At 45.6% G+C, this 288,358-nt stretch overlaps 2 protein-coding genes across 2 annotated transcripts; one reads left to right on the forward strand and one right to left on the reverse strand.

Moving 5' to 3' along the window:
* The first annotated feature begins 75,791 nt into the window (after positions 1 to 75,791).
* LOC138666762 (zinc finger protein 665-like) lies at positions 75,792 to 212,005 on the forward strand. The gene is made up of 13 exons (XM_069754937.1): positions 75,792 to 75,869; positions 98,299 to 98,392; positions 130,926 to 131,073; positions 131,201 to 131,380; positions 131,462 to 131,585; positions 131,669 to 131,724; positions 131,866 to 131,956; positions 143,500 to 144,407; positions 207,602 to 207,751; positions 207,923 to 207,986; positions 208,558 to 208,676; positions 209,212 to 209,326; positions 209,652 to 212,005. Exons 3-13 carry the CDS (start codon positions 130,996 to 130,998, stop codon positions 210,587 to 210,589), a joined length of 2,823 nt encoding a protein of 940 aa, XP_069611038.1. The 5' UTR covers positions 75,792 to 75,869; positions 98,299 to 98,392; positions 130,926 to 130,995; the 3' UTR covers positions 210,590 to 212,005.
* Positions 212,006 to 284,921: 72,916 nt separating this feature from the next.
* On the reverse strand, positions 284,922 to 286,127 carry LOC138665272 (uncharacterized). The gene has a single exon (XM_069752600.1). It carries the CDS (start codon positions 286,103 to 286,105, stop codon positions 284,933 to 284,935), a length of 1,173 nt encoding a protein of 390 aa, XP_069608701.1. The 5' UTR covers positions 286,106 to 286,127; the 3' UTR covers positions 284,922 to 284,932.
* Positions 286,128 to 288,358: the final 2,231 nt, after the last annotated feature.

Raw genomic sequence — 288,358 nt, forward strand, 5'->3', positions numbered from 1 at the left:
TGTCCTGTCTGTTAGGTGTGAGGAGATCCAACAAAGAGCAAAGTCTAATGTCAACAGATCAGAAAGTCTGTAGTAAGAGGAACTGGTCCACTGTGTCAAAGACAGATGCCAGGTGTTATGAGCTGGTGGTTTAGGAGCAACATGGGACGAGCTCTGAAGGAAGTGGTACCTGTACTGACCGCAGTCCCTAAGCTCAACACAATACTAGAAGTAGCCGTGGGATGCTCCTGACACTCCCTAGGCACCTCGTCACTGCCTGAGAACTAACTACCCCTAAAGATAGAAACAGGAAAACTATCTTGCCTCAGAGAAAATCCCCAAAGGATAGATAGCCCCCCACAAGTAATGACTGTGAGTGGAGAGGGAAAAAGACATACACAGAATGAAACCAGCATGAGCACAGGAGGCCAGTCTAGCTAGATAGATAGGACAGGATGGAATACTGTGCGGTCAGTAAAACACTACAAAAAATCCACACAGAGTTTTCAAAAATCTCCACACCTGACTAAAGGTGTGGAGGGTAAATCTGCTTCCCAGAGCTTCCAGCTTCACTGAATTAATTCATACTGACAAGCTGGACAAACATAGAAAGCACAGAACGGATAAGTCCACAACCTGTGGACAGAAAGAGCAAGCAAGGACTTAACTTTGCTGAACTGGTCAGGATAACAGGGAAATTCAAAGAGATGTGAATCCAACCAGGAACCATTGACAAGTGGCACAAGCTGAAGGAAAGAGCCAGGCTAAATAGCCGAGCAGAATAGACAATCAGTGGAAGCAGCTGCTGACTGCTAAATCCAAGGAGCAGCCATTCCACTTAAAACCACCGGAGGGAGCCCAATAGCAGAACTCACAAAAGTGCCACTTACAACCACCGGAGGGAGCCCAAGAGCGGAATTCACAACAGTACCCCCCCTTTGAGGAGGGTTCACCGAACCCTCCCCAGAGCTCCCAGGCCGATCAGGACGAGCCAAGTGAAAAGCACGAACCAAATCGGTGGCATGGACATCGGAGGCAACAACCCAGGAATTATCCTCCTGGCCATAACCCTTCCACTTGACAAGATACTGAAGCCTCCGCCTCGAAAAACGAGAATCCAAAATTTTCTCAACCTCATATTCCAACTCTCCCTCAACCAACACCGGGGCAGGAGGATCAACCGAGGGAACAACGGGCACCACATATCTCCGCAACAAAGATCTATGGAAAACATTATGAATGGCAAAAGAGGCTGGAAGAGCCAAACGAAAAGACACCGGATTGATAATTTCAGAAATCTTATAAGGACCAATAAACCTAGGCTTAAACTTAGGGGAAGAAACCTTCATAGGAACATGACGAGAAGACAACCAAACCAAATCCCCCACACGAAGCCGGGGACCAACACACCGACGGCGATTAGCAAAACGCTGAGCCCTTTCCTGAGACAACGTCAAATTGTCCACCACATGAGTCCAAATCTGCTGCAGCCTGTCCACCACAGAATCCACACCAGGACAATCAGAAGGCTCAACCTGCCCAGAAGAAAAACGAGGATGAAAACCAAAATTACAAAAGAAAGGTGAAACCAAAGTAGCCGAACTAGCCCGATTATTAAGGGCAAACTCGGCCAACGGCAAGAAAGCCACCCAATCATCCTGACCAGCAGACACAAAGCATCTCAAATAGGTCTCCAAGGTCTGATTAGTTCGCTCAGTTTGGTTATTAGTCTGAGGATGAAACGCCGAAGAAAAAGACAAATCAATGCCCATCCTAGCACAAAAGGCCCGCCAAAACCTAGAGACAAACTGAGAACGTCTGTTAGAAACAATATTCTCCGGAATGCCATGCAAACGAACCACATGCTGAAAAAACAATGGAACCAAATCTGAGGAGGAAGGCAACTTAGGCAAAGGTACCAGATGGACCATTTTAGAGAACCGGTCACAAACAACCCAGATAACAGACATCTTCTGGGAAACAGGAAGATCCGAAATAAAATCCATGGAAATATGCGTCCAGGGCCTCTCAGGGACCGGCAAAGGCAAAAGCAACCCACTAGCGCGGGAACAGCCCGTGCGCAAGTCCCACAGGACTGCACAAAAGCACGCACATCGCGCGACAAGGAAGGCCACCAAAAGGACCTAGCAACCAAATCTCTGGTACCAAAAATCCCAGGATGACCAGCCAACACTGAACAATGAACCTCAGAAATCACCTTACTTGTCCATCCATCAGGAACAAACAGCTTCCCCACTGGACAGCGGTCAGGCCTATCAGCCTGAAATTCCCGAAGCATCCGCCGCAAATCAGGGGAGATGGCAGAAAGAATCACCCCTTCCTTAAGAATGCCAACCGGCTCAAGGACTCCAGGAGAATCAGGCGAAAAACTCCTAGAGAGGGCATCAGCCTTAACATTCTTAGATCCCAGAAGATACGAGACCACAAAATCAAAACGGGAGAAAAACAGGGACCATCGAGCCTGTCTAGGATTCAGCCGCTTAGCCGACTCGAGGTAAATCAGATTCTTATGATCAGTCAAGACCACAATGCGGTGCTTAGCTCCCTCAAGCCAATGTCGCCACTCCTCAAACGCCCACTTCATAGCCAACAACTCCCGATTGCCGACATCATAATTGCGTTCCGCAGGCGAAAACTTTCTGGAAAAAAAAGCACATGGTTTCATCAAAGAACCATCAGAATCCCTCTGAGACAAAACGGCCCCTGCCCCAATCTCAGAAGCGTCAACCTCAACCTGAAAAGGAAGAGAAACATCCAGCTGACACAACACAGGGGCAGAAGTAAATCGGCGTTTAAGCTCCCGAAAGGCCTCAACAGCCACAGAGGACCAATTCGTCACATCAGCGCCTTTCTTCGTCAAATCAGTAAGGGGCTTAACCACACTGGAAAAGTTGGCAATGAAACGGCGATAGAAATTAGCAAAGCTCAAAAATTTTTGAAGGCTCTTCACAGATGTGGGTTGAATCCAGTCATGAATAGCTTGGACCTTAACAGGATCCATTTCCATAGACGAGGGAGAAAAAATAAAACCCAAAAAAGAGACCTTCTGAACTCCGAATAGGCACTTAGACCCCTTCACAAATAAAGCATTATCACGAAATATCTGGAATACCATCCTGACCTGCTTCACATGAGACTCCCAATCATCGGAAAAAATCAAAATATCATCCAAATATACAACCATGAATTATCAAGATAATTGCGGAAAATATCATGCATGAAGGATTGGAACACAGATGGAGCATTAGAGAGCCCGAATGGCATCACAAGGTATTCAAAATGGCCTTCGGGCGTATTAAATGCAGTTTTCCATTTGTCACCCTGTTTAATACGAACAAGATTATATGCCCCTCGGAGGTCAATCTTAGTAAACCAACTAGCCCCCTTAATCTGAGCAAACAAATCAGAAAGCAAAGGCAAGGGGTATTGGAATTTGACCGTGATCTTATTAAGAAGACGATAATCTATACAGGGTCTCAAGGAGCCATCCTTCTTAGCAACAAAAAAGAAACCCGCTCCCAATGGTGACGAAGACGGCCGAATATGCCCCTTCTCCAAAGATTCCTTAACATAGCTCCGCATGGCGGCATGCTCTGGCACAGACAGATTGAAAAGTCGGCCCTTAGGGAACTTACAACCAGGAATCAAGTTAATAGCACAATCACAGTCACTATGTGGAGGAAGGGAACTGGACTTGGGCTCATCAAATACATCCTGGAAATCCGACAAAAACTCAGGGACCTCTGAAGAGGGGGAAGAGGAAATTGACATCAAAGGAACGTCACTATGTACCCCTTGACAACCGCAACTAGTCACAGACACAGTTTTCCAATCCAGCACCGGATTATGTTCCTGTAACCATGGAAAACCCAGTACAACAACATCATGCAGGTTATGCAACACCAGAAAACGGCAATTTTCCTGATGTGCTGGAGCCATGTTCATGGTCATCTGCGTCCAGTACTGAGGTTTATCCTTGGCCAATGGTGTAGCATCAATGCCCCTCAAAGGAATAGGGCTCTGCAAAGGCTGCAAGGAAAAACCACAGCGCCTGGCGAATTCTAAGTCCATTAAGTTCAGGGCAGCACCTGAATCCACAAATGCCATGACAGAAAAGGACGACAATGAGCAAATCAGGGTCACAGATAAAAGAAATTTAGGCTGTACAGTACTAATGGTAACAGACCTAGTATAGCGATCCGAGAAGAAACTAGAGTGGACCCTCTGGACCGTGGGGAGACCTACCCCTGGGCGAGCGACCTAAGGTGGAAAACGACCCCTATACAGGGGCCGCTAGGTGCAGGCCCAGAGGTCACTTACCCACGGTGAAGATATCAGAAGGGACGGCTCCAGGAAGAAGGGAAGGAGAATGCTGGAAAAACCGGAACACTGGAAGCTGAGATGAAGAGGACGCTGAGGAACAAAAACAAAAGAACAAAGAAGGGTTAAACAACAAAGGCGGAGAGACCAGCAAACGAAAGGGGCAAAACCAAAAGAGGGCAGGAACAGAGGGAAGGCAAATCCACAGACGAAAACGGAGAGCACGAAGCAGGGAAAACCTGGGAGAGCCAAAGGCAATAGCAGAAGAGCTAAAACAATCTGGCACCAGAGAACCGGAGAGCCTGCCTCTTATAGTAGAGGCAGGAACAGGATTGGTTAAGTGAAGACTGACCTATTGACCTCAGGAAGAGGTAACGGAGAACCTGCGCCTGCGTCCTTGAGGAAAGCTGGGGCGCCTGCGCAAAGAGAGCGCACCAGCCGAGGACCCAGGCACCGGAAGCGCAGAGGGAGCACAGGAGCGCGCAGACCCGGAAGTGGAACGCCGGGAGCGCGCTGCGACAGAGAAGGATCTGGCGCTACGAGGAGCAAGAGCAGGACGGGCAGGGGCAGACCCGGGGACAGAGGGACGAGAGGCGCGGCGCCCGGACCGAGCAGCGGGGGAGCGACGATGCCGAGAAGGGGCATAGGTAACAGTACCCCCCTCCTTACACCCCCCCACGTAAAGCAGCAAAAAATTTATTAAGAATACGAGGAGCATCGATGTTCTCCAAAGGCTCCCAGGACCTCTCCTCAGGACCAAAACCCTTCCAATCAACCAAGAAAAACTCCTTTCCCCGAATTTTCTTAACAGCCAAGATATCCCTCACCTCAAAGACGTTGTCAGTGCTGACTGGTTGAGAAGGGGTACAAGAGGAGGGATGAAAACGGTTAAAGATGGCTGGTTTGAGAAGAGAGACATGAAACGTATTGGGTATACGAAGCGAAGCAGGCAATCTCAGCTTGTAAGCGACATCGTTGACTCGACGCAGAATCTCAAAAGGACCAATGAAACGTGGACCAAGTTTGTAGGAAGGAATCTTGAGTCTGATGAATTTTGAAGAAAGCCAGACCATATCACCAGGAGAGAAAGGAGGAGAATCTAAACGCCTCTTGTCTGCTTGTCTCTTCATTTTAGACGAAGCTTGTTTTAGTGTCTCTTTGACCTCGTCCCAGATCGAAGAAAACTTGAGAGCCATAGAGTCAGCTGCTGGAACACCAGAGGCAGGAGAGACTGGTAGGGGTACACCAGGGTGCTGTCCAAAAACAATGAAAAACGGAGTCCTTGCAGAGGACTCGCTGGAGTGGTTGTTGTAGGCAAACTGCCCAAGGCAGCAAATTGACCCAGTCATTATGATGAGCATTAGAGAAATGCCGGAGATAAATAGCAAGAGTTTGGTTGGTACGTTCTGCCTGACTGTTGGTTTGCGGGTGATATGCGGAAGAGAAGTCCAGGTTCACCTTCAAAAGTTTGCACAAGGCTCTCCAAAAGCGAGAAGTAAATTGTACCCCTCTATCTGGCACGATGTGCTGCGGTAGTCCATGGAATTTAAAGATGTTTTGAATAAAAATGTTTACCAACTCAGGAGCAGAAGGTAAACCAGCCAGCGGAATAAAGTGAGCCATCTCAGAGAATCTGTCCACTACAACAAGGATGACTGTACACGCGGAGGAGCAAGGAAGATCGGTGATGAAATCCATGGCAATATGCTGCCACGGAGCAGATGGAACTGGAAGAGGAAGCAGATTCCCAAGTGGTAGTCGTCTAGGTACCTTGTTCCTGGCACATGAGGGACATGAAGCTACAAATTCCTTAACATCTAGACGTAGAGTAGGCCACCAATAGTACCGAGAGATGAGAAGGTAAGTTTTCTTGGTACCTGCATGACCAGCCAACTTGGAGGAGTGGCCCCACAATAAAACCCTTCTAGTGTCTTCATCCGAGACTAGCATCTTGCCCGGTGGAGGACGGAACAACTGAAGTGGAGCGACGGTTACAATTTTAGTAGGATCAATGATGTATGCTGGTTCCTCCACAGCATCTGACGACAGAAATGACCTGGACACGCATCAGCTTTTATGTTCTTGTTGCCGGGCCGAAAACGAAGTTCAAACTCGAAACGAGCCAAAAACAGAGACCATCTGGCTTGACGTGGGTTTAATCTTTGCGCAGTTTGTAGGTAAGTAAGATTCTTGTGATCGGAGAAGATTATAAAAGGATGAACAGACCCTTCAAGCAAGTATCTCCACTCCTCTAAGGCCAATTTGATGGCCAACAACTCTCGATCTCCAATGGTATAATTTCGTTCAGAAGTCGAAAAGGCTTTAGAGAAGAAACCGCATGGGGCCATTCGACCCTCTGGGGTCTTTTGAGAGAGCACGGCTCCTGCACCTGTGGAAGAGGCGTCAACCTCCAGAATAAATGGCTTGTTCTTTTCTGGGTGATGCAGGACAGGTTCGGAAGAAAAAGACTTCTTAAGTAGAGCAAAGGACTCCTCTGCCTCAGAAGACCACTCCTTGGAACTGGAACCCTTGCGAGTGAGAGAAGAAAGAGGACGGATCACGGTAGAGAAATGCGGGATGAATTGCCTGTAGTAATTAGCGAATCCAATGAAGCGTTGGATGGCTTTCACTCCGCAGGGCCGCGGCCAGTTAATTATGGCATTCAACTTCTCAGGATCCATCTTAAGACCAGAATCCGAAACAATGTATCCAAGGAATGGCAAAGAGGTCTGCTCGAACGCACATTTCTCTAACTTGGCATACAAGTGGTTGTCTCTTAGGCGTTGCAAGACCTCACGAACACTCCTGTGATGCGAAGGAAGATCGGAAGAAAAAACAAGAATGTCATCCAAATAAACCAAAACACAAGAGTAGAGAAGATCCCGGAACACGTCGTTCACGAACTCTTGGAATACCGCGGGAGCATTGCAGAGGCCAAAGGGCATAACTAAGTACTCGTAATGTCCATCTCGGGTGTTAAAGGCAGTCTTCCACTCATCGCCTGCGCGGATCCGGACCAAATTGTAGGCACCTCGTAAATCAAGCTTAGTAAAAATACAAGCACCTCAAAGGCGGTCGAAGAGCTCCGGTATAAGGGGCAGAGGATACCTATTTTTGACCGTGATACTGTTCAATCCTCGGTAGTCTATACATGGTCTTAAGGAACCGTCCTTCTTCTTCACAAAGAAGAACCCAGCTCCGGCAGGAGAAGAGGACTTGCGGATGAATCCTTTAGCCAGGTTTTCTTGTATGTACTCAGACATAGACCTGGTCTCTGCTGCAGAAAGTGGATAAATTCTCCCTCTGGGTGGAGAGCAACCGGGAAGAAGATCTACCGGGCAATCGTAGGAACGATGGGGAGGAAGATTCTCAGCCTCCTTTTTATTGAAGACATCTGCATACAACCAGTAGGGAGTAGGTAAACCATCAGGAATTCCAGTAGGCTGAGAAGGGGAAACAGGACATATAGGCTGAAGACAACGACCATGACACGAAGGACCCCACCGAAGCACGTCTCCCGTGCGCCAATTCAGGGTAGGTTCTTGAACTCGAAGCCAGGGAAGACCAAGCAAAAAGGCGTGAGAGAGGTTAGGTAAAACATAAAAAGCGATCCTTTCTTGATGCAGAGCCCCGATTTGAATCTCCACCTCCTCTGTAACAAAAGAAATCTCAAGTAAAGGTCTTCCATCCACCGAAGCAATCAGGCGGGGAGAGTCAAAAGAGATTACAGGAACGCGAAGTCGCCGAGCCGCCCCAAGGCTGATAAAATTGCCTGCTGCGCCTGAATCCACATACGCCACTTCGGAGGACCGAAGCTGATTGGAATCAAAAAGTACATTAAGAGTTAAAGGATGAGAGGAAACATGGACACCTAGGGAGGCCTCTCTTACCTGTCCTAGGCGGAAGAGTTTTCCGGTTTATCAGGACAGCTGCGGAGCAAGTGAGCGGCACTGCCACAGTAAAAGCATAGGCCCTGGGTGCGCCTCTCCTTGCGGCGTTCTGCCATTTTTACTCAATCCACTTGCATGGGTTCAGAGGTAGGCACAGAAGAAGGAACAGAAACGGAAGCACGAGAGCTGCTAGGCTGACGGAAAGTAGAAAGGACAGGATTAGGTCTTTTCTCTCTAGCCGACTCACGAGACCGCTCCTGAAAGCGGAGATCAATCCGGGTAGCGAGGGAGACCAGATCCTCAAGAGAAGTTGGGGTATCACGACCGGCTAGCTCGTCCTTAATCCGGCTGGACAAACCCCGCCAAAAAGCTCCCACAAGTGCCTCATTGTTCCATCCCAGTTCTGAGGACAGAGTGCGGAAGCGAATGGCATATTGTCCAACAGAAGAGGAACCTTGACGTAAATTGAAGAGAGACTCGGTAGTAGAGGCAAGACGACCAGGCTCATCAAAAACTTTACGAAAGGTCTCAAGAAAATCCTGCAGGTGGCAGACTACGGGGTCGTCACGCTCCCACAAGGGATTCACCCAAGCCAACGCCTCTCCCTCCAGGTGAGACACTATAAATGCCACCCTAGCCCGATCAGAGGGGTACTGAAGGGGTAGAAGCTCGAAATGGAGACAGCATTGATTTAGAAACCCCCGACAAAGTTTAGGATCGCCGGAGTATCTGGGAGGTTTGCCCAAGCGAGGGGGCGGAGAAGACACAGGAGTGGGGGCGAGAGAGGGAGCTTGCACCGCTGCAGCGGGGGCAGACTGGAGATTGAACAAGCGGTCATCAATAGAAGCCATATAGCTCAGCATGCGGGTCTGAGTATCCCGTTGCTGAGAGAGCTCCTGTTGGAGACTAGCCAATTGGGCGGCGTTGACAGGGTCAGAGGTCTGAATGGAGGTTAAGCGTGACTACAAAGACTTCAAAAAAGCCATTATGCGCTGCTGATTCTCACACAAAAGCGCTAACTCCTTCTGAGCCGAAAAAGGGGTACCCGCGGGGTCCATGGCCAGATTGTACTATAGCGATCCGAGAAGAAACTAGAGTGGACCCTCTGGACCGTGGGGAGACATACCCCTGGGCGAGCGACCTAAGGTGGAAAACGACCCCTATACAGGGGCCGCTAGGGGCAGGCCCAGAGGTCACTTACCCACGGTGAAGATACCAGAAGGGACGGCTCCAGGAAGAAGGGAAGGAGAAGGCTGGAAAAACCGGAACACTGGAAGCTGAGATGAAGAGGACGCTGAGGAACAAAAACAAAAGAACAAAGAAGGATTAAACAACAAAGGCGGAGAGACCAGCAAACGAAAGGGACAAAACCAAAAGAGGGCAGGAACAGAGGGAAGGCGAATCCACAGACGAAAACGGAGAGCACGAAGCAGGGAAAACCTGGGAGAGCCAAAGGCAATAGCAGAAGAGCTAAAACAATCTGGCACCAGAGAACCGGAGAGCCTGCCTCTTATAGTAGAGGCAGGAACAGGATTGGTTAAGTGAAGACTGACCTATTGACCTCAGGAAGAGGTAACGGAGAACCTGCGCCTGCGTCCTTGAGGAAAGCTGGGGCGCCTGCGCAAAGAGAACGCACCAGGCGAGGACCCAGGCACCGGAAGCGCAGAGGGAGCACAGGAGCGCGCAGACCCGGAAGTGGAACGCCGGGAGCGCGCTGCGACAGAGAAGGATCCGGCGCTACGAGGAGCAAGAGCAGGACGGGCAGGGGCAGACCCGGGGACAGAGGGACGAGAGGCGCAGCGCCCGGACCGAGCAGCGGGGGAGCGACGATGCCGAGAAGTGGCATAGGTAACACCTAGCGACCCTCCTAGTACGTTTAGGGCAATCAGAAATAACATGAGCAGAATCACCACAGTAAAAACACAGCCTATTCTGACGTCTGAATTCCTGCCGTTCTGTTCTAGTCAAAATCCTATCACATTGCATAGGTTCAGGACTCTGCTCAGAGGACACTGCCATATGGTGCATAGCTTTGCGCTCGCGCAGACGCCGATCAATCTGAATGGCTAGAGACATAGATTCACTCAAACCAGTAGGCGTAGGGAAGCCCACCATAACATCTTTAAGGGCTTCAGAAAGACCTTTTCTGAAAATAGCAGACAGAGCATCCTCATTCCATTTAGTGAGCACAGACCATTTCCTAAATTTCTGGCAGTATAATTCTGCCGCTTCCTGACCTTGACACAGGGCCAACAGGGTTTTTTCTGCATGATCCACAGAATTAGGTTCGTCATACAATAATCCGAGTGCTTGAAAAAATGCGTCTACATTCAGCAATGCCGGATCCCCTGATTCAAGGGAGAATGCCCAGTCCTGAGGGTCACCATGCAGCAAGGATATGATGATTTTAACTTGCTGAATGGGATCACCAGAAGAACGGGGTTTCAAAGCAAAAAACAATTTGCAGTTATTTTTAAAGTTCAAAAACTTGGATCTGTCCCCAAAAAACAAATCAGGAGTAGGAATTCTAGGCTCCAAAGCCGGAGTCTGGACAACATAATCTTGGATACTCTGTACTCTTGCAGCAAGTTGATCCACACGAGAAAACAAACCCTGAACATCCATGCCAGAGCATAAATCCTGAACCACCCAGAGATCAAGAGGAAAAAAAAAAGACAAAACAGAGCACAGAAAAAAAAATGGCTCAGAATTTTTTCCTTCTTTTGAGATGCATTTAATTCATTTTTGGCCACTTGTACTGTTATGATCTGGTGGTTTAGGAGCAACATGGGACGAGCTCTGAAGGAAGTGGTACCTGTACTGACCGTAGTCCCTAAGCTCAACACAACACTAGAAGTAGCCGTGGGATGCTCCTGACACTCCCTAGGCACCTCGTCACAGCCTGAGAACTAACTACCGCTAAAGATAGAAACAGGAAAACTATCTTGCCTCAGAGAAAATCCCCAAAGGATAGATAGCCCCCCACAAGTAATGACTGAGTGGAGAGGGAAAAAGACATACACAGAATGAAACCAGGATGAGCACAGGAGGCCAGTCTAGCTAGATAGATAGGAAAGGATGGAATACTGTGCGGTCAGTATAAAACACTACAAAAAATCCACATAGAGTTTACAAAAATCTCCACACCTGACTAAAGGTGTGGAGGGTAAATCTGCTTCCTAGAGCTTCCAGCTTCACTGAATTAATTCATACTGACAAGCTGGACAAACATAGAAAGCACAGAACGAATAAGTCCACAACCTGTGGACAGAAAGAGCAAGCAAGGACTTAACTTTGCTGAACTGGTCAGGATAACAGGGAAATCCAAAGAGATGTGAATCCAACCAGGAACCATTGACAAGTGGCACAAGCTGAAGGAAAGAGCCAGGCTAAATAGCCGAGCAGAATAGACAATCAGTGGAAGCAGCTGCTGACTGCTAAATCCAAGGAGCAGCCATTCCACTTAAAACCACCGGAGGGAGCCCAAGAGCAGAACTCACAAAAGTGCCACTTACAACCACCGGAGGGAGCCCAAGAGCGGAATTCACAACAGCCAGGTCCAGGAGAAGGAGGACAAACTCGTCACTTTCATTTGGCGGTTAGTAGGTCGTTGGTGACTTTAGTCAGGGCAGTTTCAGTGGAATGGTACAGTCTGAATCCAAATTGTAAGCGGTCAAAAAGGGAGCAAGAGGAGAGGTGGGAGGACAATTCAAAATGGACATGTTGTTCCTGTAGTTTGAAGGCAAAGGGGAGAAATGATAGGGGGCGATAGACACAGAGGATGGGTCAAGGGTAGGCTTTTTGAGGATGGGTGTGATCGAGGTATGTTTCAATCAGGATGGAAGACACCAGTTGTTAGTGACAGGTTGAAGATGTGGGTTAGGCTTGTGATGAAGACTGTGATAAAGTTTGGAATGAGGTAAGGCGTTATTGTGTCAAGTTCACAGGTGAAATAACTTGTAGGAAAGAAGCGCAAATAGTGTCTTATCTCACAATTTATAGAGGATTTACCTGTAAAATTAACTGCTCACCTGATGTAGAATATTCACACGCATATATTGCCAGCTGCCGCAGATCCACCGGTCGGCATTCGACCGTAGTTAAATCGCTGAAAAGGAGGATTTGTGGGTTATGATCCGCGCTGCCAGCACATCCAAAACCAGACCAATTGTATCGTTGAACAGTGGTTCAACGATACAATTGGTCTGGTCTTGGATGTGCTGCCAGCATGGATCATAATCCACAAATCCTCTTTTTCAGCGAAGTTCACAGGTGGTGAGGCAGCTGAGATGAGAGGAGGGGGAGCTGATGGACGCAGGATAGAATTGAAAGTATTGAATAGCTCTTTAGGGTTGTGAGACAGGTATGATATGAGCGATGAGAAGTCGGTTTGTTTTGCTGCAGTGAGCAATTGTGCAGCATTTTTACAACTTTTGGTTACTGGACAGGCAACTCCGCTCCCTTTCTTTGGCAGCCGTACAATGGTTTTGTAGATGAGGGCCAGAAAGAGCACGTGCTCCATTAGATGGCAGGCACTGCATCAAGTGGCTTCTGCTCCTTTTCCTCCACCTTAACCCCTTCAAGACCCAGCCTATTTTGACCTTAAAGACCTTGCCGTTTTTTGCAATTCTGACCAGTGTCCCTTTATGAGGTAATAACTCAGGAACGCTTCAACGGATCCTAGCGGTTCTGAGATTGTTTTTTCGTGACATATTGGGCTTCATGTTAGTGGTAAATTTAGGTCAATAAATTCTGCATTTATTTGTGATAAACACGGAAATTTGGCGAAAATTTTGAAAATTTCGCAATTTTCACATTTTGAATTTTTATTCTGTTAAACCAGAGAGATATGTGACACAAAATAGTTAATAAATAACATTTCCCACATGTTTACTTTACATCAGCACAATTTTGGAAACAAAATTTTTTTTTGTTAGGAAGTTATAAGGGTTAAAATTCGACCAGCGATTTGTCATTTTTACAACGAAATTTACAAAACCATTTTTTTTAGGGACCACCTCACATTTGAAGTCAGTTTGAGGGGTCTATATGGCTGAAAATACCCAAAAGTGACACCATTCTAAAAACTGCACCCCTCAAGGTACTCAAAACCACATTCAAGAAGTTTATTAACCCTTCAGGTGCTTCACAGCAGCAGAAGCAACATGGAAGGAAAAAATGAACATTTAACTTTTTAGTCACAAAAATTATCTTTTAGCAACAATTTTTTTATTTTCCCAATGGTAAAAGGAGAAACTGAACCACGAAAGTTGTTGTCCAATTTGTCCTGAGTACGCTGATACCTCATATGTGGGGGTAAACCACTGTTTTGGCGCACGGCAGGGCTTGGAAGGGAAGGAGCGCCATTTGACTTTTTGAATCAAAAATTGGCTCCACTCTTTAGCGGACACCATGTCACGTTTGGAGAGCCCCCGTGTGCCTAAAAATTGGAGCTCCCCCACAAGTGACCCCATTTTGGAAACTAGACGCCCCAAGGAACTTATCTAGATGCATAGTGAGCACTTTGAACCCCCAGGTGCTTCACAAATTGATCCGTAAAAATGAAAAAGTACTTTTTTTTCACAAAAAAATTCTTTTAGCCTCAATTTTTTCATTTTCACATGGGCAACAGGATAAAATGGATCCTAAAATGTGTTGGGCAATTTCTCCTGAGTACACCAATACCTCACATGTGGAGGTAAACCACTGTTTGGGCACATGGTAAGGCTCGGAAGGGAAGGAGCGCCATTTGACTTTTTGAATGAAAAATTATTTCCATCGTTAGCGGACACCATGTCGCGTTTGGATAGCTCCTGTGTGCCTAAACATTGGCGCTCCCCCACAAGTGACCCCATTTTGGAAACTAGACCCCCCAAGGAACTAATTTAGATGCCTAGTGAGCACTTTAAACCCTCAGGTGCTTCACAAATTGATCTGTAAAAATGAAAAAGTACTTTTTTTTCACAAAAAAATTCTTTTCGCCTCAATTTTTTCATTTTCACATGGGCAGTAGGATAAAATGGATCATAAAATTTGTTGGGCAATTTCTCCCGAGTACGCCGATACCTCATATGTGGGGGTAAACCACTGTTTGGGCACTCGGCAGGGCTCGGAAGAGAAGGCGCGCCATTTGACTTTTTGAATGGAAAATTAGCTCCAATTGTTAGCGGACACCATGTCGCGTTTGGAGAGCCCCTGTGTGCCTAAACATTGGAGCTCCCGCACAAGTGACCCCATTTTGGAAACTAGACCCCCCAAGGAACTTATCTAGATGCATATTGAGCACTTTAAACCCCCAGGTGCTTCACAGAAGTTTATAACGCAGAGCCATGAAAATAAAAAATAATTTTTCTTTCCTCAAAAATGATTTTTTAGCCTGGAATTTCCTATTTTGCCAAGGATAATAGGAGAAATTGGACCCCAAATATTGTTGTCCAGTTTGTCCTGAGTACGCTGATACCCCATATGTGGGGGTAAACCACTGTTTGGGCGCACGGCAGGGCTCGGAAGGGATGGCACGCCATTTGGCTTTTTAAATGGAAAATTAGCTCCAATCATTAGCGGACACCATGTCACGTTTGGAGAGCCCCTGTGTGCCTAAACATTGGAGATCCCCCAGAAATGACACCATTTTAGAAACTAGACCCCCAAAGGAACTAATCTAGATGTGTGGTGAGGACTTTGAACCCCCAAGTGCTTCACAGAAGTTTATAACGCAGAGCCATGAAAAAAAAAAAAAAAATTATTTTCTCAAAAATGATCTTTTAGCCTGCAATTTTTTATTTTCCCAAGGGTAACAGGAGAAATTTGACCCCAAAAGTTGTTGTCCAGTTTCTCCTGAGTACGCTGATACCCCATATGTGGGGGTAAATCACTGTTTGGGCACATGCCGGGGCTCGGAAGTGAAGTAGTGACGTTTTGAAATGCAGACTTTGATGGAATGCTCTGTGGGCGTCACGTTGCGTTTGCAGAGCCCCTGATGTGGCTTAACAGTAGAAACCCCCCACAAGTGACCCCATTTTGGAAACTAGACCCCCAAAGGAACTTATCTAGATGTGTGGTGAGCACTTTGAACCCCCAAGTGCTTCATAGAAGTTTATAATGCAGAGCCGTGAAAATAATAAATACGTTTTCTTTCCTCAAAAATAATTATTTAGCCCAGAGTTTTTTATTTTTCCCAAGGGTAACAGGAGAAATTTGACCCCAATATTTGTTGTCCAGTTTCTCCTGAGTACGGTGATACCCCATATGTGGGGGTAAACTACTGTTTGGGCACATGCCGGGGCTTGGAATTGAAGTAGTGACGTTTTGAAATGCAGACTTTGATGGAATGCTCTGCGGGCGTCACGTTGCGTTTGCAGAGCCCCTGGTGTGCCTAAACAGTAGAAACCCCCCACAAGTGACCCCATTTTAGAAACTAGACCCCCCAAGGAACTTATCTAGATATGTGGTGAGCACTTTGAACCCCCAAGTGCTTCACAGACGTTTACAACACAGATCCGTGAAAATAAAAAATCATTTTTCTTTCCTCAAAAATTATGTTTTAGCAAGCATTTTTTTAGATTCACAAGGGTAACAGGAGAAATTGGACCCCAGTAATTGTTGCGCAGTTTGTCCTGAGTATGCTGGTACCCCATATGTGGGGGTAAACCACTGTTTGGGCACACGTCAGGGCTCGGAAGTGAGGGAGCACCATTTGACTTTTTGAATACGAGATTGGCTGGAATCAATGGTGGCGCCATGTTGCGTTTGGAGACCCCTGATGTGCCTAAACAGTGGTAACCCCTCAATTCTAACTCCAACACTAACCCCAACACACCCCTAACCCTAATCCCAACTGTAGCCATAATCCTAATCACAACCCTAACCCCAACACACCCCTAACCACAACACTAATTCCAACAATAACCCTAAGGCTATGTGCCCACGTTGCGGATTCGTGTGAGATATTTCCGCACCATTTTTGAAAAATCTGCGGGTAAAAGGCACTGTGTTTTACCTGCGGATTTTCCGCGGATTTCCAGTGTTTTTTGTGCGGATTTCACCTGCGGATTCCTATTGAGGAACAGGTGTAAAACGCTGCGGAATCCGCACAAAGAATTCACATGCTGCGGAAAATACAACGCAGCGTTCCCGCGCGGTATTTTCCGCATCACGGGCACAGCGGATTTGGTTTTTCATATGTTTACATGGTACTGTAAACCTGATGGAACACTGCTGCGAATCCGCAGCCAAATCCGCACCGTGTGCACATAGCCTAATTCTAAAGGTATGTGCACACGCTGCGGAAAACGCTGCGGATCCGCAGCAGTTTCCCATGAGTGTACAGTTCAATGTAAACCTATGGGAAACAAAAATCGCTGTACACATGCTGCGGAAAAACTGCACGGAAACGCAGCGGTTTACATTCCGCAGCATGTCACTTCTTTGTGCGGATTCCGCAGCGGTTTTACAACTGCTCCAATAGAAAATCGCAATTGTAAAACCGCAGTGAAATGCGCAGAAAAAAACGCGGTAAATCCGCAGCGGTTTAGCACTGCGGATTTATCAAATCCGCAGCGGAAAAATCCGCAGAGGACCAGAATACGTGTGCACATTCCTAACCCTAACCCTACCCCTAACCCTACCCCTAACCCTAGCCCTAACCCTAGCCCTAACCCTAACCCTACCCCTAACCCTACCCCTACCCCTAACCCTACCCCTACCCCTAACCCTAACCCTACCCCTAACCCTACCCCTAACCCTAACCCTACCCCTAACCCTAACCCTATTCTAACATTAGTGGAAAAAAAAAATTTCTTTATTTTTTTATTGTCCCTACCTATGGGGGTGACAAAGGGGGGGGGTCATTTATTATTTTTTTTATTTTGATCACTGAGATAGATTATATCTCAGTGATCAAAATGCACTTTGGAACGAATCTGCCGGCTGGCAGATTCGGCGGGCGCACTGCACATGCGCCCGCCATTTTGGAAGATGGCGGCGCCCGGGAGAAGACGGACGGGACCACGGCTGGATCGGTAAGTATGATAGGGTGGGGGGGGACCACGGGGGGGGGGATCGGAGCACGGGGGGGGGGATCGGAGCACGGGGGGGGAATCGGAGCGCGGGAGGGGTGGAACGGAGCGCGGGGGGCGTGGAACGGAGCACGGGGGGGCTGGAATGGAGCACGGGGGGGTGGAACGGAGCACGGGGGGGGGTGGATCGGAGTGCAGGGGGGGTGATTGGAGCACGGGGGGGTGATTGGAGCACGGGGGGAGCGGACACGAGCACGGGGGGGAGCGGAGCACAGGGCGGAGGGGAGCCGGAGCAGTGTACCGGCCAGATCGGGGGGGTGGGGGGGCGATCGGAGGGGTGGGGTGGGGGCACACTAGTATTTCCAGCCATGGCCGATGATATTTCAGCATCGGCCATGGCTGGATTGTAATATTTCACCCGTTATAATGGGTGAAATATTACAAATCGCTCTGATTGGCAGTTTCACTTTCAACAGCCAATCAGAGCGATCGTAGCCACGAGGGGGTGAAGCCACCCCCCCTGGGCTAAACTACCACTCCCCCTGTCCCTGCAGATCGGGTGAAATGGGAGTTAACCCTTTCACCCGATCTGCAGGGACGCGATCTTTCCATGACGCCGCATAGGCGTCATGGGTCGGATTGGCACCGACTTTCATGACGCCTACGTGGCGTCAAAGGTCGGGAAGGGGTTAACATCACAAACAGTACAGTCCTCATTGGTGACACCCCAATTAGCCTTGTTTTCCCCCACATCACAGCTCTCCAAGTGCCCAAGTGACTGTTGGGAACCACAGATGGCTGAGTCTGCAGATCTATTCCCACATTGTATGCCATAAGCATTAGTGTACTCTAAAGATTCACAGAGTCAAGAGGAGGAAATCATTTGCACCAATGGCCAAATTTTTTCTCACTTTGATCCATGGCCGGACGAAGTTTGGTCCGCGCATAAACCAAACCCTCACCAACAGACATTAACCCCATTGGGTGAAGGTGATCCATTTGTGACAAGAATCTGATACTTGAGGCACCCACGGACTGTACTGTGCTGTCAAGGCAGGAAGAAGAGGAGAGTGACTCGGGGCGAGGAGTGGGAGATCAGAGAGGATGACTATGAGGTAGTAGATCACACTTGGTGTAAACCCAGAGGCATGCAGCTGAGTAGCTCAGCAGAGGAGGAGGAAGACGAGGAGGTTACGTAGACACAGAGTTATGCAACCTCGACAGCCAATGCATCCTCAGCCCCAACTTTGGCAGCAGCATGCGCTGTTCTGCAGTTGCCTATCTTGGGTCTTTTTTTTTTCAGACTGACAAAAATCTAAAAAAAAATCACGATGGCTCTAAACTTTAAAAAAAAAAGACCTAGTAGAGTAAAAGAAAAATGAAATAATTTCAGTACTACATGTATGAATTGACACATGCGTGATCAACATGCGTTAATCTGGGAATGTCATTGTGCTAAAATGCAGACATCGCCAACCACTGTCCACCCTATCTACCGCATCTTCTGATTCTTCCTCCTCCTTCACCGTGGCAAGTGTTGTCACACAGGTCTCTGGCCGAAGAACCTCCATTTGTTTACCCTTACAGTTGGAGTCACTGAGAGCCTGATACGGAATTGGACATGCCTGCTGTTTTTGACTGATCTTACATACCAAGCACACCCCATCTTTCTCAATCCACCGTAACATCTCCGCCTGCACCTCTCTCACTGTCCAGCAGCTTGTCGTGTTCACCCTACTCCACCCTGTGTCAGCACAGCAGCAAACCCTTGTTTGCGTAGTTGTGCTCATGTAAAAGATGCTTTCCTCCTACACATGGCAACGCTAACAGCTTGAACTTCGCCATAAGATAATCAAACAAATCAAAACTAATGACGACCCTGCTCTTCAGAGCTTACAATCTACAATGAGGAGGGGGTGACACCAATTACAGGTGCTTATCTACAATGATGGGACAACCATCTTGAGGAAATGGGCGGTAGATAAAGGCTGCATAAGCCTTTTGGTTATGGTTGAGTTTTAAGGTCGAATTATGTTCAGAGAAGTAGAGAATAAGCATATATATATATATATATATATATATATATATATATATATATATATATATATATATATAAAGGACTCTGATTAGGGAATGTGATAGGCCGCCCTAAACAGATTTGTTTTTAGGGAGCACCTACAAATTTTGTTTGTACTCCTAATTTCATGGGGGGACAAAGGGTAAGAGGTGAGTCATCTAGGTAGGAGATTGAAGTGATTCGGCCAAAGTCCAGATGAGGGGTATTACCGTCTTTGTGTGACTCAGAGTTTGAAAGTTGTGAGAGGCCACGATAACTGGCTAGAGATAGAAGCTGGAATGCAGTTGGGGAGGTGGATCTGTTGAAGTCTCCCAGGATAATGGTAAAGTGTGGCAGCAAAGCATGAAAGTGGTCAAGGAAGTGGGTGGGTGAGCCTGGGGGCTCGTATATGACTGCTACTCTGAGGGAGAGGGATAGAACACCCTGATGTGTGAAAATCAAAAGAAGAATAGCATGCAATCAACCTGTATTTATTTATTGGGTTAAAACCAGGATTGTTGGCAACAAGGAGTGTAGGGTTATCGTGGAGTTAGCTGTGATCGTACGGTAGCATACACCGCTTTCACACTTCCATTTTTTACAATCCGTCACAATCCGGCAAAATGTTGAAAAGACGGATCCTGTGCAGGTTATAAAAAACGGGTGCACTGGGTCTGTTTTTTTGACGGATCCGTTGAGGCTATGTACACACGTTGGGTATGTGTCTTTGCCGCGTTTTTCCGCTGCGAAAGCGCATACACAACACAACCCAGTTTAAAAATAATTAAAAAATCGTGATATTCTTGCCTTCCGGCGTCACCCGCAGCCTTCCCGATGCTCGCGATGCTGCCGGCAACTTCTGTTCCCAGTAATGCATTGCGAGCAATGACCTGTGATGACGTAGCGGTCTTGCGAGACCGCTACATCATCGGGTCATTTTGCAAAGTATCACTGGGAACGGCAGCTGCCGGTGAGTATCATGAGCATCGGGAAGGCTGGGGGGACCGCAAGAAGGCTGCCAGGGATGCCGAAAGATAAGAATATCACGATTTTTTTTAATTTTTATTATTTTTAACATTATATCTTTTTACTATTGATGCTGCATAGGCAGCATCAATAGTAAAAAAAAAAAGAGAGAGCGAGAGAGAATTTCCCTGATGGGAAATTCTTCCGCGCATGCACAGTTTCAAAAGACAGCATCTGTCGCTGTATTACTGCTTCCATTACAGCAAACGACAGACAGCACAGTATCCGTCGCTGAGCGATTTTCCGACGTACAGAAAAAACGTTCCTCTGTGCCTTGCCTCTACCCAACGGACAGCAATTTTACAACGGATCCAGTGCACGACAGATGAAACAGAAGGCCATCCGTCACGATCCATCGCTAATTCAAGTCTATGAGGAAAAATCGGATTCAGCAGAAACATTTGCTGGATCCGTTTTTTTTCACAAAACGACGCATTGTGACAGAAATAGAAAGACGGAAGTGGGAAAGAGGCCATATACACATATTCCATGTGTTCTAATCTGGACGTGGATAAGCTGTACGCTCACTATTACTTTTCTGAGAACTAATTACTGTGAACAGCCTGCGGCCTCGTCGGATGATTTGATGCCCAATCATCTCATTGTCCGGATGATAGGATCCAACTGAGAGCTATTCCCTACAAAGATCACAGTCCTTGTTTCTGTATGACTTATGGTCTGTGATCTTTGTGATTATTGCATGGCCACAGAAATGCAGCCTTTCCGCCTTATGGATACAGACGGTTTCCAAAAGCTGATGGCCGTCGCAGTCCCCCCAGTCACCATTACTTCTCTATGAAAGATGTGCCTGCGGTACAGCAACAAGTCGCAGACAACATCACCCATTCCCTGAAAAATTTTATGTGTGCCAGGGTGCATTTCAACAATGACACTTGTACGAGCAATCATGGACAGAGGAGTTACATCTAGATGACTGAGCACTGTGTGGCTGTAGGGGCAGTCCGGGAAGGGGCTGCTCCGCAAGTGTTGCAATCCGCGAGGCTTGCAGGGCTCTTGGGGATGAAGAAATAAACCACTACACACCATACGATGGATAACTAAACTAATAGACAACAGGGGTTGGAGAACTAAACTACTAAACAGCTATGATTGCAGAACTTAACAAATTAACACCAGAACACGGAGAACTAAACTAATAGACAACATTGGTTGGAGAACTAAACTACTAAACAGCTTGGGTTGGAGAACTAAACAAGTACACACCAGGGGATGGAGAACTAAAGCAGTAGACACCAAGGTGTCACTAGACACTAAGTCTCAGAATCCCCAGGGCTTGCGGAACAAACCTCTGTATGTAACAGTCCTGCAGTGCTTCTGCCTCCTCCACCTCCTCTAGGGCCTCCACCTGCACCCTCAACCTCTGCCTTAATTAAATACACTTTTCAACACTGCAGAGAGAATCCCTCCCCCACTTCCATACTGCACAGCCAGGGCTCACTGTAATCAGGCAGTGTTTACATTAATATGCCTTGGAGATCACAGTCATACAGATCATCAGTTGTGGACAGCTATCCATGCCGAGTTTGAGCAATGGCTGTCTACACTTAACCTGGAGCCAGGGAAGGCTGTGTGCGATAACGGTGCAAGCCTGGTGGCGGCCCCCATGCCGGGCCGACCTTTACACACGTGCCTTACGTGGCTCGCATCCTCAACCTGATGGTACGGCAATCCCTCCACCACTGTCCCAGCCTGGATGCGCTGCTGCAGAAACCACTGTCGAGATCTTTCGGAGTACCGTTTAACCGGTTGATATGCGATATGACCATGGAATTAAACTCTGCACATTTTGCTGCGACTGTGGCAGCAGCGCCGAGACCTGGTGCAGGATGACATTTTTCATAGCCTGGCACAACGCAGTACGGACATGGTGCAATTCACACTTGCATATGGGAAACAGATGAAGGACCTCTGCACCCTTCTGTATGTTTTTGTTACTGGCTACTAAGATGGTTAGCGGTGATGATGAGCATCCTTATTATTGTCATCTGCATGCTGGAGCCCACTTTAAATAGTGTGGATGAGCAGGTGGTGATGGTAGTCCTGGGGGAAGAGGAGGAAGCAGAGGATACCGTTAGAGTTAACAATATCTATAAGTTCTGGTCAGTTGTCTCACAGAGGTTTGCCATGGGCAGAACAAATGGAGAAGGACTATGAGAAGGAAGAGGTGATGAATGCGCAACAATTAGGAGATGAAGACTATAATGATTCCTTCTATGTTGTTCCTGGTTGTCAGGAGGGGATGGAGGAAGAAAGCTTGAGTGTTATACAACCACCAACTATGGAGTTGGACCTCATGAAAGAGACCGACCCATGAGCACATACACGTCCTCTTTCTTAAAAGTGTCCCCAGCCAATTGCTGGAGATCTCTAACTATTTAGGATATGTGCACACGTTCAGGAATTTCTGCAGAATTTTCCTGAACAAAACCAGACATTTTCTGCAGGAAATCTGCATGCCTTTTGTGCACTTTTGTGTGGATTTTTCGCGTTTTTTTTCCGCAGCTTCCCAATGCAATAATATAGCTGCAAAAATGTGAAAAATCCACAAAATTAATGAACATGCTGCATTTTTTTTCACGGAAAAAAACGCAGCATGTGTACAAAAATTGCGGAATGCATTAAAAATGATGGGATGCTTATGTATGCTTTTTTTAGCGTTTTTTTCTGTGGAAAACTGCCAAAAAAATGCGAAAAATCTTGAACATGTGCACATAGCCTTAACATGGAGGTGCCTGTGCAATGTTGTGAGTTTGTTCCTAACAAGCTTGTCAGTTCTCAGGTCCCAGTACTTGCAGTTCAGCCTGCTGCACTGCCAGTGCTTCCTTCAATGGCAGCCGAGCCAGCTGCATTCACCAGCAGGGCTGTGGAGTTGGAGTTGTGGAGTTGGAGCCCATTTTGGTGGAGTCGGAGTCAGAATAAACATTGTTCACAGGCCAAGGAATCCGCTGGCTCCCAGGCATCTTCCATCTCGGACCTATACGAGGAGGTCACCCGCCAGAAGGATCAGCAGGACAAGATTCTATCATATCTACAGTCTGTGAATACCTGTCATGATATGCTGGCAGCGCCGGCCACTTCCATATCCTCTCAGGCGGCAGATACCACCTTGGTGACCCACCAGGCGGCCAGTTATGCACCAGGTTCCGGACCTCATCTATTGGCTCCTCCACGCTTTGCAGGAGATCCCACCCTGTGTCGGGGGTTCATTAACCAGTGCACGCTGCACTTTTAACTCCTGGCTTATCAGGTCACCTCGAACTGTGGCCTTCATCATGTTACATCTATCCTCTGTGGGAGAGATGGGATCTGTTAGTGTCGAACCTACGGTCCTTCTTGGAAGCTTTTCATAAGGTCTTCGATGAGCCCGGTTGCGTTTCTTCTGCAGCCTCTTCTCTGCCCCAGTTACGTTAAGGTAACCTTTCCGTGGGCCAGTATGTGGTCCGTTTCTGTACCTTGTCTTCAGAACTCGCTTGGAACAATGAGGCTCTGGTGGCAACCTTCTGGGAAGGTCTCTCCGGGCGAATCAAGGGCAAAATGGCAGGCCGGGAGATACCCACCTCTCTGGATGACCTGGTGTCTCTTGCAAACACAATTAACATTAGGTTCCAGGAATGGATCAAAGAGGTAAACCGCAACAGAAGATTGGTATGCCAAGCTCCCACCTTTCAACGATAGATCATTAAGTAAGTTCCTGCTGCGATTTCTTATCTTGAACCTATGCAGATTGACCAGGGTAAGCAATCCAAGTTCCCCCAAGAGGTTTGTCGGGCTGAAGGAACATGCTTCTACTGCGGCAGCTCCGAACACCTTATTTGTTCCTGCTCCGAGAGACCGGCAAATGACAGCGCCTAGGGTCAATAGGAGAGGCTACCCTGGGCAAGACTTCTACCTCTCCATCGTTGACCCTGTGGTGTATCTGTCTCCTGCGGCAAAGGGTCTTTTGTTGAATTGGCCCACCTTAACTCTGGCTCCGTGGGTAACTTTGTTCAACAGGCTGTGGTCGAGCCATATAAGATTCTAATCCTACGTCTTCCGGACCCATTGGTGATTTCTTCAGTGGATGGAAAGCCTCTTCCTGAGACCATCCAGTTCATCACAGAGCCCGTAGAGCTTCAGGTGGGGATGCTGCATTCGGAAAAGATTTCTCTTCATGTGTTGTCTGGTCTCTTTTATCCTCTATCCTCTACTAACTATGTTGCTATTGTTACTAACTATGTTGCTATTGCTACTATGTTGCTATTGTTACTAACTATGTTGCTATTGTATCATACAATTATTAGGTTCTGTAGAAGGACGTAGATCTGGGTATTTATTATGATGGAATATAGGCTGAACTGGATGGACAAATGTCTTTTTTCGGCCTTACTAACTATGTTACTATGTTACTATGTTGCTACTTCTAGGTCTCCTGTAGCTGGAAAAATACGAACCTGTTCTGGACTGGAGGTCTGGCGAATTAGTCCGATGGGATTCAAGATGTCACAAAATGTGCCTTGCTTCCGTTCATCATGTCTAGTCTATTTCTCCTGCTAATTTGCCGGGCCTGCCCGCGGCATATTGGATGCATGCGGACATCTTTGACAAGGAGACTGAGACCTTGCCACCTCATAGGCCGTATGACTGCCCGATTGACCTGCCAGGTACCTCACCTCCAAGAAGCCGAATCTACCCCCTGTCCCAGATTGAGACTCGTGCTATGTCCTAGTATATAGAAGAGAACCTCACTAGGGGATTTATCCGGAAATTCTCATCTCCGGCCGAAGCTGGGTTTTTCTTTGTGAAGAAGAAGGATGGCTCTCTGCATCCCTGGATTGACTACAGTGGCCTTAACCAGATCACAGTAAAAAAATAAGTACCCCCTACCCCTGATCTCCGAGCTGTTTGATCGCCTGAAGGGTTACAGAGTCTTCACAAAGCTTGACCTACGAGGGGCATACAACCTGGTTCAAATTCGTCAGGGAGACAAGAGGAAGACGGCTTTCAACACCCGCGATGGCCATTACAAGTATCTTGTTATGTCATTTAGACTCTGTAATGCCCCAGCCGTCTTCCAAGAACTGATGAACGACATCTTCCGTGACTTGCTCTATATGTGTGTGGTAGTATACCCGGATGACATCTTGGTATTCTCTCCTGATCTGCCAACACACAGGACGGACGTTCGCCAGGTTCTACTAAGGTTAAGAACTAACTGTCTGTTAGGAGTTGAGTTCCCGCTGCTGCACAGGGGGACGCTCGAGCCATGTCTGCTGCGGTCTCCCATTCTGCTTCAGCTGCAGTGGAGCCTGCTCAGCGGAGACGTCGGTCCCAGCGTCTTGCTCAGCCTGATACTGTGCAAAGGGTTACTGCTGCCTTTCCAGGTTCTGCTTTTGTAGCCAGCACTGGTCAGTGGTGTGCAGGCTTTTCTGGGACTAAGTCCTGCTTTGCACACACTGAGCATGCCCACGGGAGGACCTCTCATTGGAGGTCGGGAGTCACACACTCAGGCCCTGTAGCAGCTCCTATTGGACCACTTGTAAGGTCCTTATCTGCTACAGCTATGAAAGGTTCATGCGCTAGTATCAAACCAAAGTCTATGAACTCAGCGCCAGTGTGGTCATGTCTGGATGTGGTTAGGATTTGGCTGAAATAAGCCCCTAGAATACCTGCACCTCCGGTGAGGAGTTTGTATGTGTGTATTCAGGGCCTTGGCTGAAATAAGCCGCTAGAATACCGGCACCTCCGGTGAGGAGTTGTTTGCCTGTTTCTCTGACTGCATGACCACAGTTTTGCTCTGTTTTGTAGCTGTGTACCTCTGTGAGGTTAACAGGGCACAGCATCTTGTTTCTAGCGAATCTGGAGTTAACAGAGTTTGCTTATACCGCCATATAGCGCCGCCATTTACCAGCAGCAGGTTCCTCTCCTGCACGGTGGACCCCGAGTTGCAAACGCACCGATTAATACATATACAGTGGGGCAAAAAAGTATTTAGTCAGTCACCAATAGTGCAAGTTCCACCACTTAAAAAGATGAGAGGCGTCTGTAATTTACATCATAAGTAGACCTCAACTATGGGAGACAAACTGAGAAAAAAAAATCCAGAAAATCACATTGTCTGTTTTTTTAACAATTTATTTGCATATTATGGTGGAAAATAAGTATTTGGTCAGAAACAAAATTTAATCTCAATACTTTGTAATATATCCTTTGTTGGCAATGACAGAGGTCAAACGTTTTCTGTAAGTCTTCACAAGGCTGCCACACACTGTTGTTGGTATGTTGGCCCATTCCTCCATGCAGATCTCCTCTAGAGCAGTGATGTTTTTGGCTTTTCGCTTGGCAACACGGACTTTTAACTCCCTCCAAAGGTTTTCTATAGGGTTGAGATCTGGAGACTGGCTAGGCCACTCCAGGACCTTGAAATGCTTCTTACGAAGCCACTCCTTCGTTGCCCTGGCGGTGTGCTTTGGATCATTGTCATGTTGAAAGACCCAGCCACGTTTCATCTTCAATGCCCTTGCTGATGGAAGGAGGTTTGCACTCAAAATCTCACGATACATGGCCCCATTCATTCTTTCATGTACCCGGATCAGTCGTCCTGGCCCCTTTGCAGAGAAACAGCCCCAAAGCATGATGTTTCCACCACCATGCTTTACAGTAGGTATGGTGTTTGATGGATGCAACTCAGTATTCTTTTTCCTCCAAACACGACAAGTTGTGTTTCTACCAAACAGTTCCAGTTTGGTTTCATCAGACCATAGGACATTCTCCCAAAACTCCTCTGGATCATCCAAATGCTCTCTAGCAAACTTCAGACGGGCCCGGACATGTACTGGCTTAAGCAGTGGGACACGTCTGGCACTGCAGGATCTGAGTCCATTGTGGCGTAGTGTGTTACTTATGGTAGGCCTTGTTACATTGGTCCCAGCTCTCTGCAGTTCATTCACTAGGTCCCCCCGCGTGGTTCTGGGATTTTTGCTCACCGTTCTTGTGATCATTCTGACCCCACGGGGTGGGATTTTGCGTGGAGCCCAAGATCGAGGGAGATTATCAGTGGTCTTGTATGTCTTCCATTTTCTAATTATTGCTCCCACTGTTGATTTCTTCACTCCAAGCTGGTTGGCTATTGCAGATTCAGTCTTCCCAGCCTGGTGCAGGGCTACAATTTTGTTTCTGGTGTCCTTTGACAGCTCTTTGGTCTTCACCATAGTGGAGTTTGGAGTCAGACTGTTTGAGGGTGTGCACAGGTGTCTTTTTATACTGATAACAAGTTTAAACAGGTGCCATTACTACAGGTAATGAGTGGAGGAAAGAGGAGACTCTTAAAGAAGAAGTTACATGTCTGTGAGAGCCAGAAATCTTGATTGTTTGTTTCTGACCAAATACTTATTTTCCACCATAATATGCAAATAAAATGATAAAAAAACAGACAATGTGATTTTCTGGATTTTTTTTTCTCAGTTTGTCTCCCATAGTTGAGGTCTACCTATGATGTAAATTACAGACGCCTCTCATCTTTTTAAGTGGTGGAACTTGCACTATTGCTGACTGACTAAATACTTTTTTGCCCCACTGTATATATATACACTGGGTGCGTTCAGCCAACCCTAACATAATACTAGCACCAGGGTCTGGCTAGTGAATGGCGGACAAACAGCAATCCTTGCAGTACATCCAGCAGCTGGAGGGTATGTTGGCGGCTCTCGAGCGCACAACCTCAGCTGTGGATGTTTGTTATGGCCGGCAATCAGGCAACACAGCGTGCAGTAATCAGCGCACATACAGAGATCTGGCAATAACCAAAAACAATAGGACGAGCTCTGAGACGTGGAATCTCTGTAGACTGCAGTGCCTGATCTATCCTCACACAACTATAAGCAGCAGTGGATTGCGCCTATCACTACCTATGCAACTCGGCACTGCCTGAGGAGCTGACTAGCCTGAAGATAGAAATACAAGCCTGACTTACCTCAGAGAAATACCCCAAAGGAATAGGCAGCCCCCCACATATAATGACTGTTAGCAAGATGAAAAGACAAACGTAGGAATGAAATAGATTCAGCAAAGTGAGGCCCGATATTCTAGACAGAGCGAGGATAGCAAAGAGAACTATGCAGTCTACAAAAAACCCTAAAACGAAAACCACGCAAAGGGCCAAAAAGACCCACCGTGCCGAACTAACAGCACGGCGGTGCACCCCTTTGCTTCTCAGAGCTTCCAGCAAAAGTTAATAGCAAGCTGGACAGAAAAAACAGAAAACAAACTAGAAGCACTTATCTAGCAGAGCAGCAGGCCCAAGGAAAGATGCAGTAGCTCAGATCCAACACTGGAACATTGACAAGGAGCAAGGAAGACAGACTCAGGTGGAGCTAAATAGCAAGGCAGCCAACGAGCTCACCAAAACACCTGAGGGAGGAAGCCCAGAGACTGCAATACCACTTGTGACCACAGAAGTGAACTCAGCCACAGAATTCACAACAGTACCCCCCCCTTGAGGAGGGGTCACCGAACCCTCACCAGAACCCCCAGGCCGACCAGGATGAGCCACATGAAAGGCACGAACAAGATCTGGGGCATCGACATCAGAGGCAAAAACCCAGGAATTATCTTCCTGAGCATAACCCTTCCATTTGACCAGATACTGGAGTTTCCGTCTAGAGACACGAGAATCCAAAATCTTCTCCACAATATACTCCAATTCCCCCTCCACCAAAACAGGGGCAGGAGGCTCCACAGATGGAACCATAGGTGCCACGTATCTCCTCAACAACGACCTATGGAATACATTATGTATGGAAAAGGAGTCTGGGAGGGTCAGACGAAAAGACACCGGATTGAGAATCTCAGAAATCCTATACGGACCAATAAAACGAGGTTTAAATTTAGGAGAGGAAACCTTCATAGGAATATGACGAGAAGATAACCAAACCAGATCCCCAACACGAAGTCGGGGTCCCACACGGCGTCTGCGATTAGCGAAAAGCTGAGCCTTCTCCTGGGACAAGGTCAAATTGTCCACTACCTGAGTCCAGATCTGCTGCAACCTGTCCACCACAGAATCCACACCAGGACAGTCCGAAGACTCAACCTGTCCTGAAGAGAAACGAGGATGGAACCCAGAATTGCAGAAAAATGGAGAGACCAAGGTAGCCGAGCTGGCCCGATTATTAAGGGCGAACTCAGCCAACGGCAAAAATGACACCCAATCATCCTGGTCAGCGGAAACAAAACATCTCAGATATGTTTCCAAGGTCTGATTGGTTCGTTCGGTCTGGCCATTAGTCTGAGGATGGAAGGCCGAGGAGAAAGATAGGTCAATGCCCATCCTACCACAAAAGGCTCGCCAGAACCTCGAGACAAACTGGGAACCTCTGTCAGAAACAATATTCTCAGGAATGCCATGTAAACGAACCACATGCTGGAAGAACAAAGGCACCAAATCAGAGGAGGAAGGCAATTTAACCAAGGGCACCAGATGGACCATTTTAGAAAAGCGATCACAGACCACCCAAATGACCGACATTTTTTGAGAAACGGGAAGGTCAGAAATGAAATCCATCGAAATATGTGTCCAAGGCCTCTTCGGGACCGGCAAGGGCAAAAGCAACCCACTGGCACGTGAACAGCAGGGCTTAGCCCTAGCACAAATTCCACAGGACTGCACAAAAGCACGCACATCCCGTGACAGAGATGGCCACCAGAAGGATCTAGCAACCAACTCCCTGGTACCAAAGATTCCTGGATGACCGGCCAGCACCGAACAATGAAGTTCAGAGATAACTTTACTAGTCCACCTATCAGGGACGAACAGTTTCTCGGCCGGACAACGATCAGGTTTATTAGCCTGAAATTTCTGCAACACTCTCCGCAAATCAGGGGAGATGGCAGACACAATGACTCCTTCCTTGAGGATACTCGCCGGCTCAGATAACCCCGGAGAGTCGGGCACAAAACTCCTAGACAGAGCATCCGCCTTCACATTTTTAGAGCCCGGAAGGTATGAAATCACAAAATCAAAACGAGCAAAAAATAACGACCAACGGGCCTGTCTAGGATTCAAGCGCTTGGCAGACTCAAGATAAGTAAGGTTCTTATGATCAGTCAATACCACCACGCGATGCTTAGCACCCTCAAGCCAATGACGCCACTCCTCGAATGCCCACTTCATGGCCAGCAACTCTCGGTTGCCCACATCATAATTACGCTCAGCAGCAGAAAATTTCCTGGAAAAGAAAGCACATGGTTTGAACACTGAGCAACCAGAACCTCTCTGTGACAAAACCGCCCCTGCACCAATCTCAGAAGCATCAACCTCGACCTGGAACGGAAGAGAAACATCAGGTTGACACAACACAGGGGCACAGCAAAAACGACGCTTCAACTCCTGAAAAGCTTCCACGGCAGCAGAAGACCAATTAACCAAATCAGCACCCTTCTTGGTCAAATCGGTCAATGGTCTGGCAATGCTAGAAAAATTACAGATGAAGCGACGATAAAAATTAGCAAAGTCCAGGAATTTCTGCAGACTTTTTAGAGATGTCGGCTGAGTCCAATCCTGGATGGCCTGAACCTTAACCGGATCCATCTCGATAGTAGAAGGGGAAAAGATGAACCCCAAAAATGAAACTTTCTGCACACCGAAGAGACACTTTGATCCCTTCACGAACAAGGAATTAGCACGCAGTACCTGGAAAACCATTCTGACTTGCTTCACATGAGACTCCCAATCATCTGAGAAGATCAAAATGTCATCCAAGTAAACAATCAAGAATTTATCCAGATACTCACGGAAAATGTCATGCATAAAAGACTGAAAAACAGATGGAGCATTGGCAAGTCCGAACGGCATCACCAGATACTCAAAATGACCCTCGGGCATATTAAATGCCGTTTTCCATTCATCTCCCTGCCTGATTCTCACCAGATTATACGCACCACGAAGATCAATCTTAGTAAACCAACTAGCCCCCTTAATCCGAGCAAACAAGTCAGAAATCAATGGCAAGGGATACTGAAACTTAACAGTGATCTTATTAAGAAGGCGGTAATCAATACACGGTCTTAGCGAACCATCCTTCTTGGCTACAAAAAAGAACCCTGCTCCCAATGGTGACGACGATGGGCGAATATGTCCCTTCTCCAGGGACTCCTTCACATAACTGCGCATAGCGGTGTGTTCAGGTACGGACAAATTAAATAAACGACCCTTAGGGAATTTACTACCAGGAATCAAATCGATAGCACAATCACAATTCCTATGCGGAGGTAGGGCATCAGACTTGGACTCTTCAAATACATCCTGAAAGTCCGACAAGAACTCTGGGATGTCAGAAGGAATGGATGACGAAATAGACAAAAATGGAACATCACCATGTACTCCCTGACAACCCCAGCTGGTTACCGACATAGAGTTCCAATCCAATACTGGATTATGGGTTTGTAGCCATGGCAACCCCAACACGACCACATCATGCAAATTATGCAGTACCAGAAAGCGAATAACTTCCTGATGTGCAGGAGCCATGCACATGGTCAGCTGGGCCCAGTACTGAGGCTTATTCTTGGCCAAAGGTGTAGCATCAATTCCTCTCAACGGAATAGGACACCGCAAAGGCTCCAAGAAAAATCCACAACGTTTAGCATAATCCAAATCCATCAGATTCAGGGCAGCGCCTGAATCCACAAACGCCATGACAGAATACGATGACAAAGAGCACATTAAGGTAATGGACAAAAGGAATTTGGACTGTACAGTACCAATAACGGCAGAGCTATCGAACCGCCTAGTGCGTTTAGGACAATTAGAAATAGCATGAGTAGAATCACCACAATAGAAACACAGTCTGTTCAGACGTCTGTGTTCTTGCCGTTCTACTTTAGTCATAGTCCTGTCGCACTGCATAGGCTCAGGTTTACTCTCAGACAATACCGCCAGATGGTGCACAGATTTACGCTCGCGCAAGCGACGACCGATCTGAATGGCCAAGGACATAGACTCATTCAAACCAGCAGGCATAGGAAATCCCACCATTACATCCTTAAGAGCTTCAGAGAGACCCTTTCTGAACAAAGCCGCTAGTGCAGATTCATTCCACAGAGTGAGTACTGACCACTTCCTAAATTTCTGACAATATACTTCTACATCATCCTGACCCTGGCATAAAGCCAGCAGATTTTTCTCAGCCTGATCCACTGAATTAGGCTCATCGTAAAGCAATCCCAGCGCCTGGAAAAATGCATCAACATTACTCAATGCAGAATCTCCTGGTGCAAGAGAAAACGCCCAGTCCTGTGGGTCGCCGCGCAAAAAAGAAATAATAATCAAAACCTGTTGAATAGGATTACCAGAAGAATGAGGTTTCAAGGCCAAAAATAGCTTACAATTATTTCTGAAGCTCAGGAACTTAGTTCTGTCACCAAAAAACAAATCAGGAATCGGAATTCTTGGTTCTAGCATCGATTTCTGATCAATAGTATCTTGAATCTTTTGTACATTTACAACGAGATTATCCATTGAGGAGCACAGAGCCTGAATATCCATGTCCACAGCTGTGTCCTGAAGCACTCTAATGTCTAGGGGAAAAAAAAGACTGAAGACAGAGCTAAGAAAAAAAAATGATGTCAGGATTTCTTTTTTCCCTCTATTGGGAATCATTGGTGTGGCTCCTTGTACTGTTATGGCCGGCAATCAGGCAACACAGCGTGCAGTAATCAGCGCACATACAGAGATCTGGCAATAACCAAAAACAATAGGACGAGCTCTGAGACGTGGAATCTCTGTATACTGCAGTACCTGATCTATCCTCACACAACTATAAGCAGCAGTGGATTGCGCCTATCACTACCTATGCAACTCGGCACTGCCTGAGGAGCTGACTAGCCTGAAGATAGAAATACAAGCCTGACTTACCTCAGAGAAATACCCCAAAGGAATAGGCAGCCCCCCACATATAATGACTGTTAGCAAGATGAAAAGACAAACGTAGGAATGAAATAGATTCAGCAAAGTGAGGCCCGATATTCTAGACAGAGCGAGGATAGCAAAGAGAACTATGCAGTCTACAAAAAACCCTAAAACGAAAACCACGCAAAGGGGCAAAAAGACCCACCGTGCCGAACTAACAGCACGGCGGTGCACCCCTTTGCTTCTCAGAGCTTCCAGCAAAAGTTAATAGCAAGCTGGACAGAAAAAACAGAAAACAAACTAGAAGCACTTATCTAGCAGAGCAGCAGGCCCAAGGAAAGATGCAGTAGCTCAGATCCAACACTGGAACATTGACAAGGAGCAAGGAAGACAGACTCAGGTGGAGCTAAATAGCAAGGCAGCCAACGAGCTCACCAAAACACCTGAGGGAGGAAGCCCAGAGACTGCAATACCACTTGTGACCACAGAAGTGAACTCAGCCACAGAATTCACAACAGATGTTACCGCAGTTGCTGTTCAGGCTGCTAGTGTGGCTGCTTGGCCACCGCTGTTCCGACTCTATCTCGCCTCCCGCTGCCAGAGAAATTTTCTGGTGATAGTAAATCTTGTAGGAGTTTCGTGAGCCAGTGCTCTATACACCTCGAGCTCCTGGCCGCACGTTTCCCCACAGAGCGGGCAAAGGTGGGATTTATTGTGTCTCTCCTGTCGGACAGGGCGTTGGAGTGGTCTACGCCGCTGTGGGAGCGTGGCGATCATGTGGTGCAGAGTGCTTCGCTGTTCCTGGTCACTCTGAAACAGGTCTTTTTAGGGCCTCGAGTCACCCATGATACAGCGCTCCCAACTGTTGGCATTGACTCAGGGCTCGTCCTTGGTCAGCCATTTTGCCGTCCACTTCTGCACCCTAGCATCTGAGCTGGAGTGGTCGGATAAAGCCCTTATCCCTATATTTTGGAGGGGGCTGGCTGACCACGTGAAGGACGCTCTGGCCTCAAGGGAGATTCCTGCCATACTGGAGGAGTTAATAGCTGTGTCTACCTGTATTGACCTCCATTTTCACGAGCGGAGGTTAGAGCGGGCCCAGTGTAGGCAGAGGTTTCGGCTGGCTCCCTACTTCGCCAAACCTTTGGAATCTCCGGTCCTGGTCCATGAGTTACATGAAGCCATGGAAGTGTCACGAGCGGGATCTACGTCCCGGACCTCTCGTGCACTTAAGGTCTGCCGTGTTTGCCAGCAGTCAGGACATCTTGCCACCAGATGTTCACAGTGGTCGAGGAAAAGTCAGCATCTAGTGGTAGTAGGTGGAGGTACACTAGACACGGCGACGTTTGCCTCCAAATTGTCCTTTAAGGGGACAATTACAATAGGCACATTCACTAAGTCAGGTAGAGCTCTGCATGTATTCTGGGGCAGAGGGCAATTTTATGTCTTCTGCCTTCGCCCAACGTCACGCAATACCCCTGATAATGCTAGCTCAACCAGTAACTGTACGAGTGGTGAATGGGTCGACACTGCCCTCACAGATAACACACCAGACCATCCCTTTCACTTTGTCTTTGTTTGTTGCCATCTCATCAGGAGATTATATCTCTGCTCATCATTCCCGAGGGAATTGATGAGCTCCTGTTAGGAATGCCTTTGCTATGGTATCACTCTCCTCATATCGAGTGGTCCACAGGCAAAATTTTAGGATGGTGTGAATCTTGTGGGGGTAGATGTCAGAGGGAAAGCGTTCAGGCTGCTACAACTAAGGTACCCGCAGATCTATCCTCTCTCCCCAAGCAATATTGGCCCTATGCGGATGTGTTCTCCAAAAGGGCTGCGGAGACCCTTCCTCCTCACCGCCCCTATGACTGTCCTATTGACCTCTTGCCTGCTGCTGTGCCTCCCCGGGTTCGAGTCTATCCGTTGTCTCTCCAGGAGATGGAGGCAATGTCACAGTATATCCGAGAGAATCTGGCAAGAGGATTCATTAGGAAATCAGTGTCACCTGCAGGGGCTAGGTTCTTCGTACAGAAGAAGAATGGAGAACTGCGTCCATGCATAGACTACAGGGGTCTTAACGCCATCACCGTTAAGAATAAGTACCCACTACCCCTGATATCTGAGCTTTTTGATAGGCTACGGGGAGCAAGGGTATTTACTAAAGTAGATCTGTGGGGTGCTTAAAACCTGATTCGTATCCGTGAGGGGGCCAATGTAAGACGGCTTTTAACACCAGGGATGGGCACTATGAATATCTGGTGATGCCCTTCGGGCTCTGTAAGGCCCCAGCCGTTTTCCAAGACTTTGTAAACAACATCTTCCGGGATATGCTCTCCACCTCGGTCGTAGTCTATCTGGATGATATTCTCATCTACTCTCCAGATATTGACTCCCACCAGAGAGAGGTTTGCAAGGTCTTCGACCTCTTACGGGCTAACTCCCTCTATACCAAGTTGGAGAATTGTGTGTTTGAGCAGTAGTCCTTGCCTTTCCTTGGCTATATCAGCTCTGCCCAGGGATTGGCTATGGATTGGCTGCAGGCTGTGATGGACTGGCAGGAACCCCATTCTCTCAAAGCGGTGCAGCACTTTATGGGGTTCATTAATTACTATCGCCAGTTCATCCCCACTTCTCAACTTTGGTAGCTCCCTTGGTTGCCCTCACCAAGAAGGGAGCAAATCCCAAGTTGTGGTTGGAAGAGGTCTCCAAGACGTTTCTCTCAATTAAGTCACACTTCGCTAGTGCTCCCATCCTACATCGCCCCGATGTAGATAAGCCATTTATTATGGAGGTGGATGCCTCATCCATTGGTGCTGGAGCAGTCCTCTTCCAAAAGGATGCTCAAGGTCGGAAGCATCCTTGCTTCTTCTCCAAGACCTTTTCACCAGCGGAGAGGAATTATTCCATCGGGGACAGGGAGTTGCTAGCTATGAAGTTGGCTTTCTCAGAGTGGAGACACCTCCTGGAAGGGGCTCGCTTTCCCTTCCAGGTGTTCACAGACCTCAAGAACTTGGTGTATTTACAGACAGCCCAGCGGCTAAATTCTCGCCAGGCTAGATGGTCCCTGTTTTTTCCCGGTTTCATTTCACCCTCCATTTTCTTTCCGGGGAGAAGAACGTTTGTGCCGACGCTCTGTCTCGCTCTGTAGTGTCATCAGAGGAGGAGGAGCCTCGGCTTATTGTCCCTTCAGAGAGCCTGAGAACTGTGGCTCCAGTTTTGCTAGAGTCTGTGCCCCCAGGCAAGACTTTCGCTCAATCTAATTTGCGACCGGAGGTTCTCTCTTGGGCTCACTCGTCCAGGGTGGGTGGACATTTTGGGACCAAGAGGACATCTGAGCTCTTGGCGAGGACGTATTGGTGGCCGCATATGGCCCGTGATTTCGGGGACTATATTCGGGTATGTGTCTTCTGCTCCAAGAATCGGTCTCCTCGGTAACAGCCTGCTGGGCAACTTTACCCCCTGCCGGTGGCAGACAGGCCCTGGGAGATGGTCGGGATGGACTTCGTGGTAGGCTTACCCAAGTCTCGTAGCTGTACAGTTATCTGGTTAGTCACTGACCATTTTTCTAAGATGGTGCACTTGGTTGCGCTCACGGTTACCTTCTGCACGGGCTTTAGCGGCGTTGTTCGTCAAACATGTTTTCCGTTTACATGGCATGCCTGACAAAATTGTCAGTGACTGGGGTCCTCAGTTTGCGTCTCGGTTCTGGAGAGAACTCTGTCGTTTACTCAGCATTGAGCTGAATCTCTCTTCTGCATACCATCCCGAGACGAATGGGTTGGTAGAGAGGGCCAACCAGACTGGTCACATACTTACGTCATTTTGTCTCCGCCAGGCAGGATAACTGGGCATCTTTGCTACCTTGGGCGGAATTTGCTTTGAACAACGACGTTGCTGACTCTACCAGGCAGACTCCTTTTCTCCTTAATTACGGCCAGCATCTGCGTGTTCCTGTGCCCATGCTCGTGTCATCCACCGATTCTAGGGTGGCAGACTGGGCGGTGGAGGCACGTGACATTTGGGACCGCACACAGGATGCCATCCGAGCCTCCAAGGAGAGAATGAGGGTTTCTGCTGATGCACACCGGCACCCCGCTCCGACCTTCCTTTCCTCCTGGCGACTTAGTGTGGCTCTCCGCCCGTATCATCAGGCTGCGAGTTGAATCCACTAAGTTTGTGCTACATAGGCCCTTTCAAGGTTCTGGAACAGGTCAACCCTGTGGTCTACCGTTTGGCTATTCCTCCGCGCCTTGGTATCACTGATACCTTTCACTTTCCCTTTTAAAGCCCATCTATTTGTTCCGGTTTTCCGAGTCATCTGCCGGGACATCGGGTTCATCCACGGATGAGTTTGAGGTGAATGCTATCATGGGGTGCAAGGTGGTACGTGGCAAGAAATATTATCTGGTAGACTGTAAGGGTCATGGCCCAGAGGACAGAACCTGGGAACCTGTGCTCGGGCTCCGCTGCTCATTGCAGCCTTTGAGCGTAGCGAGACCCAGGGAGGGGGGGGGGACCACGAGGGGGAGTAATGTTAGGAGTCGAGTTTCCACCGCTGCACAGGGGGAATCTCAAGCCATATCTGCTGCTGTCTCCCATTCTGCTTCAGCCGCAGTGGAGCCTGCTCAGCGGAGATGTCGGTCCCAGCATCTCGCTCAGCCTGATACTGTGCAAAGGGTTACTGCTGCATTTCCAGGTTCTGCTTTTGTAGCCAGCCCTGGTCAGTGGTGTGCAGGCTTTTCTGGGACTAAGTCCTGCTTTGCACACACTGAGCATGCCCACGGGAGGACCTCTCATTGGAGGTCAGGGGTCACACGCTCAGTCCCTGTAGCAGCTCCTATTGGACCACTTGTAAGGTCCTTGTCTGCTACAGCTATAAAAGGTTCATATGGCCGCACGGCCATGCGCTAGTATCAAACCAAAGTCTATGAGCACAGCGCCAGTGTGGTCATGTCTGGATGTGGTTAGGGTTTGGCTGAAATAAGCCCCTAGAATACCGCCACCTCCGGTGAGGAGTTTGTATGTGTGTATTCAGGGCCTTGGCTGAAATAAGCCGCTAGAATATCGGCACCTCCGGTGAGGAATTGTTTCCCTGTTTCTCTGACTGCATGACCACAGTTTTGCTCTGTTTGGTAGCTGTGTACCTCTGTGAGGTTAACAGGGCACATCATCTTGATTCTAGCGAATCAGTGGAGTTATCAGAGTTCGCTTATACCGCCATATAGCGCCACCATTTGCCAGCAGCAGGTTCCTCTCCTGCACGGTGGACCCCGGGTTGCAAACACACCTATTAATATATATACATATATACTCGGTGCATTCCGCCAACCCTAACACCGTCTCCACATCAAATATGAAAAATACGTCTTTGAACGGTACTCCCTTCCGTTTCTGGGGTACATAGTTTTTGAGACCGGTCTGAAAATGGATCCCGAGAAGGTACCTGCTGTCATGAAGTGGCCCCGTCCAAATGGTCTTAAGGCTATCCAGCAGTTTCTCGGGTTTCCAAATTATTATCGCCAATTTATTTTGCATTTTTCTTCCCAGACTGCTCCTATTTCTTTCCTGATCCGCATAGGTGCCAATCCAAAGGAATGGACTCCTGAAGCAGAAGATGCCTTTGTATCCCTCATGCAGGCATTCTCCTCGGCTCCGGTGCTGCATCGCCCAAGCCATAACAAGCAGTTCTTCCTGTAGGTGGATTCATCTTCCACAGGGGCTGGAGCCGTCCTCACTCAGAAGTCTTCATCCGGTCGCATGGTGTCAAGCGACTTTTTCACTAAACTCTTCTCGGCGCCAGAACGTAATTACTATATTGGCGATAGAGAACTGCTTGCGATCAAGCTGGCTCTGGAGGATTGGCGGTACTTGCTGGAAGGAGCGTTTCACCCTGTGGTAATTTACACTGACCGCAAGAGTCTGGCCTATCTGTTGTCTGATCAGAGGCTTAATCCCCATCAAGCCAGGTGGTCTTTTTTCTTCACTTGCTTCACCTTCACACACCACTTTCGGCCAGCTGATAAAAACGTTAAGGTGGATGCACTCTCCAGGTCCTTCCAGGCGTCCGACCTGGAAGAGGAGCTTAAACATATCGAGGCCTCTAAAATAATCACAGTGACTCCACTAGACTTATCTCATCTACCGTCCGGTAAGACTTAAGTGGCTGAACCAGACAGGAAGCGGGTTCTTCTGAGCAGAGGCGTAGCTAGAGCTTTTGCCGCCCGGGGCTGTTCCCGAGTTTGGCCCCCCCCCCCCCGGGCTCAATACACACAAAGGTTACCAAAAATGGTTTTCCTGTTTTGTAGAACTTAAACTGGGCCTAATGGTGTCACCCCCACATGCCAAACCTGTGACTTAATACCACCACACCATGACCAGACCACATAGTGACCGAATAATACTACATACAAGGGACAAATACCATAACACCATTTCTAGACCACATATTACCACTACATAGTGACTGAATACTACAATACTGATCAGTAATAAAAAAAAAAACACAATACTATCGCCATAAGTGCCAGTATTCACAGGAGATCTGTAATTAGTAAGCAGTGTCTGTGTAGAGGTAATACAGAGATCACTGGTGGTATTATACACAGGAGCTCTGTATATAATGTATAGATGATACAGTGATCAATGGTGACATTGTACACAGGACCGCTGTATATAGTATACAGTGTATAGTGTCAGTGTATAGGTAACACTGACTCACCAGTGACGTCTCTAGGTGAAGTCCTTCATCTTTCATCCAGCACAGACCGCCATCATTCCTTCCAGCCAGGACTCGTTTCTGCAGGAAATAACACAGTTATCTCGAGCTCCGCTTGCAGAACACATTACTTAATTTTTCACAACTTCTACATTACAACACGAAGAAAAAGGCGATATAGTGTCACTCTGCAAAGTAACAGGACCGCCCCCCCATTTAAAACAGTATACTCAAAAAATAAAATAAATACATCACTGCAGTAATAATATCCCTTAATTAGCCCTTATGGTAATAATATTCCCCATCCTGGCCCCGTTTATCTCATTCCTGGCTCCAGCCATATGTTCTCGCATCCTGCCCTCATGAGTATCCATTCTACCCCATATGATCTCCCCATCCTGCCCCACCAGCCTCCATCGTATCCGTCCTGCCCCATGATCCAATCCTGCCCCATGATCCAATCATGCCCCGTATCTACATTCTGCCCATGCCTCAAGTCCTGCCCCCAGTGTGTCCAGCAATCTGCCCCAGTGTGTCCAGCATATTACCCCCATGTTGTCCAGCAATCTGCCCCAGTGTGTCAAGCAATCTGCCCCAGTATGTCCAGCACTGCCCCCAGTGTGTCCAGCAATCTGCCCCAGTGTGTCCAGCATATTACCCCCAGTGTGTCCAGCAACCTGCCCCAGTATGTCCAGCATATTGCCCCAGTGTGTCCAGTATTGCCCCTGGACAGTGTGTCCAGCAATCTGCCCCAGTGTGTCCAGCATATTACCCCCAGTGTGTCCAGCAATCTGCCCCAGTATGTCCAGCACTGCCCCCAGTGTGTCCAGCAATCTGCCCCAGTGTCCAGCATTGCCCCAGTGTGTGCAGAAATCTGCCCCAGGGTCTCCAGCATTGCCCCCAGTGTGCACAGCAATCTGCCCCAGTGTGCACAGCAATCTGCCCCAGTGTGCACAGCAATCTGCCCCAGTGTGCACAGCAATCTGCCCCAGTGTGCACAGCAATCTGCCCCAGTGTCCAGCATTGCCCCAGCGTGTCCAGCAATCTGCCCCAGTGTCCAGAAATCTGCCCCAGAGTCTCCAGCATTGCCCCAGTATATCCAGAAATCTGCCCCAGTGTGTCCAGAAATCTGCCCCAGAGTCTCCAGCATTGCCTCAATGTGTCCAGAAATCTGCCCCAGGGTCTCCAGTATTGCCCCAGTGTGTCCAGCATTGCCCCCAGTGTGTCCAGCAATCTGCCCCAGTGTCCAGCATTGCCCCAGTGTGTCAAGCAATCTGCCCCAGTGTGTCCAGAAATCTGCCCCAGGGTCTCCAGCATTGCCCCAGTGTGTCCAGCATTGCCCCCAGTGTGCACAGCAATCTGCCCCAGCGTGCACAGCAATCTGCCCCAGCGTGCACAGCAATCTGCCCCAGCGTGCACAGCAATCTGCCCCAGCGTGCACAGCAATCTGCCCCAGCGTGCACAGCAATCTGCCCCAGCGTGCACAGCAATCTGCCCCAGGGTCTCCAGCAATCTGCCCCAGTGTGTCCAGAAGTCTGCCACAGGGTCTCCAGTATTGCCTCAATGTGTCCAGCAATCTGCCCCATGGTCTCCTGTATTGCCCCAGTGTGTCCAGCATTCTGCCCCATGGTCTCCAGTACTGCCCCAGTGTGTCCAGCATTCTGCCCCATGGTCTCCAGTACTGCCCCAGTGTGTCCAGCATTCTGCCCCATGGTCTCTACTACTGCCCCAGTGTGTCCAGCATTCTGCCCCATGGTCTCCAGTACTGCCCCAGTGTGTCCAGCATTCTGCCCCATGGTCTCCAGTACTGCCCCAGTGTGTCCAGCATTCTGCCCCATGGTCTCCAGTATTGCCCCAGTGTGTCCAGCATTCTGCCCCATGGTCTCCAGTACTGCCCCAGTGTGTCCAGCATTCTGCCCTATGGTCCCCAGTATTGCCCCAGTGTGTCCAGCAATCTGCCCCATGGTCTCCAGTATTGCCCCAGTGTGTCCAGCATTGCCCCCAGACAGTCAGACATAAAGAAAAAAAAAAAACGTAAAATCCTCACCTCTCCCGTTCCCAGTGCAGGTCCGGTGCACTCGGCGTCTCTCCGGCTCTGCAGCGCTCAGGACAGAGAGGCTGAGCGGCGCGCACAGTGATGACGTCATCGCACCCTCTGCCCTGAGACGTCGCAGAGTCAGAGGGCGCTGAAGACGCTGCAGCTGCCGCAGGAACCAGGAGAAGTGAGTATTAGAGCGGGGGTGGGGGGAGCCTGGTCGTGGCGGCGGACGGCGCCGCCCGAAGATTTAAAGAGCCCGCGTCTTTTTTTTTTTTTTTTCTCCTCCTGCAGCGCCGGCCGCCCCTTGCATTTTGCCGCCCGGGGCGGCCCGCCCCCCCCGCACCCCCATTCCTACGCCACTGCTTCTGAGGGGACATTCTTCTAAGATGACGGGCCACGCCGGACAGAAGAAGACTACTCTCCTTATCTCTCGACACTATTGGTGGCCGACTCTGCACAAAGATGTTGCAAATTTCGTCTCTGCTTGTCCCTCGTGTGCCCGAAATAAGACTCCCAAACAGCTTCCGACCAGTCGGTTGCTTCCCTTGCCTGTGCCGTCTGCTCCCTGGCATCTTATTTTCATGGATTTCATCACGGATCTGCTAGTGTCAGCTGGATGCGCCGTCATTTGGATGGTGGTGGATCGTTTTTCCAAGATGGCTCATTTCATCCCGCTATCCCGTCTTCCATCTGCGCTAGTACTGGCAAAAAAATTAATTCTTCAGATTTTTCGTCTCCATGGTCTACCACTACACATAGTCTCCGATAGAGATGTCCAGTTTACCTCTTGTTTCTGGAGGGCCACCTGTAAGCTACTGGATGTTACTTTGGATTTCTCATCTTCTCTCCATCCTCAGTCCAATGGCCAAGTGGAATGAGTCAATCAGATCCTGAGTAATTTTTTCCCGCATTTTGTCAATGCTCATCACAGTGACTTGGCGGCGCTCCTGCCTTTGGCCAAATTCTCTTACAGGTGTGGCTATCATCTAAGTATATCCTCAAGATACCATCCTATAAATTGGGTCCTTGCTTCATTGGTCCCTTCGAGGTGTTAAAATGGATTAATCCAGTAGCCTACAAAGTCAAACTCCTGGCCTCTTTGAAAATCCTCAATTCCTTCCATGTGTCCCTTCTCAAACCTGTTGTCCTCAGTTCTTTTTTCAAGGTTCCTGGTGCCACTCCGACTCCTGTCAGTGCTGAGGACGTTTTCAAGGTAGAGAACATTTTGGCCACCAAGAAGTTAAGAGGAAACACCTTCTTTCTTGTGGATTGGAAGAGGTTTGGTACTGAGGAGAGGTCCTGGGAGACCAGGGCGAACATCCATGCCCATCTCCTCCTGGAAAAATTTCTGACGGGCTTGAAAAGAGGGGGGTACTGTAGCGCCATCTCTGACTGCAATCCCTCTCTCCTTGCAGAGAAACCTGCATACTCACCGCCAAGGCTCCCGTCCTGCTCCTTCCGGGCCTACTGCTGCCCGGGGGCATGCACTCCTAGCAGGTCTCCAGGCACTGTGCTTAGAGCTCGCATGCACACTTCCTCTTTCTTAAAATTCCTGTGCGCATTCCTCTACAGTGTCCCCTGTCAATAGCTGGAGGTCTCTTTCTGTTTAATATAAGAAAAACCTTGAGGCACATAGTAGATTCTAGCGATATATTATGTATTTATTGGATCATGAATACTAATACACGCTTGGCATAAACTGTAAACCATATATAAACTATAAACCAACGTTTCGGCCATAAAGGACCTTGTTCACGGTTATCTAAACAAAATACAAAAGAAATATATAAGTAAATCTATACCAGGCATTTAAAAAAATGTTGTCTACTAACATAATCAAGTAATAATAATAATCATAATAAATAGACATTAAATTTGAAGATAGTTATACTTGAAAAAAGAGGGTCCTCATCCTCAGGTAAATATGGCACTATGAGAAAACACAAGAAGATCTATCAGGTGACCTGTGCAAATTAAAAGGATTTCAAATAATGGAAATAGGTAATTACACAAGATCCTGTGCATGCATGCTGCAGGTAGCCTAAGTTATATAAAACATATGTGAAGAAATCATTAGGTCATAATGAGAATAATTGCTACACCTAGAATAATAAAGGGGCATGAACAGAAGGTAAATCAGTTAGCAGGTATCACAGCCTTAAGGAGTAGAGTAAACATGTTGAAAAAAGATATATTCAGCTCACCCTTTAGATGAATTTCCTAATGAGTCCAGGAAATCTTGAACACAGATTCGCATCTCTGCCAGATGCCTAGAGATGCACATGTGGAAAAAAATGGAATCCAGCTACAAGAGATAAAATCACTTACTGTATTTTCTGGTGTATAAGATGACTGGGCGTATAAGAAGACTGCGATGTCATCTCTGGCCCTGAGCGCAATGCATCCTTGGGAATGGAGGCCACCGCTTGCACCGCTGAGAGCCGGGGGCCGTCGGAAGGTAAGTATATCCATATTTTTTATTTTTATTCTTTTTTTTTTTACATGAATATGGATCCCAGGGCTTGAAGGAGAGTCTCCTCTCCTCCAGACCCTGGGAACCATCCAGGACCGCTCATTGCACGTATAATACGTAAGGCATATAAGACGACCCCCGACTTTTGAGAAGATTTTCAGGGGTTAAAAAACCGTCTTAAACGCCGGAAAATACGGTAACTTTAATAGTATTCATTTAAAATAGAAATATTTACCAGAGAGATGAGGACCCTCTTCTTTGAAGTATAACTCTATTTGCAAATGTAACGCCTCTCCAACATCCGACATACTATCTTGTCCATGTGACCTGGGCCTGTCTGACCATGGACGGGATGATACATCATCCTGATCGGCCGCGCACACGGGGGATGCGATCGCCACCTGGTGTCAGCTGATTCTCACAGCTGACACCCAGCAATAGGTGCCTAGAGCAGTCACAGACCGATCCTGGCACTTTAACCCCCAAAATACTGCGACCGACCACGATCAGGGCTGCCACTAGAAATTTCGGGGCCCCATACTGGCAAACTTTTCGGGGCCCCCTTGAAACTCCGCCCAGGCTCCACCCCAGCCCCGCCTCCAGGCTCCACCCCTCGAACTGTCCACAGTCCCACCACTCTCTCTTGGAAAATCTCCACTTCTCACCTATCACACATTGACAGTTCCCATCACCAGATCACACATATAGCCGGCAGCTTTTGTTTTGGCCAAAAGATTTTTTAAGCCGCCACCATAACACGGTAGACACTTTTGGCCGGGCCCTACTCTACTGTAACCTACTAAATATTTGTTAAAATATGCAATACAATTTAGGTATATTTTTATTTATTTTTCAATTTTTAAAATGACCTATAATACTACATACAAGGAACAAATACCACCGCACTATGACCAGATGACATATTACCACCACAGTGATCGAATAATATAAAATACAAGGAACAAATACCGCTACACCATGACCAGACTGCATATAACCACAAATGACTGAATACTACAATACTGATCAGTAATAAAAAAAAACCCACAATACTATCACCATCAGTGCCATTATACACAGGAGATCTGTAATTAGTAAGCAGTGTCTGTGTACAGGTAATACAGTGATCACCGGTGGCATTATACACAGGAGCTCTGTATATAATGTATAGGTAATACAGTGATCACTGGTGAAATTGTACACAGGACCTCTGTATATAGTATACAGTGTATAGTGTCAGTGTATAGGTAACACTGACTCACCAGTGACGTCTCTAGGTGAAGTCCTTCATCTTTCATCCAGCACAGACCGCCATCACTTCATCCAGCCAGGACTCGTCTCTGCAGGAAATAAAACAGTTATCTCGAGTTCCGCTTGTAGAACACATTACTTAATTTTCCCAACTTCTACATTACACCACATGAAGAAGGCAACATAGTATCACTCTACACAGTAACAGGACCTCCCCCCCATTTAAAACAGTATACTCAAAAAATAAAATAAATACATCACTGCAATAATAATATCCCTTAATTAGCCCCTATGGTAATATTCGCCATCCTAGCCCCCGTGTGTCTCATTCCAGGCTCCAGCCATATGTTCTCCCATCCTGCCCTCATGGGTATCCATTCTGCCCCATATGATCTCCCCATCCTGCCCCATCTGTCTCCATCGTATCCATCCTGCCCCATCTGTCTCCAATCTTGCCCCATCTGTCTCCATTCTGCCCCATCTGTTTCCAATCCTGCCCCATCTGTGTCCAGCACTCTGCCCCATCTGTGTCCAATCCTGCCCCATCTGTGTCCAGCACTCTGCCCAGTCTGTGTGCAATCCTGCCCCATCTGTGTCCAGCACTCTGCCCCATCTGTTTCCAATCCTGCCCCATCTCTGTCCAGCACTCTGCCCCATCTCTGTCCAGCACTCTGCCCCATCTCTGTCCAGCACTCTGCCCCATCTCTGTCCAGCACTCTGCCCCATCTCTGTCCAGCACTCTGCCCCATCTCTGTCCAGCACTCTGCCCCATCTCTGTCCAGCACTCTGCCCCATCTCTGTTCAGCACTCTGCCCCATCTCTGTTCAGCACTCTGCCCCATCTCTGTCCAGCACTCTGCCCCATCTCTGTCCAGCACTCTGCCCAGCACTCTGCCCCCCCGTGTCCAGCTTTACTGCCCCCCGGCCCCCACCCTGTGTCCAGCTTTACTGCCCCCCGGCCCCCACCCTGTGTCCAGCTTTACTGCCCCCCGGCCCCCACCCTGTGTCCAGCTTTACTGCCCCCCGGCCCTCACCCTGTGTCCAGCTTTACTGCCCCCCGGCCCCCACCCTGTGTCCAGCTTTACTGCCCCCCGGCCCCCACCCTGTGTCCAGCTTTACTGCCCCCCGGCCCTCACCCTGTGTCCAGCTTTACTGCCCCCCGGCCCCCACCCTGTGTCCAGCTTTACTGCCCCCCAGCCCCCACCCTGTGTCCAGCTTTACTGCCCCCGGGCCCCCACCCTGTGTCCAGCTTTACTGCCCCCCGGCCCCCACCCTGTGTCCAGCTTTACTGCCCCCCGGCCCCCACCCTGTGTCCAGCTTTACTGCCCCCGGGCCCCCACCCTGTGTCCAGCTTTACTGCCCCCCGGCCCCCACCCTGTGTCCAGCTTTACTGCCCCCGGCCCCCACCCTGTGTCCAGCTTTACTGCCCCCGGGCCCCCACCCTGTGTCCAGCTTTACTGCCCCCCGGCCCCCACCCTGTGTCCAGCTTTACTGCCCTGGGCCCCCACCCTGTGTCCAGCTTTACTGCCCCCCGGCCCCCACCCTGTGTCCAGCTTTACTGCCCCCCGGCCCCCACCCTGTGTCCAGCTTTACTGCCCCCGGGCCCCCACCCTGTGTCCAGCTTTACTGCCCCCGGGCCCCCACCCTGTGTCCAGCTTTACTGCCCCCTGGCCCCTACCCTGTGTCCAGCTTTACTGCCCCCGGGCCCCCACCCTGTGTCCAGCTTTACTGCCCCCGGGCCCCCACCCTGTGTCCAGTGTTATGACCCCAATGGCGAGGGTCTCAGAGGAACGTGGAAGTCTGCAAGATACAAAAATCCAGCTCATAGGGCAGTGGTAACTGGGTTGACCATATATCTACTCCTAACGCCAACACTAGAAGTAGCCGGGGGTCATACCTACGTTGATCCTAGATGACTCGCGCCAGCCGGAGAATCTAAATACCCCTAGTAGAGGAAAACAAAGACCTCTCTTGCCTCCAGAGAAAGGGACCCCAAAGCAGGATAGAAGCCCCCCCACAAATAATAACGGTGAGGTAAGAGGAAATGACAAACACAGAAATGAACCAGGTTTAGCACAGAGAGGCCCGCTAACTAATAGCAGAATATAGAAAGGTAACTTATATGGTCAACAAAAAACCCTATCAAAAATCCACACTGGAAATTCAAGAACCCCCGAACCGTCTAACGGTCCGGGGGGAGAACACCAGCGCCCTAGAGCTTCCAGCAAAAGTCAGGATACAGATTAGGAACAAGCTGGACAAAAATACAAAACCAAAAACAAATAGCAAAAAGCAAAGTAAATGACTTAGCTGAATAACCGGACCAGGATCAGTAGACAAGAGCACAGCAGATTAGCTCTGATAACTACGTTGCCAGGCATAGAACTGAGTGTCCAGGGAGCTTATAAAGCAACGCCCCTAACTAACGACCCAGGTGCGGATAAAAGGAAAGACAGAAAAACCAGAGTCAAAAAACTAGTAACCACTAGAGGGAGCCAAAAAGCAAATTCACAACAGTACCCCCCCCTTAGTGAGGGGTCACCGAACCCTCACCACGACCACCAGGGCGATCAGGATGAGCGGCATGAAAGGCACGAACTAAATCGGCCGCATGAACATCAGAGGCGACCACCCAGGAATTATCCTCCTGACCATAGCCCTTCCACTTGACCAGGTACTGAAGTCTTCGCCTGGAGAGGCGAGAATCCAAGATCTTCTCCACCACGTACTCCAACTCGCCCTCAACCAACACCGGAGCAGGAGGCTCAGCAGAAGGAACTACAGGCACAACGTACCGCCGCAACAAGGACCTATGAAATACATTGTGAATAGCAAACGACACAGGAAGATCCAGACGAAAAGATACAGGATTAAGGATTTCCAATATCTTGTAAGGACCAATAAAACGAGGTTTAAATTTGGGAGAGGAGACCTTCATAGGAACAAAGCGGGAAGAAAGCCATACCAAATCCCCAACGCGTAGTCGGGGACCCACACCGCGGCGGCGGTTGGCAAAGCGCTGAGCCCTCTCCTGTGACAACTTCAAGTTGTCCACCACATGATTCCAGATCCGCTGCAACCTATCCACCACAGAATCCACCCCAGGACAGTCAGAAGACTCCACATGACCTGAAGAAAAGCGAGGATGGAAACCAGTGTTGCAGAAAAAAGGCGAAACCAAGGTGGCGGAACTAGCCCGATTATTAAGGGCAAACTCAGCCAACGGCAAGAATGTCACCCAATCGTCCTGATCAGCAGAGACAAAACACCTCAAATAAGCCTCCAAAGTCTGATTGGTTCGCTCCGTCTGTCCATTAGTCTGAGGATGGAAAGCAGAGGAAAACGACAAATCAATGCCCATCCTACTACAAAAGGATCGCCAGAACCTGGAAACGAACTGGGATCCTCTATCTGACACAATATTCTCAGGGATGCCGTGCAAACGAACCACGTTCTGGAAAAACACAGGAACCAGATCGGAAGAGGAAGGCAGCTTAGGCAAAGGAACCAAATGGACCATCTTGGAGAAGCGATCACATATCACCCAGATAACAGACATGCCCTGAGATAGCGGAAGATCAGAAATGAAATCCATGGAGATATGTGTCCAAGGTCTCTTCGGGACAGGCAAGGGCAAGAGCAACCCGCTGGCACGAGAACAGCAAGGCTTAGCTCTAGCACAAGTCCCACAGGACTGCACAAATGACCGCACATCCCTTGACAAAGAAGGCCACCAAAAGGACCTGGCCACCAGATCTCTGGTGCCAAAAATTCCCGGGTGACCTGCCAACACCGAGGAATGAACCTCGGAAATGACTCTGCTGGTCCACTTATCCGGAACAAACAGTCTGTCAGGTGGACAAGACTCAGGCCTATCAGCTTGAAATCTCTGCAACACACGTCGCAGATCCGGAGAAATAGCTGATAAGATAACTCCATCCTTAAGAATACCAACAGGATCAGCGACTCCAGGAGCATCAGGCACAAAGCTCCTAGAAAGAGCATCGGCCTTCACATTCTTTGAACCTGGTAAATACGAGACAACAAAATCAAAGCGGGAGAAAAACAATGACCAGCGGGCCTGTCTCGGATTAAGGCGTTTAGCAGACTCGAGATACATCAGATTTTTGTGATCAGTCAAGACCACCACACGATGCTTAGCACCCTCGAGCCAATGACGCCACTCCTCAAATGCCCACTTCATGGCCAACAACTCCCGATTGCCCACATCATAATTTCGCTCGGCAGGCGAAAACTTCCTAGAGAAAAAGGCACAAGGTTTCATAACAGAGCAACCAGGGCCTCTCTGCGACAAAACGGCCCCTGCTCCAATCTCCGAAGCATCCACCTCAACCTGAAAGGGAAGTGAGACATCGGGCTGGCACAAAACAGGCGCCGAAGTAAACCGGCGTTTCAACTCCTGGAAAGCCTCCACGGCAGCAGGAGCCCAGTTAGCTACATCGGAGCCCTTCTTGGTCATATCCGTCAAAGGTTTCACAACGCTAGAAAAATTAGCGATAAAACGACGGTAGAAGTTAGCGAAACCCAAGAACTTCTGAAGACTCTTAACTGACGAGGGCTGAGTCCAATCAAGAATAGCTCGGACCTTGACCGGGTCCATCTCCACAGCAGAAGGGGAAAAAATAAACCCCAAAAAGGGAACCTTCTGTACACCAAAGAGACACTTTGAGCCTTTGACAAACAAAGAATTTTCACGCAAAATTTTAAAGACCAACCTGACCTGCTCCACATGCGAGTCCCAATCATCAGAAAAAACCAAAATATCATCCAGATAAACGATCAAAAATTTATCCAGATACTTCCGGAAAATGTCATGCATAAAGGACTGAAAAACTGAAGGCGCATTGGAGAGCCCAAAAGGCATCACCAAGTACTCAAAATGACCTTCGGGCGTATTGAATGCGGTTTTCCATTCATCACCTTGCTTAATGCGCACAAGGTTGTACGCACCACGAAGGTCTATCTTGGTGAACCACTTGGCACCTTTAATTCGGGCAAACAAGTCAGACAACAGCGGCAGAGGATACTGAAATTTGACAGTGATCTTATTTAAAAGCCGATAATCAATACAAGGCCTCAAAGATCCGTCCTTTTTAGCCACAAAAAAGAATCCTGCACCAAGAGGGGAAGAAGACGGACGAATATGTCCTTTCTCCAAAGACTCCTTGATATACGAACGCATAGCGGTATGTTCAGGTACCGACAGATTAAAGAGTCTTCCCTTAGGAAATTTACTGCCTGGAATCAAATCTATAGCACAGTCACAGTCCCTATGAGGAGGCAATGCACTGGACCTGGACTCGCTAAAGACATCCTGATAATCAGACAAATACTCCGGAACTTCCGAAGGCGTAGAAGAAGCAATAGACACAGGCAGGATATCCCCATGAATACCACGACAGCCCCAACTAGAAACTGACATAGCCTTCCAGTCCAGGACGGGATTATGGGTCTGTAACCATGGCAGCCCTAAAACAACCAAATCATGCATTTTATGTAAAACAAGAAAACGTATCACCTCGCGGTGTTCAGGAGTCATGCACATGGTAACCTGTGTCCAATACTGCGGTTTATTTGCTGCCAATGGCGTAGCATCAATACCCCTAAGAGGAATAGGATTTTCTAATGGTTCAAGAGTAAAACCACAGCGCTTAGCAAATGACAGATCCATAAGACTCAGGGCAGCACCTGAATCTACAAACGCCATGACAGGATAAGACGACAGTGAGCAAATCAAAGTTACAGACAGAATAAATTTAGGTTGCAAATTTCCAGCGGTGACCGGACCAACAACCTTAGCTATACGTTTAGAGCATGCTGAGATAACATGTGTAGAATCACCACAGTAGTAGCACAAGCCATTCCGGCGTCTATGAATTTTCCGCTCATTTCTGGTCAGGATTCTATCACATTGCATTAAATCAGGTGTCTGTTCAGACAACACCATGAGGGAATTTGCGGTTTTTCTATCACATTGCACCGAATTAGGTGTCTGTTCAGACAACACCATGAGGGAATTTGCGGTCTTGCGCTCCCGCAATCGCCGGTCAATTTGAATAGCCAGTGCCATAGCATCATTCAGACCTGTGGGAATGGGAAAACCCACCATAACATCTTTAATGGCATCAGAAAGACCATTTCTAAAATTAGCGGCCAGTGCACAGTCGTTCCAATGTGTCAGCACGGACCATTTCCGAAATTTTTGGCAATACACTTCAGCCTCGTCCTGCCCCTGAGACATAGCCAGCAGGGCCTTTTCTGCCTGAATCTCAAGATTGGGTTCCTCATAAAGTAAACCGAGCGCCAGAAAAAACGCATCAATATCAGCCAATGCCGGATCTCCTGGCGCCAGCGAAAAAGCCCAATCTTGAGGGTCACCCCGTAAGAACGAAATAACAATTTTTACTTGCTGAGCGGAGTCTCCAGATGAACAGGGTCTCAGGGACAAAAACAATTTACAATTATTCTTGAAATTCCTAAACTTAAACCTGTCTCCGGAAAACAGTTCAGGAATCGGTATCTTAGGTTCTGACCCAGGACTTCTGATAACATAATCTTGTATGCCCTGCACACGAGTAGCCAGCTGGTCCACACTTGTAATCAAGGTCTGGACATTCATGTCTGCAGCAAGCATAAGCCACTCTGAGGTAAAGGGGATGAAGAAAAAAAAAAAAAAAATGAGAGAGGAGAAAAAAAAAAAAAAAAAAAAAACTCAGAATCTTCTTTCTTATAATCCCTCTTTTGCAATGCATTAAACATTTAATATAGGCCTGGCAAACTGTTATGACCCCAATGGCGAGGGTCTCAGAGGAACGTGGAAGTCTGCAAGATACAAAAATCCAGCTCATAGGGCAGTGGTAACTGGGTTGACCATATATCTACTCCTAACGCCAACACTAGAAGTAGCCGGGGGTCATACCTACGTTGATCCTAGATGACTCGCGCCAGCCGGAGAATCTAAATACCCCTAGTAGAGGAAAACAAAGACCTCTCTTGCCTCCAGAGAAAGGGACCCCAAAGCAGGATAGAAGCCCCCCACAAATAATAACGGTGAGGTAAGAGGAAATGACAAACACAGAAATGAACCAGGTTTAGCACAGAGAGGCCCGCTAACTAATAGCAGAATATAGAAAGGTAACTTATATGGTCAACAAAAAACCCTATCAAAAATCCACACTGGAAATTCAAGAACCCCCGAACCGTCTAACGGTCCGGGGGGAGAACACCAGCGCCCTAGAGCTTCCAGCAAAAGTCAGGATACAGATTAGGAACAAGCTGGACAAAAATACAAAACCAAAAACAAATAGCAAAAAGCAAAGTAAATGACTTAGCTGAATAACCGGACCAGGATCAGTAGACAAGAGCACAGCAGATTAGCTCTGATAACTACGTTGCCAGGCATAGAACTGAGTGTCCAGGGAGCTTATAAAGCAACGCCCCTAACTAACGACCCAGGTGCGGATAAAAGGAAAGACAGAAAAACCAGAGTCAAAAAACTAGTAACCACTAGAGGGAGCCAAAAAGCAAATTCACAACAGTCCAGCTTTACTGCCCCCGAGCCCCCACCCTGTGTCCAGCTTTACTGCCCCCGGGCCCCCACCCTGTGTCCAGCTTTACTGCCCCCCGGCCCCCACCCTGTGTCCAGCTTTACTGCCCTGGGCCCCCACCCTGTGTCCAGCTTTACTGCCCCCCGGCCCCCACCCTGTGTCCAGCTTTACTGCCCTGGGCCCCCACCCTGTGTCCAGCTTTACTGCCCCCCGGCCCCCACCCTGTGTCCAGCTTTACTGCCCTGGGCCCCCACCCTGTGTCCAGCTTTACTGCCCCCCGGCCCCCACCCTGTGTCCAGCTTTACTGCCCTGGGCCCCCACCCTGTGTCCAGCTTTACTGCCCCCCGGCCCCCACCCTGTGTCCAGCTTTACTGCCCTGGGCCCCCACCCTGTGTCCAGCTTTACTGCCCCCCGGCCCCCACCCTGTGTCCAGCTTTACTGCCCTGGGCCCCCACCCTGTGTCCAGCTTTACTGCCCCCCGGCCCCCACCCTGTATCCAGCTTTACTGCCCTGGGCCCCCACCCTGTGTCCAGCTTTACTGCCCCCCGGCCCCCACCCTGTGTCCAGCTTTACTGCCCTGGGCCCCCACCCTGTGTCCAGCTTTACTGCCCCCCGGCCCCCACCCTGTGTCCAGCTTTACTGCCCTGGGCCCCTACCCTGTGTCCAGCTTTACTGCCCCCCGGCCCCCACCCTGTGTCCAGCTTTACTGCCCTGGGCCCCCACCCTGTGTCCAGCTTTACTGCCCTGGGCCCCCACCCTGTATCCAGCTTTACTGCCCCCCGGCCCCCACCCTGTGTCCAGCTTTACTGCCCTGCCCCCCCGCATCGCCGCTCTCAAAAAAAAAAAAAAAGTTCTACTTACCTGCCGTGCTCCTCTCTCCACGCAGCTGCACCGTGCACTCGCCGGCGACTGACAATGACGTCAGACGCCGGCGACCTGCACGCTGCGGCTGGTGGCTGTTAACCATTGACGTGCGGGCGCGGGTCCGCACGTCAATAGCGTACAGCTGTAGCGCCGGCCGCCGCTAAGGGCCCGGTTCAGCCTGCGGCTGCCGGTAGGGGCCCGGTGAGCAGGTAAGAGGGAGCCCGATGCGGGCCCCCTCTGCTCACCGGGCCCCATACGCCAGTCACGGCTGTAATGCCCTGATAGCGGCCCTGACCACGATCACAGCATTTCGGATGCCGGCGCAGGGGCTGACAGCCCCTCTGCCTTTGTATCGGAGACCCTGCGGCGTGACACTATCAGCTCCCCGCTAGCACAGTGAGCACTCAGGGCTCATGGTGCTAGCAGGGATCTCACAGAAGTCACCGCAGCTAAGCCCGTCTGGGAACGGAGCTCAGTGACCGGAGGTAACCTCTATGATGCCACCCCTGGTCACTGAAGCTCCGCTCCCAAGCAGCTCATTCACAAGTGGTTTTCAGCCAGGACGGTCGCATCTTAGCATCGTCCAGGTTGAAAACTGTATATCACCCAGGTATTTATTACGGCGTGGGGCACAATGATGGACTGGTATGGGTATATTGTTTTTTTTATTTTACTTTTATTAAAGGAGATCAAGGGCTTCGCTTGGATTAGGCGTTGCAGTAAGTATGGTTTAATTAAGAATAATTAAAGGTGTCTGTGTCATTTTTTTTTTCAAATAAAAGACTTTATTCTGGCTGTGTCTTTATTTAACTTTACAACTATAGGATTAGTAATGGATAGGTGTCTTATAGACGCCTCTCCATTACTAAGCTGAGGGCTTGATATCACTGGTGACATCACCCCCACAACTATTATCCCACTTGCCACCGCTACAGGGCAAGTGGGAAGCGCTGGGCAAAGTGCCAGAATTGGCGCATCTAATAGATGTGCCTTTTCTGGGCAGCTGCGGGCTGCTATTTTTAGGATGGAGGGTCAATATCCATGTGAGCTTTAGCAAGGCTGGTTGTCAAAAATGGGGAGGACCCAACTCTGTTTGTTTTTAATTATTTAAATAATTAAAAAATATGGCGTGTGTACCCCTCTATTCTTGATATCCATTCTTACTGAGGGTTGCAGCCCCCAGCTGTGAGTTTTGTCTGGCTGGTTAACAAACATAGGGGGAAACCCATGCCGTTTTTTTTTAAATTACTGTATTTATTTACAGTGCAGGAGCGGCAGATAAATACTCCCTTCCACCGCTCCTGCTGTCACTGTTATTAGCAGCAGCAGAGGTAGGCTGATGGGAGTAATAGTCCCATCAGCCACCGCCTGTTGTCTCTTTTATTACTTAAATGTAACTCTCATCATTCTCCCCTGCTTGTGCCAATCGCCAGCAGAGCAGAGAAGAATGAGGAGAGCCGTGTTCAGCACCCGGCGTCAGGGAACGGTGCTTACTGTAACGCTTCTTCCCAGGTGCTGATGCGTGGAGTTTTTAGAATGGTGTCACTTTTGGGTATTTTCTATCATATAGACACCTCAAAGTGACTTCAAATGTGAGGTGGTCCCTAAAAAAAAAATGGTGTTGTAAAAATGAGAAATCACTGTTTAACTTTTAACCCTTATAACTACTAAACAAAAAAAATTTTGGTTCCAAAATTGTGCTGATGTGAAGTAAACATGTGGGAAATGTTACTTATTAAGTATTTTGTGTGGGGGGCATGTCCTAGCTGCCCATGTGAGCGGAATGCTGAGAAGAAAGCTCCCGCTGCCACCAGCAATATAATCCTGTGCAGACTGCTGTCTGCTTCAAATTGTGCCATACCTGCGGGTTGAAGATTCCGGGAGTGGAGGAGCACTGTGGAGACACCCGGTGAGGGATGAAATGACACGGAGGAGACAGAAAGATGCGGGCGCAGGAGAGGCTGGCGGGATCCAAGATGGCGCCGCAGCCAGGGCGGACACTAAAAAAGCAAATGCCGCTTGTCAGAGGTGCCTGGAGGCTGCAGCGAAGCTGAAAAGCTTTACCCGGGTGGACGGTGGGGAAGAAGTGCAAAAACTTACTGAAGAGGGATCTGAAGGAGGGGAGAAGGAGCAAGAGAGGATTGATGAAGGAATGAAGGAGGTGCAGAAGGGGGAGGGAGACAATGGCATGGCTGCAGCAGCAAAGGCTGATAAGGAAGTGGAATTGAGAGGGGAGCCAACGTTTTTATTCTCTTGACCTCATATAATCAGTCCCTAAATGACTTGACCCTTCAAATGAAGGAGGTTAAAGGGGAGATTATACAGATAAAGGCTGCTATACAGAAAATGGACACACGCATGGGAGAGGTGGAGGAGAGGGTGAGCACTGTGGAGGATCATGTTGTAAAACTACAAAAGGCAGAGAAATAGTTTGTCCAACAGATATCGGAATTGGCGGCAAAAAATGAGGATCTAGAAAACAGATCTATCTAAAGGAGAAGGTTGGTGCCAAGGTTCTGACAAAGATCTTTGCCGTGGAAAGAGCGCCCAGAGTTTCGCCGCAGCCCCCTCCCCCTGGAGCCAAGACCCGTACCATGCTGGCTAAGATATTAAACTATAGAGACAGAGACATTGTCCTTAGGAAGGCCATAGAAATTGAGGATCTCACTGTCGGCGGACAGAGGATTGCCATATACCCGTATTACTCTGCTGCGGTCCAGAAACAGAGAATGCAGTTTACTGGTGTCAAGAGGCGACTGAGAGAACTGGGAGTGCAATACTCCATGTTTTTCCGTGCAAGGTTAAGAGTGGCCGCTTTTAACAAAGTCCACTTCTTCATGACACCAGAGGACGCTACCGAGTGGATTGATATTAACTTCAAGAAACTGCAGGCTAAAGGAGACTGACTTTCCGTGGAGACATGAGTTGTTATTGCTATACTTATGGAAGAAGAGAATCGGGTTTATTTTATGCCTATTTACTGCCTATGTCTCTTTCAATTTTGGAAGAGTGGAGTATGGCCAGTTAGATTAGTGTGCCAGACAGTGTTGGGTTAGATAATATGGAGGGTGGTGGGGGTTGCTAACAGGGTGTTCTGCGAATCTCTTTATTTTATTGTACATTTTGAAATATTATTGATTAATGTAAAGCTGTGGGTCTGTTGGTTGCGGGAGGCAGACGGAGAAGGTAACCTAGGTGAGAGTGTTTCTAATGGACAGAGGAGCCCCACTCTCGATGAGAGGAAAAAACTTTATTTTGGGGGGGGGGGGGTTGGGGTGGATGGTGGGAGTTTAAAGGGTGGGGGGAGGGGTTAGACAACTCAGGCTAGGGAGTAAGGATTCTTGGAAGACTGTTGAGCGATGTGATGGGGGACCGCATTAAAATACTGAGTTGGAATGTAAGAGGCCTAGCGGATAAGACCAGATGAGTGGCGGTTCTACAATATGCTCGAGACCAAAGGGCCTCATTGATATGTCTGTTAGAGACGCACTTGGTACGTGAAAAGGTCGATGTCTTACATAGGCGCTGGTTACAGAAAACTTATCTTTCTACCTTCTCTATGTACTCAAGGGGAGTGTCGGTATTGGTCCCAACAGGTGTGCGTTATGAGGAGGTGAAGGTGTATGTTGAAGTGGATGTGCAATATGTGGTAGTGAAATGTAGACTGCTTGGGGTTTTGATGTGTGTGGTGGCTATGTACATTCCCCCTCCGTATTCTAGCAAAAAAATTAGAGAAGTATTGGAATTGATTGGGCGGGGAGATCCGATGCCGCTTTTAATTATTGGAGACCTCAATAACGTATGTGATGATTTCTGGGATAGAAACAAAAACATACAGAACAGGTCAGAAAGCCACACTACTGCGTTTGGAACATATGTCCGAGAGATTGGTATGATTGATCTGTGGAGAGTGCAACATGTTGGGGAGAGGGGGTATTCATGCTACTCGCTGGCTCATGATACTCTATCTAGAATAGACATGGCGATAGGAAATGACATGTTCGATACTATGGTGGGGGAGTGAGGTATTTGACACGGGCATTCTCGGATCATATTCCGATTGAGGTGGAGTTGCGGCCAATGGGGACGCAAGCTCGGCGCAGGGGAGAGTGGAAAATTCATCCTAACTGGTTGCATAGTGTGAGTTTGGAGAACGTACAACGGGAGGTAGAGGAGCTTTTTGAGATTAACGAGGGCAGTGCGGATATACCCACTATTTGGGAGTCTATGAAAGCATATCTGAGAGGTTTGCTGTTTAGGGAAATCAGTAGATGTAAGCGGCGGTCAAAGCAGGCGGAAAATGCTGAGGGGTACGCATTGACGTACGCTGTTTGCAGATGCCTCCGCATGTGCAGTTTGGACGCTGCAAAAACCAAAATGCAACATGTTGCGTTCGGTGCAGCATCCAAATGGCGCATTCGGAGGCATCCGCAAACAGCGTTCGTCCCTGCGTACCTAATGATCAAGATAGGTACACAGGGCACCGCAGGAAGCAAGAAGGCGTAGGCGGAGCGTAGGCATGGTTTCAGGGAGGAAGTACACTGCCATCCGCAGCACTCCCGTACGCAAGTCTGAAACCAGCCATATCTGTGTGATTTAAGGGCATTAAAATTCAAAGTTGGAAAATTGCAAAATTTTCGCCAAATTTCCATTTTTTCACAAATAATCGCAAGTCATATCAAAGAAATTTTACCATTATCATGAAGTACAATATGTCACTAAAAAACATTGTCAGAATCATAGGGATTCATAGAATCATTCCAGAGTTATTACCTCATAAAGGGACAGTGGTCAGAATTGTAAAAATTGGCTTGGTCATTAACAAACCACCCTCGGGGGTAAAGTGGTTAATGTCCATTTATTATGATTATTATTATTACTTGATTATGTTAGTAGACAACATTTTTTTAAATGCCTGGTATAGGTTTACTGATTTATTTCTTTTGTATTTTGTTTAGATAACCGTGAACAAGGCCCTTTCTGGCCGAAACGTTGTTTTTTTTTAAAAATACCAAATACAGTTTACGCCAAGCGTGTATTAGTATTCATGATGCAATAAATACATAACATATCACTAGAATCTACTACGTGCCTCAAGGTTTTTCTTATATTGTTTCATCCTGTTTCCTGGTGGGCACTTTTTTGGTCTGCGATCCCCCTTGTCGCTACTCTTTCTATTTAAACAGCCTCCTCCAACATGGAGGTACCTGCGCAATGTTGTGAGATTGTTCCTTACACGCTTGTCAGTTCTCAGGTCCCTGTACTTACATCCGAGTCTGCTGCACCCGCCAGTGCTTCCTTCCACAGTAGCTGTGTCTGCTGCATCCACTAGTGCTTCCTTCAACGGTAGCCAAGTCTGCTACACCCGCCAGTGCTTCTTTCAATGGCAGCAGAACCAGCTGTACCCGTCAGTGCTCACCTCAATGGCAGCCGAGCCAGCTGCACCCGTCAGTGCTCATCTCTCCATCTGACTGTCCTGTCTGCACCTGCGGTTCCTGTCCTCTCCTCTTCCTGCCTGCCTTCCAAATTTGAACTTATTATCTTTCCTCCATCTCAAATATCTTCCCTACCTGATCTATCTATCATATTAAATGAAATCACACTTTCCCCTGTCCCCGAAATCTGCTGCCTCGGAGTAACCCTTGACTCTGCCCTGTCCTTCAAACTACACATCCAAGCTGTCACCACCTCCTGTCGCCTCCAGCTCAAAAATATTTCCAGAACCCGTCCTTTCCTCAGTCATCACTCTACCAAAATGCTCGTGCATGCCCTAATCATCTCCCGCCTCGACTACTGCAATATCCTCCAACATCAGCCTACCTTCTAAGGGTACCGTCACACAGTGGCATTTTGATCGCTACGACGGCACGATCCGTGATGCTCCAGCATCGTAACAATATCGCTCCAGCGTCGTAAACTGCTGTCACACTTTGCAATGTACGACGCTGGAGCGATAATTTCATGACGCATGTGCGATGTAGAAGCCGTTGGTTACTATGCGCACATCGTATACAATATCGTGCACACCTTTGTTACACCATGCGATCATGCCGCCACAGCGGGACACTAGACGACGAAAGAAAGTTTCAAACGATCTGCTACGACGTACGATTCTCAGCGGGGTCCCTGATTGCAGGAGCGTGTCAGACACAGCGAGATCGCTGGAACGTCACGGATATATCGCTGGAACGTCACAAATCGTGCCGTCGTAGCGATCAAAATGCCACTGTGTGACGGTACCCTAACACTCTCGCTCCCCTCCAGTCCGTCCTTAACTCTGCTGCACAACTAATTAATCTCTCTACTCGCTACACTCCTGTTTCCCCTCTTTGCAAATCTCTTCACTGGCTCCCAATTTCCCAGCGTATCCAGTTTAAACTACTAACGCTGACCTGCAAAGCCATCCATAACCTTTCTCCTCCGTATATTTCCAAACTAATCTCTAAATATCTTCCCTCATGTAATCTCCGGTCCTCCCAAGACCACCTCCTCTCTTCCACGCTTATTTGCTCCTCATCCAATCGCCTCCAAGACTTCTCCCGAATATCCCCCATCCTCTGAAATACTGTGCCCCAACATGTCCGGTTATCCACCAAATTTGGATCCTTCAAAAGAAACCTGGAAACCCACCTCTTCAAGATAGGTTACAACCTGTAATGACCACCTCAACACCATCGGAGCTACTGCAACCCCTGACCTACTGTCTCCTTCCCCATAATCCTGTAGAATATGAGTCCGCAAGGGCAGGGTCCTCTTCCCTCTGTACCAGTCTGTCATTGCTTGATGTAATCCCTTCTCATGCACAGCACCATGGAATTAATGGTGATATATAAATAAATAATAATCTGTTGGACATTCCCCCCAGGCCATTGCAGCTATCCGCTCCTAGAGGTCAGCCGCCACTTACCCAAGGTCAGTCCTTGAGTAGCACCTGGATCACCTATCTTGTCTCTCCACGGACTGCGGTGTCATTAGCTGCTGCGTGTCCGTGGTCAGATTGGGTGAGGCTCCTAGTCACACCCTTCCAGGTCGTCCTTGGGCTATGGCACAGTGGTTCCACCACCCAGCCCGTTACACTTTATCATACCACAAAACAAAAAGTGCAATATAACGCGATCAAAAAGACGGATGTAAATAAAAATGATACAGCTGAAAACATCATCTTGTCCTGCAAAAAAACAAGCCATCATACAGTTACATTAGCAGGAAAATAAAAACGTTATAGCACTCAGAATAAAGCGATGCAAAAATAATTATTTTTTCTATAAAAGTTTTTATTGTGTAAAAGTTCCAAAGCATAAAAAATATATAAATTAGTTATATCACTGTAATCGTACTGACCTGAAGAATAAAGCGGTCTTACCAATATTACCACATGCGGAACTGTATAAAAAAACAAAAGACAAAAAGCAATTCCTGAATTTGCTGGTTTTTGTTCATTCTGTCTTCCAAAAATCAGAATAGAAAGTGATCAAAAAATGTCATGTGCCCAAAAATAATACAAACAAAAACGTCAGCTTGTGCCACAAAAAAACAAGCCATAACATGACTCTGCTGGCCGAATTATGGAAACATTATAGCTCTCAAAATATGGTGATGCAAAAACTAGTTTTCTTTTAGTGTGTGACAGCAGCCAAACAGAAAAACCTGATATAAATCTGGTATCACTGTAATCGCACTTGAAGAATAAAGTCGCCTAATCACTTATACTGCATGAGGAACGGTATAAAAAATAAATGAAACCAATTTTTCACATGTTGTTGATTTTTTCATTCTGCCTCCCAAAGACTTGGCGCACATTTCTCCTGCGCTATGCACTGAGCGCTTACACCATGATTTCCATGTAAATCTCTGAAATACGTGATTCAGGCAGAACCAACAGCAGAACATTCCCTATAGTAAGACATGTGATCCTGCGGTGTCCATCTTTTTAGGATTGCATAAAAGTGCCATCAGCCACAGTTTTGTGCACTACTGAAAAGGACACCGCTGAACACAGGCCAGACGGCGTCCAGAGTAACTCTGCTGCCTCAGAGTGAATGGATCCCTCAGGGGTTTCATCTGTCACGTCACTCGGAGATTTAGATGGAAACCCTAAAGTAAGTGCTCAGCGTAGAGCTCCAGATAAGTGTGAGTTCAAATGTTATGTAAAATGTTCTGAATAAAAGCTTCAACTCAATCCACAAAAAGCACGTCACCACTCAGATCTGTCATCTGCTATTGAAAATATAGGGAGCATCCACATTACTGGTAGTACAAAGGCTCTGGAAAAGCGAAATGGCTCCTCGCTCCCCAAAAGAAATTCAGAAAATTATCTGCTCCCAAATCCAAATGCCCCCCTCCCTTCTGAGCCCTAGTGTGCCTAAACAACATTTAGCGCCCACATGTTTGGCATTTCTGTAGTGATGAGAGCCCATCTAATTTACAGGTGCGTGTGTCCAGAAGCATGAGCTGGGCATAATGTCCTGGTGACTGCAACGTACTGGTCACTACAGCGTACTGGTCACTACAACGACAGTTTGCAATTTTCACTCAGCAACGTCCACTGCTGCCTGTTTCTGGAAAACACCCATGGAGTCAAAATCATCACTACATCTGTAGATAAATTCAAAAGGGTTATAATTTCCAAAATGAGGTCCTTATGGGGGGTTCTGCTGTTCTGGAACCTCAGGGGCTCTGCCAATGTAACATGGCACCCTCAAACAAGTGGAGCAAAATCTGCACTATAATATTGCGCTACTTCCCTTCTGAGCTTTGCACTGTGCCTCAAAAGTAGTGTTCTACCATATCTAGGGTATCGGTGAATTCAGGAGAAATTGCAAACAAACTTTGGGGTCCATTTTCTCTTTTTGCACTTGTGAAAATACAAAATTTGTACCTAAAAAAAGATGTTTGTGGGAAAAATGTTATTTTTTTTATATTCACAGCTTAACGTTATAAACTTCTGTGAAGAAGCTGGGGGTTCAAGGTGCTCAATACACATCTGGATAAGTTCAATAAGGGGTCTAGTTTCCAAAATGTTGTCACTTGTGGGGGTTTCCACTGTTTAGGCATATCAGGGGCTCTCCAAACGCGACATGGCAACCACTAATTATTCCATGTCCAAATTAAAACATGCTGTCAATATTTAAACAATTTAAAAAATTTGTTGAGGGCCTTATCATAATTAGAGGTGGCTTGAATTTTGTCTTGGATCCTTCTTTATACGTGTCCGGCGTCACCAATCTAAAACACAAACAAAAGCTTTCCTAAACTTGCTCAAGTCTCTCCAACCGGTGGATGTATGGAGGATACTACATCCAGACATGAAGGATTATATGTATTATTCTCCTTTACACAATACACATAACCGTATAGCCCTAAATTAGCTATCAGTTGCTTACATGGCAACCTGCATCTCAGATGGAAACTGCTAAATGGTCAGATCATGCTCCTATATATTGTAATCTGATTACACCGGACTCCACCAAGGCTTCAGATGTTGGATCTTAAATGATAATCTGCTGAAAGACTCTCTCTGTGTCTCAGACCTTCCTGAGACTATAGACTCCTTTGAAAATATGATTATGATGAAGCTGCTTTACCACTTCAATAGGAAGCACTCAAATGCATTCTCAGAGGGATACTAATAAAACATGGATCCAGGCTAAAAAAAGAGAGCAGTTAAAGTCTCCCATTTGCTTGAGGTAACTGATCTCCTTGACAAACAACATAAACGATCTGCTTCCCTCCAGGTATACGCAGACCTGCTTAACGCTAGAATGGAGCAAAGGTAGTTTCATGGATTGGTACCCGCAAATATTGTGGAATTTCAGGGCAGCTAGTTATGGAAGGAACCAAGTGAAAGCTTCTATTCTCTGTACTGTCATGGTTTGTTTGGGATTTCTTTGGCAGTACTTCTAGGGTTAATGTTATGTGGCCTCTCCTTGGGTTGGGGAGGGCTATATTTACACGCCCCTGTGCTGTGCCCTTTGTCAGTTATACATCTGATCTCGGCTGAGCAGCTGACCCTGTGAATACCTGTGTGTATTGCTTATTCCTGTTTTCGTGCTTGTGTATGACCTGGTCTGTTCCCCGTTTTTGCATTTGTCTCCTGATACTCCTGATACATATTGTCTCGTGATACTCCTGGTTTTGATCTCTGCTTTGTGCCCTTCTTGCTCGTTAGTCCTTCTGGTACCTCGTGTCTCTCTCTGGCTTCTGACCCTGGCTTGTCTCTTACCACGCTATTTGTCTCTCCTTGGCTACCGCGATGTCCTCTGGTCTGACCTCGGCTCGCCTGACACTTCTCTCAGCTTCCCCGACTCCTGTCATCATCCCTGGGAGTTCAGGACCTAGACCCACCTCCAACCACTCCCACGGTGGTCTCTTGCTGCAGGTCCTGTTCACCTGCAGGCATGCTCACAACAGCATCTCACATCACAGAAGGAGTTCCCGGCTTTCCCAGCACGTCCCCGGGAACTCGTACAGTCTCGGGGTAAGTCTGTTACAGTGTCCATCACATTATAACTAACTGTTAAAGTTTTCCCTCTTTTTGGTTTGGGGTTTTTCTGTGTCATTAGTGTGTGTTTATGGATCCGCTGCGCGCACTCTCAGAGCAGGTTAGCAATCTCACCCAGATGATGCAAAAATTGTCAGTTGAGCAGGGAGCCCTGGCCCAGTCTCAGCAGCAAGTTCAAAGGGATGTTGCTGGGGCTGTGCAGGGTGCTTTTTTCTCTGGGGCTCGGGGTGACAGTGCCAATGATGTTTCCCTTATCACACCTGAACCGCTAGTAAAATTAATTGACACCTTCTCTGGGGACAGAAAGAAGTTTCCAGCTTTCAGAGAGGGGTGTAAATAGTTTTTTTCACTGTGCCCCCGTTCTTCGGAGGATGAAATTCAAAGGATGGGGGTCATAATTTCTTTATTAAGGGAGGCTCCACAGGCTTGGGCTTTCTCTGTCTCTCCCACGGGTCATGAAAGAATGTCAGTGGATGGGTTTTTTGAGGCCCTCGGAAATATATATAATGAGCCTGATCATGTGCGTCTGGCTGAGGACATGGTTATGAGTGTGGCACAGGGGAAGCACTCAGCCGAGTGGTTCTGCTCTGAGCTCGGGCGTTTGGCTGCAGAGATATCATGGAACGACTCGGCTCTCAGGGGTTTGTTCTGACAGGGCCTGTCTGAATGCCTGAAGAACGCATTGTCATTACATCCTCCACTGAACTCCCTTGAGGATGCAATGATACAGGCTGTCCGCATGGACCAAAGGCTCCGTGCTAGGTGGGTGATGCAGCTGGAAAACCTTCTATATCCCAGCAAAAGTGATATGTTATCGGCTGCTGAACCCATGGAGGTGGGAGCTATCTCGTTCAAAGAGAAGTGGAGGAGGCGTTGCTGGGAAAATCAGCTGTGTTTTTACTGTGGATGTCATGGTTCGCTGGGTTTGCTGGTTAGGTGGTTTAAGTATTAATGTGGATGGCCTCCTTGGGATCTTGAGAGGGTTTTTATAGCCTGTTTGTGGGGTAATTCTCTAAGCTGAGTGTGTCTGACCCTGCTCTGCCTGTGCTTCGTACCTATCCTTGTATGTCTGCTTGGTTTTTGATTTGGTCTCGTTCCTGTTTAAGTCTTCCATCTGCTGATTCTGTAGCTCGCCGCCCTTTGTGTATGACCTTTGGCTACATCTTGATATTCCTTTGGTTGTCCCTGCTGTACCACACCACCCTCTTTGTGTATGATATTATTGCTTTGCTGACCTGACTACTGTTTTCTCCTCTTCACTTTTTCTTTCCTGTGCTGCTGTCGGCTCCCAGTGGGGCTTTGCAGTAGCTCCGCCCCTTCTCTGAAGTGCGGTCATGTGACCATAGGTCTTGTTGGTGCAAAGTACTCCAGAGCACCCGCACTTTGCTCAGGTCCCGGCTCCTGGCTGCTGGTAGACCTATGATAGACTTTGGACCTTCAACCCGTTGTACCTGCGGGTAACAGTCCTCTGCATTTCCCTTTCTACGTCCTCTGTAGCTGGGGTAGTGGTTGCCAAAGGTCTTTACCTGACAGTGGAGCTCCAGGACACTGGTAAAAGGACTGTCCTTCTTGCCCTTCATCCACCAAGCCATCGGGAAACGACTAGGTCGAGGAAGTTACCCAGACCCTCCGGTACAATTTTTCTCATTTTCTAAGGTTCTACTCCCGGTGGAGCTGGAGGTAGACGGTGGGTTATCCCTTACCACGGCTTTCGTCGATTGTGACTCTACCATCAACTTGATTGACTCTCGTCTGGTGACTCAATGTAAGATAGGGACAGTTAGGCTTGACACTTCAGTTAAAATTGTGGCCATTGACTCCTTTCCTCTCACCAAAAAGGGGATCCTCTATGTCTCAGGGGTCTTCTTACTCAAGGTGGGCCCCGCTCATATTGAAAATATAAGTTGTTTTGTGCTGGACAATTTGCCTGCGGGGTTGGTTTTGGGAATGCCTTGGTTACAGCATCATAACCCTGTTATTAACTGGGTTACTGGGGAAATTGTTCAATGGGGGTCTAACTGTGTTAACCAATGTTGTAAATCTGTGTCCTTATCTAAGTCCTTGAAATCTGTATCTGTGTCGTCTGTCGGTCTGGAAGGTATTCCGGAGTACCTGAAGGACTTCGAAGACATGTACTCCAAAAGCGAGGCTGAGATTCTACCGCCACATCGATCTTTTTATTGTGCCATCAATTTAGTTCCTGGGGGTAAATTGCCCGTTTGTTCAATCTGTCTGGTCCTGAGCAGCTGGCCATGAAGGATATTATTATTTTATTACCGAGAGTCTCTGTAAGGGGCATATCCGCCCTTCTGTTTCTCCTGTGGCAGCTGGCTTTCTCTTTGTAAAGAAAAAAGATGGTGGTTTGCATCCTTGCTTCGACTTTCGGGAACTCAACAAAATTACTGTGAGAAACACGTACCCACTCCCTCTCATTCCCGACTTGTGTAACCAATTGTCTGGGGCCAAATGGTTTTCAAAGTTGGATTTGCGGGGAGCCTATAATTTGATAAGGGTTCGAGAGGGAGACGAGTGGAAGACAGCGTTTTTCACGTCAGAAGGTGTTTTTGAGAATATGTTTTATGCCCTTTTGGCTAACAAATGCCCCGGCCATTTTTCAATATTTTATTAATGTTGTATTTGCTGATCTGATCGGTTGCTATGTGGTTATTTACCTTGACGACATCTTGATTTACTCCCCTGACAGTCAAACCCATTTACAACATTTGCGTACTGTCCTTTAGAGACTCAGGGAAAACCAACTTTTTGCAAAATTGGAAAAATGTTAATTTTGTGCACAGGAGTTATCATTTTTGGGTTTCATTGTTTCCAATGAGGGGTTTCACATGGATCCCAAGAAGGTGCAGGCTATTAGTGATTGGGTTCAGCCCAGTGACTTGAAGGGTTTGCAACACTTCTTGAGGTTTGCAGACTACTATCGAAAGCTCATCAAGGGTTTTTCACAGGTAGTTAAGCCTCTTACTGATCTCACGTTAAAGGGTGCGGATGTAAAGAACTGGTCCACGTCCGCCGTAGAATTTTTTTTGGCGTTGAAAAAGTGCTTTATGACCGCCCCGGTATTGATTCAACCCAATCCATCTGAACTCTTTGTGGTGGAGGTTGACGCTCCCGGGGTGGGGGTGGGGGCAGTGTTGTCTCTGGGACCCACCACTCTGACTAACCTCAAACCATGTGCCTTCTTTTCCAAAGTTCATTTCAGCAGAGATAAATTATGATGTGGGCAATAGAGAACTTCTTGCAGTCAAGTTGGCTTTTGAAGAATGGAGGCATTTTTTGGAGGGGGCGGTTCATCCTATTACTGTGGTCGCTGATCATAAAAACCTAGCTTACATCGAGTCTGCCCCCAGGCAGGCCCTGTGGTCGCTTTTTTTTTCTCGGTTTCAATTTTCTGTTACTTTTCGCTCGGGATCAAAAAATGTTAAGGCTGATGCATTATCATGTAGCTTTGATCCAGTGTCCATTCCCGAACCTCCATTCTCCATTCTTTAAACTGAGGTGGTTGTGGCCGATATCTCATCTGAGTTAGAGAGAGAGATTTTTGAGGCCCAGTCTCTTGCACCCAGTTCCAAGATGGTTGGGAGATTGTTTGTCCCGGAGCAATTTCATCTTAGGCTCCTTCGGGAGTTCCATGAGTCTGTGTTAAGTGCCTATCCGGGGATTTCAGCCACTCGAGAGGCCGTGACAAGGGTTTTTTGGTGGCCCTCGCTGGTTACTGATGTAAAAAAATTTGTGTCGGCATGTGGGATTTGTGCCTGTTTTAAGAGCTCTCACAGCCGGCTAGCTGGGGAATTGGTGCTTCTTCCAGTTCCTGATAGACCATGCACTCATCTGTCCATGGATTTTATCACCAATCTCCCTTCTTCCAGGGGTAACACCATTGTGTGGGTGGTGGTGGACAGATTTTCGAAACAAGCCCATTTTGTTCCCTTATCTGCGTTGCCTTTAGCAGAAACCTTGTCCAGGCTGTTTGTGCAACATGTGGTCTGTCTGCATGGTGTGCCGATGAATGTGGTGTCTGACAGATGTGTGCAGTTTGTGGCCAAGTTTTGGAGGGCATTTTGTAAAAAATTGGGCATTACATTGTCCTTTTCTTCTGCTTATCACCCTGAGAGTAATGGACAGACCGAACGCACTTATCAGTCCCTGGAGCAAATTCTGCGGTGTTTGGCCTCTACCAGGCAGGATGATTGGTGTCATGTTTTGCCTTTGGCTGAGTTTGCTTTCAACAGTCGTGTGAGTCAGTCCACTGGTATGTCCCCCTTCCTTGTTAACTATGGGTTTAATCTGCATTTTGGGGAGTTTTCGCACTTGGTTTTCCTGGGGCTGAGGGTACTGTGCAGTGTTTGAAGGTCCTGTGGGCTGAGATTCGTCGTAACATCTCCAAGGCTCAGGGGAGGTACACGTTTGTTGCTGACAAGAAAAGAGTGTTGGGTCCTACGTTCCAGAAAGGTGTGGTTGTCCACTCGTTATATAAGGCTCAAAGTTCCCTTTGCCAAGTTGGGTTTGAAATTCATTGGTCCATATGAGGTTGTGGAGATTATTAACCCGGTGGGCTGTAGGTTGCGGCTCCCAGCTTCGTTAAAAATTTCCAATGTGTTCCACAAGTCCCTGTTGAAACCCTTGGGAACAGTTGAGGAGAGTTCTTTGTCCACTGTTCCCCCGATATTGGTGGAGGGTCACATGGAGTACGAGGTGAGATGCATCATAGATTCCTAGTGGGTGTGCCGTACTTTGCAGTATTTGGTACACTGAAGGGGACATGGTCCAGAGGATCGGTCATGGGTCCCGGACCATTCTGTACATGCTGATCATTTTGTCTGGGCGTCTCATGACAGGCATCCTGAGAAGCCTGGGGGTCCAGTGGCCCCTCGTTGAGAGGGGGGGTACTGTCATGGTTTGTTTGGGATTTCTTTGGCAGTACTTCTAGGGTTAATGTTATGTGGCCTCTCTTTGGGTTGGAGAGGGCTATATTTACACGCCCCTGTGCTGTGCCCTTTGTCAGTTATACATCCGATCTCGGCTGAGCAGCTGACGCTGTGAATACCTGTGTGTATTGCTTATTCCTGTTTGCGTGCTTGTGTATGACCCGTCTGTTCCCCGTTTTTGCATTTGTGTCCTGATTTGGTACTTCACGTGATACTCCTAGTTTTGATTTCTGCTTTGTGCCCTTACTTCCTGCTCGTTAGTCGTTCTGGTACCTTGTGTCTCTCTCTGGCTTCTGACCCTGGCTTGTCTCTTACCACGCTATTTGTCTCTCCCCTTGGCTACCGCTATGTCCTTTGGTCTGACCTCGGCTCGCCTGACACTTCTTTTAGCTTCACCGACTCCTGTCATCATCCCTAGGAGTTCAGGACCTAGCCCCACTTCCACAGTAGTCTCGTGCTGCAGGTCCTGTTCACCTGCAGGCGTGCTCACAACAGCATCTCACGTCACAGCAGGAGTTCCCGACTTTCCCAACATGTCCCCGGGCACTCATACAGTCTCAGGGGGTAAGTCTGTTACGGTGTCTGTCATAGGTACTAGATATGGGGCCTCCTCCAGAAAATGTCCTTCACTAAAGTTAATAATGTGTTGGATAGGGATAAAAATATTTTGGGGATTGGAAAGTACACCATCTATACTCCTTTATGGCACAATTATAACTTACTAGATCTACCTAAACTAACCTGCGGATTTTTAAAAAACGTAGCGTAAAAATCCACAAATGAATTCGCAATGTGGGCACATAGCCTCACTATTCCAAAGCACTGTACTACAGAGCGAAATTGGGATTTATACCATTGTGACCAGTTGTTGCATTGTCTACTGGATTTTCTTTCTTTTTATTGTTTTTCTCATAATGTTTGAAAAGAAAAATGTTGGTAATTCTTTGTTTTGCTCAATAAAAACAATCATTGAAAAAAGAAAGAAGCAAAGGTGTTTAATAGATCAAAAATATAGAAAATACCGTATATACTCGAGTATAATCAGAGATTTTCAGCCCATTTTCTTAGGCAGAAAGTGCCCCTCTCGGCTTATACTCAAGTCATTGTCCCTGGGGGTCGGCGGGGGAGGGGGAGCCGCGGCTGTGACATACTCACCTGCTCCTGGCGAGGTCCACATGATACCGCTCATTACAGTAATGAATATAGACCCGACTCCACTCTCATAGGGGTGGAGCCGCATATTCATTACTGTAATGAGCGGTAACGGTGACCGCTCAACGCTGGAAGAAGCTGTCAGCGTCCGGAGATCAGAGATGCAGGGACCGCGCCATTAGCAGGTGAGTATAATGGGGATGGGGAGCACTGCGCGATAGTCACCTCTCCTGGTTCCGGCGCCGCTCTGTCTTCCACGTCCTCTGCAGTGACGCTCAGGTCAGAGGGCGCAATAACATGGTTAGTCCGCACCCTCTGCCTGAACGTTAGTGCAGAGGACGCAGAAGACACACCGACGCCGGAATGAGGAGAGGTGAATATAGCAAGTGCCGGGGGCCTGAGCGACGAGAGGGGAGTATGTGACTTTTTTTTTTTTCTTTAATCGCAGCAACAGCATATTATTATTATTATGATTTATTGTTATAACGCCATTTATTCCATGACGCTTTACATGTAAGGAGGGGTATACGTAATAAAAGCAAGTACAATAATCTTAAACAATACAAGTCATAACTGGTACAGGAGGAGAGAGGACCCTGCCCACAAAGGCTCACAATCTACAAGGGATGGGTGAGAATACAGTAGACGATGGTAGAGCTAGTCATGCAGCGGTTTGGTCGATCGGTGGTTACTGCAGGTTATAGGCTTGTCGGAAGAGGTGGGTCTTCAGGCTCTTTTTGAAGGTTTCGATGGTAGGCGAGAGTCTGATGTGTTGTGGTAGAGGGTTCCAGAGTAGGGGTGTTTCGCGAGAGAAATCCTGTATACGATTGTGGGAAGAGGAGATAAGAGGGGAGTAGAGAAGGAGGTCTTGTGAGGATCGGAGGTTGCGTATAGGTAAGTACCGGGAGACGAGGTCACAGATGTATGGAGGGGACAGGTTGTGGATGGCTTTGTACGTCATGGTTAGAGTTTTGTACTGGAGTCTCTGGGCAATGGGGAGCCAGTGAAGGGATTGACAGAGGGGAGAAGCTGGGGAATAGCGGGGGGACAGGTGGATTAGTCGGGCAGCAGAGATTAGAATAGATTGGAGGGGTGCAAGAGTGTTCGAGGGGAGGCCACAGAGCAGGTGGTTGCAGTAGTCAAGGCGAGAGATGATGAGGACATGGACAAGGGTTTTTGCAGATTCTTGGTTGAGGAATGAACGGATTCGTGAAATATTTTTGAGTTGAAGGCGGCAGGAAGTGGAAAGGGCTTGGATATGTGGTTTGAAGGAGAGATCAGTGTCAAGGATTACCCCGAGGCAGCGAGCTCGTGGGACTAGGGAGAGTGGGCAGCCATTTACTGTAGTGGATAGGTTCGTTGGGGGGGTCACGTGAGATGGGGGAAAGATGATGAATTCTGTTTTGTCCATGTTAAGTTTCAGAAATCTAGCGGAGAAGAAGGACGAAATAGTGGACAGACATTGAGGGATTCTGGTTAGTAGGGAGGTGATATCTGGTCCAGAGATGTAGATCTGTGTGTCATCAGCATAGAGGAGATACTGAAAGCCATGAGATTCTATGAGCTGTCCCAGGCCAAAGGTGTAAATGGAGAAGAGTAGGGGCCCTAAGACTGAACCTTGTGGGACTCCGACAGATGGGGGCGAGGTGAGGAGGTGGTGTGTGAGTGGGAGACGCTGAATGTCCGGTCTGTTAGGTATGATGAGATCCAGGATAGGGCCAAGTCTGTGATGCCAAGGGATGAGAGGGTCTGTAATAATAGGGAATGGTCCACTCTGTCAAAGGAAGCCGACAGGTCCAGGAGGAGGAGGACAGAGTAGTGTTGCTTGCTCTTGGCGGTTAAGAGGTCATTGGTGACCTTAGTTAGGGCAGTTTCAGTGGAGTGGTGTGACCAGAAGCCAGATTGTAAGCGGTAGAAGAGGGAGCAAGAAGAAAGATGGGAGGACAGTTCAAGGTAGACGTTTTGTTCCAGTAGCTTGGAGGCATAGGGGAGAAGTGATATAGGGTGATAGCTAGATATAGAGGATTGGTCAAGAGAGGGCTTTTTGAGGATAGGTGTGATGGAGGCATGTTTAAAGCTTGAGGGGAAAACACCAGTTGTTAGTAATAGGTTGAAGAGATGGGTTAGGGCTGGGATGAAGACTGTGGTGAGGTTTGGGATGAAGTGAGATGGGATCAGGTCAAGTTCTTTGGTCAGGCTGGTGTGCCATTACAAAGGTGACATTAACCCCTTATTACCCCATATGCCACCGCTACAGGGCAGTGAGAAGAGAGAGGCTAAGTGCCAGAATTGGCGCATATTACAGATGCGCCATATCTGGGGTGTCTGGGAGCTGGTATTTATAGCCAGGGGGGCCAATATCCATGGCCCCTTCCTAGGCTATGAATATCAGCCCGCAACTGTCTGCATAGCCTTTCTGGCTATAAATTATAGGGGGACCCCCACATCATTTTTGGGGTCCCGAGTGCCGGCGGCAGTGCTGGGTATTGAGCTGCGAGACTCGTCCGAGTTTCTTGCATGTGTGATCCCGGCCTAACTCTTTAACATTTTATTATGTTTATTACTAAACATCGGGCTTGGTATTATCTATCTATTATCTACAGATACATCTACCTACAGATAAAGCTATAGATAGATATATTTATAGATAGATCTATCGGTAGATAATGGATACGATAGATAGATCTATCTATCGTATCTAACTATAGCTATATCTATCTATTATCTATCTATCTGTGTGTCTAAACATAATCCTTCAATGGAGTATGTAAATGAATGAAGAGGTTGGACAAGAAATCACATCACAATTCTTTTTTTTTTGTATATCTTTATTTAGCTTACAAAAACACACACAAATCCGCATGAAAAATGCATATTTGGTGCATATTTTACCTGCGTCAAATCCTGATGCAATCTTGACAGTGGAAACATACCCTTAGATTGGCCCAAACCATTCATACTCTCCCACAAATGATCTATTAAACATATCTAGATGGTACCGTTGTCCCACTGTGCTACATGGGATCTTCCCCTCTGTGTAGGACTTGTGGTGGCAGTTCGGCGGTTCAGCTGGGTCTCTGTTAGGCTGTGTGCCCATGTTGCATTTTTTATCCGTTTCCGCCGCGTTTTTTGCGTCAATGGAAACGCTTCAAAATCACTTAAACATATTCCCATGCAATACTATGGGATTCCACAGTTGCTGTGCCCATGCTGCGGATTTTCCCGCTGCAGAATCGCATAGTGGTAATATCCGCAGCATGTTCATTATTTCTGCGGCATCGCGGCGATTCCGCCGCCATAGGATTGCATTGAAACGCTCACTTTACGCATGTGGCTATGCCCATCATGTGTAAAGTGAGCGCTTCGTGTGTGGATGATACCCAGGGTTTGGAGGAAAGGAGACTCTCCTTCAGGCCATGGGTACAATATTCCTGTAAAAAAAAAAACGAATTAAAATAAAAAAATAGGGATATACTTACCTTCTGATGGGCCCCAGAGTCCTCCTGCCTCTCAGCGGTGCACGTGGCGGCTTCCGTTCCCAGGGATGCATTGCGTGAACCACCTGAGATGATGTCGCGGTCACGCGACCGTGACGTCACAAAGGTCCTTCGTGCAAAGCATTACTGAGAATGGAACATACCGGGAGTGCCGCTGAGGAGATCGGGGGCCGTCGGAAGGTGAGAATAACCATATCTTTTATATTATTTTTTAACATTCTATCTTTTACTATTGATGCTGCATAGGCAGCACCAATAGTAAAAATTTGATCACACATGTCAAGCACTATGCTTGACAAGTGTGACCCATCTGTCAATCACTTTTCCAAGCGATGCTAAAAACACTTTCAAAACGCTTGTGTTTTGCGGGAAAATGCATGCGAATCCCACATGTGTTTTACCTGCGGCAGGGAGTTGCGGAAATGCTGCGGACATTTCCGCATTTCTGCAACGTGGGCACATAGCATTACATATTGGTGGGAATTCCCAGTATCGCCAGATCCGGTGGACTATATCGGACCTGCATGTTTTTTTTTATGGGGTTTAATAAATTAGTGAGCCAGAAAAACTGTTGGGGAGTATTTATTCACACAAAGTATTTTTTTGTGTGTGTGAGGTTGTCTGATAGCGGGTCAGTAATGGGGATGTCTGATAGACCCCTCTCCATTACTAACACCAGGGCTTGACGCCATCTAGGATTTTTACAAATCACAGCTGACATCAATCCGAAAACCCTTTACAATAATTGTCAATGCATCAGGGCAAAACGCCAGAGCAAAATCAAAACACCATAATTAGTGTACCCCATGTGGTGCACAACTTTTGGGGCTGCTACTGGATGGTATTTATAGGCTGGGAGGGGCCCAATAACCGGGGACCACATTTATAGTATGTAGGGGAGTGTGACATTATATATCTGTAGGACATCTGTTTTATATATCTACATTATCTATTCTATACGTAATATCTTTCCATCATCTCTCCCTGCATATGAGATTGCCTTCTTAGTTCTGTAAACAGTTTACGATACATAGAACTTTATAGTAAGTAACAGATGATGTTAGAAACACATTTTGTACTGATGGTAGGAGAGAAAACATCCCACACTTGCATGACACTTGTCCGACTCGTCGGGATGAACATCGGAGCGATTTAGAATACGCTGATGTGAACGCGCCATTAGCCGGACTCTGAATATAGTCTGTGAAGGCCGCCCGCCCTGGAAGGGGTTAAACACACGAGGTTTCGGCATTTTAGCTCCTGGTATGGAGTCAATCGCACAATCATATGCCTCCATATAGTAGACGCCCGGTAATAATTCCCTCATGTGTGGGGTCTATTTGTCTCCAAGCTGAGAAATCACACGTTACAGTCCACACATAAAACTGTGTAGAAAAGGCGGCACGGGGTAATTGTGCCAGTAGTGAGGGGCAAATAATGCCGGAAATGTCACTGACTGAGGAGAAGTTTCCATGTAGCGTCTGCATGCACTCCGGTGTCATTCACTCACTGAGGCCCCTGATCATGTGACCCCTGACTCCTCCCTCCTCTGACCTCATCGCAGGTCCTGTGCGCACAGAAAAGCCATATATGTGGTGTCCGTGCGGCTCTGCAGGTGGAGGGATGTGGAGATTCTCTATTACTGGGCACAGGTAGGGCCTGTTGTACACAAAGTTGGGGCCCCGGGCAAAATTTTATCCCCTGGTGGTTTACCCGTTAATGACCGGGCCAATTTTTACAATTCTGACCACTGTCCCTTTGAGGTACTAACTCTGGAACGCTTCAATGGATCCTAGTGATTCTGACATTGTTTTCCCGTGACATATTGTACTTCATGATAGTGGTAAAATTTCTTTGATGTGACTTGCGATTATTTCTGAAAAAAATGGAAATTTGGCAAAAATGTTGAAAATTTTGCAATTTTCCAACTTTGAATTTTCATGCCCTGTAATCACAGAGATATGTCATGCAAAATACTTAATAAGTAACATTTCCCACATGTCTACTTTACATCAGCATAATTTTGTAAACAATTTTTTTTTTAGGAAGTTATAAGGGTTAAAAGTTGACCAGCAATTTCTTATTTTTACAACACCATTTTTTTTTTGGGACCACATCACAATTGAAGTCATTTTGAGGGGTCTGTATGATAGAAAATACCCAAGTGTGACACCATTCTAAAAACTGCACCCCTCAAGGTGCTCAAAAAAAAATTCAAGATGCTTATTAACCCTTCAGGTGCTTCACAGGAATTTTTGGAATGTTTAAAAAAAATGAAAATTCAACTTTTTTTCACTAAAAAATTTAATTCAGACCAATTTTTTTTTATTTTCCAAAGGGTAAGAAAAGAAACTGGACCCCAAAAGTTATTGTGCAATTTGTCCTGAGTACGCTGATACCCCATATGTGGGGATAAACTACGGTTTGGGCGCATGTCAGAGCTCAGAAGGGAAGGAGTGCCAGATTTTGCTGTTATGGTTTGCAGCTGCCATGACCCACTGTGAGAGCCCATGAGGTGCTAAAACAGCAGAACCCCCCGTAAGTGACCCCATTTTACAAACCACACCTCTCAATTAATTAATCTAGGGGTGCAGTGATCATATTGACACCATGGGTGTGTCACAGAATTTTATACCATTGGGCAGTGAGGACAAAATAACTAAATTTTTACCACCAAAATTTTGTTTTAGCCCCAGATTTTACATTTTCACACAAGAAGTGGGTAAAAAAGGCAACAAAATTTGTTTCACAATTTCTACTGAACGTGGCAATACCCCATATATGGCTGTAGAGTGCTACTCAGCCATGCGGAGAGACACAGGAGAAGCTGAGCCCTTTTTGCCACTTCAAGTGAATGGGTCTATGCACATGTCAGTGTGCAAACTGTAAAGCGCTGTGGAATATGTTAGCGCTATATAAAAATAAAGATTATTATTAATAAAAGAGACCTTCCCCTGCTGATACCTATGGATGGGAGTATTCATCTGCCGTTCCTGCGCTGTAAATAAATACAGTAATTTAACCCCTTAGTGACGGAGCCAAATTTTTTAAATCTGACCAGTGTCACTTTATGTGGTAATAACTCTTGAACGCTTCAACAAATCCCTGTGATTTTGAGACTGTTACTTTATGATAATGATAAATTTAGGTCGATATGTTTTGTGTTTATTTATTAAAAGTATCAGAAATTTTAGAAAAATTTTAAAAAATTAGCTATTTTCAAACTTTGAATGATTATCCCTTGAATTCAGATAGTCATACTAGAGTAAAACATTAATAAATAATATTTGCCACATGTCGGCTTTACATCTGCACCACTTTTAAAATGTTCTTTTATTTTGTTAGCATTTTAGGAGGTTTAAAAATGTAGCAATAATTTTTCATTTTTTCAAGGGAATTTACAAAATGTATTTTTTTAGGGACCTATCCATGTTTTTTTTTTTTTTTAATTCAAATAAATTTTTATTAAGAATAACAAGGCAATTAACATGTTACATTTACATTTTCAATATAGAGTATTTCCCCCCCTCCCCCTTCAAACAGCCCCCTTCGATCCCAAAGCCCCCCACCCCCACCCCACAAAGCAGCTCATCTTGTTAATTACTACCATCATTAAAACAATAGAGTATCTAATCCCTCAACCATTCGTATAAGCCACACTTCACATTACTATCCCATAGCAATCCATGGAGACCACATTTTATTGAACGTTTCAGTTTTCCCTTTCTTCTTATAAATCCCTTTTTCTAGTGTCAGGCCCTGTTTCACATACTGGAGGAACTCTCCTCTTGACGGCGGCTCTTCCCTAATCCAGTTTCTAGCTATCACCTTCCTAGCCATATACAACAATCTGGCTATAGCTATCTTTAGGTGCTTATCCACTCCAATCTCATCCACGCATCCCAACAAACAGACAACTGGATCCCTTGGCACCATGCATCCATACGCACCTTCTATACGACTCAAAACTACCACCCAGAAGGCAGCCAACCTCGGACATGTCCACATCATATGGAAAATGTCTGCATCCGTAGACTTACACCTCGGACATTCAGAATCATTACGCAATCCTGCCTTATATAGCACCATCGGAGACCTATAAACTCTGTGTATCACATAGAGCTGTGACAGTCTATACGGTTCACTCAGCGACAGTCTTGGGATCCATTCCAACACCGACTCCCAAGTCTCGTTATCTATTGGGCCCAAATCCCTTTCCCATTTAGCTCTTGCCATTATTGGAAACCCCAATAGAAAAGTGTGCAACAGATCCCTGTACAGAGTGGATATGACTCCTCCAGTCGTCCCGTCATTACACACATACTCCAGTACTATATCCCTTTGAATCCTAATACCTCCGTTCCTACTCTGAGCTCCAAAGGCATGCCTCATCCGCAAATATTGATACTCCCCTGCAGACCCCAGACCAAATTCCGCCTGCAATTGGGAAAATGATTTCAGTTCACCTTGTTCAATTATTTGATACACATACTGATTTCCTTTGCCCAACCACTCTATCAGTACCCCCAATGCCTCAAATTCTTTCAGATTGTTATTATGCCATAGCGGCGAGTATCTAGTCAAGTCCGTGATCCCACGTATGTGCCTCAATCTACTCCACAGCTTGCGTATCAACTGCAAAGTCGGATATAGCTTCCCCAAACTCTCCAAGGATCCATCCTCCAAACATTGCACCACTGGCCTTCTTTTTGTCACCACCTCCATCAACCGCTGTACTGCCCCAGATGACCCCTCATGCGCCCAGCCCCTTAAATGCTGACTCTGGGCTGCAAGAAAGTACAACTCAGGGTTAGGCAATGCCAGACCCCCATCATCCTTGGGTCGCTGAAGTGTCTCCAGTTTGATACGCGGATGCTGCCTCCCCCAAATCAGATTCCTAAACAGAGAGTTGATCTGTCTAAATTTCCCACGTGGTATCCAAACCGGCGCATTGTGAAGAATATACAGTATTTTCGGCATCAGAATCATTTTGATAAGATTCACCCTGCCTACCACAGACAAATGTAGCTTAAGCCATGCATCCGCTTTTGCCTTGAGGGCACCCAAGATTGGAGTCAGATTCTCATGTATATAGTCAGTGACCGGCATAGATACCCATATTCCCAGGTACTTAAATTTACTCGTCACCTCCAGTCGCCCGTCCTCCAATGGCTCCCCATCCACATCGTCCACCTTAAACAAGATAGACTTACTCCAATTTATCCTAAGTCCCGACACTGATCCGAATCGTTCAATAATCCCAATGGCTCCCTCCAAGGATGCAACCGGGTCAGCCAGAAATAGCAGAATGTCATCCGCATACAACGCCACCCTTTCTTCAATCACCCCATATTTAAACCCCGTCATCTCATCAGACTGTCGAAGCGTAGCGGCCAGTGGTTCCACCGCCAGAGCAAACAAAAGGGGGGAAAGCGGACACCCCTGTCTCGTCCCTCTAGCCAATTGTATGGTCTGTGACAACTCCCCGTTTACCCTAACCCTGGCCATCGGCATCAAGTACATTAATTGAATCCATGATATGAACTGCGGTCCAAACCCCATTCTTCGCAACACCTGCCAGAGATACCCCCACTCCACACTATCGAACGCCTTGTGAGCGTCTAAAGATGCAATAACTCTCTGGCCACAGTTATCGGCTTTGAGTTGCAAGTTCATATACAGCCTTCGTAGATTAATCGCAGTTGACCTATCAGGCATAAAGCCAGACTGGTCTGAGTGTATCAGGCCAGAAATAACACTTGTCAACCTCATCGCCAACACCTTAGCCAGGAGTTTAACGTCGATAGTAAGCAAAGAAATTGGCCGATATGAATCCGGCTGTGTCGGGTCTTTCCCCTCCTTTGGAATCACCACTATTGTGGCCTCCCGCATAGATGCCGGTAGCCTTCCACCATTCGTAGCCTCTTCCAAGACCGCCTTCAATTTAGGGATCAACACTTCCCCCAAGCTTTTATAAATTTCGGCAGGAAATCCGTCTACGCCAGGTGCCTTCCCATTAGCCATCGACTGCAATGCCCGTCCCAGTTCCTCCTCCGTAATGGGAGCCTCCAAATCCTCCCTAGCTGTGTCACTCAGCCTCGGGAGCTCCAACTCTTCAAGGAACGCCACCGTGTCCTCCATTGACCCATCTACCCGAGAGGAGTATAAGTCTGCGTAAAAATCTGCAAAAGTCTCCAAAATCTCTGAAGTCTCAGAAACAGCAACACCACTCCCAGTCACCAAAGAGTGAACAAAGGAAGTATTTGTCTGGGCAGATGCCACCAGCGACAGCAAATGACCCACTGATTCATCCTCCTGGTAATAGGCCAAATTCATGAATTCCCTCTTCCTTTCAGCCTTACTCAGCAAGACCGCCTCTAGCTGGCTTTGAGCTGCCTTTAACCTCCTCCCAGCCTCCAAAGTACCCATTATTACCATCTCATCTTCAGCCACCCTCAGCCCATCTATCGCCAGCCTCTCTGCCTCTCTCGATTTCCGCTTACACCTGCTAATATCCCTAAACAACAGCCCTCTCAAGTACGCTTTCATGGCTACCCACACAGTAAGCACATCTACGCTACCCTCATTTATCTCAAAAAATTCCACCAATTCCTTCTTAATCTTCTCCAAGTCTATACTTTGTAGCCAATTAGGGTGAATTTTCCACTCCCTTCTGCTCCCGTTCCGTGTCCCCACTGATCGAAATTCCACTTCAACTGGACTATGGTCTGAGAGAGCCCTAGGTAAATATCTCACGTCCCTTACCATCATATCTAGTAATCGGTTACCCAGTGCCAGATCAATCCTAGACAGCGTACCATGAGCTGGTGAGTAGCATGAATACGCCCTTTCCCCGATATGCCTAACTCTCCATAAATCAACCATGTCCACTTCCCCGACATAAGTCCCAAACGTAGTGGTATGTCCCGCCGTCCTATTCTGGGGGTTTTTGTTCTTATCCCAAAAGTCATCACATATATTATTAAGGTCGCCGATAATTAGTAATGGTAACGGTCCCCAGCGCTCTACCCTCTCCAGCACCTCTCTTATCTTCTTGCTCGAGTATGGGGGCGGAATATACATTGCCACTATACACATCAATACTCCATTCATTTTACATTTCACCACCACATACTGACCATCGACATCCTCTTTTACCATTACCTCCTCATACTGCACCCCCGCAGGTATTAACACAGACACACCCCTAGAATACGTCGAGAAAGTAGAATGATACGCCCTCTGTATCCAGCGCCTATTCAATACGTTCACCCTCTCCCGCACTAAATGTGTCTCTAACAAACATATCATTGAGACCTTCTGTTCTCGGACATACTGCAGACTTGCCGCCCGCCGTGTTTTATCTGCCAGACCTCTCACATTCCAACTCAATATTTTAATACAATCTCCCATCATGTGGCTCATCATTTCTTAAAGTATCCAATTTCCCAAGTATGAGCTGCCCCAACCCTCCCACCCCCCCTGCCCCCTCCCAACTTGCCCCCCTACCCCCCCCAATATAACGCATTCTTCCTCTCATCAAGAGTGGGGCTCCACTGCCCACTGCGAACACTCTCCCTTACTTAACCCTCTCCATTCGCGTCCCGCTGCCATAGCAATCACAATTTCCCCCCCAACTTTCACTTTATTGTATCTTAACATTTCAACTTATATTAACATATAGAAAAAGTACCAAACCAGTTCACAGTACCCAGCATAACCCTCCTCCCCCGTACTTAGTAGTTGGTACTGTCCCCTCCGGCCATTCCTTCAATATGGCCCAGCAAAACCCCCAACAGTTGCTCAACTCTTTAACCATTGCTAACGAGCGCAGAACTCTCCTCCATCGACAGAGAAAACAAATCCCAACTGGATCTCGCCGAAATGTCAGTCGCCCATTCCCTTAAGTTTTTTCTCATGAGTATCAAGCCACTGGGTAGCGTCCTCCGGTGTCAGGAAGAAATGTGTCTTATTAAAAGCCACCAGTCTCAGCTTGGCGGGAAACATCACTGAGTACTGCACTCCCAGCTCCCTCAGTCGCCGCTTGACTCCAGTAAACTTCATCCGCTGCTTCTGAACCGCAGCGGAATAATCCGGATAAATGGCGATTTTCTGACCTCCAGCCGTCAGATCCTCCATCTCTCTAGCCTTTCTGAGGATAATGTCTCTGTCCCTGTAGTTCAGTATTTTAGCAAGCATGGTACGGGGATTCGCTCCTGGGGCAGGGGGCTGCGGCGGGACCCTATGAGCCCGTTCAACAGCAAAGACTTTTGTCAACACTGTGCTCCCAATCTTCTCCAGCAGCCAGTTCTCCACAAACTCAGTGGGATTTCTCCCCTCAGTCTTTTCAGGCAGCCCCACTATACGTATATTATTTCTTCTGGATCTATTTTCCAGATCCTCATTTTTGGCAGCGAGCTCGGCTATTGCTTGGGCGAACTTCTTTTCAGCTTTTTGTAGCTTAACTATGTGATCTTCTGCCGTGCTCACCCTCTCCTCCACCACTCCTATACGTTTGTCCATTTTCTGCAGAGCCGCATTAATCTGTGCCGTGTCCCCTTTAACTTCCTGCATCTGCTGAGCCAAGGAGTTCAGGGATTGCTGACATGAAGAGATCAGTGTGATAACATCTCTAAGAGTCGGCTCCTCTCCCTGTGATATGGCTTCAGGTCCCCCACTAGCCCCAGCCATGCTGCCTCTCTCCTTCCCCCTCTGTACCTCATGCTGCTCGGCTGTGCTTGCTTCCTCCTCCTGGTCAGCTCCAGCTCCAGATCCTGGTTCTGCCTCCTCAGCAGCCTCCACTCTGGCATACTGCTGCAGCTTTGCGGCCACCTCCATGCGCCGCTGACATGCGGCGTTCTCCTTCTCGGCGTCCTCCCTAGCATCGGAGCCATCTTGGCTGGCTCCTGCATCGCTGGTGCGAGCGTCTTTCTGCCGCCTCCTGGTCATCGCTGCCGACTCCGGACCTGCTGCTCCGCACTGCTGCACTCTCCGGACCTTCAGCCAGCCGGATTTAGGTGAGTTTACCCGAAAATCGGGGTTAAAGCAGGATTTTTGTCCTTATGGCAGCAGGAGCACTCTTCCCTGCTTCCACTCACATGGCCAGCTAGGGACCTATCCATGTTTGAAGAGACTTTAGGGTCCTATGTATTGGTAAACCGCCAAAAGTTATACCATTTTAAAAACAGCACCCCCTGACATATTGAAAACTGCAGTCAGGTAGATTATTAATCCTTCAAGTCATTTTCAGGAATTAATGCAAAATAGCATGACAGAAATGAAAATGTGTATTTTTACCACCTAAATATCACTAACTTCTGAACAAGTTACAACAGCCGTCAGACTCTAAGGCAGCTATTTGGCCTTGAATTGCCATCGCAAACATCAGGACCACACAATCATGATCTGAGGGCACCAATTGGGATAAAGAGGAAGCCCCCACACTCTGTTAACCATTTATATGATGTAGTCATTGTTGACAGCAGCATCTAAGGGGTTAAAGAGATATGTACGGTGCCAAAACTATTCGTGGCTGAGGCAGCAAGTTGTCAGCCATAGTGTACAGCCGACAGCTGCTGGATTGTTACCTGTATGGGCAAGCTATTCTCTTATATTTCAGGTCAGTTAAAAGACGTATTGGCGGTCAAAAAATAGGCTTCCCCCTATTTTTGATAACTAGCTAGACAAAACTCACAGCTGAGTACTGCAACCCTCAGCTGTCAGTTTCAGCAAGGTTGGATATCAAGAATAGAGGGGTCACCACACCATATTTTGCCCCCAGCTGTGAGTTTTGTCTGCCTGGTTATCAAATGGGGGAACCCAAGCTATTTTTTTTAACTACTGTATTCATTTACAGCGCTAGAGCAGCAGATGAATATTCCCATCCGCCGCTCCTGCTGTCACTGTTATTAGCAGCAGCAGGGGTAGGCTGATGGGAGTAATAGTCCCATCAGCCGCCGCCTGCCTTCTTTTATTACTTAAATGTAACTCATCATTCTCCCCTGCTCGGGCCGATTGCCGGCAGAGCAGGGGAGAATGATGAGAGCCGTGTTCAGCACCCGGCGCCAGGGAACAGCGCTTACTGTAACGCTTCTTCCCTGACGCCTGTCCTTGTGGTACTGATGCAGAACACGCATGCCACATGTGTGCAGCAAGTATTACACACACGGACACTGACATGTCTGGTACCGGAAATATCAGGACGTGCGAAAGCGGTGTTATAGCGGGTTTTTATGTTTGGCTGCTGTCAAACACTAAAAGACGTTTTTTATTGCAAAAAATAGTTTTTGCATCGCCATATTTTGAGAGATATAATTTTTTTTATTTTTTTTCATATTTCGGCTGACAGAGTCATGTGAGGTCTTGCTTTTGTGGGACGAGTTGACGTTTTTATTGGTACCATTTTCGGGCACATGACATTTTTTGATCACTTTCTATTCGATTTTTGGGAGGCAGAATGAACAAAAAAACAGCAAATCAGGAATTTCTTTTGGGGGGGGGGGTGTTTACACCATTCCATGTGTGGTAAAATTGATAAGGCAGTTTTATTCTTCGGGTTAGTACGATTACAGCTATACCTCATTTATATAATTTTTTTTTATGTTTTGGCACTTTTATACAATAAAAGCTATTTTATATAAAAAAATAATTATTTTTGCATCCCTTTATTCTAAAAGCTATAACTTTTTTATTTTTCTGCTGATGGAGCTGTGTGGGGCTCGTTTTCAAGATGACGTTTTCAGCCGTGCCATGATTATTTACATCTGTCTTTTTGATCGCGTGTTACTCTACTTTTTGTTCGGCACCATGATAATAAAGCGTTTTTTATGGTGTTCACTAAAGGGGTTAACTAGTGGGACAGTATAGGTCGGGTCATTACGGACGTGGTGATACCAAATATGTGTACTTTTATTGTTTAGATTTTTTTTCATTCAAATATTTATTTAGTGATAATAAAAAAAAATCAATATTTATTCTATTATTATTTTTTTTATATTTTTACAATTATTTAAAAAACTTTTTTTTTTACTTTATTCTGACTTTTACACTTTTACACTTTGTCCCACTATGGTACAATCATTTTTTGCAGGCTGATCTCTTCTATAGCATACAGATGAAGCAGCATCTGCATGCTATAGAAGCTGTCAGCGCTACACTGACACTGAGAGACTTCCTGATCATGCACTGTCATGACGACATTGGGTTACCATGGCAGCGATCGGGATCACGCCATGGGGTCTCTGATGCAAAGGCAGAAGGGCCATCAGCCCCTGCGCAGGCTTCCGAAATGCTGCGTTTGTGTTCGATCGCAGTATTTTGGGGGTTAAAGTGCCGGGAGCGGTCTGTGACTGCAGCTGTCAGAATCAGCTGATACCCAGCAGCGATCGGCCGCGATCCCCCTGTGATCGCGACCGATCGCTGAGACGTACTATTCCGTCCATGGTCAAATTGGCCGGGTCACATGGACGGAATAGGACATCTGATGTCAGAGAGGAGTTAATGTGAGGCCTCAAATGCTCACACATTGCACCATCACACAGAAACATTTTGGTTGTATTTACATGCGCTGAGTTCAGGCCGTTAAATGAGTGTGATCAATTATACTGAAGGCCGAGGAACAATGATGGGGACAGAGCAATAACTAATAGGTCAATCTGTCCCCATACAGCATCATGTTATCAGCAGCACATCTGCAGCTTACACTGGCGATGTGCTACCGAGAACAATGATTTCTGTTCCGGCATTCACAATCCAATCACTTGATGAATAGGCAACATTTTGCTTGATTAGTATAATACACCCCATAGTCCTATACATAGTATAATGCACAACCCATAGTGCTCCATACAGCACAATGCACACAATAGTCCTCGATATTGTACAATGCATCCCCTATAGGAGTATAATGCAGCCCCTCCAAAGGAGCATAATGCAGCCTCCACAGAAGTATAATGCAGTCCCCACATGAGTATAATGCAACCCCCATAGAAGTATTATGCAACCCCATAGAGTATAAATCAGCTCCATAGGAGTATACTTCAGTACCATAAAGTATATTGCAGATCCCCCTTAGGAGTATAATGCAGCCCCTATAGTTCTCCTGTACTATGGCCACCACATACTCACTGATTTAAAAAATTAAATAACTGCAATTCTCTTCTCCTCATTCACCACTTCAGCGCATTTCCTCACCTCAGCAGCTCCATCGCACCCGCAGCATAAGATACAAAGGGGAGATGATGGGAGAGAGAGTGTCACATGACGCTCTGTACTCAGTCATTGCTTTCAACAATATTGGCATCAATGATACTGATACAGTTGAATGCGAGGGAGGGGGGTCGCTGGCACCAGGCTCTTCTGACTCACCAGCCCCAAAACGGCCAAAAAGTGTGCCACTATCAGCAGCACACCACTGGCTATCTGCTCCTATGGTAGTGGGGGCCTTAGGCAGATTCCAAGTGTGCCTGCCCTAATGCCATCCCTGGGAGCAAGGGACATTAACCCCTTGTATTGCCAAGTTTCTAACACTAGGTTTCAGATACAGCTTTAAAGAAGGCTACTACTTGCGATATAATGCAATTTTATTTTAAAGTACAAAATTAAAGGAATAGTATTATTGAATAGTATGATTGCACACACTTTTGTATATTTTAACATACAAAGATTTAGTACATATAAAGATTAAATACATATAATGATTAACTACTTATACTCACATCATCCGTCACCAAGAGGCTTTTAAACATCTGTCTAGAACAGTGTTTCCCAAACTCCAGTCTTCACAGACACCACAGATCATGTTTTCAGGATTTCCATAGTGTTGCACAGGTGAGACAATTCCTGATGCCTTGATGATACTTCCAATACTTGCGCAATACTAAGGAAATCCTGAAAACATGACCCGTGGGGTCAGTGAAGACTGGAGTTTGGGAAACACTGGTCTAGAATATTAGAGAAGCAACAACAAGACATAGAACCCCTGGGAAATTCACAACACTGCACGGGCATCCTCAGTTATGCAGGTATCACAACACTGTACACGTGTACAGGTACCCAACTTTCTGCTTCTGTCTAAGGCCATGTTCACACTATGCGGTTTTTACTGCGGAACCGCGGCGATTTTGCCGCTGCGGGTCCGCAGCTGTTTTCCATGCAGGGTACAGTACAATGTTACCCTATGGAAAACAGAAACCGCAGTGCACATGATGCGGAAAAACCCGAAAAAGACCGCGCAGAATTGCTGCGGAAAAAAAGATGGACCATGTCACTTCTTTGTGCAGAATCGCAGCGATTCTGCACCCATAGAAATGCATTGGTCCGCTTACTTCCCGCATGGGGCTGTGCCCACCATGCGGGAAGTAATGCGGATAATGTGCGGGTTATACCCGGGGTGGAGGAGAGGAGACTCTCCTCCAGGCCCCGGGAACCATATTTGTATTAAAAAAAAAGAATTAAAATAAAAAATCATGTTATACTCACCCTCGGAAGTCTCAGCGCTGCACGCGGCCGTCCGGTCTCAGGTTTGCTATGCGACCAGGACCTTCGGTGACGTCGCGGTCACATGACCGTGACGTCACCGATGGTCCTGGTCGCACAGCATCTTTCGAACCGGACTGCCGCCTGCAGCGCCCAGGAGATCGGGACGTCAGAGGGTAAGTATATCATCATGATTTTATTATTTTTAACATTACTATTGATGCTGCATATTGCTGCATATGCAGCATCAATAATGGGGGTAAATCCCGCAGCGGAACCCGCAGGAGAAACCACGATAAATCTGCAGGGATAACCGCAGCGGGTTTGCCCTGCAGATTTATCAAATCCGCTGCGGGAAAACCCGCGGGACAAAAAGGAACGTGTGAATGTGGCCTTAGTCATGTTTTTCTGGCCTTATATAGTGATTTGCACTATTTGTAAATCTGGTTTCACCCAGCCCCTCCAGTGGCCAGCTTTCAAGATAACATGGAATCATCAGACAATGGGCAATAAACCCTTAGAATATAAAAGCCACAAGGATTAGATAAAACCACCACAGACAGAGGTTAAATAAACCTTAATGTTTTACAATAACAAACAGAAACATAGAGCTGTGTGGTGAAAGGGCTTCAGACAATAAGTAAACAGTTGTCAACATCGTGTCACTATGAGCATTGTCTGTCTGTAAATGTATGACCAGAAATGCTGCTTTGTAATGGTGTGAATGCATTCTGTATGTTTCAATATGAACTCAAAATAGCCATTTTTGTTTTTCAAACGTTTTTATTGGTATTTTCAATTTTAAACAGGTAGAAATGAGAGAAAGGGGAAGGAAATAAACATAGGGTAGGGAAAAGGAAAGGAATCCCCAAGTGAAATGGGGAATGAAATATCAGGCATTAGAAAACAGACCATAAATTGGTAGCTTAAATATACTACATATATATGTCACTAACAAAGGGACGAAAATTAAATTAGTCTTGCGATGCAGTATAGTAAAAATAAGCATTAGCAGTAAAGAAAAATGTTGCTTAATAACTAGGCCCAAGAGAATAGACAAAAGTATACAAGTCAGAATTAAAGTAGCCTGTGCGATGAAGTAGAATAATAATAAGCATTTACAGTAAAGACAAATGTTGCTTAATAGCTGGGCCTAAAAGAGAAAATAACCATATACATGTCGGATTCAAAGTAGCCTAAGTATAGAGATATACTGTATGAATATGATGCCTATCAGATAACGTTGCTGAAAAGTCAATATTATATGATGCTCAGTAATATTAGTATACACGTTTTTTATAGCCTGTGAGATAAAAGTAGATTAAAGGTCGCATAATGTGTGAAATAATGCCTGCCCAAGTCCCAGAGTGCACATGGCACCCCTAAGACCTAGTGGAGGAAAGTTCGGTTTTGATCCAAGAAACAATCAAGTAACGAAAAAAAATTTAAAAAAAACTTTTAAAGTGGAATTAAGTTGTTACAGCTAGTCAAATAACAGATTTTTGTAGATTGTTCAACCAGAACAGTTACCCTTCAAGTTGTTGGTAGGGAACTGGATGTGGCTTCAGAGGAGTTGATTCCAATGCGTTTTAAAAATTCAATACCCTCGTCCGGAGAGGCAACATGAAATAAACCTTACGGAAGTCTCACCCGGAGGGTTGATGATCTTGTCCAGGAGTAAGAGAGGCCTGCACGCAGTAGTTCTCTTGTGGTATGCGAAAAAACTCTCCTGTTTTGGAGAGTGACTTTAGACAAATCCTTATAAAAAACCAGTTGCTTGTAAGGGGAAGAGAGAAATCTCGGATTTTTTGAGATACCTAAGAGCGCGTTCCTGACCCAATTTGGGTAAAAAGTAACAATGACGTCACATGATAAATCCCTGGGAAGCGTGGGTGGTCTGCGTATTCTGACAACCTTTTCTATCAGAGGGCCTTCGGTAGAGTTAGGAAATAAGTTAGAGATCATTGATGATACATAACTCTCCAACTGGGAAGCCTGAATTGAATCTGGTATACCCCTGATCTTAACGTTATTCTTCCTTCTAAAATCCTCAAAGTTGTTTAAATTGGCCTTTAGAAGATCCATTTTTTTCTGAATCCCCTCCAATAATTCTGAAGGCTTAGAGATTGCTTGAGATAAGTTTTGTTCGTTTTTTTCAAGTTTGTTTTTATATGCAAATGATTCTTGAGCAAGTGAAGTTCCAGTAGCTATGCTAGGGGGGATTGACTCAGTGACAGAGTTTACAGATTTTATTATCTCTTGGAAAAGCTTTTTTATAAAAGCTTGGGAAGCCTTTGAATTAAATGATTGTTTAGGATCAGGGATGACATCTTTACCACAAATATTCATAGTGGTCAAAAATGATTTGAGGAGATACACCATAAAACCCTCAGTTGGATAGTCATCAGATGCTGGGATCCCTTCCAATGTTAATAAAGCAGGGGAAGAGTTTTTAAAGCTGCGATTTTTAGGCAATTTAGATGACTCACAGGGAGCCTCACTTGATGTAGAATATCCGGAATAATTATCCGTTTCATAGTCAGAGAAATTAAAGCCCTCACTATTCACAGATGACTCGTTTGATATTGAACTGTTATGCTGTGCTATCAGGCAACACAGTGTGCAGTAATCAGCGCACATACAGTGATATGGCAATAACCCAAAAACAATAGAACAAGCTCTGAGACGTGGAATCTCTGCAGACTGCAATACCTGAACCTATCCTCACACAACTAAAAGCAGCAGTGGATTGCGCCTAACACTACCTATGCAACTCGGCACTGCCTGAGGAGCTGACCAGCCTAAAGATAGAAATACAAGCCTGACTTGCCTCAGAGAAATACCCCAAAGGAATAGGCAGCCCCCCACATATAATGACTGTTAGCAAGATGAAAAGACAAAACGTAGGAATGAAAAAGATTCAGCAAAGTGAGGCCCGATATTCTAGACAGAGCGAGGATAGCAAAGAGAACTATGCAGTCTACAAAAAAACCCTAAAGCAGAACCACGCAAAGGGGGGCAAAAAGACCCACCGTGCCAAACTAACGGCACGGGGGTGCACCCTTTGCGTCTCAGAGCTTCCAGCAAAAGAGAATAGCACAGCTGGACAGAAAAAACGGAAACAAAAACAAAGTAACACTTATCTAGCAGAGCAGCAGGCCACAGGAAAGATGCAGTAGCTCAGATCCAACACTGGAACATTGACAAGGAGCAAGGAAGACAGACTCAGGTGGAGTTAAATAGCAAGGCAGCCAACGAGCTCACCAAAACACCTGAGGGAGGAAGCCCAGAGGCTGCAATATCACTTGTGACCACAGGAGTGAATTCAGCCACAGAATTCACAACAGTACCCCCCCCTTGAGGAGGGGTCACTGAACCCTCACCAGAACCCCCAGGCCGACCAGGATGAGCCACATGAAAGGCACGAACAAGATCTGGGGCATGGACATCAGAGGCAAAAACCCAGGAATTATCCTCCTGAGCATAACCCTTCCATTTGACCAGATACTGGAGTTTCCGTCTAGAGACACGAGAATCCAAAATTTTCTCCACAATATACTCCAATTCCCCCTCCACCAAAACAGGGGCAGGAGGCTCCACAGATGGAACCATAGGTGCCACGTATCTTCTCAACAACGACCTATGGAATACATTATGTATGGAAAAGGAGTCTGGGAGGGTCAGACGAAAAGACACCGGATTGAGAATCTCAGAAATCCTATACGGACCAATAAAACGAGGTTTAAATTTAGGAGAGGAAACCTTCATAGGAATATGACGAGAAGATAACCAAACCAGATCCCCAACACGAAGTCGGGGACCCACACGGCGTCTACGATTAGCGAAAAGCTGAGCCTTCTCCTGGGACAAGGTCAAATTGTCCACTACCTGAGTCCAGATCTGCTGCAACCTGTCCACCACAGAATCCACACCAGGACAGTCCGAAGACTCAACCTGTCCTGAAGAGAAACGAGGATGGAACCCAGAATTGCAGAAAAATGGAGAGACCAAGGTAGCCGAGCTGGCCCGATTATTAAGGGCGAACTCAGCCAACGGCAAAAATGACACCCAATCATCCTGGTCAGCAGAAACAAAACATCTCAGATATGTTTCCAAGGTCTGATTGGTTCGTTCGGTCTGGCCATTAGTCTGAGGATGGAAGGCCGAGGAAAAAGATAGGTCAATGCCCATCCTACCACAAAAGGCTCGCCAGAACCTCGAGACAAACTGGGAACCTCTGTCAGAAACAATATTCTCAGGAATGCCATGCAAACGAACCACATGCTGGAAGAACAAAGGCACCAAATCAGAGGAGGAAGGCAATTTAACCAAGGGCACCAGATGGACCATTTTAGAAAAGCGATCACAGACCACCCAAATGACCGACATCTTTTGAGAAACGGGAAGGTCAGAAATGAAATCCATCGAAATATGTGTCCAAGGCCTCTTCGGGACCGGCAAGGGCAAAAGCAACCCACTGGCACGTGAACAGCAGGGCTTAGCCCTAGCACAAATCCCACAGGACTGCACAAAAGCACGCACATCCCGTGACAGAGATGGCCACCAGAAGGATCTAGCCACTAACTCTCTGGTACCAAAGATTCCTGGATGACCAGCCAGCACCGAACAATGAAGTTCAGAGATAACTTTACTAGTCCACCTATCAGGGACGAACAGTTTCTCGGCCGGACAACGATCAGGTTTATTAGCCTGAAATTTCTGCAACACTCTCCGCAAATCAGGAGAGATGGCAGACACAATGACTCCTTCCTTGAGGATACTCGCCGGCTCAGATAACCCCGGAGAGTCGGGCACAAAACTCCTAGACAGAGCATCCGCCTTCACATTTTTAGAGCCCGGAAGGTACGAAATCACAAAATCAAAACGAGCAAAAAATAACGACCAACGGGCCTGTCTAGGATTCAAGCGCTTGGCAGACTCAAGATAAGTAAGATTCTTATGATCAGTCAATACCACCACGCGATGCTTAGCTCCCTCAAGCCAATGACGCCACTCCTCGAATGCCCACTTCATGGCCAGCAACTCTCGGTTGCCCACATCATAATTACGCTCAGCAGCAGAAAATTTCCTGGAAAAGAAAGCACATGGTTTCAACACTGAGCAACCAGAACCTCTCTGTGACAAAACCGCCCCTGCTCCAATCTCAGAAGCATCAACCTCGACCTGGAACGGAAGAGAAACATCTGGTTGACACAACACAGGGGCACAGCAAAAACGACGCTTCAACTCCTGAAAAGCTTCCACGGCAGCAGAAGACCAATTAACCAAATCAGCACCCTTCTTGGTCAAATCGGTCAATGGTCTGGCAATGCTAGAAAAATTACAGATGAAGCGACGATAAAAATTAGCAAAGCCCAGGAATTTCTGCAGACTTTTCAGAGATGTCGGCTGAGTCCAATCCTGGATGGCCTGGACCTTAACCGGATCCATCTCGATAGTAGAAGGGGAAAAGATGAACCCCAAAAATGAAACTTTCTGCACACCGAAGAGACACTTTGATCCCTTCACGAACAAGGAATTAGCACGCAGTACCTGGAAAACCATTCTGACTTGCTTCACATGAGACTCCCAATCATCAGAGAAGATCAAATTGTCATCCAAGTAAACAATCAGGAATTTATCCAGATACTCACGGAAAATGTCATGCATAAAAGACTGAAAAACAGATGGAGCATTGGCAAGTCCGAACGGCATCACCAGATACTCAAAATGACCCTCGGGCGTATTAAATGCCGTTTTCCATTCATCTCCCTGCCTGATTCTCACCAGATTATACGCACCACGAAGATCAATCTTAGTAAACCAACTAGCCCCCTTAATCCGAGCAAACAAGTCAGATATCAATGGCAAGGGATACTGAAACTTAACAGTGATCTTATTAAGAAGGCGGTAATCAATACACGGTCTTAGCGAACCATCCTTTTTGGCTACAAAAAAGAACCCTGCTCCCAATGGTGATGACGATGGGCGAATATGTCCCTTCTCCAGGGATTCTTTCACATAACTGCGCATAGCGGTGTGTTCAGGCACGGACAAATTAAATAAACGACCCTTAGGGAATTTACTACCAGGAATCAAATTGATAGCACAATCACAATTCCTATGCGGAGGTAGGGCATCAGACTTGGGCTCTTCAAATACATCCTGAAAGTCAGACAAGAACTCTGGGATGTCAGAAGGAATGGATGACGAAATAGACAAAAATGGAACATCACCATGTACTCCCTGACAACCCCAGCTGGTTACCGACATAGAGTTCCAATCTAATACTGGATTATGGGTTTGTAACCATGGCAACCCCAACACGACCACATCATGCAGATTATGCAGTACCAGAAAGCGAATAACTTCCTGATGTGCAGGAGCCATGCACATGGTCAGCTGGGCCCAGTACTGAGGCTTATTCTTGGCCAAAGGTGTAGCATCAATTCCTCTCAACGGAATAGGACACCGCAAAGGCTCCAAGAAAAATCCACAACGTTTAGCATAATCCAAATCCATCAGATTCAGGGCAGCGCCTGAATCCACAAACGCCATGACAGAATACGATGACAAAGAGCATATCAAGGTAATGGACAGAAGGAATTTGGACTGTACAGTACCAATGACGGCAGAGCTATCGAACCGCCTAGTGCGCTTAGGACAATTAGAAATAGCATGAGTGGAATCACCACAGTAGAAACACAGCCTGTTCAGACGTCTGTGTTCTTGCCGTTCAACTTTAGTCATATTCCTGTCGCACTGCATAGGCTCAGGTTTACTCTCAGACAATACCGCCAGATGGTGCACAGATTTACGCTCGCGCAAGCGACGACCGATCTGAATGGCCAAAGACAAAGACTCATTCAAACCAGCAGGCATAGGAAATCCCACCATGACATCCTTAAGAGCTTCAGAGAGACCCTTTCTGAACCAAGCCGCCAGTGCAGATTCATTCCACAGAGTGAGTACTGACCACTTCCTAAATTTCTGACAATATACTTCTACATCATCCTGACCCTGGCATAAAGCCAGCAAATTTTTCTCAGCCTGATCCACTGAATTAGGCTCATCGTAAAGCAATCCAAGCGCCTGGAAAAACGCATCAACATTACTCAATGCAGGGTCTCCTGGCGCAAGAGAAAACGCCCAGTCCTGTGGGTCGCCGCGCAAAAAAGAAATAATAATCAAAACCTGTTGAATAGGATTACCAGAAGAATGAGGTTTCAAGGCCAGAAATAGCTTACAATTATTTTTGAAGCTCATGAACTTAGTTCTGTCACCAAAAAACAAATCAGGAATAGGAATTCTTGGTTCTAGCATAGATTTCTGATCAATTGTATCTTGAATCTTTTGTACATTTATAACGAGATTATCCATTGAGGAGCACAGAGCCTGAATATCCATGTCCACAGCTGTGTCCTGAAGCACTCTAATGTCTAGGGGAAAAAAAAAAAAAAACTGAAGACAGAGCTGAGGAAAAAAAAAATGATGTCAGGACTTCTTTTTTTCCCTCTATTGAGAATCATTGGTATGGCTCCTTGTACTGTTATGCTGTGCTATCAGGCAACACAGTGTGCAGTAATCAGCGCACATACAGTGATATGGCAATAACCCAAAAACAATAGAACAAGCTCTGAGACGTGGAATCTCTGCAGACTGCAATACCTGAACCTATCCTCACACAACTAAAAGCAGCAGTGGATTGCGCCTAACACTACCTATGCAACTCGGCACTGCCTGAGGAGCTGACTAGCCTGAAGATAGAAATACAAGCCTGACTTGCCTCAGAGAAATACCCCAAAGGAATAGGCAGCCCCCCACATATAATGACTGTTAGCAAGATGAAAAGACAAAACGTAGGAATGAAAAAGATTCAGCAAAGTGAGGCCCGATATTCTAGACAGAGCGAGGATAGCAAAGAGAACTATGCAGTCTACAAAAAACCCTAAAGCAGAACCACGCAAAGGGGGGCAAAAAGACCCACCGTGCCGAACTAACGGCACGGCGGTGCACCCTTTGCGTCTCAGAGCTTCCAGCAAAAGAGAATAGCACAGCTGGACAGAAAAAACGGAAACAAAAACAAAGTAACACTTATCTAGCAGAGCAGCAGGCCACAGGAAAGATGCAGTAGCTCAGATCCAACACTGGAACATTGACAAGGAGAAAGGAAGACAGACTCAGGTGGAGTTAAATAGCAAGGCAGCCAACGAGCTCACCAAAACACCTGAGGGAGGAAGCCCAGAGGCTGCAATACCACTTGTGACCACAGGAGTGAATTCAGCCACAGAATTCACAACATTGAACGCTCTGATCCCTCTAAGGATCCATTACAGCTGTTAGATATATTAGTCGTTACATCTTCTACTTCTTCCCCTTCCCCCTCCTGCTTTCTTCCTGTAGCTCTGTTTCTATTAAAGTAAGTAATTAGGGACTCATAAAACTCAGAATTAAACCCAAGATCATCCATTATAATTTTTTGACTCCTAGATATTTCCCCTAGTGGTGTTTCATTGGGATTCTCTCCCTGCAGCTCTAAAGGCCCCTTCACATTAAGCGACGCTGCAGCGATACCGACAACGATCCGGATCGCTGCAGCGTCGCTGTTTGGTCGCTGGAGAGCTGTCACACAGACCGCTCTCCAGCGACCAACGATGCCGGTAACCAGGGTAAACATCGGGTAACTAAGCGCAGGGCCGCGCTTAGTAACCCGATGTTTACCCTGGTTACCATGCTAAAAGTAAAAAAAAACAAACAGTACATACTTACCTACAGCCGTCCGTCCTCCAGCGCTGCGCTCTGCTTCTCTGCTCTCCTCCTGTACTGTCTGGGAGCCGGAAAGCAGAGCGGTGACGTCACCGCTCTGCTTTCCGGCTCACAGACAGTACAGGAGGAGTGCAGAGCGCAGCGCTGGAGGACGGACGGCTGTAGGTAAGTATGTACTGTTTGTTTTTTTTTACTTTTAGCATGGTAACCAGGGTAAACATCGGGTTACTAAGCGCGGCCCTGCGCTTAGTTACCCGATGTTTACCCTGGTTACCAGTGAAGACATCGCTGGATCGGTGTCACACACGCCGATCCAGCGATGTCCGCGGGAGATCCAGCGACGAAATAAAGTTCTGGACTTTCTTCAGCGACCAACGATCTCCCAGCAGGGGCCTGATCGTTGGTCGCTGTCACACATAACGATTTCATTAACGATATCGTTGCTACGTCACAAATAGCAACGATATCGTTAACAATATCGTTGTGTGTGAAGGTACCTTAAGATGTTATGGCAGGGGGGGCTTACAACAGTAGGGCTGTGCTGTAATTGTACTTCAGTAGTGTCATGTTTCCCCTTAATGCTGGTAAACCCAGCTAAGCCCCCTGCGGTGCTATTGTAAGGAGATGACTGTTCATTTAAAATGGGGTAGTGCAGCACATTGCTTACCCACGCAGAAATCCCTTGATCCACTCCATTCTCAAGTCCGTTTGTTTTATAATCCACTCCTGTAGTAGCGCATTCTTCTTTATCCAGGTTCCCTTGGTTCAGCAACCTGTCGCTCCTTTCCATATGCAGCAGCGCTCCCTCTTGTAATTCCAGTGTGAAACTTTCCTGGGGCGATCCCGTTACTGCTTTCTCTGCATAGAGCGGCATTCCTTTCTGTAACCCCTGTTCAGCGGTCAGAGTCGCGGTCTCACTCCGGGTCCCGGCAGCTGTCAGTGTCTTCGGCACAAACTCCTGTGCCCTGTGGTTTAGGCTGCTCCTCCGTGCTTGGCTGGGCAGCTGCAGCTTGCTGGGCTCCTGTAAAGGATGAGTCATCTCTTTGTTCTCATCTGCTGCTTGCTTCATCCCTGCGCCCAGTTCCACCACAACTCCTTGCTTCTTTCTGCTACAACTCACCAGTGACAGCACAGCTGGAAGGGGAGCTTTCTTGCTGGTCTGCACCCCGGAGATCAGCTTTACTGCAGGAGTCCTTGGTTTAGCTGGGGTCTGACAGGGTGTCGGCTTCAGCTGTGCAGATCCTCCATGCTTTCCTCCATGCAGGGACAGCACTCCTCCAGAGCCACGGCTATATTTCTGTCCTGGAGAAGGTTTTCTCGTCACAGGACTGGGTCCATTCTTCTTGGAGTCAGTTCCAGGCATGTTGATAGAGCTTTAGGACCCAAATAATCCACTTTTTGTAGCTTTTTAGTAGCTTGGATCTGGGAAATTACAGGAGCTCCTGTAAAGTAGGTCTGCTCCTGCTCCCGTGCAAACCACGCCCCCCCAAAATAGCCATTTTTATATTCACACTACACCCCTTCAACACTGAGACTCTTTTGAGATCTCTGTGTAGTGTAAACAGGAGCATAACAGCTGTGGACAGAAAGCGGCTTGGCTGGTTCTCAAGTCCATATTAGATCCATTCAGACAACTGAAGGATGAGAGGACAGAAGCTCAAAGAAGTTCTCACAAAATGCGATTAATTCTCTTCTAGTTCCATTCCAATACAAAAATATAGATACAATTGATGACTCCACAAATAGACGATGATTAAGTACTTCAAATAACATTTTATTAACTTTTATTCCTTCATGTAAAAAAAAATTTGTGTCACAAAAATTATTTCTCATCATCAGAACATTGACAACATCATTGGAGGCAAAAATCCCAGAGAGAATGAAGGTCCAGGGTGCCATATTGTGAAGTGATACTTCATACTCCTAACCTCAGGTAAGAATGAGACCCGAGACCGATATAAACCTCTCTGGAGGAACCGCAACTTTACACACGTCATGAACGGCTTCAGTAATACAACCCCTGGCAAAAATTATGGAATCACTGGCCTTGGAGGATGTTCATTTAGTTGTTTAAATTTGTAGAAAAAAAGCAGATCACAGACATGACACAAAACTAAAGTCATTTCAAATGGCAACTTTCTGACTTTAAGAAACACTAAAAGAAATCAAGAACAAAAAATGTGGTAGTCAGTAATGGTTACTTTTTTAACCAAGCATAGGGGAAAAATTATGGAATCACTCAATTCTGAGGAAAAAATTATGGAATCATGAAAAACAAACAAACAAAAAAAAAACACTCCAAAACATCACTAGTATTTTGTTGCACCACCTATGGCTTTTATTACAGCTTGCAGTCTCTGAGGCATGGACTTAATGAGTGTCAGACAGTACTCTTCATCAATCTGGCTCCAACTTTCTCTGATTGCTGTTGCCAGATCAGTTTGCAGGTTGGAGCCTTGTCATGGACCATTTTCTTCAACTTCCACCAAAGATTTTCAATTGGATTGAGATCCGGACTATTTGCAGGCCATGACATTGACCTTATGTGTCTTTTTTCAAGGAATGTTTTCACAGTTTTTGCTCTATGGCAGGATGCATTATCATCTTGAAAAAATGATTTCATCATCCCCAAACATCCTTTCAATTGATGGGATAAGAAAAGTGTCCAAAATATCAACATAAACTTGTGCATTTTTTGGAGATGTAATGATAGCCATCTCCCCAGTGCCTTTACCTGACATGCAGCCCCATATCATCAATGACTATGGAAATTTGCATGTTCCCTTCAGGCAGTCATCTTTACAAATCTCATTGGAACAGCACTAGTGATGAGCGAGTGGTCTTCGAGTATTTGTTAGTGTTTGGAGATTTAGTTTTCCTCCGCAGCTGAGGAAAAACCGAGCAACGAGTACACTTGCTCATCACTAAACGGCACCAAACAACCAAAACAAACAAACCAAACAAAAGTTCCAGCATCATCACATTGCCCAATGCAGATTCGCGATTCATCACTGAATATGACTTTCATCCAGTCATCCACAGTCCACGATTGCTTTTCCTTAGCCCATTGTAACCTTGTTTTTTTCTGTTTAGGTGTTAATAATGGCTTTCGTTTAGCTTTTCTGTATGTAAATCCCATTTCCTTTAGGCGGTTTCTTACAGTTCGGTCACAGACGTTGACTCCAGTTTCCACCCATTCATTCCTCATTTGCTTTGTTGTGCATTTCCTGTTTTGGAGACATACTGTATTGCTTTAAGTTAACAGTCTTGACACTTTGATGTCTTCCTTGGTCTACCAGTATGTTTGCCTTTAACAACCTTCCCATGTTGTGTGTATTTGGTCCGGAATTTAGACACAGCTGACTGTGAACAACCAACATCTTTTGCCACATTGCGTGATGATTTACCCTCTTTTAAGAGTTTGATAATCCTCTCCTTTGTTTCAATTGACATCTCTCGTGTTGGAGCAATGGTTCATGTCCGTCCACTTGGTGCAACAGCTCTCCAAGGTGTGATCACTCCTTTTTAGATGCAGACTAACGAGCAGATCTAATTGGATGCAGGTGTTATTTTTGGGTATAAAAATTTACAGGGTGATTCCATAATTTTTTCCTCAGAATTGAGTGATTCCATAATTTTTCCCCTATGCTTGGTAAAAAAAAGTAACCATTACTGACTACCACATTTTTTGTTCTTGATTTCTTTTAGTGTTTCTTAAAGCCAGAAAGTTGCCATTTGAAATGACTTTAGTTTTGTGCCATGTCTGTGATCTGCTTTTAATCTACAAAATTAAACAACTGAATGAACGTACTCCAAGGCCGGTGATTCCATAATGTGTAATGTGAGATCAGATCCATCCTCTGTGTAATGTGAGATCAGATCCGTCCTCTGTGTAATGTGAGATCAGATCCGTCCTCTGTGTAAAGCCACCAGTACGATGTATTAAGTCTTGGGATCCAGTGAGCTTCACGGATCAGCAATGCTCATCTGCAGTCTCCCCCTCTGGATTAGCAATTTACCCTTTCAGTGTCACAAAACTAAGTTTTTTTTAAAGGTAACCTGTCAGCAGAATTGTGCACAGGAACCTACAGACAGTGTCACGTTGGTGCTATTATACTGATTAATATGATACCTTGGCTGATGAAATCCGTCTTGTGGTTTATTTTCAGTTTTGAGTTAATGATATGCTCGTGCTCCGGGGCGGCCTGTGGGTGTCTTTATATGGTGCCCTGATTAGATATTCACCAGCATGGCTTCTGACAGGTCACTGATCCCCCACTGACCTGCCCCCTAGTTTACCTAATGAATATTATATATATATATATATATATATCTTGAAAAAAATCACCTTCTGCAGGTAGGCACCAGCGATGGCACCTGCGCTGCAGCATAATCACATATGTACTGTGTATATAATTAATATGGAAGAGGTTATCCTTATGTTACAGAAAAAAATCAATGGCAACTGCCACGCCTGCGCAGTAGCAGCTATCGGTGTATATAGAGGTGATCAGATAGTTGCTACTGCGCAGGTTCCGGTGGCGCCATCTTGGAAGAGGATTTTTTTTCTCTAGCAAGATGGCGCCGCCAGCGACTGCGCAGTAGGGGCTATCGGATCACCTCTATATACATCGATAGCTGCTACTGTGCAGTCATGGCGGGTGCCATTTTCAAATGGATTTTTTTTTTTTTTTTAATATCGGGATAACCTCAACCATATTAATTATATACACAGTACATATGCAATTATGCTTCAGCTCAGGTGCCACGGTCGGTTCCAGCCTGCAGAAGGTTTTTTTTTTTTTAAAGATACACTACCGTTCAATAGTTTAGGGTCGAAAATTCATACTTTTGTTATTCAAATGAGTTGCCAAATTAATTGAAAATCTAGTCCAGACATTGACAAGGTTCAAATAAAAGATTTTCTCCTTCAAACTTTGCTTTCGTCGAAGAATGCTCCCTTTGCAGCAATTACATCATTGCAGACCTTTGGCATTCTAGCAGTTAATTTGCTGAGGTAATCTGGAGAAATGTCACCCCGTGCTTCCAGAAGCCCCTCCCACAAGTTGGTTTGGCTTGATGGGCAATTTTTGCGTACCATACGGTCAAGCTGCTCCCACCACAGCTCAATGGAGTTGAGATCTGGTGACTGCGCTGGCCACTCCATTACAGATGGAGTACCAGCTGCCTGCTTCTTCCCTAAATAGTTCTTGCATAATTTGGAGGTGTGCTTTGGGTTATTGTCCTGTTGTAGGATAAAATTGGCTCCAATCAAGCCCTGTCCACAGGGTATGGCATGGCATTGCAAAATAGAGTGATAGCCTTCCTTATTCAATATCCCTTTTACCTTGTACAAATCTCCCACTTTACCAGCACCAAAGCAACCTCAGACCATCACATTACCTCCATCATGCTTGACAGATGGCATCAGGCACTCTTACAGCATCTTTTCAGTTGGTGTGCATCTCACAAATGTTCTTCTGTGTGATCCAAACACCTCAAACTTGGATTTGTCTGTCCATAACACTTTTTTCCAATCTTCCTCTGTCCAATGTCTGTGTTCTTTTGCCCATATTAATCTTTTCCTTTTATTAGCCAGTCTCAGATATGGCTTTTTCTTTGCCAATCTGCCCTGAAGGCCAGCATCCTGGAGTCGACTCTTCACTGTAGACATTGACACTGGCGTTTTGTGTGTACTATTTAATGAAGCTGCCAGTTGAGGACCTGTGAGGCGTCGATTTCTCAAACTACAGACTCTAATGTACTTGTCTTGATGCTCAGTTGTGCAGCAGGGCCTCCCACTTCTCTTTCTACTCTGGTTAGAGCCTGTTTGTGCTCTCCTCTGAAGGGAGTAGTACACACCGTTGTAGGAAATCTTCAGTTTATTGGCAATTTTTCACATGGAATAGCCTTAATTTCTAAGAACAAGAATAAAATGTCAAGGTCAAGTTTCACATGAAATTTCTTTTTTTCTGGCTATTTTGAGAGTTTAATGGAACCAACAAATGTAATGCTCCAGATTCTCAACTAGCTCAAAGGAAGGTCAGGTTTATAGGTTCTCTAATGAGCCAAACTACCATAAGAACACTGGAGTGATGGTTGTTGGAAATGGGCCTCTACACACCATGAAGATATTGCATTACAAACCAAACGTTTTCAGCTAGAATAGTCATTTACCACCTTTAAAAATATATAGAGTGTATTTCTGAATCATTTAAGGTTAGCTTCATTGGAAAAAACTTCTTTTCTTTCTTTCTTTCTTTTTTTCTTTCTTTCAGGAAATTTCTAAGTGACCCTAAACTTTTGAACGGTAGTGTGTATGGATATAGAGATAGATAGATAGATAGATAGATAGATAGATAGATAGATATTGATATTCATTAAGTAAGCTAGGGAGCAGGTCAGTGAGGAATCAGTGACCTGTCACATGCCATACAGATGAATACATAAGCAGAGCACTACATAAAGACGCCCCCCGGACCATGAGCATACAAGTGCTTCTCACTAAATTAGAATATCATCAAAAAGTTATTATTTTTCAGTTCTTCTTTCCATTAACATACTTGGATACAGCAATCTGTGAAAAGCCAGCTTCTTTAGCAATTACATTTTTTGCTTACCCTTCTTGTGGAGTGTGTCATTGACTGCCTTCTGGACATCTGTCAACTCAGCAGTCTTCCCCATGATTGTGGAGCCTACTGAAACATACTAAGGGAACCTTTTTTAAATGCTTGGAAGCCTTTGCAGATGTTTGTTAATTATTCTAATTTGCTGAGATAATGACTTTTGGGTTTTCATTGGCTGTAAGCTATAATCATCAACATTAACAGAAATAAACACTTGAAATAGATCACTCTGTAATGACTCTATATATTGAGTTTCACTTTTTGTATTGAAGAACTGGATGATATTCTAATTTTGTGAGAAGCACTTGTATCATTAACTCAAAACTGAAAGCAAAGATTAAACAACAACCACAAGACGGATTTCATCAACCAAGGTATCATTTTAATCAGTATAATGGCACTAACCTGGCACTGTGTAGGTTACTTTGCACAATCCTGCTGACAGGTTCCCTTGAAGTCCCCATTGTGTTCTCTTAGGATACGTTTGGAAATGTTGGAGGGGTTAATGGCCTCAGGATTCGTGGGTTCTCCTATGTGCTCATTAATTCTCTGCTGTAATTTACGTGTAGATAGGCCATGCTCTATCTTTTTGGGTATACTGTAATTTACGTGTGTTGCAGCCGACATATCTGACATTACTTCCGACACAGTGAATACAATATACTACCAATTTACTACAGGTAATTGTTTCATGAAATTTTTTTTTATTTAATGTGTACAGGGTGTACATTTGTCACTGCTGCATTTGTGAGAGCCCATAGTCAACATCATCCTAAGAGCTGATTCTTGTAACCTCAGACACACTAAATTGGGGATTCCTGTGGGTGAAATGATCTGTGCAAAAAGAAATTTCTTAGAACAGGAGCAATATAGTAAGGAAAGAGACACCATTTATAATAGACTAGTGATGAGCGAGTGTACTTGTTGCTCGGGTGACCTCTGAGTTTTTGACTGCTCGGAGATTTAGTTTTCCTTGCTGCAGCTGAATGATTTACAGCTACTAGCCAGGCTGAGTACATGTGGGGATTCCCTAGCAACCAGGCAACCCCCCCCCCCATGTTCTCAGCCTGGCTAGTAGCTGTAAATCATTCAGCTGCAACAAGGAAAACTAAATCTCCGAGCAGTCATAAATACTCGGAGGTCACCCGAGCGTCCTCGGGAAAACCCGAGCAACGAGTACACTCGCTCATCACTATAATAGACTTCAAAACCACAGTTATAATATACGGGCACTGGATAGAACCACTTAAAATAGTAGATTAAAAAATCACGTCATGATTTTCTAATCAAACACTTAGAGAAGAATGTAACCTGAGATAAACCGAAGATGGGGTCATAACTCCTTAACTCCTTAATGGATGGTCCTAGGGAGGTGGTTTTGGCACCATCGGATCCGGCTGGGCACCTGGTACGCATTGAGACGAAACACAGCTTTGCTACCTGGCTCCTCCTATCCATTCAATGTATCTCCGCACCTGGTGGTGCTAGAACGGCTCGAGATCCTGGAAGGTGTTCGGTCCGGTCCAAAAATCTTGAAAATGTAATCGGTGTGTGACCAGGATGTACAATAAGTCCATATAATCCTTATGCAATCATAGCTGACTTAGCAAAGCAGTTAAAACACATAGTATGAGTTTTGTAAGCAAGCCTTTTTGTTTTGAGGTTAGCTGGCTCAAGGTGTGAGATCTGTCACTTACAGCCTTTTAAGGCTTGACTCCCTGCTGAGCTAGGTGTCCAGTTACAGCTGCACATAGGAAGGGGGTTTTATAATCCTATGCCAAATAGGATACAAATGATTGATAACAGTCTGATGCCTCTCACACAGCTTTGCACTGACGAGGGGCAGTACCCCAAAACACAGTGTCCTCAAATTGAGATTCTGGTTTGGCTATTATCCTAAGTCATGTGACAAGGCTCATTAAAGGGTCAGCATTGACTTGTAGGATTGCTACCTTCCAATAGGTGGCACTAGAGTTCTAGCTCTCTTCCTCTCCGAAGAGACAGTTTGCATAATGATTGATTCTGTGCAGTTACTAATACTGGAAATGATGAAATAATCCATGCAACATTTTCTGGTATAATGTGCACCATCCTGAATCGAATCCATATTCAAATTCCAGGATGAATAAAGATGCTGATGCTATATAAATATAAAAAATGAATGAACAACAAATGAAATTCATATAAAACCACTTAACTTAATAAGTATATCATCCATACATGGACATATATACTGGATGACACCAAAAGGCGTCAGAGAAAAAGAACAAAGCTGTTCTGGTCATTAAGGCCAAATAGTTGAATCGTCTTCAATGTCCAAATCCATTTGTCTCTAATTGTTAAATTTTTGGGCTGGTTTGCCGCTGTGTATCGTAGGAGTAATCATGTCAATCCCACAAAGTTTTAAAAGGATGAGATATATGTCACTCCATTAGTGGAAGGTGCACAGAAAAGGATGCCAGTCTCAATATATAATGAAATTAATCTGGCGCTCAATTTGTTTCATGTGCAATAAGTTTATTAAAGATTGCAAAATCTTGTTACGTTTTGGTCTTTCACATAGACCTCCTTCAGATTGGGATGTGAACAAGGCAATAAACAAAATAAAATAAAACCCAATTAGTAAAGGTGTTTTAACATTGCAAAAAAAAAATGATTGCAAAAAAATGAATTACAAAGAAATTCAGAAGTAGCAGCAATGTCGGTTAACCCCTTCCCGACCCATGACGCCACGTAGGCGTCATGAAAGTCGGTGCCATTCCGACCCATGACGCCTATGTGGCGTCATGGAAAGATCGCGTCCCTGCAGGCCGGGTGAAAGGGTTAACTCCCATTTCACCCGATCTGCAGGGACAGGGGGAGTGGTAGTTTAGCCCAGGGGGGGTGGCTTCACCCCCTCGTGGCTACGATCGCTCTGATTGGCTGTTGAAAGTGAAACTGCCAATCAGAGCGATTTGTAATATTTCACCTATTATAACGGGTGAAATATTACAATCCAGCCATGGCCGATGATATTTCAGCTGGAAATACTAATGTGCCCCCACCCCACCCCACCGATCGCCCCCCCAGCCCCCCGATCTGGCCGGTACACTGCTCCGGCTCCCCTCCGTCCAGTGCTCCGCTCCCCCCCCCGTGCTCTTGTCCGCTCCCCCCGTGCTCCAATCACCCCCCGTGCTCCGATCACCCCCCCTGCACTCCGATCCACCCCCCCCCGGTGCTCCGTTCCACCCCCCGGTGCTCCGTTCAGCCCCCCCGTGCTCCGTTCCACGTCCCCCGTTCTCCGTTCCACCCCTCCCGCGCTCCGATTCCCCCCCCCGTGCTCCGATCCCCCCCCCGTGGTCCCCCCCACCCCATCATACTTACCGATCCAGCCGGGGTCCCGTCCGTCTTCTCCCCGGGCGCCGCCATCTTCCAAAATGGCGGGCGCATGCGCAGTGCGCCCGCCGAATCTGCCGGCCGGCAGATTCGTTCCAAAGTGCATTTTGATCACTGAGATAGATTATATCTCAGTGATCAAAATAAAAAAAATAATAAATGACCCCCCCCCTTTGTCACCCCCATAGGAAGGGACAATAAAAAAATAAAGAAATTTTTTTTTTCCACTAATGTTAGAATAGGGTTAGGGGTAGGGTTAGGGCTAGGGTTAGGGTTAGGGCTAGGGGTAGGGTTAGGGCTAGGGTTAGGGCTAGGGGTAGGGTTAGGGGTAGGGTTAGGGCTAGGGTTAGGGCTAGGGTTAGGGTTTCGGTATGTGCACACGTATTCTGTTCCTCTGCGGATTTTTCCGCTGCGGATTTGATAAATCCGCAGTGCTAAACCGCTGCGGATTTATGGCGGATTTACCGCGTTTTTTTCTGCGCATTTCACTGCGGTTTTACAACTGCGATTTTCTATTGGAGCAGTTGTAAAACCGCTGCGGAATCCGCACAAAGAAGTGACATGCTGCGGAATGTAAACCGCTGCGTTTCCGTGCAGTTTTTCCGCAGCATGTGTACAGCGATTTTTGTTTCCCGTAGGTTTACATTGAACTGTAAACTCATGGGAAACTGCTGCGGATCCGCAGCGTTTTCCGCAGCGTGTGCACATACCTTTAGAATTAGGCCATGTGCACACGGTGCGGATTTGGCTGCGGATCCGCAGCAGTGTTCCATAAGGTTTACAGTACCATGTAAACATATGAAAAACCAAATCCGCTGTGCCCATGGTGCGGAAAATACCGCGCGGAAACGCTGCGTTGTATTTTCCGCAGCATGTCAATTCTTTGTGCGGATTCCGCAGCGTTTTACACCTGTTCCTCAATAGGAATCCGCAGGTGAAATCCGCACAAAAAACACTGGAAATCCGTGGAAAATCCGCAGGTAAAACGCAGTGCCTTTTACCCGTGGATTTTTCAAAAATGGTGCGGAAATATCTCACACGAATCCGCAACGTGGGCACATAGCCTTAGGGTTAGGGTTGGAATTAGGGTTGTGGTTAGGGTTAGGGGTGTGTTGGGGTTAGGGTTGTGGTTAGGGGTGTGTTGCGGTTAGGGTTGTGATTAGGGTTATGGCTACAGTTGGGATTAGAGTTAGGGGTGTGTTGGGGTTAGTGTTGGAGGTAGAATTGAGGGGTTACCACTGTTTAGGCACATCAGGGGTCTCCAAACGCAACATGGCGCCACCATTGATTCCAGCCAATCTCGTATTCAAAAAGTCAAATGGTGCTCCCTCACTTCCGAGCCCTGACGTGTGCCCAAACAGTGGTTTACCCCCACATATGGGGTACCAGCATACTCAGGACAAACTGCGCAACAATTACTGGGGTCCAATTTCTCCTGTTACCCTTGTGAATCTAAAAAAATGCTTGCTAAAACATAATTTTTGAGGAAAGAAAAATGATTTTTTATTTTCACGGCTCTGCGTTGTAAACGTCTGTGAAGCACTTGGGGGTTCAAAGTGCTCACCACATATCTAGATAAGTTCCTTGGGGGGTCTAGTTTCTAAAATGGGGTCACTTGTGGGGGTTTCTACTGTTCAGGCACACCAGGGGCTCTGCAAACGCAACGTGACACCCGCAGACCATTCCATCAAAGTCTGCATTTCAAAAGTCACTACTTCCCTTCTGAGCCCCGACGTGTGCCCAAACAGTGGTTTACCCCCACTCATGGGGTATCAGCGTACTCAGGAGAAACTGGACAACAACTTTTGGGGTCCAATTTCTCCTGTAACCCTTAGGAAAATAACAAATTCTGGGCTAAATAATTATTTTTGAGGAAAGAAAACGTATTTATTATTTTCACGGCTCTGCATTATAAACTTCTATGAAGCACTTGGGGGTTCAAAGTGCTCACCACACATCTAGATAAGTTCCTTTGGGGGTCTAGTTTCCAAAATGGGGTCACTTGTGGGGGGTTTCTACTGTTAAGCCACATCAGGGGCTCTGCAAACGCAACGTGACGCCCACAGAGCATTCCATCAAAGTCTGCATTTCAAAACGTCACTACTTCACTTCCGAGCCCCGTCATGTGCCCAAACAGTGATTTACCCCCACATATGGGGTATCAGCGTACTCAGGAGAAACTGGACAACAACTTTTGGGGTCAAATTTCTCCTGTTACCCTTGGGAAAATAAAAAATTGCAGGCTAAAAGATCATTTTTGAGAAAATAATTTTTTTTTTTTATTTTCATGGCTCTGCGTTATAAACTTCTGTGAAGCACTTGGGGGTTCAAAGTCCTCACCACACATCTAGATTAGTTCCTTTGGGGGTCTAGTTTCCAAAATGGTGTCATTTCTGGGGGATCTCCAATGTTTAAGCACACAGGGGCTCTCCAAACGTGACATGGTGTCCGCTAATGATTGGAGCTAATTTTCCATTTAAAAAGCCAAATGGCGTGCCATCCCTTCCGAGCCCTGCCGTGCGCCCAAACAGTGGTTTACCCCCACATATGGGGTATCAGCGTACTCAGGACAAACTGGACAACAATATTTGGGGTCCAATTTCTCCCATTATCCTTGGCAAAATAGGAAATTCCAGGCTAAAAAATCATTTTTGAGGAAAGAAAAATTATTTTTTATTTTCATGGCTCTGCGTTATAAACTTCTGTGAAGCACCTGGGGGTTTAAAGTGCTCAATATGCATCTAGATAAGTTCCTTGGGGGGTCTAGTTTCCAAAATGGGGTCACTTGTGGGGGAGCTCCAATGTTTAGGCACACAGGGGCTCTCCAAACGCGACATGGTGTCCGCTAACAATTGGAGCTAATTTTCCATTCAAAAAGTCAAATGGCGCGCCTTCCCTTCCGAGCCCTGCCGTGTGCCCAAACAGTGGTTTACCCCCACATATGAGGTATCGGCGTACTCGGGAGAAATTGCCCAACAAATTTTATGATCCATTTTATCCTACTGCCCATGTGAAAATGAAAAAATTGAGGCGAAAAGAATTTTTTTGTGAAAAAAAAGTACTTTTTCATTTTTACAGATCAATTTGTGAAGCACCTGAGGGTTTAAAGTGCTCACTAGGCATCTAAATAAGTTCCTTGGGGGGTCTAGTTTCCAAAATGGGGTCACTTGTGGGGGAGCGCCAATGTTTAGGCACACAGGAGCTATCCAAACGCGACATGGTGTCCGCTAACGATGGAAATAATTTTTCATTCAAAAAGTCAAATGGCGCTCCTTCCCTTCCGAGCCTTACCATGTGCCCAAACAGTGGTTTACCCCCACATGTGAGGTATTGGTGTACTCAGGAGAAATTGCCCAACACATTTTAGGATCCATTTTATCCTGTTGCCCATGTGAAAATGAAAAAATTGAGGCTAAAAGAATTTTTTTGTGAAAAAAAAGTATTTTTTCATTTTTACGGATCAATTTGTGAAGCACCTGGGGGTTCAAAGTGCTCACTATGCATCTAGATAAGTTCCTTGGGGTGTCTAGTTTCCAAAATGGGGTCACTTGTGGGGGAGCTCCAATTTTTAGGCACACGGGGGCTCTCCAAACGTGACATGGTGTCCGCTAAAGAGTGGAGCCAATTTTTGATTCAAAAAGTCAAATGGCGCTCCTTCCCTTCCAAGCCCTGCCGTGCGCCCAAACAGTGGTTTACCCCCACATATGAGGTATCAGCGTACTCAGGACAAATTGGACAACAACTTTCGTGGTTCAGTTTCTCCTTTTACCATTGGGAAAATAAAAAAATTGTTGCTAAAAGATAATTTTTGTGACTAAAAAGTTAAATGTTCATTTTTTCCTTCCATGTTGCTTCTGCTGCTGTGAAGCACCTGAAGGGTTAATAAACTTCTTGAATGTGGTTTTGAGTACCTTGAGGGGTGCAGTTTTTAGAATGGTGTCACTTTTGGGTATTTTCAGCCATATAGACCCCTCAAACTGACTTCAAATGTGAGGTGGTCCCTAAAAAAAATGGTTTTGTAAATTTCGTTGTAAAAATGACAAATCGCTGGTCAAATTTTAACCCTTATAACTTCCTAACAAAAAAAAATTTTGTTTCCAAAATTGTGCTGATGTAAAGTAAACATGTGGGAAATGTTATTTATTAACTATTTTGTGTCACATATCTCTCTGGTTTAACAGAATAAAAATTCAAAATGTGAAAATTGCGAAATTTTCAAAATTTTCGCCAAATTTCCGTTTTTATCACAAATAAACGCAGAATTTATTGACCTAAATTTACCACTAACATGAAGCCCAATATGTCATGAAAAAACAATCTCAGAACCGCTAGGATCCATTGAAGCGTTCCTGAGTTATTACCTCATAAAGGGACACTGGTCAGAATTGCAAAAAACGGCAAGGTCTTTAAGGTCAAAATAGGCTGGGTCATGAAGGGGTTAAAGAAACAATATATTTAAACAAGCAATATACAGCTAAGTCAATAGTCACAGTAATTAAGAAAAATATATCAATATCACTTCATTCCAGTATGAGAAACAAAGGAGTATTTAGACATTATTTAGATATTAGGAGTATTTAGACATTAGCAAAGAACGATAATGCCCCTTGATGCATGGAGGAATAGGAATATGTTCATAGCAAGTAAATATTCCATATAGAATATTATTTATAGCGTATAAGAAAAAATAAATAAATTAGCATTGGAAAATAAAGGAATGAATGAAAAAAATGTAGAAAATGAAAAATAAAAATTTTTTGTTTATTGCCTTGTTCACATCCCAGTCTGAAGAAGGTCTATGTGAAAGACCGAAACGTCACAAGATTTTGGGATCTTTAATAAACTTATTGCACAAGCAACAAATTGAGTGCCAGATTAATTTCATTACAAAGTTTTAAAAGAGATAAATTGCAGTCATGATAAACCTTAACCCCTTTTCGACATCGGGCATACATTTACACCGAAGTTGAACTCCCTCCCTTTGATGTGGGCTTCGGCGGTGAGCCCACATTTTTCTGGTGACATATCTGTTTTGAACAGCTGACATGTGCCCGCAATAGCCCCAAGTGGAATCACGATCCACCAGCAGCTATTAACCCGTTAATGCAGCTGTCACACTGTGTCTGCGGCACGTAAATCGCGCTTACGGCAATCGTGCCGGAAATACGCACACCGGTGACCCCATCACGTGATCGCGGGTCACCAGTGTGTTAGCATGACAACCTGAGGTCTCCTGGAGACGTCTATGGTTGTCAGTGCCAGCTTGCTGTGGGCGCCACCCAGTGGTCGGCGCTCATAACAAGTGAGTAAATCTGCAACATAGAGGCGATCTGAACATCGCCTCTATGTAGCAGAGCCGATTGGGTTGTGGCAGCTTGTGGTCTCCTATGGAGACTATTGAGCCATACCAAAAGTAAAAAAAAGTTTTTAAAAATATTAAAAAAATATATATATATAAAAGTTCAAATCACCCCCCTTTCGCCCCATTCAAAATAAAACAATAAAAATTCAAATCAAACATACACATATTTGGTATCACCGCATTCAGAATCGCCCGATCTATCAATAAAAAAGGATTAACCTTGGCGCGCGCTTGAAGAGGGAGAGGGTCGCAGAAATAATTAAACTCTCAGACCAAATTCATAAATTAGAAACACAACACAAAAGAGATCTCAATGAGGTTACATTTGCACACTTTTCCACAACCAGGCAAAAGTTGCTCGCCTTACTGGACCAAAAATCATGCTACCTCAGGGAAAGGCTCCGAAATCGCTTTTACCAATATGGAAACAAAAGTGGCAAGATCTTGGCTAGATATATTAACCCACGTGGCCCAAATACATTTATTCCCTTTATTAAAAATGGGAAAGGGGAAAAGTTACATAATACTAGAGACATCATCTCGAGCTTCAGTGATTACTACAAAGACTTATACAACATAGATGGCCACTACAAAGATCTGTCCGCATCCGCTCTCCATAACAAAATTAATACGTATTTACATCAAAACAATATACCCCTTCTACCGGAGGACGAGATTCTGGGCTTAGAGGGGGAGTTTACACTGGAGGAGGTTTTGGAAACGATCAAAGGCCTGAAACAAGGGAAAAGTCCAGGTCCAGACGGGTACTCAGCCGGTTTTTATAAATCATTCTCCTCATTATTGAGCCCGATTTTTCTTGAAGTGTGTAATTCGGTCTCCTCGGGTGGTTCCTTTCCCCCTCAGGCTTTGGCCGCTCATATCACGGTCATACCAAAACCAGATAAAGACCCCTCGTTACGTAATAATTATCGTCCAATATCTCTTATAAATTTAGACATTAAAATCTACGCGAAGATGATTGCAAATAGATTGAGCCCTCTCCTTCCAAACGTGATAAACCAAGACCAGGTTGGTTTTGTCCCAGGTAGGGAGGCGCGTGATAATACCATTAGGACCATCTCTTTAATAGACAGGGCGGGACGGGAGGGGGGTGATCCCATGTGTATCCTGTCGATCGATGCTGAGAAGGCCTTCGACAGGGTAAACTGGGAGTTTTTGTTCCGGGCACCTGGCGGGGATTGGTCTGGGAGAAAACATGATGCATAGAATAAAGGCCTTATATACCTCCCCTAACGCCCAGGTGAAAGTGAATGGCACCCTTTCAGACACGTTCGAGATACGGAATGGTACGAGGCAGGGGTGCCCGCTTTCCCCTCTCCTATATATCCTGTCAATGGAATACCTGGCCACCGCTGTGCGCAATAACCCCTCCATAAGAGGAGTTAAATTAAGATCAGAGGAACACAAGTTGGTGCTTTTTGCCGATGATATCCTCTTATATGTTACCTCCCCCATAACTAGCATACCCAATATCATTTTAGAATTATCGAAATTCGGTCACCTAAGCAATTTCAAAATTAATTCCCATAAATCCATGGCCTTAAACATATCCCTACCACCATCTGAGGTGAGTGGGCTGCGAGCCTCTTTCCCGTTTGGTTGGCGCTTCGATTCACTTCCATATCTGGGGATCAGAATAACAGCCAAAACATCTGGTTTGTATGATGCAAACTTTAAAAAGGCGTTGCAAAAAGCGGAGCTGGACTTACGTAAATTTCAACTGTCTTGGTTTGGTAGAGTTAATGTAATTAAAATGGACTTATTGCCTTGCCTTTTATATTATTTCCAGACAATCCCGTTATATCTTCCCGCGTCCTTCTTCTCGCGACTCAAGAAAGCGGTCATCCGATTGGTCTGGTCTCATGCCAGATCAAGAATATCACATTTTGTATTAAGCAGGTCCAAGAAGAGGGGGGGAATTGGCCTACCAGACTTCCTAGTATATAGTCGTGCCTCATTAGGTACTTGCATTTTAGACTTATACCACAGCAGTAACAACAAGAAATGGGTGGGCCTGGAGGGTGATCTCGTTGGCGGGGATCCTCAGACGATACTATGGAACACGGGAGGGGGGGAGGTCGAACCTTCCATTCATGACTAGGAACATGCTTCTACTTGTACGACAGAGTGGCAGAAATACTATAACCTCTACAGCCCCGGGTCCACTAACCCCAATTTACGACAATCCTCACTTCCCCGCAGGTCTCCGTAGGGAAAATTTCCTGAGTAAAAATAGAGCTTCAAGACCCATTATATTTGACTTCATAAATCAGACAGGTATTAAGTCCCTACACGAAATATACCAGGGGGGGGAACCTCCTGAGGGCTCTTGGTTCTTTTACGAACAGCTAAAGAGCTTCATAGGCACATCATTTAAACTTAATAAGTCCATGGGGGTGTTAACCCCTTTCGAGAAAATTTGTCTCGCTGAGGAGCCCCCGTCTCGTAAGGTGTCCCTCTTATATAATCTTTTCCAGGAGAGTCAGACCCCAACACATGACTTCCCAACGTTTTTCTCAAGATGGGAGAGTGACTTGGCGATTTCATTGTCCCAAGAGGAAAGAGATAAGATTTTTTTGTTCACCTTTAGGACTTCGTTGTCGGCTGTGTCACAGGAGAGGAGTTACAAGGTTCTGTCGAGGTGGTATAGATGCCCCTGCCGGGTTCACACTATGTTCCCGGTGATACCGGATATTTGTTGGAGATGCACATCAGAAAAAGGGACTTATGTCCATATCTGGTGGGAATGTCCACCCATAAAGAAATTCTGGATGCTAGTTTTCGATCTCCATAACAAATTATCCTTTCGCAAAATACAACCCACAGTGGAACTAGCCCTCTTGTCTCTGTGTGACATGTCGATCTCTGGTTTTAAGAGGAGTCTTCTCAGACATTTTCTTACGGCTGCCAGGAATTTGATTCCTAGATACTGGAAGCAGGATCGTTACCCCTCAGGCTCCGATTTAATTGCGGAGCTTAATGTGACGCCCAGGAGACCGGGATACCCAGCACAGGACCAATGGAGTCTGTCTCTTGAGGGGGATGTCACGGGTGGCTTGACCCGGTGCTGTGGCCTCAGGCAATGCACAGTGTAAGGGGTATCATGAGGGGACAGGCACTTACTTGATCAGCAGCAGGTTCTCCCAGCGGTGACGATCTCGATCCTGGATAGATGGCTATTGTCCAAATGAAAGACTGAGGCACTAAAACGTTTAACCAGTTTACTTTAACATAAAAGGATTTACAACCAGTCCTGTCACCGGAGTCTGTATGGGAACTCTGAGTTACTTTGACCCTGCCGGGGTCTTCGCCTCTTATTGTACGCAATATCTGTGTGGCCCTGCTGCTGTATGTGAACTGGCTGCCGGCCCAATCTGTCCCCTCCGGGTCCTGGTTCGACGGGCAACCCGAGTCCTTTTATCGGCTTACCCCCTCCAGGAGTACCGCTGAACTCTGTGTCTGTTGCTGCGTCCGACCCTAGTGAAGCTGATATCACCTCACGTTTTTCCGGTTGCTGTATTATATGTAATGAATACAGCCACGGATCCGGTATCCGTCTTTGCGTCTGTTCTGGGTAGTGATTAATGCTACCCGGTTCTCACAATGTCCTTTTTCTCTATCCCTCTTCTCCTCAGGCCGGTGATTTAGGCCTGGTAACAGTCACAGGGCTGTTAGAGATTCAACTGTATGACCTCTCACTTTCAGCTCCTTAGCCCAACTGCCAGTTCTTCTCTCAGACCAGAATGGATCAAGGGGAGTCTCTGGAGCTCCCCCTTCTGGCCGGAGGTGGTAGTGCAGTCTTGCTATTTTAGTATTTGCATTTACTGTCAGTAACTATTTTTGTGGCAAATACCCCTAGGGGTGCCACATTCCCCCTTAGTTAAGAACAGTACTCCGGGACTGTGGGACAATAACATTTTGAAATAACAATTAATATGTACAGAGTCTTAAAAATGAAAAGTTACAAAAACCACTCGAGGAAACAAAAATATAGTTCTGTACAAAGTCACTTCAAATAGCGTCCATTAATACAGTTCTATCCTTGAAGGTACTAGAAAAGGCACTGCACTTTGTGTCCAGGAATTTAGTTCCATTTTTCCAACGGAGTTATCAATATAAAGTCTAAAGAAAGTTCAAAAAGAGCGAGGAGCAAAGTTCAAAAAGCAGTCTTTCCGGAGCTTTGATTTAGTGCCTCCGGGCTGATAAAAAGTTCAAGAATATGCAAGAAGTTCATACAGACAAGTCTCTGTAGGCACTGGGCTTAAACGTTGCAGACTGATAGCAATGACTATACTACATTTTCTGTTTAACTATATACGGCATAACATATATACAATTCACATTATGAGCTTTATAGTTGGTAATCTGCATACCTGGCCGGTAATTGGCCCTGGGTACTACGCTGTGATCTACGTAATAGCGGTATCTCTTCATGTGGTGTACTACTGTCTACTGCGGATGTAGTATCTGCCCGCTCTGCTAAAGATAATTCCATGACTATGGAGTTGGCAAGTCCACCGTGAATGAGATTACTCTGATCAGGAATCTGTTCTTCCTGGCCTGGAACCTCCTGTAGTACGGGGTCAGCCTCTTCCTGTCTTGGGACTTCTGGTATTGGGTTCGGTGTTGGGTAAAAGGCCACCATGGGAACCACTACTGCACCATGGTATGTTAGTAGGGTTTTGGGAAAGTCTCCTATACAGGTGTGATACACTTCCTCTTCTTTTTCCTTTACTGGTTGAACCTGTATGGATTGAATAACTTCTGGTTCTGGCTGGACAACTTCTGGCTCTTTCAATGCTTCCGGACACAATTTAAGATTGTCTCTTGACACTAGTACAGATGTTAAGCCTCCGTTTTTGCTAATGAGACACATTTTAGGATTATCCATTCTTGTTTGTAAAACTGTGTAGGGTACGGCTTCCCACTGATTGTCTAGTTTATTGGTTCGACGATTTCTCTTGAGCACTTGGTCACCCGGTCTTAATGGGGTCGCTAGAGCATTCTGGTTGAAAGTTCGCTCTTGTCTTTCTCTAGTTTGCTGAAGGCTTCTTTCCACACTCTCTTGCACTTGGCGATACTGCTTTTGCCGTATGATATCCCAATTGGAGTCTTGAACTTCTGCGTCTGGTTTCAGAATTCCCATTTCTAGATCGATTGGTAATTGGCTGGGTCTTGCACGCATAAGGTAAGCTGGGGTGCAGTTGGTGGAGCTCACCGGGACATGATTATACAGATCCACCAAGTCAGGCAATTTCTCTGGCCATTGATTCCTATCTGTCTCAGGTAAAGTCTTTAGTAGGTCTATTACAATATGGTTCATCTTCTCGCATAAGCCGTTTGTTTGTGGATGATAGGCCGTCGTCCGGATCTTTTTGCAACCATACATATTACAGAATTCTCTGAAGATCTCTGATTCAAAGGCTGTACCTTGGTCGGTGAGAACCTGTTCCGGATATCCATGGGGTCTACAAAAGTACGTTTGGAACGCTTTGGCTGCTGTTTTTGCTGTCAGATCTTTTACGGGTACTACTACCAAGAAACGTGAATAATGGTCCACGATGGTCAAGGCATAGACATAGCCGGACCGGCTTGGTGTCAACTTCACGTGGTCCATGGCTACAAGTTCAAGTGGTTGTTTGGTGATTATGGGCTGCAGTGGTGCTCTTTGGTTCTTTTGATCGTTTCTTCTGAGGTTACACGGGCCACAATTTCTGCACCACTGTTCGATTGATTTTCTCATCCCGACCCAATAAAATCTTTCTCTTAGAAGTACTTCTAACTTTTTCCAACCGAAGTGACCAGCACCATTATGGTAAGCTTCGAGGACGATCTTCACATCTTGTTTAGGCACAATAATCTGCCAAACCAATTCATGTGTTTTCGGATTGGTGTATCTTCTACAGAGCTTCCCTTGATACAGGAACATTTTGCCTCTCTCTTTCCAGAGTTGATGCGTCTCTTCTGGGGCATCCTCATAGGGATATGCACTTTGCTCAGTCAACAGTTCCTTCACCAACTTCACAGCCGGATTGCTGTCTTGGGTGTCAGCCCATCTATGGTGTGCTAACGGATTAAAATTCACCTCTTGTTGTTTCTGATAGGTACTTGACTGATGATGTTTTGCCTTGGGACGATGGAAGGCTGGTAGTTCAATTTCTTCAAGCTCCCCCGTTTCCTCTTCTACATCTCTCAAGTGTGGCATCCGGGATAGGGCATCGGCATTTCCATTCTTGCGACCTGCTCGATACTTGATTATGAAGTTGTAATTAGATAACCGGGCTATCCATCGCTGTTCTAACGCACCTAATTTGGCTGTGTCCAGGTGGGTCAACGGATTGTTGTCAGTATAGACAATAAATTCTGCAGCGGCCAGATAGTGTTTGAAACGCTCCGTCACAGCCCAAACTACTGCCAGTAGTTCCAATTTGAAGGAGCTGTAATTTTCTGAATTTCTTTCAGTAGGCCGGAGCTTTCTACTTGCAAAGGCGATGACTTTCTCCCGACCTTCTTGCTTTTGTGACAGCACCGCTCCTAGTCCCACATTACTGGCATCGGTGTAGAGGATGAAAGGTTTATGGTAATCTGGGTATGCCAGAACCTCTTCTCCGGTTAGTGCCTTCTTTAGTTGTTCAAAGGAGTCTTCCCTTTCGTCGTTCCACTGAAAAGGAGGGTTTCGGTTTGAAGGTTTCTTCGTCTGCCCTACCAAGGTGTCTTGCAAGGGTGCTGCCAACTTGGTAAATCCTTTTATAAATCTGCGATAGTAACCCACCAATCCCAGGAATTGTCTCACTTCTTTTGCGCTGGTAGGTCTTGGCCAATCCTTTATGGCGCTTATTTTCTCGGGATCTGGTGCTACTCCCTCCGAACTCACGATGTGTCCCAGGTACTGTACCTTTGGCTTGAGAAGGTGACATTTGGATGGCTTGACTTTCATGCCATACCTGGATAAGGCTTCGAACACTTCTGCCAGGTCTATTAAGTGTTGTTCGTAAGTCTTTGAGTAGACGATCACATCATCTAGGTACAGGAGGACGGTCTCGAAGTTCTTGTGTCCGAGGCAGCATTCCATCAGCCGCTGGAAGGTACCGGATGCGTTGCAGAGTCCGAACGGCATGCGATTAAATTCACATAGACCCATTGGAGTGGTGAATGCCGTCTTTTCCTTATCTCTCTCAGCCACAGGGACTTGCCAATACCCACTTGTTAAGTCTAAGGTGGAAAAATAATTAGCAGATTTCAAAGCAGTTAAGGACTCTTCTATCCTAGGCAAGGGGTAGGCGTCTTTATGGGTGATGTTATTAATCTTCCGGTAGTCTACGCACATTCTCATGGTTCCGTCCTTTTTTTTGACAATCACTAGAGGGGCCGCCCAGGGGCTACAGCTGTCTCTTATTACCCCGGCCTGTTTCATTTCCCTCAGCATATCTTTTGCACATTGATAGTGAGCGGGCGGTATGGGTCTATATCTTTCTTTTATTGGGGGATGGTCACCTGTGGGGATTGTGTGTTCTACCCCTTCTATCCGTCCGAAGTCCAATGGGTGTTTACTGAAGACTTGTTCATATTCCGTCACTAGCCTATACACCCCTTGTTTTTGATGGGTAGGTGTTGAATTTATGCCCACGTGTAGCTGTTGGCACCAATCCTCCATTTCTCCATCTGAGCCATTGCCTTCCACCTGACAGGTTGGTTCTAAGGGCTCAATGGTTGTGATGGCATTGTTGTCAACAGTATATAGCTTTGCCATTGTAGCATACCTTGGCAAAGTGACCTCTTCCTCTCCACAGTTCAAAAGTCGTACCGGCACTCGTCCCCGGTGTACCTCGACTATCCCTCGTGCTGTGAGTATAGTGGGCCTGCTGTCGGTGTACACTGGTTCTATTAAGGCTTGATAATCTCGTCCCTTAGTACCAATGGCTGCTCTACACCATACCAGCATTTCTGTTTTTGGTGGGATTACAATAGACGTTGGATCACTTACCCTCACACTGCCGATTTCTCCACCTGCAACTTCTACCTGTTGCCTTAACATCAATACTTTTATTTCCCTCCGGAGAACTCTCTGCTGGCAGGATTGGGCAGTTTCAGCAATTTGCTGTAAGACAGAAATGACTTCGGAAAAGCAGTTCTCTAACACATTCATTCCTATCAATACAGTTGGTTCACAGTTCCGCCGGTCAACATCAACAACAATTATACCCTGTTTCTTCAGTTCTACTTTACCAATCTTTATGGTCATCTCCCTGAATCCTAGTTTCGGTACCAACTTACCATGACTGGCCCATATATCTAGTTCAACATCAGAGGGCCCTTTATCAATATCTGCATCAGCCCAGTACCTCTTATAAAGGATATACGGTATAGATGAAATCTGGGAACCTGTGTCCAGCAAAGCGTTGAGGGGAATTCCGTCCAGCACGATAGGGATAATGGGTCGTCCTCCGATGTACCTGTCGTGCCAGGGTGTTGGGCCTTGAAAGTTCATTCCTGCGAAGCGGCCCGCATTCCCAGGGGATTCCCGTTTAAATCACAATCTCGTGCAAAGTGGCCCGGCTGCTGGCAACGGCGGCAAATGGGCTGTCCATCCGGTTGGTAGCGGTCGCGGGGTCGTCCTCTCCATGTCGGGTATCTCCGGGGTCTCATCCATGGAACATCCTCTCTACAGTTTGCCAACTCCATCTTGTGTCCTCTCATCTCCTGCATGGTTTTAGCCATTGAAGCAACAACATCAGCTAAAGAGTCAAGCTTTTGTTGAAGAGCCTCATTAGTACTGGGCCCCAGGGGCTTAGCAATGGCCCCAGACATAGCTGATGTCACTGGCACTCCCTGTTGTTGAGGTGCCTCTGCCATGGGTTGCGCAGGATCCTGATCCCGAGGTGCCTCTGCCAGCTGGAGACGTATAGCGCTCTCCTTTAATTGGGCAAATGTCAATTCAGGGTTCTTAAAAACAAGCATGCTCACATGCCCCCGGTGAGAAGGGGTGTAGAGTCCCTCAATAAATTGATCTCTTAGCAGTTTATCCGCTCCGGTGTTAAAAATGGGTTCAGCCAGTGTAAGTGATTTAAGGGCTTCCTGCAGGTTTAAGGCAAAGTCTCTCACGCCCTCATTAGCTTTTTGTTTGCAACTAAAGAATCGTATTTTAGCTTTGCTGCTGGCCGTGGTTTCAAATGTAGCTTTTAATCCAGCAAATATGCGTTCAACAGTGCCTTTTAGATCAGCTGCCCATGCTGTGACTTCTCGCTTAGCATGGCCACTTAACTGCATCATCAGGAGACTAACACGCTGAACTTCACCCACAGGGAACATGTCAAAATGGGCCAGCATCTTTTCTCTGAAATCGTCAAGGGTATTAGGCTCACCTTCATACATTGGAAGCCATGGGCCACCCGGGGTATATGGCATCAGCACCGGCATGATGGGCGCCACTCCTTGCACCGCTGCGCTGCCGGACTCTCTATTGACACTCTGTCTTTCAGCTGCATTAGCGTTGCCGAGTGCTGCGGCGTCTCCGTGCTGCGACATACTGTGCCCCCTTAGTTAATCCGGACCCTTCCGGTCCTCCGCTTCCGTCGGAATAGTGTAGGATTCGTTCCGCTGTGCAGCAGGATCGATTTTCCCCTTGCTCTGATGTCAGAGCGCTCAGCTTGGTGCCGCCCACAATGACACGCCCCCTGCTGCTCCCACCCACCGCGCTCTGTAATGGCGGATTCTGAAGTTTTTCAGTTAGACTGGGGCTCAGGTGATGGCGTAGCTCAATTAACAGTCTCGTGCCTAACGGTTATGAAGTGATTACCTCAGGGGATGGCGGCCATCTTTACTCCATTATAACCAATGGGGAAAAGTCACTTTCAATAGTTTTCAATGGGGAATGGATTTTTCTTTAATAAAGTCAATTTTCAAGATTTTTCATCCCAGTTTTCACAGTTTTGGGCTCCAATCACGGCACACAATACCCGGTATACGGGCTGGCTAGATCCTGTTCGTGACGCCAATTGTGACGCCCAGGAGACCGGGATACCCAGCACCGGACCAATGGAGTCTGTCTCTTGAGGGGGATGTCACGGGTGGCTTGACCCGGTGCTGTGGCCTCAGGCAATGCACAGTGTAAGGGGTATCATGAGGGGACAGGCACTTACTTGATCAGCAGCAGGTTCTCCCAGCGGTGACGATCTCGATCCTGGATAGATGGCTATTGTCCAAATGAAAGACTGAGGCACTGAAACGTTTAACCAGTTTACTTTAACATAAAAGGATTTACAACCAGTCCTGTCACCGGAGTCTGTATGGGAACTCTGAGTTACTTTGACCCTGCCGGGGTCTTCGCCTCTTATTGTACGCAATATCTGTGTGGCCCTGCTGCTGTATGTGAACTGGCTGCCGGCCCAATCTGTCCCCTCCGGGTCCTGGTTCGACGGGCAACCCGAGTCCTTTTATCGGCTTACCCCCTCCAGGAGTACCGCTGAACTCTGTGTCTGTTGCTGCGTCCGACCCTAGTGAAGCTGATATCACCTCACGTTTTTCCGGTTGCTGTATTATATGTAATGAATACAGCCACGGATCCGGTATCCATCTTTGCGTCTGTTCTGGGTAGTGATTAATGCTACCCGGTTCTCACAATGTCCTTTTTCTCTATCCCTCTTCTCCTCAGGCCGGTGATTTAGGCCTGGTAACAGTCACAGGGCTGTTAGAGATTCAACTGTATGACCTCTCACTTTCAGCTCCTTAGCCCAACTGCCAGTTCTTCTCTCAGACCAGAATGGATCAAGGGGAGTCTCTGGAGCTCCCCCTTCTGGCCGGAGGTGGTAGTGCAGTCTTGCTATTTTAGTATTTGCATTTACTGTCAGTAACTATTTTTGTGGCAAATACCCCTAGGGGTGCCACATTAACAACATTTACAAAATGTAACAATTGATATGTGAATCCATGGGGGATTCGGCGAAATTTTTTAACACTTGGGCTTCATGGATTGTATTCAGGGAAACCCCGGAGTTGGACGTATGGTTGTCCATGTCCTAATTCATATCTGGAGCCGATATGGGAGCGTTCGCGTAATGGTTGTTGCTAGGGTTGAGCGACCTTTACTTTTATAGGATCGGGTCGGGTTTCACGAAACCCGACTTTTGAAAAAGTCAGGTCGAGTGAAATCGGCCGATCCTATAAAAAAGTCGGGGTCGGGGTCGGCCGAAACTCGAAACCCAATGCAGTGCATTGGGTTTCCAATGGTTCCCAGGGTCTGAAGGAGAGGAAACTCTCCTTCAGGCCCTGGAATCCATATTTAATTTTTTTTTTTTAATCTTTTTATATTCTTTCTTTCCTCCTCTTTCCGTTTCTTTACTTCTTTCTACTTCTGCTTACGTCTTATATCTAGCGACATTTTATACTAATATAAACGATTAAATATAGCTAGTAATGCTTGATTGCCTTTGATGCTGTTTATATGTTTCAACTATGAAAAGTATCATTGCTAACTTGAAAGTGTTATCGTTGGCAGTGGCCAACTACATTTAATACTTGCTGAGACTTTCTCCTTTTGTACGATCTACGGGTTGTACCCCGTTGAGTTTAACAATTGTTTCAGCACTGTACCATTGTTTGCATTGTTTATTTGCTTCAATAAACCTGATTTATACAAAAAAAAAGGATTAACCTGATAGCTAAAGGGCATAGCAAAAAAAAGTCAACGCCAAAATTACGTTTTTTGGTCGCCGTGATATTGCATTAAAATGCAATAATGGGCGATCAAAAGATTGTATCTGCACCAAAATGGTATAATTAAAAACGTAAGCTCGGCGTGCAAAAATAAGCTCTCACTTAATGACATCATGAAAAATGGATATAAAGGCACAGATGATTGGCCTCGGGGAGACCAAAACATCCAACACCGCGGAGACACCATCACGTGTTTCTCAACGCAGTGATTCCAGAACACTGCCCCCATCCCTTATGGGAAATATGCAAATGCAAGTAAAGAAGCTGCGGAGACACCATCACGTGTTTCTCGACGCAAGCAATGAATAGCCAGGCCTTTCCCCGGGAAGGAACAACCTTTCCTTCTTAGGATGCTGCCCTTCCCGTGGTTGTTCCTTCCCGGGGAAAGGCCTGGCTATTCATTGCTTGCGTCGAGAAACACGTGATGGTGTCTCCGCAGCTTCTTTACTTGCATCATGAAAAATGGAGGCGCTATGGGTATCGTAAAATGGCACAATTTTTTTTTTTTAGCAAAGTTTGGAATTTTTTTTCACCAATTAGATAAAAAAAGAACCTAGACATGTTTGGTGTCTATGAACTTGTAATGACCTGGAGATTCAACATGGCAGGTCAGTTTTAGCATTTAGTGAACCTAGTAAAAAATCCAACCAAAAAACAAGTGTGGGATTGCACTTTTTTTGCAATTTCACCGCACTTGGAATTTTTTCCCATTTTCTAGTACATGTCATGGTAAAACCAATGGTGTCATTCAAAAGTACAGCTCATCTTGCAAAAAACAAGCCCTCACATGACCATATTGACAGAAAAATAAAAAAGTTATGGCTCTGGGAAGAAAGGGAGCGAAAAACGGAAACGCGAAAAAAGAACAGGGGGTTAAAGTGTTTGGGAATAGTTTTGAGTGTGGAGATATTGTCCTCAAGTCTGGCAGCAGAAATCCCATTGTGTTCCCATACTCTCACTGTTAGTTGTCTAGTTGTGAGTCCCAACGAATGTCAGGACATGGACAAGTAGAGTAATAAATGACCGTCCTAGTAGTACAAGTGATATGATGTTTTATATAAAAAGTTTTTTGTCCAGGTGAGTCAGAGAATACATTAGTTTTTTCAATATTGGGCAGCACGGTGGCGCAGTGGTTAGCACTGCAGCCTTGCAGCGCTGGGGTCCTGGGTTCTAATCCCACCCAGGACAACATCTGCAAAGAGTTTGTATGTTCTCCCCGTGTTTGCGTGGATTTCCTCCGGGTACTCCGGTTTCCTCCCACATTCCAAAGACATACTGATAAGGAATTTAGATTGTGAGCCCCATCGGGGACAGTGATGATAATGTGTGCAAAACTGTAAAGCGCTGCGGAATATGTTAGCGCTATATAAAAAATAAAGATTAATATTTGGACACCCTTACCACATGGTGTGCAACCAGGAGGAGGGCGAGCATTGTCCCCAAAAAAATGGCCATTTCATTTGTATGTCTGCTGATCAGGTCAATATTTTTTGACAGACAATAAGTAATACTGGGGGTTTATAGTAAACTAGATGGTGGCCCGATTCTAACGCATCGGGTATTCTAGAATATTCTGACTGACAGAACGTGTTCAGTGAATGTGACTGAACTATGTTGCACTGTGACTGAACGTGTTCAGTAAACGTGAGTGAACTATGTCGCACTGTGACTGACAGAACTTGTTCGGTAAATGTGACTGAACTAAGTGGCACTGTGACTGACAGAACTTGTTCAGTAAACGTGACTGAACTACGTGGCACTGTGACTGACAGAACTTGTTCAGTAAACGTGATGCGCCTGTCGCTGATTGGTCGCGGGCGGCTGGCGTGACCAATCAGTGACGCGGGATTTCCGTTACAGACAGAATTAGACGATTATATAGTAGATACTGGGATTAAGTCGCATCCGCTAATAAAATAGCCCACAATCTTTCTAGGCATTGTCTTCTCATGGTAATTATGAATGATGGTTTGTAATAAACCGTATTACATTTGATGGTGATGATATACGAGGGATATATAGCAATGGTTCTCTAGATGTATTTTTGGCTCCATGATATGCTCTCTTTTTCCATCTATGACTAGAGTCCCGTACACAAAATCTGGTTTTAAGATCTTTAGCTTGTGTTTCAAAATCCACTTCAGTTGAGCATAATCATTTAAGGTGCAAAAATGGACCCACTAGAATCGATAAGGGAACTTGGATGAGATGAAGAAGAGTGCAGTAGTGCATTTACTGACCTGGTTTTCTGTAAATGTCAGTCTGCAAAATATTCAGTGTCTGTCTTAATTTTAATATTCAAAAACTCTATAATTTGTGAGTCATATTGATATGTCATGTTTAGGCAATTGTTATTAAGAAAGGACAAAAACCGGTGTAACTCCTCGAATGAACCCTGTCAGATCAGGAGGATGATGTTGATGTACAGTGCCCAAAACAGATTATGGTCCATCCACACACACTGATCTGACAGTGAGAGGACCCTCTCCCACAGCCACAGGAACAGGGTGGCATATGAGGGTGCGTAGGCAGCCCCCATAGGTGTGCCCAGGATCTGCAGGTAGAAGGACCCCTTGAAATCAAAGAAATGTGTTGATCCAAATTCTAATAATTCAGATGTAAATTCAATCATTTCGGGACTCATCCTGGATGATTGTAAAAAGAAATTGGTGGCTTTGATGCCATCAGTATGTCTAATATTAGTCTATAGTGACTGCACATAACATGTCACTAGGAGTGTATTTGCATCAATGTGAAGTTCATCAGTTTTTTTTGAGTGAGTCACCAGTATGACAAATAAAAGATGGTAAACAAGCACGTCCTTGTCCTAGCGCAGCATTCAGTTGTCCATACCCTAGTCCTTGGAATTCAAGCGCAAATACGCAGCCAACTCCCCACAGGCCACAATACTAAATTCCCACATTCCGCGACTGCCTGCGCTTGAAATGTTGCCTTTTAGGCTCGTGGAGATGGAAGCTGTCCACAACCTAATGTCGGCGGCCGTCCTTTGGTACTCGGTCCCCAGCCGCCACTCTTTCTCCCAGTGTGCCGTCCCCTCATTACACAAGCACATATCCCACAACATTAGCTATGCCCTCAACAATGCAGTTACTGAGAAAGTCCACATAACCATGGACATGTGGGCAAGTGCTTGTGGGCAGGAACGGTAAATCGTGCTGATGGCACGCTGGGTTAACATAGTGGAAGCTGGGACCCAGTCGGACCTTGGAATGGAACATGTCCTCCCAACGCCGAGGATTGCGGGCCCTAGGTTAATTAGGGTTGCCCCCACAGTCTACGGCTCCTGCACCTCATCCTCCTCCTCTTCAGCCTCCATCTCTGAAATGACTACATCAGTCACAAGCAGGAAGCACTGCCTCAGCCAAGCGCTAACAGGCTGTGCTGAAGCTAATATGCTTAGGTGACAAACCGCACAATGCTGAAGAGTTGTGGACAGCTCTGAAAGAGCAGGCAGATCTGTGGCTGACACCGCTGAATCTACAGCCAGGTATGGTCGTGTAGACACAAAAGAGCACAGTGAGGTCAAAAATACTCTGTTGTAAAAAAAAATCACAGTAATAAGCAAGGGCTGGTCAAAAGATGGAAAAAACAGGGTATTTAGTTGATACTTTTTTTGCAAAAAAATGTATACTAAGCTGCTCCACCAATCGTCAAGGTATACCCATATAGAACAGTCCTAACTAATGTATATAATCCCTATCTGATGTATTTAAAAACCTGATCATCTGTATAGTACCTGTATAAGCAGGGTTCAGAGAGGGAATATCCATGTGGACATGCTGGATGGAACAGCTTTGATGCAAATGACCCATAAGGAGTGGTGGACTCCCTAGTCTTGTAGAAACAAGAGAACAATTATAGAACCAGAAACACATGGGCTACTTGCACATTGAACAAGTCTGTAGGAACTTGTTCACACACAACCAAAAAAAGTATCAACTAAATACCCTGGGTTTTTTTCCATCTTTTGACTAGCACTTGCTTATTACTGTGATTTTTTTTTTTACAACAGAGTATTTTTGACCTCACTGTGCTCTTTTGTGTCTTCAAGTTTATTGGTGGTGTGTGAACAGGTTCCTACAGACTTGTTCAATGTGCAAGTAGCCCATGTGTTTCAGGTATGGTTGTGTGTGACAATGGCCGGAACCTGGTGGCGGCTCTGAGGTGAGGTGAGCGCACACGCGTATCATGCCTGGCCCATGTGCTTAACTTCGTTGTTTAGCAGTTTCTCAAAACCTACTCGGAGCTGCCGGATCTGCTTGTCAAAGTACGCCGTCTGTATGCCCATTTTAGAAAGTCAGTTACAGCTTCTGCCACCCTTGCCGTGCTTCAGCAGCATTTGCAGCTTCCGGCTCACCGACTGGTGTGTAATGTCCCCACGCGTTTGAACTCTACACTGCAGATGTTGGGAAGGATTTATGAACAGAAGAGGGCAGTTGTTGAAATCAAGCATCAACAAGGCCATCAGTATTCAATTCAGACTCCACACATAAGACCTCAGGAGTGGACATGGAGGTCAGACATATGTACCATCCCCCAAAACTTTGAGGACTCCACCCAGATGGTGAGCGGAGATGACGCCATAATTACTGTCACCATCCCACTTCTGTGTGTTCTGAAATGCTCTCTGCTCACAATCAAAGAGGATGCATTACAGGCAGAGCACGATGAGATGGAGCAAGGAACCATAAAGGGTGATAATACACAGCCCAGCCTTATCTCATCCCAATATGGATTGGGTGACAATGAGGGGAAGGTGGAGGAAGCAGTAGCTAGTTTCATGCTGTATAAACGGTTCTACCTGCACAACTGTCATACCGTCTCTTCAGCGTGGATGGCCTGAGGACAGGGAGGAGGAGAGCATGGTCAGTCGTCCTCTTGGTGAGGACACAGAAGTCTTGCCTGTTAGCAGTGTGGCACTGTTACGCTGTGTCAGGACTCTGAATATTTTTGATTACCTTTTGTGAAATACTGCCCTTTTCCAAGATGGCGTCTTTGGTCTCATGTGCACTGTGTCTTTCTGCTATATAACTCCACCCCAGCCTTTAGTCTGTGCTAGAGTATTCTGCCTTGCATCCAGCTTCTGGCCCTGGTGGCTCCCTGGCTTTGTACCTGCTCCTGTGAACCTGTGTGGAAATCCTGCTACTTTGCTCTAAGTTTCTGCTGCATACACCGGTTTCCAGTAATCCTCCTTCATCTGGCTGCTTGTGTTTGCTTCCATCTGCATTTGTTGGACATGTAAGCTGTTGCTGCTCTGCAAAAACTTGAGACTATTACCCAGGCCTCCCTGGTTGAGCCAAGACATTATTTGAACTGCCTTATAAGCATATCTATCTGTGTTTGGACGAAACAAGGACTTACTTGTGTCAAGTATCCTCAAGTATAACTGTGCTTCATAGACTTTTTGCTTGATTGTATTTTCCTATGAAGTTCCCTATGGTTTTTTTTTTTAATCTGGTACGCTGTTGCGACCTATAGATATTTTTTTATACAATATCTTTCATGTAATTCTGTTTACAGCCAACTAATGAATGGTGGAATTTTGATGTCACTGTATGCTGGATCCCTATGAGATGTGGTAAATAGAGTCCCTCTTTTTATCCCAGCACCTTTCTTTGTTGTTGTGTTTTTTGACTAAAAATACATTTTTAATATTAGTAATAATAAAAATTGTTTTATTTTTGAATTTTTAACTCCTTCTCGACATGCCCCGTACTAGTACGGCGCATGTCGGGTCCCCTGCTTTGATGTGGGCTCTGGCAGTGAGCCCACATCAAAATCGCGACATGTCAGCTGTTTTGTACAGCTGACATGTGTGCGCAATAGTGTCAGGTGAAATCGCGATTCACCCGCCGCTATTAACCTGTTAAATGCCGCTGTCAAACGCTGACAGTGGCATTTAACCGGCGCTTCCGGCTGCGCGGACGGAAATGATTGCATCGCTGACCCCCGTCACATGATCGGGGTCGGCGATGAATCAGGATGGTAACAATAGAGGTCCTTGAGACCTCTATGGTTACTGATGCCGGCCTACTGTTAGCGCCCCCCTGTGGTCGGCGCTCATAGCAAGCCTGCATTTCAGCTATCTGAAATAGCAAGCCTGCATTTTGATCTGATGACCGCTGCTATGTAGCAGAGCTGATCAGGCTATGCCAGCTTCTAGCCTCCCATGGAGGCTATTGAAGCATGGCAAAAGTAAAAAAAAAATGTTTTTAAAAATATGAAAAAAATTAAAAATATATAAAAGTTTAAATCACCCCCCTTTCGCCCCATCCAAAATGAAACCTACACATATTTGGTATCGCCGCGTTCAGAATCGCTCGATCTATCAATAAAAAAAGCATTAACCTGATCGCTAAATGGCGTAGCGAGAAAAAAATTTGAAACGCCAGAATTACTTTTTTTTTGGTCGCCGTGACAATGCATTAAAATGAAATAACGGGCGAATAAAATAACTTATCAGCACAAAAGTGGGATAATTAAAAACATCAGCTCGGCATGCAAAAAATAAGCCCTCACCCGACCCCAGATCACAAAAAATGGAGACGCTACGGGTATCGGAAAATGGCACTTTTTTTTTTTTAGCAAAGTTTTTAAATTTTTTTCACCACTTAGATAAAAAATAACTTAGGTGTTAGGTGTCTATGAACTCGTAATGACCTGAAGAATCAATGGCAGGTCAGTCTTAGCATTTAGTCAAGCTATAAAAAAAAACAATCAAAAAACAAATGTGAGATTGCACTTTTTTTGCAATTTCACCGCACGTGGAATTTTTTTCCCGTTTTCTAGTACAAGACATGGTAAAACCAAGGGTATCTTTCAAAAGTACAACTCGTCCCGCAAAAAATAAGCCCTCACATGACCATATTGATGGAAAAATAAAAAAGTTATGGCTCTGGGAAGGAGGGGAGCGAAAAACAAAAACGCAAAAACGAAAATGTACTTCCTTTTTTACCAATGATTACATCCTAGTGGTAAATTTTGTGTGAGCTATGTATTCTTTGAAGTACTAAAACCCAAACTAAGGTTATGGGTATATTATTTGTGGACTTTATTTGAGCTATAAAATGAATATCTCCTACAGTATTGCTAATGCCGATTCCAGTGTCGGTAAATGAGACGAGAATTAGTGTTATGGAAGATTAGACTATGAGAAATGTATTCAGCTGCATACTCCGAGGAAGAAACTGCTTGTTGTCTGTGGCCTAAAGGTTTTATTAGTAGATTAAAGAAGAAAACTAAATACTGTAAAAGAATAAATCTCATATGTTTCCCCTTATATCTCCAGTAATTGTATTCTTACAGAGGATTTTTATGATGTTACATCAGCTCATCTTCTTCTCATTCAGGCCTCTACAATATCGGATCCCCACAGCGTAGATCTATATTAAGATAATTATTCTGAATTACCCGTCAAGGATGGATATGAACAGAGACAAGATGGTGGAGAGGATATTACACCTCGCCCTAGAGATCATCTTCCGGCTTACTGGAGAGGTGAGAGATTCTGATGATGTCACATTACATCATTCTTATCTATGGGACTAACAGATGGACAGAACTGGAGAGGTGAGGAATCTAATAAATCTCACTACAGACATTTCCAATGTGTCTACATAACCAGGATTACACAATAGTGAAGAATACCTCTAGTGAGCGCTTTCAGGACCCTGTGTCTGAGGGATGGGGAAGACCCCTGAGCCCAATCAAAAGGCCTCCACCTCACCCCCTGATACATGAGGACATCAATGACCAGAAGATCCTAGAACTCACCTACAAGATGATTGAGCTGCTGACTGGAGAGGTGACAGGGCTGGGAATGATGGGACATTATATAGTAGCGCTATGAAGAGATTGGGGATGACGGTATCATTGTATGTGTCAGTTTCCTATAAGGTGTCACGATGTCGCTGTCTATTTCTCCATGGAGGAGTGGGAGTATTTAGAAGGACACAAAGATGTGTACAACAACGTCATGATGGAGATTCCCCAGCCCCACACATCCCCAGGTAATTGATAGGACTAAATACACACAGCCTATAATTAACTGCATGTAAAGAATGAATTCAGTCCCTGTATGTGTTTCCTCCAGATCTATCCAGTAAGAGAACAACAACAGAGAGATGTCCCCATCCTCTTCTTCCACAGGTCTGTAAACAAGAACAACAATGTTGTTCAGTATTATATGTTGGATACTTGTGTAATGAGAACGGTGGAGATGACAGGATTAGAGCTGATCATAAATTTGACTTCTACATCTGTCGTTGACTTTTACAATATTTGTTTCAGAGTGAAGAGCTGACCCATATTAATACTACAGTGACATATGTGAGAGGCGATGAGCGGTGTAAAGACGAGATTCCTACATACAACTACCCAGGTGCGTTGTAACCACTAAATTCAGAGCAGTCACAGATTCTTTTCAGTCACTGGCTGTGGCTGATGTATCGGTGGTGTAGTCTGGTCCTATAACAATCGTGTGACGACCATTTTGCCACAAGAGCACAACATTCTCCCCTATCCAAAAATGTTGAAATTACTTTGTGAAATTGTGAAAGCCCTTTTCTATAGACCTTAATACTTGGAGGATCCACCTACCCCCTGACTTTATAAGACGCTGACCCTTACCTGCCCAGCTCTGTAAACTACAAAACCAAATGACAGCGCATGTAAAGTGTGCAGACAAATTAGTAAATCACTTGAAGAAAAATATTATACTGGGCCTCTAAGAGAAAGTGGAGAATAATGATGCTGTTGGCATCCTAGAGCCTTGATATCTTATTGGATGAATCTACCTTCTCTCCCTTCTGTGCTGCTGAATGTGCATATATGGTCCCTACAAGACCAAGTCCAGTCTTTCTGACCAAACTATTCTTTTATTATCGATAACATTAAATGTGCAGTGAGGCCAAGTGTGAATTTCTGTACAATAACTACAGAGTTTCCCTTTATCCGGACTTTCAGATTCTTTCAAAACCTAACTTCAAACAGGATTGTGATAAACTACACAAATGTAAATGTTTTTTAAAACATTACACTTGTGCCATGATATATCTCTAAGCTGTGCGTGGATGATGGCTGTAATGCACATTTATTCACGCCTCCCGCAGATGTGACGGAATGGCTCAAGCCGTGGTTTCATGGATTAACTCCACGTCATAAATTACAATTTGTTTTCGATCATAAGGAATTCAGATTACTGCACAATCTCTTCTGAAATGGGGAGAACTAATACTTTCTCTTCTCTTCTGGTCAGAACTCATAGTATCTCTAACTCCCTGATAATCTTTAACAAAAGGTCTCCATTTCCATTCTCCATCTTCCAAATGCCTGAAATCTACTAAGATAAATCAACTCTGCAATATTATAAAACGTTATCTTTGACTATCTAATATTTCTTCTTGACACTCATCTGATATAAAATTTTGGCCTTTACGATAGTTTACATTACAAAGAGCCATCGAGCCCCATACTCTAATTACCCTAGAGAAATTTCACCACTAGTTACTCATTTTCTGCTGATGAAGACTGTTTAGTTTGATAATTTCAGTAGATGTGTTATTGTCTATACTCACAGTTTTTGACTACAGTAGTAGATGCCCCAAATACTCTGATTTAACCACTTAACCACAGCTAGTTTTGTGTTCTTGATCAGGGCCCATTCTTCAAATCTGACGTGTCACTTTACGTGGTGATAACTTTTGAATTCTTCACAAAATATAAGTTCCAATTTTTATATTTTCACAAAGGGGAACAGCAAACAGATCGACCTTACAAATTATTTTCCAACTTCTCTTGAATCCGACAACACCCTATATACAGTTGTACACTACTTTCTGGGCACATGGCAGGGTTAAGAAGGGAGGGAGTGCCAGTTAGGTATTTCATTGCAGATCTTGCTGGATAGTTTGCAGACCCAAATGTATTGGCAGCGCTGTTTGTGATCACCTGGCAGCTCAAAAGACAGCCACCATGAACAGGCTTGGCACTATCTACTCCGTTTTCCTGATCCCAGAGACTTTCTTGTTCATTAACCTTTAACCCCTCTAATGGATCTGGACTTAAACAGAGACCCATAGGTTTGAGCCACAGTGTAACGTGCTTTTCTGTGGAGTGAGATGACAAGAAGAATAATCAGGTAGCTGGGTCACAACAGAGAACAAATACACAAGCCAGGAGCCGAGCACAGAGGACTGAACCAGAGGAGAACAAGACTGTATGTGGCTGCTTCCGGCAATATGCCTTGAGCTTTAGTAGGGTGTGGTGCTTTCCAGTTAGCTGAAGCAGGGAGCAGATTACTCCAGCTGGATAGCACACTCACCCATGCTGCTAAATTGAATGGTACTACTGGTCCTAGGCACCCTAATCTTTTTTTTTTTTTAAACAATAAATTTTTATTGAAAGTTTTCGGTTTACATTTACGCGATAATCAAGATAATCAAAAAAAAAATCAGGATAAGTCTTTACATACAATCTGAACAATAGTGCATGTGGTTAACTGACATGCAATCATACAACCTAACCAAAGTAAGGGAAAGGGGGAGTGGGGGAGGGGAGCCCGAGTAAAGAGGTGTATAACGTCTAAAGGGTTTGGTAGGTTATTCTGAATCCGACTGAATGTAGTTAGTTGGGTATAGTACCGGTGTGGCAAAAGGGGTATGGTTGGTGTATTCCGCCCAGGGGAGCCATATTTTCTCGAATTTTCCAACTTTGTCCATTAGTATAGCCAACAATTTCTTGTTGATCATGTACCAGGTGAGGCGTGTTTTGACCGCGGAAAAGTCTAAGTTTGGTTTTTTCCATGCCAAAGCAATGATTTGTTTCGCTGCTAAAAATATAAATCAGATAAGGGATCGGGTATGATTAGGGATGTTGGGGATGCGCTTGTTAAGTAGTGCCTCCCATGGGTTTTTTTTAAGGTTAATGTTCGCTATGGAAAAAACCAAATGGTATATCCTAATCCAGAACCTTCTGACAATCGGGCAAAGCCACCATATATGGAACATGTCTCCTGTTGAATTGCAACCTCTGAAGCAATTTGGGGAGTGGTTAGCCACAGCTTTAGCTACTCTAGCGGGGGTCAGATACCATCGGGTTAACACTTTGTAGTTGGTTTCTAGCATGAGTGTGTTTAACATTCCTCCAGTAGATGAGGACCAAATTTGGGACCATTCCGAGTCTGTCAGGGTAGATCCGATGTCCGACTCCCAACGAACGGTATATTTCAAACAATGCCTATGGGAAGGGGCATTAATGTATGAGTAGAGGAGAGAAATAATCCCCGAGGCATGTGGGTTTTGATGACACTTTTGTTCAAAAGGGGTCATGGAGTAAGGAGGGGTAGAATTTTTTAATAAGCAGTTGGCAAAGTTTTTTAATTTTAAGTATCGAAAGATTTCTCCGGAGGGGAAGTGGTACTTTTCCTGTAGAGCCGCGAATGGGATTATCCCATCAATATTGAACAGCTGGTGAACCCTGGTTATGCCGGCTTCGACCCATCTATAAAAACTTTTGATAGATCCCACGCCTGGGGGGAATAGGGTATTACCCCAAATGGGAGCGAGGGGTAAAAAGGGTGAGATCAGTTGTGAGGAATATTTTAAAGTGTCCCAGATTGTAAGAGAATGCTTTATAATGGGGTTCGAGATATGTTTGCGTTGAGTTGGGAGGATCCATAGTACTGTGTCTAGAGTACTGGGTTGCATTTCGAATGCTTCCAGGGATAGCCATAATGGGGGTTCGTTATAAGCATGGTATAAAGTCAGTTGGCCTAATTGAGCTGCGCGGTAATATTTCAAGAGGTTGGGGACTCCCAAACCCCCCTTTAGGCGATGGCGGTATAAAGTAGCCTTGTTAACTCTCGGGATGCCTCCTCTCCATACGAAGGTGTCTATAGATCTTTGGGCCATTTTAAGGAAGTGTGAGGGGATAGGTATAGGCAGAACGCGAAATAGATAGAGCAATTTAGGGAGGATTGTCATTTTTAGCGCACGTACTCGGCCCAACCAAGAGAGATGTAGTTTCTCCCATGATTGGAGCAGAAGGCGAAGTTTCCGGAGCATAGGAGGATAATTAGCCGCATAAAGGGAGTCTAGGTTAGCTGTTAGTTTAATCCCCAAATAGTCCAAATGGTCAGTGGCCCATTGGAACGGAAAGTTGTGCTGAAGATGTGATACAGTAGGTCGCGAAAGGGATATGTTCATAGCGTAGGATTGTTTGCTGGTGTTTAAGTGGAGGCCGGATATAGTTTCGAAGCTTTCTAGGGTATGTAAGAGGGCCGGCAAGGATGTCTTAGGGGACGACAAAAGCAAAAGCATGTCGTCAGCAAATAAAAGAAGTTTATGAGAAACTGACGCCACTTCCACTCCCTGAACTTCAGAATTAAGGCGCATATGAATAGCTAAAGGTTCAAGCGCCAAAAGAAACAACAGGGGTGAAAGGGGACATCCCTGCCTGGTTCCCCTACTAATAGGGAAATACGTGGAGGAAAAGCCATTATAACGTACGTAGGCCGAAGGGGAGCTATAGAGAGCGTAAATCCAAGAGAGAAAGTGGTCGGGAAACTTCCATCTCCGCAGCACCGCAAACAAATATGGCCATGAGATAGAGTCAAAGGCTTTCTTGAAGTCTAATGACAGTAGCATACTTGGTATGTCACGGTGTTTGCAGAGGTGCAACAGATGGGAGACCCTCCGTATATTGTCTGAAGCTTGTCTCCGAGGGACAAAACCCACTTGATCTTTGTGGATTAGGGTACCCAGGCCAGAGTTCAGTCTTTGGGATAATATTTTGGCTAAAATTTTGAGATCTATGTTGATAAGGGATATTGGTCTATAATTAGACCAGAGTAGGTGGTCTGTGTTGGGTTTAGGTATCATAGATATTGCAGCAATTAGAGAGGCTGCACCTGGCTTATTGCCTTCTCTCAAAGAGTTAAAGTAATTAGTGAGGTGGGGGATCAGAATTGGAGCATATTTCTTGTAGTAGAGGGCCGTAAAACCATCGGGGCCTGGTTTTTTTATTGGTTTTCAAGTGTTGAATGGCTAGTTCGATTTCACTTGGCGTTACGGCTTGGTTGAGGAGTTCAATCAAATCGGAGCTAAGAGCTGGAAGGGGAATAGAGTCTAAAAATGTCTCTATCGTTTCTGAATTCGAGGTAATTGGGGCCTTGTACAGCTGCCTAAGTTTTTGTTGGAAAAAGTGGGAAATTTGTTGTGGATTAGATGTGATACCAGCAGGTGTGCGTATTCGAATAGGGGGCCTGGGTAAGGGTAGGCATTTTAAGCGTCGAGCTAAATTAGAGTTATTTTTATTATTGAGAGCGTAGAAGCGTTGCTGTGACCATCGTATGGCCCGGTCTGCGATCTCAGTGAGACTAAGATCTAATTCAGTGCGAGCATGGAGAAGGTCGCGATACGTAGTTGGTGAAGGAGTGCTTTTCATCTGAGACTCTAAGGCTGACACCCTGCCCTCCAGTTCAGCTATCCTCGCGTTCCTGTCTTTTTTCTTGCGGGAGGCCTCTTGAATGCAGAGACCTCTAAGCACTGCTTTATGTGCTTCCCAAAGGGAGATTGGCGATGTAGCTGAATGTTGATTCAAGGAGAAATAATCATCAATGTGATTTTTCAGCCTTTGAGAAATATCGGGATAAGAGAGCAGTGAGTCATTCAGAGTCCAGTTGAATGAACGGGGCCGTGGGTGGAGCGTCGAGCGTGTGAGGAGATTTGGGGAGTGATCCGACCAGGGTGTAGAAAGAATGGATATATTAGAGATGTTTGGGAGGAAGGATGGGTTAGCGAATATGTGGTCGATTCTAGTGTGCACTAAGTGGCGTGCGGAGAAGTACGTGTAGTCTCTATTGGAGGGGTGGATCTCCCTCCATAAGTCCACCCAGTGGTGTTGGGCGAGAATCTTATTAAGAGCGGTTGAATCCGCAGAAGGGTAAGGCTGCGGGGGATTAGAGGAATGGGGACTTGAGGATTTATCGAGGCTAGCTTTCAGTATGCAATTGGAGTCTCCACATAGTATTGTGGTGCCTTGGGCATGTTCGGAGACTAATTCCAATAACTGGGAAAAGAAGGCAGCTTGGTGGGAGTTGGGAGCATAATAGGAGACTAAAGTGACCAGTTCATCTGATATCGAACCTGTCACCATGATATAGCGTCCTTCCTTATCAGCCACTGACGACTTAAAAACGAAGGGGACAGATTTTTTAAAACAGACCGCGACTCCTTTGGTTTTATTTGGGGCGTTCGCCATGTAGAAAAGTGGATACGAAGTGGACATAAATTTGGGGTAGGAGCTGGTTGAGAAGTGCGTCTCTTGGAGACAAACCACATCTGCCTGTTGGGATCTATAATAACGAAAGGCCTTAGTGCGTTTGTGAGGGGAATTTAGGCCCCTCACATTGTGTGATAGGATCGTTAATGGCATGATAGATGGTTGTTGAATTTGCTTATGTTGGCAGTAAGTTTTGGGTCGTTGGCGGAGTTAGAGAAATTATTGTTAGGTGGACCAAATTGGTAGAGTGTACTCGGGCGAGTAGTAGGGATGGAAGGGAGGGCAGGTTGAACAATAACTATGATTAGGAAAGGGTAGGAAGAACTCGTTGGGAAGGGGGGGGGTGGGACTGTTGTTGGCTAAGCACATAGTGCGAAGCATCAGTGTACAAGGACACTGTGGGGTCATGAGGGTCCGCTAGGGGGCACAATGAAACATATTTAAATGTCGTGAAGAACGGGAGTGAGAACGAGATAGTGGGTTAAGTTAAACTGGAAATTCAATTTCACAGGCTAGGAGTGGGCTTTTCATAGTGCCGGGGGAATTAGGGATAGAGGGCGTAGTGCGAGACCTGAAAATAACCATTATATTAAACATAGTTAATTAACGCCTTAATATGGTCTAGTGAAATGTTTGAAACCTGGCTGCCCATTTAAAAGGCCTGACAGAATTCTACAACTTAACACGCTATAAAGAGGAGAAAAGAGAAAAAAAAAAAAAACACTATGAAAACTAAACTCGTGTAATAAACATAGTCACTTGTCTGAAGTGAAGAGCAAGTCAAATGGCGTTGTCAGTCTGGAAGTTCGGTTGAAGCGAAAGCTGTAACGGCTTCTGTAGGGTAGGTAGTGGAGCTGTACGCTCCAAGAACGCCTGTAACAATAAACTGAAAAAGAACACATATGAACTATTTGTTCCATTGAACATTATAAAGTATAGGCTAGCGTGTTGTATCCGGGACTACGCTATGAGGTTGTCCTGAAGAGAAGCCTATGGAGTAGTATAGGCACGAACTAAAGTTAGTGGATATCCAGCACGTCATGGGGGAGCCGGAGGATCACGTGGTCTGGGACGGAGGGTCGCAGGTTGGGGCCTCGAGGAAGAAGGTGGGGGGGATGATGGGAGGTCCATGAGTTGTAGTTTAGACAAGCAACGGCTCGCTCCTTCAGGGGAGAGAACTGTATGGACCATATCGAGATGAGAGAAGATCAGTTTAAATGGGAAGCCCCAGCGGTACTTGATGTTGTTGGAGCGTAGGACCTCCAGGTATGGTTTCATAGCACGTCTTTTGGCGATGGTAGTAGGGGCCAAGTCGGAGAACAGTTCATATGAGTGGCCTTGGAATACCAGCAGTGACGAATTTCTTGCTGCCTGTAAGAGCTGTTCCTTGGTTTTGTAATGATGTAATTTAAGGATGATATCCCTTGGTGGACCTTCCGGTTTGCGTTTGCTCAGGGCTCTATGAATTCGGTCCATTTCTAGGCGCTCTATAGAGATTCCTGGTATTAGTTCTTGAAAGAGAGCCGTCGCCGTGGACTGGAGATCGGTGATTGTTTCGGGTATGCCCCTGATTCTGATGTTGCACCTGCGGGCTCGATTTTCGAAATCCTCCAGTCTGTTGTTAAGGGTGTGAATTTCGTCGTGTAGCATCTCGATGTCTTTCTCGTGAGTAGCAAGGGTTGTGTGGGTAGCGTCCATTTTGTCCTCCAGGTCAGAGGTACGGGAACCAAGTTCTCTGATCTCCTTGGTTAAATCCTTGGTCAATTTTTCTGACATTTTGAGTAATTCTGAGTGTAAAATTGATTGAAACTGTGATAGTAAGGCAGATTGATCTGAGGTTGAGGTATTAGGGGTCTTGGTTGTTAAAGCTGGAATCATTTCAGAGTCCGCACCCTCAGGTATAGACGAGTTAGAGGATTCTGACTGGGAGAAGGGGCCAGAAGACATATCGCCGTCCAGATCTGTTAAAGCGGCAAATCTGTTGCTGGGTTGTTTTGAGCTAGCTCTGCGTGCTTTAGGCATGAGGGCGAGTTGAGTAGGAAAGGGCCTCCGTGGTGCTTATCCCGTTCAAGGAAAGAGGGTCAGTAGGAGGGCATATTGCAGAGCGACCCCTAGCGGATATAGGGGGGGCACTTTAAGGCATTACAAAAGTCTTAAGGTGTATTATAAGCTGGGCTTATTTGGGGTGGAGACGTGGCGGAGGATTGTCAGAGATAAATACCAACTGCGATGGGAGGGTTGGTATGATGGTATATAGCCGAGAGGAGGATTTTTTAAGTAATCCTCATAATGTGCACGGAATTAGAGCTCAACATGGACACTAGGTGTCGCTATTGTATCAGTGAAGACGGTTGGTGACCAGCTGAGTCTTTTTTGTGTATTATAGAATGTATCACCAGTTCTTAGATTGAGCACTAGGTGTCACCAAACGTCTTTCTTCTAGGGCACCCTCTTTATCCCACTGTATATGACACTTTAGTGGAATGCAGACAGAATTAGCCTAGCATGCCAGAGTATACTTGTATAGCTCAATGTAGCTATGGAGCCTGCAGGCTCAGCAAAACAGTGCACTGTAAAGTCAGTAAATTGTTGCAATTATGACCCCAGGGGAGAGGAGGGTCAGGGAAGCAAGGCTGAGAACCAAAAGAGTCCAGCATACAGTATACAGTATCTCTGTTCAATGCACTCCCTTCCTCTCTGCAGCGTAATGAGAGATAACAGTAGCCCCAGCGATAGGAGACAACAGAAACTCAGCAGGGTGAGTGATAAGTTGGATCTCTAGCAGGTTTATCCTCGTGCAGGCTGAGGGAGCAGAGGGGAGGAGCACAGACAATAATGCAGACTAATGCAGACGCTGGGAGCCGGCCAGAGTTTATGTAGTTAATGAGGGAGCACGGGTCCCCATCTCTCAGGGCACTCAGGGCACACACTGCACATTCCCCCTCTCATACCTCCAGGATTTCCAGCTAGTCCGTCCAGAGCCAAGTACCAGCACTCCGAGTCCCTCTCCTTCCAGGTGCACTGTTAGAAAATGGCTGCCGCCTCATGCAGACACTGCTCTCCACCAAGGTATCTCTCCTAGGCACCCTAATCTTAGTGGTTGGACAGAGCCTGCGCCACCAAGAGCTTCTGGTTCCGACATCTTCTCCATTACCAGCAACACCTGCAGAATTAATAAGGCGGCTTCTGGTGACAGAAGCAGATGTCGCAGGAGCAGATCCCAGAGGAGATGGGCAAACCATTTGCAGAAGCCCTAACTTGACAAAATGGCAGAAAACTAGAGCAGTAGAAATCTCCATAAAGTGACTAAATTTGGGAAATTATAATCCTCAGTGAATTAATCTGTAGGTGTAGTAACTATTTTGATTTCTAAGGCAATTTATGGAAATTGGCACACAGTGGATGTTGGAGAGTGAAAATTGCAAATATAACATTTTATTACCCAACACAGTGTCCAGATTGTGCTCCAGTAGACACACACAGTAAATTAAGGGCTTCCTCTCACTTTAGTAAAGCCAAATACAGTCATGGCCAAAAGTATTAACACCCCTGCAATTCTGTCAGATAATACGCAGTTTCTTCCTGAAAATGATTGCAATCACAAATTCTTTGGTATTATTATCTTCATTTAATTTGTCTTAAATGAAAAAAACACAAAAAGAATTGTCCTAAAGCCAAATTGGATATAATTCCACACCAAATATAAAAAAGGGGGTGGACAAAAGTATTGGCACCATTCGAAAAATCATGTGATGCTTCTCTAATTTGTGTAATTAACAGCACCTGTAACTTACCTGTGGCACCTAACAGGTGTTGGCAATAACTAAATCACTTACAGCCAGTTGACATGGATTAAAGTTGACCCAACCTCTGTCCTGTGTCCTTGTGTGTACCACATTGAGCATGGAGAAAAGAAAGAAGACCAAAGAACTGACTGAGGACTTGAGAAACCAAATTGTGTGGAAGCATGAGCAATCTCAAGGCTGCAAGTCCATCTCCAAAGACCTGAATGTTCCTGTGTCTACCGTGCGCAGTGTCATCACGAAGTTTAAAGCCCATGGCACTGTGGCTAACCTCCCTAGATGTGGATGGAAAAGAAAAATTGACAAGAGATTTCAACACAAGATTGTGCGGATGTTGGATAAAGAAACTAGACTAACATCCAAACAAGTTCAAGCTGCCCTGCAGTCCGAGGGTACAACAGTGTCGACCCGTACTACCAGTGTCAACCCGGCGTCTGAATGAAAAGGGACTGTATGGTAGGAGACCCAGGAAGACCCAACTTCTTACCCCGAGACATAAAAAAGCCTGGCTGGAGTTTGCCAAAACTTACCTGAAAAAGCCTAAAACGTTTTGGAAGAATGTTCTCTGGTCAGATGAGACAAAAGTAGAGCTTTTTGGGCAAAGGCATCAACATAGAGTTTACAGGAGAAAAAAAAAGAGGCATTCAAAGAAAAGAACACGGTCCCTACAGCCAAACATGGCGGAGGTTCCCTGATGTTTTGGGGTTGCTTTGCTGCCTCTGGCACTGGACTGCTTGACCGTGTGCATGGCATTATGAAGTCTGAAGACAACCAACAAATTTTGCAGCATAATGTAGGGCCCAGTGTGAGAAAGCTGGGTCTCCCTCAGAGGTCATGGGTCTTCCAGCAGGACAATGACCCAAAACACACTTCAAAAAGCACTAGAAAATGGTTTGAGAGAAAGCACTGGAGACTTCTAAGGTGGCCAGCAATGAGTCCAGACCTGAATCCCATAGAACACCTGTGGAGAGATCTAAAAATGGCAGTTTGGAGAAGGCACCCTTCAAATATCAGGGACCTGGAGCAGTTTGCCAAAGAAGAATGGTCTAAAATTCCAGCAGAGCATTGTAAGAAACTCATTAATGGTTACCGGAAGCGGTTGGTCGCAGTTATTTTGGCTAAAGGTTGTGCAACCAAGTTTTAGGCCGAGGGTGTCAATACTTTTGTCTGGCCCATTTTTGTAGTTTTGTGTGAAATGATCAATGTTTTGCTTTTTTCTTCATTCTCTTTTGTGTTTTTTTCATTTATGACAAATTAAATGAAGATAATAATACCAAAGAATTTGTGATTGCAATCATTTTCAGGAAGAAACTGAGTATTATCTGACAGAATTGCAGGGGTGTCAATACTTTTGGCCATGACTGTACATGGATTCTAAATGTAGTTTGGGCACACTACAATGCTCAGAAGCGAGGGGGAGATTTGACCTTGGGAGGTAGGATATTGCTGGATTGAATTGTGGAAGCCATTTTGCTTTTTTAAGAGCCTTTGGGCCACTAATGATGTGGGAACCTCTGTTTTTCCACTGACAGATAATGGACCGGAGTGGGTGACTTGTTTTTGTGAGATGAGTACAAGTTTTTAGTAGTTTTATTTTTTGCCTACATAACATTGTTTGGTGGCTTTTTATTCTATATTTAGGAGGCAGAATGAATAAACAGTTGAACACCACGCTCTACTGGTTCATCCTATGAGGTTTTCTATTAGACTGTGAGCTGTCGTTTTCTTGGTGAATAATTAAATATTTTACATAACTTGCCATTTTTACAGTTTAAGTAGAAATGTTAAAAAATGAAAAAATTCCAGGATGTTTTATTAAATAATATTTTATTCTTAGCAGATGACTGTACCAGGAAATCAGAGGGACAGCTGACATCTTCAATTTTTAAATCAGATGATCTTGAGATCACACAGGATACAAGTGAAGTGAGTGCCATTACTACAGATATAATATCCCTTCACAGCAAAGATCTGACATCTGATCCTTTGAAACAGGTCCTGTCTTCTGATTCATTACCGACTACTAAGGAAAATCAAAGACACAAAATTAACATTAAAAAACGAAGTGCTCCAGAAGCAAAGAAGCCATTTTTACATTCGAAATGTGGAAATGGTTTTCCCCTCGAAAAGTCTTTTCTTAAGATTCACACAGCAGATAATAGATTTTCTTGTTCCAAATGTGGGAAATCTTTTAACCAGAAATCATATCTTGCTAAACACCAGAGAATCCACACAGGGGAGATTTTTTTTTGTTCAGACTGTGGGAAATGCTTTAACCAGAAATCATATTTTGTTAAGCATCAGAGGACCCACACAGGGGAGAAGCCTTTTTCGTGTTCAGAATGTGAGAAATGGTTTAACCGGAAATCAAATTTGGTTATACACCAGAGAACCCACACAGGGGAGAAGCCTTTTTTCTGTTCAGAATGTGGAAAATGTTTTACAGATACATCAAGTCTTATCAGACATCAGAGAACTCACACAGGAGTGAAGCCTTATTCATGTTCAGAATGTGGGAAATCTTTTAACCGGAAAACGCATCTTACTAGACACCAGAAAACCCACACAGGGGAGAAGCCTTTTTCATGTTCAGAATGTGGGAAATGTTTTAACCGGAAAGTGCATCTTGCTAGACACCTGAGAACCCACACAGGGGAGAAGCCTTTTTCATGTGAAGAATGTGGGAAATGTTTTGTGACAAAATCATCTTTTCTTAGTCACCAGAGCTATCACATAGGGTACACGGGGTAGAAGCCTTTTTCATGTTCAGAATGTCAATGTTTTAACTGAAAAATGTACCTTCTTAAAGAAGTTGTCAACTTCTAGGTAACCTCTTGTCATTCCTCATGTTTGGGCTCGTTATAGTAAAATCACTCATACTCGCTTTCCTTGCCAGCGCCGTTCCAGCGGACTTGCATTCCCAGGGCTCATGTGAGGTTGTTACATCACATGAGCCCTGTGCTCAAGGCCAGCTTCACTGTTTCGCCTTCAGATATGTTGAACATCAACAGGAAGCCAGGGGTTTGGCTTCTCTCCAATTTCCTTTAAATGTTCGATTTGTTCAAAGGTGGTGATAGTGATACTATTGCTGATTGGGCGCAGGGCTCACATTATGTAACAACTTCACATGAGCTCCAGGTACCAACACCACTGGAAGGGCCTCTGTATGGGAGGTTTGTATAATTGTTTTGATTTTAACAGACTCAAACCTGAGGAATGATGAGAAGGGGTTGTCCTTTAGAATATGTGCACACGTCAGGATTTCTTGCAGAAATTTCCTGACAAAAAAAAACAGACATTTCTGCCAGAAATCTGCATGCTTTTTTTGCGCGGTTTTTACTAGTTTTTTCGCGTTTTTCCCCAATGCATTAAATAGCGGGAAAAACGCAAAAAATCTGCAAAATTAATGAACATGCTGCTTTTTTTTACAGCGATGTGTTTTTTTCACGGAAATAAAGGCATCATGTGCACAAAAATTGCGGAATGCATTCTAAATGATAGGATGCATATGTATGCATTATGTATGCAAAAAAAAAAAAACGCGAAAATTCCTGAATTATACCTAGAGTGTGAAGAATGAATTAGTGGAAAATCGTACTTTGTTGACGGGGAGAAACTATATATATATATATCTACAGTCATGGCCAAAAGTATTGACACCCCTGCAATTCTGTCAGATAATACTCATTTTCTTCCTGAAAATGATTGCAAACACAAATTATTTGGTATTAACTTCATTTAATTTGTCTTAAATGAAAAAGCACAAAAGAGAATGAAGCAAAAAGCAAAACATTGATCATTTCACACAAAACTCCAAAAATGGGCCAGACAAAAGTACTGGCACTCTCAGCCTAATACTTGGTTGCACAACCTTTAGCCAAAATAACTGCGACCAACCACTTCCGGTAACCATCAATGAGTTTCTTACAATGCTCTGCTGGAATTTTAGACCATTCTTCTTTGGCAAACTGCTCCAGGTCCCTGATATTTGAAGGGTGCCTTCTCCAAACTGCCATTTTTAGATCTCTCCACAGGTGTTCTATGGGATTCAGGTCTGGACTCATTGCTGGCCACCTTAGAAGTCTCCAGTGCTTTCTCTCAAACCATTTTCTAGTGCTTTGTGAAGTGTGTTTTGGGTCATTGTCCTGCTGGAAGACCCATGACCTCTGAGGGAGACCCAGCTTTCTCACACTGGGCCCTACATTATGCTGCAAAATTTGTTGGTAGTCTTCAGACTTCATAATGCCATGCACACAGTCAAGCAGTCCAGTGCCAGAGGCAGCAAAGCAACCCCAAAACATCAGGGAACCTCCGCCATGTTTGACTGTAGGGACCGTGTTTTCTTTGAATGCCTCTCTTTTTCTCCTGTAAACTCTATGTTGAAATCTTTGCCCAAAAAGCTCTACTTTTGTCTCATCTGACTAGAGAACATTCTTCCAAAATGTTTTAGGCTTTTTCAGGTATGTTTTGGCAAACTCCAGCCTGGCTTTTGTTATGTTTCGGGGTAAGAAGTGGGGTCTTCCTGGGTCTCCTACCATACAGTCCCTTTTCATTCAGACGCCGACGGATAGTATGGGTTGACACTGTTGTACCCTCGGACTGCAGGGCAGCTTGAACTTGCTTGGATGTTATTCGAGGTTCTTTATCCAACAGCCGCACAATCTTGCGTTGAAATCTCTTGTCAATTTTTCTTTTCCGTCCACATCTAGGGAGGTTAGCCACAGTGCCATGGGCTTTAAACTTCTTGATGACACTGCGCACGGTAGACACAGGAACATTCAGGTCTTTGGAGATGGACTTGTAGCCTTGAGATTGCTCATGCTTCCTCACAATTTGGTTTCTCAAGTCCTCAGACAGTTCTTTGGTCTTCTTTCTTTTCTCTATGCTCAATGTGGTACACACAAGGACACAGGACAGAGGTTGAGTTAACTTTAATCCATGTCAACTGGCTGCAAGTGTGATTTAGTTATTGCCAACACCTGTTAGGTGCCACAGGTAAGTTACAGGTGCTGTTAATTACACAAATTAGAGAAGCATCACATGATTTTTTGAACAGTGCCAATACTATTGTCCACCCCTTTTTTAATGTTTGGTGTGGAATTATATCCAATTTGGCTTTAGGACAATTTTTTTGTGTTTTTTTCATTTAAGACAAATTAAATTAAGATAATAATACCAAATAATTTGTGTTTGCAATCATTTTCAGGAAGAAAATGAGTATTATCTGACAGAATTGCAGGGGTGTCAATACTTTTGGCCATGACTGTGTGTGTGTGTATGTATGTGTGTGTGTATATATATATATATATATATATATATATATATATATATATATATATATAGTTGTTTTCAAATTGTAGAGAAACATATAGCAGTCATATGATTAAATGATAAAGGGAAATTACTTTAGAACTTACTGTATTTTGGGGGATATAAGAAACACTTTTAGCAAGAAAAAAATAAAAAAAATCTGCCTAATAAGTAATTGCATCTTATAGACCAGATGCAGTTTCCTGTGACAGAGGAGAGCAATGAGGCCCATGTCCTTTCTGATCACTGAAAGAACTGCTATCTCTCCTCCTGCCCCATACTTATATAACTGCTTGGTGAGAGCTGGAGAGGAAGGTCCCCAGATCTTCAGAAAGGCTGCACTTCCTGAGTGAGCAGCTGAAGGACCTTTCAGATCATGTAATCAATCACATGACCTGGAAGGAACTGCAAATGGGGTAATGTGTATATACAGTGTATGTGTATTCAAGAGTTGTGTGTGTATGTAAATATGCAGCAGAGCTGTGTATATGTAAATGTCCGTATGTAGCAGAGCTGTGTGTGTATGTAGCAGAGCTGTGTGTATGTAAATGTGATGAGAAGAAATTACTGGTGTGAGAACGAGCACTGCCAGTCATTGCAGGAAGGATTCCAAACATGAGATTAGGTGAATAGAAATCAAATTTTATTTTGCTACTCATTTCGGGGCTATAACTGGCTCCTTCATCAGGTGGCTGTTTATTAATGTCCGTGCAGTGAAGTTGTATGTGAATAAAACACAAGATACAGAGAAACACTAACAATAGATTTATTATGTCCATATTCTACCATAGTGCATTAAAATGTGTACTATTCACCCCTCCACTTTACACCTTCAGGGAAGATTTTTTTTTTAAACTATACATTTTTATTTAGAAATAAAATGTTAAATATTACAACATAATAACAATAAAAGAATTGAAATTTGACATGACATTGTGTTCAGTATAATTCTTTGGTCATCCTGTTTACAGCGACATAAGATAACAATAAATTATTGGGGGTTAGGGTGTTAATAGAGTGATGACAATAAATCTGTATTAAAAGTTATGATATAACGTTGAAATATCACATACAGAATATAATTGTCCAAATAGACAGACAAATGTTCCTTTTTTGAGAAATTGCAATATATTGTTAGGTGAGGCTATTGTCTTTTCTGATAAGCTATTTTCATTAATCAATGCGGTGATTTCCGCCAGTGGACAGCATTTCGGGATCTTTCAATAGCTAGGTATTGTAACTCTTGATGCAATGATAATATGTACTATCACTGTATGTATTTAATAGGGGAATATATCCAAGCCAATTGTAAGTAATGCTTGTTCTGATTATTGAAATGCCACAGAATTGAGATATTAGATGGTTGCTGGTTTCCCATAGACGTCTGACTTTATTCCAGTTCCACCATATGTCATCTGCTCTGGTGTCTCTACATCTCCAACATACAGTGGAGAAAATAAATACCGTAATTGATACACTAATGATTTTGCTAATTTTCCCACCTAGAATGAATGTAGAGGGCTGTAATTTTTATCGTAGGTACACTTCGTGAGAGACAGAATCTAAAAACTGGCCCTTGACACTAAAATTGAGTTTTAGCCACCTAGTTTGGTTGACAATTACTGCTTGTTGTCAAAAGATATTAAAATAAAAAAAGAAAAAGATCAATGCATGGAAATGTTAATTTAAAACAAAAGTCAATGCCTGACTTTTTGGCTTGATCTTCTGACTGCTTGACATAGGTGATATACATTGATTCCCTACAGCTCTTATTGGTGCTTTTACCATAATGATTCTTTAGTTACTTTATTACAATTTTACCTATAGGCTACCACCCCTTCATTCATAGGTTATCATACCTGGGGCTCTTTATCACCTTGCCCTTATATACATACGCGACTTATATACATATATTGTATGCATGTCTCTATATCCTAACAGTTTATGGGGGTTTTGTTGGGCCCAACTGTTTACATGTGCTTGTTTACCGTCTTTGGGGACGTCCACTTTCGGTCTTATATGCTATTTTTTACTTTGCAAATTATACGGCTTTCAAATTTTGATTCCACTATAAAATTTTGGATATTGTCTATTGATATCTGCCTTGTTTTGCCAGAGTTGTACAGTATAATTGTGGACCGTCCCATTTATTGTCTACTTACAGTGGGGCAAAAAAGTATTTAGTCAGTCAGCAATAGTGCAAGTTCCACCACTTAAAAAGATGAGAGGCGTCTGTATTTTACATCATAGGTAGACCTCAACTATGTGAGACAAACTGAGAAAAAAAAATCCAGAAAATCACATTGTCTGTTTTTTTATCATTTTTTTTGCATATTATGGTGGAAAATAAGTATTTGGTCAGAAACAAACAATCAAGATTTCTGGCTCTCACAGACCTGTAACTTCTTCTTTAAGAGTCTCCTCTTTCCTCCACTCATTACCTGTAGTAATGGCACCTGTTTAAACTTGTTATCAGTATAAAAAGACACCTGTGCACACCCTCAAACAGTCTGACTCCAAACTCCACTATGGTGAAGACCAAAGAGCTGTCAAAGGACACCAGAAACAAAATTGTAGCCCTGCACCAGGCTGGGAAGACTGAATCTGCAATAGCCAACCAGCTTGGAGTGAAGAAATCAACAATGGGAGCAATAATTAGAAAATGGAAGACATACAAGACCACTGATAATCTCCCTCGATCTGGGGCTCCACGCAAAATCCCACCCCGTGGGGTCAGAATGATCACAAGAACGGTGAGCAAAAATCCCAGAACCACGCGGGGGGACCTAGTGAATGAACTGCAGAGAGCTGGGACCAATGTAACAAGGCCTACCATAAGTAACACACTACACCACCATGGACTCAGATCCTGCAGTGCCAGACGTGTCCCACTGCTTAAGACAGTACATGTCCGGGCCCGTCTGAAGTTTGCTAGAGAGCATTTGGATGATCCAGAGGAGTTTTGGGAGAATGTCCTATGGTCTGATGAAACCAAACTGGAACTGTTTGGTAGAAACACAACTTGTCGTGTTTGGAGGAAAAAGAATACTGAGTTGCATCCATCAAACACCATACCTACTGTAAAGCATGGTGGTGGAAACATCATGCTTTGGGGCTGTTTCTCTGCAAAGGTGCCAGGACGACTGATCCGGGTACATGAAAGAATGAATGGGGCCATGTATCGTGAGATTTTGAGTGCAAACCTCCTTCCATCAGCAAGGGCATTGAAGATGAAACGTGGCTGGGTCTTTCAACATGACAATGATCCAAAGCACACCGCCAGGGCAACGGAGTGGCAACATAAGAAGCATTTCAAGGTCCTGGAGTGGCCTAGCCAGTCTCCAGATCTCAACCCTATAGAAAACCTTTGGAGGGAGTTGAAAGTCTGTGTTGCCAAGCGAAAAGCCAAATACATCATGGCTCTAGAGATCTGCATGGAGGAATGGGCCAACATACCAACAACAGTGTGTGGCAACCTTGTGAAGACTTACAGAAAACGTTTGACCTCTGTCATTGTCAACAAAGGATATATTACAAAGTATTGAGATGAAATTTTGTTTCTGACCAAATACTTATTTTCCACCATAATATGCAAATAAAATGATAAAAAAACAGACAATGTGATTTTCTGGATTTTTTTTTCTCAGTTTGTCTCCCATAGTTGAGGTCTACCTATGATGTAAATTACAGACGCCTCTCATCTTTTTAAGTGGTGGAACTTGCACTATTGCTGACTGACTAAATACTTTTTTGCCCCACTGTATATTACAGTCTTTATTGACTTTTCTATGGATTAATCCCAGGGATGTGGTTGTGTTGTTTTTGTATTGTTTTTAAATGTTTTTAATCATTTTTGGGTGTTTGTGTATGTCACGGAGTTAATAAATTTATACCTTTTTGCAAAAAATTTTTTTTTCTGGAGTGCACCATTTCCATGCATTGACCTTTTTCTTTTTTCTGGCACATTTCCCTTCATACATGGTGCTGTACCCGTCTATAGGTCATTTACACCTATTGGTGTAGTGCACCCTATACTTTTTGTAGTCCCTCAAGATATTAAAATAAAAACTATAAACAAAAAAGCCAAACGGCGCTCAAAACCAATAATACAGTGCCTTGCAAAAGTATTTGGCTTCCTGGAACTTTTCAACCTTTTCCCGCATATCATGCTTCAAACCTAAAGATACCAAATGTAAATTTTTGGTGAAGAATCAAAAACAAGTGGAACACAATTGCGAAGCTGAACGAAATTTATTGGTTATTTTAAATTTTTGTGAGAAATGAAAAACTGAAAAGTGGGGCGTGCAATATTAATGAGCCCTTTACTTTCAGTGCAGAAAACTGATTTTGTGGATCTCTGAATGATCCATTGTTGTCCTAAATGCCTAATGATGATAAATATAAGACACCTGTGTGTAATCAAGTCTCCGTATAAATGCACCTGCTCTGTGATAGTCTCAGGGTTCTGTTTGAAGCAGAGAGAGCATTATGAAGACCAAGGAACACAACAGGCAGGTCCGTGATACTGTTGTGAAGTTTAACCCCTTAGCGACCGCCGATACGCCTTTTAACGGCGGCCGCTAAGGGTACTTAAACCACAGCGCTGTTAATTAACGGCGCTGTGGAAAAAGTAAATAGCGCCCCCCAGAGTCGGATTTTCTCCGGGGTCTCGGCTGCCAGGGGTAGCCGAGACCCCAGAGAACATGATTCGGGTTTTTTTTTACCGACCCCGCTTGTTGTGAATTCTGTGGCAGAGCTCCCTCCTGTGGTCACAAGTGGTACTTCGGCTGGTTCTCTCTGTGAGCTTCCGTTGGTGGAGGAAAGTGGTACTGCGGCTTCTGAGTTTCCTTCCTCAGGTGTGTGGTGAAGTCGTTAGGTGCTGCTCTATTTAACTCCACCTAGTGCTTTGATCCTGGCCTCCAGTCAATGTTCTAGTATTGGACCTGTTTCCTCCTGGATCGTTCCTGTGGCCTGCTGCTCTGCATAGCTAAGTTCCTCTTTGCTATTCGTTTGCTGTTTTTTTCTGTCCAGCTTGTCAATTTGTTTTTTACTGCTTGCTGGAAGCTCTGGGACGCAGAGGGTGTACCTCCGTGCCGTTAGTTCGGTACGGAGGGTCTTTTTGCCCCCTTTGCGTGGTTTTTGTAGGGTTTTGTGTTGACCGCAAAGTTACCTTTCCTATCCTCGCTCTGTTCAGAAAGTTGGGCCTCACTTTGCTAAATCTATTTCATCTCTACGTTTGTCTTTTCATCTTAACTCACAGTCATTATATGTGGGGGCTGCCTTTTCCTTTGGGGTATTTCTCTGAGGCAAGGTAGGCTTATTTTCTATCTTCAGGCTAGCTAGTTTCTCAGGCCGTGCCGAGTTGCATAGGGAGCGTTAGGCGCAATCCACGGCTGCCTTTAGTGTGGTTGGAGAGGATTAGGGATTGCGGTCAACAGAGTTCCCACGTCTCAGAGCTCGTTCTTGTTTTTTGGGTTATTGCCAGGTCACTGTATGTGCGCTGACCTCTATGTCCATTGTGGTACTGAATTACCTTTCATAACACCCGCTTTTGCGATCGCCGGTAATTAACCGTTTACCGGCGATCGCAAAAAAAAAAACCGCGATTTCTTTTTAATTTCTCTGTCCTCCGATGTGATCGCACATCAGAGGACAGAGAAAAGGGGTCCCCGATCGCCCCCCGATACTCACCTGTCTCCCCCGATGCTCCTCGTGGCTCCCGATGGGCGCCACCATCTTCAAAATGGCGGGCGCATGCGCAGTGCGCCCGCCGGCCGGCCCCGGGAGAATCTTTGGGGTCTCGGCCGAGACCCCAAAGAGCATGATCGGGGTCGGGTTTACCGACCCCTGTTTTGCGATCGCAAAAAATTAACTGTAATTAACTGTTTACCGGCGACCGCAAAAAAAAAAAAAAAAGCAAAGTGTAATTCTCTGTCCTCTGATGTGATCGCACATCAGAGGACAGAGAAATAGGGGGATTCGGGGACCCTATTATACTTACCGGTGTCCCTGGGTCCTCCTGCTGCTCCTCCTGGCCGCCGGCATCTTCTGGGGAAAAGAAAATGGCGGGCGCATGCACAGTGCACCCGCCATCTGTCTCCATCTGCCGGCCGGCAGGAGAAGAGCAGTTGGGGCTAAAACTAGGGCTAGGGTTAGGGCTAGGGTTAAGGCTAGGGTTAGGGCTAAATTTAGGGTTAGGGTTGGGGCTAAATTTAGGGTTAGGGTTGGGGCTAAATTTAGGTTAGGGATGGCGCTAAATTTAGGGTTAGGGTTGGGGCTAAATTTAGGGTTAGGGATGGCGCTAAATTTAGGGTTAGGCTTCTTTCACACTTACGTCGGTACGGGGCCGTCGCAATGCATCGGCCCGACATACCGATGCACGTTGTGAAAATTGTGCACAACGTGGGCAGCGGATATAGTTTTTCAACGCATCCGCTGCCCAATCTATGTCCTGGGGAGGAGGGGGCGGAGTTACGGCCACGCATGCGCGGTCAGAAATGGCGGATGCGACGTACAAAAAAACGTTACATTGAACTTTTTTTGTGCTGACGGTCCGCCAAAACACTGATCCAGTGCACGACGAACGTGACGTGTGGCCATCCGTCACAATCCGTCCGCAAAACAAGTCTATGGGCAAAAAACGCATCCTGCGGGCACATTTGCAGGATCCGTTTCTTGTCCAAAACGACGGATTGCGACGGATGCCAAACAATGCAAGTGTGAAAGTAGCCTTAGGGTTGGGGCTAAAGTTAGGGCTAGGGTTGGGGCTAAGGTTAGGGTTAGAGTTGGGATTAGAGTTAGGGTTTGGATTAGGGTTGGTATTAGGGTTAGGGTTGGCATTAGGGTTACGCTTGGGATTAGGGTTAGGTTTGGGATTAGGGTTAAGGTTAGGGTTGTGATTAGGGGTGTATTGGGATTAGGGTTAGGTTTGAGGTTAGGGTTGAGATTAGGATTAGGGGTGTGTTGGATTTAGGGTTTTGATTAGGGTTATGGTTAGGGTTGACATTAGGGTTGTTTTGGGGGTAAGGGTTGTGATTATCGTTAGGGTTAGTGATTAGGATTATGGATCAGGTTGGGATTACGGTTAGGGGTGTGTTGGGGTTAGGGTTGGAGCTAGAATTGGGGGTTTAGGTACATCAGGGGGTCTCCAAACACGACAGCCAATTTTGCGCTCAAAAAGTCAAATGGTGCTCCCTCCCTTCTGAGCTCTGCCGTGTGCCCAAACAGTGGGTTACCCCAACATATGGGGCATCAAAGTACTCGGGAGAAATTGGACAACAACTTCTGGGGTCCAATTTCTCCTGTTACCTTTGTGAAAATAAAAACTAGGGGGCTACAAAATCTTTTTTGTGGAAAAAAAATATATTTTTTATTTTTATGACTCTGCATTATAAACTTCTGTGAAGCACTTGGGCATTCAAAGTTCTCACCACACATCTAGATAAGTTCCTTGGGGGGGTCTAGTTTCCAAAACGGGGTCACTTGTGGGGGGTTACTACTGTTTAGGTACATCAGGGGCTCTGCAAACGCAACATAACGCCCACAGGCCATTCTATCTGTCTGCATTCCAAAACGGCGCTCCTTCCTTCCGAGCTCTGCCGTGCGCCCAAACAGTGGTTTACCCCCACATATGGGGTACCAGCATACTCAGGACAAATTGGACAACAACTTTTGGGGTCCAATTTCTCTTGTTACCCTTGTGAAAATAAAAACTTGGGGGCTACAATATCTTTTTTGTGGAAAAATTTTTATTTTTTATTTTTATGACTCTGCATTCTAAACTTCTGTGAAGCACTTGGGCATTCAAAGTTCTCACCACACATCTAGATAAGTTCCATGGGGGGTCTAGTTTCCAAAATGGGGTCACTTGTGGGGGTTTCCACTGTTTAGGCACACCAGGGGCTCTGCAAACGCAACATGGCGTCCGATCTCAATTCCAGACAATTCTACATTGAAAAAGTAAAATGGCACTCCTTCCCTTCCAAGCTCTGCGGTGCGCCCAAACAGGGGTTTACCCTCACATATGGGGTATCGACGTATTCAGGAGAAATCGCACAACAACTTTTGTGGTCTAAGTTCTCCTGTTACCCTTGTGAAAATAAGAATTTGTGGGTGAAATATCGTTTTTGTGTAAACAAAAGCGTTTTTTTATTTTCACGGCTCTACGTTATAAACTTCCGTGAAGCACTTGGGGGTTCAAAGTGCTCACCACACATCTAGATAAGTTCCTTCAGGGGTCTAGTTTCCAAAATGGTGTCACTTGTGGGGAGTTTCCACTGTTTAGGTACATCAGGGGCTCTCTAAACGTGACATGGCGTCCGATCTCAATTCCAGCCAATTCTGCATTGAAAAAGTCAAACTGTGCTCCTTCACTTCCAAGTTCTGCGGTGCGCCCAAAAAGTGGTTTACCCCCACATATGGGGTATTGGCATATTCAGGAGAAATTGCATAATAAAATTTATTGTTACATTTCTGTTTTTTACACATGTGAAAATAAAAAAAATGGTTCTGAATTAAAATGTTTGCAAAAAAAAGTTAAATGTTCATTTTTTTCCTTCCACATTGTTTCAGTTCCTGTGAAGCACGTAAAGGGTAAATAAACTTCTTGAATGTGGTTTTGAGAACCTTGAGGGGTGTCGTTTTTAGAATGGTGTCACACTTCGCTATTTTCTATCATATAGACCCCTCAAAATGACTTCAAATGTGATGTGGTCCCTAAAAAAATGAGAAATTGCTGGTCAACTTTTAACCCTTATAACTCCCTAACAAAAAAAATTTTGTTTCCAAAATTGTGCTGATGTAAAGTAGACATGTGGGAAATGTTATTTATTAACTATTTTTCGTGACATATATCTCTCTGATTTAAGGGCATAACAATACAAAGTTTGAAAATTGCAAAATTTTAAAAATTTTCGCCATATTTCCGTTTTTTTCATAAATAATCGCAAGTAATATCGAAGAAATGTTACCACTAACATGAAGTACAATATGCCACGAAAAAACAATGTCAGAATCAGCGAGATCCGTTGAAGCGTTCCAGAGTTATAACCTCATAAAGTGACAGTGGTCAGAATTGTAAAAATTGGCTCGGTCATTAAGTACCAAATTGGCTCTGTCACTAAGGGGTTAAAACCAGATTTGGATACAAAATTATTTTCAAAACTTTAAACATGCCAAGGAGCACTGTGTAAGCGATCATATTGAAATGGAACCCTGCTCAACCCTGTTCCCCCAAAACCAGCTTCTCCATCATGACAGATCAGCTCTCCGCCCTTCTGTCAAGATCACACCTGACCACTTACACGCTTGACCCGCTACAGTCCCACCTCATCCCTAACCTTGCCACGGTCTTCATCCCAACCCTAACATACCTCTTCAACCTCTCACTCACAACAGGTGTCTTCCCCTTATTCTTCAAGCATGCCAAGATCACACCCATCCTCAAAAAGCCCTCCCTTGACCCATCCTCTGTGTCTAGCTATTGCCCGATATCTCTTCTCCCTTACGCCTCCAAATTACTGGAACAACATGTCCATCTTGAACTGTCCTCCCACCTCTCCTCTTGCTCCCTCTTTGACCCGTTACAATCTGGCTTCTAACCCCATCACTCAACTGAAACTGCCCTAACTGACGTCACCAATACATAGTAACATAGTTATTAAGGTTGAAGGAAGACTTTAAGTCCATCTAGTTCAACCCATAGCCTAACCTAACACGCCCTAACATGTTGATCCAGAGGAAGGCAAAAAAAACCCATGTGGCAAATAGTAAGCTCCACTTTGGGGAAAAAAATTATTTCCCGACTTCACATATGGCAATCAGACTAGTTCCCTGAATCAACGCCCTATCAAGGAATCTAGTATATATACCCTGCAACATTATACTTTTCAAGAAAGGTATCCAATCCCCTCTTAAATTTAAGTAATGAATCACTCATTACAACATCATACGGCAGAGAGTTCCATAGTATCACTGCTCTTACAGTAAAGAACCAACTAACTGACCTACTATCTGCCAAGAGCAAGCGACACTACTCTGTCCTCCTTCTCCTAGACCTGTCTTCTGCCTTTGACACTGTGGACCACTCCCTTCTGCTACAAATCCTCATCTCTTGGCATCACACACTTGGCCCTATTCTGAATCTCGTCATATCTGACAGACCGAACATTCAGTGTCTCCCTCCCTCACACCACCTCCTCACTTCACCCCTTGTCTGTCGGTGTTCCTCAAGGCTCTGTTCTAGGACCCCTACTCTTCTCCATCTACACCTTCAGCCTGGGACAGCTCATAGAATCCCACGGTTTGCAGTACCATCTCTACGCCGATGACACGCAGATCTACCTATCCGGACCTGACGTCACCTCCTTACCAAAATCCCACACTGTCTGTCTGCTGCCTTTTTTTTCTGCTCGCTTTCTAAAACTGAACATGGCCAAAACAGAATTCATCATCTTTCGCCCACCTCACTCTACCCCTCCACCAGACCTATCCATCAATGTTAATGGCTGCTCACTTTCCCCAGACCCACACGCCCGGTGCCTCGGGGTGATCCTCGACTCTGCCCCCTCTTTCAAACGACATATCCAAGCCCGTGCCTCCTCCTGCCATCTCAAACTCAAAAATATTTCCCGCATCTGCTCATTCCTTGACCGCAACACCACAAAAACACTAGTGCATGCCCTTATCATCTCCCGCCTTGACTACTGCAACCTCCTACTCTCTGGCCTCCCCTCTAGTACTCTGGCACCACTCCAATCCATCCTACACTCTTCTGTCCAACTAATCTACCTGTTTCCCCATTATTCCCCAGCCTCTCCATTATGCCAAGCCCTTCACTGGCTTCCTATCGCCCAGAGACTCCAGCTCAAAACCCTTACAATGACATAAAATACCATCCACAACCTGTCTCCTTTATACATCTGTGACATGGTCTCCTGGTACTTACCTAAACGAAACCTCCGATCATTTCAAGATCTCCTTCTCTACTCCCCTCTCATCTCTTCTTCCCATAACCGTATCCAAGACTTCTCCCGTGCTTCCCCCATACTTTGGAACTCTCTACCCCAACACATCAGACTCTCGCCTACCATAGAAACTTTCAAAAAGAACCTTAAGACTCACCTCTTCCGACAAGCCTACAGCCTGCAGTGATCCTCAACCTACTGAACTGCCACACAACCAGCTCTACCCTCTCCTAGTGTTTCCTCACCCATCCCCTGCAGACTGTGAGCCCTCGCGGGCAGGGTCCTCCCTCCTTATGTACCTGTGTGCCTTGTTTTTTGCTCATGTTTAATGTATTTGTCTATATTTGCCCCCTTTTCACATGTAAAGCGCCACGGAATAAATGTTGCTATAAAAATGCATAATAAAATAATAATGATAATAATAAAATGGAAGGACTATCATATCACTGCAAATCTACCAAGAGCCAGCCGTCCCTCTAAACTTTAATCTCAAACAAGGAGAAGACTGATCAGAGATGCAGCCAAGAGGCCCATGATCACTCTGGATGAACTGCAGAGATCTACAGCTGAGGTGGGACAGTCTGTCCATAGGACAACAATCAGTCATACACTGCACAAATCTGGCCTTTATGGAATAGTGGCAAGTATAAAGCCATTTCTCAAAGATATCCATAAAAGTGTCATTTAAAGTTTGCAACAAGCCACATGGGAGACTGTTGTGAATTCTGTGGCTGAATTCACTCCTGTGGTCACAAGTGGTACTGCAGCTTCTGGGCTTCCTCCCTCAGGTGTTCTGGTGAGCTCGTTGGCTGCTTTGTTATTTAACTCCACCTCATTCTGTCTTCCTTGCTCCTTGTCAATGTTCCTGTGTTGGATCTGAGCTTCTGGATCTTTCCTGTGACCTGCTGCTCTGCTTAGATAAGTGCTTCTTTGCTTTTGTTGCTGTTTTTTCTGTCCAGCTTGTCTATTCGTTTTTGCTGGAAGCTCTGAGACGCAAAGGGTGTACCGCCGTGCCGTTAGTTCGGCACGGTGGGTCTTTTTGCCCCCTTTGCGTGGTTTTTTGCTTTAGGGTTTTTTGTAGACTGCAAAGTTCTCTTTGCTATCCTCGCTCTATCTAGAATATCGGGCCTCACTTTGCTGAATCTATTTCATCCCTACGTTTTGTCTTTTCATCTTGCTAACAGTCATTATATGTGGGGGGCTGCCTTTTCCTTTGGGGTATTTCTCTGAGGCAAGTCAGGCTTGTATTTCTATCTTCAGGCTAGTCAGTTCCTCAGGCTGTGCCGAGTTGCATAGGTAGTGTCAGGCGCAATCCACAGCTGCCTTTAGTTGTGTTTAGGATAGGTTCAGGTATTGCGGTCTACAGAGATTCCACGTCTCAGAGCTCGTTCTATTGTTTTTGTGTTATTATCGGATCACTGTATGTGCTCTGATTGCTGGCACACTGTGTCACTGGATTGCCTACATAACAGGAGACACACCAAACATGTGGAAGAAGGTGCTCTGGTCAGATGAAACCAAAATCGAACTTTTTGGCAACAATGCCAAAAGTTATGTTTGGCGTAAAGGCAACACAGCTCATCACCCTGAACACACCATCCCCACTGTCAAACATGGTGGTGGCAGCATCATGGTTTGGGCCTGCTTTTCTTCAGCAGGGACAGGGAAGATGGTTAAAATTGATGGGAAGATGGATGGAGCCAAATACAGGACCATTCTTGAAGAAAACCTGTTGGAGTCTGCAAAAGACCTGAGACTGGGACAGAGATTTGTCTTCCAACAAGACAATGATCCCAAACATAAAGCAAAATCTACAATGGAATGGTTCACAAATAAAGGTATTCAGGTGTTAGAATGGCCAAGTCAAAGTCCAAACCTCAATCCAATCGAGAATCTGTGGAAAGAGATGAAAACTGGTGTTCACAAATGATCTCCATCAAACCTCACTGAGCTCGAGCTGTTTGCCAAGGAAGAATGGGCTAGAATTTCAGTCTCTCGATGTACAAAACTGATAGAGACATACCCCAAGCGACTTGCAGCTGTAATTGCAGCAAAAGGTGGCGCAACAAAGTATTAAGATAAAGGGGCCGAATAATATTGCACGCCCCACTTTTCAGTTTTTGAATTTCCACAAAAATGTAAAATAATCAATACATTTCGTTCAACTTCACAATTGTGTTCCACTTGTTGTTGATTCTTCACCAAAAAATTACATTTGGTATCTTTATGTTTGAAGCGTGATATGTGGGAAAAGGTTGAAAAGTTCCAGGGAGAAGAATACTTTGGCAAGGCACTGTATATTACTTTGTGAGATAGCGCTCACTCAATGTGTTGGGGAACACTCACTTGGCAATGGGATTAAGGCACACAGGAACACTTTTCCAGTCCATCTGGTTTATTTAGACAGCATAAACCGCATAAAGTACAGTCCATTTCGGTACATCAACGAAACACATTATGACCACCAGTCCGTTCCAATAGCAGAAACACCTTTGTGCCTTCTTGCAGTCTCCTTGTCCGAGGTTACCTTCCAGGAGCTCTGCTCCACACACTGACTTCTAGTCCGTCCCGACCTCCAGGGAAGCTGCCTTACTGGGACCACTGACCCGTAATGACTTGCTCGACAAGCTCAAAACCTGTGAGGTCCAGGCCCTCAGAAGGACGGTGGTTTCCACTGTTAAGATTGAAGTAACTGGGTAGCCCCTTATTTTGTGCTTGGAACAACGGCCCCATCTGCCCCCAGTGCATACACTAGGACTCCCCCCATAGAATTTTTAAAGCACCAAATGGGAATAATGAGAAAATCTGTCTTCATTAACTGATTTCACCTATGAATTGAATTGACAGTGAAAGCGCAGTCCAGGAGACGCAGATTTCTATGATAAAATATATTAAAGGGAACCTGTCACCCCGTTTTTTGAGATTGAGATATAAATACTGTTAAATAGGGCCTGCGCTGTGCGTTACTATAGTGTATGTAGTGTACCCCGATTCCCCACCTACGCTGCGATATAACTTACCAAAGTCGCCGTTTTCGCCTGTCAATCAGGCTGGTCTGGTCAGATGGGCGTGGTGACATCGCTCATTTCTTCCCCAGCTTTCCGTTGGTGGCGTAGTGGTGTGCGCATGTCCAGAGTTCCGAATCCCCTGCGCGCACGAGAAGCAAAAGCGCGCGTTCTGCGCTATTGCCCCTGTCATCGGTGGGGGCGACCATCTTCCTGGGGCTGCGCGTGCGCAGATCGAGTGCTCTGCTGCACGGGGCTTCAGGAAAATGGCCGCGGGATGCCGCGCGTGCGCATTAGAGATTGCGGCGGCCATTTTCCCAAAGCCGAGTTGCATCTCGGCTTCAGGAAAATGGCCGCCGCGATCTCCATCTGCACACGCGCGGCATCCCGCGGCCATTTTCCTGAAGCCCCGTGCAGCAGAGCACTCGATCTGCGCACGCGCAGCCCCAGGAAGATGGCCGCCCCCACCGATGACAGGGGCAATAGCGCAGAACGCGCGCTTTTGCTTCTCGTGCGCGCAGGGGATTCGGAACTCTGGACATGCGCACACCACTACGCCACCAACGGAAAGCTGGGGAAGAAACAGCGATGTCACCACGCCCATCTGACCAGACCAGCCTGATTGACAGGCGAAAACGGCGACTTTGGTAAGTTATTTCTCAGCATAGGTGGGGAATCAGGGTACACTACATACACTATTGTAACGCACAGCGCAGGCCCTATTTAACAGTATTTATATCTCAATCTCAAAAAACGGGGTGACAGGTTCCCTTTAAAGTTGCTTATTTTCAAGTGTAGTAATGATTTTTTAAATAATTCCAGTAAGACAGTTACTATTGAATCCACACATCATAGATTGCTGATACCAGCTTGTGGTGGTGTCCAGAAATAGATTGATAGGTGCCATCTGTCTTTTGCTTTTCCTAATTCTTCTAACAGACTGATATATTGTCAGCAAAATATGCGAATAAAGTTTGTTTTCTTGCATATGGAACCTGCACAAACACGTCATTATTGAGGGAAGTCCCAGCAGATAGGATTACCGCGGGCGGTGCAGCAGGGGGCGCTAACGTCAGGGATCAGCAGCGCCACCGACGCTCAGGTCCATGGGCTGCCGCACTCAGACCTCTCGCTCACCGGCCTGCAGCAATACGCGGTCACGTGGTACAGGCATACAGTCAGGTGATCACTCAGTCTCGGGGTCTTCTAGCTGAGAGCGACACGTGACTCTGACGTCATCAATGTCCAACCACAGCGCAAGCCGCTGCCACAGGAAGTTGCTTCATTTCCCTGTTAGTAACTTCCTGGCGACGGCCAGGTAGGGAAAACGGAGAGAAGACATTGATGAGACGGGCAGGGACGGGTAAATATATGGTCGGCTTAATGCAAACAGGAGGAGCAGACTGTGGTGTCCAATACGAGAGCGCGTCACAGTGCAGGAGGAGCAGACTGTAGTGTCCTCTGCCTGTGCCAGCCTGCTCATTACAGCGCAGGCGTGAGGGTCACGGGTGTTAATGTGTGTAATGCAGGGGCAGTGGACTGTGGTGGCCAGACTCTATAATTCTGCAGATGGAGCAGAGTTGTGTACCCTAATCAGCTGCTTGTTATAGCGCAGCTACTTGCAGTGCAGGCGAAGTGGAGCAGACTTGTGTTAACCATTTAGAACAGCACGAGTGGAGCAGGCTTTGTTGTCCTTTGCACAGCTTTAAGATACATGTGGGGCAGACTGTAGTGTTCTATGGTTACTAGCACCTAATGTCACAGGTGGAGCGGACTGTAGTGTTCTATGGTTACTAGCACCTAATAGCACAGGTGGAGCGGACTGTAGTGTTCTATGGTTACTAGCACCTAATAGCACAGGTGGAGCGGACTGTAGTGTTCTATGGTTACTAGCACCTAATAGCACAGGTGGAGCGGACTGTAGTGTTCTATGGTTACTAGCACCTAATGGCACAGGTGGAGCGGACTGTAGTATTCTATGGTTACTAGCACCTAATGGCACAGGTGGAGCGGACTGTAGTGTTCTATGGTTACTAGCACCTAATGGCACAGGTGGAGCGGACTGTAGTGTTCTATGGTTAGTAGCACCTAATGGCACAGGTGGAGCGGACTGTAGTGTTCTATGGTTAGTAGCACCGAATGGCACAGGTGGAGCAGACTGTAGTGTTCTATGGTTACTAGCACCTAATAGCACAGGTGGAGCGGACTGTAGTGTTCTATGGTTAGTAGCACCTAATAGCACAGGTGGAGCGGACTGTAGTGTTCTATGGTTACTAGCACCTAATAGCACAGGTGGAGCGGACTGTAGTGTTCTATGGTTAGTAGCACCGAATGGCACAGGTGGAGCGGACTGTAGTGTTCTATGGTTACTAGCACCTAATAGCACAGGTGGAGCGGACTGTAGTATTCTATGGTTAGTAGCACCGAATGGCACAGGTGGAGCGGACTGTAGTGTTCTATGGTTAGTAGCACCGAATGGCACAGGTGGAGCGGACTGTAGTGTTCTATGGTTACTAGCACCTAATAGCACAGGTGGAGCGGACTGTAGTATTCTATGGTTACTAGCACCTAATAGCACAGGTGGAGCGGACTGTAGTGTTCTATGGTTAGTAGCACCGAATGGCACAGGTGGAGCTGACTGTAGTGTTCTATGGTTACTAGCACCTAATAGCACAGGTGGAGCGGAGTGTAGTGTTCTATGGTTAGTAGCACCGAATGGCACAGGTGGAGCTGACTGTAGTGTTCTATGGTTAGTAGCACCTAATAGCACAGGTGGAGCGGACTGTAGTGTTCTATGGTTAGTAGCACCTAATGGCACAGGTGGAGCGGAGTGTAGTGTTCTATGGTTAGTAGCACCGAATGGCACAGGTGGAGCTGACTGTAGTGTTCTATGGTTACTAGCACCTAATAGCACAGGTGGAGCGGACTGTAGTATTCTATGGTTACTAGCACCTAATGGCACAGGTGGAGCGGACTGTAGTGTTCTATGGTTAGTAGCACCTAATGGCACAGGTGGAGCGGACTGTAGTGTTCTATGGTTAGTAGCACCTAATAGCACAGGTGGAGCGGACTGTAGTGTTCTATGGTTAGTAGCACCGAATGGCACAGGTGGAGCAGACTGTAGTGTTCTATGGTTACTAGCACCTAATAGCACAGGTGGAGCGGACTGTAGTATTCTATGGTTAGTAGCACCGAATGGCACAGGTGGAGCGGACTGTAGTGTTCTATGGTTAGTAGCACCGAATGGCACAGGTGGAGCAGACTGTAGTGTTCTATGGTTACTAGCACCTAATAGCACAGGTGGAGCGGACTGTAGTATTCTATGGTTACTAGCACCTAATAGCACAGGTGGAGCGGACTGTAGTGTTCTATGGTTAGTAGCACCTAATGGCACAGGTGGAGCGGACTGTAGTGTTCTATGGTTAGTAGCACCTAATAGCACAGGTGGAGCGGACTGTAGTGTTCTATGGTTAGTAGCACCGAATGGCACAGGTGGAGCAGACTGTAGTGTTCTATGGTTACTAGCACCTAATAGCACAGGTGGAGCGGACTGTAGTATTCTATGGTTACTAGCACCTAATGGCACAGGTGGAGCGGACTGTAGTGTTCTATGGTTAGTAGCACCTAATGGCACAGGTGGAGCGGACTGTAGTGTTCTATGGTTAGTAGCACCTAATAGCACAGGTGGAGCGGACTGTAGTGTTCTATGGTTAGTAGCACCGAATGGCACAGGTGGAGCAGACTGTAGTGTTCTATGGTTACTAGCACCTAATAGCACAGGTGGAGCGGACTGTAGTATTCTATGGTTAGTAGCACCGAATGGCACAGGTGGAGCTGACTGTAGTGTTCTATGGTTACTAGCACCTAATAGCACAGGTGGAGCGGAGTGTAGTGTTCTATGGTTAGTAGCACCGAATGGCACAGGTGGAGCTGACTGTAGTGTTCTATGGTTAGTAGCACCTAATAGCACAGGTGGAGCGGACTGTAGTGTTCTATGGTTAGTAGCACCTAATGGCACAGGTGGAGCGGACTGTAGTATTCTATGGTTAGTAGCACCTAATAGCACAGGTGGAGCGGACTGTAGTGTTCTATGGTTAGTAGCACCGAATGGCACAGGTGGAGCAGACTGTAGTGTTCTATGGTTACTAGCACCTAATAGCACAGGTGGAGCGGACTGTAGTATTCTATGGTTAGTAGCACCGAATGGCACAGGTGGAGCGGACTGTAGTGTTCTATGGTTAGTAGCACCGAATGGCACAGGTGGAGCTGACTGTAGTGTTCTATGGTTACTAGCACCTAATAGCACAGGTGGAGCGGACTGTAGTATTCTATGGTTACTAGCACCTAATGGCACAGGTGGAGCGGACTGTAGTGTTCTATGGTTAGTAGCACCTAATAGCACAGGTGGAGCGGACTGTAGTGTTCTATGGTTAGTAGCACCTAATAGCACAGGTGGAGCGGACTGTAGTGTTCTATGGTTAGTAGCACCGAATGGCACAGGTGGAGCAGACTGTAGTGTTCTATGGTTACTAGCACCTAATAGCACAGGTGGAGCGGACTGTAGTATTCTATGGTTAGTAGCACCGAATGGCACAGGTGGAGCGGACTGTAGTGTTCTATGGTTAGTAGCACCGAATGGCACAGGTGGAGCAGACTGTAGTGTTCTATGGTTACTAGCACCTAATAGCACAGGTGGAGCGGACTGTAGTATTCTATGGTTACTAGCACCTAATAGCACAGGTGGAGCGGACTGTAGTGTTCTATGGTTAGTAGCACCGAATGGCACAGGTGGAGCTGACTGTAGTGTTCTATGGTTACTAGCACCTAATAGCACAGGTGGAGCGGAGTGTAGTGTTCTATGGTTAGTAGCACCGAATGGCACAGGTGGAGCTGACTGTAGTGTTCTATGGTTAGTAGCACCTAATAGCACAGGTGGAGCGGACTGTAGTGTTCTATGGTTAGTAGCACCTAATGGCACAGGTGGAGCGGACTGTAGTATTCTATGGTTAGTAGCACCTAATAGCACAGGTGGAGCGGACTGTAGTGTTCTATGGTTAGTAGCACCGAATGGCACAGGTGGAGCAGACTGTAGTGTTCTATGGTTACTAGCACCTAATAGCACAGGTGGAGCGGACTGTAGTATTCTATGGTTAGTAGCACCGAATGGCACAGGTGGAGCGGACTGTAGTGTTCTATGGTTAGTAGCACCGAATGGCACAGGTGGAGCTGACTGTAGTGTTCTATGGTTACTAGCACCTAATAGCACAGGTGGAGCGGACTGTAGTATTCTATGGTTACTAGCACCTAATGGCACAGGTGGAGCGGACTGTAGTGTTCTATGGTTAGTAGCACCTAATGGCACAGGTGGAGCGGACTGTAGTGTTCTATGGTTAGTAGCACCTAATAGCACAGGTGGAGCGGACTGTAGTGTTCTATGGTTAGTAGCACCGAATGGCACAGGTGGAGCAGACTGTAGTGTTCTATGGTTACTAGCACCTAATAGCACAGGTGGAGCGGACTGTAGTATTCTATGGTTAGTAGCACCGAATGGCACAGGTGGAGCGGACTGTAGTGTTCTATGGTTAGTAGCACCGAATGGCACAGGTGGAGCAGACTGTAGTGTTCTATGGTTACTAGCACCTAATAGCACAGGTGGAGCGGACTGTAGTATTCTATGGTTACTAGCACCTAATAGCACAGGTGGAGCGGACTGTAGTGTTCTATGGTTAGTAGCACCGAATGGCACAGGTGGAGCTGACTGTAGTGTTCTATGGTTACTAGCACCTAATAGCACAGGTGGAGCGGAGTGTAGTGTTCTATGGTTAGTAGCACCGAATGGCACAGGTGGAGCTGACTGTAGTGTTCTATGGTTAGTAGCACCTAATAGCACAGGTGGAGCGGACTGTAGTGTTCTATGGTTAGTAGCACCTAATGGCACAGGTGGAGCGGACTGTAGTATTCTATGGTTAGTAGCACCTAATAGCACAGGTGGAGCGGACTGTAGTGTTCTATGGTTAGTAGCACCGAATGGCACAGGTGGAGCAGACTGTAGTGTTCTATGGTTACTAGCACCTAATAGCACAGGTGGAGCGGACTGTAGTATTCTATGGTTAGTAGCACCGAATGGCACAGGTGGAGCGGACTGTAGTGTTCTATGGTTAGTAGCACCGAATGGCACAGGTGGAGCTGACTGTAGTGTTCTATGGTTACTAGCACCTAATAGCACAGGTGGAGCGGACTGTAGTATTCTATGGTTACTAGCACCTAATGGCACAGGTGGAGCGGACTGTAGTGTTCTATGGTTAGTAGCACCTAATGGCACAGGTGGAGCGGACTGTAGTGTTCTATGGTTAGTAGCACCTAATAGCACAGGTGGAGCGGACTGTAGTGTTCTATGGTTAGTAGCACCGAATGGCACAGGTGGAGCAGACTGTAGTGTTCTATGGTTACTAGCACCTAATAGCACAGGTGGAGCGGACTGTAGTATTCTATGGTTAGTAGCACCGAATGGCACAGGTGGAGCGGACTGTAGTGTTCTATGGTTAGTAGCACCGAATGGCACAGGTGGAGCAGACTGTAGTGTTCTATGGTTACTAGCACCTAATAGCACAGGTGGAGCGGACTGTAGTATTCTATGGTTACTAGCACCTAATAGCACAGGTGGAGCGGACTGTAGTGTTCTATGGTTAGTAGCACCTAATGGCACAGGTGGAGCGGACTGTAGTGTTCTATGGTTAGTAGCACCTAATAGCACAGGTGGAGCGGACTGTAGTGTTCTATGGTTAGTAGCACCGAATGGCACAGGTGGAGCAGACTGTAGTGTTCTATGGTTACTAGCACCTAATAGCACAGGTGGAGCGGACTGTAGTATTCTATGGTTAGTAGCACCGAATGGCACAGGTGGAGCGGACTGTAGTGTTCTATGGTTAGTAGCACCGAATGGCACAGGTGGAGCTGACTGTAGTGTTCTATGGTTACTAGCACCTAATAGCACAGGTGGAGCGGAGTGTAGTGTTCTATGGTTAGTAGCACCGAATGGCACAGGTGGAGCTGACTGTAGTGTTCTATGGTTAGTAGCACCTAATAGCACAGGTGGAGCGGACTGTAGTGTTCTATGGTTAGTAGCACCTAATAGCACAGGTGGAGCGGACTGTAGTATTCTATGGTTAGTAGCACCGAATGGCACAGGTGGAGCGGACTGTAGTGTTCTATGGTTAGTAGCACCGAATGGCACAGGTGGAGCTGACTGTAGTGTTCTATGGTTAGTAGCACCTAATAGCACAGGTGGAGCGGACTGTAGTGTTCTATGGTTAGTAGCACCTAATAGCACAGGTGGAGCGGACTGTAGTATTCTATGGTTACTAGCACCTAATAGCACAGGTGGAGCGGACTGTAGTGTTCTATGGTTAGTAGCACCTAATGGCACAGGTGGAGCGGACTGTAGTGTTCTATGGTTAGTAGCACCTAATAGCACAGGTGGAGCGGACTGTAGTGTTCTATGGTTAGTAGCACCTAATGGCACAGGTGGAGCGGACTGTAGTGTTCTATGGTTAGTAGCACCTAATAGCACAGGTGGAGCGGACTGTAGTGTTCTATGGTTAGTAGCACCGAATGGCACAGGTGGAGCAGACTGTAGTGTTCTATGGTTAGTAGCACCGAATGGCACAGGTGGAGCGGACTGTAGTGTTCTATGGTTAGTAGCACCGAATGGCACAGGTGGAGCTGACTGTAGTGTTCTATGGTTACTAGCACCTAATAGCACAGGTGGAGCGGACTGTAGTATTCTATGGTTACTAGCACCTAATGGCACAGGTGGAGCGGACTATAGTGTTCTATGGTTAGTAGCACCTAATGGCACAGGTGGAGCGGACTGTAGTGTTCTATGGTTAGTAGCACCTAATAGCACAGGTGGAGCGGACTGTAGTGTTCTATGGTTAGTAGCACCGAATGGCACAGGTGGAGCAGACTGTAGTGTTCTATGGTTACTAGCACCTAATAGCACAGGTGGAGCGGACTGTAGTATTCTATGGTTAGTAGCACCGAATGGCACAGGTGGAGCGGACTGTAGTGTTCTATGGTTAGTAGCACCGAATGGCACAGGTGGAGCAGACTGTAGTGTTCTATGGTTACTAGCACCTAATAGCACAGGTGGAGCGGACTGTAGTATTCTATGGTTACTAGCACCTAATAGCACAGGTGGAGCGGACTGTAGTGTTCTATGGTTAGTAGCACCGAATGGCACAGGTGGAGCTGACTGTAGTGTTCTATGGTTACTAGCACCTAATAGCACAGGTGGAGCGGAGTGTAGTGTTCTATGGTTAGTAGCACCGAATGGCACAGGTGGAGCTGACTGTAGTGTTCTATGGTTAGTAGCACCTAATAGCACAGGTGGAGCGGACTGTAGTGTTCTATGGTTAGTAGCACCTAATGGCACAGGTGGAGCGGACTGTAGTATTCTATGGTTAGTAGCACCTAATAGCACAGGTGGAGCGGACTGTAGTGTTCTATGGTTAGTAGCACCGAATGGCACAGGTGGAGCAGACTGTAGTGTTCTATGGTTACTAGCACCTAATAGCACAGGTGGAGCGGACTGTAGTATTCTATGGTTAGTAGCACCGAATGGCACAGGTGGAGCGGACTGTAGTGTTCTATGGTTAGTAGCACCGAATGGCACAGGTGGAGCTGACTGTAGTGTTCTATGGTTACTAGCACCTAATAGCACAGGTGGAGCGGACTGTAGTATTCTATGGTTACTAGCACCTAATGGCACAGGTGGAGCGGACTGTAGTGTTCTATGGTTAGTAGCACCTAATGGCACAGGTGGAGCGGACTGTAGTGTTCTATGGTTAGTAGCACCTAATAGCACAGGTGGAGCGGACTGTAGTGTTCTATGGTTAGTAGCACCGAATGGCACAGGTGGAGCAGACTGTAGTGTTCTATGGTTACTAGCACCTAATAGCACAGGTGGAGCGGACTGTAGTATTCTATGGTTAGTAGCACCGAATGGCACAGGTGGAGCGGACTGTAGTGTTCTATGGTTAGTAGCACCGAATGGCACAGGTGGAGCAGACTGTAGTGTTCTATGGTTACTAGCACCTAATAGCACAGGTGGAGCGGACTGTAGTATTCTATGGTTACTAGCACCTAATAGCACAGGTGGAGCGGACTGTAGTGTTCTATGGTTAGTAGCACCTAATGGCACAGGTGGAGCGGACTGTAGTGTTCTATGGTTAGTAGCACCTAATAGCACAGGTGGAGCGGACTGTAGTGTTCTATGGTTAGTAGCACCGAATGGCACAGGTGGAGCAGACTGTAGTGTTCTATGGTTACTAGCACCTAATAGCACAGGTGGAGCGGACTGTAGTATTCTATGGTTACTAGCACCTAATAGCACAGGTGGAGCGGACTGTAGTGTTCTATGGTTAGTAGCACCGAATGGCACAGGTGGAGCTGACTGTAGTGTTCTATGGTTACTAGCACCTAATAGCACAGGTGGAGCGGAGTGTAGTGTTCTATGGTTAGTAGCACCGAATGGCACAGGTGGAGCTGACTGTAGTGTTCTATGGTTAGTAGCACCTAATAGCACAGGTGGAGCGGACTGTAGTTTTCTATGGTTAGTAGCACCTAATGGCACAGGTGGAGCGGACTGTAGTATTCTATGGTTAGTAGCACCTAATAGCACAGGTGGAGCGGACTGTAGTGTTCTATGGTTAGTAGCACCGAATGGCACAGGTGGAGCAGACTGTAGTGTTCTATGGTTACTAGCACCTAATAGCACAGGTGGAGCGGACTGTAGTATTCTATGGTTAGTAGCACCGAATGGCACAGGTGGAGCGGACTGTAGTGTTCTATGGTTAGTAGCACCGAATGGCACAGGTGGAGCTGACTGTAGTGTTCTATGGTTACTAGCACCTAATAGCACAGGTGGAGCGGACTGTAGTATTCTATGGTTACTAGCACCTAATGGCACAGGTGGAGCGGACTGTAGTGTTCTATGGTTAGTAGCACCTAATGGCACAGGTGGAGCGGACTGTAGTGTTCTATGGTTAGTAGCACCTAATAGCACAGGTGGAGCGGACTGTAGTGTTCTATGGTTAGTAGCACCGAATGGCACAGGTGGAGCAGACTGTAGTGTTCTATGGTTACTAGCACCTAATAGCACAGGTGGAGCGGACTGTAGTATTCTATGGTTAGTAGCACCGAATGGCACAGGTGGAGCGGACTGTAGTGTTCTATGGTTAGTAGCACCGAATGGCACAGGTGGAGCAGACTGTAGTGTTCTATGGTTACTAGCACCTAATAGCACAGGTGGAGCGGACTGTAGTATTCTATGGTTACTAGCACCTAATAGCACAGGTGGAGCGGACTGTAGTGTTCTATGGTTAGTAGCACCGAATGGCACAGGTGGAGCTGACTGTAGTGTTCTATGGTTACTAGCACCTAATAGCACAGGTGGAGCGGAGTGTAGTGTTCTATGGTTAGTAGCACCGAATGGCACAGGTGGAGCTGACTGTAGTGTTCTATGGTTAGTAGCACCTAATAGCACAGGTGGAGCGGACTGTAGTGTTCTATGGTTAGTAGCACCTAATGGCACAGGTGGAGCGGACTGTAGTATTCTATGGTTAGTAGCACCTAATAGCACAGGTGGAGCGGACTGTAGTGTTCTATGGTTAGTAGCACCGAATGGCACAGGTGGAGCAGACTGTAGTGTTCTATGGTTACTAGCACCTAATAGCACAGGTGGAGCGGACTGTAGTATTCTATGGTTAGTAGCACCGAATGGCACAGGTGGAGCGGACTGTAGTGTTCTATGGTTAGTAGCACCGAATGGCACAGGTGGAGCAGACTGTAGTGTTCTATGGTTACTAGCACCTAATAGCACAGGTGGAGCGGACTGTAGTATTCTATGGTTACTAGCACCTAATGGCACAGGTGGAGCGGACTGTAGTGTTCTATGGTTAGTAGCACCTAATGGCACAGGTGGAGCGGACTGTAGTGTTCTATGGTTAGTAGCACCTAATAGCACAGGTGGAGCGGACTGTAGTGTTCTATGGTTAGTAGCACCGAATGGCACAGGTGGAGCAGACTGTAGTGTTCTATGGTTACTAGCACCTAATAGCACAGGTGGAGCGGACTGTAGTATTCTATGGTTAGTAGCACCGAATGGCACAGGTGGAGCGGACTGTAGTGTTCTATGGTTAGTAGCACCGAATGGCACAGGTGGAGCTGACTGTAGTGTTCTATGGTTACTAGCACCTAATAGCACAGGTGGAGCGGACTGTAGTATTCTATGGTTACTAGCACCTAATAGCACAGGTGGAGCGGACTGTAGTGTTCTATGGTTAGTAGCACCTAATGGCACAGGTGGAGCGGACTGTAGTGTTCTATGGTTAGTAGCACCTAATAGCACAGGTGGAGCGGACTGTAGTGTTCTATGGTTAGTAGCACCGAATGGCACAGGTGGAGCAGACTGTAGTGTTCTATGGTTACTAGCACCTAATAGCACAGGTGGAGCGGACTGTAGTATTCTATGGTTAGTAGCACCGAATGGCACAGGTGGAGCGGACTGTAGTGTTCTATGGTTAGTAGCACCGAATGGCACAGGTGGAGCAGACTGTAGTGTTCTATGGTTACTAGCACCTAATAGCACAGGTGGAGCGGACTGTAGTATTCTATGGTTACTAGCACCTAATAGCACAGGTGGAGCGGACTGTAGTGTTCTATGGTTAGTAGCACCTAATGGCACAGGTGGAGCGGACTGTAGTGTTCTATGGTTAGTAGCACCTAATAGCACAGGTGGAGCGGACTGTAGTGTTCTATGGTTAGTAGCACCGAATGGCACAGGTGGAGCAGACTGTAGTGTTCTATGGTTACTAGCACCTAATAGCACAGGTGGAGCGGACTGTAGTATTCTATGGTTAGTAGCACCGAATGGCACAGGTGGAGCGGACTGTAGTGTTCTATGGTTAGTAGCACCGAATGGCACAGGTGGAGCTGACTGTAGTGTTCTATGGTTACTAGCACCTAATAGCACAGGTGGAGCGGAGTGTAGTGTTCTATGGTTAGTAGCACCGAATGGCACAGGTGGAGCAGACTGTAGTGTTCTATGGTTACTAGCACCTAATAGCACAGGTGGAGCGGACTGTAGTATTCTATGGTTACTAGCACCTAATAGCACAGGTGGAGCGGACTGTAGTGTTCTATGGTTAGTAGCACCTAATGGCACAGGTGGAGCGGACTGTAGTGTTCTATGGTTAGTAGCACCTAATAGCACAGGTGGAGCGGACTGTAGTGTTCTATGGTTAGTAGCACCGAATGGCACAGGTGGAGCAGACTGTAGTGTTCTATGGTTACTAGCACCTAATAGCACAGGTGGAGCGGACTGTAGTATTCTATGGTTACTAGCACCTAATAGCACAGGTGGAGCGGACTGTAGTATTCTATGGTTACTAGCACCTAATAGCACAGGTGGAGCGGACTGTAGTGTTCTATGGTTAGTAGCACCGAATGGCACAGGTGGAGCAGACTGTAGTGTTCTATGGTTACTAGCACCTAATAGCACAGGTGGAGCGGACTGTAGTATTCTATGGTTACTAGCACCTAATAGCACAGGTGGAGCGGACTGTAGTGTTCTATGGTTAGTAGCACCGAATGGCACAGGTGGAGCTGACTGTAGTGTTCTATGGTTACTAGCACCTAATAGCACAGGTGGAGCGGACTGTAGTATTCTAATGTTACTAGCACCTAATAGCACAGGTGGAGCGGACTGTAGTGTTCTATGGTTAGTAGCACCGAATGGCACAGGTGGAGCTGACTGTAGTGTTCTATGGTTACTAGCACCTAATAGCACAGGTGGAGCGGACTGTAGTGTTCTATGGTTAGTAGCACCGAATGGCACAGGTGGAGCTGACTGTAGTGTTCTATGGTTACTAGCACCTAATAGCACAGGTGGAGCGGACTGTAGTGTTCTATGGTTAGTAGCACCGAATGGCACAGGTGGAGCAGACTGTAGTGTTCTATGGTTACTAGCACCTAATAGCACAGGTGGAGCGGACTGTAGTGTTCTATGGTTAGTAGCACCGAATGGCACAGGTGGAGCTGACTGTAGTGTTCTATGGTTACTAGCACCTAATAGCACAGGTGGAGCGGACTGTAGTGTTCTATGCTTAGTAGCACCGAATGGCACAGGTGGAGCGGACTGTAGTGTTCTATGGTTACTAGCACCTAATAGCACAGGTGGAGCGGACTGTAGTATTCTATGGTTAGTAGCATCGAATGGCACAGGTGGAGCGGACTGTAGTGTTCTATGGTTAGTAGCATCGAATGGCACAGGTGGAGCGGACTGTAGTATTCTATGGTTACTAGCACCTAATAGCACAGGTGGAGCGGACTGTAGTGTTCTATGGTTAGTAGCACCGAATGGCACAGGTGGAGCTGACTGTAGTGTTCTATGGTTACTAGCACGTAATAGCACAGGTGGAGCGGAGTGTAGTGTTCTATGGTTAGTAGCACCGAATGGCACAGGTGGAGCTGACTGTAGTGTTCTATGGTTAGTAGCACCTAATAGCACAGGTGGAGCGGACTGTAGTGTTCTATGGTTAGTAGCACCGAATGGCACAGGTGGAGCAGACTGTAGTGTTCTATGGTTACTAGCACCTAATAGCACAGGTGGAGCGGACTGTAGTATTCTATGGTTACTAGCACCTAATAGCACAGGTGGAGCGGACTGTAGTGTTCTATGGTTAGTAGCACCTAATGGCACAGGTGGAGCGGACTGTAGTGTTCTATGGTTAGTAGCACCTAATAGCACAGGTGGAGCGGACTGTAGTGTTCTATGGTTAGTAGCACCGAATGGCACAGGTGGAGCAGACTGTAGTGTTCTATGGTTACTAGCACCTAATAGCACAGGTGGAGCGGACTGTAGTATTCTATGGTTAGTAGCACCGAATGGCACAGGTGGAGCGGACTGTAGTGTTCTATGGTTAGTAGCACCGAATGGCACAGGTGGAGCTGACTGTAGTGTTCTATGGTTACTAGCACCTAATAGCACAGGTGGAGCGGAGTGTAGTGTTCTATGGTTAGTAGCACCGAATGGCACAGGTGGAGCAGACTGTAGTGTTCTATGGTTACTAGCACCTAATAGCACAGGTGGAGCGGACTGTAGTATTCTATGGTTACTAGCACCTAATAGCACAGGTGGAGCGGACTATAGTGTTCTATGGTTAGTAGCACCTAATGGCACAGGTGGAGCGGACTGTAGTGTTCTATGGTTAGTAGCACCTAATAGCACAGGTGGAGCGGACTGTAGTGTTCTATGGTTAGTAGCACCGAATGGCACAGGTGGAGCAGACTGTAGTGTTCTATGGTTACTAGCACCTAATAGCACAGGTGGAGCGGACTGTAGTATTCTATGGTTACTAGCACCTAATAGCACAGGTGGAGCGGACTGTAGTGTTCTATGGTTAGTAGCACCTAATGGCACAGGTGGAGCGGACTGTAGTGTTCTATGGTTAGTAGCACCTAATAGCACAGGTGGAGCGGACTGTAGTGTTCTATGGTTAGTAGCACCGAATGGCACAGGTGGAGCAGACTGTAGTGTTCTATGGTTACTAGCACCTAATAGCACAGGTGGAGCGGACTGTAGTATTCTATGGTTACTAGCACCTAATAGCACAGGTGGAGCGGACTGTAGTGTTCTATGGTTAGTAGCACCGAATGGCACAGGTGGAGCTGACTGTAGTGTTCTATGGTTACTAGCACCTAATAGCACAGGTGGAGCGGAGTGTAGTGTTCTATGGTTAGTAGCACCGAATGGCACAGGTGGAGCAGACTGTAGTGTTCTATGGTTACTAGCACCTAATAGCACAGGTGGAGCGGACTGTAGCATTCTATGGTTACTAGCACCTAATAGCACAGGTGGAGCGGACTGTAGTGTTCTATGGTTAGTAGCACCTAATGGCACAGGTGGAGCGGACTGTAGTGTTCTATGGTTAGTAGCACCTAATAGCACAGGTGGAGCGGACTGTAGTGTTCTATGGTTAGTAGCACCGAATGGCACAGGTGGAGCAGACTGTAGTGTTCTATGGTTACTAGCACCTAATAGCACAGGTGGAGCGGACTGTAGTATTCTATGGTTACTAGCACCTAATAGCACAGGTGGAGCGGACTGTAGTGTTCTATGGTTAGTAGCACCTAATGGCACAGGTGGAGCGGACTGTAGTGTTCTATGGTTAGTAGCACCTAATAGCACAGGTGGAGCGGACTGTAGTGTTCTATGGTTAGTAGCACCGAATGGCACAGGTGGAGCAGACTGTAGTGTTCTATGGTTACTAGCACCTAATAGCACAGGTGGAGCGGACTGTAGTATTCTATGGTTACTAGCACCTAATAGCACAGGTGGAGCGGACTGTAGTGTTCTATGGTTAGTAGCACCGAATGGCACAGGTGGAGCTGACTGTAGTGTTCTATGGTTACTAGCACCTAATAGCACAGGTGGAGCGGACTGTAGTATTCTATGGTTACTAGCACCTAATAGCACAGGTGGAGCGGACTGTAGTGTTCTATGGTTAGTAGCACCGAATGGCACAGGTGGAGCTGACTGTAGTGTTCTATGGTTACTAGCACCTAATAGCACAGGTGGAGCGGACTGTAGTGTTCTATGGTTAGTAGCACCGAATGGCACAGGTGGAGCTGACTGTAGTGTTCTATGGTTACTAGCACCTAATAGCACAGGTGGAGCGGACTGTAGTGTTCTATGGTTAGTAGCACCGAATGGCACAGGTGGAGCAGACTGTAGTGTTCTATGGTTACTAGCACCTAATAGCACAGGTGGAGCGGACTGTAGTGTTCTATGGTTAGTAGCACCGAATGGCACAGGTGGAGCTGACTGTAGTGTTCTATGGTTACTAGCACCTAATAGCACAGGTGGAGCGGACTGTAGTGTTCTATGCTTAGTAGCACCGAATGGCACAGGTGGAGCGGACTGTAGTGTTCTATGGTTACTAGCACCTAATAGCACAGGTGGAGCGGACTGTAGTATTCTATGGTTAGTAGCATCGAATGGCACAGGTGGAGCGGACTGTAGTGTTCTATGGTTAGTAGCATCGAATGGCACATGTGGAGCTGACTGTAGTGTTCTATGGTTACTAGCACCTAATAGCACAGGTGGAGCGGACTGTAGTGTTCTATGGTTAGTAGCACCGAATGGCACAGGTGGAGCTGACTGTAGTGTTCTATGGTTACTAGCACCTAATAGCACAGGTGGAGCGGACTGTAGTGTTCTATGGTTAGTAGCACCGAATGGCACAGGTGGAGCTGACTGTAGTGTTCTATGGTTACTAGCACCTAATAGCACAGGTGGAGCGGACTGTAGTGTTCTATGGTTAGTAGCACCGAATGGCACAGGTGGAGCTGACTGTAGTGTTCTATGGTTACTAGCACCTAATAGCACAGGTGGAGCGGACTGTAGTATTCTATGGTTAGTAGCATCGAATGGCTCAGGTGGAGCGGACTGTAGTGTTCTATGGTTACTAGCACCTAATAGCACAGGTGGAGCGGACTGTAGTGTTCTATGGTTAGTAGCACCGAATGGCACAGGTGGAGCGGACTGTAGTGTTCTATGGTTACTAGCACCTAATAGCACAGGTGGAGCGGACTGTAGTGTTCTATGGTTAGTAGCACCGAATGGCACAGGTGGAGCGGACTGTAGTGTTCTATGGTTACTAGCACCTAATAGCACAGGTGGAGCGGACTGTAGTATTCTATGGTTAGTAGCATCGAATGGCACAGGTTGAGCGGACTGTAGTGTTCTATGGTTAGTAGCATCGAATGGCACAGGTGGAGCGGACTGTAGTGTTCTATGGTTAGTAGCACCGAATGGCACATGTGGAGCTGACTGTAGTGTTCTATGGTTACTAGCACCTAATAGCACAGGTGGAGCGGACTGTAGTATTCTATGGTTAGTAGCATCGAATGGCACAGGTGGAGCGGACTGTAGTGTTCTATGGTTAGTAGCACCTAATGGCACAGGTGGAGCGGACTGTAGTGTTCTATGGTTAGTAGCACCTTATCGCACAGGTGGAGCGGACTGTAGTGTTCTATGGTTAGTAGCACCGAATGGCACAGGTGGAGCGGACTGTAGTGTTCTATGGTTAGTAGCACCAAATGGCACAGGTGGAGCGGACTGTAGTATTCTATGGTTAGTAGCATCGAATGGCACAGGTGGAGCGGACTGTAGTATTCTATGGTTAGTAGCATCGAATGGCACAGGTGGAGCAGACTGTAGTGTTCTATGGTTACTAGCACCTTATCGCACAGGTGGAGCAGACTGTAGTATTCTATGGTTAGTAGCATCAAATGGCACAGGTGGAGCGGACTGTAGTGTTCTATGGTTAGTAGCACCTAATGGCACAGGTGGAGCGGACTGTAGTGTTCTATGGTTAGTAGCACCTTATCGCACAGGTGGAGCGGACTGTAGTGTTCTATGGTTACTAGCACCTTATCGCATAGGTGGAGCGGACTGTAGTGTTCTATGGTTAGTAGCATCGAATGGCACAGGTGGAGCGGACTGTAGTATTCTATGGTTAGTAGCATCGAATGGCACAGGTGGAGCGGACTGTAGTATTCTATGGTTAGTAGCACCGAATGGCACAGGTGGAGCGGACTGTAGTGTCCTATGGTTAGTAGCACCGAATGGCACAGGTGGAGAGGACTGTAGTGTTCTATGGTTAGTAGCACCGAATGGCACAGGTGGAGCGGACTGTAGTGTCCTATGGTTACTAGCACCGAATGGCACAGGTGGAGCGGACAGTAGTGTCCTATGGTTACTAGCACCGAATGGCACAGGTGGAGCGGACTGTAGTGTCCTATGGTTAGTAGCACCGAATGGCACAGGTGGAGCGGACTGTAGTATCCTATGGTTACTAGCACCGAATGGCACAGGTGGAGCGGACTGTAGTGTTCTATGGTTAGTAGCACCGAATGGCACAGGTGGAGCGAACTGTAGTGTTCTATGGTTAGTAGCACCGAATGGCACAGGTGGAGCGGACTGTAGTGTTATATGGTTAGTAGCACCGAATGGCACAGGTGGAGCGGACTGTAGTGTTCTATGGTTACTAGCACCTAATGGCACAGGTGGAGCGGACTGTAGTGTTCTATGGTTACTAGCATCGAATGGCACAGGTGGAGCGGACTGTAGTGTTCTATGGTTAGTAGCACCGAATGGCACAGGTGGAGCAGACTGTAGTGTTCTATGGTTAGTAGCACCGAATGGCACAGGTGGAGCGGACTGTAGTGTTCTATGGTTAGTAGCACCGAATGGCACAGGTGGACTGGACTGTAGTGTCCTATGGTTACTAGCACCGAATGGCACAGGTGGTGCGGACTGTAGTGTTCTATGGTTTCTAGCACCTAATGGCACAGGTGGAGCGGTGTTATGGACCTGGTGGTTAGGAGCACCCGGAACGACCTGATGGTTAAACTCACACAGGACAAGCTCTGGGAAGTGGGAGCTCTGCTGACCGCAACCCCTAATCCTATCACACAACTAGAAATAGCCGTGGAGCGTACCTAACTCTCCCTAGACGCCTCTTCACAGCCTAAGAGCTAACTAGCCCTAGAGATAGAAAATAAAGCCTACCTTGCCTCAGAGAAATTCCCCAAAGGAAAAGGCAGCCCCCCACATGTATTGACTGTGAGTTAAGATGAAAGTCACAAACACAGAAATGAAACAGGTTTCAGCAAAGGGAGGCCAGACTTACTAAACAGAGGATAGGAAAGGTATCTTTGCGGTCAGCACAAAAAATTACAAAAAGACCACGCAGAGTGTGCAAAAAGACCTCCGCACCGACTCACGGTGCGGAGGTGCCACTCTGCATCCCAGAGCTTCCAACTAGCAAGGCAAAATCATGATAGCCAGCTGGACAAGGAAACAATGAACAAATAATTAACTAGCAGGGACTTAGCTTCTGCTGGAGTAGACAGGTCACCAGAAAGATCCAAGAGTGAACTGAACCAGTACAAGAACATTGACAGCTGGCATGGAGTAACGATCTGAGTGGAGTTAAATAGAGCAGCCAGCCAAAGAATAAACTACGTCACCTGTGGAAGGAACCCCAGAAGCAGCAGCACCACTCACAGCCACCAGAGGGAGTCCATGGACAGAACTCGCCGAAGTACCATTCATGACCACAGGAGGGAGTTCGATAACAGAATTCACAACAGTACCCCCCCCCCCTTGAGGAGGGGTCACCGAACCCTCACCAGAGCCCCCAGGCCGATCAGGACGAGCCAAATGAAAGGCACAAACTAGATCGGCAGCATGAACATCAGAGGCAAAAACCCAGGAATTATCTTCCTGACCATAACCCTTCCACTTGACCAGGTACTGGAGTTTCCGTCTCGAAACACGAGAATCCAAAATCTTCTCCACCACATACTCCAACTCCCCCTCGACCAACACCGGGGCAGGAGGATCAACGGAGGGAACCATAGGCGCCACGTATCCGCAATAACTACCTATGGAACACATTATGGATGGCAAAAGAAGCTGGAAGGGCCAAACGAAATGACACAGGATTGAGAACTTAAGAAATCTTATACGGACCAATGAAACGAGGCTTAAACTTAGGAGAGGAAACCTTCATAGGAACATGACGAGATGACAACCAAACCAAATCCCCAACACGAAGTCGGGGACCAACACAGCGCCGGCGGTTAGCGAAACGTTTAGCCTTCTCCTGGGACAATGTCAAATTGTCCACCACATGAGTCCAAATCTGCTGCAACCTGTCCACCACCGTATCCACACCAGGACAGTCCGAAGGCTCAACCTGCCCTGAAGAGAAACAAGGATGGAAACCAGAATTACAGAAAAAAGGCGAAACCAAAGTAGCCGAGCTGGCCCGATTATTAAGGGCGAACTCAGCCAAAGGCAAGAAGGACACCCAATCATCCTGATCAGCAGAAACAAAGCATCTCAGATATGTTTCCAAAGTCTGATTAGTTCATTCGGTTTGGCCATTTCTCTGAGGATGGAAAGCCGAAGAAAAAGACAAACCAATGCCCATCTTAGCACAAAAGGACCGACAAAACCTCAAAACAAACTGGGAACCTCTGTCCGAGACGATGTTCTCCGGAATGCCATGCAAACGAACCACATGCTGGAAAAACAATGGCACCAAATCAGAGGAGGAAGGCAATTTAGACAAGGGTACCAAATGGACCATCTTAGAGAAGCGATCACAAACCACCCAAATGACCGACATCCTTTGAGAGACAGGGAGATCTAAAATAAAATCCATGGAAATATGCGTCCAGGGCCTCTTCGGGACCGGCAAGGGCAAAAGCAACCCACTGGCACGAGAACAGCAGGGCTTAGCCCGAGCACAAGTCCCACAGGACTGCACAAAAGAACGCACATCCCGCGACAAAGAAGGCCACCAAAAGGATCTAGCCACCAAATATCTGGTACCAAAGATTCCAGGATGACCCGCCAACACCGAACAATGAACCTCAGAGATAACTCTACTAGTCCATCTATCAGGGACAAACAGTTTCTCCGCTGGACAACGGTCAGGTCTATCAGCCTGAAACTTCTGCAGCACGCGCCGCAAATCAGGGGAGATGGCAGACAAAATTACCCCCTCTTTGAGAATACCCACCGGCTCAGGAACACCCGGAGAGTCAGGCACAAAATTCCTTGACAGGGCATCAGCCTTCACATTCTTAGAGCCCGGAAGGTACGAAACCACAAAATCAAAACGGGAGAAAAACAGCAACCATCGAGCCTGTCTAGGATTCAACCGTTTGGCAGACTCGAGATAAGTCAAATTCTTGTGATCCGTCAAGACCACCACGCGATGCTTGGCTCCTTCAAGCCAATGTCGCCACTCCTCGAATGCCCACTTCATGGCCAACAACTCTCGATTGCCAACATCATAATTGCGCTCAGCAGGCGAGAATTTTCTAGAAAAGAAGGCACATGGTTTCATCACCGAGCCATCAGAACTTCTTTGCGACAAAACAGCCCCTGCTCCAATCTCAGAAGCATCAACCTCGACCTGAAACGGGAGCGAAACATCTGGCTGGCACAACACAGGGGCAGAAGAAAAACGACGCTTCAACTCCTGAAAAGCCTCTACAGCCGCAGAGGACCAATTGACCACATCAGCATCTTTCTTGGTCAAATCAGTCAATGGTTTAGCAACACTAGAAAAATTAGCGATGAAGCGACGGTAAAAATTAGCAAAGCCCAGGAACTTCTGCAGGCTCTTCACAGATGTCGGCTGAGTCCAATCATAAATGGCCTGAACTTTAACAGGGTCCATCTCGATAGTAGAAGGGGAAAAAATGAAACCCAAAAATGAAACCTTCTGAACCCCAAAGAGACATTTCGACCCCTTCACAAACAAGGAATTCGCACGAAGGACCTGGAACACCATTCTGACCTGCTTCACATGAGACTCCCAATCATCCGAAAAGACCAAAATATCATCCAAATATACAATCATGAATCTATCCAGGTACTTTCGGAAGATGTCATGCATAAAGGACTGAAACACAGATGGAGCATTAGAAAGCCCGAATGGCATAACCAGGTACTCAAAATGGCCCTCGGGCGTATTAAATGCTGTTTTCCATTCATCGCCCTGTTTAATTCGCACAAGATTATACGCCCCTCGAAGATCTATCTTGGTGAACCAACTAGCTCCCTTAATCCGAGCAAACAAATCAGACAGCAGCGGCAAAGGGTACTGAAATTTGACTGTGATCCTATTAAGAAGGCGGTAATCAATACAAGGTCTCAAAGAGCCATCCTTCTTGGCCACAAAAAAGAACCCTGCTCCCAACGGTGATGACGACGGGCGAATAAGACCTTTCTCCAAGGATTCCTTTTATATAACTCCGCATAGCGGCGTGCTCTGGCACAGATGAATTAAACAGTCGGCCCTTAGGAAACTTACTACCAGGAATCAAATTAATAGCACAATCGCAATCCCTATGAGGAGGTAGGGCATCGGATTTGGGCTCTTCAAATACATCCCGGTAATCTGACAAAAACTCAGGGACTTCAGAAGGAGTGGAAGGCGAAATTGACAGCAATGGAACATCACCATGTACCCCTTGACAACCCCAGCTGGACACAGACGTAGATTTCCAATCCAATACTGGATTATGGACCTGTAACCATGGCAACCCCAAAACGACCACATCATGCAGATTATGCAACACCAAAAAGCGAATATCCTCCTGATGTGCAGGAGCCATGCACATGGTCAATTGAGTCCAGTACTGATGCTTATTCTTGGCCAAAGGCGTAGCATCAATTCCTCTCAATGGAATAGGATACTGCAAGGGCTCCAAGAAAAAAACCACAGCGCCTGGCAAACTCCAAGTCCATCAAATTCAGGGCAGCGCCTGAATCCACAAATGCCATTACAGAATAGGACGACAGAGAGCAAATCAGAGTAACGGACAAAAGAAATTTAGACTGTACCGTACCAATGGTGGCAGACCTAGCGAACCGCTTAGTGCGCTTAGGACAATCGGAGATAGCATGAGTAGAATCACCACAGTAAAAACACAGCCCATTCCGACGTCTGTGTTCTTGCCGTTCAGCTCTGGTCAAAGTCCTATCACATTGCATAGGCTCAGGCCTATGCTCAGAGAATACTGCCAAATGGTGCACAGCTTTGCGCTCACGCAAGCGCCGATCGATCTGAATGGCCAAGGACATAGACTCATTCAGACCAGCAGGCGTGGGAAATCCCACCATGACATCCTTAAGGGCTTCAGAAAGACCCTTTCTGAAAATTGCCGCCAGGGCACACTCATTCCACTGAGTAAGCACGGACCACTTTCTAAACTTCTGACAATACACCTCCGCTTCATCCTGACCCTGACACAAAGCCAGCAAGATTTTCTCTGCCTGATCCACTGAATTTGGTTCATCATAAAGCAATCCAAGCGCCAGAAAAAACGCATCTACATCACGTAATGCAGGATCTCCTGGCACAAGTGAAAATGCCCAGTCTTGAGGGTCACCACGCAACAAAGAAATAATGATTTTTACTTGTTGAACGGGGTCACCAGAGGAGCGGGGTTTCAAAGCAAGAAACAGTTTACAATTATTTTTGAAATTCAGGAACTTGGATCTATCCCCAGAAAACAAATCAGGAATTGGAATTCTAGGCTCTAACATCGGATTCTGAACCACAAAATCTTGAATGTTTTGTACCCTTGCAGTGAGATGATCCACACAAGAGGACAGACCTTGAATGTGCATATCTACACCTGTGTCCTGAACCACCCAGAGGTTAAGGGGAAAAAAAAGACAAAACACACTGCAGAGAAAAAAAAATGGTCTCAGAACTTCTCTTATCCCTCTATTGAGATTCATTAATACTTTGGGCCAGCTGTACTGTTATGGACCTGGTGGTTAGGAGCACCCGGAACGAGCTGATGGTTAAACTCACACAGGACAAGCTCTGGGAAGTGGGAGCTCTGCTGACCGCAACCCCTAATCCTATCACACAACTAGAAATAGCCGTGGAGCGTACCTAACTCTCCCTAGACGCCTCTTCACAGCCTAAGAGCTAACTAGCCCTAGAGATAGAAAATAAAGCCTACCTTGCCTCAGAGAAATTCCCCAAAGGAAAAGGCAGCCCCCCACATATATTGACTGTGAGTTAAGATGAAGTCACAAACACAGAAATGAAACAGATTACAGCAAAGGGAGGCCAGACTTACTAAACAGACAGAGGATAGGAAAGGTATCTTTGCGGTCAGCACAAAAAACTACAAAAAGACCACGCAGAGTGTGCAAAAAGACCTCCGCACCGACTCACGGTGCAGAGGTGCCACTCTGCATCCCAGAGCTTCCAGCTAGCAAAACAAAATCATGATAGCAAGCTGGACCAGAAAACAATGAACAAATAATAACTAGCAGGGACTTGGCTTCTGCTGGAGTAGACAGGTCACCAGAAAGATCCAAGAGCGAACTGAACCAGTACAAGAACATTGACAGCTGGCATGGAGTAACGATCTGTGTGGAGTTAAGTAGAGCAGCCAGCCAAAGAATAAACTACGTCACCTGTGGAAGGAACCTCAGAAGCAGCAGCACCACTCACAGCCACCAGAGGGAGTCCATGGACAGAACTCGCCGAAGTACCATTCATGACCACAGGAGGGAGTTCGATAACAGAATTCACAACAGTTCTATGCTTAGTAGCACCGAATGGCACAGGTGGAGCAGACTGTAGTGTTCTGTGGTTAGTAGCACCGAATGGCACAGGTGGAGAAGACTGTAGTGTTCTATGGTTAGTTGCAGCGAATGGCACAGGTGGAGCTGACTGTAGTGTTCTATGGTTAGAAGCACCGAATGGCATAGGTGGAGCAGACTGTAGTGTTCTATGATTAGTAGCACCGAATGGCACAGGTGGAGCTGACTGTAGTGTTCTATGGTTAGAAGCACCGAATGGAACAGGTGGAGCAGACTGTAGTGTTCTATGGTTAGTAGCAACGAATGGCACAGGTGGAGCAGACTGTAGTGTTCTAGGTTAGTAGCACCGAATGGCACAGGTGGAGCAGACTGTATTGTCCTGTGCTTGGTAGCACCGAATGGCACAGGTGGAGCGGACTGTAATGTTCGGTGGTTAGTAGCACTGAATGACACAGGTGGAGCAGACTGTAGTGTTCTATGGTTAGTAGCACCTAATGGCACAGGTGGAGTGGACTGTAGTGTTCTATGGTTACTAGCACCGAATGGCACAGGTGGAGCAGACTGTAGTGTTCTGTGGTTAGTAATAATAATAATAATCTTTATTTTTATATAGCGCTAACATATTCCGCAGCGCTTTACACTTTGCACACATTATCATCACTGTCCCCAATGGGGCTCACAATCTAGATTCCCTATCAGTATGTCTTTGGAATGTGGGAGGAAACCGGAGTACCCGGAGGAAACCCACACAAACACGGAGAGTACATACAAACTCTTTGCAGATGTTGTCCTGAGTGGGATTAGAACCCAGGACCCCAGTGCTGCAAGGCTGCTGTGCTAACCACTGCGCCACCGTAGCACCGAATGGCACAGGTGGAGCAGACTGTAGTGTTCTATGGTTAGTAGCAGCGAATGGCACAGGTGGAGCTGACTGTAGTGTTCTATGGTTAGTAGCACCTAATGGCACAGGTGGAGCGGACTGTAGTGTTCTATGGTTAGTAGCACCTAATGGCACAGGTGGAGCAGACTGTAGTGTTCTATGGTTAGTAGCACCTAATGGCACAGGTGGAGCGGACTGTAGTGTTCTATGCTTAGTAGCACCGAATGGCACAGGTGGAGCAGACTGTAGTGTTCTATGCTTAGTAGCACCGAATGGCACAGGTGGAGCAGACTGTAGTGTTCTGTGGTTAGTAGCACCGACTGGCACAGGTGGAGCAGACTGTAGTGTTCTATGGTTAGTAGCACCTAATGGCACAGGTGGAGCGGACTGTAGTGTTCTATGGTTAGTAGCACCGAATGGCACAGGTGGAGCGGACTGTAGTGTTCTATGCTTAGTAGCACCGAATGGCACAGGTGGAGCAGAATGTAGTGTTCTGTGGTTAGTAGCACCGAATGGCACAGGTGGAGTAGACTGTAGTGTTCTGTGCTTAGTAGCACCGAATGGCACAGGTGGAGGGGACTGTAGTGTTCTATGGTTACTAGCACCGAATGGCACAGGTGGAGCAGACTGTAGTGTTCTGTGGTTAGTAATAATAATAATAATCTTTATTTTTATATAGCGCTAACATATTCCGCAGCGCTTTACACTTTGCACACATTATCATCACTGTCCCCAATGGGGCTCACAATCTAGATTCCCTATCAGTATGTCTTTGGAATGTGGGAGGAAACCGGAGTACCCGGAGGAAACCCACACAAACACGGAGAGTACATACAAACTCTTTGCAGATGTTGTCCTGAGTGGGATTAGAACCCAGGACCCCAGTGCTGCAAGGCTGCTGTGCTAACCACTGCGCCACCGTAGCACCGAATGGCACAGGTGGAGCAGACTGTAGTGTTCTATGGTTAGTAGCAGCGAATGGCACAGGTGGAGCTGACTGTAGTGTTCTATGGTTAGTAGCACCTAATGGCACAGGTGGAGCGGACTGTAGTGTTCTATGGTTAGTAGCACCTAATGGCACAGGTGGAGCAGACTGTAGTGTTCTATGGTTAGTAGCACCTAATGGCACAGGTGGAGCGGACTGTAGTGTTCTATGCTTAGTAGCACCGAATGGCACAGGTGGAGCAGACTGTAGTGTTCTATGCTTAGTAGCACCGAATGGCACAGGTGGAGCAGACTGTAGTGTTCTGTGGTTAGTAGCACCGACTGGCACAGGTGGAGCAGACTGTAGTGTTCTATGGTTAGTAGCACCTAATGGCACAGGTGGAGCGGACTGTAGTGTTCTATGGTTAGTAGCACCGAATGGCACAGGTGGAGCGGACTGTAGTGTTCTATGCTTAGTAGCACCGAATGGCACAGGTGGAGCAGAATGTAGTGTTCTGTGGTTAGTAGCACCGAATGGCACAGGTGGAGTAGACTGTAGTGTTCTGTGGTTAGTAGCAGTGAATGGCACAGGTGGAGCTGTGTTATGAACTGGTGGTTTAGGAGCAACATGGGACGAGCTCTGAAGGAGGTGGTACCTGTACTGACCGCAGTCCCTAAGCTCAACACAACACTAGAAGTAGCCGTGGGATGCTCCTGTCTCTCCCTAGGCACCTCGTCACAGCCTGAGAACTAACTACCCCTAAAGATAGAAACAGGAAAACTATCTTGCCTCAGAGAAAATCCCCAAAGGATAGATAACCCCCCACAAGTAATGACTGTGAGTGGAGAGGAAAAAGACATACACAGAATGAAACCAGTATGTAGCACAGGAGGCCAGTCTAGCTAGATAGATAGGACAGGATGGAATACTGTGCGGTCAGTATTAAAAACTACAAAAATCCACACAGTTTACAAAAATCTCCACACCTGACTAAAGGTGTGGAGGGTAAATCTGCTTCCCAGAGCTACCAGCTTAACTGAATTAATCCATACTGACAAGCTGGACAAAACATAGAATCCACAGAACGAATAAGTCCACAACATGTGGACAGAAAAGAGCAAAGCAAGGACATATCTTTGCTGAACTGGTCAGGATATCAGGGAAATCCAAGCAAAGATGTGAATCCAACCAGGAACCATTGACAAGTGGCACTGGCTGAAGGGAAGAGCCAGGCATAAATAGCCGAGCAGAAAGACAATCAGTGGAAGCAGCTGCAGACTGCTAAATCCAAGGAGCAGCCATTCCACTTACAACCACCGGAGGGAGCCCAAGAGCAGAACTCACAAAAGTGCCACTTACAACCACCGGAGGGAGCCCAAGAGCGGAATTCACAACAGAGCTGACTGTAGTGTTCTGTGGTTAGAAGCACCGAATGGCACAGGTGGAGCAGACTGTAGTGTTCTATGATTAGTAGCACCGAATAGCACAGGTGGAGCAGACTGTAGTGTTCTATGGTTAGTATCACCGAATGGCACAGCTGGGGCGGACTGTAGTGTCCTGTGGTTAGTAGCACCGAATGGCACAGGTGGAGCAGACTGTAGTGTCCTATAGTTAGTAGCACCTAATGGCACAGGTAGAGCGGACTGTAGTGTTTGGTAGTTAGTAGCACCTAATGGCATAGGTGGAGCGGACTGTAGTGTCCTATAGTTAGTAGCACCTAATGGCACAGGTGGAGCGGACTGTAGTGTTTGGTCGTTAGTAGCACCGAATGGCATAGGTGGAGCGGACTGTAGTGTCCTCTAGTTTGTTGATGTGAATTCTGCTCTTGGGTTCCCTCCAGTGGTTGTAGGTGGGAATGCAGTTGTCTCTGAGTCGCAGTCCTGGCCAGGTGTATCTGCTGATTGCAGTTCTGACTGGGATATTTAGGTGTGCAGGATTCATTAGTCCTTGCCAGTTGTCAATGTTTCTTGTGAAGTGTTGGATCACTTTCTGGCTTCTCCTGCTTTGCTGCCAATTCAGCAAAGATAAGTGTCTGTTTCTTTTTCTGTGGCACACATGCAGTGTGCTTATATTCTGTGCTATTCATTTGTTTTTCTCTTGTCCAGCTTAGACTGTGTCAGTGTTTTCTCAGTCTTGTTGGATTCTCTGGAGTTGCAGATATACGCTCCACATCTTTAGTTAGATGGTGGAGTTTTTGTATTTCCTGCTGTGGATATTTTTGGAAGGATTTTTAATACTGACCGCTTAGTATACTGTCCTATCCTTTCCTATTTAGCTAGTGTGTGCCTCATTTGCTAAATCCTGTTTCCTGCCTGCGTGTGTCTTTTCCTCTACTACTCACAGTCAATATTTGTGGGGGGCTGCCTATCCTTTGGGGTTCTGCTCTGAGGCAAGGTAGAAATTCCTATTTCCATCTATAGGGGTATTTAGTCCTCCGGCTGTGTCGAGGTGTGTAGGTTTTGTTAGGCACACCCCACGGCTACTTCTAGTTGCGGAGTTAAGATCAGGGTTTGCGGTCAGTATAGTTACCACCTACTCCAGTGAAAGTTATTCATGCTGCTCCAAGGTCACCTGATCATAACAGTTAGTAGCACCTAATGGCACAGGTGGAGCGGACTGTAGTGTTCGGTGGTTAGTAGCACCTAATGGCACAGGTGGAGCGGACTGTAGTGTCCTATAGTTTCTAGCACCTAATGGCACAGGTGGAGCGGACCGTAGTGTCCTATGGTTAGTAGCACCGAAAGGCACAGGTGGAGCAGACTGTAGTGTCCTGTGCTTAGTAGCACCGAATGGCACAGGTGGAGCGGACTGTAGTGTCCTATGGTTAGTAGCACCGAAAGGCACAGGTGGAGCGAGCGGGCTGTAGTGTTTGGTGGTTAGTAGCATCTAATGGCACAGGTGGAGCGGACTGTAGTGTTCTGTGGTTAGTAGCACCGAATGGCACAGGTAGGGCGGACTGTACAGTCATGGCCAAAAGTTTTGAGAATGACACCAAAATTATATTTTCACATGATCTGCTGCCCTCTGGTTTTTATTAGTGTTTGTCTGATGTTTATATCACATACAGAAATATAATTGCAATCATATTATGAGTACCAATACGTTATATTGACAGTTAGAATGAGTTAATGCAGCAAGTCCATATTTGCAGTGTTGACCCTTCTTCTTCAAGACCTCTGCAATTCTCCCTGGCATGCTCTCAATCAACTTCTGGACCAAATCCTGACTGATAGCAGTCCATTCTTGCATAATCAATGCTTGCATTTTGCCAGAATTTGTTGGTTTTTGTTTGTCCACCCGTCTCTTCATGATTGACCACAAGTTCTCAATGGGATTAAGATCTGGGGAGTTTCCAGGCCATGGACCCAAAATCTCTGTTTTGTTCCATGAGCCATTTAGTTAGCACCTTTGCTTTATGGCAAGGTGCTCCATCATGCTGGAAAAGGCATTGTTGGGCGCCAAACTGCTCTTGGACGGTTGGGAGAAGTTGCTCTTGGAGGACATTCTGGTACCATTCTTTATTCATGGCTGTGTTTTTAGGCAAGACTGTGAGTGAGCCGATTCCCTTGGCTGAGAAGCAACCCCACACATGAATGGTTTCAGGATGCTTTACAGTTGGCATGAGACAAGACTGGTGGTAGCGCTCATCTCTTCTTCTCCGAATAAGGCTAGGGTCACATTGCGTTAGTGCAACCCGTTTAGCGCTAGCGGGTTGCGCTAACGCAATGTTTTTAATGGGGCCGCGTCCTGGGGTCGCGGTAACGTCCCCGCTCTCGCAGATCCCCGATCTGCGAGAGCGGGGAACGGACCGCGGGCGCGCCTCGGACGCTGCGAGCAGCGTCCGCGGCGCGCCAGGAAACACCGGCGCGTCGCTAGCGCGTGCCGAACATGGCACGCGCTAGTGCTGCGCGTTCCCATTGCCGTGAATGGGCGCGCTAACGGACGCGTTGCACGGCGTTAATTTCGCCGTGCAACGCTGTCCGTTAAGCGCGTTCCCATAACGCAATGGGAACCCAGCCTATGCTGTTTTCCAGATGTCCCAAACAATCGAAAAGGGGATTCATCAGAGAAAATTACTTTGCCCCAGTCCTCAGCAGTCCACTCCATGTACCTTTTGCAGAATATCAGTCGGTCCCTGATGTTTTTTCTGGAGAGAAGTGGCTTCTTTGCTGCCCTCCTTGAAACCAGGCCTTGCTCAAAGAGTCTCCGCCTCACAGTGCGTGCAGAAGCACTCACACCAGCCTGCTGCCATTGCTGAGCAAGCTCGACACTGCTGGTAGTCCGATCCCGCAGCTGAAACAGTTTGAAGATACGGTCCTGGCGCTTGCTGGTCTTTCTTGGGCGCCCTGGAGCCTTTTTGACAACAATGGAAGCTCTCTCCTTGAAGTTCTTGATGATGCGATAGATTGTTGACTGAGGTGCAATCTTTGTAGCTGCGATACTCTTCCCTGTTAGGCCATTTTTGTGCAGTGCAATGATGGCTGCACATGTTTCTTTAGAGATAACCATGGTTAACTAAAGAGAAACAATGATACCAAGCACCAGCCTCCTTTTAAAGTGTCCAGTGATGTCATTCTTACTTAATCATGATTGATCGCCAGCCCTGTCCTCATCAACACCCACACCTGTGTTAATGGATCAATCACTAAAACAATATTAGCTGCTCCTTTTAAGGCAGGACTGCAATGATGTTGAAATGTGTTTTGGGGGTTAAAGTTCATTTTCTGGGCAAATATTGACTTTGCAAGTACAGTAATTGCTGTTAAGGTGATCACTCTGACATTCAGGAGTATATGCAAATTGCCATTAGAAAAAATGAAGCAATAGACTTTGGAAAAATTAATATTTGTCTCATTCTCAAAATTTTTGGCCATGACCGTAGTGTCCTGTGCTTAGTAGCACCCAATGGCACAGGTGCTTATTTTATACTGTTGGAGCAGACCTGAGTTTTAATAGAAGACTCCTCAGTATAATACAGGGGGGAGGTGTGCGAGGCCGGTTATTATAGCAGGTGTCTTGTCGCTGACTACTTATAATAGCGCGAATGGTGAAAACGGTGTATTTTTCATGTGACCAGAGCTTGCTCCTGCTCATCTGATTACTTCTCCATTATTGGAGGGGTCTACATACATAGTCTGTGAGAATATTCAAGGTGATCAGGTTCTGGGAATTTATGAACGCATTGGGCATGTTATCTTTTTTTTTTTTTGCATAGTTATCAAGTACAACATAGTGACTACTGCAGTCAATGTGGAGTCATAGGTGTGACAAGGTCACTATCACTATGCCCCAAGATTCTAACGAAAACTGTCAGGGCATTTTGAATATGAAAGTGAAAGTTAATATCTTTAGCCTTACTAACGGTTAGTGCCCTTTGACTAGCCCCAGATACCATGCTATTCTAATGTAGCTATTGGCAAGTGGCTCTTTCTGATAGAAGAGCACCAAGTGAAGAACTTGGAGCAAATAAATAGCTTGGCTGGCACCTCTCACATACAAGCTACAATAGGACGTGCATGATACCTTCTGATCGTGCACACAGGTATCGGGTTGGTGTATGCAGTCCCAGGAGTGCTATAAAATAATCACCATGCCACATATGTATTTCCAGTCTTTGTCCCTAATCAAGACTCGCTCAATAAAGGAGTGGTTCTGCAGGTGGCGACCACAGACCACATCTCAGTACCAATGCTTTCTGGCTGATGTTTTGGTCACTGTTGAATGTTGGTTGTGCTATCACACTCGTGGTAGCATGAGACGGACTCTACAACCCACACAAGTGACTCAGGTAGTGCAGCTCATCCAGGATGGCACATCATTGCGAGCTGTGGCAAGAAGGTTTGCTGTGTCTGTCAGCGTAGTGTCCAGAGGCTGGCGGCACTACCAGGAGACAGGCCAGTACACCAGGAGATGTGTAGGAGGGCAACAACCCAGCAGCTGGACTGCTACCTCAGCCTTTGTGCAAGGAGGAACAGGAGGAGCACTGCCAGAGCCCTGCAAAATGACCTCCAGCAGGCCACAAATGTGTATGTGTCTGCGGCAGTGGAACGGGGACAGGTGAATATCGCAAGTGACGGTTTCCCCGCCTGCTCAGGACAAGATGTGAGTATGTAATTTTTTTTTTTTTTATTCCGCAGCAGCAGCATATGGGGCAAATGTTTCTATGGAGCATCTTATGGGGCCATAATCAACCTTTATGCAGCATTATATGGGGCATAATATTCTATGGACCATCTTATGGGGCCATAATCAACCTTTGTGCAGCATTATATGGGGCATATTTTATTATGGAGCATCTTATGGGGCCCATCATGAACTTTATGGAGCATTATATGGGGCGTATTTTGTATGGAGTATCTTATGGAGCCCTTCATAAATTGTATGGAGCATTATATGGGGTGTATTTTGTTTGGAGCATCTTATGGGGCCATCATAAACTTTATGGAGCATTATATGGGGCTCCTGATTCAATATGGATATTCAAAAACACTTAACCTATTGATGTCTCAATCAATTTTACTTTTATTGGTATCTATTTTTATTTTTGAAATTTACCAGTAGCTGCTGCATTTCCCACCCTAGGCTTATACTCGAGTCATTAAGTTTTCCCAGTTTTTTTTGGCAAAATTAGGGGGGTCGGCTTATATTCGAGTCGGCTTATACTCCAGTATATACGGTACATATGAAAAACTTGCTGACAGAAATCCATTGGGGTTTTTTTTCACTGTTTAGCTCTTGTCTTAAACTTTCAGGCTGATGTGAATATCTGCCAAAGCCAGTTTTATGCCATCTCTGTTTCCATTGTAGGTCTGTTTACGACTATTACTGCATTCATTAACTGACAGCCTAAACCAAAATGGCAAAGGACAATTGTGGAATGTCTCAGAAGATATTAAACCTCACACTGGAGATAATCTACCTACTCACCGGAGATGTAAGAAATTTTGCCCGCCCTAATCTGTATGTTATTTCCATAGATGTCAATGTACCTTAGTGGTCGAGCATTTGGCCAACAGCTATTCATCATGTCCCACTTTTCCCCATACACATGTACTGTGCCTAACCCCCAAGGCTGTTTGCACCTTCCTGACCAGACCAAATGTTATAATTCTGACCTGTGTCACTTTATCCGGTAATAACTCTGGAACGCTTCAACTGATCCCACTGATTGAGACTGCTGATATATTGTACTTCATGATAGTGGTAACATTTTTGTTCATTATGACTTGACTTTGCTTACTTGTGAAAATAACGGAAATTTGTAAAAATTTCACAATTTTCAAACTTTAACTTTTATTCCCTCAAATCAGATATGTCCCACAATATTTAATAGGTAACATTACCCACATGTCTACTTTACAGCAGCACTATTTTTGAAACATAATTTTTTTTGTTAGGAAGTTATAAATGTTAAAAGTTGACCAGCAATTTCTCATTTTTAAAATAAAATTAAAAAAAACAAAACATTTTTTAGGGACCACATTACATTTGAATTTTGAAGTGACTTTAAGGAGTCTATATGACAAAAAAATATGCAACAGTGACACCATTCTAAAAACTGCACCCCTAAGGTTATGTGCACACGTTGCGGTTTTTACCGCGGAACCGCGGCGATTTTGCCGCTGCGGGTCCGCAGCAGTTTCCATAGCGTTTACAGTAACCTGTAAACCCTATGGAAACCGCAAACCGCTGTGCACATGCTGCGGGAAAAAACGCGCAGAAACGCAGCGGTTTATAACCCGCAGCATGTCACTACTTTGTGCAGAATCGCAGCGATTCTGCACCCATAGAAATGCATTAATCCGCTTACTTCCCGCATGGGGCTGTGCTCACCATGCGGGAAGTAAGCGGATAATGTGCGGGTTATACCCGGGGTGGAGGAGAGGAGACTCTCCTCCAGGCCCTGGGAACCATATTTGAGTTAAAAAAAAAAAAAAAAAGAATTAAAATAAAAAATAATGTTATACTCACCTTCGGAAGTCTCAGCGCTGCACACGGCCGTCCGGTCTCAGGTTTGCTATGCGACCAGGACCTGCGGTGACGTCGCGGTCACATGACCGTGACGTCACGAAGGTCCTTCTCGCACAGCATCTTTGGAACCGGACCGCCGCCTGCAGCGCCGAGGAGATGTTTTTTATTTTTAACATTACTATTGATGCTGCATATTGCTGCATATGCAGCATCAATAGTAGGGGTAAAATCCCGCAGCGGAACCCGCAGGACAAAACGTGATAAATCTGCAGGGATAACCGCAGCGGGTTTGCCCTGCAGATTTATCAAATCTGCTGCAGGAAAACCCGCAGGGACCCGACGCAACGTGTGAACATGGCCTAAAGGTGCTCACAAAACCTCATTCAAGAAGGTTTATCCTCTCGGGTGCTTCACCGGAATGGAATGTGGAAGGAAATATTGAACATTTTAACTTTTTTTTTTTTTTTTTTTTTCACAAATATTTTAATTTAGACCCACATTTTTTTAATTTCACAAGGGTAGTATGAGAAAATGGACAGCAAAATGTGTTGTGCGATTTCTCCTAAGTACTCTGTTACCCCATATGTGGGTGAAAACTACTGTTCGGGCGCACAGCAGGGTTTGGAAGGGAAGAAGCGCCATTTGACTTTTTGAACGCAAAATTTGCTGGAATAATTAGCGGACGCCATGCTGCATTTCGAGAGCCTCCAAACAGTGGAAACCCCCACAAGTGACACCATTTTGGAAATTATAACCCCTCAAGGAACGTATCTACATTGAGGAAAATAAGTATTTGATACACTGCCGATTTTGCAAGTTTCCCACCTACAAAGAATGGAGAGTCTTTAATCTTTATCATGCGCACACTTCAACTGTGAGAGACAGAATCTAAAAATAAAACCCAGAAAATCACATTATATGATTTTTAAATAATTAAATTGCATTTTATTGCATTAAATGAGTATTTGATCACCTACCAACCGGCAAGAATTCTAGCTCGCAGACCTGTTAGTTTTTCTGAAAGAATCCCTCCTACACTGCACTCATTACCTGTATTAATGGCACCTGTTTGAACTTGTTACCTGTATAAAAGACACCTGTTCACACACTAAATCATTCACACTCCAACCTCTCCACAATAGCCAAGACCAAAGAGCTGTCTAAGGACACCAGGACAAAATTGTAGACCTGCACAAGGCTGGAAAGGACAAGAGGCAAGCATCTTAGTGAGAAGGCAACAACTGTTGGAGCAATTATTAGAAAATGGAACAAACACAAGATGACTGTGAATCTTTCTCGGGCTGGGGTTCCATGGTAGATCTCACTTTGTGGGGTAAAGATGATTCTGAGAGAGGTCAGGAATTGGCCAAGAACTACACAGGGTGACCTGGTTAATGACCTGAATAGAGTTGGGACCACAGTCTCAAACATTATCGTTAGTAACACATTACTCCGTCATGGATTAAAATCCTGCAAGGCTTACGCCACCACATGTCCAGGCCTGTTTGAAGTTCACCAATTACCATCTGAATGATCCAGAGGAAGCATGGGAGAAGGTCATGTGGTCAGAAACAAAAATAGAACTTTGAGGTATCGACTCTAGACGCCGTGTTTGGAGTAAGAAGGATGAGTACAATTCCTAGAACACTGTCCCAGCTTTGAATCATGGTGTAGAAAACATCATATTTTGGTGCTTCTCTGCAAAGGTGGCAGGACGATTGCACCGTATTAAAGGGAAAATGGATGGGGTCATGTATCGTAAGATTTTGGCCAGCATCCCCTTCCCTTAGTAAAATCATTGAAGATGGTTCATGGCTGGACAACACAGCTAGGGCAACTAAGGAGTGGCTCCGTAAGGTAATAAGTAGTGATGAGCGAGTATACTCGTTGCTCAGCATTTCCCGAGCACGTTCGGGTGGTCTCCGAGTATTTGTGACTGCTCGGAGATTTAATTTTTGTCACCACAGCTGCATGATTTGCAGCTTTTAGGGAATCCCCAAATGTATTCAAGCTGTCTATCAGCCAGGCAACCCCCACATGTATTCAGGATGGCTAGCAGCTGTAAATCATGCAGCTGCATCAACAAAAACGAAATCTCAGAGCACTAACAAATACTCGGAGACCACCCGAGCATGCTCGGGAAAACCCGAGCAACGAGTATACTCGCTCATCACTAGTAATACGCATTTCAAGGCCCTGGAATGGCCTAGCCAGTCTCCAGACCTGAACCTAATAGAAAATCTTTGAAGGGAGCTGTAACTCAATGTTGTCTAGCAACAGCCCCCAAACCTGAAAGATCTGTATGGAGGACTGGGCCAAAATCCCTGCTGCAGTGTGTACAAACTTGGTGAAGAACTACAGGAAACGTCTGACCTCTAATCATAAACAAAGGTTTCTGTACCAAATATTAAGTTCTGTTCTATTGTATAAAATACTTATTTCATACAATAAAATGCAGATTATATAAAAATAGTGTTTTTTTTTTTTCTTTTTTTTTTTTTTATCATGATTCTGTCACAGTTGGTGTACGTACGATAAAGATTACAGACCTCTATTCTTTGTAGGTGGAGAAACTTGCAAAATCGTCAGTGTCAAATACTTATTTTCTTACCGTACATGTGTTTATCACCTTTAACTCCCAGGTGCTTCAGACACTTCTAAAGGTACCGTCACACTGGACGATATCGCTAGCGATCCGTGACGTTGCAGCGTCCTGGCTAGCGATATCGTCCAGTGTGACAGGCAGCAGCGATCAGGCCCCTGCTGTGATATCGCTGGTCGGGGAAGAAAGGCCAGAACTTTATTTCGTCGCTGGATCTCCCGCAGACATCGCTGAATCGGCGTGTGTGACGCCGATTCAGCGATGTCTTCGCTGGTAACCAGGGTAAACATCGGGTTACTAAGCGCAGGGCCGCGCTTAGTAACCCGAAGTTTACCCTGGTTACCATCGTTAAAGTAAAAAAAAAACCGCTACATACTTGCCTACCGCTGTCTGTTCTCGGCGCTCTGCTTCTCTGGTCTGGCTGTGAGCACAGCGGCCGGAAACCAGAGCGGTGACGTCACCGCTCTGCTTTCCGGCTGCCCGGCGCTCACAGCCAGACCAGAGAAGCAGAGCGCCGAGGACAGACAGCGGTAGGTAAGTATGTAGCGGTTGTTTTTTTTACTTTAACGCTGGTAACCAGGGTAAACATCGGGTTACTAAGCGCGGCCCTGCGCTTAGTAACCCGATGTTTACCCTGGTTACCGGGGACCTCGGGATCGTTGGTCGCTGGAGAGCTGTCTGTGTGACAGCTCTCCAGCGACCAAACCGACGCTGCAGCGATCCGGATCGTTGTCGGTATCGCTGCAGCGTCGCTTAGTGTGACGGTACCTTAACGTTGAGCCGTGAAAATAAATAGATTTTTTTTTATTGTGGGAAAAATTTACTTTTAGCCCCAACAGAAGAAAATGGAACCAAAAATTTTTTATGCAATTTCACGTAAGTATGCATGTACCCTATATGGGGGGGGGGGGGACTACTGTTTGTGTGCACCGCAGGGCTCAGAAAGGAAGTGCAGACTTTGATAGAATGGTTTGTGGGTGTTATGTCATGTTTGGAGACCCCCTGATGTGCCTAATCAGTGGTAACCCCCCACAAAAGACCTCATTTTGTAAACTAGACCCATCAAGGAATATATCTAGATGTGTGGTGAGAAGCTTGAACCCACTGAGGTGGTTCACAGGGTTTTACAATGTGGTCCTGTGGAAATGGAAAAAAATATGTACCGTATTTTCCGCTTTGTAAGACGCACTTTATTTCCCCCAAATTTGGGGGGGAAATGTGGGTGCGTCTAACAAAGCGGATATACCGCTTACCATTACAGGCTGGGAGGAGGGGGTGTCCGCCGCCGCTACCGCCTGCCGCCGCTGTCGTCCGCCGCCACTGCCGGGGTTGTCCGCTGCTGCCCCGGGTGATGCTGAAGGCTCCGGTGCTGCGGGGGGCTCTGGCGACATATTGTGAAAGACCAGAGCCCCCCGGCAGTTCTTCCATGCGTTCCAGTATGACTAATTCCGGGAAAATGGCCGCCGGAATCTCGGGAGATGAGATTTCAGCGCTGAGATCTCATCTCTCGAGATTCCGGCGGCCATTTTCCCGGAGTTAGTTCCAGTATGACTGACTCCGGGAAAATGGCCGCCGGAATCTCGGGAGATGAGATTTCAGCGCTGAGATCTCATCTCTCGAGATTCCGGCGGCCATTTTCCCGGAATTAGTCATACTGGAACGCATGGAAGAACTGCCGGGGGGCTCTGGTCTTTCACAAAATGTCGCCAGAGCCCCCCGCAGCACCGGAGACAGCCCTACAGCACAGGAGCCCCCTGCAGACCCCTCATCCCAGCCTGCAGCAAAGGAGCCCCCTGCAGACCCCTCATCCCAGCCTGCAGCAAAGGAGCCCCCTGCAGACCCCTCATCCCAGGCTGCAGCACAGGAGCCCCCCTGCAGCACAGGAGCCCCCTGCAGACCCCCTCATCCCAGCCTGCAGCAATGCTCCACTCCTGCCTCCGGCAACGAGCCTGGGACCCTGATCCACCACAACCACAACCCCTGGTAAGTAATAAGACGCATGGATTATAAGACGCCCCACCAATTTATTAAAAAATAGTTTTTTCCTATTTTTCTCCTCAAAATTTGGGGTGCGTCTTATAATCCGGAGCGTCTTACAAAGCGAAAAATACGGTATATTTTTTCCCACAAAAATGTTTAGTCCCCAGTATTTTCATTTTCACAAGGATAGCAAGAGAAACTGGACCCCAAAACTTGTTCAATTTCTCCTGTGTACACAGATACCTCATGTGGTTGAAAACTATTTTCGAGGCACAGTGCAAAGTTTGGAAGTGAAGAAGTATTAGAGTTCAGATTTTGCTATAATCAATGGAAGGTGCCAGAACAATTGAACCCATTTTACAAAACTACACCTCTCAATGATTTTATCTAGGTGTTTAGTGATCATATTGACACCACAGGTGTGTCACAGAATTTTATACCATTGGGCAGTGAAGAAAAAATAAAATTTTTACCCCAAATTTTGTTTTAGCCCCAGATTTTACATTTTCACATGGGGAAATGAGAAAAAATGGCACCAAAATTTGTCACACAATTCTTGCTGAATGTAGAAATACCCCATATGTGGCTGTACAGTACTGCTTAGCCACATGGTGAGACCCGGGAGGGACGAAGCGCTGTTTGCCTCCTGGAGCACAGATTTTCTTAGAATAGTTTGCAGACTCCATATAGAGAGCACAAGCGGGGAGAAGCCAGAGCTGCTTATGGTCAGAACGTAATTCATGAAGTGCACATACTGATTTCTAACTGTATTTACAAATAAGACATTTAGCAAACAATTGATCAATTCTTTGAGCCACCCCGCTACGTCACGGCATTCTCATAATTGGGCAGTCCTACTCTACGTTTTTTTATATTCGCTGTGCCATAAAGGCCTCCTAAATGTGTTTAAAAGCAAGACCACATTAAAGGCAAGCTGTACCTGAAGCATTTCTGAATCACTCCCATGGCGCCAGAGGGGCAAGCGCAGATAAAGACCGACCAGGTCCAAACATAGACATTTCAGGTCTAACCTCCACATTGCCTAACCAGCACCACAGATAAAGAATGAGACATGCTGAGGCACAGGTGCACAATTAAACAGCGCCTAGGGCAGGGCTGCTGTATGTGTGTACAGCAGCCTATCAATCACAGTGAACACAGAAAGAATGGCGTACATAACCCAGCGCGCACAGCAACAGTGGTGGTCAGCCACATACCAATATCAAAGCTCAAGATGGAAGAAGCCAGTGCTGCTTATGGTCAGAACGCAATACACAAAGTGCACATGCACATATTGATTTCTAACTGTATTTCAAAATGAGACACTTAGCAAACAATTGATCAATTCTTGGAGCCACCCTGCCACGTCACGGCATTCTCATAATGGGGCAGTCCTACTCTACGTTTTTTATATTGGCTGTGCCATAAAGGGCTCCTAAATGTATTTAAAAGCAAGACCACATTAAATGCAAGCTGTACCTGAAGCATTTCTGAATCACTCCCACGGCGCCAGAGGGTCAAGCGCAGATAAAGGCCGACCAGGTCCAAACATAGATATTTCAGGTCTAACCTCCACACTGCCTAACCAGGCGCTGTTTATTTGTGCACCTGTGTCTCAGCCTGTCTCACCCTTTATCTGTGGTGCTGGTTGGGCAGTGTGAAGGTTAAACCTGAAATGTCTATGTCCAGACCTGGTCGGCCTTTATCTGCGCTTGCCCTTTCTGGCGCCATGGGAGTGATTCAGAAATGCTTCAGGTACAGCTTGCATTTAATGTGGTCTTGCTTTTAATACATTTAGGAGGCTTTTTTGGTACAGCGAATATAAAAAACGTAGAGTATGACTGCCCCATTAAGAGAGTGACGTGGCGGGGTGGCTCAAAGAATTGATCAATTGTTTGCTAAATGTCTCATTTTGAAAGACATTTAGAAATTAATGTGTGTATGTGCACTTTATGTATTGCGTTCTGACCATAAGCAGCGCTGGCCTCTCCCCTCTTTTGCCTCCATATACAAAGCCCCTAAGTTCTAGAAGAGCAAAGTCTCCCCTCAAGTGACCCCATTTTAGAAATTATACCCCCTTTTGGGAATTTATCTACAGGTGTAGTGACTATTTTGACTCCATGTGTGTTTTCTAGAATCCAACAGCAGTGGATATTTGAGTGAAAATTGCAAACTGCCATTGTAGTGCCTAGCTCATGCTTCTGGAGACACACACATGTAAATTAGGTGGGCTCTATTCGCTACAGAATTGCCAAATGTGGATGCACAATGTGGTTTAGGCACACTGGTGATCAGAAAGGAAGGGGATCATTTGGATTTCGAAGTGTAGAATTTGCTGAATTTCTTTGGGGGGTGCAAGAAGCCATTTTGCTTTTCCAGAGGCTTGAGAATTGAGTTGAAGCTTTTAACATAGTTTTAAGGTTGAAGGAAGACTTTAAAGGGAACCTGTAAACACCCTCCACCCCCCCGGCGTTTTGTAAGTTTCTATCGTGTGATGTTAGTCGAAGGGCAGCGCAAGCTGCGCATGCCCAGAAATGGAACTTACAGCGCAGGTGCCGGGGGACGTTAATGAAGGCAGAGGAGGCGGCGCACGGAGGGGCTGAGTGATGGCTGGGAGGCATTTGTGTCCAGGGGAAAAGACATGCCCCCCTGGACAGACTAAAGATATGGCAGGCAAATTATAAAAAGTGATAATGCAGCGTTGGAAGGGACCCCCAAAAAAGCCACCTTCACAGAATAATGCATTAGTGCTGCACAAGGTGGTTCTTTTACTTAAAAACGCCAGGGAGGGGGTGACAGGTTCCCTGTAAGTCCATTTTATTGGGAACATCTTGCTTAACGTTTGGATCATATTTTTCCTGCGATCACTTTGGTGTTTCCATCTAAATCTCCGAGTGATGCAATTCTGATGAGACCCATGAGGGATTCATTCACTATGAGGCAGCAGAGTTACTCGTCTGGCCTCTTCTGCATTGTCCTTCTTTTCAAAATGCATAAAACTGTGGCGGTCCTTGCTTTTATGCACTCCAAAAAAGACAGACACTATCGGATTATATGTCAGACGGCGTCCACAGTGCCTCCATCGGCATCATTGTAGAGAATCTTCCGCGGGGGGAGGGGGGTGTGGTTCCGTCCAAACCACGTATTTCAGAGATTTACACGGAAAACCCCGGTGTAAGCGCTCAGCGTAGAGCTCAGGATAAATGTGTGCTGAGCCTTACTGTGATCTTCTTTAGGAGGCAGAATGAACAAACATCAGGTCAAGAAATGTTTTTATTTATATTCTGTTACACCGTTTGTCTCTTGTTACATATAAGTAATTATACAACGTTATTCTTTGAGCTAGTGCAATTACAGCGATACCAGATAGAGATAGATATATGTGTATGTACACTGTGTGCAGAATTATTAGGCAAGTTGTATTTTGATCACATACTTTTTATATATGTTGTCCTACTCCAAGCTGTTCAGGCTTGAGAGCCAACTACCAACTACCGTATATACTCGAGTATAAGCCGAGATTTTCAGCCCACTTTTTTGGGCTGAAAGTCCCCCTCTCGGCTTATACTCGAGTCATACCCAGGGGTCGGCAGGGGAGCGGGGGCTGTCTAATTGTACTCACCTACTCCTGGCGCGGTCCCTGCACGTGCCTGCTTCTTCCAGCACTGCAGCTTCTTCCTGTAGTGAGCGGTCACATGGTACCGCTTATTACAGTAACGAATATGCGGCTCCACCTCCCATAGAGGTGGAGCCGCATATTCATTACTGTAATGAACGGTAACAGTGACCGCTCACTACAGGAAGAAAATGTGGCGCCGGGGAACAGATGTGCAGCGACGGCGCCAGGAGCAGTTAAGTATGAGGGGGGCAGTGCGCGATACTCACCTGCTCCTCGTTCCACCGTCGGCGCCGCTGTGTCTTCAGCAGTGACGCTCATGTCAGAGGGCGCGGTGACGTGATTAGTGCGCGCCGCCCTCTTCCTGAACGTCGGCGCAGAGGATGGGAAGACACAGCGGCGGTCAGCGGTGGAACGGGAAAGGTGAGTATAGCAAGTGCTGGGGGCCTGAGAGGTGAGTATGTAATTTTTTAATTTTTTTAATCGCAGCAACAGCATATGGGGCAAATATCTGTATGGAGCATCTTATGTGGCCATGTGCAGCATTATATGGGGGCAAATATCTGTATGGGGCATCTTATGAGGCCATGTGCAGTACAGCATGATATGGGGGCAAATATCTGTATGGGGCATCTTATGGGGCCATGTGCAGCATTATATGGGGCAAATATCTGTATGGGACATCTTGTGGCCATGTGCAGCATTATATGGGGGCAAATATCTGTATGGAGCATCTTATGTGGCCATGTGAATCATGATATGGGGCAAATATCTGTATGGGGCATCTTATGTGGCCATGTGCAGTATGATATGGGGGCAAATATCTGTATGGAGCATCTTATGTGGCCATGTGCAGCATTATATGGGGCAAACATCTGTATGGAGCATCTTATGGGGCCATAATCAACATTTGTGGAGCATTATACGGGGCAAATATCTGTATGGAGCATCTTATGTGGCCATGTGCAGCATTATATGGGGCAATTATCTGTATGGAGCATCTTATGGGGCCATAATCAACATTTGTGGAGCATTATACGGGGCAAATATCTGTATGGAGCATATTATGTGGCCATGTGCAGCATTATATGGGGCAAATATCTGTATGGAGCATCTTATGGGGCCATAATCAACATTTGTGGAGCATTATACGGGGCAAATATCTGTATGGAGCATCTTATGTGGCCATGTGCAGCATTATACGGGGGCAAATATCTGTATGGGGCATCTTATGGGGCCATGTGCAGTGCAGCATGATATGGGGGCAAATATCTGTATGGGGCATCTTATGGGGCCATGTGCAGCATTATATGGGGCAAATATCTGTATGGAACATCTTGTGGCCATGTGCAGCATTATATGGGGGCAATTATCTGTATGGAGCATCTTATGTGGCCATGTGCAGCATGATATGGGGGCAAATATCTGTATGGACCATCTTGTGGCCATGTGCAGCATTATATGGGGGCAAATGTCTGTATGGAGCATCTTATGGGGCCATAATCAACATTTGTGGAGCATTATACGGGGCAAATATCTGTATGTAGCATCTTATGTGGCTATGTGCAGCATTATATGGGGCAAATATCTGTATGGAGCATCTTATGGGGCCATAATCAACATTTGTGGAGCATTATACGGGGCAAATATCTGTATGTAGCATCTTATGTGGCTATGTGCAGCATTATATGGGGCAAATATCTGTATGGAGCATCTTATGGCGCCATAATCAACATTTGTGGAGCATTATACAGGGCAAATATCTGTATGGAGCATCTTATGTGGCCATGTGCAGCATTATATGGGGGCAAATGTCTGTATGGGGCATCTTAATTGTTACCATCCACCTCTCGTGTCTCCCCTTTTCCTCATAGTTTGTAAGCTTGCGAGCAGGGCCCTCATTCCTCCTGGTATCTGTTTTGACCTGTATTTCTGTTATGCTGTAATGTCTATTGTCTGTACAAGTCCCCTCTATAATTTGTAAAGCGCTGCGGAATATGTTGGCGCTATATAAATAAAAATTATTATTATTATTATTATTATTATTATCTTATGTGGCCATGTGCAGCATTATATGGTGCAGTTATTTGTATGGAGCATCTTATGGGGCCATGTGCAGCATTATATGGGGAGGTTATCTGTATGGAGCATCTTATGGGGCCATAATCCACATTTTTGGAGCATTATATGGGGCATATTTTAATATGGAGCATCTTATGGAGCCCATCATAAACTGTATGGATCATTATATGGGGCTCCTGATTCAATATGGATATTCAAAAACACTTAAACTACTTAAACTACTTAAAAACACTTAAACTACTACTTTTCCACCGTATTCACGGTGGAAAATGAAATGCTAGGTGAAATCCCAAGAAACAATGAAAACCCTATATTAAGGGTCACCAATCTAACCCAAGAAGAGGTGCGAAACCGGCTAAATAAGATTAAAATAGATAAATCTCCGGGTCCGGATGGCATACACCCACGAGTACTAAGAGAACTAAGTAATGTAATAGATAAACCATTATTTCTTATTTTTAGTGACTCTATAGCGACAGGGTCTGTTCCGCAGGACTGGCGCATAGCAAATGTGGTGCCAATATTCAAAAAGGGCTCTAAAAGTGAACCTGGAAATTATAGGCCAGTAAGTCTAACCTCTATTGTTGGTAAAATATTTGAAGGGTTTCTGAGGGATGTTATTCTGGATTATCTCAATGAGAATAACTGTTTAACTCCATATCAGCATGGGTTTATGAGAAATCGCTCCTGTCAAACCAATCTAATCAGTTTTTATGAAGAGGTAAGCTATAGACTGGACCACGGTGAGTCATTGGACGTGGTATATCTCGATTTTTCCAAAGCGTTTGATACCGTGCCGCACAAGAGGTTGGTACACAAAATGAGAATGCTTGGTCTGGGGGAAAATGTGTGTAAATGGGTTAGTAACTGGCTTAGTGATAGAAAGCAGAGGGTGGTTATAAATGGTATAGTCTCTAACTGGGTCGCTGTGACCAGTGGGGTACCGCAGGGGTCAGTATTGGGACCTGTTCTCTTCAACATATTCATTAATGATCTGGTAGAAGGTTTACACAGTAAAATATCGATATTTGCAGATGATACAAAACTATGTAAAGCAGTTAATACAAGAGAAGATAGTATTCTGCTACAGATGGATCTGGATAAGTTGGAAACTTGGGCTGAAAGGTGGCAGATGAGGTTTAACAATGATAAATGTAAGGTTATACACATGGGAAGAGGGAATCAATATCACCATTACACACTGAACGGGAAACCACTGGGTAAATCTGACAGGGAGAAGGACTTGGGGATCCTAGTTAATGATAAACTTACCTGGAGCAGCCAGTGCCAGGCAGCAGCTGCCAAGGCAAACAGGATCATGGGGTGCATTAAAAGAGGTCTGGATACACATGATGAGAGCATTATACTGCCTCTGTACAAATCCCTAGTTAGACCGCACATGGAGTACTGTGTCCAGTTTTGGGCACCGGTGCTCAGGAAGGATATAATGGAACTAGAGAGAGTACAAAGGAGGGCAACAAAATTAATAAAGGGGATGGGAGAACTACAATACCCAGATAGATTAGCGAAATTAGGATTATTTAGTCTAGAAAAAAGACGACTGAGGGGCGATCTAATAACCATGTATAAGTATATAAGGGGACAATACAAATATCTCGCTGAGGATCTGTTTATACCAAGGAAGGTGACGGGCACAAGGGGGCATTCTTTGCGTCTGGAGGAGAGAAGGTTTTTCCACCAACATAGAAGAGGATTCTTTACTGTTAGGGCAGTGAGAATCTGGAATTGCTTGCCTGAGGAGGTGGTGATGGCGAACTCAGTCGAGGGGTTCAAGAGAGGCCTGGATGTCTTCCTGGAGCAGAACAATATTGTATCATACAATTATTAGGTTCTGTAGAAGGACATAGATCTGGGGATTTATTATGATGGAATATAGGCTGAACTGGATGGACAAATGTCTTTTTTCGGCCTTACTAACTATGTTACTATGTTACTGATATCTCAATTAATTTTACTTTTATTGGTATCTATTTTTATTTTTGAAATTTACCAGTAGCTGCTGCATTTTCCACCCTAGGCTTATACTCGAGTCATTAAGTTTTCCCAGTTTTTTGTGGCAAAATTAGGGGTCTCGGCTTATATTCTGGTCGGCTTATACTCCAGTATATACGGTAAGTAAATCAGGTGATGTGTATCTCTGTAATGAGGAGGGGTGTTGTCTAATGACATCAAAACCCTATATAAGGTGTGCCTAATTATTAGGCAACTTCCTTTCCTTTGGCAAAATGGGTCAGAAGAGAGATTTGACGGGCTCTGAAATGCCCAAAATTGCGGAAATGTATAGTTTTTTGGTTTTTTTTTGGGGGGGGGAGGGATCTTTAGTGTTTATTCAAGTTCATGTCTAACAGTGAATATTGTCTTGATAGAATTTCACAGCCATCAAGACAGAATCTGGAAGACTGAGCATTACCCAGGATCCCATGAGGAAGCCTCCACCACAGTCACTAAAAGAAGATAAAAAAAATAAAAAGATCCTACAACTCACCAGCAAGATAATTCAGCTGCTGACTGTAGAGGTGAGTGCTGCTGGGAATGCTGGGACGTTGTACAGATGGATGATATATGTATCAATGTGTGCGTGAGGTTCCTATAACATTCTTGCACCTATCGTTGCATTTCGAGAGTAAGTATTTGTATAAAAGCTGAAGAACCACAGGATAAAGATCACTGTTTATTTTTCTGTTTAGGACCAGGAGTATTTAGAAGTGTACAAGGATGTCATTATAAACCACCAGACCCTCGCATCACCCGGTAAGGGGAGACTTTCATCGGTCTTAAATAAAAAGGCTGTTTTTATATCACACTTATCATTTGATCACCACACATAAATGTTGCATTCAGTCATTGGCAGACATTTATTAACACCAGCGTACTTTAGGTAAGATGCACCTAATGTATTAAGTGACACACCTCTTAATATATGAGGTGCTAATTGTGCCCCAAAAATGGGCTGGTGTAGATTTGCACTATAGCTTATGCCACTTTCTGGCATAAACCTGTATAAATTTGTTGTGCCATTTTTGCGCCTTCTTCATTCTGCCAAGCTGTGACCACTTTAAAGTCGCAAATTATGATGTAAAAATGGTGCAATTTGCTAATTTTTTGCACTAGTTTCATTTTTTCTCAGGTTTTTTTTTCCTTATTCAAAAACCACTTCATTATATTTTCCATTTTCCAAAATGGAACAGAACATAAACAATAAATGTAATGCATATTACACAAGCCATATGACAATTTAAAAGTTGCATTTTTGTATGTGATTTTTACATAAATTTCTAATGTAAGTGCATGAATAAATGTCTGCACTGTGTATTACTTATAGGAGAGCCCAGCAAGAGAAATCCAGAATTCAGCAAGAGAATTCCACCTGAGCGATGTCTTCGAGCTCATTATTCCCAGGCTTGTCCAGAAGAAAATCGCAGTGGAAAACAAGATCATAAGGTACATTTCCTACAAAGTCCACGTATCCACATTATTCATGTGAATTAATTCCCAATTTAAAGGGAATCTGCCAGCAGGGTTTCACACCCTAACTATATAGCGGTTTCAAAGAAAAGTATGGCAATTAATTTACATAACCAGTCACCCCATCTCTATTCCCCAGCGCTGGGCAGAGAATAGAGATGGCCTGACAGAAGCTTCAGAGCTACAAGTAGCTCTTCAGACTCAATTTCATATCAATTAATGCTGAATTCTCAGTAATAGAAGAACTGACTGCCTATGTAAAGGTATTTCTGGACTTTGACAAAGCTACATGCACATATAAATAGTTTGGGATGTGAAATTCTCCCGACATTCTCTGTGAAGGTATTTTCGACCACCTTGAGCCCTTTTTACCTTAAAATTCAGCTATTAATGATCTTTTAGCATAGTACGAAACTTAGTTTGTATAATATGTCCATGATGCTTCTTGAAAATGAAGACCCCATTCAAGTGCATATAAGGCATGCTTGAGTTTGCTTTTTTAAATTTCTAGGATGAAAGCGTCGGTGATTTCCAGATCGTTATCATAGGTGATGATATTAAAAAGGAGAGTGATGAGTTACGTTTGTTTATTAAACAGGAAGAAATTCCAACAGATATCAGCACAGGTATTTGCATCTGATTTTATGTAAAAATAATCCCTTTTTCATTCTAGGTCTTTTCAGACATATCTTCTGCTGTTTTAAGTGCATGTTCCTGAGGAAAAAAAACTTTCTCAGGGAGCAGTGCAGTCTTCGGTGAGAGGATATTGATTGTAGTCACTGTTTGTATACTCTCCTGTCACTCTTTGCTATCAGCAAACATGCCTTGTTTTCCCCACAATTCTACCCACCCATAGCCTACTGCTTGGCACAAGTATGTAAAACCTACTTTTTGGGCCAGTCTGTTCCTTTTAGTTGTTTAGTTTTTAATAACTCTGTGCATTATCTACAGATGGACATGAAAGCAGACATTCTATGGAAGCGCATGTCATTTCATCTCCAGATTGTGAAATGGATGACGAGGATGGCAACGACGACGATGATGACGATGATGATGATATCGGAGATGAACAACCTGGAGGAAACCCCATGTCTGTTAATATACACCCAGTATTTCACAGTACATCTTTATCATCTGATCCATCCAATCATGAGGAAGGCTTTCTTGACATGTCAGATTTCATTAAGGCATGTGCAGGAAATAACAGGTTCCCATACTCTGAATATATTAAGCATTTTAAACCAAATCCTGGTGTTTTAGGACTTCAGGGAACTCGTGTGACTAAGAAGCCTTTTACTTGTACATTATGTGATAAGTGTTTTACGCATAACTCATACCTGATCAAGCACATGCGAACTCACACAGGGGAGAAACCATTCCCATGTGGAGAGTGTGGAAAATGTTTTACTGACAACTCTGGCCTTACTAAACACCAGAGAATCCACACAGGCGAGAGGCCGTACCAATGTGCGGAATGTGGGAAGAGTTTTACATATAAGGCGGACCTTATTAAACATGAAAGAATTCACACAGGGGAAAAGCCCTTCCCGTGTCCCCAATGTGGCAAGTGTTTTACTGACAAGTCAGGCCTTGCCAAACATCAGAGAATTCACACAGGTGAGAAGCCATTCCAGTGTGCCGAGTGTGGCAAATGTTTTGCTCGGAAATCTCATCTTGGGAAACACCAGATAATTCACACAGGGGAAAAGCCATTCCAGTGTCCTGAGTGCGGAAGATGTTTTGCACGCAAGTCTCATCTGGTCAACCATCAGATCATACACACAGGTGAAAAACCACATTTATGCACAGAGTGTGGGAAATGTTTCGCTCAGAGACCAGGCCTCATTATTCATCGAAGAACACACAGGAAGGTAACACAGTTTTCATAAGCTGCATGAAAGACTGAAAACACAACTGTGGATACAGTAATAATACTACAAAGGAATGGAATAAAATGTCTATACATTTATGGAATGTTCACGCAGAACTTTGCACTGGTATTAAACCGCGATGAAGCAATAGTCTGGCTTTAATAATAGAAAAGTTCTATCTACAAACCAGATATGGAGCTGCAGTGCCAGAACCGATCGCTCATGTGTATAATAGATTCTGAATTCTAATATAGAGAACGTTCCATAGGCTCCCAACTAATGTATAACCTTATGGAATTGAAAAGGACCCAGAGACTTATTAGTGTTCCTGTATGGCGAGATGCTGAAAGTTCCGGACATTCACATGTGTGAAATAATTAATGTAATGTAAGTACACCCTAGGACAATGCTCTTGTTACAAAACATTCAGAGCAGGATGGTATCAGAGTATAAAATCATCAGGTGATATGAAACATTAGCAATAAGACATGTAGTTCTTTCAAAGACAAGTAAAGGAATATCTTTACAGGGCCAGTCTGTTCCTCCATTAGTAAGAAATTGGAATTCAGATTGATATGCTAGACTGAATTTCAGTTCTGAATTCTCTTAAGGATTTCCAATCCTCGTTAGAGGGGAGTGAAACAGACGGTTCAAATGTGGACAGCTAAACAGAGCCTTTGCGTGAAATTCATCTCTTCTATTACTTTTTCTTTTATTTGTCTTGTGGTTGTTGTAAATGTTTTATTTTACACCAAATTCTTAAAAATGGCACAAAATGAAAAATGCTTTTTTTCCCCCCAGTAATCCTTTTTTAGTTACTTGACAACTGCCGATATGCATTGTAACGGTGGTCTTTAAGATGCCTTATTCCTCAGTGCTGCTTTTTAACAGAGCTGTGGAATAAGTGTATAACAACGCCCCGTTGCCGAAATTCCCACAGCTGATGACTGTACATGACAGCTGACACCCTGCTTTATCTGTCCCAGTCGATATTAAAACCGATCATTGCTGATTAACCCCTTAAATACTACTGTCAATTCTGACAGTGGTATCTGAGGTTAAAACACCCCCTTTGGCAGGACCGAAGAACCACTACCAACACCGATCGTTGCCATGGTACCCTGAGATCTGATGACCCCAGGGTACGGTGTCCTGTGAGATCCAGATATAAGCAGAGTCTAACCGGCTCAGTCATTGACTGACAGGTCTCCAGCACTGCAGAACACAAGCACTGCAATGTATGAGACTAGTGATCAAAGTAAAAAATATACAACCCCTGGCAAAAATTATGGAATCACCAGCCTTGGAGGATGTTCATTCAGTTGTTTAATCTGTAGAAAAAAAGCAGATCACAGTCATGGCACAAAACAATAGTCATTTCAAATGGCAACTTTCTGGCTTTCAGAAACACTAAAAGGAATCAAGAACAAAAAATTTGGTAGTCGGTAATGGTTACTTTTTTTTAACCAAGCATAGGGGAAAAATTATGGAGTCACTCAATTGTGAGGAAAAAATCATTGAATCACCCTGTAAATTTTCATAACCAAAACTAACACATGCATCATCTGCTCATTAGTCTGCAACTAAAAAGGAGTGATCACACCTTGGAAAGCTGTTGCACCAAGTGGACTGACATGAATCATGGCTCCAACAAGAGAGATGTCAATTAAAACAAAGGAGAGGATTATCGAACTCTTAAAAGAGGGTAAATCATCAAGCAATTTTGCAAAAGATGTTGGTTGTTCACAGTCAGCTGTGTCTAAAATCTGGACAAAGTACAAACAACATGGGAAGGTTGTTAAACGCAAACCTACTGGTAGACCAAGGAAGACATTAAAGCGTCAAGACCGGAAACTTAAAGCAATATGTCTCCAAAACAAGAAATGCACAACAAAACAAATGAGGAACGCATGGGTGAAAACTGGGAGTCAACGTCTGTGACCTAACTGTAATAAACCGCCTAAAGGAAATGGGATTTACATACAGAAAAGCTAAACTAAAGCCATAATGAACACCTAAACAGAAAAAAAACAAGGTTACAATGGGCTAAGGAAAAGCAATCCTGGACTGTGGATGACTGGATGAAAGTCATATTCAGTGATGAATCGCGAATCTGCATTGGGCAAGGTGATGGAACTTTTGTTTGGTGCCGTTCCAATGATATTTATAAAGATGACTGCCTGAAGAGAACATGCAAATTTCCACAGTCATTGAGGATATGGGGCTGCATGTCAGATAAAGGCACTGAGGAGATGGCTGTCATTAAATCTTATTAATAATAATAATATTTATATAGCGCCAACATATTCTACAGCACTTTACAGTTTAACAGTTTCAAACACAACAGTCATAGGTAACAACGTTAACAATACAATAAAGCAAAATAAGACAACCCTGCTCGTGAGAGCTTACAATCTACAATGAGGTGGGGGAGATAAAGATAGTGAATGGGCTACACACACACAAACATAAAATGACTTTGATTAGTTAAAGTGGTAGGCCGCTCTGAACAAATGTGTTTTGAGCGAGCACCTAAAACTATGCGAGTTGTGGATGGTCCTAATATCTTGGGGTAGAGCATTCCTGAGGATTGGCGCAGCGCGGGAGAAGTCGGGAGTGGGAGGTACGGATTAGTGCAGAGGTTAGTTGAAAGTCATTTGCAGAGCTCAGCGGTCGGCTAGGCCGATAGACCGAAATGAGGGAGGCGATGTAAGGGGGTGCTGCACTGTGGAGAGCTTTGTGGGTGAGAACAAGTACTTTGAATTGTATCCTGTAATGAATGGGCAGCCAGTGTAATGACTGGCGAAGAGCGAATGCATCTGAGTAACGATTAGCCAGATGGAAAACCCTGGCTGCTGCATTAAGGATAGACTGGAGAGGGGAAAGTTGAGTAAGGAGGAGGCCAATTAATAGAGCATTGCACTAGTCCAGGCGGGAGTGGATTAGGGCGACAGTGAGGGTTTTTGTTGTCTCCATGGTGAGAAAAGGGCGGATTCTAGAGATGTTCTTTAGGTGTAAGCGGCAAGAGATTGTATGTGGGAGGTGAAGGACAGATCGGAGTCAAACATAACACCCAGACATCTTCAATGCACAAGTTTATGTTGATATTTTGGACACTTCTTTTTTTTTTATCCCATCAATTGAAAGGATGCTTGGGGATAATGAAATCATTTTTCAAGATGATAATGCATCCTGCCATAGCGCAAAAACTGTGCAAACATTCCTTGAAAAAAGACACATAAGGTCAATGTCATGGCCGGCAAATAGTCCAGATCTCAATCCAATTGAAAATCTTTTTTGGAAGTTGAAGAAAATGGTCCATGACAAGGCTCCAACCAGCGAAGTTGATCTGGCCACAGCAGTCAGAGAAAGTTGGAGCCAGATTGATGAAGAGTGCTGTTTGACACTCATTAAGGCCATGCCTCAGAGACTGCAAGCTGTTATAAAGGCCAGAGGTGCTGCAACAAAATACTAGTGATGTTTTGGAGTGTTTTTTGTTATGTTTGTTTTTCATGATTCCATAATTTTTTTCCTCAGAATTGAGTGATTCCATAATTTTTTCCCTATGCTTGGTTAAAAAAAGTAACCATTACTGACTACCACATTTTTTACATTCTTGATTTCTTTTAGTGTTTCTTAAAGCCAGAAAGTTGCCATTTGAAATGACTTTAGTTTTGTGCCATGTCTGTGATCTGCTTTTTTTCTACAAAATTAAACAACTGAATGAATATCCTCCAAGGTCGGTGATTCCATAATTTTAGCCAGGGGTTGTACATGTCCCACAGTGGGACCAAGTATGAAAAGTTAAAAAAAAGTTACACAAAATATGTAATAAAGTAAAAACAAAAAAAGGCCCAAAAATCATGAACAGCCATTTCACCACTAAAAACGCAGCCTTTGTGATGAAATAGAAATAACAATACACATAATTGATATTGCCATGTCCATAATGACCCAGTCTGTAAAACTAGCATGTTATTTAATCTGCTCGATCATCACCATGATGGAAAACAAACGTCGTTTTTCATCATACTGACTCCCAAAAAATGAATAAAAAGCGATCAAAAAGTCATGAGTAGAAAAAAATGGTACAAATGAAAACGTGACACTGTCCCACAAAAAAACAGCCCCCAATATGGCTCATTCGGCAAAAAAATAAGTTACAGCTCTCAGTATGGTGATGCAAAAAAAAAATCATTTTTGCAAAATATTGTTTAGTTTGTAAAAGCAGCAAAGCATAAAAAAATATAAATCTGATATCTCTGTAATCATACCGATCCGACAAACAAATTGGTCTCACTTTTTACCACATGGTGAATGGCGCAAAAAAGTAAAATCAATAATTGCTGATTTCTGTTCATTCTGGGAGGTAATTTCAACTATTTTTTCATAGTTTTTAATACTTTTTTTAAAAAACGTATTAGTTCCCTTAGGGGATTTGAACCTGTGACCACTGTATTGCATTATATAGCAAAAATCATTGTTTCCTATGAACCCCACCCACATGCTATTTTTTACAGAATGGTAATGTCATGAACGCAACCCATCAGCTCCCTGCATTCCAACCCCCCACCCCACCTCCCGAAACACTCGCTGTAAATGTGCAGTTTGGCAGCGGCATTTAACAGGTTAAAAGCCATGAGCTCTGCTTGTGGCTGTTAGAGGCAGATGATGGTTGAGTCTCCAGAGCCCGCAGGAAAGTCAGAGCCCTGCATATGACGTATCAGTACGTCCAATGTCGGTAAGGTGTTAGAAGAAAATGGTGTAATTGAAAAATGCCAAATACTAGACAAACAAAAGAAAATGAAGTGTGATAATGCAGTGGGCCCTTTGTGGTTCATCTCTTTGAGATTTATGATCATGTTTATGGGCCTGGGTTAAGAATCCAACATTCGGACTCCCATGACAGCACTACGAGAGAGGGGATCCGCCCTTAAGGAACAGGAAACCTACAGATACAAAAGGGCGGCACCTCTCCCATGCATCAGTTGGTTTCCTGTTCCTGAAGGGACTGGATCCTACGGAAGATACTAGGATTCCAGGCCGGCCGGGCCGAATTAGGTAGCGAGAGGGTCTCCTACATCGGCCGGTGCGGGGTACCTGAAGGAGACACGGTGGCTCTGGGGGGCTGCACGGCAGTGTCTCATCAGCGTGGAGCGGTCGCCAGGGGGTGTCCGATCTCCGAAGCCGGCGCTTGTGTACTGTTTCCCTCCCTTGAGCGGCTTAGGGGAGGCTCTGAGGGGTCGGCGACATTGAGGGGGCGCCACCCGGAGTCTCGTGGCAAGTCTCGGCGTCCCACGTTGTTCACAGCGCTAACAGGAAGCGCTGTGGGCCGGGGGTGACGTCGGAAGGCGGAGCCAGCTGTGACTTCCGGGTCACGGAGCTTCTGCGCAGGAGCTCCAAGATGGCGGCGCCCACCGGAAAATGTGCGCTCATCACCCTCAGGTGTCGGCTGATCCCCTGCAGCTGCATGGGGGAAGGGGAGCAACTGGAAGCGCGGTGCAATTACGCTGGCCGAAGGAGGGGCTATATATCGGCTCCAGGTGCGCGTTCCTTGCTCCTGGTCTCCAAACTGCTTCAGATGGAGTCTGATCAGGATCAGCAGCCTCTGCTGCTGGATGAAGAACCCCAGAAGCTTATGGAGAAGGAACTTGAGAAAAGGAGCGATGGATCTGGCCGCAGAAGCTCCTCCAGACAGGGGTCTGGAGCATCAGCCAAAAAAGATCCCCCTCGTGCTTCGGTATCTCTATGGGTGTGGGCAGCCTCTGGTAAGTGATCTTCGAGAAAGTTCACTTAGTGACTAGTTTCCCCTCATATGTTTTATGCAGGGAAAGAAAAGCGTCAGTAAGGCGAAGCATAGGGAGTGTGCCATCTGCGGGGTCCCCTTGCCTGACTCACACCCTAAAAAACTATGTGACCCCTGTATCCAGCAGACGGTGAGGTCCTGGAAAGTAGGGAGGGGATATAGCATGTAGATCTTACACTCTAGTCTACCTTACTTATCCCTGTAGGTGGCAGAAGAATCCTCTTCTATGGTGGCCAGTCTGAAGGAAATGGTTAGAAGGGAGGTCAAGCAATCCATTAAGGATCTTTCACAGTCAGGCTCTAAGCAGAAAACTCAGTGGGCATCTGATTCATCTGTGGATAAAGACAAGAGTGAAGAATCGGATGATTCAGCAGCATCATCTTCCTCGTCGGGGGAAGACGCTGCCCGGTTTTGTTTACCCATAGAGAGGATAGACAAATTAATAAAAGCGGTCAGAGGCACAATGGGTATAACAGAACCCAAGCCTCAGCTATCTAAGGAACAAATGATGTTCAGCGGCCTAGAACAGAGGAAGCGCAGAGCCTTTCCCCTGAATGAAAAGATACAGGAACTTATCAACAGGGAGTGGAGAAAACCGGAGAGGAAAGGCTCCTTACCACCTGCGCAGAAGCGTCGGTATCCCTTTGATGACCCAGCAGTGGGTAATTGGGAAAAGGCCCCAAAGCTGGACGCGGCAATTGCCGTTTGAGGATATGGGTACGCTTAAAGACCCCCTGGATAGGAAAGTGGATACCTTCCTAAAAGGAACCTGGGAGATGGCAGCCGGCTCCTTAAAACCTGCGGTGGCGTCAACCTGCACGGCAAGGTCAATAATGGTCTGGCTGGACCAGTTAGAAACCCAATTAAAACAGGGGGCCTCTAGAGATTCCATACTTGCAGCGTTACCAGTAATCCAGGAGGGGGCAGCTTTTTTATCGGATGCCTCAATTGACTCTGTTAAATTGGCGGCTAGGGCAGCAGGTCTTTCTAATGCTGCGAGAAGAGCCCTATGGTTGAAATGCTGGCCGGGGGATATGCAGGCAAAAACAAAACTCTGCGCTATCCCTTGTAAGGGCGAGTATCTATTCGGACCTACCCTGGACGAACTCCTGGAGAAGGCAGGAGATGATAAGAAAAAATTTCCTAACCTTTTCAATCCATATCGTCGTCCCTTCAACAAAAGAAGGTTCAATCGGGGAGGAAGGCGACCTTCTCACCGGGTAGGGATCGTTCCAGATGGGATGATAAGCGAAAAAGAGGCACAGGTCTCATGTTTCGCCGTAACCCGACGGAAAACAAAAAACAAGACCAATGACTGGCAATCCCGGTGGGAGGGAGACTGTCGCATTTCTCGGCAGAGTGGTCAAAAATCACAAACAGTGTTTGGATAAAAGACACTGTTTCCCATGGTCTCAGACTTGAGTTTGTCCATACCCCATGGGACAAATTCCAGTTAACACCCTGGCGCTCATCTCCCACTGAACAATTTGCCTTAGAAGAGGAAGTGAGGACTCTTTGCTCCAAAAATGTTTTGATTGAAGTGCCGTATTCTCAGGCAGGGAAAGGGTTCTACTCTCCCCTTTTCCTAATTCAAAAGCCGGATATGTCTTATAGGACCATTATAAACCTTAAGGGTCTCAATAAGTTTTTGGTGAAACATACCTTCAAAATGGAGTCCATCAATTCAACAATAAAAATGCTTTTCAACAATTGTTTTATGGTAGTAGTGGATTTGAAAGATGCCTACTATCATGTACCCATTCACGCTGATTTCCAACGATACCTAAGGGTAGCAGTACTAATGGGGGGTAGGATTCAACATTTTCAGTTCAGGGCACTCCCCTTCGGGATAACTTCTGCTCCTAGAGTGTTCACTAAAATAATCGCTGAAGTCCTGGCACACTTAAGAGAATCAAACGTCCTTATAATTCCTTACTTGGATGATTTCCTCATTGTAGGGAACTCGATAGATCACTGTCTGTCACAATGGGAGGTTACTAAAGCCAAGCTAGAACACCTGGGTTGGATCATAAACTTTGAAAAATCTAAGTTACAGCCCCTAAATATTCAAAAGTTCCTGGGTCTAATGTTGGATTCAGTGACACAACAGTGTCTCCTCCCCATAGAAAAAATAGATCTAATTCAAATTTATGTGTTAAATGCAATTAATACACCTTCCATGACACTTAGGCAAGCAATGTCCCTACTTGGGTCACTCACATCTTGCATTCCAGCAGTTAAGTGGGCTCAGTTCCACACCAGATCCCTACAAAGAGAAGTCTTGTTCCATGACAGAGCCTTGGGAGGCGCGTTAAATGGGAAAATAACGTTAGAGCCAACCACGCTAGATTCCCTTAGGTGGTGGTCAGATAAAAAGAATTTATCAGCAGGGGTCCCCTGGATAGTAAATGTGTCCCGGGTGATAACCACGGATGCCAGCTCTTCAGGGTGGGGAGCCTACATGGGGGACATGGTGGTCCAGGGACAATGGGAACCCTTCACAACATTCTCATCCAACCAGAGGGAGTTGTTGGCGGTTGAATTGGCTGTTAAAAAATTCCTCATATATCTGCAGGGCCAGCACGTCAGAATTCTGTCGGACAACAGAGTTGCAGTCGCTTACATAAACCGGCAAGGGGGAACTCGTTCCGAGACATTGATCCAAATCACGGATCGATTGTTCCAGATGGCAGAGCTCAATTTTCTATCTTTGACGGCTCTCCACATCAAAGGAAAGGAAAATGTGGCAGCAGATTTCCTCAGCCGAAACATGTTAAGGCAAGGAGAGTGGTCTCTCAACGAAGACATTTTCAATCTGATCGTCTGCAGATGGGGTCAACCAGTGGTAGACCTGTTCGCCACCAGAAACAACAGAAAAGTAAAACTTTTCTGCTCGCTAAATCCCAGGGAAAATCCCTTGGCGGTGGACGCGTTTCTGATTAAATGGGATTTTCCACTGGCCTATGCTTTCCCACCACTGAACCTGATACCTCTAGTGGTGAGGAAAATCAGGGAGGATCGAGCGAAAGTCATCCTTATCGCCCCCTTTTGGCCCAGAAGAACCTGGTTTGCCTGGCTCAAGACAATGTCTGTATCGGTTCCCTGGGTACTACCAGAGATCCCGAACCTGCTTTCTCAGGGACCGATCTCCCATCCACAAGTGGCAGCACTCCATTTAACGGCGTGGAGTTTGAACGGTCACTATTAGTGGGGAAAGGCTTCTCTCCAAATTTAGTCGAGACACTCCTAAAGAGTAGAAAGCAAGTAACTACAAAAATCTACTCTAGAACTTGGAGGAAGTTCTTGTCTTGTTCAAGATTTGACATCCAAGACGGGATACCAATACAACAAATCTTAGAGTTCCTACAGAGGGGTTTCGAGTTAAAACTCTCTACTAGTACCCTTAGAGTACAGGTCTCAGCTCTGGGTGCCCTGTTTTCATGCAATATAGCAAACAATTATTGGATAGCGAGGTTTATGAAGGCAGTTAGTAGATCTAGACCGGTATATAAGGATAGGACAGTTCCATGGGATTTAAATTTAGTTCTGTCCTCTCTAACAAAACCCCCCTTTGAACCTCTGCAAGAGGCCTCAATCAAAATGTTGACACTTAAGACCGCCTTCCTGATTGCCATAACCTCAGCTCGCAGGATAGGAGATATCCAGGCGCTTTCCAGAGCTCCTCCATACAGGTCCTTCTCAAAAAATTAGCATATAGTGTTAAATTTCATTATTTACCATAATGTAATGATTACAATTAAACTTTCATATATTATAGATTCATTATCCACCAACTGAAATTTGTCAGGTCTTTTATTGTTTTAATACTGATGATTTTGGCATACAACTCCTGATAACCCAAAAAACCTGTCTCAATAAATTAGCATATCAAGAAAAGGTTCTCTAAACGACCTATTACCCTAATCTTCTGAATCAACTAATTAGCTCTAAACACATGCAAAAGATACCTGAGGCTTTTATAAACTCCCTGCCTGGTTCATTACTCAAAACCCCCATCATGGGTAAGACTAGCGACCTGACAGATGTCAAGAAGGCCATCATTGACACCCTCAAGCAAGAGGGTAAGACCCAGAAAGAAATTTCTCAACAAATAGGCTGTTCCCAGAGTGCTGTATCAAGGCACCTCAATGGTAAGTCTGTTGGAAGGAAACAATGTGGCAGAAAACGCTGTACAACGAGAAGAGGAGACCGGACCCTGAGGAAGATTGTGGAGAAGGACCGATTCCAGACCTTGGGGAACCTGAGGAAGCAGTGGACTGAGTCTGGTGTGGAAACATCCAGAGCCACCGTGCACAGGCGTGTGCAGGAAATGGGCTACAGGTGCCGCATTCCCCAGGTAAAGCCACTTTTGAGCTACAGAGAAGCAGCACTGGACTGTTGCTAAGTGGTCCCAAGTACTTTTTTCTGATGAAAGCAAATTTTGCATGTCATTCGGAAATCAAGGTGCCAGAGTCTGGAGGAAGACTGGGGAGAAGGAAATGCCAAAATGCCTGAAGTCCAGTGTCAAGTACCCACAGTCAGTGATGGTGTGGGGTGCCATGTCAGCTGCTGGTGTTGGTCCACTGTGTTTCATCAAGGGCAGGGTCAATGTAGCTAGCTATCAGGAGATTTTGGAGCACTTCATGCTTCCATCGGCTGAAATGCTTTATGGAGATGAAGATTTCATTTTTCAGCACGACCTGGCACCTGCTCACAGTGCCAAAACCACTGGTAAATGGTTTACTGACCATGGTATTACTGTGCTCAATTGGCCTGCCAACTCTCCTGACCTGAACCCCATAGAGAATCTGTGGGATATTGTGAAGAGAAAGTTGAGAGACGCAAGACCCAACACTCTGGATGAGCTTAAGGCCGCTATTGAAGCATCCTGGGCCTCCATAACATCTCAGCAGTGTCACAGGCTGATTGCCTCCATGCCACGCCGCATTGAAGCAGTCATTTCTGCCAAAGGATTCCCGACCAAGTATTGAGTGCATAACTGAACATTATTATTTGTTGTTTTTTTTGTTTGTTATTAAAAAACACTTTTATTTGATTGGATGGGTGAAATATGCTAATTTATTGAGACAGGTTTTTTGGGTTATCAGGAGTTGTATGCCAAAATCATCAGTATTAAAACAATAAAAGACCTGACAAATTTCAGTTGGTGGATAATGAATCTATAATATATGAAAGTTTAATTGTAATCATTACATTATGGTAAATAATGAAATTTAACACTATATGCTAATTTTTTGAGAAGGACCTGTACACAGAAATCTTATCAGACAGAGTAGTCCTTAGACCAGACCCTGCATATCTGCCGAAGGTAGCGTCACGTTTCCATAGATCACAGGAGATAGTTTTGCCATCCTTTATTCCTAATCCCTCTAATCCTAAAGAGCAGGAGCTTCATACGTTAGACGTTAGGAGATCTCTCCTTCAGTATATCTCAGCTACTGATAATTGGAAGAAAGATGGAGCACTGTTTCTTTCATTCCAAGGTCCAAGGAAAGGATTTAGAGTGTCAAAATATTCACTAGCCAAATGGATTAGGGAAACTATATCTCTAGCTTACACAGCAGGTGGGGGGCCAGCTCCGCAGAATCTAAAGGCACATTCCACCCGGGCCATGGCGTCATCCTGGGCAGAGAGATCTGGAGTGTCAGTGGAGCAAATATGTAAGGCGGCCACTTGGTCATCTCCTTCCACTTTCTTTAAACACTATCGGTTGGATTTGGGGTCCTCCTCTGATCTCTCCTTTGGGTTAAGGGTGCTACAGACTATAGTCCCTCCCTAAGGTAGCTTACATCTCTGTAAATCTCTCGTAGTGCTGTCATGGGAGTCCGAATAAAGCATTAAGCTACTTACTGGTAGCGGCATTTTTCGGAGGCCCATGACAGCACCCTTAGTTCCCTCCCTATTTACGTGGGGGTAGCACTTCCTGATATGTAAATAGTGTAGTATGTAAATCTCACATATGGTGTCTGGTTACAATATAGTAGATTATTTTTTGTTTCCAAATGTATATAATGTATGTTTGTGTACCACTAACCGCGGTAGTCCTCTCAGGCTCTGAAATACAACTGATGCATGGGAGAGGTGCCGCCCTTTTGTATCTGTAGGTTTCCTGTTCCTTAAGGGCGGATCCCCTCTCTCGTAGTGCTGTCATGGGCCTCCGAAAAATGCCGCTACCAGTAAGTAGCTTAATGCTTTTTTTATCCACCTTTTAGATCTACTAGATTTTTCTTTTTCTCGCCTAGTCGCCCCCGATCTCTAGAGCGCCACATGTCCTTTAGTTGCTGTGTACGTTTGTTTACAATGGGGCAGCCCTAAGGGAATAACATTGAGAAAAAGGGTACATTTTTCGGATAAAGTTTAGTAACAAGCTGTTTGAGATTTTTTTTTTGCCTGATATAACGAGTATCACAATATTAGGTTCATAAAGTTAAAACGTCATTCAAAGTTATTCTTGTGAAAAGTTTCATGGCGCAACTCAGGTGATTTTAGTCATGTACAGTAAGTGTTTAGCTGTTTCTCCAAAAGGATAATAGTGGCAAAGGGAGCAAGACTAATTCTAGAGTGTTCTAGTTCTCTGAAAACTGGTGTTTTGGGATTGAATTAAACATTGTTTGTATTGTATGACTGCATTGTATATGGTTTCTGTTTTTATTGTTTACGTTAAAAAAGAAGAAAAAAATCCACAATTTTCCTTCTCACAAAATCATAAGTAGGGTTGATTGAATAGCTTTGGATAAGTTCTTATCCAAATAGCTGCCTCTGTAACCCGGATTCCTGGAGCGCTCCCGATAGTTAGCTGTTTGGCGCCGCAGCTGCATGTGTCACGGCTGTGTCACAGCCTGTTTGTTGGGCTCTCAATGCATGTGTTGTGACTGTCACACAGCCGCGACACATGCAGCTGCGAGGCCGATCAGCTGACTATCGGGAGCGCTCCAGGTATCCGGGTTACAGAGGCAGCTTTTCGGATAATCACTTATCCGAAGCTATTCAATCAACCCTAGTCATAAGCTAACTGGAGGTCACACCGGAGATCTATGGTGCGAGAGCGCAGATAACACTAACCTTCCCTTGAGAATTTTTACTTTTTTTTTATTTTATGATTTTTGTTACTTTTATATTTGTTGTATTGGTTTAACTAAAATACCTTTTTTGTAGTTTTAGCTTGATACATTTGTAATAAAGTTCTTGTGCCTAATTGTGAATATTTTATTACTAAAGCTTGATGCTGACACGAGTGGAAGGTTTTCGCAAGCAGTATTTTCATTATGGTTTCTCATCACAGCTGTCCTGCATTATGCTGGGGCTACCTGGTGACATGTTGTGACACTGAAATTGAATGCCATGATTTGTTATGGTGTTGCATCACGACAGACTGCAGCACAGTTGCAAATGTTTCCTAATGTGTTGGTGTCAAATTTCACTCTACACGTTTGTCATAGAGTCCAATGCAAGGCGACATGTCTGTAACTTTGCTAATATACCGGTAGTTACTGAAAAATCAGCGTTTTAACTTCTTAATGACCAGGGCCATTATGTAGCAATAACTATGGAGCGCTTCAACATATGCCATTGATTTGGAGATTTTTATTATGACATATTCTACTTTATGATAATGGTAAACTTGGGTTGATATGTTTTGTGTTTATAAAAAGATCAGAAATTTGACAAAAATGTTCAAACTTTGATTCCCTTAATCCATATCGTCATACCACACAAAAAAATTAATAAATGACATTTCCCTCATCTGTTTTGCATCGGCACCAATTGTAAAATGTGTTTTATTTTGTAAACAGTTTAAAGGGATTAAGAATGTAGCAGTATTTTTTTTTCTTTAACTCCTTTACCCCCAAGTATGGTTTGCACGTTAATGACCGGGCCAATTTTTACAATTCTGACCACTGTCCCTTTATGAGGTTATAACTCTGGAACACTTCAACGGATCCCAGTGATTTTGACATTGTTTTCTCGTGAAATATTGTAGTTCATGTTAGTGGTAAAATTTCTTTGATATTACCTGCGTTTGTGAAAAAAAAAAGGAACTTAGGTGAAAATTTTGAAAATTTTCCAACTTTTAATTTTTATGCCCTTAACCCCTTCATGACCCAGCCTATTTTGACCTTAAAGACCTTGCCGTTTTTTGCAATTCTGACCAGTGTCCCTTTATGAGGTAATAACTCAGGAACGCTTCAACGGATCCTAGCGGTTCTGAGATTGTTTTTTCGTGACATATTGGGCTTCATGTTAGTGGTAAATTTAGGTCAATAAATTCTGCGTTTATTTGTGATAAAAACGGAAATTTGGCGAAAATTTTGAAAATTTCGCAATTTTCACATTTTGAATTTTTATTCTGTTAAACCAGAGAGATATGTGACCCAAAATAGTTAATAAATAACATTTCCCACATGTTTACTTTACATCAGCACAATTTTTGAAACAAAATTTTTTTTTGTTAGGAAGTTATAAGGGTTAAAATTTGACCAGCGATTTGTCATTTTTACAACGAAATTTACAAAACCATTTTTTTTAGGGACCACCTCACATTTGAAGTCAGTTTGAGGGGTCTATATGGCTGAAAATACCCAAAAGTGACACCATTCTAAAAACTGCACCCCTCAAGGTACTCAAAACCACATTCAAGAAGTTTATTAACCCTTCAGGTGCTTCACAGCAGCAGAAGCAACATGGAAGGAAAAAATGAACATTTAACTTTTTAGTCACAAAAATTATCTTTTAGCAACAATTTTTTTATTTTCCCAATGGTAAAAGGAGAAACTGAACCACGAAAGTTGTTGTCCAATTTGTCCTGAGTACGCTGATACCTCATATGTGGGGGTAAACCACTGTTTGGGCGCACGGCAGGGCTTGGAAGGGAAGGAGCGCCATTTGACTTTTTGAATCAAAAATTGGCTCCACTCTTTAGCGGACACCATGTCACGTTTGGAAAGCCCCCGTGTGCCTAAAAATTGGAGCTCCCCCACAAGTGACCCCATTTTGGAAACTAGACGCCCCAAGGAACTTATCTAGATGCATAGTGAGCACTTTGAACCCCCAGGTGCTTCACAAATTAATCCGTAAAAATGAAAAAGTACTTTTTTTTCACAAAAAAATTCTTTTAGCCTCAATTTTTTCATTTTCACATGGGCAACAGGATAAAATGGATCCTAAAATGTGTTGGGCAATTTCTCCTGAGTACACCAATACCTCACATGTGGGGGTAAACCACTGTTTGAGCACATGGTAAGGCTCGGAAGGGAAGGAGCGCCATTTGACTTTTTGAATGAAAAATTATTTCCATCGTTAGCGGACACCATGTCGCGTTTGGAGAGCTCCTGTGTGCCTAAACATTGGCGCTCCCCCACAAGTGACCCCATTTTGGAAACTAGACCCCCCAAGGAACTTATTTAGATGCCTAGTGAGCACTTTAAACCCCCAGGTGCTTCACAAATTAATCCGTAAAAATGAAAAAGTACTTTTTTTTCACAAAAAAATTCTTTTCGCCTCAATTTTTTCATTTTCACATGGGCAGTAGGGTAAAATGGATCATAAAATTTGTTGGGCAATTTCTCCCGAGTACGTCGATACCTCATATGTGGGGGTAAACCACTGTTTGGGCACTCGGCAGGGCTCGGAAGGGAAGGCGCGCCATTTGACTTTTTGAATGGAAAATTAGCTCCAATTGTTAGCGGACACCATGTCGCGTTTGGAGAGCCCCTGTGTGCCTAAACATTGGAGCTCCCCCACAAGTGACCCCATTTTGGAAACTAGACCCCCCAAGGAACTTATCTAGATGCATATTGAGCACTTTAAACCCCCAGGTACTTCACAGAAGTTTATAACGCAGAGCCATGAAAATAAAAAATAATTTTTCTTTCCTCAAAAATGATTTTTTAGCCTGGAATTTCCTATTTTGCCAAGGATAATAGGAGAAATTGGACCCCAAATATTGTTGTCCTGTTTGTCCTGAGTACGCAGATACCCAATATGTGGGGGTAAACCACTGTTTGGGCGCACGGCAGGGCTCGGAAGGGATGGCACGCCATTTGGCTTTTTAAATGGAAAATTAGCGCCAATCATTAGCGGACACCATGTCACGTTTGGAGAGCCCCTGTGTGCCTAAACATTGGAGATCCCCCAGAAATGACACCATTTTGGAAACTAGACCCCCAAAGGAACTAATCTAGATGTGTGGTGAGGACTTTGAACCCCCAAGTGCTTCACAGAAGTTTATAACGCAGAGCCATGAAAAAAAAAAAAAATTATTTTCTCAAAAATGATCTTTTAGCCTGCAATTTTTTATTTTCCCAAGGGTAACAGGAGAAATTTGACCCCAAAAGTTGTTGTCCAGTTTCTCCTGAGTACGCTGATACCCCATATGTGGGGGTAAATCACTGTTTGGGCACATGCCGGGGCTCGGAAGTGAAGTAGTGACGTTTTGAAATGCAGACTTTGATGGAATGCTCTGTGGGCGTCACGTTGCGTTTGCAGAGCCCCTGATGTGGCTTAACAGTAGAAACCCCCCACAAGTGACCCCATTTTGGAAACTAGACCCCCAAAGGAACTTATCTAGATGTGTGGTGAGCACTTTGAACCCCCAAGTGCTTCATAGAAGTTTATAATGCAGAGCCGTGAAAATAATAAATACGTTTTCTTTCCTCAAAAATAATTATTTAGCCCAGAATTTTTTATTTTCCCAAGGGTTACAGAAGAAACTGGACCCCAAAAGTTGTTGTCCAGTTTCTCCTGAGTACGCTGATACCCCATATGTGGGGGTAAACCACTGTTTGGGCACATGCCGAGGCTCGGAAGTGAAGTAGTGACGTTTTGAAATGCAGACTTTGATGGAATGCTCTGTGGGCGTCACGTTGCGTTTGCAGAGCCCCTGATGTGGCTTACCAGTAGAAACCCCCCACAAGTGACCGCATTTTGGAAACTAGACCCCCAAAGGAACTTATCTAGATGTGTGGTGAGCACTTTGAACCCCCAAGCGCTTCATAGAAGTTTATAATGCAGAGCCGTGAAAATAATAAATACGTTTTCTTTCCTCAAAAATAATTATTTAGCCCAGAATTTTTTAATTTTCCCAAGGGTAACAGGAGAAATTTGACCCCAATATTTGTTGTCCAGTTTCTCCTGAGTATGGTGATACCCCATATGTGGGGGTAAACTACTGTTTGGGCACATGCCGGGGCTTGGAATTGAAGTAGTGACGTTTTGAAATGCAGACTTTGATGGAATGCTCTGCGGGCGTCACGTTGCGTTTGCAGAGCCCCTGATGTGCCTAAACAGTAGAAACCCCCCACAAGTGACCCCATTTTGGAAACTAGACCCCGAAAGGAACTTATCTAGATGTGTGGTGAGCACTTTGAACCCCCAAGTGCTTCATAGAAGTTTATAATGCAGAGCCGTGAAAATAATAAATACGTTTTCTTTCCTCAAAAATAATTATTTAGCCCAGAATTTTTTATTTTCCCAAGGGTTACAGGAGAAATTGGACCCCAAAAGTTGTTGTCCAGTTTCTCCTGAGTACGCTGATACCCCATGAGTGGGGGTAAACCACTGTTTGGGCACACGTCGGGGCTCAGAAGGGAAGTAGTGACTTTTGAAATGCAGACTTTGATGGAATGGTCTGCGGGTGTCACGTTGCGTTTGCAGAGCCCCTGGTGTGCCTAAACAGTAGAAACCCCCACAAGTGACCCCATTTTAGAAATTAGACCTCCAAGGAACTTATCTAGATATGTGGTGAGCACTTTGAACCCCCAAGTGCTTCACAGACGTTTACAACGCAGAGCCGTGAAAATAAAAAATCATTTTTCTTTCCTCAAAAATGTTTTAGCAAGCATTTTTTTTGATTCACAAGGGTAACAGGAGAAATTGGACCCCAGTAATTGTTGCGCAGTTTGTCCTGAGTATGCTGGTACCCCATATGTGGGGGTAAACCACTGTTTGGGCACACGTCAGGGCTCGGAAGTGAGGGAGCACCATTTGACTTTTTGAATACGAGATTGGCTGGAATCAATGGTGGCGCCATGTTGCGTTTGGAGACCCCTGATGTGCCTAAACAGTGGTAACCCCTCAATTCTACCTCCAACACTAACCCCAACACACCCCTAACCCTAATCCCAACTGTAGCCATAACCCTAAACACAACCCTAACCGCAACACACCCCTAACCACAACCCTAACCCCAACACACCCCTAACCATAACCACAACCCTAATTCCAACCCTAACCCTAAGGCTATGTGCCCACGTTGCGGATTCGTGTGAGATATTTTCGCACCATTTTTGAAAAATCCGCGGGTAAAAGGCACTGCGTTTTACCTGCGGATTTTCCGCGGATTTCCAGTGTTTTTTGTGCGGATTTCACCTGCGGATTCCTATTGAGGAACAGGTGTAAAACGCTGCGGAATCCGCACAAAGAATTGACATGCTGCGGAAAATACAACGCAGCGTTTCCGCGTGGTATTTTCTGCACCATGGGCACAGCGGATTTGGTTTCCATATGTTTACATGGTACTGTAAACCTGATGGAACACTGCTGCGAATCCGCAGCCAAATCCGCACCGTGTGCACATAGCCTAATTCTAAAGGTATGTGCACACGCTGCGGAAAACGCTGCGGATCCGCAGCAGTTTCCCATGAGTTTACAGTTCAATGTAAACCTACGGGAAACAAAAATCGCTGTGCCCATGCTGCGGAAAAACTGCACGGAAACGCAGCGGTTTACATTCCGCAGCATGTCACTTCTTTGTGCGGATTCCGCAGCGGTTTTACAACTGCTCAAATAGAAAATCGCAGTTGTAAAACCGCAGTGAAATGCGCAGAAAAACCGCGGTAAATCCGCCATAAATCCGCAGCGGTTTGGCACTGCGGATTTATCAAATCCGCAGCGGAAAAATCCGCAGAGGACCAGAATACGTGTGCACATACCGAAACCCTAACCCTACCCCTAGCCCTAACCCTACCCCTAGCTCTACCCCTAACCCTAGCCCTAACCCTACCCCTAACCCTAACCCTAACCCTATTCTAACATTAGTGGAAAAAAAAAAATTTCTTTATTTTTTTATTGTCCCTACCTATGGGGGTGACAAAGGGGGGGGTCATTTATTATTTTTTTTATTTTGATCACTGAGATAGATTATATCTCAGTGATCAAAATGCACTTTGGAACGAATCTGCCGGCCGGCAGATTCGGCGGGCGCACTGCGCATGCGCCCGCCATTTTGGAAGATGGCGGCGCCCAGGGAGAAGACGGACGGGACCCCGGCTGGATCGGTAAGTATGATGGGGTGGGTAGGACCACGGGGGGGGGAATCGGAGTGCGGGAGGGGTGGAACGGAGCACGGGGGGCGTGGAACGGAGCACGGGGGGGCTGGAATGGAGCACGGGAGGGTGGAACGGAGCACCGGGGGGGGTGGATCGGAGTGCAGGGGGGGTGATTGGAGCACGGGGGGGTGATTGGAGCACGGGGGGAGCGGACAAGAGCACGGGGGGGAGCGGAGCACTGGACGGAGGGGAGCCGGAGCAGTGTACCGGCCAGATCGGAGGGCTGGGGGGGCGATCGGAGGGGTGGGGTGGGGGCACACTAGTATTTCCAGCCATGGCCGATGATATTTCAGCATCGGCCATGGCTGGATTGTAATATTTCACCCGTTATAATGGGTGAAATATTACAAATCGCTCTGATTGGCAGTTTCACTTTCAACAGCCAATCAGAGCGATCGTAGCCACGAGGGGGTGAAGCCACCCCCCCTGGGCTAAACTACCACTCCCCCTGTCCCTGCAGATCGGGTGAAATGGGAGTTAACCCTTTCACCCGGCCTGCAGGGACGCGATCTTTCCATGACGCCGCATAGGCGTCATGGGTCGGAATGGCACCGACTTTCATGACGCCTACGTGGCGTCAAAGGTCGGGAAGGGGTTAAATAAGAGTTATGTCACACAAAATACTTAATAAGTAACATTTCCCACATGTCTACTTTACATTAGCACAATTTTTGAACCAAATTTTTTTTTGTTAGGGAGTTATAAGGCAGAGGTGTATCTAGGGTTTCTGGCACCCGGGGCAAGAATTCATTTTGGCGCCCCCCCCCCCCCCCCCCTCCAAGGACATATGCCCCCCATCAGCCCCATCATTGCTGTCTCCTCCCCCACCATCCCCATCATTGCCCTCTCCCCGTCAGCCCCATCATTGCCCTCTCCTCCACCATCCCCATCATTGCTCTCTCCCCGTCAGCCCCATCATTGCCCTCTCCTCCTCCACCATCCGCATCATTGCTCTCTCCCCGTCAGCCCCATCATTGCCCTCTCCTCCCCCCCCAACACACACACCATTCACTTTTCTGCACATTCCCCTGCAGCGTGATACACACACACACACAATACTGAGCCATACACACACATTCTCTCACACACACACACACACATTCTCACACACACACACATTCTCATACACACACACATTCTCACACACACACACACACACACACACACACATACATTCACATACACACATTCACACACCCCTCTCACCCCTCCTTGCGCTCTGCCGCAGCATCTCATCGCCTTCCTCTGACACAGCCGGCCGCTGAATGATGACGTCTGACGAGCTATAATTTTTCCATATTTTGGTCCACAGAGTCATGTGAGGTCTTGTTTTTTGCGGGACGAGTTGACGTTTTATTGATACCATTTTCGGGAACGTGACATTTTTTGATCGTTTTTTATTTCAATTTTTATGCAAATGCATGTAGAAAAGCCGCAGAGACATGCATTTGCATATCTCCCATAAGAAAACCACAGCTTCATGAGAAGCATGCCCATATAACAGTTATGAGAAAGTAACATACAATCCAATTCTATTAAAGGGCCATAACGGATATATCTATGGGATAATCTCTACCATAAGATAAACTACCATAGAAAAAACACGATCAAAAACACCCAACAAAGTTGTAATGAAAAATTTACAAATATTTTATTAGATATAAATAAAACAGGATATTTGACAAGCCCAGGGAGGGAAGAAAAGTACACTCAGGCCACAATTTGCACAGGGAAATGGTGCAAAGGCCTTGAGAAAGGCTCATCACGCCAAAACGCGCGTTGGGGTGGGTACACGCTGTGGACCATCATTCTTCCGTGCCTGCTCAGGTAATCACGTATAATTAAGAGTAGCCACTGTTGTTGCATTTATTAGATACATTCTTCGTGAGGGTATACCTTTCCTGTTATGGCCGGTTATAGTTGTATATGTTCCTTTTCGGTGCAACTATTTAGACTTCATTTGAGTCCTCCTTTGGAACTATGATATTGATTGTTTCTACTTTGATGGCCCACATGCTTGTACCCCTGCCATTTCCCTGTGCACATTGTGGCCTGAGTGTACTTTTCTTCCCTCCCTGGCCTTGTCAAATATCCTGTTTTATTTATATCTAATAAAATATTTGTAAATTTTTCATTACAATTTTGTTGGGTGTTTTTGATCGTGTTTTTTCTATGGTAGTTTATATTTCCCATAAGGGATGGGGGCAGTGTTCTGGATCACTGCGTTGAGAAACACGTGATGGTGTCTCTGCGGTGTTGGATGTTTTGATCTCCCCGAGGTCATTCATCCTTATGTTTATAGTCCTTGTACCATGCACTGCTCCTAATAGCCAGTTTCCTACTCCACACTGATGAGGGGCAAATACCCCGAAACAGCTGTCTGTGGATGGATACCATGTTTTGGCATAGGTGGTTTTCCTTTTGGATGCTGCCCTTCCCGTGGTTGTTCCTTCCCGGTGAAAGACCTGTCTAGTTATTGCTTGCGTTGAGAAACACGTGATGGTGTCTCCGCGGCTTTTCTACATGCATTTGCATATTTCCCATAAGGGATGGGGGCAGTCTTCTGGATCACTGCTTTGAGAAACACGTGATGGTGTCTTCGCGGTGTTGGATATTTTGATCTCCCCGAGGTCATTCATCCTTATGTTTATAGCTGTAATAAGCTGACACCCGGCGGCGATCAGCTGCATTAACCCATGAGCGCGGCCAATCGCCTATGACGTACTATTCCGTCCATGGGAAGTAGGGCCCACTCCACATGGACGGAATAGTACGTCTAATGGCAGAAAGGGGTTAAAGGACATTTTCAAACTCCTTTTTTTAAATGACTTTGGGGGTCCTTTATATTGGAATCCCCCAAAAGTGATACCATTTTACAAATGGCACCCTTCAACGTATTCTAAATTGCTTTCAGATAGTTTATTAACCCTTCAGGTGCTTTTCAGGAATTCATGCAAAGTGACATGACAAGAATGAATAAATGTAATTTTACCACCTAAATGTTGCTAACTTCTGAACATGTCACTATAGCTGGAAGACTGTAAGCCCATTATTTGGCCATTGCAAACATCCGGAGCACATAATAATATTTTATTTTTTATATAGCGCTAACATGTTCTGCAGCGCTTTACAGTTTGCACACATTATCAGCGCTGTCCCCATTGGGGCTCACAATCTAAATTCCCTATCTATGTCTTTGGAATAATCATAATCAAGATCTTAGGGTGCCAAAGGGGTAAAAGATGGAGACTTTGTTAACATCTAGATGCTGTAGTCACTATTTACAGAAGTATTTAACCCCTTTGTGACCTTCACCGTACTAGTACTGCTATGCGGGCGGTGCATTTGTGCCCAGAGCAGTACTAGTACATTGCTGCAGCCTCACGCTGAGCACCGTGACGATCGCGTGCCGGTGTCTGCTGTATGTGACAGCTGACACCCCTAGCAACGCCCACAATCGGCATAGAGAAGGTTCACGCAGGAAGGGGGCTCCCTTAATAATAAAGAAAGGAGGTCACCATCATGTTCATTATCAATGGGATCAACCTGCAGCTTGTCAAAAAGAACCACCATGAAGCCTACCAAGAACAAGAAAACAAAACATTCATAGGAGCAGGGACCACCATAAAAAATTAAAATTTTTTATTAATGTATACAAAAAACACACGTAGAATGAAAAGATACTTGAAAGTATGGTTACAATTTAAAGAGATCCTGTTAGCTACATTTTACTAAGGAAAGTACAGACCAGACCATATTGGTGCTTTTGTATCAATAAAATAATACCTCAGGTGTAGAAATCCGTTTTGCAGATTCTCTTGTATTCATATCTTTGTGCATAGGGCAGCCCTGGGGGTAGCTTTTTCAGCTTGCTATTTTACTAAAGCCCGCCATTAGTCCTAGCCGTGGATGGCGCTTGCGCAGATTGCTGAATGTCACTAGCGCCATTTTACTGACACCTACTATTTGATCATTCTACACATGCGCAGCTGCCGGCGCTATTTTCCTGAAGGCTTCCAATAACTCAATCTGGGCAATCGCCACTCTGAGGGACGAGGGAGACTCCATTTTGGATTTATGAATTCAGGCCCCATAGATTATCCAGAGATCGTGCCCCACCCTTGGGAAAAGTACACGATTCCCAAAAGAGTAGAACTTTTGCCAAATGGCCAGAGAATTTGAGGCCACATGTTAATGAAGGCAAGGAGGAGCAGAGCTAGGACCCCCTTGTGTCTTTTGTGCAAGTCTGCCTACTTCAAGGGAAAACTCCAAACCCAGCGTCACAGACATCTAGAGATGAATTATGAAAGTACCGTTTGTCTCAGGGTTATGTCCGATATACCACCAGAACCTTGGGAGCCCTCCACACGCAACCCTGCGTCTCATTTCTCTAGCTGTCCCGGCTTCCAAGCTATCGAGACTGGCCCTCCAGAACCTCTTAGCTGACCCAATTTTGGACTCTCTGTATCGGTCCAGCCCCAACGAACCCATTGAGACGTCAATCGTCCTGTTTGGACCTCCCGCTAGGAAGTTATGACCCATCCTAGCTATTGGGAATTATTTCAGCTAGGAGGTCAAGGGAGGAGAATTCAGTACAACCCAGAGGGGCGGTGGCAAATATGGGAGGGGGCAAGCTAGGGGTAAAAAGCTAGCTACAAATTTTCAGCCCTGTCTTTGTTCTGCCATGGAAGCCACGTCCCATCGTGTGTGGAGACGGACCAGTAACTAAGAAGGTGTCTGTGGATACGAGAGCTTCCCTCATCCACAAGTGATAAAAACCAGTACATGACACATCCGCTAACTGCTATCCCCAACCTGCACCCTACTTTTATCTGTACTTCTGACTAATCTCTGTACATTACCCTGTATATATCTGTAATTTCTAGTGCACCTTTTGGCAATTAAAATATCAATTAATTTTGGGCAGCTCTTTTATCTCGAAAAATGATTCCCCACATCCGTGAGCTTGGCTAGTACTTATACGCTACCTGGGGTTGGTTTCTGACCCGATATAAGCTTGCAAATGGATCAAGCTTATATCTAACGAGGAAATGGTGGCAGCATACCGTTCTGGTGTTATTTGGGGATCCTGGCAGTAACGGATCGGAGGTTTTATATATATTCCCGGCCTGGGACTGGTGATATAAATATATACCGCCCTCACTGCAGAGTGCCCCGATAACCAGTACGTGACAGGGCAGCTTCTCCAGCGGCTACTTATCCTAGGTACAGTTCCCTGACTGACCTGAGGGTAAGGGGGGCTCTAGAAAGCTGCAAATGTGTAAGCACTGTCAAAGATTGTTGATGGCAGGGGGGGGGGGGGGATATCTGTACCCCCCGATTCCTCTCGTGTGTGGTTTTCTTACAGCCACTCACAGTAAGGATGGTGCCTGTGCGAAATTATAAAGAAGCTGAAGACCCTACCCACAGTCCCGCCTCAATGCACAAAGATATGAATAAAAGGAAGCTTTAAACAAAGAGTTTAAAAAATCTACAGAGATTTCTTAACTTGCGTATAATTTTGGTCAGTATGTTCGCGCCACTGTGGCCCTGTCTGTATGTTACTTTAGTAAAATGCTGCTGACAGGTTATTTTTAAACTAGGTAAAACTGTTAGACAATACCCATACTAACATACTCAAAGTATCATGAAAGAATTATGGCTAATGTTAGTTGTGTAGTTTATGCCTCAGTATAAAAAATGCTACACAAATACAAGACCAAAATGACTGTAGTAATTAGTGTGTGAGTAAGCAATATGTATTCTAAACGTATTGAGTAACCACAAGATGACAGTAATGACCAATATAATGGGTTAATACAGTAGATAATGTCCGTATACACCAGATGGATAATAAAAATGTATTATCTACCAGCTATGTATTAACAAGTTCAGGACCAGACCATTTTCCCATTCCTGATCAGGCACATTTTATTTTTTTTGTACATGCATTTTTTATGGGTGTAAAAATTATTTAAATTTCTGCCTTTATTTTTGGGATATATGAGACTCAATGTTTGTCTTTTTAATTGCCTTTTTTTCTGATAGTGTGGGGAATGTAAAGAAAAATAGGATAAAAATGTTTTTCACTTTTTTTTTCAACCGCAAAAAAAAATTATTTCTAATTTGCCTTACCCTTTTTTTTCGTATAAACTTTTATATATTATGTTTTACAGCCAGGACTTGCCCCAAAGAATCACCAGTGGAGTAGTGCTCCACCCGTGATGGTTAATCTGTTAAGTGACACTGTCAATCTCTGACTGTTGCATTTAACTCATGCCAACGTGCGCGCATGTAATTTTCTCTCCCATAACGTGATATCGGGTTGCCGATGGGTTGTTATCACAGCTGGGGGTCAGCTGATAACCCCCGTGCCTGTTATTAGGAGCTCGTTTGAAACCCTCTCTGTGGCTGGGCTTCTGAGGAGACCGTACTTTCTGCTATATGCAGCAATGCTGTGGCATTGTTGTATAAAGCACAAGTGATCGGACGATCACATCTTCAAGTTTCCTATGGGGGCTAACAGTAAAAAAAAAAATTTTAAATATGTAAAAAATAAAAGTTCAAATCACCCACTTTTACCCCCATTGAAAACCAAGATATTAAAAAGTACACATATGTAACATCGCCGCTTTCAGAAAAGTCCAATATATCAAATCATAAAAACAAATTACCTGATCTGAAAACACCGTAAACTAAAAAGAATCAAGAACGAAATTAGGTTGTGGGTTTTTTTGATTGACGCAATTCCACAAAAAAGGCTGTAACAAGCGATCAAAATGTCACATCTATCCCAAAATGGTTCTAATAAAATTAATGTCCATGCAAAACTGCACAACTTATTTTTCTTCACGATTTATACAAAAATATTTCATCCAGTGTAATAGAAATAACTTTGCAGTATATTCACCACAGTGAACAAGTCATCCAGACTGGGGTACGGGCTTGAGAAAGCTTCCGATATGCAGACAGATCCTGGGTGTGGGTGATCCCTATGCAAACATGCACTTCCATAGATGGAGCAGAAGAACAGACAGAAACCTTGAGTGACTTAGGGAAACACATCTACAGCGACATTTCGGGAGACCTCCCCCTTTCTCAAGATCACCCAGTTGCTGCACATTATATAAATACTGGCTAGGAACACTGCCCCAGTAACCCCTGACGAAGCTACACGCGAAACTTGGGTACTGGGCAGTTTGATTTACACTTAAATCCATACACACAATGTGCCATTGTTATTGGCATTTTGCATAAGTGTTTATTGTAGGGGGAAATATTCATCATTTGTTCTACCCTGTTTTCCCGAAAATAAGACACCGTCTTATATTAATTTTTGCTCCGAAAGTTGCACCATGTTACAGTATTGCAGCCTCACATCATCCCACATCATCCCACTGCAGCTACCCTGTTATGGCTGGCAATCAGGCAACACAGCGTGCAGTAATCAGCGCACATACAGAGATCTGGCAATAACCAAAAACAATAGGACGAGCTCTGAGACGTGGAATCTCTGTAGACCGCAATACCTGATCTATCCTCACACAACTATAAGCAGCAGTGGATTGCGCCTATCACTACCTATGCAACTCGACACTGCCTGAGGAGCTGACTAGCCTGAAGATAGAAATACAAGCCTGACTTACCTCAGAGAAATACCCCAAAGGAATAGGCAGCCCCCCACATATAATGACTGTTAGCAAGATGAAAAGACAAACGTAGGAATGAAATAGATTCAGCAAAGTGAGGCCCGATATTCTAGACAGAGCGAGGATAGCAAAGAGAACTATGCAGTCTACAAAAAACCCTAAAACGAAAACCACGCAAAGGGGCAAAAAGACCCACCGTGCCGAACTAACAGCACGGCGGTGCACCCCTTTGCTTCTCAGAGCTTCCAGCAAAAGTTAATAGCAAGCTGGACAGAAAAAACAGAAAACAAACTAGAAGCACTTATCTAGCAGAGCAGCAGGCCCAAGGAAAGATGCAGTAGCTCAGATCCAACACTGGAACATTGACAAGGAGCAAGGAAGACAGACTCAGGTGGAGCTAAATAGCAAGGCAGCCAACGAGCTCACCAAAACACCTGAGGGAGGAAGCCCAGAGACTGCAATACCACTTGTGAGCACAGAAGTGAACTCAGCCACAGAATTCACAACACTACCCATCATCACAGTATCCCACTGCAGCCTCCCATGTGTGTACCGTACACACACACACACCCTTACACAGACACCCACACACACACACTCACACACACACACACACACACTTTCACTTTCTTACTGGTTTCCTCCGCGGTGCTGCTTTCAGTGCTTTGGTGGTGAGCGCAGGAGCCCTGGGCCAATCACAGCCCAGGAACAATCAGAGGCTATGGATGACGTCAGCTGGCCCATGGTTCCTGCACTGTGATTGGCACAGGGCTCATGGGCAGAGATTGGCACACAGCTCCGAGGCTGTGATTAACTCCTGCGAACAGCGCGGCTGCAGTGGCAGTCACCAGAGTGCATCGGACAGCGGGAGCGGGACACAACTGCATGCCCCATGCACAGAACAAAGTACTGTATATACTCGAGTATAAGCCGACCCGAGTATAAGCCGACCCCCCTAATTTTGCCACAAAAAAACTGAAAACTTAATGACTCGAATATAAGCCTGGGGTGGAAAATGCAGCAGCTACCGGTAAATGTCAAAAGTAAAAAAGATACCAATAAAAGTAAAATTAATTGAGACATCAGTTGGTTAAGTGTTTTTGAATATCCATATTGAATCAGGAGCCCCATATAATGCTCCATAAAGTTTGATGGGCCCCATTAAATGCTCCATATTAAAATATGCCCCATATAATTCTGCATAAAGGGTAGTAAGGGCCCCATAAGATGCTCCATAGACACATTTACCCAATATAATGCTGCACAAACGTTATGGCCCCATAAGATGATTCATACAGTCACTTGACCCATATAATGCTCCACAAATGTTAATTATGGCCCCATAAAATGCTCCATAAAGATATTTGCGCCATATAGTGCTGCACAAACATTGATTATGGCCCCATAAGATGCTCCATAAAAATATTTGCGCCATATAATCCTGCACAAACGTTGATTATGGCCCCATAAGATGCTCCATACAGACACTTGCCCCATTTGCTGTAGCTGCGATTAAAAAAAAAAAATCACATACTCGCCTCTCGTCGCTCAGGCCCCCGGCACTTTCAATATTCACCTGACTTCGTTCCGGCGCCGCTCCATCTTTAGCGTCTTGTGCACTGACGTTCAGGCAGAGGGCGCGTACTAACCACATCATCGCGCCCTCTGACCTGAGCGTCACTGCAGAAGACAGAGTGGTGTCGGAACGAGGAGCAGGTAAATATCGCGCAGCGCCGCGCTCCCCTCCCCGTTATACTCACCTGCTCCTGGCGTGGTGCAGTCCCTGCTTCCCCGGCGCCGCAGCTTCTTCCTGTATTGAGCTGTTACCGCTCATTAGAGTAATGAATATGCGGCTCCACCGCTACGGGGGGTGGAGCCGCATATTCATTACTGTAATGAGCGGTACCATGTGACCGCTCAGTACAGGAAGAAGCTGAGGCGCTGGGGAAGCAGGGACCGTGCCAGGAGTAGGTGAGTATAATTAGACAGCCCCCGCTCCCCCTCCCCTGCTGACCCCTGGGTATGACTCGAGGATAAGCCGAGAGGGGGACTTTAAACCCCAAAAAATGGGCTGAAAATCTCGGCTTATACTCAAGTATATACTGCATGCCTTATTTTCAGGGGGGGGGGGGGTGCCTTAAATTAGCAGGCACAGTGCTCCCCCTAGCATGCCTTACTTTCGGGGGGCACCCTATTTACGGGGAAACACGGTTTGTGCTTCATTATGAATTCTTGACTGATCATAAGGCAAGTTTAATTAATCTCTGTTGCTTACATAGATTAAATAGTTCCATATACAGTACAGACCAAAAGTTTGGACACACCTCATTTAAAGATTTTTCTGTATATTCATGACTATGAAAATTGTACATTTACACTGAAGACATCAAAACTATGAATTAACACATGTGGAATTATACTTAACAAAAAAGTGTGAAACAACTGAAATTATGTCTTGTATTCTAGGTTCTTCAAAGTAGCCACCTTTTGCTTTGATGACTGCTTTGCACACTCTTGGCATTCTTTTGATGAGCTTCAAGAGGTAGTCACCAGGAATAGTCTTCCAACAATCTTGAAGGAGTTCCTAGAGATGCTAAGCACTTGTTTACCCTTTTGCCTTCACTCTGCTGTCCAGCTCACCCCAAACCATCTCGATTGGGTTCAGGTCTGGTGACTGTGGAGGCCAGGTCATCTGGCGCAGCACTCCATCACTCTCCTTCTTGGTCAAATAGTCCTTACACAGCCTGGAGGTGTGTTTGGGGTCATTGTCCTGTTGAAAAATAAATGATGGTCCAACTAAACGCAAACCGGATGGAATAGCATGCCGCTGCAAGATGCTGTGGTAGACATGCTGGTTCAGTATGCCTTCAATTTTGAATAAATCCCCAACAGTGTCACCAGCAAAGCACACCTACACCATCACTCCTCCTCCTCCATGCTTCACGGTGGGAACCAGGCATGTAAAGTCCATGCGTTCACCTTTTTCTGCGTCGCACAAAGACACGATGGTTGGAACCAAGTATCTCAAATTTGGACTCATCAGACCAAAGCACAGATTTCCACTGGTCTTATGACCATTTCTTGTGTTCTTTAGCCCAAACAAGTCTCTTGTGCTTGTTGCCTGTCCTTAGCAGTGGTTTCCCAGCAGCTATTTTACCATGAAGGCCTGCTGCACAAAGTCTCCTCTTAACAGTTGTTGTAGAGATGTGTCTGCTGCTAGAACTCAATGTGGCATTGACCTGGCCTCTAATCTGAGCTGCTGTTAACCTGCAATTTCTGAGGCTGGTGACTCGGATAAACTTATCCTCAGAAGCAGAGGTGAATTTTGGTCTTCCTTTCCTGGGGCGGTCCTCATGTGAGCCAGTTTCTTTGTAGCGCTTGATGGTTTTTGCTACTGCACTTGGGGACACTTTCAAAGTTTTCCCAATTTTTCGGACTGACTGACCTTAATTTCTTAAAGTAATGATGGCCACTCGTTTTTCTTAGCTGCTTTTTTCTTGCCATAATACAAATTCTATCAGTCTATTCAGTAGGACTATCAGCTGTGCATCCACCAGACTTCTGCACAACACAACTGATGGTCCCAACCCCATTTATATGGCAAGAAATCCCACTTATTAAACCTGACAGGGCACACCTGTGAAGTGAAAACCATTCCCGGTGACTACCTCTTGAAGCTCATCAAGAGAATGCCAAGAGTGTGCAAAGCAGTCATAAAAGCAAAAGGTGGCTCCTTTGAAGAACCTAGAATATAAGACGTATTTTCAGTTGTTTCACACTTTTTTGTTAAGTCTATAATTCCACATGTGTTAATTCATAGTTTTGATGCCTTCAGTGTGAATGTATAATTTTCATAGTCATGAAAATACAGAAAAATCTTTAAATGAGAAGGTGTATCCAAACTTTTGGTCTGTACTGTATATATTCATATAACATAAGCTTTTGGTAAAAAAATCGATCTAATTGACTGTTTACATCTGTACACCCTCTGGATATATGTACCATATTAATAAGGTGCCTGTACTGATTTATTACCACACTGCCCTATTTTTATGGTTTTATGGGGTTGTTTTATGTAACATATTGTGGTGTTGAGAAATTACTTTTTGTAATAAAGATTTTATTGATAAGAAATTGATTTAATCTAGTATATACGATTCATTGTTCTCAGGTTTGTGGAGTCAGAGCCGGTGTCCATTTTGGTGGAGTCGGAGTTGGTATAAAATGGACCGACTCCGAAAATCTACTATATAATTGTCTAAGGGTCACTTCCGTCTTTCTGTCTGTCTGTCTGTAACGGAAATCCCAAGTTGCTGATTGGTCGCAGCAAAACGGCCACGACCAATCAGCGACGGGCACAGTCTGGCGGCAAAATGGCCGCTCCTCACTCCCCGCAGTTAGTGCCCGCTCCATACTCCCCTCCAGTCAGCGCTCACACAGGGTTAATGGCAGCGTTAACAGACCGCATTATGCCGCGGTGTAACGCACTCCGTTAACGCTGCTATTAACCGTGTGACCAACGTTTTACTATTGATGCATATGCAGCATCAATAGTAAAAAGATCTGTTAAAAATAATTAAAAAAATAAAAAATCATTATATACTCACCCTCCGTCGGCCGAGGCCATTCCCGCTCCTCGCAACGCTCGGGTCCATGCATTGCGGTCTCGCGAGATGACGTAGCGGTCTCGTGAGACCGCTACGCCATAATATCACGAGACCGCAATGCACTCTTGGGAGTGACGGGCACAGTCCGGCCGTGAAATGGCTGCTCCCTACTCCCCTGCACTCAGAGCCCCCTCTATACTCCCCCCAGCCAGTGTCCGCCACCAACCTAGCGTTGTAGCAGTCCATTAAACCGACTGCGTTACACCGCGGCATAACGCGGTGTAGCGCAGTCTGTTAACGCTGCTATTATCCCTCTGTGACGAACTTTTTACTATTGATGCTGCCTATGCAGCATCAATAGTAAAAGGATATAATGTTAAAAATAATATAAAAAATTGTGATATTCTCACCTTCCGTCGCCTCTGCAGCAGCTTTTCCTGCAGCTCGCGATGCTCCGGTCCCACCGCTTCGCTGATTGGTCGCGGCCAGCCAGCGCGACCAATCAGCGACATTGCCACGGGATTTAAATCATGCTTCACTGATTGCTCGCGCCCAGCCGGTACGACCAATCAGCGACATTGCCGCGGGATTTAAATCACGCTTCGCTGATTGGTCATGCCGGCTGGGCGCGAGCAATCAGCGACATTGCCACGGGATTTAAATCACACTTCGCTGATTGCTCGCGCCCAGCCGGCGCGACCAATCAGCGACATTGGCGCGGAATTTAAATCGCGCTTCGCTGATTGGTTGCGCCCAGCCGGTGCTATATACTACGTGGCTGTGCAATATATTAAGTGGCTGTGCTATATACTACGTGGCTGTGGTATATATTACGTGGCTGGGCAACATACTACATCTCTGTGCTCTGTACTACGTGGCCTGTGTTATATACTGCATGGGCAGTGTTATATACTACGTCTCTGTGCTATATACTACGTGGCTGTGCAATATATTATGTGTCTGTGCAATATATTACGTGGCTGTGCAATATATTACGTGGCTGGGCAATATACTACGTGTCTGTGCTATATACTACGTGTCTGCTATATACTACGTGGATTGGCAATATACTCGTGGCTGAGCAATATACTACGTGTCTGTGCAATATACTACGTGTCTGGGCAATATACTACGTGGCTGGGCAATATACTACGTGGCAGGACAATATTCTACGTGGATGGGCAATATACTACGTGTCTGCTATTTACTACGTGGGCTGTGCTATATACTATGTGGCTGGGCAATACACTACGTGGCTGTGTTATATACTACGTGGCTGTGCTATATACTACATAGGCTGTGCTATATACTATGTGGACTGTTTTGTATACTACGTGGGCTGTGTTATACGCTACTTGGCTGTGCTATATTTCTCTGCTGTATCTGTGCATCATGAATCGTGGTATGTGTTAAAGAGGGGGGCCCACTGAGACTCTTTCGCCTGGGGCCCTCAAAAACCTGGAGCCGGCCCTGGCTTCACTGATTGGTCACGCCCGGCCCATACAATCAGTGACAGGCACAGTCCACCCGCAAATTGGCGCAGAATTTGAACCAAGCTTCACTAATTGGTCGCGGCCGGCCAGACGAATCCTGTGTGTAAATTGCATTATTCTGAAATCTTCATAAATAAAACTACATACATATTCTAGAATACTCGATGCGTTAGAATCGGGCCACCATCTAGTGTATAATAAATTGGGTTCAGTGCAGGATGTGCTATAAAGGTTTTCATAATAACTTGGGAACTTTATAAAATGTCCTATAGATGTCTGTTCTGTTCCTGATCAGGATCTCGGCTGTTAGGTGAGATGAATCTGTGCTGCGCTTTATGTACATGCTCAGTAGTGAAGCAGTGCTGTGGAGTCTGAGTCGGAAGTCTGGGAAATATCTGGAGTCGGTGGTTTGGCTTAATGACTCCACAGCCCTGATTGCTCTACTTGCTGGTAATTGGTCTGACACATCCAGGATCTGTCTGCAAATCCAAATTGGAAGCTTGCTCAAGGCCATTCCGCAGTCTGGATGATTTGTTCACAGTTGCTAATATACTGCAAATTTATTTCTACTATGTGTGTGTGTGTGTATATTTACAAACTGGATATTTTGGATAAATTATGAAGAAAAACAAGTTGTGCTATTTTTTTGTTTTGTATGGGCAATACTCAGTTGGTGGGACCAACTGCTACGCAGTTCCTATAGGTGTGGGACTTTACTATTCAATAAGCCACTTTTAAAATTTTGGGAATAATAAAAATCTTGTCTCATCCTGCCAAAAATAAGCCATTGCACAGCTCCATCTTCCAAAAAAATAAAATTGTTATGGTTCTCGGAACATGGTGACACAACCCCCCCCCCCCCCCCCCCAATTATTTTTTTTGTGCCAACTTCTGATTTTTTTTTTTCACCACTAAAATAAAAAAAAACCCTGTATGTGTTGGGTATCGCCATAAACGTATTGATGGGCAGAATCATATTGCATGGTCATTTTACCACAAATGTACACCAAAAAACAATTCCCAAAAGACAAATGTCAGAATTGCTTTTTTTCTGTCACCCATGATGACACCATGGGAAAGAGGGGATCCACCCTTCAAGGACAGGAAACCTTCAATATAAAAAGGGCGGCTCTTCTCTCTGCATGAGTTGGTTTCCTGCCCTCAGTAGATTGGTGCGGCAAAAGAAGAGAGTACCTGGCCCTGGGGCGGCCGAGGTTTGGCAAAGCACTGTCTCTGCTGTGGCTGTCACCAGAGGGAGCCACAAGCACCACGGAGGCCCCAAGGGGGTGTCCTCCCTAAGCGAGCGTGAGCGGTGTACCAGCAGGACCAGGACCCATTAGCCACACATCCCTGGTTTAGAGCATTGTGTGCCGGGGAAAATAATAATCTCCCAGCAAGGGGTAAGCCGGTGGCAGATGCCTGCAGATGGCTCATACCTTGGTGCGACAGCTTCACAGGCGGTAGCCACCACGGGAGGACCCCATTGTTCATCCTCCTTGAGTGCCGACAGCACAGAGCACTGGAGGCTGGAAGTGCGCGGCCCCTGGAAGTCGCGTCTGGATGACGCACTGGACATGTGACTTCTAGGGGCAGGTACTGAAAGTGGTGGTGCGTTCCAGCTGGTGGTCCCCAAGTGGAGGCAAGGTATGTAAAAGGGCCACCAGAGGGTAGAAATATACAAGATGGAAGCACAGCATCCGCAGAAGCATCCTTTGCCACCACCGCTGTGGCAGAAAATACCTGAAAGAAGGCACCCGTCTCATCCCCATAGGAAGCAACCATGCATGGATCAATGGGCCAGCAGCAGCGGGGTTCATTTGGGCAGTATACGGGGTACTTGAGAAGTCAGCAGCCATCGCAGCTCTAGTAGAATCGAGTAGTCCGCAGCCTCTAGGGGAGACGTTTTGGATGTGGTCTAACCTCCCGAGCCAGAGGCCCGTGGGAAGTGCACAGGGAAAACGAATCATAGGGAGTGCCCCTCTGTGGGCAAGGGCTATTAAGAACATGGTCAAAGAAGTTTTGTTAATCATGCATAGAGCAGAATATTTTGGGTGAATGCCCTAATTTTGCTGCCAGTCTGAGATCTTTGATCAAAACATAGGTACAGAGGTCCGTAAGATCATGGTCTTATTCAGAAGATACGGGCTCTAAGAGGAGAAAAAAATCTAGGAGGTCCTCTCCGTCGTCAGATGATTCTGCAGGGTCAGAGGAAGAGGGCCTGTGTGAGTTTCATCTAAGTTCCACCTCATCAGGCAGTAACTCAGAGGGTTGTCATTGTTTACCGTTAGATGAGACAGATTGGTAAAGTCCATAAGGTCCAGGATGGGGCTTGCAGAACATAAATATAAAAAGGTCAGTCCAGGATATGATGTTCGGGCAGCCTCGAGCAGAAAAAACGTAGGACTTTCCCAGTAAATGAATGGATGAAGGATCTCATTAAAAAGGAGAGGGAGAAACCAGAAAAAAGTGGACAGTTTCCGAATTCCTTTAAAAGAAAATACCCATTTGAAGAGGAGGCTACTTCTTGGGATAAGGCCCCAAAATTGGATGTAGCAATCTCCAAGATCTCCATGAGGTTCTCTCTTTTGAAGATCTGGGTTCACTAAAGGACCCGTTAGACAGGAAGACAGCTTCCTGAGGGTGACCTGGGAAGCCTCTGCAGGGGCCCTGAGACCAGCTATAGCGGCAACCTGCACAGCCAGATCTCTAAGGGTCTGGTTGGATAACCTGGAGGATCAGCTGGAGCAGAAGGTCCCAAGAGATATCCTGGCATCAATCCCAACCATTAAAGGGGCAGCAGCTTTCCTGGCAGATGCATCGGCAGACTCGGCTGGGTTGGCAGCCAGATCAGCGAGCTGTCTAATGCGGGTCGCAGGGTGGTCTGGCTAAAGTGTTGGCCTGGGGATATGCAGGCAAAAGTCAAGCTATGTTCCCTCCCTGTGAGGGTAAATTCCTATTTGGACCTGCCCTGGATGAAATACTAAAGAAGGCCGGGAACAGCAAGAAAAGTTTCCCATGAATCCCTTTTCTATACTTTTGGTGGTCCTTTCAGAAGGGACATACACTCGCAAAAACTCAGCCAGAGACCGGGATAAGGTGGATGGCCGATCTAGAGGGGGCAGGGTTTCTTCTGAAAGTCCTTGTGTGAAACCAAAAAGCCCTCTCAATGACTCAATCTCACAGATGGAAAGAAGACTCTTTCTTCCTACCAGCCTGGGAAAAGATCTCTGCCAGTGCCTGGATTCTCAACATCATAGGAGCAGGACAAACTGCTTAGTTATGAAAACTAAGTTTTCATAACTTTCCACAGGGAAGATATGTCAAGACCCCTCCACACAAACAACTAGTGCTAGAAGGCAAGATCCTGGCAGTCAGAGAGTTTCGCATATTGGAAGAATTGCCACCGGGAAAAATAAAAAAAGTGGTTCTACTCCCCCTTATTCCTGATTAAAAAACAGACATCATTAAGAACTATAATAAATCTGAAGGCCTTTAATGGGAATCTGTCACCTCAAAAATCGTATATGAGATAAGGCCACCAGCATTAGTGGCTTATCTACAGCATTCTGTAGAATGCAGAGCAAAGTATTGCAGTGCGCATGCGCAGGGAAAGGTCAGAGCAGCCAGGAGCCTGCGTACTGCAGTACTTTGCTCTGCCCTCAACAGGGCAGACAGTACGCCTGCACCGAAGCCGCGGCAGGAAGACAAGAAGAGGAAGTCATCGTATGAAGATAGGAGGCGCCGCAGCCAGACCGCGACACACGTCGGACCCAAACCACAGTGGGACCACCCCCAGGTGAGTATAATATAACCTGTTTTTCTTACCTTTCAGGATACATCGGGGGCTTATCTACAGCAGTACAGAATGCTGTCGATGAGCCCTGATGCCGGTGGCCTTATCTCATATACGATTTTTGGGGTGACAGACTCCCTTTAACAAGTTCCTGGTCATTTCTTCATTCAAGACAAAGTCAGTAAGGATAGTAGTGAAAGTTCTCTTCCCGGACTATTATATGGCAGTCCTGGACCATAAGGATGCATATTATCATGTTACAATTCACGCGCAACATCGGAGATTCCTCAGAATAATGGTATGGATACGGACAGAGGTCAGACACTTCCTATACAGAGCTCTCCCATTCGGACTAGTGATAGCTCCCCGGATCTTTACTAAGTTAATATCAGAGGTAACAGTTCATCTCCGGGAGAAGAACGTACTGGTAATACTGTATCTGGATGACTTCCTAATTGTGGGGGACTCGTTCCTCCACTCTCAAGAACAAGTCAGGGTGGTCAGCAGCACCTTGAAGGGGTTAGGATGGCGCCTAAATCTCAAAAAATTCAGACTGCAGCCATTGACATTGCAACTCTTCCTGGGCCTAGTGATAGATACGGATAGACAAGAATGCCGAATCCCAGAAGCTAAAGAAAGAAGGATCATAAGTCTAATCTCATCTGCAGTGGCAAATCCAAAAATATCCCTCAGGGAAGGCAATGTCTCTGCTGGGTTCTCTGACCACCTGTATTCCAGCCATTAGATGGGCTCAGTTCCATACACGAGATCTACAGTGGTGCGTCCTGGAAAACAAAATTGTGTTGCGGGGATAGTGGGAAGGCAGACTGACTCTTCCAGGGACAGTGGTACACTCTCTCCTATGGTGGCTAGGTGTAGATTCAGCACCAAGGGGGTACCCTGGGTAAACAACATGTCCAGGGTGGTTACTATGGATGCCAGTTCCAGTGGGTGGGGAACCCACCTAGACTACCATTGGGTACAAGGAACTTGGTCAAGAGAAGAGAAGTTAGCCTCCTCAAACATCTGGGAGCTGCTGGCGGTGGAGTGAGCATTAAACGAGCTGCTGCCTCATCTGCAGAGTCACCATGTGAGGGTGCTCTTCGACAACCAGGTCACAGTAGCCTATGCAAACCACTAGGGGTTACTCACTCTCGTCCACTAATGATTGCAAGACGGTGTGAGATAGCGCTACGTGAGTGGGTTGGGGGACACTCGCTAGGCAAAGGGATTAAAGCACTCACGCACAGTTTCTCACAAAAACAGTCTATTTGGTTTATTTAGGCATCATAAACCACACCGTAGGCCATGTTGCACATCATAAGCCTACACATACAGTCATGGCCAAAAGTATTGACACCCCTGCAATTCTGTCAGATAATACTCATTTTCTTCCTGAAAATGATTGCAAACACAAATTATTTGGTATTATTATCTTCATTTAATTTGTCTTAAATGAAAAAAACACAAAAAGAATTGTCCTAAAGCCAAATTGGAAATAATTCCACACCAAACATTTTTTTATGTTTGGTGTGGAATTATTTCCAATTTGGCTTTAGGACAATTCTTTTTGTGGACAAAAGTATTGGCACTGTTCGAAAAATCATGTGATGCTTCTCTAATTTGTGTAATTAACAGCACCTGTAACTTACTTGTGGCACCTAACTGTTGTGATAGGCAATTCAGTATCACAATGGACATAGCGGTCAGAGCACATACAATGATCTGACAATAACCCAAAATAATAGAACGAGCTCTGAGACGTGGGAACTCTGCAGACCGCAATCCCTAATCCTCTCCAAACAACACTAGAGGCAGTCGTGGATTGCGCCTAACTCTACCTATGCAACTCGGCACAGCCTGAGAAACTAACTAGCCTGAAGATAGAAAATAAGCCTACCTTGCCTCAGAGAAATACCCCAAAGGAAAAGGCAGCCCCCCACATATAATGACTGTGAGTTAAGATGAAAAGACAAACGTAGGGATGAAATAGATTCAGCAAAGTGAGGCCCAACTTTCTTAACAGAGCGAGGATAGGAAAGATAACTTTGCGGTCTACACAAAACCCTAAAGAAAACCACGCAAAGGGGGCAAAAAAGACCCTCCGTACCGAACTAATGGCACGGAGGTACACCCTTTGCGTCCCAGAGCTTCCAGCAAAACAAATAGACAAGCTGGACAGAAAAAATAGCAAACAAATAGCAAAGAAGAACTTAGCTATGCAGAGCAGCAGGCCACAGGAATGATCCAGGGAAAAACAAGTCCAACACTGGAACATTGACAGGAAGCATGGATCAAAGCATTAGGTGGAGTTAAGTAGAGAAGCACCTAACGACCTCACCAGATCACCTGAGGGAGGAAACTCAAAGCCGCAGTACCACGTTCCTCCACAAACGGAAGCTCCCAGAGAGAATCAGCCGAAGTACCACTTGTGACCACAGGAGGGAGCTCTGCCACAGAATTCACAACAGTACCCCATCCTTGAGGAGGGGTCACCGAACCCTCACCAGAGCCCCCAGGCCGACCAGGATGAGCCACATGAAAGGCACGAACAAGATCGGGAGCATGGACATCAGAGGCAAAAACCCAGGAATTATCTTCCTGAGCATAACCCTTCCATTTAACCAGATACTGGAGTTTCCGTCTTGAAACACGAGAATCCAAAATCTTCTCCACAATATACTCCAATTCCCCCTCCACCAAAACCGGGGCAGGAGGGTCAACAGATGGAACCATAGGTGCCACGTATCTCCGCAACAATGACCTATGGAATACGTTATGTATGGAAAAAGAATCTGGGAGGGTCAGACCAAAAGACACAGGATTAAGAACCTCAGAAATCCTATACGGACCAATGAAACGAGGTTTAAACTTAGGAGAGGAAACCTTCATAGGAATATGACGAGAAGATAACCAAACCAGATCCCCAACACGAAGTCGGGGACCCACACGGCATATGCGATTGGCGAAACGTTGAGCCTTCTCCTGGGACAAGGTCAAATTGTCCACTACATGAGTCCAAATCTGCTGCAACCTGTCCACCACAGTATCCACACCAGGACAGTCCGAAGACTCAACCTGTCCTGAAGAGAAACGAGGATGGAACCAAGAATTGCAGAAAAATGGCGAAACCAAGGTAGCCGAGCTGGCCCGATTATTAAGGGCGAACTCAGCCAAAGGCAAAAAGGACACCCAGTCATCCTGATCGGCAGAAACAAAGCATCTCAGATAGGTTTCCAAGGTCTGATTGGTTCGTTCGGTCTGGCCATTAGTCTGAGGATGGAAAGCCGAGGAAAAAGACAAGTCAATGCCCATCCTACCACAAAAGGCTTGCCAAAACCTCGAAACAAACTGGGAACCTCTGTCAGAAACGATATTCTCTGGAATGCCATGCAAACGAACCACATGCTGGAAGAACAATGGCACCAAATCAGAGGAGGAAGGCAATTTAGACAAGGGTACCAGATGGACCATCTTAGAAAAGCGATCACAGACCACCCAAATGACTGACATCTTTTGAGAAACGGGAAGATCTGAAATAAAATCCATAGAGATATGTGTCCAAGGCCTCTTCGGGACCGGCAAGGGCAAAAGCAACCCACTGGCACGAGAACAGCAGGGCTTAGCCCGAGCACAAATCCCACAGGACTGCACAAAAGTACGCACATCCCGCGACAGAGATGGCCACCAAAAGGATCTAGCCACTAACTCTCTGGTACCAAAGATTCCAGGATGACCAGCCAACACCGAACAATGAACCTCAGAGATAACTTTATTCGTCCACCTATCAGGGACAAACAGTTTTTCCGCTGGACAACGATCAGGTTTATTAGCCTGAAATTTTTGCAGCACCCGCCGCAAATCAGGGGAGATGGCAGACACAATTACTCCTTCCTTGAGGATACCCGCCGGCTCAGATAAACCCGGAGAGTCGGGCACAAAACTCCTAGACAGAGCATCCGCCTTCACATTTTTAGAGCCCGGAAGGTACGAAATCACAAAGTCAAAACGGGCAAAAAACAGCGACCAACGAGCCTGTCTAGGATTCAAACGCTTAGCAGACTCGAGATAAGTCAAGTTCTTATGATCAGTCAATACCACCACGCGATGCTTAGCTCCTTCAAGCCAATGACGCCACTCCTCGAATGCCCACTTCATGGCCAGCAACTCTCGGTTGCCCACATCATAATTTCGCTCAGCAGGCGAAAACTTCCTGGAAAAAAAAGCGCATGGTTTCATCACTGAGCAATCAGAACCTCTCTGCGACAAAACAGCCCCTGCTCCAATCTCAGAAGCATCAACCTCGACCTGGAACGGAAGAGAAACATCTGGTTGACACAACACAGGGGCAGAAGAAAAACGACGCTTCAACTCTTGAAAAGCTTCCACAGCAGCAGAAGACCAATTGACCAAATCAGCACCCTTCTTGGTCAAATCGGTCAATGGTTTGGCAATACTAGAAAAATTGCAGATGAAGCGACGATAAAAATTAGCAAAGCCCAGGAACTTTTGCAGACTTTTCAGAGATGTCGGCTGAGTCCAATCATGGATGGCTTGGACCTTAACAGGATCCATCTCGATAGTAGAAGGGGAAAAGATGAACCCCAAAAATGAAACCTTCTGCACACCAAAGAGACACTTTGATCCCTTCACAAACAAAGAATTAGCACGCAGGACCTGAAAAACCGTTCTGACCTGCTTCACATGAGACTCCCAATCATCTGAGAAGATCAAAATGTCATCCAAGTACACAATCAGGAATTTATCCAGGTACTCTCGGAAGATGTCATGCATAAAGGACTGAAACACTGATGGAGCATTGGCAAGTCCGAATGGCATCACTAGATACTCAAAATGACCCTCGGGCGTATTAAATGCAGTTTTCCATTCATCGCCTCGCCTGATTCGCACCAGATTATACGCACCACGAAGATCTATCTTGGTGAACCAACTAGCCCCCTTAATCCGAGCAAACAAATCAGATAACAATGGCAAGGGGTACTGAAATTTAACCGTGATCTTATTTAGAAGGCGGTAATCTATACAAGGTCTCAGCGAACCATCCTTCTTGGCTACAAAAAAGAACCCTGCTCCTAATGGCGACGATGACGGGTGAATATGCCCCTTCTCCAGGGATTCCTTCACATAACTGCGCATAGCGGTGTGCTCAGGCACGGATAAATTAAACAGTCGACCTTTTGGGAATTTACTATCAGGAATCAAATTGATAGCACAATCACAATCCCTATGCGGAGGTAGGGCATCGGACTTGGGCTCATCAAATACATCCCGGTAATCAGACAAGAACTCTGGAACCTCAGAAGGGGTGGATGACGAAATTGACAGAAATGGAACATCACCATGTACCCCCTGACAACCCCAGCTGGACACCGACATGGATTTCCAATCCAATACTGGATTATGGGCTTGTAGCCATGGCAACCCCAACACGACCACATCATGCAGATTATGCAACACCAGAAAGCGAATAACCTCCTGCTGTGCAGGAGCCATGCACATGGTCAGCTGGGTCCAGTATTGAGGCTTATTCTTGGCCAAAGGCGTAGCATCAATTCCTCTCAATGGAATAGGACACTGCAAGGGCTCCAAGAAAAACCCACAACGCTTAGCATATTCCAAGTCCATCAAATTCAGGGCAGCGCCTGAATCCACAAACACCATGACAGAATACGATGACAAAGAGCAGATCAAGGTAAAGGACAGAAGAAATTTTGACTGTACTGTACCAATGGTGGCAGACCTAGCGAACCGCTTAGTGCGCTTAGGACAATCAGAGATAGCATGAGTGGAATCACCACAGTAGAAACACAGTCCATTCAGACGTCTGTGTTCTTGCCGTTCAACTCTGGTCATAGTCCTATCGCACTGCATAGACTTAGGTTTAATCTCAGGTAATACCGCCAAATGGTGCACAGATTTACGCTCACGCAAGCGTCGACCGATCTGAATGGCCAAAGACATAGACTCATTCAAACCAGCAGGCATAGGAAATCCCACCATGACATCCTTAAGGGCTTCAGAGAGACCCTTTCTGAATATAGCTGCCAGCGCAGATTCATTCCATTGAGTAAGAACGGACCACTTTCTAAATTTCTGACAATATACCTCTATCTCATCCTGAGCCTGACAAAGAGCCAGCAAATTTTTTTCTGCCTGATCCACTGAATTAGGCTCATCGTACAGCAATCCAAGCGCCAGGAAAAACGCATCGATATTACTTAATGCAGGATCTCCTGACGCAAGAGAAAATGCCCAGTCCTGAGGGTCGCCACGCAAAAAAGAAATGACGATCCTAACCTGTTGAACTGGGTCACCAGAGGAGCGAGGTTTCAAAGCCAGAAATAGTTTACAATTATTTTTGAAACTCAGAAATTTAGTTCTATCTCCAAAAAACAAATCTGGAATAGGAATTCTCGGTTCTAACAAAGAATTCTGAACCACAAAATCTTGAATATTTTGAACTCTTGCCGTGAGCTGATCCACACATGAAGACAGACCTTTAATGTCCATTGCTACACCTGTGTCCTGAACCACCCAAATGTCTAGGGGGAAAAAAAGGCAAAACACAGTGCAAAGAAAAAAAAATGGTCTCAGAACTTTTTTTTTCCCTCTATTGAGAATCATTAGCACTTTTGGCTTCCTGTACTGTTGTGATAGGCAATTCAGTATCACAATGGACATAGCGGTCAGAGCACATACAGTGATCTGACAATAACCCAAAATAATAGAACGAGCTCTGAGACGTGGGAACTCTGCAGACCGCAATCCCTAATCCTCTCCAAACAACACTAGAGGCAGCCGTGGATTGCGCCTAACTCTACCTATGCAACTCGGCACAGCCTGAGAAACTAACTAGCCTGAAGATAGAAAATAAGCCTACCTTGCCTCAGAGAAATACCCCAAAGGAAAAGGCAGCCCCCCACATATAATGACTGTGAGTTAAGATGAAAAGACAAACGTAGGGATGAAATAGATTCAGCAAAGTGAGGCCCGACTTTCTTAACAGAGCAAGGATAGGAAAGATAACTTTGCGGTCTACACAAAACCCTAAAGAAAACCACGCAAAGGGGGCAAAAAGACCCTCCGTACCGAACTAACGGCACGGAGGTACACCCTTTGCGTCCCAGAGCTTCCAGCAAAACAAATAGACAAGCTGGACAGAAAAAATAGCAAACAAATAGCAAAGAAGAACTTAGCTATGCAGAGCAGCAGGCCACAGGAATGATCCAGGGAAAAACAAGTCCAACACTGGAACATTGACAGGAAGCATGGATCAAAGCATTAGGTGGAGTTAAGTAGAGAAGCACCTAACGACCTCACCAGATCACCTGAGGGAGGAAACTCAGAAGCCGCAGTACCACTTTCCTCCACAAACGGAAGCTCCCAGAGAGAATCAGCCGAAGTACCACTTGTGACCACAGGAGGGAGCTCTGCCACAGAATTCACAACACCTAACAGGTGTTGGCAATAACTAAATCACACTTGCAGCCAGTTGACATAGGTTAAAGTTGACTCAACCTCTGTCCTGTGTCCTTGTGTGTACCACATTGAGCATGGAGAAGACCAAAGAACTGTCTGAGGACTTGAGAAACCAAATTGTGAGGAAGCATGAGCAATCTAAAGGCTCCAAGTCCATCTCCAAAGACCTGAATGTTCCTGTGTCTACAGTGCGCAGTGTCATCAAGAAGTTTAAAGCCCATGGCACTGTGGCTAACCTCCCTAGATGTGGACGGAAAAGAAAAATTGACAAGAGATTTCAACGCAAGATTGTGCGGATGTTGGATAAAGAACCTCGACTAACATCCAAACAAGTTCAAGCTGCACTGCAGTCCGAGGGTACAACAGTGTCAACTCGTACTATCCGTCGGCGTCTGAATGAAAAGGGACTGTATGGTAGGAGACCCAGGAAGACCCCACTTCTTACCCCGAGACATAAAAAAAACCAGGCTGGAGTTTGCCAAAACTTACCTGAAAAAGCCTAAAACGTTTTGGAAGAATGTTCTCTGGTCAGATGAGACAAAAGTAGAGCTTTTTGGGCAAAGGCATCAACATAGAGTTTACAGGAGAAAAAAATAGGCATTCAAAGAAAAGAACACGGTCCCTACAGTCAAACATGGCGGAGGTTCCCTGATGTTTTGGGGTTGCTTTGCTGCCTCTGGCACTGGACTGCTTCACCGTGTGCATGGCATTATGAAGTCTGAAGACTACCAACAAATTTTGCAGCATAATGTAGGGCCCAGTGTGAGAAAGCTGGGTCTCCCTCAGAGGTCATGGGTCTTCCAGCAGGACAATGACCCAAAACACACTTCAAAAAGCACTAGAAAATGGTTTGAGAGAAAGCACTGGAGACTTCTAAGGTGGCCAGCAATGAGTCCAGACCTGAATCCCATAGAACACCTGTGGAGAGATCTAAAAATGGCAGTTTGGAGAAGGCACCCTTCAAATATCAGGGACCTGGAGCAGTTTGCCAAAGAAGAATGGTCTAAAATTCCAGCAGAGCATTGTAACAAACTCATTGATGGTTACCGGAAGCGGTTGGTCGGAGTTATTTTGGCTAAAGGTTGTGCAACCAAGTATTAGGCTGAGGGTGCCAATACTTTTGTCTGGCCCATTTTTGGAGTTTTGTGTGAAATGATCAATGTTTTGCTTGTTGCTTCATTCTCTTTTGTGTTTTTTTATTCAAGACAAATTAAATGAAGATAATAATACCAAAGAATTTGTGTTTGCAATCATTTTCAGGAAGAAAAGGAGTATTATCTGACACAATTGCAGGGGTGTCAATACTTTTGGCCATGTGTGTTTTTTCATTCAAGACAAATTAAATGAAGATAATAATACCAAAGAATTTGTGTTTGCAATCATTTTCAGGGAGAAAATGAGTATTATCTGACACAATTGCAGGGGTGTCAATACTTTTGGCCATGACTGTTGACCATAGCACTTTAACTCGTCAAACAGTTCATTAATGTCTACGGAACACAACAAGCACCAACAGTCTGTTCCAATGGCAGATGCTTCTCTTCCCCTAGCCCCCTTTATCTGAAGTTACCTTACAGGTGCTCCTGCTCCACACGCTGACTCCTGTCAGTCCTGGTTCCTTGGGAAGCTGCCGAACTGGGGTCACCGTCCTTGTGACCAGGGCACTTCAGATAGTCCAGACCCACAGATGCAACTGCAGCTTCCCCAACACAGTAACCATCACAGTCTCTGCAGATAAGGCCTCTCCATGTGCTATTCAGGTAGTCCAATCCCAGGCACTTCCAACACACATGCCCTCAGTCCATAGCCTCACCAGGTGCTTCGAGGATTCCAGTCCACTCCAGGATATTCCAACACACAGGCTATCCAGGACTTTACACACTGACGATTCCGGTCCATTCACTCTGAACCATGTGACCCGAACCCTGGTCACATTACATAGCTGTAACTACTCCCATAAGTGGGAGGTGTGTGTGGTTAGTTAGACCTGCCCAGCTCTCCAACTAACCCTGCAAGCCTCCCTTTAAAAACTATACAAATACATTTGAGACTACAGGTCCCAGAACAACAATACTACAGGCTTACAGCGCAGACTCCCTCTGCAACACATACACTGGCCATTTGCAATCACGCCGGACATGGTTTCATTATCATCATTACAGATACGCCTCCATGCATATCCTGAGGAGCACATACAGCGCCCCCTGGCTGTAACAAGGGTCACTGCATCACATACCCTCTCCCTATGTTCAAACTTGCGGGGTTGAACACTTGACATAAACCAGTGGTCTCGAGACCAGGTACCCATGTCACCTTGCCCTACAAGTCGAGAGGACCGTGTCAGTTGGTTTTGGGCATCATTCAGCATCACAACATTGTTAGGCCTCCCCCGCCCCCAGCGGTCAGTTTGTCGGCCTTGGGCTTCAACCCTTGAGTTACCATCTGCCTGTGTCACCAGACCCTTTTTAGTCAATCCACTTTCCAAGTGTGCCGCTTCTCGTGACCTTTCTTTCCATGGCCGTCACCCACGGTTGTTGCAGTCATGGGTCCACCAGCCAGTCGAGCCTAGTGACTGATCTGAACATGACTCTTCGTTACTACGTCTGCTACCGGGTCTCCCGCCTGGGTCACTCAGCCCTGAGCTAACAGAGGAGTCAATACTTTGAAGTCTTGTATTCTTTAGGTTATCTTTTCCTATCTCCAGATCCCGGATTGAAAGTGGTGGCCATCTTATATTCTGCAACTGTTTATTAATCTGCAGACGGTCCAGTCTTAGCTGCTCTATCTCCTTCAGATATGTCACCAGGTATTCAAGAAGCAATCGAATGTTCCTAAGGCTTTCTACTGAGCCAATTACGACAAATACGATATCCCATCTTCACCAGCTACCTGGACTTTACCATCATCTGGAATCCTCACTCTTGCCACACCGGATTTATTCCAATTCTTCCAATTACTTTCCCCACCAGATTTCTGGGTAGTTGAACGATGTCTTCCACAAAGCCCAGCCGACTTTGAGCTTTCCTGGCATGCTCCAAACGTCGAGCGGCTTCCTTATTCCTCAACAGGATCATCTGTTTCGTGCAAAGACATTGTGGGTGCAAATCCTTCAGGATAGCCACCCACTTCACTGTGACTTCCCTAGTCGACAGTATCACCAACTGTTTTGTCTCTGGTGCCCAATGAACACTACATGCTTCTATTGATTTTTAAAGGCCTCATGCACATCCACACTGGTACATGCTTCTCGCACGTCTTCGGGTACCTCTATCACCCACTTGAAGAGCAGGGTCTCACTCTCTTCATGGACAGATGGCTCCTGCTTTGCCATGGACCTTTCCATCAAGACACCTGCCACGACCGGGTGACTGTCTTGTTCTGCTTTTAGTGCCAACTCTTCCTCCGCTTTACACTCTTCCAGACCCCTGGCCAGGATGGGCATTGGCGGCTTCACCTCGTTACTACTCTGGCACCGCCGCTGTAAGTCTGCGACCACCATCTCCTTCTCTTGTAGAAGACCTCTAAAGCTTCTCTGAGCACCTTCATATCTTCCCTCAAGGCCTTATTCACACTTTGCCACGTTGACAGGTGACTTCTGAGCTCAGAGACTTCCTTCTCCAGCTCATCCACCCTGTGCTCAGCCGCTTGTCTCAGATGCCTTAGCTCGGCCTGTAAATCTGTCACCTTTCGCTTCTCATAAGACAACTCATTGGCGAGATCCTGGACCTCTTCTAGTTATCGGGTGACAGCAGTCGAACTCTCCTCTTTATCAGTCTTCTCAGAGGGAGCAATTTGTTCAGCCCCTTTGCCTCTTTTACGTCTCCGGCGATGGGAGGAAGACGCGTTCCCGGGTCAGCTTTACTGCCCTCTTTTCCGCTTTCGTCATCGTCTGACTGAGAGTCACCACCACCCAATCGGTCATCCTGGAATCAGTGGTCCCCATTTCTAATGGTGTCGGAAGCCATTCCTGGAGCTTTCCCCTCTTCAACGGTCACACCTTTGGTCACCTCTGCGACTATAGGAGAAGAGCAAGCTTGCAATTTGTTACCATCTTTTCAGTTAGCCATTAAAAGGTATCAACCAGTAAGTACTCTCAATTCTAAATATTTTGGAAACACACAGACATTTTACACAAATGTGAGAATGTAGAATAAGGGATTTTACAGATACCAGTATCACTCCACATCGCACAGTGAAGATACAGAATAATATATATATCCAGGCACTTACTGCTGATAGTAATCATCTGATTAGAGCCTCTTTCTCCTGTTTCTTCCCCATCTGGTCAGACCTTCATGTCGACATCTCCCAGCCAGGACTCGTCTTGTCACGTTGATCTTCGCAGCCCTGAAAATAAGGTCACATACATTGTATACATACATGTGTCTCCCTCCCCCTGAAATCAGATATGTACCCACCATTACTATACTATTAGCCATGCACCATTAAAAATATAAAGTGATAAGCAGCACTATGTCCTCCATTAACCCCTTCACGACATGCGCTGTACTAGTACTGCGCATGTCGTGTCACCCCCTTTGATGTGGTTTCCGGCGCTGAGCCCACATCAAAGTCGCGACATGTTAGCTGTTTTGTACAGCTGACATGTGCGTGCAAAAGTGGCAGGTGGAATCGCGATCCTCCTGCCGCTATTACCTAGTTAAATGCCGCTGTCAAACGCTGACAGCTGCATTTAACTACCGCTTCCGGCCGCACGGCCGGAAATGCTCGCATCGCCAACCCCTGTCACATGATCGGGGGTCAGCGATGCGTAGGTATGACAACCTGAGGTCTCCTTGAGACCTCCATGGTTGTTGATGCCGGCTTGCTGTGAGCGTCACCCTGCGGTCGGCGCTCATAGCAAGCCAGTAATTCAGCTACATAGCAGCGATCTGATGATCGCTGCTATGTAGCAGAGCCAATCAGGCTATGCCAGCTTCTAGCCTCCCATGGAGGCTATTGAAGCATGGCAAAAGTTAAAAAAAAAGTTGCAAAAAAAATAAATATAAGTCTAAATCACCCCCCTTTCGCCCCATTCAAAATAAAACAATAAAAAAAAATCAAGCACATATTTGGTATTGCTGCGTTCAGATTCGCCCAATCTATCAATTAAAAAAAAGGATTAACCTGATCGCTAAAGAGTAGCGAGAAAAAAATTCAAAACGCCAGAATTACGTTTAAAATGCAGTAACAGGCGATCAAAACAACGTATCTGCACAAATGTGGTATCATTAAAAACGTCAGCTCAGCACGCAAAAAATAAGCCTTCACCTGACCCGAGATCCCGAAAAATGGAAACGCTATGAGTATCGGAAAATGGCGCAATTTATTTTGGGGGGTTTTTAGCAAAGTTTGGAATATTTTTTCACTACTTAGATAAAAAATAACTTAGACATGTTTGGCGTCTATGAACTCGTAATGACCTGGAGAATCAAAATGGCAGGTCAGTTTTAGCATTTATTGAACCTAGCAAAAAATCCAAACAAAAAACAAGTGTGGGATTGCACTTTTATTGCAATTTCACCACACTTGGATTTTTTCCTATTTTCCAGTACAAGACATGGTAAAACCAATGGTGTTAATCAAAAGTACAACTCGTCTCACAAAAAATAAGCCCTCACATGGCCATATTGACAGAAAGATAAAAAAAGTTATGGCTCTGAGAAGGAGGGGAGCGAAAAACGAATCCGGATGTAATCCTGAACGTGGACACATACCCTACGCTATCCATACATCTATCAATAGATATATCTATCCAGATATATCTATAGATATATGAATAGATAGATGTATGCATCTATAGATCTATCTGTATCCATCTCATTCCTTCTTAATGAGATCCTTGATGTCTCATGCACACGCTGCTTATTTTTTTCTTGCAGATTTGCAGCAGATTAAGATCTGCATAATGTCAATTATTGCAGCGTATTTCACCCGTACTAATGGGGAAAATATGTAACCAAAGCATGGCAAAAATGTGGAAAAAAAAAGGATTTTACACAACTTTGTTCCTCCCAACACATTAGGATATGCAGCAGAATTTTCTTCTGCAAACCCTGAACGTGTGCACATAGCCTTAGTCCATGTCCTGTGTCTCCATCATTCATTATAAGTCCTTGATAGCATCATAATGAATTTGGGGGATGGGAGAAGGCGCCATCAGGTACTGAAGATCCTCCGCCGCTTCCCAATTCATTACAAGTCCTTGACAGCGTCTTCTCCCACCTTTCAGACCATTATAAAGTGTCCTATGCACCTTACCTCCTCCTCTCCCACTATCCAATAAATGTTAAGTCCCCGATAGCATCACAGTGAATTGTGAGATGGGGGAGGACGCTATCAGGGGCTTAGCATCCTCCTCCGCCACCCAATTAATTTTACATCCATATCTAACATCCTCTTCTCCTCCCCCTGTTCAAAAGTCAATTATAAGTCCCCCTTACTTCCATCCCAATCCCCCACATCCCTCATTGTCCTCTCCGCATCCCATCATTGTCCTCTCCCCCACCTCCATCATTGCCATCTCCACCACCCCATCATTGCCCTCTTCAAAACCTCCATCATTGCCCTCCCCATCACCTCAATCATTGCCCTCTCCATCATTACCCTCTCCACCATCTCCATCATTGTTCTCCCCTTCCACCCCAATCATTGCCCTTTCCACCACCTCCATCATTGCCTTCTCCCCCACCACCCCCATCAATGCCCTCTCCACCACCTACACACACACACACACACACACACCCCGCTCACCTCTTCACGCATTTCCCGGCAGCCGCAGCATCATCATCGCCAGCAGCTTTCTGTCTGACACAGAAGCGCTCTGAATGATGATGTCATCCAGCCACACTGCTGAGTCAGGAAGCACCAAACAGGAAGCAGGACAGATTCCTGCAACTCCGCTGGCATTTTATCCTGTAGGCAGTGGAGCTGCAGGGATCGCTCCCTGCCCACCGCACATGAGGGCAATCTGGTCAGTCCAGACTGCCCTCAGTGTTAGCCGCACTGCAGGGGCCCCCCTCCACCTCCGGGTCCCAATGCAGCTGCATATGCAGTATGTACGCCCCTGTCCAGATCAGTATTTATATGTAAGTGTGCATCACTCAATGATGGTAGGTGATGTCAATCGCTCATGTCTGATTTCATACTGGCGATTGCATAGTTCTATGCCTGCAAATGTGTCTGTCCGCAGTTTTCTAAAAAGAGAACACACTGTCAACTGAGATGACTGTCGAACAATCTGCCAAAGCATCATTCGGCTAACAGCCATATAATATACAGCTCTGGCAAAAATTAAGAGACCACCACATCAAAACCCTGTCATGGGAAACCAAATCTCCAGACCTGAACCCCATTGAAAACCTCTGGAATGTAATCAAGAGGATGATGGATAGCCACAAGCCATCAAACATAGAAGAACTGCTTACATTTTTGCACCAAAAGCAGTGTGAAAGACTGATGGAAAGCATGCCAAGAAGCATGAAAGCAGTGATTAAAAATCATGGTTATTCCACAAAATATTGATTTCTGAACTCTTCCTGAGTTAAAACATTAATATTGTTGTTTCTAAATGATTATAAACTTGTTTTCTTTGCATTATTTGAGGTCAGAAAGCCCTGGGATTTTTTAAAAAATTTTGGCCATTTTTCTTTGTCAGAAAAAAAATACAAAAATTATTGCTTGGAAATTCGGAGACATGTTGTCAGAAGTTTATAGACTAAAAGAATAATTTACATTTTACTCAAAAATATACCTATGAAGAGAAAAATCAGACAAATTGAACATTTTGCAGTGGTCTCAATTTTTGCCAGAGCTGTATATGGCCAGCTTTATTCCCCATTTGCCATTCACAGAAAGAGTCCCCTCTACAGGCTGAAGCTTAGAATTTGTCATGTGAAAATGGTATATGATCTGCAGGTAGGGTGTTAGAAAACAGGAGGTGCTGATCAGACTGATAAACATTTTTGTGGGACAAATTTCAGAAAAACATGTATTTTATCCCTTGAAATCTCTGGGGTTTGTATAGATAGAAGTCTAGTCGGCGGTCCTACTAGTGATAGACAGTCTTACTTGTATGACTGTACATCAGCGATATCTGTTAATCACTAGTAGAGACTTGCATGTATATGTAACACCCCAGGTAACCGGTTGTTACAGTGGCATTGCTTTCCTCACGGGAGAGTGATGTCATGCTTTGAAGCAAGGAAGGATCCCTTTAACAGGTATTCAGCACATACAACACCGTTCTGACTCCAGGCCAGAAGGGGGAGCTCTACACCCGACTTCAGGGGAGCTGCTCTCTCTGGTCAGGAGGAGGAGTCAGTTGTTAGGCAGTTGCTAGGCAGTTGGGGAGAGTGAAGATGTGTGCACACGTTGCAGATTTGGGTGCAGAATTTTCTGCACAAAATCTGCATCTCCTGGCAGAAAACGCAGCTGCGTTTTGATGCGTGTTTTGCAAGGTTTTGATGGGTTTTTTTGGTGCGGTTTTTGATGTATTTTTGCATGCGTTTTTTAAAGCTAAATAAAGATGTATAGATGTAAAGATGATAGATATAGATAGATCTATAGATAGATAGAAGGAATGAGATGGATACAGATATCTCTATAGATGCATACATCTATCTATTCATATATCTATAGTTATATCTGGATAGATATATCTATTGATAGATGTATGGATAGCGTAGGGTATGTGTCCACGTTCAGGATTACATCCGGATTAGCTGCGGATTGGATGCTGCGTACAGCCGCAGCATTCAATCCGCAGTGTCCAGATGTTACAGTATAGTGGAGGGGATTTTATGAAATCCCGTCTACACTATGTGTGCAAACACGCATCCGGCGGACCAGCGTTTACGGACATGCGGAGCGTCTTTTTAGAACGCAGCATCTCTGTTTACCTTGCGGCGATGCTCCGTCGCCGCAAGGTAAATCACAGGGTCCTATGTATGGGGTGCGGAGATTCTGGATGTGTTTCAATGAGTTTTCCGCTCCATCCAAAGCGCTGGCAATCTGTCCCGTGGACACATACCCTATAGATATATGGATAGATATATCTATAAATATATCTATAGATAGATTATCCATAGATATATAATAGCAAGGCCGATGTTTATTAATGAATGTTTACTTAAAAAAAGCGGTAAAAAAATGGCATGGGCTCCCGCGCAATTTTCTGCGTCAGAGGGGGAAAGCCGATGGCCGGGGGCCAATATTTGTAGCCTGGGAAGGGGGTAATACCCACGGCCCCTCCCAGGCTATGAATATCAGCCCGCAGCTGTCTGCGTAGCCTTTACTGGCTATTAAAATAGGGGGACCCCCCAAAAAAATGACGTGGGGTCCCCCTATATTTTATAGCCAGAAAGGCTACGAAGACAGCTGCGGGCTGATATTCATAGCCTAGAGAGGTGCCATGGATATTGGCCCCCCGGCTACAAATGCCAGCCCGCAGCCGCCCCAGAAATGGCGCATCTGTAAGATGCGCCAATTCCGGCACTTAGCCCCTCTCTTCCCACTCCCCTGTAGCGGTGGGATATTGGGTAATAAGGGGTTAATGTCACCTTGCTATTGTAAGGTGACAGTAAGCCCGGTTAGTAATGGAGAGGCGTCAATAAGACGCCTATCCATTATTAATCCTAGAGTAGTGAAAGAGTTAAACAAAAATAAAGACACAGCCAGAAAAAAGTATTTTAATATTCTTAGTTTAACCATACTTACCATACTCGATCACCTGCAAAAAAATTAAAAATAATAAACCGTATACTCCCTGTCCGAAGCAGTGCAATTAATAACGAGTGTCCCACGACGATCTCCCATATAGAACAGTGACATCGGGTGATGTCACTGCTCTATGGGGCCTCCCAGTGATTAACTGACAGAAGACAATGGCTCCTGCAGTGCATCACTGAGATTACCTTAGTTCAGGGTCTCAATTTATGGCAATGCTGCGTGGGAACTTTCTCACACAACAGTGCCACAAGTGAGACTAGGGACTATTTTTTACAATGGCGGAGGAATACAATGCCGAAGGAAACCTTCCATCATTGTATTCCTGGAGAACCTGGAGAGCGATCTCATCAGCTGATGCTGCTGCTCTCCACGGGAGATCGTTGTGGGACACTCGTTTTAATTGGATTTCTGCAGATCAGGGAGTATATTGTTTGTTTACTATTTTAATATTTTTTACAGGCGACACTGGCTTCGGGGATCAAGGTGACAAGGTGATAGTGAGTATGTACTCTATGTTATATGCACTGTACGTTGCGTGTTGCATGCATGTTGTATGTTGCATTCAAGTGGTATGTTGCATGTTGTGTGTTGCGTGCTGTATGTTGTGTGTTGCATGTTGCGTGTTGAGTGTTGCTTGTTGCATGCATGTTGTGTGTTGCATGTTGTGTGTTGCAACAGCGTGTTGTGTGTTGCATGTTGGATGTTGCATGTTGTATGTTGCATGTTGTGTGTTGTATGTTTAAGATTTATTGGAGAACAGTACGGGGAGTGTGAATGTGGGCACAGAATGGGGTGTAAAGGAATGGAGAAATTTGAGGACAGTTTGGAGAGCGAGGAAGGGTTTGGTGCAGACAGTTTATGGGAAGCAAGGAAGGCGATGGGTATGGACACCGTATGGGGAGCGAGGGAAGAGATGGTGCAGACACAGTATGGGGAAATAAAAATATGAAGACACAGTTTGGGAAGCGAGGGGGGAATGTATGCAGACAGTTTGGGGGGATGTATGTGTACACAGTATGGGGAGGGAGGGGGATGGCTGCAGACAGTTTGGGTAGCGGTGGGATGTGTGACAGAATGGAGAGTAAGGGCGTAAATGTTAGCAGGGGGGATGTGAGAGGAGACAGTATGATGGAAAGGGAAAATGTATGAATAGACTATTGAAAGGAATAGTGTTATGAGACAGTATGGGGGGAGAAAAGTGCGAGGGGGCACAGAATAGAGACTGGGTAGTGTGGGGGGTGGTATAGAGAGGAGGAAGCAAGAGAGGTCAGTGTAATGGCACAGCCAGAAGGGGGCAGTATGCTGTGGAAGGGGAGTGTGATGAGGGGGTACAGTATAGAGGGGCTCAGATCGCCCCTATGTAGCTTAATTACAGCATTGCTATGAGTGCCGATCGCAGGGTGGCGCTCACAGCAATCTGACATCAACAACCATAGAGGTCTGCAGGAGACCTCTGGTTGTTATGCCGACGCACCGCTGACCCCCGATCACGTGCGCGCGCCTTTCTGTTCGGAGACCAAAATTTAACTTTTTGGCCGCAACCATAAAGGTTACATTTGGAGAGAGGACAACAAGGCCTATGATGAAAGAAACACCATTCCTACTGTAAAGCACAGAGGTGGATCGCTGATGTTTTGGGGATGTGTGAGCAACAAAGGCACATATAACTTGGTCAAAGTTGAAGGAAAGATGAATGCAGCACGTTATTAGCAAATACTGGAAGCAAATTTGCACTCATCAGCCCAGAAGCTGCACATGGGATGTGCTTGGACGTTTCAACATGACAACGATCCAAAACACAAGGCCAAGTCGACCTGTAATTGGCTACAGCAGAACAAAGTGAAGGTTCTGGAGTGGCCATCTCAATCTCCTGACCTCAATATCATTGAGCCACAATGGGGAGATCTCAAGCGTGCAGTTCATGCTAGACAGCCCAGGAATTTACAGGAACTGGAGGTTTTTTGCCAAGAAGAGTGGGCAGCTTTACCAACTGAGAAAAAAAGAACCTCATCCACAACTACCACAAAAGACTTCAAGCTGTCATTGATGTTAGAGGGGGCAATACACGGTATTAAGAAATGGGGTATGTGAACTTTTGGTCAGGGTCATTTGGATGTTTTGGGTTGGCATTATGATTTAAAAAGAGAAAACAGTAGTTTGCTAATAAATGGCTTCACCCAACCACAAACCATGAGTGGAGAAAAAGTTTTGGTGTTATCATTCATATGCTCTGAAAAAATGCCTAGAAAGCAAAAATTCAGCCGGGGTATGTAAACTTTTGAGCACAACTGTAGTCTCGGTGTGGGGAGCAATGAGTATTCCGGGGACTGTCCTTCGGCTTGTAAGCAGCGCATAACGTCACTGCAATGTGCTGCTTACAATCATAAATCAGCTCCTGGCACTGGAACAAGACGCTGTGAGGGAGCGCAGGAAGGTAAGTAGAATGGTTTATATTTTTTTTTGTTTTTTTCTGATGTGGGCCATGCATACCAGTATGAGGATGGGAGCCAATCATACCAGGATAGGAATGAAGGGGCCAGTCATACCAGGATAAGGATGGGGCCATGCATACCAGGATAGGGATGAGGGGGCAGTGCACACCAGGATGGGGATGAGGGGGCCGTGCACACCCGGATGGGGATGAGGGGGCCGTGCACACCATGATGGGAATGAGGGGGCCGTGCACACCAGGATGGGAATGAGGGAGCCGTGCACACCAGGATGGGGATGAGGGGGCCGTGCACACCAGGATGGGTATGAAGGGGCCATGCACATCAGGATGGGGATGAGGGGGCCATGCACATCAGGATGGGGATGAGGGGGCCCTGCACACCAGGATGGGGATGAGGAGGCCGTACACAAGGATGGGGATGAGGAGACCGTGCACACCAGGATAGGGATGAAGGGGCCATGCATACCTGGTTTGGGGAAATAAGTATTTGATCCCTTGCTGATTTTGTAAGTTTGCCCACTAAGGCTAGGTTAATTTTAATGTTGAGAGATAGAATATCAAAAATAAAATCCAGAAAATCACATTGTATAAATTATATCAATTTATTTGCATTTTGCAGTGAGAAATAAGTATTTGATCCCTCTGGCAACAAGACTTAGTACTTGGTGGCAAAACCCTTGTTGGCAAGCACAGCAGTCAGACTTTTTTTGTAGTTGATGATGAGGTTTGCACAAGTCAGGAGGAATTTTGGTCCACTGCTCTTTTGCAGATCATCTCTAAATCACTAAAATTTTGAGGCTGTCGCTTGGCAACTCAGAGCTTCAACTCCCTCTAAAAGTTTTCTATGGGATTAAGGTCTGGAGACTGGCTAGGCCACTCCATGACTTTAATGTGCTTCTTTTTCAGCCACTCCTTTGTTGCCTTGGCTGTATGTTTTGGGTCATTGCCTTGCTGGAAGACCCAGCCACGACCCATTTTTAATGTCCTGGTGGAGGGAAGGAGTTTGTCACTCAGGATTTTACGGTACATGGCTCCATCCATTCTCCAATGGATGCAGTGAAGTAGTCCTGTGCCTTTAGCAGAGAAACAGCCCCAAAACAATGCTTTCCATGCTTGACAGTGGGGATGGTGTTCTTTGGGTCATAGGCAGCATTTTTCTTCCTCCAAACACGGCGAGTTGAGTTAATGCCAAACACCTCAATTTTTGTCTCATCTGACCACAGCACCTTCTCCCAATCACTAAAAGAATCAGCTAAGTGTTCATTGGCAAACTGCAGACGGCCCGTCAAATGTGCCTTCTTGAGCAGGGGACCTTGCGGGCACTGCAGGATTTTAAACCTTTACGGCGTAATGTGTTACCAATGGTTTTCTTGGTGACTGTGGTCCCAGCTGCCTTGAGATCATTAACAAGTTCCCCCGTATAGTTATAGGCTGATCTCTCACCTTCCTCATGATGAAGGATACCCCATGAGGTGAGATTTTTCATGGTGCCCCAGATCGATGTCGATTGACAGTCATTTTGTATTTCTTCCATTTTCTAACTATTGCACCAACAGTTGTCTCCTTCTCACCCAGCACCTTACTTATGGTTTTGTTGCCCATTCCAGCTTTGTGCAGGCCTATGATCTTGTCGATAACATCTGTATAAAGTTCTCTGGTCTTGCCCATGTTGTAGAGGTTAGAGTCTGACTGATTCAGTCTGTGGACAGGAGTCTTTTATAAAGGTGACTATGTAAGACCGCTGTCTTTAATGCAGGTAACGAGTTGATTAGGAGCGTCTAACTGGTCTGTAGGAGGCAATACTCCTAATGGTTGGTGGGGATCAAATACTTATTTCTCACTGCAAAATGCAAATAAATTTATATAATTTATAGAATGTGATTTTCTGGATTTTATTTTTGATATTCTATCTCTCAATGTTAAAATTAACATTTAGGGCCAGAAATATTTGGACAGTGACGCAATTTTCGCGAGTTGGGCTCTGCATGCCACCACATTGGATTTGAAATGAAACCTCTACAACATAATTCAAGTGCAGATTGTAACGTTTAATTTGAAGGGTTGAACAAAAATATCTGATAGAAAATGTAGGAATTGTACACATTTCTTTACAAACACTCCACATTTTAGGAGGTCAAAAGTAATTGGACAAATAAACATAACCCAAACAAAATATTTTTATTTTCAATATTTTGTTGCAAATCCTTTGGAGGCAATCACTGCCTTAAGTCTGGAACCCATGGACATCACCAAACGCTGGGTTTCCTCCTTCTTAATGCTTTGCCAGGCCTTTACAGCCGCAGCCTTCAGGTCTTGCTTGTTTGTGGGTCTTTCCGTCTTAAGTCTGGATTTGAGCAAGTGAAATGCATGCTCAATTGGGTTTAGATCTGGAGATTGACTTGGCCATTGCAGAATGTTCCACTTTTTGGCACTCATGAACTCCTGGGTAGCTTTGGCTGTATGCTTGGGGTCATTGTCCATCTGTACTATGAAGCGCCGTCCAATCAACTTTGCAGCATTTGGCTGAATCTGGGCTGAAAGTATATCCCGGTACACTTCAGAATTCATCCGGCTACTCGTGTCTGCTCTTATGTCATCAATAAACACAAGTGACCCAGTGCCATTGAAAGCCATGCATGCCCATGCCATCACGTTGCCTCCACCATGTTTTACAGAGGATGTGGTGTGCCTTGGATCATGTGCCGTTCCCTTTCTTCTCCAAACTTTTTTCTTCCCATCATTCTGGTACAGGTTGATCTTTGTCTCATCTGTCCATAGAATACTTTTCCAGAACTGAGCTGGCTTCTTGAGGTGTTTTTCTGCAAATTTAACTCTGGCCTGTCTATTTTTGGTATTGATGAATGGTTTGCATCTAGATGTGAACCCTTTGTATTTACTGTCATGGAGTCTTGTCTTTACTGTTGACTTAGAGACAGATACACCTACTTCACTGAGAGTGTTCTGGACTTCAGTTGATGTTGTGAACGGGTTCTTCTTCACCAAATTAAGTATGCGGCGATCATCCACCACTGTTGTCATCCGTGGACGCCCAGGCCTTTTTGAGTTCCCAAGCTCACCAGTCAATTCCTTTTTTCTCAGAATGTACCCAACTGTTGATTTTGCTACTCCAAGCATGTCTGCTATCTCTCTGATGGATTTTTTCTTTTTTTTCAGCCTCAGGATGTTCTGCTTCACCTCAATTGAGAGTTCCTTTGACCGCATGTTGTCTGCTCACAGCAACAGCTTCCAAATGCAAAACCACACACCTGGAATCCACCCCTGACCTTTTAACTACTTAATTGATTACAGGTTAACGAGGGAGACGCCTTCAGAGTTAATTGCAGCCCTTAGAGTCCATTGTCCAATTACTTTTGGTCCCTTGAAAAAGAGGACGCTATGCATTACAGAGCTATGATTCCTAAACCCTTTCTCCGATTTGGATGTCGAAACTATCATATTGCAGCTGGGAGTGTGCACTTTCAGCCCATATTATATATATAATTGTATTTCTGAACATGTTTTTGTAAACAGCTAAAATAACAAAACTTGTGTCACTGTCCAAATATTTCTGGCCCTAACTGTAACTGGACTGTTCATGGCTTTGTCAGTGGGCAAACTTAAAAAATCAGCAAGGGATCAAATACTTATGGTATTGTTCGCTTTGTAAGACACACTTTTATTTCCCTCAAATTGGGGGGGGAAGTGGTCCCGGTGTGGGGAGCAATGAGTATTCCAGGGACTGTCCTTCAGCTTGTAAGCAGCGCATAACGTCACTGCAATGTGCTGCTTACAACACCACAGATCCCCCATAACAGTGCATCATCCGCTGATCCCAATAAATGTGTACCCTGCAGATCCCCCATCTCAGTGCATCACCACAGATCCCCCATAACACTGAATCATCCGCAGATCCTCCAATAAGTGTGTACCCTGCAGATCCCCCATAACATAATATTCTATGTTAAAATAATATTTTGTTATTTAATTAAAGGTTTTTGCACACTATTTGGCTCAAAATATTTTTTCCTTATTTTCCTCCTCTAAAACCTATGTGCGTCTCATAATCAGGTGCCCAAACAAAAAAAGGTGTTAAATTGCACCCTTAAGGCCCTGTCACACATAGCGACGCTTAAGCGATCCCGACAACGATACGACCTGTCCGGGATCGTTGCTGCGTCGCTATGAGATCGCTGGTGAGATGTCAAACAGAGCGATCTTCCCAACGACGCAGCAGCGATGCGGCGACCTGTAGCGACCTGTACAACGATGTCGTTGGTCGTTGTGACCCTGTCACATGGCTGCTATGATAACGATACAGACCTCGATGAGGGACGTCTTGTGTGAAGTTGTAGTCACACAGGTGTGCCTTTGCGTTGCCTTTGCCGCCCCCATTCAGTTACAATTGGTGGTCGCTACTGCGTTCTGATTGGTCGGCGGCCTAGCCATATGAGGCGACACGATAGCTCTTCCGTCCTTTGTTCCTTGAGCGAGTGGTGGATTGCAGATCGTTGTAGAGTTCTCCGGCCTGCGACTTCTATTCGTTTCTATTCTTCAACGGTTCTTCGGATATCTATACTTTGTGCACGGTAGGTATCATTTGGGGTCTCAAATGCGTTTCCATTCCCTTTCCATTCCCTTGGCACCTATTAATCTGCTATCTTTGCTCTGGAAGGAGGGAGGGAGTGCTTAGTTGGTATCTGTGTATATATACTTTAGCACATGGAGCCATTTTAGGTAGTCTCCTGGGCACAGAGTGACCGCAGACAGGGTTACTAGGCCTTATTTTTTAAATAATAAATTTGGCTCTATGCCGGTTCCATTTGCATGGCAGGGGTACACAGGCAGCATTGGTGTGGTCAGTGGAGGACTATTGGAAGGAGGGACTGCAGACTGGCAGAGATTATTAGCAGTCCAGGAGCATTGTTCTGTATTTTACATTCACAGTAGTGTGGCTCATACATAACTCTTTTCAACATGTTGTTTAAAATTTTCCATATATGCTCACTGTATGCTATTCTTTCTTTCAGATGTCTTTCAATACCGAGGAATTTGTACGGGAATTGATTGAGATGTATTGATCTCTGCCCTGCCTTTGGCAGATTAAATCCGCTGACTACAGCAACAGAAATAAGAAGAGGGAGGCATTTGCCAAACTTGTTGCTGTGTTTAAGCAGCATAACCCCAGCGAGAAGGTGGATGAGAGTGTAGTCCGGAAAAAGATCCAGGGTCTACGCACAGTTTATAAAAAGGAGCTCAACAAGGTGGTGAAGTCAAAGAAGTCTGGTTCCGCCACAGACGAGGTTTATGTACCATCGTTATGGTACTTTGACTTGCTTGGCTTCACCCGTGACCAGGAGCTCCCGCGCACAATGGCATCTTCAATGCGGCAGACCCTGGATGAAGACCCTGTGATCCCGACTGACACCCCTGTTGGAGATGTAAGTACCTTCTTTGCTTGCTTCCCTGTAAAAAGCTGTAAAACTTGGTCTCTCATGCCATAGTCGAGTAGAAAATAGTAACTAAGTTTTTCCCTCTTTTATTATGCTGCATTTTATCCAAGTTATCCCTTCCACTTCAGATAAGTACAATCCTTTACATTTTTGCCCCACTCACTGCTCATACCAGGTATGTAAAAAGTATAACAAAGTTTATTGAATAGTTCCAGTAATAAAATACACATATATAAGAAGAACAGACATAAACTGATACGTGTGCAAAGATAACACCAAGGTAACCAGGACCCAATACATTCCCTAGTCGATTACTGCCTAACAAGGTAATACATTGTAAAGTGCATGTGCAATGAAATATGAAGGCATTGGGAAGAAATGCCTGCTGCTAAGAGTAAAAACCCCCAGTATGTGCATCCCCACAGCAGGGCATCCGTAATTGCAGGGAGAGACGGCAGACACTTACCACAGACAAGGGTAGATGGGTCCTGGGCTGGATGTGTAGCAAAAAAGCCCCCCGACGCGCGTTTCGCGTCCTAATCGACCGCTTTCTCAAGGGAAGTGCTTAAACGCTAGTCAGTAGGACCTTTTAAGGTCAAAGGGTATATCACATGTTGCATACGGGCGAATCAGAGTGGCTGGGAAGCGGCGCATGCGCACCGTGCGCGCCAGGTCCTGGAAGTGCAACGGAGCGTCACGCATTACTGCGCACGCGCGGGGAGTACACAGAGTCCCCGGGCGTGCAGGCAAGGCAAGAAGATGCACCGGCGCAGACCAGGAATCCCCGGGCCACGGCGCACATGCGCACAACCACTGTATCACCAATGTATGGGTAAAGACCAAATATATTGCAGCCATCATTTAAGGCATACAAATAATTAGTAGTACATCGTTCCCCATGGTGGTATAACAGGCATTCACAGAGGCACAAATAATACACATGCAAGAATAACGATCTTTTGTTTACAATATTGCTGAATTCTACGTGGTTCACTCTCCACTATTTCAAATAGAGCGTCCTCTGTGATATCCTCCACGGTAGAGATATCAGTGGTGAAAAATGCATAAGGTGATGTCCCAGGTCCAACTTTAAGATAAGCCCGTACACACAAGATCCCACTGAAAAGTATGAATATTATAATTAGTGAGCACGAAAACACATAATCAAACAATAAAAAAGCAAAAATTAAAAACACAACCTATATACAAGACTGTGGCAGCGAATAGGAATAGATAACAAAATGTACACAAATAAGTGGCCATCAAGGTCCCAAGAATGAGGAAAAGGACAAGGATTCATTCAGACCATTAGGGGTCATAGTATCCAGTATGGTAATCCACTTCGCTTCAACCTGCGCTAAAATCTTCTTATAATCTCCTCCTCTTATGCCCAGATGGATTACATCTATCCCCCTCACTTTAAATGATGATGGATCACTGTTGTGTTGTCTAAAGTGACGGGGGACGGTTTTGAGGAGGGTAAAATCGGTCGCTGTCCTGGCCGCGCAAATGTCCCGCACATGCTCACGAACCCTAACTCTGAGCTCCCTAGATGTTAATCCTACGTAGATTTTTGAACATCCGCAGGTAGCATAGTAAATAACGTTTGTACTGCTACAAGAAATCCTGTGTCTAATTTCAAAAGTTTTTTTACCGTCGGAGCTACAGAAGGTGGAGCAGCGCAGGACATTTGCGCAGGCAAGACAGCGACCGCATGATATACATCCTGGAGTTGGACCTTTAGAACCGAATGGAAGCCTCGGGGTAGGTACGTAATGACTGCTAACTAAGAGGTCCTTCAAATTTTTGGACCTCCGTGCAGTCATAAGGGGGTAGTCACCCAAAGATGCCCCCAGGGAGGGCTCAGTGCTCAAGATTGACCAATGTTTAAAAAGGATCTGCCGCATGTCCTCCCATTCATGATTGAATGTTGAAATGAACCTAATTGGTCCATTGCTAATAGAACGTGTAAGAGCTCTGGTACCCTTGAGGAGATCGCCGCGTGGAGTAGCCCGTGCCCTGCGGTATCCCTGTTTAATACACCGATTTGAATAACCTCGTGCAGTAAATCTAGATTTAAGATCAGACGCCTGTGCCTCAAATTTCGCATCCGACGAACAGATCCGCCTCATCCTTAGGAACTGCCCGACCGGGACGGCCCTAATGGTAGAAGAGATGTGAGCTGAAGAGGCGTGAATCAAGGAATTCACAGATGTAGGCTTACGGTATACATCCGTTTGGATGGATCTTTTTTCATCCACCTCAAAAGTGACATCTAAGAAATTAACTTTCTTGATGTCATGAGTATAAGTCAAAAAGATATTCAAAGAGTTCCGATTCAGCGTCTCCATAAAATCCCCGAGCTGCTGCACCGTTCCATCCCACAAAAAGAAAATATCGTCTATGTACCTGTGCCAGCACAGCACATGGGAGGCGGCCCGCGGGCCCTCGTCGCCAAAAATAGATCTCTCCCAGGCCCCCAGGAAGAGATTGGCGTACGAGGGCGCACAGGCCGCGCCCATGGCTGTGCCGCGCCTCTGTAGGTAAAATTGATCTTTATAGACGAAAAAGTTGTGGGTAAGGACGTAGTGCAGCAGCTCAAGGATAAAGTCACATAAAGGGCCGTCACAGTTGGAGGCCCCCAGGAAGAGGCGGACCGCGTCGATGCCATGTTGGTGATCAATGCAGGTGTACAGGCTCTCCACGTCGGCGGTCACCATCAGAGTATCATGATCCACAAAAATGCCGTCGACCCTAGTCAGGGCGTCCGTTGTGTCTCGTACGTAGGATGGTAATGATTCCACGAGGGGTTTGAGGTAAAAGTCAATGAATTGACATATGGGGTTACATAGTCCTCCAATCCCTGACACAATGGGACGCCCCGGAGGGTCGAGGGCATTTTTGTGGATTTTAGGAAGGAGATAAAAAGTTGCGACTTTAGGATGTTTGACAGTCAGACCCTCCAAAACCTGTTTAGTGATGACATTATTGTCCAGAGCTCGAACTAAAATGCCCTGGAGACCGAGAGAGAAAGAGACCAGAGGGTTATAGGACAATCTAGAGTAGGTGTTGGGGTCCCTCAGTTGTCTGAGGGCCTCACGCTCATATTTAGCCTGAGGCCAGATCACAATATTCCCCCCCTTGTCTGCTGGTTTAAAGATAACGTCAGGCAAAGATTGTAATTCAGATAAAGCCAGACGCTCCTTATACGTCAGGTTGTCATAGCGTCTCCTAGTGGAGAGTTTTTTGAAGTCTTCACTAACACACCTAGTGAAAACCTCAATAGCTGGACTCAGAGACAAGGGGGGGAACCTTGTAGATCTGGGTAAAGAAGAAGGAGGAAATCTATCAGTGTGTGGACCAACCTGCTCATCCAGAAGATCCTCCAAATTCTGGGGAGTCTCCCTCTCGGTCTCGCTCATGGGTTCACATAAATACTTTTTTTGGTGTAATTTCTTCAGCAATAATTTTCGGGAGAACTGGTGCAGATCCTTTATAGCTGTAAACAAATGAAACGCGTTAGTGGGAGAAAATGAAAGCCCTTTAGATAGTAGTTTTAACTGAACATCTGTAAGTTGGTAAGAGGATAAATTAACTACCTGTAGCCCTCCCTGGGGGTCAGGCGGTACCCCACTATTTTTGGATTTAGCAGTCTGCCTCGTAGTCCGTTTAGAATAGGATGTACCTCCCGAAGCACCATTCTGTTTGGCATTCTTAGAGATCACTTCCTCTTCCCCTGAAAAGTTAGATCTAACAGAGGTCGAGCGTGACCTGGAATACGATGAGTTTCTATATAACGGCCTTGATCTATCATTATTATTCCGCCATTTGTAGACCCTTGACAGTCTTTTGTCTTCCACATCTCTCTGGAATTTTTTACTTTTAGTGGTTTGGATTTCACTAGCCCACTTTTGAGAGAGGGAATCCATTTCCTCATTTAACTTTTTGAGGGCATCATTAGTCATGTCCCTCCGCAGGATCACCTGTAACTCCTCTATCTCACCCTCGAGAGAGGTCAGGGAATCCTGATTCATATTTTTCAGGAGTTCTAGGAAGCCTCGTGAACATGTGTTGGTAAGGGTCTCCCACTTATTTTTAAAACTCTCATCGTCAATGGGAAAAGACGGAAAGACCTGCACTCGTAAACCTCGTGGTATCAGGTCCCTTTGTAGATATTTCTCCAGGAACGCATGGTTCCACCAAATGCGTGTCCGTTTCCTTAAGAGATCCTTAAATTTATTGACCACATCTTGTGTATTCCTATCAGCTCCCACAGAACCACCTTCAGTGTCATCTTGTACCGTATCATTAATCAGTGCCCGCCTTGTCTGATCGCGAGCACGGAAGTCCATATTGACATAGAGGTCAACTGTGAAAAACACAGAAATAGTTAGTAGCCACAAAAACCTCACTGACATGTTCCAGTCAGCAGAAATGGCAAAAATTAGCCCACAAAAAAGAAAATATACCCACTCAACATAATATGTTTAACAGGAGAAAAATAAGAGTTGTACTAGGTATGTAAAAAGTATAACAAAGTTTATTGAATAGTTCCAGTAATAAAATACACATATATAAGAAGAACAGACATAAACTGATACGTGTGCAAAGATAACACCAAGGTAAACAGGACCCAATACATTCCCTAGTCGATTACTGCCTAACAAGGTAATACATTGTAAAGTGCATGTGCAATGAAATATGAAGGCATTGGGAAGAAATGCCTGCCGCTAAGAGTAAAAACCCCCAGTATGTGCATCCCCACAGCGGGGCATCCGTAATTGCAGGGAGAGACAGCAGACACTTACCACAGACAAGGGTAGATGGGTCCTGGGCTGGATGTGTAGCAAAAAAGCCCCCCGACGCGCGTTTCGCGTCCTAATCGACCGCTTTCTCAAGGGAAGTGCTTAAACGCTAGTCAGTAGGACCTTTTAAGGTCAAAGGGTATATCACATGTTGCATACGGGCGAATCAGAGTGGCTGGGAAGCGGCGCATGCGCACCGCGCGCGCCAGGTCCTGGAAGTGCAACAGAGCGTCACGCATTACTGCGCACGCGCGGGGAGTACACAGATTCCCCGGGCGTGCGGGCAAGGCAAGAAGACGCACCGGCGCAGACCAGGAATCCCGGGCCACGGCGCGCATGCGCAAAACCACTGTATCACCAATGTATGGGTAAAGACCAAATATATTGCAGCCATCACTTTAGACAACACCACAACAGTGATCCATCATCATCATTTAAAGTGAGGGGGATAGATGTAATCCATCTGGGCATAAGAGGAGGAGATTATAAGAAGATTTTAGCGCAGGTTGAAGCGAAGTGGATTACCATACTGGATACTATGACCCCTAATGGTCTGAATGAATCCTTGTCCTTTTCCTCATTCTTGGGACCTTGATGGCCACTTATTTGCATACATTTTGTTATCTATTCCTATTCGCTGCCCACAGTCTTGTATATAGGTTGTGTTTTTAATTTTTGCTTTTTTATTGTTTGATTATGTGTTTTTGTGCTCACTAATTATAATATTCATACTTTTCAGTGGGATCTTGTGTGTACGGGCTTATCTTAAAGTTGGACCTGGGACATCACCTTATGCATTTTTCACCACTGATATCTCTACCGTGGAGGATATCACAGAGGACGCTCTATTTGAAATAGTGGAGAGTGAACCACGTAGAATTCAGCAATATTGTAAACAAAAGATCGTTATTCTTCCATGTGTATTATTTGTGCCTCTGTGAATGCCTGTTATACCACCATGGGGAACGATGTACTACTAATTATTTGTATGCCTTAAATGATGGCTGCAATATATTTGGTCTTTACCCATACATTGGTGATACAGTGGTTGTGCGCATGCGCGCCGTGGCCCGGGATTCCTGGTCTGCGCCGGTGCGTCTTCTTGCCTTGCCCGCACGCCCGGGGACTCTGTGTACTCCCCGCGCGTGCGCAGTAATGCGTGATGCTCTGTTGCACTTCCAGGACCTGGCGCGCACGGTGCGCATGCGCCGCTTCCCAGCCACTCTGATTCGCCCGTATGCAACATGTGATATACCCTTTGACCTTAAAAGGTCCTACTGACTAGCGTTTAAGCACTTCCCTTGAGAAAGCGGTCGATTAGGACGCGAAACGCGCGTCGGGGGGCTTTTTTGCTACACATCCAGCCCAGGACCCATCTACCCTTGTCTGTGGTAAGTGTCTGCCGTCTCTCCCTGCAATTACGGATGCCCCGCTGTGGGGATGCACATACTGGGGGTTTTTACTCTTAGCGGCAGGCATTTCTTCCCAATGCCTTCATATTTCATTGCACATGCACTTTACAATGTATTACCTTGTTAGGCAGTAATCGACTAGGGAATGTATTGGGTCCTGGTTACCTTGGTGTTATCTTTGCACACGTATCAGTTTATGTCTGTTCTTCTTATATATGTGTATTTTATTACTGGAACTATTCAATAAACTTTGTTATACTTTTTACATACCTAGTACAACTCTTATTTTTCTCCTGTTAAACATATTATGTTGAGTGGGTATATTTTCTTTTTTGTGGGCTAATTTTTGCCCTTTCTGCTGACTGGAACATGTCAGTGAGGTTTTTGTGGCTACTAACTATTTCTGTGTTTTTCACAGTTGACCTCTATGTCAATATGGACTTCCGTGCTCGCGATCAGACATGGCGGGCACTGATTAATGATACGGTACAAGATGACACTGAAGGTGGTTCTGTGGGAGCTGATAGGAATACACAAGATGTGGTCAATAAATTTAAGGATCTCTTAAGGAAACGGACACGCATTTGGTGGAACCATGCGTTCCTGGAGAAATATCTACAAAGGGACCTGATACCACGAGGTTTACGAGTGCAGGTCTTTCCGTCTTTTCCCATTGACGATGAGAGTTTTAAAAATAAGTGGGAGACCCTTACCAACACATGTTCAAGAGGCTTCCTAGAACTCCTGAAAAATATGAATCAGGATTCCCTGACCTCTCTCGAGGGTGAGATAGAGGAGTTACAGGTGATCCTGCGGAGGGACATGACTAATGAGGCCCTCAAAAAGTTAAATGAGGAAATGGATTCCCTCTCTCAAAAGTGGGCTAGTGAAATCCAAACCACTAAAAGTAAAAAATTCCAGAGAGATGTGGAAGACAAAAGACTGTCAAGGGTCTACAAATAGCGGAATAATAATGATAGATCAAGGCCGTTATATAGAAACTCATCGTATTCCAGGTCACGCTCGACCTCTGTTAGATCTAACTTTTCAGGGGAAGAGGAAGTGATCTCTAAGAATGCCAAACAGAATGGTGCTTCGGGAGGTACATCCTATTCTAAACGGACTACGAGGCAGACTGCTAAATCCAAAAATAGTGGGGTACCGCCTGACCCCCAGGGAGGGCTACAGGTAGTTAATTTATCCTCTTACCAACTTACAGATGTTCAGTTAAAACTTCTATCTAAAAGGCTTTCATTTTCTCCCACTAACGCGTTTCATTTGTTTACAGCTATAAAGGATCTGCACCTGTTCTCCCGAAAATTATTGCTGAAGAAATTACACCAAAAAAAGTATTTATGTGAACCCATGAGCGAGACCGAGAGGGAGACTCTCCAGAATTTGGAGGATCTTCTGGATGAGCAGGTTGGTCCACACACTGATAGATTTCCTCCTTCTTCTTTACCCAGATCTACAAGGTTCCCCCCCTTGTCTCTGAGTCCAGCTATTGAGGTTTTCACTGTGGGGATGCACATACTGGGGGTTTTTACTCTTAGCGGCAGGCATTTCTTCCCAATGCCTTCATATTTCATTGCACATGCACTTTACAATGTATTACCTTGTTAGGCAGTAATCGACTAGGGAATGTATTGGGTCCTGGTTACCTTGGTGTTATCTTTGCACACGTATCAGTTTATGTCTGTTCTTCTTATATATGTGTATTTTATTACTGGAACTATTCAATAAACTTTGTTATACTTTTTACATACCTAGTACAACTCTTATTTTTCTCCTGTTAAACATATTATGTTGAGTGGGTATATTTTCTTTTTTGTGGGCTAATTTTTGCCCTTTCTGCTGACTGGAACATGTCAGTGAGGTTTTTGTGGCTACTCACTGCTCATACCGTTGAATGAAAAATTCCTATCCTGTACTACTAGTTCCTCCACTTAATTCTAAATTTTCTGTTCCTGCAGCAAGATCAGCGTGATGATCTGTCCACCCTGACCAGTGAGGACCTGCTGGGAGATGAACCAAGCCGGGCGGAGGCTACTGAGGGGTCTAGTGAAGACCCTGCACCCTCAACCCCCAACACAGCTTATGTACCACGGCGGATTAACAATGGTCGTAGAAGAAAGGACACCGTGTCGCCATCAACAGAGTTGGTCACTTTGGCAAAGCAAATGTTAAGCCAGCAGAGCAACAGTACCGTGGACAGCTTTGCCAACTTTGCCGCTGATCGGCTAGGGAAGCTGCAACACACACAAAGGATCCACGCGGAGAGGGTGATTTTTGAAACTTTAAGCAAAGCAGCAGCGGGTCAGCTAGATGAAAGGTCAAGTGTGCACAGTTTTATGGACCGTGATCCTTGTTTATGGCAGCCAATGAATGAAAATGAATGTTAAAAATTGTTATAAATAAAATTGTTTTGATAATTCAAACTTGCATCCTGCTTTACTGAATTCAGCATATAGTTATTAGCAGGTCTAGTAGGCGGGGTTATGGGCTGGGTGCATGTATACAGATGCATACATATAATGAGTGTGCGTGATGAAACATGTTTGTTGTTTTTAACAAAGCGTACACATCAGGGGATATAAACTGTTATTTTGTTTTATAAACAATATAAATATAACAACAACCTAATAAACTTAGTACAAAACCATCAACAAAAAAAAAAATTAATGGCTGCCGCTCTGCTGTTGTGCAGCCACAAAACGATCCAGCATCACTCCGTGCTGTTTGACTTGCTCAGCCAGTGTCCCCTGTGTCACCATCATCCTCCTGTGTGATGCCTGGAGGTCCTCTAATGTTGGGATTTCTATGGAGGGAATGGTAAAACTTAGTTTGTACATGCATCTAACTATCATGTACGTGTTTGTTATTTAACACTTACGGTTTCCGGTTAAATCGGGTGATGAGGAACTAAGGGACCACCCGGATCCTCTGGCATCACCGCCTAGGGAAAGATACAACACTTCATAGTACACGACAGTCCTATCCTTTACGAGCTGTATGGACCTTTTTTTTGGAAGTGCAAGAATTACCGGGGGACAAGGCTTCACCAATGTCACGGAGTGATACTGGAGACCCTGTTGGTGACGAGCCTGTCGTTGACTCCTGCTGGGGCTCCGGGTCTGCTGTTGCTGGAGAAAAAAAAAAATTATTACATTATTACATACCTGAGGTGCTGCACTGTAATTACTGTTGTAACAAATGTGCCGCCATATACTGGGCCGTATTTTGGGTCATATGATCAGGGGCCTCATTTGTATGCAGGACTGTGCAGTGCCGGGTGTGCACGAGGAGCACAGTGCGTAGCCGGTTGTGTACGAGGCGTGCGGAGCCGAGCCTGGTGTCTACGAGGCGTGCGGAGCCGAGCCTGGTGTGTACGAGGCGTGCGGAGCCGAGCCGGGTGTGTACGAGGCGTGCGGAGCCGAGCCGGGTGTGTACGAGGCGTGCGGAGCCGGGTGTGTACGAGGCGTGCGGAGCAGAGCCGGGTGTGTACGAGGCGTGCGGAGCCGGGTGTGTACGAGGCGTGCGGAGCCGAGCCGGGTGTGTACGAGGCGTGCGGAGCCGGGTGTGTACGAGGCGTGCGGAGCCGGGTGTGTACGAGGCGTGCGGAGCAGAGCCTGGTGTCTACGAGGCGTGCGGAGCCGAGCCGGGTGTGTACGAGGCGTGTGGAGCCGAGCCGGGTGTGTACGAGGCGTGCGGAGCCGGGTGTGTACGAGGCGTGCGTAGCCGGGTGTGTACGAGGCATGCGGAGCAGAGCCGGGTGTGTACGAGGCGTGCGTAGCAGGGTGTGTACGAGGCGTGTGTAGCCGGGTGTGTACGAGGCGTGCGGAGCAGAGCCGGGTGTGTACGAGGGCAGCAGAAACACTAAAAACGGTCGTGGCCATATACTATGCTAACCTATCTTAACAACACTCACCACGATGTGGAAGGCTCTGTGACCGGATGCTGGCTAGGCACTCACTGGACCTGTACTGCAGATCCGCCAGCTTCTTCCGGATCTGGGTACTCGAGCGCTGCACTCCAAATCTCTGGGCTAGGCCCCGACTGATCCTCCGCAGCACAGCCTGCTTATGGAGGACGGGATGCTCTTGGTGATTATGACACCCATAATCACGGGCATCTACCTCAGTTACAAGGTAACGCACTTCTGCGTCACCCCAAGGCGTTGCACGACGCCTGGCCGCCATTTTGCCGCCACTAGGTAAAAGCAAGGCCGCAGCACTGTCCTTTAACCCGCCCACAACGCATCAGCGCCGTAAACCACGCCCACGACGCATCAACGTCACCGCGGTTATTAGAGGACGCTACTGCGTTCGCGAAGGAAGCGGCCTGTATTGTAATCTTCAGGTCACACCGAAGACGCTACTGCGTTCTGAATGTTACGCATTATCAATACAGCGTCTCTGGTTGCCCTGGAAGACTGGAGTGTTGGTGGTTTCATGTATGGATATGTATTAATGTTTAGATAGGTATTTATATTTGTATGTCTGTGAGTATGTATGTGTATATGTAGGTATCTGTGTAGATTTCAATGTTGATGTTTATGGATGTATCTGTATACATAGGAATACACGTATGTACAGTGGGGCAAAAAAGTATTTAGTCAGTCAGCAATAGTGCAAGTTCCACCACTTAAAAAGATGAGAGGCGTCTGTAATTTACATCATAGGTAGACCTCAACTATGGGAGACAAACTGAGAAAAAAAAATTCAGAAAATCACATTGTCTGTTTTTTTAACATTTTATTTGCATTTTATGGTGGAAAATAAGTATTTGGTCAGACACAAAATTTCATCTCAATACTTTGTAATATATCCTTTGTTGGCAATGACAGAGGTCAAACGTTTTCTGTAAGTCTTCACAAGGTTGTCACACACTGTTGTTCGTATGTTGGCCCATTCCTCCATGCAGATCTCCTCTAGAGCAGTGATGTTTTTGGCTTTTCACTTGGCAACACGGACTTTCAACTCCCTCCAAAGGTTTTCTATAGGGTTGAGATCTGGAGACTGGCTAGGCCACTCCAGGACCTTGAAATGCTTCTTACGAAGCCACTCCTTCGTTGCCCTGGCGGTGTGCTTTGGATCATTGTCATGTTGAAAGACCCAGCCACGTTTCATCTTCAATGCCCTTGCTGATGGAAGGAGGTTTGCACTCAAAATCTCATGATACATGGCTCCATTCATTCTTTCATGTACCCGGATCAGTCGTCCTGGCCCCTTTGCAGAAAAACAGCCCCAAAGCATGATGTTTCCACCACCATGCTTAACAGTAGGTATGGTGTTTGATGGATGCAACTCAGTATTCTTTTTCCTCCAAACACGACAAGTTGTGTTTCTACCAAACAGTTCCAGTTTGGTTTCATCAGACCATAGGACATTCTCCCAAAACTCCTCAGGATCATCCAAATGCTCTCTAGCAAACTTCAGACGGGCCCGGACATGTACTGGCTTAAGCACTGGGACTCGTCTGGCACTGCAGGATCTGAGTCTATGGTGGCGTAGTGTGTTACTTATGGTAGGCCTTGTTACATTGGTCCCAGCTGTCTGCAGTTCATTCACTAGGTCCCCCCGCATGGTTCTGGGATTTTTGCTCACCGTTCTTGTGATCATTCTGACCCCACGGGGTGGGATTTTGCGTGGAGCCCCAGATCGAGGGAGATTATCAGTGGTCTTGTATGTCTTCCATTTTCTAATTATTGCTCCCACTGTTGATTTCTTCACTCCAAGGTGGTTGGCTATTGCAGATTCAGTCTTCCCAGCCTGGTGCAGGGCTACAATTTTGTTTCTGGTGTCCTTTGACAGCTCTTTGGTCTTCACCATAGTGGAGTTTGGAGTCAGACTGTTTGAGGGTGTGCACAGGTGTCTTTTTATACTGATAACAAGTTTAAACAGGTGCCATTACTACAGGTAATGAGTGGAGGAAAGAGGAGACTCTTAAAGAAGAAGTTACAGGTCTGTGAGAGCCAGAAATCTTGATTGTTTGTTTCTGACCAAATACTTATTTTCCACCATAATATGCAAATAAAATGTTAAAAAAACAGACAATGTGATTTTCTGGATTTTTTTTTCTCAGTTTGTCTCCCATAGTTGAGGTCTACCTATGATGTAAATTACAGACGCCTCTCATCTTTTTAAGTGGTGGAACTTGCACTATTGCTGACTGACTAAATACTTTTTTGCCCCACTGTATATACGGGCCCTTACTGCAGAAAGAATGAGAAACAAAGCTTTTTCAAAGTAAAACACACAGTTTATTAGACAAATCAGTACAATAAGTAAAACAGTGTATAAATGTCAGTAGTAGCCCACTATAAGTTCTGATTCTGCCAAGTAACAGCACCAGGACCGTTAAAATATTGGCAGTAGTTGTCTCGGCAGGTCTTCGCATCGTGGGTGTTTCTGCCAGGTAACAATGGTTGAAGGCCTGCAATTGCGGGATCATTTGCGCGCCATTCACCGAGCTGCACTTCCCCATTTACTAGGCCCACAGAGTCCATGAAGCCAGGTGGACTGTACGCCAAAGCATCGCGACGGCGAAGGAAGTTGTGAAGCACACAACAAGCCAAAACAACGGAGTCTATCGATTCAAGCTTCATGTTAATAGGCGTGTGGAAAACTCTGAAGCGATTAGCCATGATACCGAATGCATTTTCTACAACCCGACGTGCCCTTGACAAACGGTAATTGAAAATTCTTCTTTCCTCTTTTTGGGGGAACGGTTTGATAAGATTGGGATGAAGCGGGAAGGCCTCATCACCGACAAAAACAAAATTAAGGTTGCCTCTAGTCTCAGAGTTGGGAGGCAAGTGAAGTTCACAGTTGTTCAAACGCTCTCCAAAGAGTGTGTGCTCTAAAACGCCACCATCGGAAACCCTTCCATTAATGCCAACATCTACATTTATAAATTCATAATTCGCGTTAACAAGGGCCATCAGGATGATGCTGAAGTAGCCCTTATAATTAAAGAAGTAGGATCCGCAGTTCGATGGTTGACTGATCCGGACATGTTTCCCGTCCAAAGCCCCACCACAGTTTGGGAACTGCCAAAGCTGCTCAAAATCGGAGGCAATCTTTTTCCATTCCTCCTCCGTGTTGGGAAACTGCATGTAGCTACGTAGACTGTGGAAAATTGCATCACATGTCTCTGGAATTAGAACGCTGAGCAGGGTCCTTGAAATGGCTGAAGAAAAATGCAAGTCTTGCAGCGAGCGCCCGGTGGCCAGGAATCGCAGCGTGACTGCCAATCTTTCATCGGCCGGGATGGCAGCACGCATCACTGTATCCTTCCGTTGAATCAGTGGAGTAATTCTTTCCAGTAAATGTTTGAAGGATTCCTCAGACATCCGCAGATAGTTGCGGAAATCATGAGGATTCTTATCCTGAAGCTCTCTTACAAGTTGCATGTGGGACAAATCAGACCTCTTCTGCAGCCATTCTCTGGTCCATATGCGACGCTTTCGTTTGGAACGCCTCTCTTGCATCCGGGCCTCATCTTGCCGCCGAGCTTCCTCAACCAGCAATGCAGCAAACACAACAGCACACTGCGCATTGTTCACGATGCTGCACACTGAAACACATAAAAGAAAAAGATGAGAAAGTTAATAAATAAAAAAAAAAATATATCAATTCCGTTACCATGCATGACAGAAAACATGCTGTATGGGTGTGCAAGTACAAGACCCCCTAAAATAGCAGCCCGTGTAAAAGTATATGTACACAGATAGCAGACAAGCCCTCACTCCATCCCTCCACAGCAATGATAGCAGGAAATTATTTTTAGGTGCCCTATAAAAAAATTTAGGGGACAATGAAAACGCACTTGCGACCCCAAACAATACCTACCATACACAATGTATAGTTGTCAGAAGAATCCTTGCAGAACAGATTATCGAAATGGAAGAGGAGTCGCAGGCCGGAGAACTCTACAACGTTCTGCAATCCACCACGCGCTCAGGAACAAAGGATGGAAGGGCTATTATGTGTCGCCTCATAGGCATGGCCGCAAACCAATCAGAACGCAGTAGCGACCACCAATCGGAACAGAATGGGCGCGGAAAAGGCAACGCAAATGCACGCCTATATGTCGGTGTCTGAGTCGTCAATGAGGTCGTTGGTAACGTGTCAAACAAAGCGATGTGTATTCCCCAGCGGGACCTCAACGATCAAAAAATGGTCCAGGCCATTCCGACACGACCAGCGATCTCACAGCAGGGGCCTGATCGCTGCTACGTGTCACACATAGCGAGATCGCTACTGAGATCGCTGTTGCGTCACAAAACTTGTGACTCAACAGCGATCTCGCTAGCGATCTCGCTGTGTGTGACTGGGCCTTTAATCGTTCAAGTCTTTCAAGACCAAGAGGCGCCACAGGAGGCAGAATAAAATGTAAGATTTAATCTTCACTACAGTTTCATGCCCTGTTTTTTGATTTATCATAATCAGGTGCATCTTATAAAGCGAAAAATACAGTATTTCCTCCACTATATATCAGGATAGGGGATATTAATACAGAATTGACCACATTTTTTGCTTCAATTTTTTTTCTAATTTCCACATCTCAATAAGCCACGTATAGGGTGTATCCAAATATGATACCCCTAGAGGTCCTCTAATAACAGGCAGATTAGCTAGGAGAACATCTCATATATATGTATAATACTAAAACATAACCCTTAATAAACAACGTTTAAAATATCAAATGGATAATAACCAGAAACGTGATAAAGTGCAAAAATAGTGCTCATGTAACCAGTGCTCCATAAAAAAATGGTTTTATCTCACCAAATATTTCATTTCTTTCGCGGGAGCATCCATGTACGTTCTGAGGGGAAGGGGGAAACAATTTCTATACTACCCCAGTCGTGCCCCTGTGTTGCTCCCGCCCTGACAAGGGCAGTCCCCAAGTCAGTCTAATACGTTGAACCCACCATGACCATGTCACCTTCCCTACGCGTTTCCTCTCCCATAGGGGAGATTCATCAGGGGAACAGAGTATAAGAATTGTGGGATGTTTCTTTATAGAGGGGAGTCCCTGCGTCGGAAGGTAACCCCCGTGTCCGATGCTCCTAGTTATGGGCACAAACCCTACCATTAGTTTGTGCCCATAACTAGGAGCATCGGACACGGGGGTTACCTTCCGACGCAGGGACTCCCCTCTCTAAAGAAACATCCCACAATTCTTATACTCTGTTCCCCTGATGAATCTCCCCTATGGGAGAGGAAATACGTAGGGAAGGTGACATGGTCATGGTGGGTTCAACGTATTAGACTGACTTGGGGACTGCCCTTGTCAGGGCGGGAGCAACACAGGGGCACGACTGGGGTAGTATAGAAATTGTTTCCCCCTTCCCCTCAGAACGTACATGGATGCTCCCGCGAAAGAAATGAAATATTTGGTGAGATAAAACCATTTTTTTATGGAGCACTGGTTACATGAGCACTATTTTTGCACTTTATCACGTTTCTGGTTATTATCCATTTGATATTTTAAACGTAGTTTATTAAAGGTTATGTTTTAGTATTATACATATATATGAGATGTTCTCCTAGCTAATCTGCCTAATTTCCACATCTAAAACTTAAAGGGACTCTGTCACCTGAATTTGGAGGGAACAATTTTCAGCCATAGAGGCAGGGTTTTCGGGTGTTTGATTCACCCTTTCCTTACCCGCTGGCTGCATACTGGCTGCAATATTGGATTGAAGTTCATTCTCTGTCCTCCATAGTATACGCCT

Source organism: Ranitomeya imitator, chromosome 2, assembly GCF_032444005.1.
Source record: "Ranitomeya imitator isolate aRanImi1 chromosome 2, aRanImi1.pri, whole genome shotgun sequence".
Classification (NCBI taxonomy): Eukaryota; Metazoa; Chordata; class Amphibia; order Anura; family Dendrobatidae; genus Ranitomeya; species Ranitomeya imitator.

What these genes read in the sequence shown, in the direction of transcription:
- LOC138665272 (XM_069752600.1), bottom strand. Translation starts at nt 286,105, where the DNA reads ATGCAAGAGAGGCGTTCCAAACGAAAGCGTCGCATATGGACCAGAGAA.
- LOC138666762 (XM_069754937.1), top strand. Translation starts at nt 130,996, where the DNA reads ATGGATATGAACAGAGACAAGATGGTGGAGAGGATATTACACCTCGCC. An exon ending in ATCACATAGGGTACACGGGG is followed by an intron (nt 144,408 to 207,601) that starts TAGAAGCCTTTT and finishes TTGTCTTGATAG; the next exon opens with AATTTCACAGCCATCAAGAC. An exon ending in CCAGACCCTCGCATCACCCG is followed by an intron (nt 207,987 to 208,557) that starts GTAAGGGGAGAC and finishes TATTACTTATAG; the next exon opens with GAGAGCCCAGCAAGAGAAAT.